The sequence below is a fragment of the Antechinus flavipes genome, chromosome 2 (assembly GCF_016432865.1).
Source record: "Antechinus flavipes isolate AdamAnt ecotype Samford, QLD, Australia chromosome 2, AdamAnt_v2, whole genome shotgun sequence".
Taxonomy (NCBI): domain Eukaryota; kingdom Metazoa; phylum Chordata; class Mammalia; order Dasyuromorphia; family Dasyuridae; genus Antechinus; species Antechinus flavipes.
The window spans coordinates 619,650,508-619,938,865 of record NC_067399.1 but is presented as its reverse complement, the minus strand read 5'-3'; the positions used below and the strand labels follow the sequence as shown (position 1 = coordinate 619,938,865).

At 35.5% G+C, this 288,358-nt stretch overlaps 2 protein-coding genes and 2 long non-coding RNA genes across 7 annotated transcripts; 1 reads left to right on the top strand and 3 right to left on the bottom strand.

Annotated features, from left to right (window-relative positions):
- Positions 1-68,392: 68,392 nt before the first annotated feature.
- On the bottom strand, positions 68,393-228,004 carry PTPN20 (protein tyrosine phosphatase non-receptor type 20). Of its 4 annotated transcripts, none has more exons than XM_051981907.1 (15): positions 227,926-228,004; positions 222,672-222,882; positions 163,392-163,429; positions 153,094-153,158; positions 142,426-142,587; positions 140,401-140,572; positions 116,988-117,091; positions 111,998-112,098; positions 105,127-105,221; positions 103,260-103,408; positions 102,364-102,454; positions 99,552-99,883; positions 85,715-85,930; positions 71,851-71,913; positions 68,393-70,521 (listed from the first exon to the last, which is right to left on the bottom strand). In XM_051981907.1, exons 1-15 carry the CDS (start codon positions 228,002-228,004, stop codon positions 70,441-70,443), a joined length of 1,959 nt encoding a protein of 652 aa, XP_051837867.1. In that variant the 3' UTR covers positions 68,393-70,440. The 4 variants fall into 4 exon arrangements, with proteins under 4 accessions (XP_051837867.1, XP_051837866.1, XP_051837868.1 ...); XM_051981906.1 differs by having other exon boundaries at positions 153,094-153,155; XM_051981908.1 differs by lacking the exons at positions 222,672-222,882; positions 227,926-228,004 and adding an exon at positions 215,519-215,843.
- Positions 137,013-141,755, top strand: LOC127551817 (uncharacterized). Its single transcript, XR_007951181.1, has 4 exons — positions 137,013-137,514; positions 140,838-140,940; positions 141,237-141,322; positions 141,449-141,755. It is a non-coding gene; the product is annotated as an uncharacterized LOC127551817 (long non-coding RNA).
- A 23,250-nt stretch (positions 228,005-251,254) lies between the features above and the next one.
- Positions 251,255-279,320, bottom strand: LOC127546949 (FERM and PDZ domain-containing protein 2-like). The gene is made up of 10 exons (XM_051973826.1): positions 279,293-279,320; positions 278,044-278,151; positions 277,237-277,353; positions 272,981-273,219; positions 270,514-270,656; positions 268,069-268,099; positions 263,976-264,119; positions 256,939-257,086; positions 252,756-252,970; positions 251,255-251,362 (listed from the first exon to the last, which is right to left on the bottom strand). The coding sequence occupies exons 1-10, from the start codon at positions 279,318-279,320 to the stop codon at positions 251,255-251,257; spliced, it is 1,281 nt and encodes a 426-aa protein (XP_051829786.1).
- A 174-nt stretch (positions 279,321-279,494) lies between these two features.
- LOC127551819 (uncharacterized) lies at positions 279,495-284,852 on the bottom strand. Its single transcript, XR_007951183.1, has 2 exons — positions 284,765-284,852; positions 279,495-281,104 (listed from the first exon to the last, which is right to left on the bottom strand). It is a non-coding gene; the product is annotated as an uncharacterized LOC127551819 (long non-coding RNA).
- Positions 284,853-288,358: the final 3,506 nt, after the last annotated feature.

Genomic DNA, 288,358 nt, shown 5'->3' with positions numbered 1-288,358 from the left:
TTAAAAGATTTGAGTTAATAAAAGAATGACAATGGGATCCAAAAGTAGTCCAAGCAAGATGTAATCTAGTGAGTTTCCAAAGAGGGAGATTTGAATAGTGGTAGTAAGTTGACTTCCTGATGGGTGATTCTGAGGAAGTAGTTTTTCAACTTGAGAACACCAAAAGAAAGGTCTGTTTTGCTCCTAAAGCATGTATGCAAGACATGACAAAGAAACTCCTATGACTTAATAAATAAGGTGATTACTTTTTCTAATTTAGCTGAGGACAACTGATACTGCCATAAGCAGTCTAGAAAGTACTACTGAGAATTATCTAATCTTTGGAAACATGGGGGCACAGATGATGTTTTTCATCATTGCAGCCTTTTAAAAGCTAGGCATAAAAAATAGAAAGACAGAGCTGACAAATGACAATTGCTTAAGAAAATTATGTCTGAGAATGGAATTAGGATTTCTGGATGATGTTTTAAAACTGGGATTAGCCAACTAAAGCCCATGAGACAAATCTTGCCTGCCACATGTTTTCATATGGCTGGGTTAAGAATGATTTTTAATATTTTTAAATAAAACTTTATTGTAACCTAACCATGTAAAAACCATTCTTAGCTTGTGAATTGTATAGAAATGGGCAACAAGCCAGATTTGATCCTTGGACTGTCATTTGCCAACTCCCTGGTTTAAAGTATAGGAATAACAGTCTCTTGGACATGGATGGAATGAACCGAAGGATTTGTAAGAATGTGTTTTCATGAAATTTTGCAAACTTAATCAGAAGAGGTTTAAAAGAAAGAGAAGGGGGTGGGAGAAACTGCCTACATACAACAGAAATCAGCTTATTGCATGAAGAAGAACTGCAATAGATATACTCAGAAGTGCATAGTAGACAACATTCAAGAAAGGAAGTGGTAATAAAACTTGTGGTCTCAAATGGTTATATACAGGTGCACAGAATATGAGATGAAAGTAAAGCAAATTATCTAATTTTTTAATGAGTCCCCATGGACTGTTCTACAATTATGTAAAAAGGGAAATTTTTATCTCATAGGTATCACTGAGATTTGACTCTGCAAGGTTGAAGAACTTTGAGGAAACATGAGAGGGAAAAAGAAGAGAAGGGGGAAAGCATTATAGATTATCATTTGTGAGATGGAAACCAAGAAGCAGAATAGGAAAGTTTGGTGGAGAGCATTTATATGCAGTCATTGAAGACAGAAGCCTAAGTGATTTTGTATCCTATATCCCATGGTACAGAAAGAAGTATTAGACAATTTGTAATTTGACAAAGAAATGACAAAGGTATGGTGTAGTAGTGAAGGAGAACTTTGATTATTTAAAATTATAATTCACTACATCTATCAGAGCTCTTCTCTCTGTCAAAATAAGGATAATTTCTCAACTTGCCCTAATGATTTTATCATGTACATGAAAGCAGAGCAACTAACAAAAAAAATTCTATTCCATGTCCAATTCTAACAAGGATCTAGTTAGAGTAAAAATGAGTATAACCTTGTAAGAAAATGATAACTCCATCTTGAGATTTGTTAGAGAGAGAGGAAAGTCTGGTATGGCTTGCCATGCATTTTAGATTTGGGGAGAGCTGATTTCAAATGATTCAAATAGAAAATAAATAGAATCCCATGAAAAAAATTTCTATAAGTGCAGGTCTATGAGAAATCAGCAGCTCTCAAGAATGAAAGTCTAAGGATCCAAAAAGAAACAATTTTAAATGGAAGGAAGAGGTCTAAATGGAAGGAAGATCTAAATAGACTTATATAGAATAGGAAGGAAACAGCAAACAACTTAGATTTTCAAAAGCCATTCACTGAAGGTAAAAGCAAAAGAAGGCAATAGAAGATGAATGCAAAATTGTGCACTGGTCCTATAAGAATAGTGTCAGGAATAATAAAGCTCAGAGATAGCTGAAGGTAGAGAAGAAAACTAATGTCTATAAAATAAATGCTAAATTATATTATAGAAATTCTTGTAAAATCATAGACTCATAGACCAAATTACTATATTAGAGAAAGGATGAAGATCAAAAAAGGATAGGACTGCCAGTTGGAGTGATTGGAACCATGATATATGATAAACAATGACAGAAGGAAGACTGAGTTACTTAATCTTTAATGTTATATTATCTGATGAGGAGGATAGTCTTTGGACCCTTCAGAGTTTGGGCAAAAAATGGCTAATGTGAATGATACCAACCATAAGTAAAATAATCATTAGAGAATACCTAAATGAGTTCAAGTCACCAGATTAATTACCTCCAAAGGTACTGAAAAAGCTGACAGATATGATTACTGAGCAAGTAATTGTTAATGATCTTTGAAAGACTTTGGATAATGGGAGACATTCCATAGGACTGAGGAAGGATGAGTGAGGGTTTTGGTTTTTAAAGGAAGAGAATGGAATCCATAAATGATCAGCTGGTGAGCTTGGCTTTGATTATTAATAAAGTTCTATGACATTTCCTTAAAGGGATAATTAATGAATATCTGTTAAATAATCAATGATCATCAAGAGTATGCATGGCTTCTCCAATTAGCGGTTACACAAGACTGTCCTCATTTATTTAATTTTATCAGGGCTACTAGACAAATAGAGAGCATGTTCTATGTCTTTTTTTTCTATTTATTTTTTTTTCTATATCTTACCTAGTTTTTAGCAAAGTATTTGACAAAATCTTTCATGTTCTTCATGCAGAAAAAATGGAAGCAAATGGATAATATGATAAGTTAAATGGAATGATAAATGGATGCATAGACTTCTGCATAACGTAACACAATGTCAATTTGGAAGGCCATCAGTGGAAAATCCTAGGGATATATGCATGTCATTCTGTTGTTTAATGTTTCTATTGATAGCAAAGATAAAGGCATAGAATACATGCTTATCAAATTAGCAAATAAAGTAGCCAATCTAGTGGATGACAATCAGGATTCAAAATCAATCAACCAGCAAGCATTTATTAAGAGAAGCCTACATAGCAGGCACTGTGTTAGGTGCTGCTAGAAGTGTAAATACAAAGAATGAGACCATATCTACTATCAGGACTGAGCTTGAATCTAATTAAAACAGAATTGAATAAAGATACATTTTTATGCTTGGATTAGAAAAACAACTAGCATCATAACCACAAGATGTGCAAGAAGTTGCTGGAAAGAATTTTATCAAGAAAGATTGAGGATTGTAGAAAACTAAAAATTCAATCTGACTCCATAGAATGATATGGAAATAAGGGTACAATATTAGGCTACTCTAGTGGAGATGTAGGCTGCTCATGAATAAGCAGCCATTAATATGACTTTACTAGAGGATTGCACTCTTTTCTAATTTAGCCCCTTATCACCTCTGCCTTAGACTATTTTAAGAGCCTCCTAATTTCTGTTTCCATTCCCATTCTTTTATGATTCATTCTCTACACCAGTGGTTCCCAAACTTTTGTTTTCAGTATCTTTATCCTATTAAAAAATTATTGAGGATCTCTCCAAAGCATTTGTGTTTATCTGGGTTATATTTATAGATATTTACTATATTGGAAATAAAAACTACTTTTGAATTTGTAGACCCTCTAAAAGGGTTTCAGAGATCCCCAGGATTTATACTTAGAGAACTACTGCCTGCATGGCTTCTGAATTCTGAATCCTCTCCCCTACTCAAAAATTATCTGTGACTCTTTATTGCCTTAATACAAAATCCTGATTCTGGAATTTAATATCATCCATAATCTGAGTTCCAATCTCATTTCATCTTCACACATTAACCATTCTAGTCAAACTGACTCACTAGTCATTTCCTGCACTGACATTCAATCTCCCCTTTCTACTCCTTTGTCTAGGCCCCTTCTGGCTAGATTTGTTTGGATGAAAGACCAAAAACTAGTGCAAAGTGAGATGAGCTCCCCTTGATTAAGATCCAGCATGAAGTAGTAGAAGAAAAAAATCATTTATTAGTATTCAAGTCCTCACGTTGCCAGGTACAAGCAGTGTGACCCCCAATAAATAGTTTAGTCTTGCTAAGCTCGTGAACCCACCCAGGTTCTTTTATGCAAGCTGTCTAAATACAATCCTTGTCCCTAACACAAGAATATTTCTAATGCTTCTCATTTAATTACTGACTGAATTCACTTCTGATTTTCTTCTAGGATCCTGTATGGTTTTAATGAATAAATGAACAACAGGGCTGATCACTCAGCCTCATTTTTAGCTTTCTCAGAGATAATGGCAAATTTGCACAATTACACACATACACACACACACACACACACACACACACACACACACAAATAATGACCCCCTTCTTTTTCACTAGCTGTTTTCACTAGATACCTAATCTCTGCCTCTTAAAATCAATATCTTTGAAATAGAATTCAAATGCTACCTATTATACTACACTTTTCCTGATCTACTTATTAATTCATGTTCTCTCCCTCTTGAAATAATTTTCATATACTTTACATTTAAATATCTGTATATAGGCTCCATTCCTCCAATAAAATGAAAGTTCTTTGAGGTCCAGGGCTATTTTATTTTTATTTTCATATCTTATGTGCCTAGCATAGTACTCATCATATAATAATTACTTTGGATTCAATTGTGTTCAGTTCTGGGCACTATATATTTTTTCATATTTCTCCCAAATATATTCATTGTTACACCCCAAAGAAACAATATGACGTGGTCATTTCACAGTCAAATGTCCCATTTATTCAGATATCACTTCACATTACAAAGCACTTTCAAATAAATTATAGACAAAAGACAATTTTCTAGAGTGGGAACTGTATTCTTAGTAGCCTAGAAATAAGCTGGAGACTCTTCAGAGGTGAGGAACTAGAATGGGAAAGGAATTCATGTACATTCTATAATTTATTTTGGTTAAAATATTAATTGGTTGCTGAAAATAAAACTTTGGTGGATGAAGAACATGAATTGATGTCTTCAAAGATTAGAAGGGCTATACAAGGAAAAGAAATGCTTCTCATTTTGCTTGGCTTTAGAAGGCAGAACTAAAAATAATGGACACAAAGTGCAAAGAGACAGTCAATCAATGTGCCTAGATTTCTACTTCTTTCCCTAACTAACTGTATTAATAAGATTCTTTATGACAGATAAATTTGGGGACATCTGAAAAACTTGATGGATCTGCTTGGCCAAAATTAATTAGTCCTTCATGGACAGGAGCTACCACAAGAACCAGCTTTAACTATAGTTTTACTTGGGTCATGTGGAACTAGCCTTCCATCTAGTGTCTAGAAATTAGATCTGTGAAACCCTTTACTGTTAACTACAATTACAGTAGTTTCCATGAATTACTTAAGATAATTTTATGTTCCATACTGAAGTCCCTTGAATATAACTGGCATAATTTATAGAGAAGGCTTCATAATTAAGACCCACGATCAATTGAAGACGATACTCAAAAAAGGACCCAGAATTTCTTTATGTGTTAATGTTATTTAGAGAATAGACTCAAGGAGTGCTCAGTGATAAGGTCCCTGAAAGACAGATTTCTGGTGATTTTCTTTTATTGCAATAGGAAGTGCTATTTTCAAAGAGTTCCAAATTAATATACTTGACTAAAAAGGACTAGAATCTGGTAGACCTTATTTTTACTTTTCTTTTCATTATAAGTGACTCTCCCATTTTCACTCACCATGGTTGAAAGTGACTATGAGTAGTTTTTGTTTTTGTTTTCTTCTGAGCCTCAGTTTTTCATCTGTAGAACAATATGCTTCAATAAAATCATCATTAGAAAACTTTCCAATTTTTATATTTAATAATTCTATCATAGGGCTGGGTGCTATTCTAATATTCAATTAACCTGGCTAACCTTATCTTGGCTGTATCATCTAAGGAAGTCCCCTAAAAGAGCTTTAAAAGTGACACTTTACCTGTTGGCTTACTGACTTCAATCCTTGGTGGAAAGGGCCATAATCTTTTGCTTCCTTTCTTAAAACCCTTGATGAATTGAGCCAGCTGTCTCTGAAAGATAAGGGAGTCTTTTATCTCGAATGGACTTGAAAACATCTTTCCTACTCACTGAACAAGTACAAAATGGGAAACAAATATAGACTCTATACCTTCTACACATCTGTTCTCAGCTGATACCACACTTATCTTTTCTGCCTCTAAAGTTATTTTATGCCCTCTCTCCCAACAAGTCTTTACCACAGCTAAGGCAGGCAGGCATAGTAGCTATAGCCAAAGAAAGTCTTTTACCTTTTCTAGGTCCTCACTACAATTTGGAAACCAATTTAAGCTACAAATGTCCCCATGAATTGGCTATAACTAGAAGAGCCAAAAGATCTGGTTAACTATAGCTAATGATGGGTCTTTAGGAAGTGAAAGGGGAAGGGAAAAGGATGTGTGTGTGTGTGTGTGTGTGTGTATGAGAGAGAGAGAGAGAGAAAGAGAGAGAGAGAGACAGAGACAGAGACAGAGACAGAGATACAGACAGAGTGTGTGTCTGTGTATGTGTGTGTGTGTGTGGTTAAGGATGGTTAAGAGCCTACAACATAAGCTAGAAATTGAAGACCTTATTCTTTCAGTAAATCAGTGCCAAATGAGACAGACTCATATGCAGCCAGACTTTGGTAATATAGGATCCCACAGAAAGTCACTTGTTCAGTCATTCAGTAATGTTTGACTTTTCATGATCTCATGGATCATACTGTCCATGGGTCTTTCTTGACAAAAATACTGAAAGTAGTTTGTCATTTCCTTTCCCAATAGATTCAGAGATTAAGTGACTTGCCCAGCATCACAAAGCTAGTAAGTGTCTGAAACTGGATCAGAACTAGATCTGCCTGACTCCAGGCCCAATATTTCATGCACTAAACCATCTTGCTGTCCCTATGGAGTTACTACAGAATGACTAAACTTTTTCATGTCATAGTTACTGAAGTGAAAAGCTAGCTGACTTTAATGATTCTATAACTTAAGAATATGTTATATACAAATCAACAAAAAATCATTTATTAAGCACTTAGTGTGTACATGTGTGCATGTATCTTTTTGTGGATAGGAATTTTTTCAGTGCGCAATAAATGCTTGTTAATTGAATTTGATGTTAAATATTGTCAAGCATTTAGCACAGAGCCTGGTGCATAGTAGATATTTTGTAAATGCTTATTCCTTCATCCTTATAAAGACAGAACAAAAATCATTGATATATTTGCAAGTTTGTAGACACTGATTCCTCCCTTAAATTTGAAATCAAGAAAATCAGATTTGAATCCCAGTCCTGTTACCCACAAGCACAGCAGCCTGTGAACACAAATAGGTCATGTTACATCTCTGACCTTCAATTTTCTCATCTGTAAAATCAAATTAATATTATTCACACCACCAACCTTGCAGAATTGTTTGTAGGAAGAAATTTGATTTATAAACTTTAAAATGCATTTAAGGAGTTTTAATTGTTTTGAAGTGAAATGGTCACCCATTGCTCTAGGGCTTTCTGATGAAAATATGGAAATGGAAATTGTCCCCAAACAATGGACTTGGATGTCTGTTCTGGGCCCCTGAACCTGTGGGGCAGAACTAGAGATGCAGCCTTTTGGAATGGGCTCCAAGTCTAGATCAGCTCTGTGGAATGTGGCAGCAGAGCCCAGGATCTGAGGAAGTGAAGAGTGAGAGTTTGTTGGCATCATCTGCAACAAATGTGCCTCATTGATCAAGAGGAGTGAGAGAGGCTGGAGAGATAAGAGAGGTGAATTTGAGGTGTTTGTGTAATGGAGAGGACAGCTCATCCACTATTGTAATCTGGGGGATCCCTGAGCACCGGGTAATCCCATGAGCTGCAAACAGGTGGTATGTTGTGTCATGGAGAGCCCAGGCAGGATTGAAGGCAGGAAGCTTCAGTTTATATTATGATTGTGCCACTTACTTCATATGTGTTCCTAGACAAGCCACAGAAACTTCCAAGTATATTAGGGAAAGTGTTCCTCCAGAGAGGCCCATAGGTGTCAGTGACTAGAGGCAATTAACAGGGGGTTAAGAAAAGAGTCTTCCTGGGGAGAAATGGAATGGTCCAACAGGATGTGGAATCCTAGAATGAAACCGTACTCAAGAAGGGACTTGTAGTATTCTCTTCTAGGTTAAAGATAATTACACTAAACGTCTGAATGATTTGAATCAATAAGGTCCATTTGCCTGAATTTTTCAGATTGACTATATAGACAATTTCAGACTGAATGGGTGATGGTGCTTCTACTTCACTTTGCAAAATATCATGGCCCTGTGCAGACTATCTTTCCCCCGGATTGGTTTTCCTCAAACCAAGTCTTCAAAAATCCTTTGTCCTTTATCAAAAGAGTGGTTTCTGGGAATTTTCCAAAGTTAGTAGGGAAACAAGTAATCAGGGATTCCTTTATACCTTGCATAATAGCTCTTGGGGCTTGATTGTCATTTTTATTCAGCTTTACTTTTCAAGCCTTTCAAAATTATTACCTTCACAATCTAAAACCATTTTGCTCTTTCCACATATCCCCAGGTCACAATACTTGGAACATAGTAAGTTATTTGTAAATGTTTATTGGTTGGTTGATTGAGTGATGTGTAATTGACTTCAGGGCATCCTAAACTGCTTAATCTATTTCTACTTATAAAACACACACTCTGTCTCTCTGTCTGTCTGTCTGTCTTTGTGTGTGTGTGTGTCTGTCTCTCTGTCTGTCTCTCTGTCTCTTTTTCTGTCTCTTTCTCTCTGTGTGTCTCTCTGTCTCTCTGTGTGTCTGTCTGTCTCTGTGTGTGTGTCTGTCTCTTTCTTTGTCTCTCTATGTGTGTCTGTCTCTCTGTCTGTCTCTCGGTCTCTTTTTCTGTCTCTTTCTCTCTGTGTGTCTCTCTGTCTCTCTGTGTGTCTGTCTGTCTCTCTGTGTGTGTCTGTCTCTTTCTTTGTCTCTCTATGTGTGTCTGTCTGTCTCTCTGTCTCTTTTCTGTCTCTTTCTCTCTGTGTGTCTCTCTGTCTCTCTGTGTGTCTGTCTGTCTCTCTGTGTGTGTCTGTCTCTTTCTTTGTCTCTCTATGTGTGTCTGTCTGTCTCTCTGTCTCTTTTTCTGTCTCTTCTCTCTGTGTGTCTCTCTGTCTCTCTGTGTGTCTGTCTGTCTCTGTGTGTGTGTCTGTCTCTTTCTTTGTCTCTCTATGTGTGTCTGTCTCTCTGTCTCTGTCTCTTTCTCTCTGTCTCTGTCTCTGTCTCTCTCACAGTACCTGGAACACAGGAAGTAATTTGTAAATGTTTATTGGTTGTTTGATGGAGTGATGTGTTGACTTCAGGGCTAAATTGGTTAATCTATTACTACCTATAAAACATACACTCTGTCTCTATCTCTGTCTCTCTGTATCTGTCTCTTTGTCTCTCTCTGTGTGTCTGTCTCTCTCTATCTCTGTCTCTTGTGTGTGTCTGTCCGTCTCTGTTTCTTTCTTTGTCTCTTTCTGTCTCTCCATCTCAGTCTCTCTATCTCTTTCTGTGTGTGTCTGTCTCTCTCTTTGTCTCTCTGTGTTTGTCTCTCTCTCTTTCTGTCTCTGTCTTTCTGTCTCTCTCTCTCTCTCTCTCTCTCTCTCTCTCTCTCAAGAGACTTCTTTTTTCCCAACCCTCCCCTCTGCACAATTTGTCAGCATACTACTCTCTGACATCCTATAAATTAAAAAGTTTGCAATGATTTTCATTCCCTTCATTTCTGCTCATTCCACATATAGGAGGCCTTAGAAAGATCTTCTCTATTTTATTCTTTCAAAATCCTTTCAGTAAACATTTATTGAGGCCCTACTATGCTGAATCTGTCATAAAAGACTACCATCTTATTTTCCAGCCAAATTTGTTTTTCCAGGACTTACTCATTCCTAGATTGGATGAATAGTCTTTCCTTCATGGGTCTCATAGTCACTGAACTACTCTATTATAGTTCTTGCCAAAAAAAGACATGGTTCCTCATAATCATATTATCCTCAACACCCCACTATCATCTTCACCCACACAAACAACTATTTTGTATTGGAACCTTAGACCAAAGATTTATCTTTAGAACTCCTCTTGGGGCATCCCTACTCAATTGAGTAAAGAATATCGCACAAAACTAACTATACCCACATAGTCTTAGGCACAATTTACTTTACTTTTGGATCATCCTCTGGTCATGTGTTATGATACTATACAATACTCTCTACTCACCCCTCCTTCAGTTCTAGAATCATAATTAAGTCAATACTGACATTCCTACTAGAAAGAATATATATGTCAGTCTACTCCTCTATGCCTACTTATCAGTTCAAAGATTTTCTAAATCAAATGCCCCCTCCTCCACCATGACTCACCTAATCATTTGGCAAATTGGGCATTTTAAACCTTCCTTTTATCTAATGAGAATAGTAATATCTCCTCATAGGGCTGTTGTGAGAAATAAATGATTTGAAAGCACTTTGGAAACTCTAAGACCACTTCTGAAGATGAAGTGTGATCACTATGATGAGGAAGAGAAGCCGTGTGATATAATAGATGGATTTGGAGCCAGGCTCGTGTGCATTTTCTAATTCTGCTACGGACTCCCTTTACAACTCTGGGAGTCATTTCACCTGTATGATCATCAGTTACTTGTCATGAATAACATTCCATCTCTTCTCTCTGTTGTAAAGACTCTTTCCTGATAGGGAAAATGAGGGCATTAGACAAGATGATCTCCAAAGTCCATTTAAACTCTCCATCTTATCATCCTATAAAAAGATGAAAAGGATGAAAGGACCTTGGAGGCTCCTTCCAATTTGGAGGTTCTGAAGATAACAAACACAAAGCACTTTGTGGAAGATGTACATTATTCATCACCAGAAATGTTATGATTATAGATCCCTGAATCAAATGGTGGCCATTTCCAGGTGCAAGTCATCCATTAGAGGTGAACTTTTGACCCAGAGCAGAGTGCTTTCCTTAGTCATTCTCTCCCCTTTAGGGAAAACAGGTAAAACAGCTGTGAGGAAAAGCAACTTCCAGTGGTTTCAACTTTTAATTTTTTTAAAGCAGATGGCACCGATACACAGAAGACTAATGCCACCTAGTGGACCTGGGAAATAAGAATAGCCATGAAGGACAAGTTTACCCTTCTAGGACCCATCCTTCCTTCTTTAACCTGAATCCCAATGATATTGCTAGAAATTTCATGTCATGGAGACTAGTCGCTGCTTGCCTTCATCATTCATCATTTTTTTTAAATGACAACGTGATCAATTTAAGCTTTAATCTCAAAGAGAAGCAATGTGCGGTAGAGGAAAGAGTGCTGAACTTGGAGGCAAGAACTTGTTATCACTGGACTTGAGTTAGAATCTGATCTTTTCTGCTTTTTTTTAAACCTATATAATCTTAGGCAATTGCCTCTGCGAGCCTCAGTTTCCTTAACTTTGAATGAGTGGGTTGACTTAAGTGACTTCTAAGATCCCTTCCATTCTAGATGAATGGAAAATTATAGAATAATAATGAAAAAAAGAAAAGAAGAAGGAAGGAAGAAAAAAAGAAAGAGGGGGAAGGGAAAGAAAGAAGGATGGAAGGAAGGGAGGGAGGGAGAGAGAGAAGAAGGAAGGGAAGGAGAAAGGAGTAAGGAAGGAAGATGACTTCAAATCCAGCCTCAGACATATACTATCTGTGTAAATCTGGATGAGAGATAGAGACAGGTAAATCTGGATGAGAGATAGAGACAGGTACAGAGAGAGACAGAGACAGAGAAACAGACAAGAGAAAAATAAAAGGGAAGGAGAAATGGAGGGAAAGGGAAGGAAGAAAGAGAGGGAGGGAGAAAAGGAAGGAGGGATACAGAGGGAAAGGATGTAAGAGGCAAGGGAAGGAAGGAGAAAGGGAGGGAAAGGGGAAGGAAGGAAGGAAGAGAGGGAGGGAGAAAAGAAGGGAGGGAAAGAGAAAGAAAAAGAGGAATTGAGAGGGAAAAGAAATAAGAGGCAAGAAAAGAAAGAGAAAAGGAAGTTAAAATTGAAGGAAGGAAGAGAAGAAGACAAAGAGTGAGGAAGAAAGAAAAAAGACAATAAGAGGAAGTGAGATGAAGGAAAAAAGAAAGAGAAAAGAAGGAAGAATGAAAGAAAGAGAAGAAAAGAAGGGGAGAGAGAGAGGGAAAGAGAAAGAAAGGCTAAATGGAAGGAGGGAAGGAGGAAGGGAGAGGGAGAAAGTATAAAAGGAAGGAAAAGCAAGAAGAAAAAAGAAAGAAAGAGGAAAAGAGAGGGAAAGAGGGAGGGAGAAAGGAAAGTTTTTAATGTGATGTACTGTGCTGAGAATTATAACTACAAATAAAAGCATATTTTTTCAAAAAAATATTTATTTTTAATACACATTGCTTTATGAATCACATTGAAAGAGAAAAATCAGAACAAAAGGGAAAAACCATAGGTGAGGAAAAAAAAAAAACAGAAAAAAAGTGAACATAGCATGTGATGATTTACATTCAATCTACATAGTTCTTTTTCTGAATGCAGATGGAAGTTTCTGTCCAGTGTCTATTAGGATTGCTTTGGATCACTGAACCATTGAGAAGAACCAAGCTTTTCATACTTGATCATTGCACATTTTTGCTGTTATTGTGTACAATGTATCTCTGGTTCTTCTTGTTTCACTAAGCATCAGTTCATGTAAATCTTTCCAGGCCTTTCTATCATCAGCTTGTTCATCATGTTTTATAGAACAATAATATTCCATCACTTTCATATACCATAACTTATTCAGGCATTCCCCAATTGATGGGTATCTACTCATTTTCCAATTTCCTAATTAAAAAGAGTACCTACAGCTTTAATAAAAAAAATCTTTTAATAGACTAGAAATCACCTACATAATCACATTGTCTCACTTATAAACATTTCCTTGGGTACTAGGTGGTATAGTAGATAGTGACCCGGAGTAAGAAAGGAAGATGACTTCAAATCCAGCCTCAGACATATACTATCTGTGTAAATCTGGATGAGAGATAGAGACAGGTACAGAGAGAGACAGAGACAGAGAAACAGACAAGAGAAAAATGAAAGAGAAAAGATAGAGACAAAAATACAGAGACAGAGATCAAGAGAAAAGAGTGAGAGAGAGAGACACAGAGAGATAGAAAGAAAAACAGAGAGAGACACAGAGACAGAGAAAGAAAGATGAGAGAGAATGAAAGAGAGACAGAAAAGAGAGAGGGAATAAAAGAAAAAAGATAGAGATGGTACATACAGAGAGACAAAGGCAGACAAAGACAAAGGTACAGGAGAGACAAGAGAGAATGAGAGAAAGAGACAGAACAGAGACAAAGACAGAAAGAGAAACAGAGAAAATGAAAGCTAGAGGAACAGACACACAGAGAGACAAAGAGACAGAGAAAGAGACAGAATTGACATTCTTTGCAGTAGTAATTGTAAAATGGGATTTGGTCTCAGAACTAGAAACTAGAAGCAATTTTTAAAAGGAATAGCTGGTGATTAGATAGATAGAGAAATGATGGACAACAGCATGAGAGTTATAGAACTGAAAGGGTTAAATCCCTAGGATATGCTTTCTGTAGGAAGTAAGGCAGGAGGTACACGAATAATTCCGACTCAAATTAAGTAGAGGTGGAAGGAATGCTGAGGAAATCAGAGAGAGTTTTATGGAGGAAGATACCTCCATAAATACCCAAGTTGGACTTTAATGGAAAATGACATGAATTTGAGTACTTTTTTTTTAATGTGATGATGCTATGACTTGATGAACTTCATCAGGTCCATCTCCATAACCTCTTCTGCAAATGTAGGATTCTGCTTGTTAGCAACATAACACCCCCACTCCCATCACCCAAGTTCCCAAGCAATAGGGATGTCTCTGCCCCTAATGCTATACCAATAAAACCTGGCAGGAGAAGCCTTTCCTTGAGGTAGATATGTGGAAGTCATGGATCTATAAAGAAGCACATAAGAGTTGGTCTAAACCTTAGAAAACCAGGGTCATTGACACAAGGCCTCAGAACCTTAATCCAGGGAGCAATGGCTTCTGGCCCATCTCTGGGAGGGAAGGTTATAATTGTCAGATAGAATGAAAGGGAATATCTCTCTCTAAGTTCATCCATTTGAACTCTGCTGTCAGGGAGCCATCCAAACCGGTTAAATACCAGAAAATGTTAACATCATGGCATTTGCTTTCCAACTAATAGGCTAACAGACATCCTGTTGGGATGGATAAACCTAGCCAACTACAGTGAAACCTCAATTAGCTGAAATCAGATGGTCTGGAAGTTATCATTTTCCCCAATTTATAGGATAATAATAGCACTCTGTGTTCACAACACATTTCCCTCCTGAAGAATTCCAAATACTTTATGGAGTTAATTTCATCTGCTCTCATTAAGCCATCCCTAACTAATCCCAGCCTACACAAAGAGAGGGAGTAGGGTGGGAAAAGAGGGTCATAGGGCCTGGATTAAAATCCCTGCTCCACTCCTTAATACCGATAGGTTTTAGGTATCTCATTTAACTTCCTGGGCCTGTTTTCTCATGCTGTAAATGCAAAATGGAGCAGGCATTAAATCATCATCTCTAAGACGATCCAAGATCTCGTACTTAAGCATGCAAGCTCTTTCAGAGGAGGTATTGTTCTGTTCTTTGTATTTCTGAGTCAAGCACCCAACATGGAGTAACAATTTTATATAGAGCTTAACACAATTCAAAATGTTATTACCTTTGATCCTTCCAGCAACCCTGGGAGATAGGTGCTGTTATTGTCCCCATTTTGAGGAAACCGAGGCAACAGAGTTTAAAAGACTTGGCCAGAGTCCCATGGCTATTAAGTTGAGCTCAGATCTTCTTCACTATTCCCAGCACTCCATTAAATACATCTGGGAATAAATGCTTGCTGTTTTATTAGTCCACGTACTCTCCCGTCTTTAAATTGTGATAGCACCCTAATTTTTATCCTTAGCGCCTCTCGGAAGGCAGAAACAAATAAGGGGAATATCTATGCTTGGACAGACATAGGTGAGCTTGGATTTGAGACATAGAGTATGGAAGGGGCTGACGTGCTATGGTCCATGGATTAACAATAAGGAACAACAACCTTTTAAGGGTATGATTCAATTCAATATGGATCAACAAGAATTTCTCAAACACTTGTGACAGATGCTAAAAGCAAAGTGTAAACACGAACTTCTACAGTCTTAGACATAGGTGACAGCTTGTATAAACACACTGAGATGGGGATGAAATGCCATTGGTGCAAAATAGCAAGTTCGAAGTGTGTATAGAAGTGTATAGCCTCAGGGTAAGTCCATAATACTGCAAGGTCCATGAGCAGGGCCAATGCAAAACACGTCTGGAAAGGTTGGTTGGAATCAGATTGAGCAGGGCTTTAAACTCCAAAGAGAAGAGCTTGTATTTTATTCTAGAGACATATGGGGAACCATTAGAGATTTTTGAAGAGGGATGTGATATGGTCCAACCTCGGCCCAAACCATAAAAAAACAAAATGGCTTGTGATGGCTGGGCAACTCCCAGTAATGAAATTATACCAGTATACCAAGAAGTGATTCCAAAAAAAAGAGAAAATGAGTTGGCATCCAAAAGGACCAATGTGGCTTCCCTGAAGCTTACTGATAAACTCAAATTTTGCAAAGATTCATACAAAGGATGGAAGCAAATTCATGGGATTCAAGAAAGAAATACAAGAATATGATGGATCAAAAGAGGCTCTGTTTGAAAGGTTAAAGGTCCAAATGAGCTAAGGCTTGTGATGGATATTAGAGATGACAAAAAAGAGCTATTAACCAGGCTGATCCCAAGAAGCAGTCCAAGGAAAGGATGAACCCACTGTTATGGGAGAATGGTGTAATATTTACAGATGCTAGAAAACAAAATGATTCAATTCCCAAGTTTGCTTCCATCTCTTCAATTAGGGAGAACTACATTCAGTCTGGAAAAGGTATAACAGAAATGGTTTGGAGGGAATTAAAACAAGCTTTTTAAACCCTAAAATGCTATGTAAATGTGTTGCTGTTTTTGTCATAATTGCCATTATTACAATAAGAAAGCTCTGAGCTTCTCTCAAAGAATTTGTCTCTTGGCCCAGAATAATTACACCCTAGTATACTCCAAAGACTTGCAGATGTGATTGTTGTATCTCTGTCAGTGATCGGGAAATCATGCAGCACAGGAGGGTGCCAAAAAGCTGAAGACAGGCAAATGCTACCTGAGGGAAAGCGGGGGGATGGGTAATTCAGGAAACTATAAACCAGCAAACTTGACATTAATCACTGGAACATTCCACAATGAATCATGAAATGGGTGGTTTGCAAGCATTTGGAAAGTGAAGCAGCCATCAATGGAAGCCAGCTTGAGTTCACTAAAAAATAAGACGTGCCAGATTCAGTTCATTTCTTTTTTAATGGCCACTAGACAGGTAGAAAAAGGAAATGCTGAAGACATGCTTTATTTTGATTTCAATAAGGTCTTTGACAAGTGCTAAAGAATAGATATCTTTGTATGTGAAAGGCAACATGATGTAGTAGAAGGAAGGCTGCCTTGGAGGCAAGGAGTCATGGGTGTAATCTTGCTAACTGCCAGACCACAGTCAAGTCCAGCCTCTTACTGCCTCAGGGTAAGTCCATAATACTGCAAGGTCCAGATGAGTCAGTGACCTGCACTAAGGAAGCAAGTTTCCCCTCTACATCAGGAATTGTATGCATTAATGTAAGCACAGGCTTAGAGCCATGTATTTGCACACACATGCACACATGGAAATGCACGCTCTCACACAGTGCACAAGATGCAGAGATATGAGCAAGAAGACAGACGAATAATTCTTAGTATGACCAGACCCAAAAAATGTTGATGAACAAATCAGTGATAAGCTGAGGGTGCTTTTGTTGAATTCCTATCCCATTCAATATTTGCCATCAACTATTTGGATGAAAGCAGGATAGATGTCATGTTTATCAAATCTGAAGATGATACAAAGTTGGAAGGGAGAAGTAATTCACTGGAAGATGAAATTTGGATCCAAAATTATCTCTGTAGATTAGGATAAGAGATGAAATCTAACAAATGAAATTTTAAAATTAAATGAAATTTAATAGGATTGAATGTAAATTTTTTATACTTGGGTTTAAAAACATCAGTTGAACAAAATGGGGAAGAAATGGTTTAGATAGACAATTCTTATGAAAAAGATATATGGATTTTTGTTCATTCCAAATTAATCAGGATAAATACACATATGTGTAAATATACATATATATACATATATACAAATATACAGACAGATGTATACATATATTTACACATATTTGAGTATGTGCATGTATGTGTGTGTGTGTGTATATATAGATATAGATATAGATATAGATATATGGATGGATGGATGGATGGATGTAAAATTACAAATAGTTCAGTGTCCCAAAGAAGAGAGATTATTCTACTTGTTGGAGCATTGTATTGTTAAGAGTACACCATTTGGGGACAGGCAGGACTATCCAAAGATATACTATATCTAAAGATTCCAAGCTAAAAGAACATGGAATATTTAGCCTGGAGCATAAATAACTTCCTAGGAAAAATGGCAGCATCCTTCAACTATTTGAAGAAAAAGATACTAGATTTAGTCTGTGTGATTTCATAAAGAGGATGAGGAGAGAGAAAATTATAGGCAGGTGGATTTAAGCTTAGCAATAAGGAAGAGCTCTCCAAAAATTAGAGCTGTCCTCAAATGAAATAAATTGTCTCTGAGTTGTTGAATTTCCTATCATTGGAGATAATGATTCAGCAGAAGGAGGTCAAGAATATTACGGTAGAAATTTTTTATATCCGGCAGGGATTGGATTGGACTTTCTATGGTTGCATATGTGTGTATGTGTGTGCATGTGTGCAAGTGCATATTATTTGTTTCTTAGTCTTCCTGACTAGATTAAAAACAGTTTAAGGGCAGAGACCATATTCCCAATTGTTCAATTAATAATTAAGATCATAGATTTATACCTGGAAGGGGAAAAGAAGTGAACAAGCATTTATTGAGCACTTACAATGTGCTTAATACATATTTATACAAAGCACTTTACACTGCTTCATTTGATTCTTACAACAATTCTGGGAAGGGGATGCTATTATCATCCCCAAAGAAGTTAAATGATTTACTTAGGATCACACATTTAGTAAGGTGAGCTATAAATTCACATCTTCCTGACCCCAATCCCAGTGCTGTGCCTTTTATTGCCCCTGCCAATAAGAAGCATAACAGTAAGAAGCAATTCGAGTATGTGGAGCAAGTACCACAAAATATGCTTTGAGGGAACAAACAAATTCAACTTTTAAAAACAAATTCAGATGGAGGGAGCAGAGGAGACTGCTTAGACTTTAGGATAAATGACTATTAGGGGAAAGACCCCAGGATCCTATAATCCTATGGTAGAGACAAAGTTTCCAGCATATTAGCCCCCAAGGGAGGAAATCTTGATTGTAACAGACAAGTTAAAAATTGATTAAGAAGTTGGAGGCACAGAGCAACATGTCTTCTGGTAACTTTCTCCTTAAATACTCTCCAAATTTGGCATTTTGAGGAAGATCCCTAGATGTGTCTCTGCTTTGGGGGGAGCAAGGGAAAGATAAACCAGACTCCCCAGTTATTCCCCTTTCTTTAATAATTTTAGATATCTTTTTCCTTTTTATCTATGAATAGTGAAAAATGCCTCTTCCTTCAGAGATGTTAAAGTGTGGAACAGACTAAAAATGGTATCCTCTTTATGAATCATATTCTGCCTCTGTGTTCCATTCCCCACAAACTCCTCCAGGCCAGCTAGATGTATACAACCATCATTAGTGTTTTCCTCCCTTCCTCCTTTAATTTAGTTGGTTTTAAAACATGATTATGGCCTGAGGACATTGATGTCTTAAGAAAAGCTGTATGGAAACTGAATGGATGCCTGTCCGTTGGAGAATGGCTGAATAAATTATATAAATGTTAAGAAATATTGTTATTCGGGAAGAAATGATGAGCAGGATGATTTCAGAAAAACCTGAGGAGACTTGTATGAACTGAGGCTAAGTGAAATGAGCAGAACCAGGAGATCATTGTACACAACAACAGCAAGACTATACGATGATCAATTCTGATGGGCGTGACTCTTTTCAACAATGAGATGATTCAGGCCAGTTCCAATAGTCTTGTGATGGAGAGAGCCATCTGCACTCAAAGAAAGAACTGTGGGGACTGAATATGGATCACAACATAGTATTTTCACATTTTGTTGGCTTTTGCTTGAATTTTGTTTTCTTTCTCACTTTTCCCCCTTTTTGGTCTGATTTTTCTCTTGCAGCATAAATTGTAAATATATACAGAAGAATTACACATGTTTAACATATATTGGATTGCTTGCTGACTAGGGGAAGGGCAGAGGGGGAGGGGAAGGAAGGGAGAAAATAATTTGGAACACAAGGTTTTGCAAGGGTGAATGTTGAAAACTATGCATATGTTTTGAAAATAAAAAGCTTTAATTTAAAAAAAGAGTGGTATCATCTGCATATCTGAAATTGTTGCTATTTTTCTAGGAAATTTTAATTCTCATTTTTGAGTTATCCAACTTGGAATTTTTCATGATGTACTACTCTGCATATAAGTTGAATAACTATATAAAGTGACATAAAGGCAGCATAAATGGGGGGGGGGGCTAAAAAGAACAGCCCCAACCTAAGTAGGGTCAGTAATGGCAGATGATTTGGATGATTTGAAAAATTCTACCTGAATACCCAAGCAAAGATAGAAATCAGTCCTGAATTTGTGATTTTATGGATATTCGAAATTCTCAGGTGAGAAAGCTCCTGTTGATACAAATCTGCATTTGCGACTCTCTGAAATTGAATAGTTGCCTATACTGGATTTTTTGAGAAATAATGTGACTTTCCCAGATCCATATACCCAGTATGTGGCAGAATTATTTCTGAGTCAGCTTTCCATTGACTTAACCATTCTACCTCTTAATCTCAGTTAAATAAAGAACAATTAGGGTGACAATATCTCTTTACCCAATAAAATATATTCCCATTGAGCGAGGACATCATACTGATGTCAGAAGGGAGAAGACAAGGGAACTTGAGTTTGTGATCATGAAACTGAAATAAGGGAAGCAAATCCTTCTTTGGGATTGAGCCTTTGTGTTACTAGAAGCTGACAAGAAATCTATCTATAGAAAGGAAGCTCAACCAGAATATGTTGTTCTCTGACCTGGCCCTTCAACACTTGTGATGGTCTGATTGTGCAGCTGTCATTTCCACAAGACAAGGCGAGCTCTGGAGGTCTATATATAAAATATTCATAGAGAAATAATACTTTAGCCAATGTTTTTTTTTTCATTCCTTCACCTGTTGACAGAAAGCTCTGTAATTTTCCTTCCTTGCTGACATACAGAGAATAGACATCATTTTCAGATCTAGAGCTAAAAGGGACCTTACAATCATCTAATCAAACTCCCTCATTGTATAGCTAAGTTAACCAAGACCAAGAGAAGTTAAATGATGCCCAAGTTCAAGCACATGGTAAAGAATGTATTTGAACTCAGGGCTTGTGAATCCAAAGTCATTGTAATTTTCATATCAAAAATCACCAGCAGCCAACAAAGAACATTAAAAAGTAGCACCTGAAGTTATCTGCTAGAAGCAGTTATGAACCAAGGTATTGATCTCCAATTGGAGCATCCCTTAAAGAGCATCCCCCTAAAGAGAGTTTAGGGGGAAATTTTTCTGCTAGTCTCAACCAGAAGAACCTTGCAGTTAAGCATCGTTAATAGTTATGAAGATTTACTTGGGAACTTTGGGGAACTGAGACTCATTCAAATGTTTCCATTATCTTCCTCCTTCTTTTAATAAAACTTTCTTTGGTCTCCATCTCCATTATGGAGGAGTTAGGCTCCTCAGAAAGAAGTGCACGCTAATGGGGAAGGAATCTTAGTTCTCTATTGCTGTTCTAAAATAGAGCCCTGATCACCTTAACCTAGATAAGTCTTTAACCTAAAAATAATATTCTTAGGCGCTGATGCAATGAATGGAATGCAGGGACTGGAGTCAGGAACACCTAAGTTAAAATTTGCCCTCAGACACTTAGTAATTGTGACATTAGGCAAGTCACTTCACCCTGTTTGCATCAGTTTCCTCATCTGTAAAATGAGCTAGAGAAGGAAATAGCAAACCCTTCTAGTATCTTTGCCAAGCAAACTCCAAATAGAATCATGAAGGGTAGGGAATGCATGAAAAATGACTGAAAAACAAAAATTCTTCCTAGATTTCCTTGGAGCTGGTACACAAATACACAAAGTGGGAAAAGCTTCCAAGCTTTGTTTAGTCCCTTGATGTCTACATTATGTACAGGTTACATTTATAAGAAAAAGACCAGATCATTGCTGGAGTCATCAACAACAACCAACCAACAAGAAGGAAAGATAGAATTGCTTGAATTTCAGAGCTACTGTCAAACTTTCCTCAAACTTCACATCACTTTCGGCCAGAGTCATGTCTGATATAGTGGAGGAAGGCTCCTTTTTTTTTCTTTCAGTAGCTGATATCAGACATTGACTCAACACTTTTTTTATCTGACTTCCTAGTTTCACTCATCATGAAGCTGTTTTAGTCAATGGCTTTATTTGTGTCATAGTGGGAAAAATGGGAACAAGAATCACACAGGATGAAAAGGTGTAAGAGACTGTGACCTAATTAGATAGGCGTCATCACCCTAGTCTACCAAAAAAATCAACCAAAACTGTCATTGTTCACTTTTTGGTCCCAGAAATCATGAACTTTTAGACCCAGAAGAGACATTCAAGATCCTCTAGTCTAGCACTCTAATTTCCAGATGAGGAAAATGAAGTTTAGAAAGCTAAGACAATAGGTTCAAGGTTTCACAGGTAAGAAGGGGCAGAGTCAGAAATCAATCCCAGATCTATGGATTCTTTTGACTCAAATTCAGTATTCTTTGTCCTATCCTATTGGGTCTGGATTATTAACATGAATATTTATTTTGTTTGTCTTGACATTCCATGACCAGCACAAACCACACACACACACACACACACACACACACACACACACACACACACACACACACTGCTTTAGCTGGTATTGCTTTTGAAATAAATACATTTTTAAATTGCTTGCTTTTGGTGTTTCTAAATACCAAGGAGAAAATATATTCCCAAGCTCTTCCTTCTTTCTATTTCTACTCTTATTGAGGGCAGAAAGACATGTTCCCTTATGAATTCAAGTAGGTTGAGATATCAAAGCCCTTTTCTGAACATAGGAGGCTTTCTGTTTCTATGCTGGCATGTTTTAACATGTGGATCTCCATTTCCCAAAGCAGAAGGAAGGAACACAGATTGAGAGAATCCTATGGAAGTGACAAGCAGAGGGGGCTACATGAATCTATCCTGGAGAATTGGAGTGGGAAAATATTCAAAATGCTTCAGCAGAATATTTCATCTCAATTTCTCTCCCACTTCCACACTGCAAGAATTCACACCCTCAAAGGAATGATTATTTTATATACCAACACAAGTTACAGCCTCTCCACAAAATAGTCAATAATTTTAGGGACCTGCAGTAGGGAAAAAGAAAACAAAGAACACAAAGGAAAAATTATCAGGTTGCAGGCAACTTGATGTTCAGCCCTTCTAAATTTATTAAGGTCAAACCTCAGGTCACATTATCACATTAATCTGTACTTTATTCCTTTATAGCTTAATAGTTAGGCAGCTAAGTGCCAGTGGGTAAAGTGTAGGACCTGAAATCAGAAATACATCTTTCTGAGTTCAAATCTGTCTTCAAATACTTACTAGATGTATCATCCTGGGCAAGTCACTTAATCCTGTTTGGTTATCTATAAAATGAGCCAGAGAAGGAAATGACAAGCTACTCCTTTATCTTTCCAAAAAAAAAAAAAAAAACCCAGATGTGATCATAACATCAACAACAAAAAGATTAATAGTACCTTACAGAAAATAGAAGTTCTTAAACTTTGGTAGTATAGTAAAATGATTACATTTCTTCTAAGAATATATATAAAATCATAATTGAAGAAAATTCTAAATTTCAATTATAAATTAGTGAAAAGAGAATTTTTCCTATATCTCAGTTCAAAGACCCTTTGTAATTATAGGGGAGATAGAAGTCCCTGCAATTTATTGAATAAGAGGACCATATGGTCAGAATTGTGCTAATATAGGAATAATAATTTCGCAGCTAAGTGGAGGATAGACTGAGGATAAGAAGCAGAGACAAGAAACAAGGAACAGGGGGAGCAATCAGAAATATATTACAATTATCCAGGCTATTGTAGTGATAAATGTCTGCACAAGGGTGGTGACATATGTTGGAATCTTTACAAACTGCTAATTAGAGTTGATCTAATCTTACAAGAAGATGTTTTGGGCAGAACCTGAAACAAGGTACTAAGAACTAATTAATACAAGGCTTGTGTTCACACCTTTACTCATTGGAGTTCACAAGTATGCTAGCTTCACAAAGTAAACTTTCTAACTTCAAGGGAGTTCACACCTCCCTTAAAGCTCTTTGGGCCAGAGAGCACTATGGGAGAAAACCCATAATCCCATTCTCTCAGAAGATTCACATATAAGGTGAGAGAGCTATTCCAGAATACATTTTTCCACTTGGCTGGCTGGTCGCAGAGGAGAGTTCAGCTGGACTGTAGAGAAGCGACTCTGGTGTAGACAGAGAGCACTTTGCGGAATTACGCCAGAAGCCCTCTCTCCGAGGCAAGGCAGAATATATTCCACTTGGCTGGCTGGTGGCAGACGAAGAGTTTTCAGAGGATAAAGCTACGAGTGGAGAGTTCAGTGGACAACCAGATTCATCTTCATCTCACACCACTGTGGTAGGTGGCTGGGCTCCTGCACTTCCCCCACTGAGACCAAGCTGGTCTGAAAGACTCACCAGAAAGCTAGCCGAGCCCCAAGTGAAGGAGACAAGAGATTCATTCCATCTCTGTGCTGGTTGGAGGCTGAAGAAAGCAGAGGCAGAGGCTGAAGGACAAAACCTTTGGATTTGGAGATATTCGGAGGGCCCTAAGCTAAACCGGCTGTGTTTTGAGAAGAACAAGAACTCCAACATTTGAACTCATAACAGACATATATAAGAGATGGATATGGGAAGATGAGAGAAAAAGGTCAATGATGACACTTAGCTTGTGAGTCTCAGTGACTGGAAAGATGGTGATGTCCTCTACAGTAATAGGAACATTAGGAAGATGAGAAGTCTTGGGGAGGAAGATAATGAATTATGCTTTGGACACATTGACTTTGGGGTGTTTACATGACATCGAGTTGTCCTATTTGAGTTGTCCAATAGGTAGTTGAAAATTCAAGATTGGAGGTTAGGAAAGAAATTAGGACTGTAGATCTAGGAATTATCAGCACAAAGATAATAATTGAATCCATGGAAAGCAATAAGATTGCTAAATGAAGTAGTATATAGGGGGGAGAAAAGAATGCCCAGGATAGAGTCTTGGGGGATATTCACAGATGGTAAACATGACATAGATGAGGTTCCAGCCAAGAAGAGCAAAAAGGAGAGGTTAAACAAATAGGAGGAGAACCAGGAGAAATCAGTGTCAAATCTAGAGAGAAAAGACCGTGAAGGAGAAGATGATTAAGAGTGTTAAAGACTCTAGAGATAAAAGTAGGATGAAGACTGAGAAAAGGTTCCAGGGGTCCTCAAACTAAGGCCCGAGGGCCAGATTTGGCAGCTGAGGATGTTCATCCCCCGCACCCACGGCTATGAAGTTTCTTTATTTAAAGGCCCACAAAACAAAGCTTTTTGTTTTTACTATAGTCTGGCCCTCCAACAGTCTGAGGGACAGTGAACTGGCCCCCTATTTAAAAAGTTTGAGGACCCTTGGATCATTAGACAATTAAAAGATCATTGCTAACTTTGGAGAGGGTAAGTTTAGTTAAATAATGAAGTCAAAAACCTGACTATAGAGAGTTAAAAAAAAAGTAGATACACAAATTTTACCACCACAAAAAGGAAGAAATGGCATGGGATGATAGCAAGGATAAATGGGTCACGCAAACAGAACTGAGAGCCATTTTCATCTTTTCTTTTATTCACAGATTGCCCTTAATGAAGAATTCATCCATTGATGAATCATTCCATACCTGGTTAGATTGGCCTTTGAACAGCTGACTCATTCTGCTCCTGGCTCTGTATTAAAAGTCTTTTCAGCATGATAAAATCTGTCAGAACTTATGTTCTGTTGGCATAGCCTTTGGGAACCCAGAGTCATTTCTCATCCATGCTGAGGTTTCAGAGATCAGAATTCACAAAGGACCACTTATACTAAGACTTGAAATTCATGAAATTTACCCACCTATAGATTGGTATGTTGCATAAGCAATATTTATGTAGTATTTAAAGTGTGCAAAGGATTTACAATTTGATCCTTACAACAGTCCTAATAGGTAGGCTTTATCTGCATGAATACTATTTTTGATAGAACCTTTCATAACTGATATAAAAATCTTTCTATTTTTTTCCTCAAAGGAAAGTTGTCCTGACTTGATCAGCAGGACACCCATCAGGTCTCTGGATTTATCCATTTGAGACAATACACCAACTGAGAATTCCTCCAAATAGCTAGCTGGTCATTGCCATTTGGAAAGAAAGAATTGTAGAGTCGAGATTTGAAAAGAAATTTTCTGCCTCCCAACCTGCATGTGCACAATTAAACAGGAATGTACACCAGCTGAGTAAGAAGGAATGGAAAGTAATCTGCTCTACCAAAAACAGGCACTAAATGTGTCATTGCTGGTATTGTACATTAACAAAGTCTTTTAAAATTTGTCTTTGGATTGTTTTACCTGGGAAAATGCCCAAAAGGTACAAACCTATTAGCAGGAAATTTTCTCACTCTGGCAGTCTTGTTCCATCCTAAAGTTCATACTTAAAGCAGCCAAAGGCAGGCTAAAGGGGATTGTAATAATTTGTGCCTGTTGGTAGTCACTAAAGGCAGCAAATACTTCTGAAAAGGATTATAAATTGTGGGTTATTATTCTTATAAATGCGCTCAGTGAAACCACATCAGTGCCTGTTTGGTTTTATTTGTTTGAAGGAGAACTTTGTAGATAATTTCTTGACTAAAAAATACTTAAAAAAACAAAAAACATGATAGACACAAAGCTGTTATACCTTTCTATCACAATTTGAGTATATTTTCTTGTTCTCCAATGGTTCCATATTGCATCTAGGATAAAATACATACTCATCGTTAAATTTGGGAGTTTTCCCAAACTCTGTGTTGGGCCCTCTTTTCAGTTGATATTTTTCACTTAATAATCCCATCAGCTTCCATGTGTTCAATGATCATCTCTATGAAAAGCATTTCCAAGTCTACATTTCTAGCCCTAATTTTTTTCCTGATTTTTTGCTTTGCAATATCAATTACTTTTGGACATCTCAAACTATATAAATCATAATCATCTCAAACTTACTATGTTCATATTGAATTTGTTTTCTCCTCCTTTGAATTCCTCCATTCTTCTTAACTTTTTATTACTGTAGGCATCAATATACTTAAAGTCACTCAGGTTTGAAATCTTGATATTATTTTCAACTTTCACTCACCTTAACCTATTCTTATCATTATTAAAAATCACATCATTTCTACCCTCATTACATCCCCGAAGGACTACTTTAGCTGACCTAATGATGATAATGATATAGTGTCATTATAATTTTCTCTCACATAATTATTGTTTCCAAGATTTCTTCTTTGATGCATTAATTATTTAAGATTTTATTATTTTGTTTCCACTCAGGTTTGTGTGTTTTGTTTGTGTTTCCTGAACAAATTACTATTTTCATTTCTTTACTATTTCTGCCTTTTTACACTTATTTGCAATATACTGAAGCCTACTACATGATCAGTTTTTCTAAATATTTCATATGTTGCTAAGAAATATGAATGTTTTTAACAGTTCTATTTAGAAGACACTATAAGTCTTTTAGCTCTAGTTTCTCCAGCAATTTGTAAATTCTATATTTTATCTTTTTTATATCTTTCTATTAGACTTTCACAAAACTGAGAAAAGGATATTAAATTCTCCTGCCACTATTGTATTATTATTTGTGCATTCTTATGGTACATTTATTTTCTTTTTGAATTTAGATTCTAAAGCATTTGTTAATAGTTTATTGTCTATGGAACATAATGTAATTTTTTTGTTTATCTTTTAATATATATATTGTGGATTTTTTGGCTAGTTACATAGTTGCAACTACTGCTTTTCTAAAATAAAATTATCTCATGAATAGTAAATTTTGTTCTAGCCCCTTATTTTCCATTATATTTTTTGCCTTTATCTTTTAGAAATGTTTTTGTTAGCAACAGATTGTGGAGTTTTGCTTTCTTATCCAAACTGCCACTCATTCACTTTATTGTGTTATTTAATACATTAAGATTTAAAATAGAAAATTTAGAATTATATATTTTTCTACTTGTCTCTACTTTTGAAGATTTTTCCCCAAATAAAAATTTTTCTTTGTTCTTTCTCAGTCACTTTAGTTTAATCTATTAAAGGGATTACATTCTCACTGATTCTCTTCACTTAATCCTCACCTCCATCCTAGATTCCCATTTGTTACCTCTTTTTTTCAATTTAAGTTTCACTTACCCTATTAATTCCTTTATCTTTTCTTCTTTCCTTTCTCCCTTTGTCCCTCTTTCATTCACTCACTCTTTTTCTTCCTTTCCTTTTTACCTAACTACTAAATTCTCATATATTTTTTTCTCAAATAGGGAAGTAAATCTCCCTACTTGGTTTTTTTCCTTTCCCTTCAATTTGTTTCTTCATTTTTTTTTTACGTTTCTGCACTTTTTTCTTTAAAAGCTTTCTTTACTTAATGTCATTATTTATTTTCCTTTCCTTCTCTTCTGGATTTTTAGTTTTTCTTTAGTATCTGTCTTCTTTATGTAATCAAAGCTTCTAAAGTACCTATCTTGATTTTACTGCTACCTGATCCAAAGCAACTTTCTGCCTCTTAGTTTCCAGGAGCATTGGGGTGAAGAAGAGATAGAGCTGAGTTCTGTTGCAAGCCTGTGGATTAGCTTTTGCAACTGGAAAAGAGGTGCTGAGCTTTAGGGGTCAAGGCTTAGACTTTTTAGCTGTTAGTTCATCAATTATTTTACTTCATTAGTGTTGTTGGTTTTCTAGACTATAGAGACAATTGAAAATGCTTTATTTTACTGTGATCTGAGAAGTTGTGAAGATCAATTCAAAATATCTAATCCTCCCCTTTGCTAATCATGTGATTTGAGATTCTGCTATAACTTTCTAAATTGGACTCCTTGTCTCAGCTAAACATCTATTGCCACTTCAATCCAACCTTTTTTTCTGCTGCAAAAGTGATTTTCCCATTGTATAAATCTGCTCCTATCAATGCTGCTCTACCCTTCACCCCTAAGGGGGAAAAAACTTCAATGGCTTCCTATTACCTCCTAGATCAAATATTAAGTCCCCTTTAGCATCTAAAATGCTTTACAAATGGGATCTTCTCTACCCTTCCAGTCTTTCTGCATTTTATTGTCTACCTTCTAGCCATTAAAATTCTATCTGCTATTCTTCTATCATTTCATCTCTTCTCCATTCCTTTCACTGAAGAATCCATCCCAAGCACTCAAAACTTAGCTTCTCCAAGGGATCTTTCCTGGTTCCCACCATCTGCTAGTGCATATTGTCCATTTTCACTCTTGTATGTATCCTGCTTGTGCCAATTTATTAACATGCCATCTCTTCTATTAAAATGTGAGTTCTTTCAGAGCAGGGAAGAGATTTGTACTTCTCTTTCCCAGTACCTAGCTCTGTGCTAAGCACTTCAAAAATATTTAATTACTATTTGATTAGTAAACTTATTAAATGGACATGGTCTTGTGTCATTATAGATGAGGAAGTTGAGACTTAGTGGCTTTTAGAATCAACAAGGATTTTTATTATTATTATTATTATTATTATTATTATTATAGCTTTTTTATTTACATGTTATATGCATGGGTAATTTTATAGCATTGACAATTGCCAGACCTTTTGTTCCAATTTTTCCCCTCCTTCCCCTCAGCCCCTCCCCTAGATGGCAGGTGGACCAATACATGTTAAATATGTTAAAGTATAAATTAGATACACAATAAGTATACGTGTCCAAACAGTTATTTTGCTGTACAAAAAGAATTGGACTCTGAAATAGTGTACTATTAGCCTGTGAAGGAAATCAAAAATGCAGCAGGACAAACATATAGGGATTGGGAATTCTATGTAGTGGTTCATAGAGTTCTTCGCTGAGTGTAGCTAGTTCAGTTCATTATTGTTCTATTGGAACTGATTTGGTTCATATCATTGCTGAAGATGGCCACATCCATCAGAATTGATCATCATATAATACTGTTGATCAACAAAAATCTTACTTCTAATATTTCCTAGGAAGTATAAATATGGAGCCAAGATTTAAATTCAAAAAGATTGACTAGAAGTTAGGTGACTTGATTTTTGTTTTGTTATTTCCTAGATGTGTGACTTTGGATCTTAATTTACTAAACTGTTAATATGAGAGTAATTATCCATTCCTTGACTACCTCAATGCACTACTAATATGTATGGCACTTTAGAATTTATAAGACAACTTACATATATGAATGGGGATGCACTTTGAAATTACAAAACTCTATATAAACAAATGAGATTATTGTTTTCTCTTCCTGCTTTGCTGCCTCTTCCTCCTCTTTATATCTTTTCTCCTTCTCCTTCTCCTTCTCCTTCTCCTCCTCCTTCTTTCCTTCTCCTCCCTCTTTCTTTCTCCTTCTCCTTCTCCTCTTCCTTCTCCTCCTCCTCTGTCTTCTCCTCCTCTCCTCTTCCTCCTCCTCTTTTTTTTCTTCCTCCTCCTCTTCTTCCATTTCTATATCAATTCAATATTTGCAGTACTTTCTGGACAACAACCCTTTAAAGCAGATAGTGCAAGTATGGACAGCACAATGGACATGATATAAGGAAAACCTGAGTTCAAATTCTGCCTTGGATGCCTATGAGCTATGTTTATACTTTGCAAATCACTTCACTTTCAACTGAAAAATTAGGGACAAAATAACACTTGCCTTATAGAGTTGCTATGGGAATCAAATGAGATAATACATGAAATGTCTTCTCAAACTTTAAAATGATATATAAATATTAGCTATTATTTGCTATTATTCCTATTTTATGGTTGAAGAAATTGGATCTCAGAAATACCATTTTCAAGTCAGGGTCAAGCAATAGTTAAAAAAATTAATGAAGTTTATTTACATTTTCTTTCCCCAATCATTACTCCCTACCAATTCCTAAGGGCCCAGATCTCATACTGACCCCAAGTAATCCTCTAGACCTATACTCCAAAGTAGCACTCCATTTTCCTTTTTTAAAAATAGTATTTTATTTTCCCAATTGCATGTAAAAGTAATTTTCAACATTCATTTTTATAAGTTTTGCTTTCCAATTTTTTTCTCTTTCTCCTCTGCTCCCTTCCCAAGATGGCAAATAATCTAATATAAATTATACATATGCAATCATGGAAATGTATTTCTGTATTAGTCATGTTGTAGCACCCCATTTTCTAACCTTTCCTGAACTCTTCCTCTCATTAAATGCACCACTAATGAACATCTGATTTTTCTCAGGACCCTCTCCTTACTCAGTAGTTAGCTAGTAATTTATGCATGAGTTTTATGGGTACACATGCCCTAATATGTCAATCCTCCAAGGTAAGAAATTTGCATTTTAAAAGGGGCCTCCTCATAGAACCACATATGAATTACTGCCTTGACAGGGAATTCCAAAAACCTGTGGTTGACCATTGAAGAACACTGGGTATATGGGGTCAACCAGGGTGTCCAATGTCCCTCAAATCACAGTAGGTGGGCAGAGAACTCATTTGAAAACAAGTAGTTATAGTAACTCACCAATTAAAGTGAATGAGACTGTACTATTTTCTTCATCTTTATGGGCACAGTCTAAGCCAATGGTTCATTTCCAAGGTTGTCTCTTCAGTCAAAGCCAAGTTTCCAACCGCTGTCTCACCAGGTTGTCAAGTTTAGAAAATGTTAACATAGGTGGTGGTACCTAATTATGTCCAGCCATGCTTATATCTGCTCAACTGGATTACCATCTGGAGATTTGGTAACTCATTTTAAATAAATGGTGACTAACCTTTGAAAGGGAAAAAAAAATACTCAAAGCACTGTTTCATTCCCCACAATGACTGTTCCAAGTCTTTTCCTCTCCCCTCAAGTCCTAGACTGTACCTCCACCCACTACACAGCTAGCAGATGACTTAGCCTCCCTCTACCATCTGACTGGAGTTCCTACAACCTCCCTTCTCTCAAATATTCTCAACATCATCATCTCTCCTTTGAGGAAGGTGTCCCCATCAACTTTAGAGGATAATTCCTCTAATTACGGGAGATATGAGAGGGGAAGGAAGACAGCTAATCAGAGAAAACATGTAGATTTTGAGATTTTAGAGTCTGACTGATAGAAATTCATATTTTTCTTGCCTAAGGAAATGGGTAATTGACTCCTGCTATAGAGCAGGAACTAAGTGTCAGAAATTTGGTGAGAAAAGAGAAGGAAAAGGGGTGTGTGTTTATGTGTTTGTTGGAGAATGGGCAGAAAGGGTCAGAGACACAGAGAGAGAAATGGAGAAACTGAAAACACAAGAGAGAAGGAGAGGGAGAGGGGGGAAAGGGAGACACAAAGAGACTCCAGTCCTACCACAACATCCACTTTCCCCTTTGACTGGTAGAGATCAAGAGCTTCTGTTGACAAACATTTATGATTTATGTGAACTGAGATCTGCCCTTCTGTTTGGCTAAAGGCCCCGTAAAACTGGAAAGATCTTAATGATCATCTGGTTCCACTCTTCCTTCCCTGTTTATATCACATTAATAACATTTATTTAGACGTAGAAGAGACATAGAGATCTAATCCAATCCTCAAAATTCAAAGGTCAAGCAAAGTTGAATGATATGTCCAAGATCACTCAAAGCACTGAGATCCAAACTCAAGGCCTTTTATTCCCATTACTAATGCCATACCATACTGCCTCTTGATTAGGAAAATGAGAGCAAAGGGGAGAGACTTGGGCAAGTATACATGATGAATTACTGGAAGGACCAGGATTAAAAAACCAATTCCCACTCCAGGGTTTTTCCCGCTATAGTCCTCCCAGATGCTCCAAGACTGGTAAGTCCCTATATTATTGGCAGCAAGGTAGTTCAGAGCTAGACTGGACAGTCCCAACTCTATTTTCTCTTTGCCATAAACAAAAGCAGTTATCATTTTAATGACTCCCAGGCTCTGATTCAACTATTGGAGATTCTCTGGAGTTCTGCCCCCATTCATCAGGAGAGCAGCTTAACCTACCAAGCTTCAGTCTAGAGAGTGAGGGGAGTGAATGAAGGGGGCAGGGGAGAGGGGGCAACGAGACCTGCCTCCTACCTACCTGGAAGAATCTAACAGAGACGTGAGACCCTGCCGTTGCAGGACGTGGAGACCCCAGGCTAATTGAGTATGATGTATGGGTTTGAGTTATAAGGTATCATTTTCCACCTCGTCCAAGTTTTCTCAGAACACTGCCTTGGAGGCCGAAAACGCCCCATAGTTATTCTCATCCCTGAGGTAGCGTTTGTGTTTTTTTATGATGTGTTAAGTTTGAAAGGAGAAGAAATCCTTCCAGCTGTTGAGTTGTCCAAGGCAAAGGAATTACAGGCAATTGTAATTTATTATTTGCTGAGTGCCAACTGTGGGCTTTGCTCTGCACCATAATGTGTAGAGGTGTGGTTCCTGCCCACAGGGCTCAGGGTCCAACACCCACAGCTAATATATCTCCATTAGGCCAGGAAGACTGAAATGTCTCCAGCACAATTTCCAGAAACACTTCCCCCCGGTCCTTTGGTGCTTTGGCTATCTCAAAGTCTTTTGTTTTTCACACTTGGACTAGTCTGTGCTTAAACCTCAGGGAAGGAGAGCTGAGGATTTGCTAAGATTCAAGCATGCTATTAGGAAATCATAGAACATGGCTCTTTGTGTCTGAGAACCTAACTGCCAGAGGAGTAATTTCCTGTACTGAGGAAGATGTGGGGCTGCTCCCACCACATGGATTTCACATAAAAGCTGACTCTGTGTCAGAGACACGGTGGGAGTGGGGGGTAATTCTGGGGCCAGGAAAGCTGGCCACTCTTTGAGGCCGCCTTCAAAGTGTCTGGGAGCCAACAGAGTTTAAACCTCCAATGTGTCCTCCCATCTGTCAGTAGCTATGACTTCTCAGTAACTGACCCTGTGAGAACCAGTTCTTTACAGAACATTTAATTTTTTTAGTTTGCATTGCCTAAATTGGTTCAACCAAGGCTTAGCTTTAGGGCAGTTTGGGAAATAGCAAGCAAAAGTGTAACCAGACAAGGCAATTGGGACTTAGTCCCGGGTTTAGAGAAATTTGACTTGGAGCAGAAAATTTAAAGGATTGATGATAAGACATATTTTTCTGAGGAAGAAGGGAAGGGAAAAGAAGGGAAGAGAAAGAAGATAAAAGAATGGGAAGGAAAGGGGAGGGAAGAAAAAGGGAAGACAAAGGGAAGAGAAGAGAAGGAGAAAGGATGGGAAGGAAAGGAGAAGGGAAGAGCGAGGGAAAGGGAGGGAAGGAGAATAGAAAGGGAAGAAGGGAAGGGAAGGGGAAAGGAAGGGTATGGGAAAAGGAGGGAAGAGAAGAGAAAGGAAGGGAAGGGGAAGGGAGCAAGGTAAATTTGAGGCCATAGTGATTCTGGAAAAATGGAGGAGTAACCCCAATTCCAGACCCTTTTCCTGAGTCATGACACTGGAAACTAGAGCTCCAAGAGAGACTTAATGTTCTTCTGTGAATCTGAGATTTGGTATGTTTAATACAGCATTTCAATTTCAGAAGTTTGGAAAGGCTTTGCTCAGTGATGGGATTGGTCATTTCCCAAGTCTCAGGTTCCTCTTCTGTAAAATCAAGAAATTGAAGTAGGTAAATTATAAGGTCTCTTCCAATTCTAATATGTTATTTTGAGGTTGTTGGGGTGATGATGGTGGGTTTGGTATGGGGGTGAATCTTTTTAAGCCATCTTTCAATCTCTTTCCACAAAGCATTTGTTTGTTTTAAGGATTACTCTTTCACCTGCCTCTCTGGTGATCAATTTTCTTAGATGCTAAAGTTAAAGAAATAATTGATCTTAGCATCTAGTTTTCAAGAACAGTTAGTTAAAATAGGAAAGTATCAGATAATGCCCTTCCCGAGATGAGCCGCCTCTTCAGCAGAGCCCCTGTAGTGTTCCACCGTCTGGCTCTATGGCACAATTATCTCCCCTAAGAGGGTGGTATCTGCCCCAAATCCCCAAGGATGCTTTTCATGCTCCTTGGCTACTTGCCATACACATGGTCTGTGATTTTGTGCCAGATGCCAAAAAATCCTCCTGTGCTCAGATGACAGGGGTAGATGGGAGGGAATACTGGTTCTTTGTCCTGGACCTCTCCACCTACCTCATCACAGGGCGCTTCATCCATTCAAGAAAAATCAACTTGACAAGCTTTTATTGAACAAGGCATGGCGTTGGAATCTTACCAGACAACTGTTTCAGCTTCCTCCTGTTACAGGATGAGCCCTGTACTAGAATTAGTGTGTGTGCCTGGGGAAAACCTCTTGTGGAAAATGATCTTATTCTCTCCTACTGTGATACAGGGGGATCCTGTCCTTGGGTTGATATCAGTACTATTGGCAATCTTATTATACAGGTGCCTGTAACACTAACAAGAAGAGACAGAACCATAAACTCGTTCATTTGAAAATATTCAATAAATGTCTTTTGTGTGCAAAATATTTTGCTAGTTGTTAAGGGAGATAATGAAGATGAATAAAATGGGCTCCACGTTCTTAAGGAATTGTAGTCTATTGAGGAGATGAAACTTAGACAGGACAAATGTGTAGTAGAATAGATATTATACTGGACCTGAAGGCAGGGAGAGTTGAGTTCAAATCAGGCTTCAGGTATCTGTGTGATCCTGGAAAATCCCCTTACCCTGGTTGCCTCAGTTTACTCCTCTCTAAAAGGGGATGAGTGCTTATCTTTGACTTCTCTATTAACCTAAATCCTACTCCAACTTTAAAGTGCAATTCAAGATTCACCTCTTCCATAATATCTTTCCCTGATTTTGAACTTTGTTTATGTATTTATATGTGATCACAGATAGAATGATTCTTTTGGCTTCTATGAACAGGCCTTTAAATCTACACAGAATGTAAATTTTCTATGAAGTGCTTGAGACTTATTTCATACCTATCATAGGGCCTACAACTGTGTGTGTGGCAACAGAGGCTATTTAATAAATGTTCCCTAAAGAATCAATGCTCAGTTAATGGAACTCTCTTATTTCAGTTCCTACCCATTAGTTTGGAAAAGAATTTATTGAATTTGTGCCATCCTGGACTTCATTTTCAACATCAGGCTACAAAGTAAAGTAGAGAAATGGCTTTTAATGAATACTAATAGCAAGAACTGGGGGTATTTCAGCACTCACCATCATTATTGCCATCAACTTACCATATTGAGAACCTATTGAACATTTAATAAATGCTTATTTATTGATTGATTCATTGATTTCTCTATTTAGATCCAAAGACTGATGGAAGTCAGTGAGTCCTATTCCAACTTTCCTCTATATTCATTACTTTTTCTAGCTCCACAGATATAGAAAGTATAGGAAATGTTTTATGAGAAACATTCTTCTTCTATAAATACATTAGCTAAGGTAACTGTTTCCATGATCTTAGCCTAAAATATCATTATATGGATAGAGAATGAGTTTGGGTATAAAAACACTGCTGCCCTTACCTACATACATATGTGTGTGTGTGTGTATACATACATATATATACTGACTCTGATATATTATTTGTCATGTATGTCTGTGCTGAGAATCTGAAAAAAAAAAAAAAGAAACAAAGCATTGCATGGTGAATGAATAATTCTGAATTTGAATCCTATCTCTAATACTTACTTTCTATGGAAAAGTCAATTAATTCCTCTAACTCTCATTTTTTTATGGAGAAAGTGGGAATTTACTATTTTTACTACCTGCCTCACGGGGTTGTTATGAGTATGAGTGAGCTAGACCAAAGTACAATGGGCTACCTTAGGAAGCAGTAGATGACCTCTCTCTAAACATTTTTGAATGAAAGGTAGATCAAAGCTTCTTAAATCGTGGGTTGTGACTTCAAATGGGGTGATGTACCTGAATGTGAGAATTGTGAAATTATGAGTTATTATAGTTAAATGATTGATTTGTATACTTATTTTATATACCTGTATATCCAATGTCACATAAAAGTTTCTTAGCCAAAAAAGGATCATGGGTAGAAAAAGTTTAAGAAGCCCTGTGGTAAAATGACTATTTGTAAGGTATTGTAGAAGAGAATATGTCAAATATATATGGGAGAATAAGAAGAGGGAGAAGGAACAGGATGGAACATATAACAGTAGGAGAGGCAAAGACTGGACTTTCATGGTGGAAGATGGAGCTATTGAGAGGAATTCTCCTAGTCATGAGGCATCTTAGGACCTTGAGTCAAAGGAAAACCAGAACAAATGACCAAGATGGCATATATGTGGAACTTTGTTTGGTTTTTTGGCTGAGGCAGCTGGGGCTAAATAACTTCCTCAGGGTCATCAGCTAGTAAGTGTTAAGTATCTAAAGCCAGATTTGAACTCAGCTCCTCCTGACTCCAGAACTAGTACTCTAACCACTGTACCGTCTAACTGCCCCTTAACTTGAAATTTTCGAGAAAACTGGTTACTCTACCCTAGTAACAGCTCTGATGGCTGTGGATAACTATAAGTGTTTACCATACAAATTCCACTTTTTTTGTTTTGATTTTTACCAGATGAGATACCTTGCTCTCATAGTTTTATATATTATATTGTGATCTGCTGGAATATCAGAAAGTATGAACTAGGTAATGGCATCAGTGCCCTATGCTTATGCTCGAGGTCCTCCATGATAGACTGTGCTTCTTGTAGTAAGTCACAGCTATGAGAGAGAGCAGTACAAACATCTCTGCTATAGCCAGGACAAATGCCTAGATAGAAAGCCTTGAAGTTTCTAAGTGAATCTATCAGTCTGTAAGTCACTATCTCTGACTGCTGATTTATAGACTTCTCCAAATGACCAGGCAAAAGTTAAAAAACTTCCTCCATGAGTTACAGTAGAAAACTCAATCCTTTTTACCACTTTGAAGATGGTCATAATCAACTAAAAACATTTAATTTTCTTAAATGAGCAACTATTACTGTCCTTTTATTTTAAAATGTACTTACAGCAGATCTTTGAGTTCATCAGTGGAGTATAGCTTCTCTAACTTTATCTCACATGCCTAAAGGCACCTGTGCAAAAGCCCTAAATTTGTAGGAAGGTCCATAACCATATGTCGGGTCATAAACATTTCCCAAATATCCTCAATCTTTAGAAGGCAAAAGACCTAGAAAAGTGGGTCTAGTAATTGTTTCCTTGGAATCCTCCCATCACCCACTTCCCTTGGGTGTTTGATGAGCCACAGTTACAGCCTTTTTAGCCCCAGATCCAAGACAAGGAAGGCATGAAATGCTCAGGTAAATCAGTATCTCTTACTGAAGATTCCTGAATAGAGAATGTGATTGCATTCTCTTATAGATGTGACATCACTTACATGATTATGTTCTCACTGTCAGCTCACAACCACATCTGTTTCTACAACTCCTAGTCTGCAATGAAAATTAGAGCATCCTTCATCTTTCTAAAGATTTCTTTCATGCTACTAATCTATTTGCCTTGCAAAACAACCATGAAGAAGAATTTTGCATTTTAATTTCTCATTCTAGACAGATCACAGTAGAGAAGGAGGAGCAAACTAATAGAGCAACTTGAAACAACCATGTATATCAGGGATCAAAATTATAAATGTGATAAAATAAATGTTGTCATCCTTAATCTCAGGTTTTCTTCTCATTTTCTCTCTTTTCATATATTATATATGACCAATAAATATATTAATATGTACAGAGGAACTCATTAGTTAGAAGAGAAGGTCATGGGGGAGGAAGTAGAAAAATAATATTGGGAATCAGGAATTAAGTCAAATTAGATATAGGTGAAATAAGGGAATGGAAATTGCTAATGAGGTGACATAATACTAACAAGGTGAGAGTTGGAAAATTTCATAGACAGTTGCTACAACAATCCTCCATTGAAGTTCATCACAAGACCTAGCTAATGAGAATGGCAGTGTATTCAGGATCTGCTTCCACAAAAGATTTCCTCAAAGGATTTAGTTCTGGAAAAAAACTTCAGAGATCATTTACTCCAGCTGTTCTTAACCTTATTGTGTCATGGCCCTTCTTTGGCATTGCCTAGTGAAACCTAGGGACTCCTCAGAATAATGTTTTTGAATTAAATACAGGTGATTTTGAAGAAAACCAATTATAATGAAATACAGTTATCAAAATATTTTTAAAATAAAATGAAAAAGATCATGTACTCCAAATTAAGAGCATCAGATCTCAAAATAATCCTTCAACAAGGAATAAGAAATAAAAGCTAATGAGGAAAAGGATTTAACTATTTAAGCTCAGGATATTGAAAATATAGCTAAAAAGACCCAGGGAATCTAATAGATCACAAGCTCAATTATGTATTAATGGTGTAATGTGGCAGTTGTCAAAGTTAATGAGACCTCAGGTTGCATTAATTAGAATTAGAATAGCCACATCAATAGAAGTAATAGTTCCTTGGTATACTATCCTCATCAGACTGTATGTGGATGAAAATGATAACACCCAGAGTGATAGTTAAATTAATAAATGTTTATTATATGGATGAATGATGGATGAATGACTAGAAGGATAGATGATATATAGGATGACAGAATAAGACTCTATTAGGTGATATCCCCAAGATCATACATTGATCAGTTTACAATCCTCTGGCTTCTTTGCAGTCCTTCTAACATGGCTGTCTATCCCTTCCAGTTCCATGCATTTTTACTGGCTGTCTCCCAATGCCTGGAATTTTTATCCTGATACTCACCTTCTGCTTCCCTGAATTGCTTCTGATCCTAGTTAAAATACCAACTTTCTCAAAAAGGCTTTTCTAAACCTTAATGTTAATGCTTTCCCTCTAAAATTATCTCTAAAATACCTTGTGTATACATAGCTGTTTTCACATTTTCACTTTCATTAGACTGCAAAATCCTTGAAGCAGAACCTGTTTTTGTTTTTTTTTTTTTTGTTTGATTGATTTTTTGCCTTTCTCTGTATCCCCAGAGCTTAACCTAATACTTGGTACAAAGAAGCTGTTTTATGAATGCTTGTTGACTTGACTAATTATAAATTAAGAGTAAGAATTTGAATCCAAAGTCCTCTGTCTCTAAAACTTTTTTCCAGTGAATTTTTTCCAATGTAATTTTTCATTGCTTAGCATGGTACCTGACCCAAAGTAGTCATGATGTGCAACAAGATGAGACAAGATACAAGTCATGAAAGTGGAGAGTCATCTGGAATGAATAGAAGCTCAAACTATCTCCAGATCAAGGGACAAAGCTTTATTATGATGCTTTCATAAACAGAGTTCCTAATAAATTTGCAATTAACAAGGGACAAGGTGAGATCTTTTACTGGGAAAGGATGCAGAGCAAGGTACATGAACTATGCTAATTGTATATGTCAACTGGTGGGACTACCTGTCCTGTTTATACATGATAATCTCAGGTGTTGATATCTGTAGGTAAACATAAAGATTATATAAAGTAACAGTGGGGGATCCATATAGGATAGCTCTTGATTCAAGGCAATTCCAGTATACTTGTGAAGAAAAGAGCCATCCATATCCAAAGAGAGAACTATGGAAACTAAATGGGGATTAAAGCATAATATTTTCATCTTTTGTTGTTGTTTGTTTGCTTGGTTTTTTTTCTTTTCTTTTGTTTTTTCCCCTTTTAATCTGAGTTTTCTTGTGTAGCATGAGGAAAATGGAAATACATTTTGAAGAATTATACATGCTTAAAATATATCAGATTGCTTAGTGTGTTAGGGAGGAGGAAATGGGGAGAAGAGGGAGAAAAATTTGGAACACAAGGTTTTGCAAAGGTCAATACTGAAAACTATCTTTGAATGTATCTGGAAAAATAAAATACTATTTAAAAAATATAAGACAGCTCTGTCAATACAAAACAATTCCACAGGGACAACTTGCACCTCACTGGAGCCCACATAGATACTAAATCACTACCAGATACATAGTATCTTACTGAAGTCCATTCACCACGTTAGCAGGGACTCAGTAAGTATTTACAAATTGATTTATTGGTACATAATCCTGGGATAATGTATAGTACATTAGAAGAATTGGCTTTAAATAAATTAATTTTAGGCACAGGAATTATTAAAAGAATTAGTTTTAGTTCAGTTGCCCATCCCTAGCAGCAAGTGACTTTCCAGTAGCCCAATCCAGAAATAGAATAGCAAAGATGGGTGGGTAGGACCTTTGAATTGCTCTGGACAGAGGTCAGGTGAGTCAGAAAAGAGAAAAGGAGTTCAGACTAAGGTGCAGAGTATGTTAGGTCGTCTTCTTTTTCCCTTGGTGAGTGCTAAATGACGTTAACAGAGTAGAATTACAAGGCTGGGTAGCCATTTACCAGCTGGGATTTCTCTACTGGGTAGGAAATTTTTATACAAGACTTTTAAGGACCTTTTTCATTATTAAGTTGTTTGGTATTTAGCTGTGCTATAAAAACATAATATATTTGAAATCATTTAATTTGAAGTCAAGAAACCTAGATTCTAATCTTGCTTCAGCAATTTTCTAATTGTGTGACTTTGGGGCAGTTCTTTCTCCATTTCTGGATCAATTTCCCTCTCCATAAAATAAGTGATTTGTACCAAATGACCCCCCCCACCTCTCTTCTAGCTCTAAATTCTATGATGTGTAATGGAAAATGTGCTAGTTTTTGAGTCAGAAGATGTAAACCCAAATCTGAGCTCTGCTACTGATGACCTTTGTGACCTGGAACAAGGTATTCCATTTTTTGGAACTCAGTTTTCTCATTTGTAAAAATTAAGGAGCTGTACTAAATTATCTTCAACATCTCTGTCAGATTTAAATGATGGAAAAATTGGAACAAACGCTTTTGCAATTGTCAATGCTGAAAAATTACCCATGCATATATCATGTAAATAAAAAGCTATAATAAAAAAATATTTAAATGGTGGTGGAGTAAGTCATTTCTTCCTGTTGTTTCTATTTTATTAACAAATGAGTATAAGACTAGACTTGTATCTTGGATTCCTGCTCCCTACAGTTTCTTTGAGGAATGTTATGCTGTCCAGTACACACACACACACATACACACACACACTCATGTTCACCACACATAACACAAACACCATCACACACACACACATACCCTTATATGCACACAGTCACCCAAGTCATACACACACAAAATACAATTCTTGCATTTTTTCTTCTCAGATAAAGACTTAGCACCAATCATTAATATTCCTGTTTTCAATAAGTGACATTAGAGACAATAGAATGGATATTTCAAAATCATCCCACAAAATGGAACTCTTACTGCAAAATGAGTAGGGGGCTGGCAAAGCTCACAAAGGTTTAAGCATTTGTGGATTCACGCTCTGCCCAAGATCCAGGTTTTTAGCTTAATAATTTGGTCTCGGACTTTAAGAGTTGATAGGTGATCAGATTCTGGGAAAATAGTTTCTTTTTTACTATTAAAAAAGTTGACTGATATTACTGCCATAGAAGGAGTATATATACCTAGCTATTGATGGGAGGTATTGAGAATCATTATCTCTAACATGATCCAATATACTGATTAGAGTAATGGGATCCCCATTTTAGAGGATGTTTAGGAATGTGATTTTTTCCTGTTTGTTTTTGTTCGGTTGTTTTTCAATCATATCCAACTCTTTGTAACCCCATTTGGGATTCTCTTGGCAGAAATAATGGAGTGGTTTGCCATTCCCTTCTCTGGCTCATTTTACAGATTAAGATATGAAGCAAATAAAATGATTTGCTAGTAATTGTATGCGACCAGATTGTCTGAGACAAGATGAGTCTTCCTGACTCCAGTCCTAGCACTGTATCCACTGTGCCATCTAAAGGCCCAATTTCTCTTTTTGATACTTGCTAAATTATTAATTATTTTGTGTCTCCTTCAGTACTCAGCACAGTGCCTACGGGAGCCTACATACTATTAAGAGAGTATAATATTTCCAAAGATAAATACATATACATAAATAAATGAATTAACTCACACAGGAATGTTGGGGAACAGGGGGACAATAATACAATCCTACCTGGATTTGTCTTCTTAGAGTTGTAGAATAGTATAAACCAGTTAATAGAGAATCAGTTGTGTTCAGTTAGCAACACTCAATGGCCTCAGTTCCTAAGACTATGAGACAAAACTATGGCAAATACTTATAAACCATCTTTGGGTTGTAGCCAGCCTGGTGGTTCAGAGTTTATGCGCCTTTTGGATGGAAAGAGAGTTGGTTGCAGTTTTGAACAATCACTATACACATAACATAGAATCTCCCCAGGGAAACTCTAGGCAATTTGCAGAAAGGAAAATACTTCAATGCTTTTGAAGGAATAAAATGTTTTAGAGAGATTGATTTTGACTGCAAGAGAAAGGTCTTCCTGAATTTTTTTGTTGTAAAAATTAGATTCCACTCTACACTATTCCATTCCCTTCCATGTGATTTAATTTTATTCTGCACATACACTTATTAAATTCCCACCAAGTCTGAGCATAGAAACCTTAGATAAGCTTAGACAGGAAAATAGCCTCAGGAAACTTGCAGTATAGTGTATGGGACTGGTTTATATCATCAGAAACAACCCTTAAATCTACAAGGGGAGGAAATTCTACATGAAGACCCAGAGATTGTTGGAGGGTGGTTATTGCCTTACAGCCACTGGGTAAATCAACTTCAGCTCTCATCTGTTGTAGGAACAGCTTCCTCAACACTAAAGAAAAAAAGAAAGAAATGCATTTTGAACCTTTCAACCCCATGAACCATCTTTTTTGTTGTAGTTGTTCTCTCTCCTCTTAGTTTCTACTGAACCTAAGATGCCCCTTTGCAAGCAGCATGAACCACTTGGGACAAATAGTGGATGATCTTTTATTTAAAGAAAACTCAAGTACAAGTGAGCAAGAATGTAATACAGAGAAAGAATGCATAAATAGAAATAAAGAAAACATCATAATGTCAGATTTCATAAAATAATGACAATAAAATATACCACTTTGCAAACACATTTTTCATTTCATTGTTGTTGAGTTTTTTTTGTTTGGTTGGTTTTTTAGGATGGAGTACTGCTGGTAGGAAAGTCTTTACCTCCTGTTAGAATACAAGTACTTCTGGAGAAAATTCTTCAACTTTCTGGTCTCAGTTTTGGTTTCTAAGGTGTTTTCCAAATGTAAATATCTTATCTATTAAACATGAATATTTATGATTTATTTATACATTATTGTGAAATAACATACCATAACCTTTTCTAAGAGAAAAATTTGAACTACCTAAGAAAAAACAATCTCCAGGACCAGATGGATTTACAAGTTGATTCTACCAAACATTTTAAAGAACAGTTAATTCCAGTGTTATATAAAGTCTTTGGAAAAAACAGGTGAAAAAGTCCTGTAAAATTTCTTTTACATACAAATATGAAACCAAAAAAGAATGTTTAAAATGAGGAAAGAAAACTATAGACCAATATCTTTAATGAATATTGCTGCAAAACTTTTAAATAAAATACTTGCAAGAAAATTATAACAATAGTACATTGATCAGACATTATGACTAAGTGGGTTTTATACCAAGCATAGTTTCAATAGAAAAACTATTAGCATGACTGATCATCTCATCATCATCATCATCATCAACAATAACAACAAAATCATGATAATTCCAGTAAATACAGAAAAATCTTTTGACAAAATACTATACTTATTATTATTAAAAATACTAGAAAACATAGGAATAAATGGAGCTTTCCTTAAAATGATAAGTAATTCTAAGTAAAAACATCAACAAACATTATCTGTAATAGGAAGAAGTTACAAGTCTTTCCAATAAGATCAGAGGTGAAACAAAGATGCCCATTCTCACCACTATTATTCATTATTATATTAAAAATATTGACTGTAGCATTAAGAAAAGAAAAAAATTGAATTAGACTAGACAATGAGGAAACAAAACTATCACTAGGAAAATTATAAGATAAATTTTAGAGAATCAACTAAAAAACTAGTTGAAATAATGAACAACTTTTGCAAAATCATATAAGATAAAACCACACAAATCATTAGCATTTGCATATAATACCAACAAAATCCAGCAATAAGAAATAGAGATTCCACTTAAAATAACTGTAAACAATTTAAGTTACTTGGGAGTCTATCTGCCAAGACAAATCCAAAGTCTATATGAATACAATTAAAGATTACTTTTAACACAAATTAAATACTTTTCACAAAATCAGAACTTAACAATTGGAAAAATATTAATTGCTCATGGCTTGACCAAGACAATATAATAAAAAATGGCAATTCTACCTAAATTAATTTATTTTCTCAGTTCTAAGCCAATCAAATTACCAAAAAATCATTTTATAGAGCTAGGAAAAAATAACAAAATTCATCCAGGAGAAGAAAAATCAAGAATATCAAGGGAATTGATTTTTTAAAACTGTAAAGGAAGGTGACCTAGTCATATTAGATCTCAAACTGGGATAATCATCAAAACAATATGTTACTGCGTAATAGCTAGAGTGGAGCATCAGTGGAATAGACTGGGTACACAATACATACTTTAAATGCAAATAGTCCAGATTTGGGGACACTAACTCACTATTTGACAAAAACTTCTGGGAAAACTGGAAAGCAACTTGGCAGAAATTAGCTAAGGACCAAGATCTCATACCATATAACAAAATAAGGTCAAAATAGATATATATTTTGAGCCTAAAGTGTATCACCATTAGCAAATTAGGGGAGCATGGAATAGTTTGCCTGGTAGATCTGTGAATAATGGGAAAATTTATGACCATATGAGACAGAGAGCATTATAGGATATAAAATAGATCATTTTGATTACACTAAATTAAAATGATTTTGCACAAATTAAACCCATGGATCTGAGATTAAAAGTAAAGTAGAAAATTGAAAGAAACATTTTACAGCAAGTTTTTCTGATAAAGGTCTCATTTCTCAAATGTATAATGAACTGACTCAAATTTAAAGAATATGAGTCATTCTCCAATTGATAAATGTTCAAGGGATTTGAACAAGCAGTTTTCAGATGAAGAAATAAAAGCCATGTGTAATATATGAAAAATACTCTAAATCATTATTGATCAGAGAAATGCAAATTAAAATAACTTCGAAATATCACTTTATGCTTATTATATTGGCTAATATGATAAAAAAGTAAAATGACAAAGGTTGGAGGGCATGTGGGAAAATTGGGACACTAAACGCACAATTGGTAATTGTGTACTGATTTAACTATTCTACAGAGCAATTTGGAACTATGTTCAAAGGGCTATGAAACTGTGCATTGAAGTTTGATTTAGCAATACCACTATCAAGTCTGTATCCCAAATAGATTTTTCAAAAGGAAAAGGACCTATATGTACAAAAATATTTATAGCAGCAGAATTAGAAATTAAGATGATGTTCATTAATTAGGGAATGACTGGGCAAGTTGTGGCATGTGATTTTGCTAGAATACTATTGTGCTACAAGAAATGATGATCATATGTCCTCAGACACTTAACATTTCCTAGCTGCTGTATGATCCTGGGCAAGTCACTTAATCCCAATTACCTCAGGAAAAAAAAAAGTGAGCGGGATAATTTAACTGGAAAGACTCATATGGACTGATACAAAATGAAGTAAGCAGAAACAGGAGAACATTGCACATAGTAACATTGTATGATAATTTTGTATAATGAGCAACTGTGAATGACAACTGTTCTCAACAATACAATGTTCTAAGTTCTGAAGGACTTATGATAAAAATGCTGTCCATCCCCAGAGATAAAACTGATGGAGTCTGAATACAGATCAAAGCATGTTATTTTTTGCTTTAAAAAATAAAACAAACAACATATTACCAAAAAATTCTGCTTTGTACTCTTATTTTAATACTAGGTATATGTTTTTCTATTTCAAGTATATCTCTTTTAAACAAGACATTGTTTTATTTTAGTTCCAATCCATTTTGCTATCCACTCATCCCATTCCCATTCACAGTTACAATTACTATGTATCTCCCTCCATGCCATTTTCTTCTGTTTATCCTTCTCTCTCTCTCTCTCTCTCTCTCTCTCTCTCTCTCTCTCTCTCTCTTGATCCTGTCCCTCCTCAAAAGTCTATTTTGCTTCTAACCACTGCCTCCCTTAATCGTACTTTTATCATCTGTCCTCCTTCATACAATTTTGTCTTATGCCCTTTCCCTTCCTATTTCCCTGTTGGGTATGATAGATTTCTATATCCAATCAAGAGTGTATATATACTCTTACATTGTTGAACTGATTCTGATGAAAGTTGGATTCAAGCATTGCCTACCCTTACCTCCATTTTCTCTTCCACTGTAAAATATCTTCTTTGAGCAACTCTTATGTGAGAAAACATTCCCCATTCTACCTTTCCTCTTTCCCTTCTCCCAGTACATCCCTCTTTCTTACCCCTCCATTTTTTCCTAATACGGTCTACTCAAACCCATAACTTCTGTTTGTGTAAACTCCTTCTAATTGCCCTAGTATGGTAAAGCTATTAGGAGTTAGTATGTCATCTTCCCATATAATAATGTAAACAATTCGACTTACATGAGTGCCTTATGATTTCTCTTTCATGTTTTTCTTTTTATGATTCTCTTGAATCTCATCTATAAATGTCAAATTTTTTATTCACCTCTAGTCTTTTCAACAGGAATGCTTTGGAAGCTAATTTGAATCAATATAGTCCTTTCTGGCCAGTTAAAGAAAACAGTAGTCTTTAAAAAGTGAATAGGGATGCTGGAATGAAAAATATGATCAGATTTAGGTGATAGGAAGCTCAGTTGATATACTGATGTTGAAGGGGCCAGAGTGCCCACTCATTTAGGACTGTGCTTGCTCATGACATTTCCCTAATGTACTATACAATTCAAAATGTCCCTTCAGGCAAGTTCCTTAATCTCTCTGAGCCTCAGTTTCCTCCTTTTAAAAATGAAGACAGTTAAACTAGATAATCTCAAAAGTCATTTCCTGCTTTATATTCCATGATAAATGAGCCATTCTGAGAAGCACTGCAGAGGAAAAGAAAGAAAATATTTCAAATGGAGCCTTGCATAGTTGTGCAAGATCTGTAACTTAACTTCTCATCTATAGGTAGCAGTCTTCCTTAGCTCTGATCCAAGGCATCATTCACAGTGCCCAGAGTCCCTATATTTGGATATTCTCCATTTATGCTAGAGAAAAATTTTATGTTTTTGAAAAGGGCTGTGAAATTACTTGGCAGGTTATTTATTCACTTGAAATCATCCAATGTTGAATGTTAAGTTACATTTGGTCCTGGAAGGTGCCTTAGTAAGTCTAATCTGTATTCTACAAAGAAACTAATTGAGGATTCAGATAGGTTTCCCAAGGTCATAGGTAGTAACTAGTAAAGCCAAAAATTAAAATTTAGGTCACTAACCTCAAGATCCAATGCCATTTCTACCCTCCTATGTTGCCTCTCTATTCTTTTTTGTCACAGACTTTACCAGCTTTGATTCAAAACGCAAGCATGCTGCAGTTCATCTGGATTCACATCACTTTGCTCACTAACCAATGCAAATTTAGAATAGAGTTTCTTATTAGGACATTTTGTTAGTGATAAATTCAGGATGGGATATTGTGGGGATTTTAATTAATATTCATCAGATGAAACTGGAATCAAATTAAATATGTTTGTAATTCTGTGATGAAATCTGTCTGAAAAACGAACTGCTTGAGGTTAAATCAGTTCATCTTTGTCTAGGTTGATTCTCTCCCCCCAAAATCAGGGAGAACTTGTATATCCAATCAGTTCAATACCAGCCAAATGATTCCATTGGCATTCTCATGATGACTTGATCTTGTGTTCATTTGAAGGCACTTGATGCTTATAGAAACCAATAAATGAAATCAGATTAGGAGCTTTGGAAAATGCAGCCCACTGCAGATTTTCTCAGCACGGGCGCAGTGATTATTTAAAGCCCAATTCATTCTTTCAGTAAACACAGCAGTATTCCCACACAACAAACTGTATACAGAAAAAAAGCAGATAAAAACATTCATCAAGACTCTGGTTCAGCTGACATGCCTGGGGCTCAGAAATTTCTACCAGGAGGATAGTCTGCACTCAGAGAGGTGGACTCAATATTGGGCCCTGCTTCCCTCAGCCATTTTTTTTTTATTTTGCTGGAGGAATAGTTTTTAAAAATCAGTCATCTAAGCCAATAATCAATTCACTGTCTTTTTTTTAACAACCTCAGGCTATGAAATATTGCCAAGTAAGTAGACTTAAAACTAAAAGAAGATAGAAACTGTCCAGTCCCCATATGCCTGAAAAAGGAATTTGGATGCTACTCCTTTACTAATATTAAGCCACATTTTCATTGCATTTTGTTTTCCCCAGAGACAGCACCTAATATTAGTAGAGCTGTTATTGTCATGCCCTATAAAAGAAAGATTTTAATATTGTTTAAGGTAGAGATTGGGTTGGTTTCTCTCTCTCTCTCTCTCTCTCTCTCTCTCTCTCTCTCTCTCTCTCTCCACCTTTAGAAACTGACCCAGGCATTTATATTGATAATAATTACAGCTCACACTTACATAATGTTTTAAAGTTTACAATGCATACTATACGTCGTTTCATATTGATCTTCATAGAAACCCCTTAAGTTAGGAGCAATTCACAAGTCTATTTTATAGATGACATGACTGAGGCTCAAAGAGGGCAAGCAACTTGTCCAACATTACACAGCCAGTGAATTTCTTAGTTAAAATTTGGACTGAGCTTTTCCAGCTGTCTTACTCTACTACTAATGTCAGGCCTGACAAACCTTGCTGGCCTGACCACTATTGCATCCCTAGATTCATCATCCTTGTTATTGCCCCCTTTCTCTCTTCAACTTGGTTTGTCCAACATTTTATTCACTACAACCACTTTTCCCTTCTGGTGGCACTCTGGGAATCTCTGCTTCTTCCATCATGATCTCAACAATTGGGAAATTCATCATCTTACAAGATTAAATTATCCTTAGTGTCTTTGAAGAAGTGTCCATATAATGAGACAATAGAACCATCTATATACTGAAGTTCCGAAGCAATACCATGATTCTCAATTAAATTTCCAAGGACTTCATCTCATTTTCCAGGTTCTTTGATCTCACTCTAAATGGACATTAATTTTTTGGCTACTTTGTCCTGTATTCATGATTATGAAAAGCAGCTTCATAGAGTTCAACTGTGTTTACCATGTAGCATTCTAATACATATTGTGTTTGGGAAATTGATTTCCCACCCCTTATCACAACTCTCTGTCTCTCTGCTTGGAAGATGGAGCTATGGATGCCAAACCCCTAATTAAAAAGAATGGAGTTCAGGACAGATATCTCCTCATTTCCCATCTGGCTACACTATTCTGGGACTTCATTGACTTCTCCATCATGCCCCAGCATAGGTATTTCCCTTTCTACTTTTACCAACCCACAGTTTTTAACTTCTTTTAATATTATCTTCTTCATTATCTGGTCATCTGCATGAGGAAAGGAATTATCTTTTTTTTCCCTTCCATATTTTTTTATCTTCAACATTTAACACAAAGCATAGCATGTGATCTAGAACAATAGGTTCTTAATAAATATTTGCTGACTATGGACTCTATATCGCATTGGTATTTAATAAACATTTATTGAATTGTTTTGTTGAATTAACTTGGAAAAGTTTGTCTTTCCTGTCTTTCATCTAGAATTCTAACACATGTAGCAAAAGACTCCTTCAGTGTGGTACATGGAAAACCATGTCTGCCTTTGAGAATGATTTTGGAGAAATCAATTTCCCAAACAAAATATCTGTTAGAATGGCCCATGGTAAACACAGTTGAACCCTATGAAGCTGCCTTTCATAATCATCAATGCATGACATTAAGTTCCATTTGAGATGAGATCAAAGAACCGGGAAAAGATTAATTTCTTGGAAATTTAACTGAGAGTCAGGGTATGCTTCCAATATTGCTTCAGAACTTCAGTATATAGATGGTTCTGTTGTCTCATTGATGTGGACACTTCTTCAAGACAACAAATGTCTATGACATTCTTGAATGCTTTATCCCATAAATTCTAGGTCTTAGTATTCTGAGATTACCAAGGGGAACCCAAAGGGAATCCAAGAGCTAGAAAACTTGTAATATGTCTCACTATTCAATGACTACCAACCTAGCCAAAGGAGGATTAGACACACTATTGTAGGTTCAATAACCCATACTAGAGGCTAGGAGCATAAAGACGAAAAATAACTTCAAAGGGACTCACTTTGGTTAGCCCTGGAGCATTTGTTATTTATCAGTAAGTTATAAATGCTTAAATGGGCAATAACTGAGTTACAGGAGTGTTAGCTCTGTGTCAACCATGATGAGGAAAGAACTGAGGCTGCAACCATTCCTCAGCACTATACATCTACACACATGTGCACATACAAAGAATGACATGGACCACATCAAGCTGTGCTTTGTGAATTCTTCTTCTGAATCTGACACTTAGTACTCATGGGACTATGAATAAGTAGGTCAATTCAGATGGCACAATGGATAGAGCATGGCACCTAGAGTCAGTAAATTCTGAGTTTAAATTCAGCCTAAAAGATTTAACAGTTTTGTGACCCTGGGCAAGCACTTAATCTCTATTTGCCTTGATAATCATCTACCTCCCAGGTTAATTGTGAGAATCCACTGAGATAATATCTGTAAAACACTTAGCACTGAGCCTAACATCTAGTTGGTACTTAATAAGTTTTTTTTTTTTGGCACATTCTCTAACATTTATTATATGCTTACTATGTACCTGTGCTAAGTTCTAGAGATACAAAGAAAGGCAAAAGCTAGTCTCTACTTTCAAGGAGCTCTAATGGGGGAGCCTAATTCAGGAAAGAACATGCAAATAATTATGTACAACCAAGTCCCAAAAAGATAAACTGGAATAATCTCAGAAGAAAGGCACTAAGATTAAGCAAGCCTGAGAAGAACTTCATTTTATTTCCGTAGACTTCAATTTCCAAATCTATAAAATGAAGAGTTAAATTAGATGACTTCTAATATCTCATCTAAGTCTAAATTAATTATTCTATAATTCCCTTCCCTCTGACTCCATCTACATATTAGGTGAGAACCTGATTAGGGAGATAGCTGAACCATTAGGATTGGTCCTATCAACTTATCCCTCCAGAAGACAAGAAGAAAGACTGTGAGTCTCGATTGCTTATTAGTTTGTTTGTTTAATGAAGATGTTCATTTCTATTCCTTTTATACCTGTTTGTCATTAGAACCAAGCTGTTATATTTCCATATCGCTACTATTTATGGCATATGTGAAAGAAATTACATTTGGAGTTGCTAGGCAATATGAATATAAGCAACATCTTTTCACTTTATACCCAACTCTTGATTACTCATGCAAATTAGAGATGTACCTCAGCCTGGATAAACTAAAGCAGCAGATAATCCCAAAATAATGTCTCTGATTTTAGAAAGAGTGGATCTAATTTTCATCATATTTGCGTTCCAAATATTTTCTTAGATATAAATACTCAACAAGTATTTAGTGAATGCTTTGTATATAAGCAGCTTTGCTATGAAAGACATTGTCAGTCAGGATAGTAGTCTAGGAATATTCTGGCTCCCTAGAAGAAAGCTTATATGGAATGTTTAAGTGATTACAAATCATTTACTTTAGTGGTTGATTTACAAATGGATAACTGAAAAAACTACCATCTTTGCATCTTCAGGATTTTTTTCATCAGGCTGGCAGAGTATATACCTAAGCACATAAATAGTTTTATAGGTGTGTTAAAAAGGGTTCTTTCATTAGAAATATTTGAAGGAGACTTCTGGGTCACATGACCAACAAGATGGAAGATTTTCTCCAATCCTTTCAAACTCTTGAAACTCTCCAAAATAGGAATTATGTATAAGAGATAAAGCATATTCTCTCTCTCCATAGTCTAGGACACCAGAAACCTTAGAAAAGAAATATTATGATGAACAGCAAAAAGTCTAATTCCTAACAACACTATCCACCAAATCTGATAGGACTATACTGGCCAACTCATAGGCTTGCAATAGAATTCAATTCTATTTCCTCTCCTCTCAGTATCACTAAAAGGAAGAAGTTTGCTTTAGGTAAGTCATGTTTCTGTATATATCAGAAAAGAAACTGAGGAAGAAAGTAAACTGGGTTAGGACAAATTTATAGAGCTGTCTGGCACTCTACTGAACCCAATAGAAAGAACCTATTAACTAGTCAGAATCAATTCTGTCCCTCAAGAGGTTATAAGAAGGCAAACACAGAATCTAGTGAACTGTGAATTGTCCATCTTGGGAGGAAACTGAAACAGCTTTGTAATACAACCTCCTAGGGATCCTTCTTTTCTTCTTTTTCTTTGTACTATTCATTAAAAAAAAAATCTCTACTAGCTGTTTTCTGAAATTCTGCATCTAGTTGGGCATATCTTTCCCTTTCTCCTTTCCCTTTCCTTTTTTCTTTAGCTATTTGTTCATTTTCTTTGTTCATTATTTGAACAATATTGCAAATTTCTGTCTGTAGTCCTTCAGATACTCTATTTTCTGGATTTAATCCCTTAAATCTATGCATTCCTTCCACCTTATGTTCCTAAGGGCTGTTATTTAGGTCATACATATGCAGTCTGATATTTTCCCCCACTTTCTTCAATTTAAGTCTAAATTTTGCAATAAAAAGTTCATGATCTGAGCCAAAATTAGTCCCAGGTTTCATTTTAACTGACTGTATAGAACTCCTTGACTACAAAGTATATAATTAATCTGATTTTGATGCTGACCATCTGGATAGAGTTGCCTTTTGAATTGTTGAAAAAGAATGCTTGCTATGTATGACCAGCAAATTATCTTGACAAAACTCTATTGTTCTCTGCCCTACTTCATGTTGTATTCCAAGACCAAACTTGCCTTTTTTTTCAATTATCTTTTGATTTTTGATTGGATGACATTCCAATCCCATATGATAAATATGACATTAAAGGGGATGAAGTTTCTAGAAGATATAGACCTTTATAGAACTGAGCTACTTTGGACTCTTTGGTATCAGTGGTTGGATCATAAATTTGTATTACTGTCAGGTTGCATAATTTGCCATGGATTCAAACAGTATCATTCTATCATTTTAAAGAGTATATACTCCAGTACTCTTTTCTCACCTCTTTATTGAATATGAAGACTATTCCATTTCTTTCTTATAAAGGAATCTTGCCCACAGTGCATTCAGGTTCAGTGATGTCCAGGATGTCAATGTTTTCATCTTTCCAGCTTCTGTTTGATCACATTCAGCTTATCTTGATTCATAGATCTTTTTCTAGGTTCCTGCATTACCTTAATTTTTACGGCTTTGCATTTTGTTCTAGCCAGAATTACTCCAGCTGAGTTTCATTTCATTTTTGACCCTGGTGCATCATTACTTCTAGAGCTACTTGGCTTTGTCCTTCACTCTTCTCCAGTAGTATGTTGGACACTTCCTGACTTGCGGGGCTTATATTCTAGTAGCATATCTTTTAGTATTTTCATACTGTCCATGGGGTTTTCTTGACAAAGATCCTGGAGCCTTTTGTTATTTTCTTCCCCAGGTGGGTCACTTTTTGCCAAAATTCTCTGCAATGGCCTGTCCATCTTGGGTATCCTTCCATTGTATAGCTCAGTGGTTCTCAAACTTTTGTTTCAGTATCTTTATCCTATTAAAAATTATTGAGGATCTCTCCAAAGTGTTTTTGTTTATCTGGGTTATATTTATAAACATTTACCATATTGGAAATAAAAAGTATTTTTGAATTTGTAGACCCTCTAAAAGGGTTTCAGAGATCCCCAGGATTCTCTAGACCATATTTTGAGAACCACTATACTAGCTCATAGTCTTACTGATCTATAAATGTTAGGAAACTGAATTGATTCTTTTTGAATTGTCTTAGGAAGATTCTGGCAAGATAAATCCCTGAGACTGAGGTCCTTTTTTGAGTTGAACTGCCAAGAATTCAAACTCAAACAAAGCACAACTCTGATGGGATGGTCATGTTGTTCAAATGTCAAACATAGTGTTCCTTAAAAACTGTTTTATAGAGGATTCTCATGAGGCATGTGTTCAGATGGTGATCACAAGTGTTACAAGGACATTCTTAAGGTCTCTGAAGAATTTTTAAATTGATTGTGTAGCATGGAAGACATTGGTACATGACTGCCCAGCATGGTGTACCTATTTTAAATAAGGCACTGTCCTGTATGAGAGAAAGCAGAATTGAAGTAGCTCAAAAGAAAGGTGAGATACACAGATTTGGAGATGTTCACATGGACCATTTGTGCCAGATTTGGGGTAGGGCATTCTGAACTTGTATTGGTCTGATCAGCAATAGTTGGACACACTGTAATTTAATTCTGACTCTTATATAGTGATGTCATTTTGTTCCTCTTCAAAAATGCAAGACAAACAAATAGAACTCTGAGGTTTGCATGTGCTATCTGTACATTGTTTGATCCCCATTGCAACCTTTTAAGGCAAATGCTACTATTATCCCCATTTTACAAACAAGAAAACTGAAGCTAAGTGAGATTAAGTAATTTACTGATGGTCATACGGCCATTGAGTGTCTAGGACAGGATTTAAATTCATACCTTCCTGGTTTTAAGTTAAGCACTCTCTCTATTCTATTATCTGGCTGCTGGATGTAGTTTAAACTTCATTGACTGACACCAAAAAATGGGCTACAATAGACATTCTAAAGGAAAATTCACTGGATTTTGTGATCAACCAGATTAAAATGGGAGGATGATAGAGGAAGTGTCAAAGATGCATTTGAGAAAATCGTGGTACCATTGAAAGAAATAGTGAAGTGCAAAGGTATAATCTAATTTTGGTCACAGAGCTTGAAGAAAAGATATTTAAGAAATCATGAAATCCTGCTACCTTCATTTTACAGAGGAAGAAATTAAACCCAAGCAGGGAAAGTGACTTGGCCCATGGGCAGGAAGAGGTGGAGCTGGGATTTGAATCTACCTCCCTTGACTCCAAACACACTGTACTTTCAAGTGAACCACACTACATTCCTTTATGATGAAGTGAGTCCTAGAGATTTGCAATAATGACAGGAAATCAAGTAGTAATGTCCATTAGCATGCTGAAATGCAGGACTAGAGCTAAAGAGGGAGGTCAGGTTTCAAGATTTGTGAGCCATTCATATGCAATAGCTAACTGAAATTGTGGGAATGGATGAAAGCTTTGGGGAAATAACAACAAAAATAAGGCAGAAGTTGACTTATGATTCCTAGGTCCATACACATTTAGGAGAAAAAAAAGAAAATCAGGATTAAACAAGACAAAGAAAAAATAGTGAGAAAAATAGGAAAAACAGGTTAAGAGAAAAACCTCTAAGCCAAAAGAACTAGAGGTTTTCAGGGGTGAAGTAAGAATTAATATTCTACCTAGAGGGGTCAAGGATGAAGTTTGAGAAAAAGTTATACAAGTTATACAAATGATAAAGTTTAAAGGTAAGATTAAAAAGTTAGACTATGACTATCATCATTATTAGATAGCATTTTCTTGCTCTCAAGGATCACAATGCACTTTATTATATATGTTGTCTCATTTGAGCCCTATGACACTCCTATTAGTTAAGAGGTAGTATTATTATCTTTACTTAACATATGGGGAAACTGAAACTGAGTAACATCAAATGACTTCCCAGAGTTGCAGAGCTCATAAATGTCTGCAAGTTAGAACTCATGTCTTCCTGACTTCATTCTCCACAACACCATCCATCTGCTTCACACTAAGTAAATAGTGGGTGTAAATCAATTGATAAGTTTGGCAAGTTTGCCAATGGGGAGAGAAAAAGGAAACATATAAGCCTGAGGGAACAGGAGAGACAAAGAAAGTACTTTATCTGTCACTTTATATGTATGTTCCTCATTTCTCCTGTTTCGTTTCCTCAAAACAAGATTGTTGCAAGGAAAGTATTTTGTAGACCTTAAATGGCTACAGGAATGGCAGCTAGCTAGTCTTCCTTCCAGCTCCAGTGCTCTGTGATTCATTTTGCTCTATCCAGGGTAGTGTGCACAATGAGATCAATGAATAGAGCTCAGCATGTAATATCAAGAAATCTCATTGTTAGTCTGAAAGGATGTTGACCTGGGTTGTAATCAACATGAAGGAAATCAAGCTTTCTTTTGATACAGATTAGTGAAAACCTGTTACCAGGAACTTTGTGGGGTTAGGCCCAATTACCTGAGGGCAACTAGAAAGAAGGATTCCAATACTGAGACTTATGAATAAGATAATGGAGCTATAACAATTCACCATCCTACTACATTATACCCAGTTTTTATACAACTATAAGCAGAACTGACCTTCCATTCTCTGTTATTGGGTTTCTAAAAGGAACCTTCATCTATTTCATTCTTCTTATTTCCCAGAAGAAAAACAAAGACCCAAGGAGATTCCATAATTAATCACAGGACATAAAGTCATCTAGTTCAACCCATATTTGAGCCATATTTCTGTCAGAATTAGGGTTCTTAACACAGAACCTGTCCTTCGTAGAGGTCTAAGGGTAGTTTCAGGGAGTCTTCATACTTGGATGGAAAATAAAATCAAACTTAGCATTCCCTTCATTCAAAAACATTATTCTGAGAATTCTGTAGAATTCGTCAAGCTGCCAAAGGAGTGCAGAACACACACACACACAGAGAGAGAGAGAGAGAGAGAGAGAGAGAGAGAGAGAGAGAGAGAGAGAGAGAGGAAGAAAAGGGGAGAGAGAGAGAGAGAGGAAGAAAAGGGGAGAGAGAGAGAGAGAGAGAGAGAGAGAGAGAGAGAGAGAGAGAGAGAGAGAGAGAGAGAGAGAAAGAGTTTTCTCTTCCCCAGGCTAAGCATCATCAGGCTTTTTGAACAATCTTCAAATAGCACAGTCTTATTCTCTTCACCTTTCCACCTCTATTTTTCCACAGTCCTGGGGATGATAATTATTCTCAGCTCATCCCTAATCCTTAGTCACTGATGTAGCAATTTTGTGTAGACTTAAGCAGCAATTTTAAGGGCTTCAAGGACCTACATATGGTATACCTTTGATGGTCTCATGGTCCACCAAACTGTGTATGATATTTTGAGCAGGGACCTACACATTTGCAAATTTCAGATAACATGATAAACAATTTATACAGCACCCACCTGGCAAGAGAGTTTTAAAACCTATTTTGGTAACACTCTAAAATAAAATTCAGGAGACTTGGGTCAAATCCAAATTCTGCCACAAATAGCTGCTGAGGTTCATGGATACTAGGGTTCAAATTCTAATTCAGACATTTACTAACTGTGTGACCTAAGTAAATAATTTAATTTCCCATGAGATATTTGTGTAAACTAACTCCTGGGAATCCCCCCCTCCAGGAAATCAAGTGATTTATGAACATGTTGTAAACATAATAGTGTTAGAGCTGAAAGGGACCTTAGAACTCATTGAGTCCAAATCCTTCATGTTATAGATGAAGCATCTGAAGTTCAGAGAAAGTTAAATGACTTATCCAGAGCCACACAATTTACTTGCAATTTACTGAGACCTATTACTAGACTTTATTCTAAGGAGATTCTAAAAGATGACTTAACTAAAACTTTAATATTCTAAAAAATACTTTAAAATTAAAAATTTTTAAATGCTTTAAAAAATATTTGCCAAAATATTGCTAGCACCAGCACTATCATCATCATCATATCATTATAATTAGCATGTATATACTTTAAAGTTTGCAAAAGGCTTTGCATATTTCAACTTACTAGATCCTCACAATAACCCTATAAAGTAAGTGCTATTAAAATTTCCATCTTCAAAAATGAGAAACTGAGGACCTGAAAGTTTAATTGACTTGCTAGGGAATGTGAGAGGCAGAATTTTAAATCAATTCCTTCCTGACTTCAAATCTTGCCCTTCTATCCACTGGGCTGCCTATTTAATGCTCCAGAACATAGTATAATAGTTTCTATAAAATGAAGAATCAGATTGGATGATAGAGCTTTGAAGTCCTTGAGAAAAAGGCAATTGGAAGACCCAAGTTCTGCCATTTACTAGCCATGTGAACTTGGAAGATATTATTTGTCATTTACACTGCAGTTTCCTCATCTGTCAAATGAGAATCTTAGTCTTTGAGCTACCTACCTCACAGGGTTGTCATAAAGATCAAATCAACCTTCTTCCAATGAAAATCAGTCCACCTAGTAGCAAACCCTGCCACTTTCTGAACACACTTTGTTTCAAAGACTTGATAATGATCTTGGCTTAGGGCCCAATTTCCTCTCCAAAGGAGACAATGATACTGGCATTTGCACGTGTTCTTAGCATAGAATCATATGATAACTAGTACTCAATAATAGGATCGTAAATATATATTAATGAATTATAAATATTTATCAATTCATTACAAGCTTGTCATTATTCTAGACCCTGGAAATCCCAAACATTGACTAGACTGAGGCTTTCCAGGATAAATACAGCCTGAGTCCCCTCTGGAGGAGGCAAAATAGGTTTGACTCATACTTCCTATCAGTCAGAGATGCAGGAACTTTAGGGGCTGGGTTCAGGTTCATTCATAGCACCGGACTTGATTGTGGGCTTTGCACAAACTGGAACTCAGCTGATGGTTTGTCTGATCACTGTCAAGGACCTCTGACCCTATCCAGACAAAAGTGACCTCCAAAAAAGACTTATGGAACTGGAAGCCAGTGCAAGTCTTTGCATCCACCACTCAATGCTTCAGGATCACACTTTTCTTTATTTTCTGTCACCCTGCCCTAAACTTAAACCCCAAACAACAAAAGGGTCAAAAGAGGAAGAGAAAAGGTATATCAGATTATATATTTATATCAGATTAGGAAACTGAGACACAAAAAACCAAAGGTCACTTGGGACATGAATAAGAGTTAGCATTCAAACTTATTTCTCTTGATTATAAACTGCATCTCATTGCCTCTTACATACATCAAAGAATCATTCATTACCTACAAGTGATTATCTGGAATGAAATGAGAATGTCCCATACAGTGCCACACCTAGAAGGAAAATGCCATTTCAATGGGCTTCCTCCACTAATTGTCTTACTTTAGCTTAAGCTTTAGCTTACTTTACCCTTTCCTATTCATGAGCTGCCCCTTTCCAATTAAATACTGAAGAAACTCCACCATGATACAGACATTACCTACCTGAACTCACCCCTCAATGATGCCATTATTTTTAATGTTTTTCTTTTTGTTTTGCCTTTGTATTCCATTGTTTTGCACAGTGCCTGATATATAGTAAGCTTCTTGTAAATGTAGCTGACCTGAGTGGCTGTGCTACTCCAAATCACAGCTGTGATAATGATTGGCTTTGGTGCAGCATGCAAAGTTCATGTTGACTAGAGCTCTTAGTCATTTTGTTTGGGGGTTTGCTGTTATTTCAGAGTTTTTGAAATTCTGTCTGTGCTTTGTTAAAATTAATTTTTTCTATAACCATAGGACTGAAGGGTGCCTGATCTTTTCTTCTAAACTTTTAATGTGCAGACATCATATTAAGTTTGACTTTATTGTGATATATATTGGTCAAATATTTCTAGCAAACATTTTCCAGATTTTTCAGAAGTTCTAGTCAAATAGGTAGTTCTGCAAGTAGCCTATAGTTCTGATTTTATTTTTAAAATTCCACACATGAAAACAAGAAAACCTATCTACTATTCATATTTCAAAAGATAAAATGTTTATTTTAAATTTTTTCAATATTTTATTTTTCCAAAAACATGTAGAGTTTTCAACATTCATTTCTGTAATATTTTATGTTCCAATTTATTTTTCTCCATCCCTTCCTGTTTCCCTTCGCCAAGACAGCAAACAATCCAATACAGTTCTTCTAAATACAATTCAATATTTTTCAGGTTGTACAATTAAAGCCAGACCAAAAGAGGAAAAAATCATAAAAAAGCCAACAAACAAGGTGAAAATATTATACTTTGATCCATATTGTTTCCATAGTACTCTAGATGTGGATAGCATTTTTTATCACAAGTGTTGTGGAAGTATCTTAGATCACTGCATTGCTGAGAACAGCTAAATTGATTGTAGTTCATCGTCATATAATCTTGCTGTTATTGCATAAAATGTTCTCCAGGTTCTGTTCTCTTCACTCAGCATCAGTTGGTGCAAGTCTTTCCAAGCTTTTCTGAAATCAGCCTGCCCATCATTTTTTATAGAACAATAATGTTCCATTGCATTTATATACCATAACTCATTCAACCATTCTCCAACTGATTGGCTTCCACTTAGTTTCCAATTTCTTGCCACTACATAAACAACTGCTACAAATACTTTTTGAACATGTGGGCCCTTTTCCCTCTTTTATGATTTCTTTGGGATACAAAGCCAATAGTGAAACTACTGGATCAAAGAGTATGCAGTTCCAAATTGCTCTCCAGAATAATTGGATTATTTCACAACTCCACCAACAATTCATTAGTGTTTCAGTTTTCCTATATCCTCTTCTCCATTTGCCAAATTTTCCTGTCATCTTAACCAATCTGAGAGGTGTGAGGTGGTACTTCAGAGTTGTTTTAATTTATATTTCTCTAATCAATAGTGATTTAGAACATTTTTTTCATATGACTAGAAATGGCATTAATTTCTTCATCTGAAATTGTCCATTCATATTCTTTGATCATTTATCAATCGGGAAATGGCTTTTCTTATAAATTTGAATTAGTTCTCTATATATTTTAGAAATTAGACCTTTATAAGAAACACTGGCACTAAAAATCACCAGCTTTCTGCTTCCCTTCTAATCTTGGCTGCATTTGGTTTTATTTTGAAAAAAAATTAATGTAATAATCAAAATTATCCATTTTGCATTTCATAATGTTCTATAGTTCTTTGACCATAAATTCCTTTATCTGCAGATCTTGATAGACTATCTCTTGTTCTCATTTGTTTATAACCTTTATGTCTGAATCATGAACCCATTTTGAAGTCTTTGGTTTATCAAATGATTTAGTTTATCAAATGGTATAGTATAGATTACTATAATCATGTACTACTGTGTGTGGTATGCCTAACCTATTCCACTGATCAACTATTCTATTTCTTAGTTCCAAATAATTTTGATGATTGTCACTTTATAATATAGTTTTAGGTCTGATATAGTAGGCCACCTCCCTTTAAATTTTATTTTCATTTATTCTCTTGATATCTTTGATTTTTTTCTAGCTCTGTAATTTTTGGCAATTTGATTGATAAGGCACTATATTAATTTTAAGTAGAACTGTCATTTTTATTATATTAGCTCTGCCTACCCATAAGCAATTGTCAGTAACATATAGAAATGCCAATGATTTTTGTGGGTTTATTTTCTATCCTACAACTTTGGTAAAGTTGTTTCTAGTAGTTTTGATTTTCTATGATTCTTTAAATATACCATCATATTATCTGCATAGAATGATAAGTTTTATTTCCTCATTGACTACTCTAATTCCTTCAATTTTTATCCTCTTATTGCAAAAGCTAAAATCACTACAATTTGGAATTAATAGTGGTGAAAATGGGCAACCTTGAATCTTCTTAGAAATGCTTCTAGTTTATCTCCATTATATATAATACTTGCTGGTTTTAAATAGATGTTACTTATACTTGTCATTTATTCCTATGTTCTGTTTTTAATAGGAAAAGGTGATGTGCTTTGGCAAGTACTTGAGATATAATTTATGTTAGTTTTGGTATTGATATGGTTAATTAAGCTGATAAATTTTTTGATTTTGAATCAGTCTTGCATTTCTGGTATAACTTCCACTTGGTCATAGTATATTATTCTGATGATAAGTTGCTGTAATCTCTTTGCTAATGTTTTGAGATTTTTACATAAATATTCAGTAGGGGGAATTGATCTATAATTTTCTCTTGTTTTGGTTCTTCTTGTCTAGATATCAGTACCACATAACTCTGTAAGACTCCTTACTTGTCTATTTTCCCAAATTGTTTTAGTATTGGAAATAATTGTTCTTCAAATGTTTGGCTGAAATCACCTGAAAATTTATCTTGTTCAATTTCTTTTTTCTAAGATGATGCTATTTAAATATCTTATTTTCTCTTTATCTGGGCAATTTATATTTTTGTAAATATTCATCCATTTTATTTAGATTGTCATTTATTGGCATACAATTGGGCAAAATAGTTCCTAATTAATTGCTTTTCTCATTGATGGTAAATTAACCCTTTTCATTTTTCATACTGGTAATCTGGTTTTCTTCTTTCCTTTTTCTAATCAAATTGAACACTTTTTTCATAAAATAAATTCCTAGTTTTATTAGTTCAATAAATTTTACTATTTCTGTTTTGATTTTCAGAATTTATAAAATATTTAATTTGCAGGGTTAATTTGTTCTTTTTCTAGTTTTAGTTGTATGCCCAATTAATCATTCTAATTTATTCATATAAGCAACTAGAAATATAAAATTTCCCTTAAGAACTGCTTTGGCTGCATCCCACAAATTTTGGTATTCTGTCCCATTATGGTCATTATCTTGGATAAGATTTGTTTCTATGATTTATTGACCAACCCATTCTTTAAAATTTAAATTATTTGGTTTCCAAATAATTCTTGGTCTATTTTTTTCCATAGCCCTTTATTACACATTTTTATTGCATCATGATTTGAAAAGAATCCATTTAATCTTTCTGCATTTAATTGTAAAGTTTTTATAACCTAAGATCAATTTTTGGGTAGGTGCTATATACTATTGAGAAAAAGGTATATTCCTTTCTATCCCCATTCAATTTTCTCTAATGGTCTATCATACTTTTCTAAAATTCTGTTCATCTCCTTTATTTATTCTGTGATTATATAGTTCTAGGAGGAGCTTGAGATCCCCCACTAGTATACTGTATAACTCTTCCTGCAACTCACAACTTTTCCTCTTAGAATATGGATACTTGTTATGGGCCAGAACTTGAAACAAGGTGCTAAGTCAGTGGAATTGATGGAGACAATGATTATTTAGCATGGTATGTAACAGTTCTCTGGTTCAGTGCATGTATTTAGTACTTATTTTAAGTTCTACAAGATTCACACCTTTAAGAGAGCATATATAAGCTTGGCGCCTCAACCAGGAGTCAGTCCTGGAGATTCAGAAGCCAGGATTCAGTCGAGCAGAACTAAGGAAAACAGAGAAGTGGTGGCAGGCTGTCTTGTGGAGAACACAGAAGCCAAAATCTAGAAGGCCTGCAGAAAAACTAGCTGAGCTCCAAGTGAAGGAGACAAGACAATGAAGGATTTGGACTTTAACTCTTGACTGCATTCGGGGTGATTACACTGAACTGAAATGAAGGCTACTCCCAGAAGCCCACCAAGAAACTTGCTCCCAGAGAAGATTCCATTTTAGAGAGAATATTACAGATACTCTGCTACTTGATCTATTTATATAAACATATACATAATTGATATTATTCATTATCTATGGTGCCGCTTAACAAGATGTTTCATTCCATCTCTTTTAATTGGATCTATTTTTGCTTTTCCTTATTTCTGTGATCAGAATCACTACCCCTGTTTTTACTTCTACTGAAGCACAATATATACTGCTCCAACCTTTAAGCCTTTGTGTGAATCTGTGTTTCTTGTAAACCACATATGATAGGAATCTGGCTTCTAATCCACCCTGTTACTTGCTTCCATTTTATGGGAGAATTCATCCCATTCACATTCAAAGTTATTACTAATTCTGTATTTCCCTCCATCCTATTATCCCCATTTATATTTTTTCTCTCCTTTTACCTCTGTACCAGTGTTTTGTTTTTGTAACATATTTTAATAAATGTCACATTTCTATACAATTTTGGTTTATTCTACCTCACTCCAGTGAAATGTAGAAAATTCATTTTTACAAAAAGCCTTTTAAAGATTGTGGCCATGAAAAGTTCTTAAAATTGTTTTTAAAATACTGGTTTTCCAGTAGTTTAGTTACTGAATATATAAACTGCCTGGAAATTTACATTGCCAAATTTCTGGGGTAATGATGGTTGCAAGATATTCATGGGGGTAGAAATTCTCTCCTCCAGGAGATATCACTAACTCATCTGCAATAAAGACAATTGCCCTGAGCAACAAAAATTTAATTGGTTTGCCCAAGTTTACCCAACTAACTTAAAAGAATAATAACAGCAAAAAAATATAACCTTTGGATTAAAGCTTGAAGGAATCTCAGATCTTTGTTTTATAGATGAATATACTGAGATCCAGGAAAGTCAAATAAATAGCTAGAGAAAATAAAAATCTACATGTTAAGAGTGACACCAACTATCTAGGGAGAATCTATATAACTTTTCTTGTAGACATACCATTTGGATAACAATCATTACAAAAGGAATCACAAAGGTGTTGGATTGTGTTCTAAGCTTTTAAGATTTGAGCTTTGATTTGAGGAAAAAATGTTACTTATAAAGTACTTTAAAGTTTGCAAAGCACTTGATGTGTTTTCTCATTCAATCCTCAGTGCTGTTATCATTCTCTTTTTTTAACCAATGAGAAAATCAGCTCAAAGAGATATAAGTTCCCAGATTGGGACAAGATTCAAACTCTCATCTTCCTGAGCTCAACTACAAAAGTCTATCCATCAAGCCATTTGGTTCCTAATCTCATTGTACTCATTTATGGACAATTCCATCCCTAAAATAGTTTAAATGTCCTGGAGAAAATGTAACTTGCCCAAGCTCACACAATGGGTAATTACCAAGAATTAGGGCCAAACCTAGTATTTTCTGTATGGTTCTTCCCCAGAACCAATTTAGGGAAGGTGTCCCAGGTTGGTGACTGAATTTTTCAGATAATTAAGAGAGCCTGAACACCCCCAAACCTTTTCATCTTCAGCTGCTTCTTTTCTTTAGAGCACTCATTGAGAGATTGCTCACCTATTTTCCTGATGGGAATCAGTGGGAAACAAAGATATAATATGTAAATAACAGGATTTCACCTTTTTTCCCCTGAAATCCCTAGATAGGCCTGACAGCATCTTGATGGATTTAACCAGTTACCATTGGCATGCCCTTAATCGATTACTACAAGATGCAATGTCTATAGATACATTCAAATAAATATTCTTAGAAGCAGTTGATTCAGTCTCTTTACCAATCCAATCTGAATCTGATAGAAATTTTGTATAGCATAATATTGTGGAGACAACAATTTTGTATGCACAATCTTATTATATAAAAACACCTGAACTTGCCATAAAAAAGCTAATTCAACAATTATTTATATTAGAATCTTTTAAAATTTTCTGACAAAAAGGATTAGCTAGAAGAATTATTGAAATGAGAGTACCTTAAGTGTTCATGTAACAAAAATCTAGAGAAAAGGGAGGAGGGGGGAGGGAAAATAAAAAAGGAAGGAGAGAGAGAGAGAGAGAGAGAGAGAGAGAGGTATTCAAACTCTTATTGCATATTCCTGTGATATCCAAAGTAACTAACTTAATTTCTGTAAGCCCTAGGCAACTCCCTAATATTATATTATAAATTATACAATACAAATACAATACAAATAATACAATAGTTTTTACATTAAAATTATGGGCTCTGATATTACTATGACTCTTCTCTAGACAAGAAAGGGGGAAGTGTGAAGAACATATCTATAGATATAAAGGAATTGGGGCCCAATCTGAATTAAAGATATGTTTCTTAAATAATGAAAATCAATGGAAAGTATGATTTCATTTCCAGGAGGCTTTTTTAAAAAGAAAATATATGAGTACATAGAAGAGCAATTCTTTTTCTTCTCAAATGAACTTTAAAAAATTACAAATATATTTCTTCTCTTTTTCACACCCCACACCAATGAGAAAAAAGCCTAAGTAACAAAAACTCAGTCAAGCAAAACCAATTTCCTCCTTGGAAATGTTCATAAAAATACATTTTTCATTCCTGACCTTGTGTGCATCATCTTTCTGTCAGGAGATAAATAACATGCTCCATCATTGGTCCTCTAGAATGATATTATGGTTTTTGTTTTTGAAGTACTATTACTATATGTGTTTTGTTGGTTTTGCTAATTTCATTGTTTTTCAGTTTATACAACTCCTCAAAAATATACATTTTTATAATTGAGATAATAGGATAAAATTTTCTGATTCTGCTTATTTCACTCCACATCAGTTCATTTAAATCTTACTATTACTTTTAAAAATCATTTTGTTTAGGATAGCTAGTGGTATAGTGTATAGAACACAAACTAGGCTCAGGAGGACCACAGTTCAAATCCTGCCTCAGACACTCAACAATAACTGTCACAAGTCACTTAATCCTGGTTGCCTCACAAAAATTAAATCTTCCCCCCCACACACATTTCTATAACATACTGGTGTTTCATTATCTTCTTAAACCATAATTTTTTCAGCCATTCCAATCGATGATTCTCCTTTTAGTCTCTAGTTTTTTACCACCACAAAAAAAGAGCTGCTTTTAATATTTTTGTACATGTAAGACCTTTTCCTCCTTTTCTGATCTCTTTGGGATATAAGTTTAGCAGAGTTATAGCTGAATTTAGTTATTTTTCTCTGTAATTCCAAATTGCTTTCCAGAATTGTTGGACTAATTCACAGTTCCAATAACCATGTGTTAATATTCCTGTTTTCCCACATCCCCTCCAACATTCGTTTTCTTTCTTTCTTTCTTTTTTTTTTTTTTGTCATTGCCAATCTGATGGGTGTGAGATACAACCTTAGCATTGATTTAATTTGCATTTCTCCATTTTTTTATTTGGAGCATTTTTTCATATGGCTATTGGTGCCCTGGAATTTGTTCATTAAAAACTACCCATTCATATTCTTAAACCATTTTGCAATTGGGAAATGGTTATCTTTCATTTAAATTTGAATTTGTTCTGTATATATCTTGGAAATGAGATCTTAACTGGAGAAACTTGCTATACAGATTTTTTTCTGCAGTTTACCTTTTAATCTTGGCTACATTGAGTTTGTTTGTGGCAAAACATTTTTAATTGAATGTAGTAAAAAAAAATCAATTTTATCTTCCATGATCCTTCTCTATCCCTTGTTTGATCATTAACCTTTCCTCTAACAATATTTCTGATAAATATTTTTTCCTTTGTTTTTCTAACTTGCTTATGATTTGACCTTTTGGAGCTTTTCTTGGCATAAGCTGGGAAATGTTGTTCTAAATTTCTTCCATTCTGTTGTCCAATTTTTCCAACAGTTTATGTCAAATAGGGAATCCTTATATCAATAGGTAGGATACTGAATACTGGGCTCCAAGGCTTGTTCTCTTCTGGATGTTGCATAACTAATCTGTTCCACTGATTTCACTGTAAAGTACAAAAATGAGGTTTTTTTTTTTTACCAACAGTGGTTTTTCTGTTAAACTCCAGAGCCATATAATAAGTGTTTACATTGCAAGCTAAAATCATTTCAACCAATCTCTTAGGCAATCAAAAAATGGAGGATAAACTTGCTGTAAAGAATATTGCAACCTCTGCCCCCTTTTATAGCTCTGCTTTTTGATGCATCAATAAACTTTTTTGATCCCATAAATAAATTTCCCTTGTCCTGCCTGACACCCCTGCAGTCTTTCTGGCTTTCTGGGTATCCTTTGAGACCTCTAAGCCGTGAACACCCTAATGAGACTCACAAACAGGAAAACCCATTCCACCTAGAGATGAAAAACAATTAAGAAAGAATATATGCTGAGAGCTCATTACTTGAGGGAGTTTTCAATTTGCTATTACATCACTGATTTCAAGGTGTTTTCCTTTGAGGTTTTCCATAAAAACAACTCAGTTAAATGATCCATGCACAGAAAATGTGAACTGAATTAATACTCCATTATGTCATGAGCAGATTTTTTTAAAAAGAGAGAATTCATAGAAAACCACATTTTTAAGAGCTATCTAGACAAAAAATCTACAGAAGTCACTTCTAGAGAAGGTAATTTTGATCTAGTATATAAATATTGTGCACAAAGATTGTTTAAAAATATTTAATTACAGTTAAATACAGGTCTAAAACAAGTGTATCCAAAGAAGACATGAGATACTCCCATAGGTGTTAACTTAGGGCAGAATTTGAGTCACATTTGTTAAAGAATATTTCAATTAGTAAAACCTTTTTGCATTTAGAATTCCTTTCCTGAAAGCAAAATGAAAATGAATGTAGTCGATATTTCCAAATTTGATACTTTAATTTCCCTGGAAAATTGAAAATTGGTCCAGCTGTAAAAATAGTACACAGAAACGAAGGAATGAATATGCCAAAAAGAACACCAGAATCGATCGCAGAAGTTGGCTTCACAAGAAAAATCTTGCGCCCAACTAAATAAAAAAAAAAAAAAAACTTTTGTACAATACATAGTCCATTTGAATAATCCTATACAAAAGTAGGTTGTACAGTACATATAACACAGTTGTTTTTATGAGAAATGGAGAGGGCAATCAAATAGAGTGACTAAATATCTAAGGGCAAAAACTTCTGACTACTGCTTAATAGAATAATAGAAATAAAATTATCAATTTAACATAAAATTGTAAAGTACATATATACACACATGGTAGATACTACTCAGTGAGGGGTGGGGCAGGAGGGATGAATCTAAAAACCATCTATTTCTCTCAGCAAATTCAAGTATACATTCAGTTAAAGAAAGTAATTAAGCCTCTTTTAAGAATCCAGGATCTATAACTGTGACTTCAGGCATTTCCCCAGTATGTTGCATAAGTCACCTTGATCACTAATCAATACCACTTGAATGTACAGAAGTTTATCAACTCCTTTTAATTGATGATAGTGTACAGTACAGAAACTCCCTTACATAATATCACTGTTATTACTTTTTTTAATCAATTCACAAATTCCTATCTAAGCTGAATGTAATAGTAGTTAGAGCTTTCAAAAACAAATTTATTTAAGTCTTTTCAGAAATCCAAAATCACTTTTTTCCTGAAAATCAGAAAAACCAATTGAAATTTCTAAGTTTTTTAGGGGAGGGGGAAAAAAAGAAAAATAAAATATCACAAATCCCAGACAGAAAAACAAAATTTACAGCTTAAAGGATCTTGTGGATAATTCAGAATTGTGGAATGACATTTTAAAATCAAAAGTTATCAGTCAGCAAAAGGGCAAGGAATAATAAACCAAAAATAAAAATTCTGTTTGATACCAACACAACCGGCTGAGCAATACTGTAAAGTGTTAGGGTAAAATGGGAAAGAACTCAAGTTGGGCAGTAGTTATTTCTTGGCTCTTACACAGAAATACTCATTTCCATCTTAGATTATTTACTATCATTTACTCATGTGGAAGAAGAAAAGTCTGACCATCCCCTGCATTTTCCCTACATCCTCTTGTTCTGTACATATATGCAATTGCCTCAAAGATACCATCTTCCCCATGAAATCTGAGCAAGCTCCCAGGCAGAAGAAAACTACAAGTGGAGTCCATATTGCTTACATATATTAAATCCATTCTACTCGGGTCTTCCATAAACTAGGTTATTCAAAGAACCAGCTGGAAATACCAGCTCTTTAGCCAAAAGGTAGAAGCAAGATTCTTTTTGAAGCACCTGCAAGGGATAATTGTTGTTATCCTGCAGTTTTGTAACCTTAAATTCTCTGTCCCACCTCCAAATAAGTGTTTGATAAAATTCTAGAAATCCAGTGACTTTTTCCTGCCCTTCCTGAATATTATCCTAACTGTTTAAGACCCGTTATTGTTCCCAGTCATCCTCTTGCCTGAATAGCCAATACACAGTTACTTTCTGAAATGATTGTCCCATTGAGATAGGGGTAGCATTGTGATAATATTGAAAAGAACCACTATGAGGCAATATGATTCTTTATAATCATTATTTCATCCTCAATCTGTATAATACTATCTTCAGAGAATCTTCAGATACCAAGGTATTTGAATATTAACAAAACTATGTTATTGTGTCCACAGGCTAGCAAATGTCCATGGAGGAGGAAACAGATACTAAGCCACTTGGTCACTTTCTGATGCAATGCAAGAACCACCGCTCTTATTCGATAGAATTGAATGAAGAGGTTAGAATTTTCCGTAGAACATAAACCACGATTTCATAACAAAAGTGATACTGCTCCTAAATATACAGGAAAATAAGAGAGCAAAATTATCAATTTGCACCTTTAGGAATACAGATACAGATACAATACACATACAAATATCAATCAGTTAGGGCACATTTGAAAGTTTTTTGGTTCCATCAATGATACCATAAAGTTAGTAGATAGATATATTTGTCCAAGGAGTTCTCTAATAAGTGAGTGTAAAGTACATAACCATCAATTGAGGATAATCTGTTCCCTAAATCACAAGTTAATTTCAGATAAAAGATTTCCTTGGCATATAGAAGAAGCTTAATAAGTGATTCTTGACTAATTGATTTAAGCATGGACTACTAAAGAAACATGAACTATGTGATCTCTCACAGTTCTTTCTAAGCCTATAATTCTAAGAATAAATCTCCATTGGGAACCTAAGTGGGCTAACATTAAATATGAAAATAATCCTCTCTCTTTTCTAAGGAAAATTGGCTTCTCTTTTCTTAAATTATTTAGTTGTTTCAAATAAAAGTGGTTTGAGGAAGGAGTGAACTGAATAATTGCCTCTCTTCCTCATATATATATATGATTTTCTCCACTCAAGTCCTACTCCAGTATCTTATCATGTTATAGAGATCTAAAAAGACAGTGCTTTTAAAGCACAAAGCAGGAAGGGAACTGAAATTCAGAGAAGCTAGCAATATATAATCTGAGGGCTAATTTAGCCAATTATTTTCAAGGAGGAATATTATTGGAAGGTTACTTGTGAGAGTATTTTGGCCATAGACACAGCCATTCATTAAACTGTCTATTCTACCAAGAGAGGAATTGTGATCTGCAAAAGAGGACAAATATAATATATATATTTGTATATGTATGTGTGTGTGTGTATATATATATATATATACACATACATAATTTGTAGGACTTTTTAAAATATGTATGTTGCATTCTCTCAGTATAATGTAAGTTCCTTGAGATCAAGGACTGTTTCATTTTTGCCTTTGTATGACTAGCATCAAGCACATAATAAGGGCTTCATAAATATTTGTTGAACTGAATTTTGATATTGAAGAAAAATCTTCAGTAACTTAAGGCAAATCCTAAAAAACTAAGTCTGCACAGAAAACTTGCAGGAAAATAAACTAAAATAAAAATGATTTGGTTTCTAATCACTCATGTTTTCTGTCTTCAAGTGCCATGAATAAGTACTGCTTTCTCTAACTAAAGTCAGATTAATATTCTCTTTGTAACATGGCAGTCTCATTGATATTTTAATAATTATAATATATTCTACCAATCCTAGAGATTACTTTTCAGACATTCACCAAAATGATTTCAGGCCCATTTCCATAGCAAGAGCTTACCTTGGTCTGAATCATACCAAAACGCTGCTCTCTCATTTGGGTCACAATATTCTTGATATTAAACTGTTAGACGGAAATTAATCAAGCATTAACAAAGATAAAAGAAAAACTCTGATCTGTCATTTTAACTCTGGGTAAAAAGAGAGAGATTCTGCCAAGGACACCCCTTCTCCAGAAGGTCCAACAAGACCACATAGTCTAATAAATAATCCTCATTTTAAGGTAACAATATATCACTCCCAGGATTAATAAATAAATTTCCAAAGGAAGAATTTTGTTAACTCAATAAAATCAAAACTTTTGCTAAGCAATTTTCTATTCTTTTAAAGGCAAGAATCATTACATACAAATTTGAAAGATCCTGGACCATGAGTAAGTCTCTTCAATAAAGTAAAACCAAAACCGATTGAATTGAGAGAATTCATCTCTTTACCTCCAAATGTGAAGAATCAGTTAATCAAGTAACACCCATCAATCTTGCACTGAGTAGATAAAAAACAAAATATATGCTCTCTAGTTTGGAACTTAATAAATATGTTTCCATGGAAGTGATCTTTTAAACAAGAGTTAAATTAGCCCACAAAATCTTCTAACTCCAGTAATATAGCTGGAAGACAACATGATGTAGTGGACAGAGTTCTGTTATTAGAGTCAAGGGAACTTTGATTGAAGTTTACCTTAGACGGTAGGCAGGTCATTTACCCTCTCAATGCCCCCCAGGCAGCTTTCTAAGACTATTAGCAGCAGAGTAGGGATCATCTGCCTCAGGAGGCAGTGTCTCACCTGAGAGTTCCCTATGCCAATGAATTCATGGGTCTGGACAATAAAAAAATGAAAAAAAAATTGATACTAGTCCCAAGTTTTTATGAGCCCTGAGTTGTTCTTATTATGGACGACCAAGAGGCTTTCACCTCTACAAGTCTTATACAAGATGGGCTACTTGAGTGCTCTCAAAGCATTTAAAGAATGTCAAATTAAGTGCTTATTGAAAAAGGAAATGGCGGTTACCAAGGTGAGTCATTTCAGAATCACCTGTCTGTAATTAAATAAGGGACAAAAGCAATAAAAAATTAGAAGAAAGGATTTGGATGAGAAAATTTACATTAGACATAGTTATAAGGGGTTTAAATCAATTTATTTAAGCACATTTTCACCTCGAAGAAATGAATAAAAGTAGAAATACTGATTAGCAGTATTTTTAGTGAAATAAATAATAATATAAATAATGATAATCCAATATGAAAACATTTACTACTGATGACAAAAGAGTTCAGACGTCATGTATCAGCTAATGAGCTGATTTTCTTACTAATTAGACATATGACAACCAAGAAAGAAAGAGATCACAGGAGAGAATAAGCATTTTATCTAGTACTTACTATGTACCTGTCATTGTTTTAGTACTTTATCAGTATTTCATTTGATCCTCACAACAGATAGGTGCTATTATTATTCCCACTTTATTATTGAGGCAACTAAGGCCAAGAGAAGTTAGTTTAGATGACTTGTCCAGAATTACACAGCTAGTAAATGTCTGAGGCTGGATTTGAATTCAGGTCTTCCTGACTTCCGTCTCAGTGCTCTATCCACTTCACCACCTACCTGTCTCATTCATCATTCATTTTGATAATAAGCCAAAAGCTTTAAAAGAAGAATGACTGAACATTATGAGCACTATCATTTCACAAAATAGAGCAAAACAATGAAAACAATCTACAGAAAACTCAGGCACACAAATCAACACTCTCAATTCAAATGAGAGCGCTCTTGTAGAGTATATTACATTTAGAAATCCAGTGTAATTACTATTATTACTCATCCCAATGTATCAAGAGAATGAAAAGGACAACAAATAGGTGTGAAATGTATTAAATATTAGCCAGCTTTTTTTAGTAGTATTTTCTCATCCTTGATGATAGTAGAACTACCAAATTTGGACTGTATTCGATGCACTACAATGTACTACTTCATATAAGAAAATGAAGGTGATACTTGGAGATATAAAACAGGTACCTAAGTATAATAAAAGACAGAAATAAGAAATATTTTAATAGGCAAGATAACAAAAGCACTGGAAGAATGACTTTTTAAAATCTAAAAGAAAAGAATAAAAAATATAAGGAAGAAAAAAATCACAGATAACATTATTACAAATGACAAGGGAGGAAACAACAAGATTTTGACAGTAATAGACTTATATGCTTACTTTATCATCTATATTTAAAAAGATCTCCATGAGAATAGAATATTCTAGCTAAAAAATATGAGAAGGAAACAATCAAGTTTTCCTAGGTAACTCTATAAAATAACCTATCTTCAGTCACAGAATTGATTGAAAAGTAGAAAGAATGTAAGACATGGTTGTGTTTATTCTTTATTATCCCCTTCTATCTCTCAAAAACAAAGAGGCATTTGTCTCTGTAGATAAAATGGTAGTCACAATCACTCTTCTGTGATGATGTGTCCTCCATGTTTGTCTTATTATAGTATAGGGTTATCTGATAAATGCAAGCATGGAGATAACTTTGTCTAATGACTCTCTCAGTGGCTGTTATAAATGGGGCATAAAGTAAATATGTGCTCGTCAAAAGTACTCTCCAGTGCCATGGAGACTGTCCAGGGCAAAATTGAAATGAAAAAGGTATTCCATGGAAGGAATTCTTGTCATATATGACCTTGTGCCTCTTGAATCAAGTCCTAGAATATTGTAGGACCTTCTCAGTGAGATCCATAGCCAGTCAGAAGAAAAATCCCAAGTGGTTAAGAATAAATATTGTCCCCATTAGTTAGATGTATAGCACACCAGGTTAATCCATTATCAAATCACAGATTAGAACTAAAAGGGATATTTGATATTTAGTTCAACTCCTTTTACAAAGGAATGAAGAGAGTCAATTGCTTTGCCTAAAGATTGTAAGTGGAAGACTCAGAATTAGAACTTAGATCTCATAACTGGCACCAGGCTGCCCCATGGAATCATAGATTTGGATATAATAGAAATCCTAAAGATCACTTCATACTTTATTTTCCCCAGTACTCTCACATGACAGAGGAGGAAATTGAAGACCAATGAGAATGAGTGACTTTCTTATGGTCACACATATAGTAAGTCAAAGAACGGGGATTTGCACCTGGCTCAGACTTCAAATCCTGCACTATTTCAATTAAGCAGAAAAAGAAGAAATTAATGTTCATCAGAGGCTGCCTCACTTAAATTCAATTCACATGCAATTCATCTCACCACCTTTGATCCCCTTTGAGAACAAAGAACAAAGATCAAAGAACAAAATCCTTGCACACCAAGGATACACAGATAAGGAAGGATGGACACAATCTTAAAGGAGGGCTAGAAATTCAGGGGAATGCTGAGACAGCTCTGATCAATTCACATTGTTCAGATTTCAGTATAAATATTTACACCTCAAAAATCAGCAAATGCTACAAATTAGGGTTTGATTTATTGATCATATAAACTTAAGGTAATGGAGAACATCTTAATAATATAGATTAAATTCAAAAATAAATTATGCACAATTTTTTTTCCAAAAAGGTGTTAAAAAAAATCAGAACACAAATAACTAGGAATTAGATAACAGGAAAATTAAGCATATTCCAGAGAGTTTTAAGAACATAAGCAAAGATACAGATACAAAAAGGAGATAGGAGTAGAATAATTAATAGATTGACTGCAAAAAAGTGTTCAAGAAGAGTGGGGAAGTGAGGATGGATAGACTGTTGACTCATCTCTGATACTACTTTTTAGAAGGCAGAGATCTAGATTTGATGTATTTAGCAACAAGAACAGAGGTTAATAACGAAGTTAAATAATGTCGTCTTTTTTTAAAGAGAATATTGGGCTTTTTATATACATTTTTTTTCATTTCGAATCTACCTCTACTCCAGAACAAGTTATATTTCATGAACCAATAAACTGAGCCCAAAAGAGTAAGAGCCTCATGCTATCTAACGCTATTTTCCTTAACAAACAAGCTTTCACTGAGCCTTTATGCCTTGTAATGTGGTAAACTGAAAGTTACATAGCACCTGTTTCCTCTCATCAGAGGTCTTATAAAATTGGGATATAAGACACTTACAAGTAAGTGAAAATTCAAGGTGAGAAGAAATACTCATTTTCATGGAAGGACCATGGAGGGTAGTGTCCAGGCAGAATATTTTAGAGGCACAGAAAAAAAAAAAAAAACCCAAGCCTGAGACAATACATAAAACCCATAACTCTATGTGCTGAAGGGGAGGAGATCATCTTACATGAATACATTAAGGCTGGAAAGTAAAAAAAGAGAGTGGAAGAAAGTAATCTGACCACAATGTAAAGAGTCTGTAAGGGAAATAGGATGAGCAGATAAGAGCCTTTTTGATGTTTGATGGAACAACTAGTTAATTAATTTTAGAATTTTTCTTATAAGTAATGGAAAGACAAGGGAAATGTTTTTTGTATTGTTTCATGTTTGCTTATTGGTTCCTGAACTGGGGAAATAACAGGATTAATATTGTGTTTTAGTTGAGGAAGATTATAACTGATGTGATATTGGCCAACCTATGGTTATTTCACTGAGTCTCAGTTTATTTCTTTGTAAAATAATGGAGTCAAAATAGACAATTTCTAAGGTCCCTTCCAGCTCTAGAGCTACAATCTAATCTATAGTGATAGTTTATCACAAAACCAAAAGCACAGAGGTCTGTATGCAGATGTCTATATGTATGTGTAGATCATCATGTGTGCATCTTTATAGAATTGTATGTATGTGTACATATGTATGCATATGAAACAGATATGTGTATATATGACCAGCCATCACAAAATGTGTGTATATACCATATCTGTATAATATATCATGTGGTACATACATGTATGACATGTGTGTATGGACGTGTGATATATGCATTATATGTGAATAAATACAGAAATAGGTGCTGAGAGTTTTCAATGAGTTAAAGCCAGCATTAAAGTAAATAAGAAGGGGAAAACATCTGGATTGCCTCTAGAGCACTGTTGGAATCCTTACTGACTGTTAACGAATTGGAGTTGATCTAATCTTACAGGAGGATGTTTTGGGCAGAACCTGAAACAAGGTACTAAGTAGAACTAATTAATACAAGGCTTGTGTCCACACCTTTACTCATTGGAGTTCAATGAGTTCACACCTCCCTTGAAGTTCTTTGGGCCAGAGAGCACTATGGGAGAAAACCCATAATCCCTCTCTCTCGTATCCCACAATTCCTCCCTCTTGTATAAAAGAAACAGACACAGAGCACTTTGGGGGATTTTCACCGGAATGGCATGAAGACTGGAGCTGGCTGGAGGCTGAAGAAAGTAGAGGCAGAGGCTGAAGGACCAGACCTTTGGATTTAAAGACATTTGGAGAGAGCTCTTGGAACCAAGCAGAGAGATAGGCCTCTAAGCTAACCGGGCTATATTGGGATAATAAAAGATCTGAACTTTTATCACCTGGCTGTGTTTTGAGAAGAAAAAGCTCACCACATTTTGGCGCCCAACGTGGGGCAAACAGACCCCTCAGTGGATTTCAGTGGAAAAGCTCCGATCCGGATTCAAGTGGAAAAGCTCCGATCCGGATTCAAGTGGAAAAGCTCCGATCCTGATTCAAGTGGAAAAGCTTCTGATCCTGATCCAGTGGAAAAAACTTCAACCCAGAAATTAGGGTGAGTGCAACAAAGAAATTTTGTTAGAAGAGTTAAAGTAGAATTTCATCTAAGATGGGACAGATATTTAGAAAACAGTCTGTTTCTGTTCAAGGAAAATGTTTAGAGAGCATTGTCAAAATTATGGAAAGCCAAGGTTTAATTATAAGTTTACAGCAACTCACTGAACTTTTACAAACTGTAAAGGACATATGTCCTTGTTTCTCTCTTGATAAGGAATTAGATCTAAATGAATGGAAATTGGTTGGAGAGGATCTTTGTCAATTCTATGATAAAAATGGGCCTAACTCAATAATTAATACATATAATGTAATACAATTGGCTATAAGAAGTTATTTAAGTGATAGAATGATGAAAAGGAAAGTACAGGAGGAAGTGCCAACTTTACTAGGTGAAAAGGAGGACAAATCAGATGAGAATGGAGTTAATTACAATTCTGAGTGTGATACTTCACAGCAGGAGGAATTAGGTGATTCCACATCTCATGACCCTCCCCCCGCAATTAACCCTTCATGGGTGGAACAAGGGGGAGGGAGAGAGACAGAAACACAGTCAGCTTCTCCTGTAAAGCAGAATTTGACAAGATTAGAAAAAGCATTAATTAAAGCAAAAAATGAAGGAGAAGATATATCTGATTTTATAAATGCATATCCTGTGATTGAAGAGCTCAACTCCTCAGGTCAAAAAGAGAGAAAATACACTCCTTTTAATTTGGGAAAAATTAAAGATTTGAAAAAGGGTTGCACTCTTTATGGGGCTACATCATCTTATGTGAAGATGTTACTGGATAATTTGTCTAATGAAATCCTAACCCCGAATGACTGGAAATCCATAACGAAAACTTGTCTAGAACCGGGACAAAATTTATTGTGGCTTTCGGAGTTTCATGAATTATGTAGGATTCAAGTCCAACGCAATAGGCAAAAAGGAGCTGTTGTACAAATCACTTTTGACCAACTAGCTGGTGAAGGTCAGTATGCAGAGAGTTCAGAACAGATTTATTATCCCATAACAGTCTATGAGCAAATTTCTAAGGCTGCAATAAAAGCTTGGAATTCTCTCCCTGGACAGAAAGATGGAAATAATGCTTTCACAAAAATAGAGCAAGGTCCCAATGAAACTTTTGCAGATTCTGTGGGACGTTTACAAACAGCTGTAATAAGAACCATTGGAGACAATGCAGCAACAGAAATAATGACTAGACATTTGGCTAAGGAAAATGCCAATGAGATTTGCAAGAGAATTATATGGGGGCTAGACAAAAATGCTCCTTTAGAAGAAATCATTAGACGCTGTGCCACAGTGGGCACAAATGCTTATTATGCCCAGACTATGATGAACATGGAAAGACAAGGTCCTTCTTGGCAGAGGAATTCTAGAGAAACTCGTCGATGTTTTCATTGTGGAAAAGTTGGACATTTGAGAGCTCATTGTAGATATGGAGATAGAGTGAGAAGACAGGGTGAGAGAAAACCCAAAACCCCATGTCCAAAATGTAACCGAGGCTTTCACTGGGCCTCTAAATGTATATTGACCCAGAGGAATGAGAGGCAGGGCCCAGCTCTAAAGTATCAATCAAAGGACAGGTGGGGCATGATAGCAGCTGAGGTTACACCCAGAGAGACTTTAGAAATTCAGTACTCTGATGTCATCAACCAACAGAAAAGCAATCAGGATTACAGTTGGGGAGAATACAGGCCTTTTAAGACAACAAGACAATATCCAATGCAAACAACTCCAATGTAATTACCAGATGATGAGAAGAAATCCCAAATTTGGTAAATAGAAGGGAATTAGGTTAATTGCTTGGGGAAGAGGATCTGCTTATATTTCCACAGGTGGAAAAGGCTAACAATGAGACTGTCAAAAGAACTTTAAAATCTTCAGCTTTCAGTTCCTGAAAAACCAGCAAGAATCACTGGATTCCCTGAGATGAAAAATTGTTGATGAGACCTTTTGCAGTACTTCAGAGCTTACAGGAATTATTAGATTCCTGGCACATGAACTAATGGACAATGGAATCCTATTGGACTGTTTCTAGGACTTATGGACATGTGTAAATTTTCAGGATGATTCATGTTATTTGTTACATTACTACTAGCCTGTGTTATATTGCTATGTGCTTATGTAAATTATGTATAATGCCTCCCATATTGATGGATTTATGTATACCATGTATATCTGTTGCAAGGTTCTGGCCCATATTGATGGCTTTATGTGTACCCCCTCAGAAACCCCCTATGTTTTAAAACAAAAGAAAGGGGGAGATGTTGGAATCCTTACTGACTGTTAACGAATTGGAGTTGATCTAATCTTACAGGAGGATGTTTTGGGCAGAACCTGAAACAAGGTACTAAGTAGAACTAATTAATACAAGGCTTGTGTCCACACCTTTACTCATTGGAGTTCAATGAGTTCACACCTCCCTTGAAGTTCTTTGGGCCAGAGAGCACTATGGGAGAAAACCCATAATCCCTCTCTCTCGTATCCCACAATTCCTCCCTCTTGTATAAAAGAAACAGACACAGAGCACTTTGGGGGATTTTCACCGGAATGGCATGAAGACTGGAGCTGGCTGGAGGCTGAAGAAAGTAGAGGCAGAGGCTGAAGGACCAGACCTTTGGATTTAAAGACATTTGGAGAGAGCTCTTGGAACCAAGCAGAGAGATAGGCCTCTAAGCTAACCGGGCTATATTGGGATAATAAAAGATCTGAACTTTTATCACCTGGCTGTGTTTTGAGAAGAAAAAGCTCACCACAGAGCACTGTAACCATTTCGATGATCTCACATTGCTTGCTTTCACAAAAGTCCCTTTTAATGCCAGTGTCTCATTGTTGCTTTATGTCAATGAACACACAAAGATCTCTCTCTCTCTCTCTCTCTCTCTCTCTCTCTCTCTCTCTCTCTCTCTCTCTCTCTCTCTCTCTCTCTCTCTTCTCTCTCTCTCTCTCTCTCTTTTCTCTCTCTCTCTCTTCTCTCTCTCTCTTTTCTCTCTCTCTCTCTCTCTCTCTCTCTCTCTCTCTCTCTCTCTCTCTCTCTCTCTCTCTCTCTCTCTCTCTCTCTCCCACATCTCTCTTCCTCTTTCAAAAACTAAAAGTGATCAAAAGGGCACTGGAAAACTATGCGACACATGTGAGCTTGCTGCAACATTCCCAACAATGACTTATACAGGAGAACTCTACTAATTAAAGAAATTATCAAGATAACACAGAATCAGAACAGTAAGTTATTGGGCTATATAGTTTCATGGGATCACAGAAGATGTAATAGGATCATAGGTTTGTGGCTAGAAGTGATCTAGACTCATGAAACTGAACTCCTTGATTTTATAGATGAGGAAATTGAGGGGGGAAAAATCACTCTGTACCAGAATAGAGATCCTAACTTAGGCCCTTGGGCTACAAAAGCAGGACTCTTTCCACACTATATTTCACCATCTCTTTAGCAAGGTAAGCAACCTCACTATCACACTGTTATCTCATAAAATATTAAGCTATATATACTTATATTTATATAATTTTATATATTGTTTTTTTCATTTCGAATCTACCACTATTCCTTGGCTAAGCAGGATATCAACACAAAATATCACACTTCTGGGCAAGATGGAATCAAGAGGTTATGATGTGTTCCATGGAAAGAGTACATACATTGTGTGGATCCACCAAAATTTCAGAGCACTAACAATTTATTCATTCAAAACAGCTATCAGATTCCCACTATGGACAACATAATGTGTTAAGAAGTGGGAGAGATGTAAAAACAATTAAATGAAGGACCCTTCCCTCAGGGAGCTTATAATTTTGTAAGAAGAAAATAAGATGGGTTAAAGAATACCATTTAGAATAGGATAAATGCTTACAAATAAAATAAAGAAATCCACTGAGGATGAAATCACTTCCATTTGGAGGGATGGGGAAAATTTTGAAGAAGTATAATTCAATTTGGATCTCAAAGGTTGGGTAGTAGACCAGAAGGTCTCAGAGACTAATGGAGGACAAAACAAATACAGGAAACACTGAGAATAAAGGGATGAAGGTCGGAAAGTGCTAGGTGTGTTCAGAGATTATCTGGAAGTCCAGTTCAACTGCATGAAGCACCGACTACATGAAGGGAACTTTTGGAAGGTAAAAATGGAAATATAAACTGGAAATAGTTTGGGGGCTTAAAATTTATGATTCAAAGCAGATGATACTTAACACCAAGGTAGGAGTGGGATGAGGAGGAAGACATGAGATCTACTTCAGAAATAGAAGCACGGTGTTGTATTAGGAAAAACATAGAACATTTGAATCAAAGTTCTGCTACTTCCTGTCTGTGTGACTTAGAACAAGCTACCTGGTTCTCAGTCTTCTCATTTATGAAATTAAGGCATTCTGGTTCTGTAATTCTGATGCTATATGAGTGGACATCTTATGGCAAATATGTTAAAGAGTTAATTTCTGTAGCTGTAGCATGGAAAACTAAAATCATCATTAAGATGGAACAGGAAGTCTAATTTTGGTTCAGATTGAGGAAGAAATTCCTAATAATTACAAATGTTTGATAATGGAATGGACTGCCTTATGGAGGAGCCCTCAGTCACCAAAGGTAGACAAGCACAGACTGGTCAGCCATCTCTCTCAGGGGCATCACGAGGCCATCCCTGCTTTAGGTTGGGAATAGATGAGATGACTAAGTCCCTTTCTAACTCTGGGGATCCTATGATTTGCAGACACAAATAGAAAGACTGTGTCATAGCAACTGAGGCAGCAGGTGGTCCATGTGGATGAATGCTTTCTTTCACAGCACATCAAAGTGTTCATTAACACATTATATTAGCATAACCAACTCGTCCTTTCCCATAAAATCAAAAAGGAGTGAAGAACTCAAAGGAAGCAAACAGAAACATTTCTGCTGAAGCAGTCATTCTATTACTCACTGCCTCATCAAGATGAGAAACAAACAGCTCTATCTTGCCTGCTTGGGTTTAGATGGTAAGTAAAATCTCTAGTTTTTATGTACTTCATACAGAAGCAAAAGATGAAGGATTCTTTTCCCAAGAGCACACTTTTTCCTCCTATAAAATCAGATATAGGGAATCTGGGTAGTTTGTTGTATTTTTTAAGTCATCCATAAATAGAAAATGTAAAGTTTGGAATATACAAGGTCTACTATGGTTATATTACCCTTATCACACAGGCCTGACTAAACCCAATGAACCATTAAGTGAAGCATCTGATATGGGTTTCTCAGGCACTTGTTTTATTTATTTCTTTTTGTTTGTAGGGTTTTTTTTTAGTCCAGTAATCAATCTGTGGTCTCTGACCTCCAAAATCCTAAATTCTTATTTGGGAGACTCTTGAGTTACAGATTAGCAATAGGGCAAACTCTTCAAAAGCCCAAATTATGGGGTATAATTATGTGTATGCTAGATTCAGCTCATAGCATCTTTCAAAAGCACATTGTTCAATTTTCAATGTGAATATAATATGCCCTTGGAAATTGATTTAATACTATTCATAGGGTTTGAGTCATTGCTTTATTGATTATTTAGATCTAAAGTAATTGAGCAAATGAAGAGTTAATTTAAAAATTGTTAGGTGTAATTTTTTCTCCAGGGACCTGGTTGCTAAACATTTACCATATATTCCTGAGTGCAATTATACACCCTTCCATGTCTGACCATCATACCCTTCCAAGTCACCCATGTTTGCCACCTTCAAGCCATCTTACTGTTCCTTCTTCCTTCCTCTTCACATTCAATTGCCAAATCGTCTTTCCTTTCTCTACAGTGTATCTCCCACCCACCCATCCACCCATCCATCCATCCATCCATCCATTCATCCATCCAATCATCCATTCTTCTCTCCATCCAGTCACCACTCTTGTTCAGAGTCTCATCCCCTCTCATGGATAACCTTCAAGCTTCTAACTGGTATCCCAAGTCCTTGGTGTTGCCTCTCTTCAATATATCCTTCACTTGGCTGTGATAGTGTTATTTCTAAAGCTTAGATTTGTCCCCACCCTGCTCTAGGAGCTCCATTTCCTCCTGCTTTCTCTAGGATAAAATTTAAATTCTTCTATTTGGCTTTTAACTCTTTCACAGGCTGGCTCCAGCATGCTTTTAAGGCATGCCTTCACCCTATGTTCCATCTTTACTAGTCCAACTAATTTTTTATACATATGACATTTCCATTTCCCATCTTCAAGCCTTTACATATGATATTTTCCATTCCTGAAATGTATCTCCTCTTTAACTCCCCCTGAGGGAATCCTTTCTTCCTTCAAGATGTAGGTCATTCAAAATCTATATGAAGGCTTTCCTGCTCCCTCCCCCCAATTACTACCACCTTCCTCATAGAAATTATTTCACATATTTTATGTTTAATTTTTTAGTTACATGTTTCCTCAGAAAAATCTTCACTCCTTGAAGTCAGGGAATATTTCTATATTGTCTTTAAATAACCATCTCCTGACACACAGTGTGCATTTAATAAATGTTTGCTAAATGAACTCAAGTAGTCATCATCATCATCGTTATTATAACATTTATATAGCACCTTATTGACCAACACTGTGCTAAGTGCTTTATAAATTGAATCTAGTTTGATCTTTACAACAATCTGAGGATGTAGGTGTGATTATTAATACCCATTTTACAGATGAGAAAAATAAAGCAAATAAAGGTTAATGGGAACTTGTCCAGTGTTACACAATTAGTAAATATGTGAGGCAAGATTTGAACTCAAGTTTTTCTGACTCCAAACTCAACATTCTGATACACCATCTCACTACTCTGAAATCCTTTGCAAGTTGTTGACATTATTTAGAATTCCAAAGTATGGAAGACTCCATAAGATGAGTTACCCAACCCTGAACTCCATCCCTCTTCCTTGTCCTCTTTTTCCCTGTGGTCTTACAAATTGGACAAATTGGGTTTAGTATTCCTGTGCCATTTCCCTGTTCTGCCCAAAAACCCTGGGTTCAGGTGATGACATGGGATCTGAAGTCAAGATCAAAGATTCCTGATACCCAATACTTCCAGAAAGCCTCTCAAAGAACAGATGAATCAAACCACGGGAGATAATAAATGGAAATGAAGACAGGAAAGGACTTGTGGTGACTGGAAAGAGTCAGGAGGTCAGCATCCTCTAGGAATTCAATTAACTGGATGAGTCATAACTACCATTCTTTGTAGCTAGGGTAGGTAGCACATAACATGCCCTCAGATGAGGGGAAGAGGGTTATCACACATTTTGTAAGGAGGAGGAAAGAGTAGAATGAAGGTGTTCATTCCATCTATCATCTGATTTCCCTGCTTAACCAAATCTTCTTACTAAATGTTAAGTTCTGATATTTCTATGCTACTGGAGGACTGCAATTACTGTCAGTATCCTTTAAATTCAGCATCTTGAAACAAAGTCCCAGATGTCCACTCTAGTTAAAGATATGCTGATTTGTACTTTGCTATAATTTGAGTAGACTATCTGATATGTAATATTCATAACACCAATACTGTTTTAGAAAGCATCCTGAAAAGCATCAGGTAGCAACTACTATTTTCTAAAATAAGATCATAGATTCTAGAGGGAGGAAATTTGGAGAAGTATACTTGAAAGAAATATATTTGAAACAAGGTGTTAACTCAGTGGAATTGATGAGACAATGGTTATCAAGTTTACATATAGTTAGTACTTAGCATGGTGCTGTAATAGTTCTACAATTGATGTAATTGTAATAGGGTATTTAAACTGAGGACAAAGTCAGCCACAGACATTCTATCTTTGACCTTCCTCTGATGGCTCTCCTGCCTCCTGCAGACCGGCAGACTGGCAGAGGAGATTGGGTCAGACTACGATAGACACAGACTGTGAAGGGGATAATAAAGACTTTGGACTTTATTCCTAACTAATCTGGTGATAATTATTCTGCTGAGACCAAGACTGGTCCCAAGGCCCTCCAGAAAGCTAGCCCAGACATTATGTTAGATTTAGAGAGTGACTTGTAAGATCCATGAATTAAACCTTTCCAATTATGTGGAGAGGCTCCAGATAAAATTAAACCACTTGCAACGTGATCATACAGATAAATATCAGAGTTTGGATTTTAATTAAGGACTTTTGATTCTCAATTACACAATTCCTCTTTTACTAAATTTATTTCATTGTATGAAATTTTTTTGGGGAGGAAGCATGTACTTACCTGAAAGTCTTTTTCTAGGGCACGGAGTACAACATCCACACACAAGAGGACCCCAGTCCTCCCTATTCCTGCACTGCAGTGTGCAATGATGGGTCCTGTCTCATGGATCTTTCTCATGTAGCGGACATACCTCACCAAAGCCTCAAACGATGTGGGAATACCATGGTCTGGCCAGTTAATGAATTGTATCTGATGCACAAAGTGAACAGATCCTGTCTGTGAGAAAAAAACCATCATCATATCTTGGGTTAGAAACCACAAGTTATTACCTTATGAAGATGCTATTTAATATTAGTGTAGCACTTTTATACCTTTGCAAAGCACCTGCACTTAATTTTATTTTGAGGACACTGGTGAAGTAGATGGGGAAAACAGTATTAGTCAGTAAACATTTTATTAAGCATCTAACATGTTCCAGACACTGTGCTGGGGACAGAAAGAAAGGCAAAAGATAGTTTCTGTTTTCAAGGAGCTCACAGTTTTAGGAAAGAGACAACAACAAAATATGCAAGTGAGATGTAAGAAAATAAATTGGAGATAATAGAGGAGAAACCCCTAAATAATAACAGAATTAGAGAGCTGGAATAGTTCTCATTGACCATATAATCCAAACCATAGATAAGACATTACTGCTACAATATAATCAAGTGGTCTTACAGCTCTTTTTAAATAAATACTTTTAAGATAGGTAAACCAAGGCTTCTCAAAGCATCCAATTCTATTCTTGGATAGATCTAGTTTAAAAATGTTTCTTGATATCAGATCTCAGTTTTCCTCTTTGTAACCTCCATTAATATTTCTGAGTTTTTTCCTTTCTTTGAGATCAAAGAAAGTGTATCTAAAGCTTCCTTCATATGATAGTCCTTCCTATACTTGAACACAGTCATTTTGTCCCCAGTGAATGCACCAGGTTAAACATGCATTTAAATGTGTGATATTTGAGAAATAAATATACATTCACTGAACGTTGAGCTCCTATACCTCTGCGACCCTGGAGAATTCCAAAGTCAACTTAGTTTTAAAATATCAATTATACCAAAAGAATGAAATTTAAAAAAACATAGAATGATCAAAATTATTTAATTGGAATAGAAAATGAAACACTAAAAATATTTTCTGTAAACCTTTCCTAAAGGAGTATATTTTCAAGGAGGGGGAAAGGAGGAGGGAAACAGAGCCAAGATGGAAAAAGTAGACAGATCTTTATTCTGAGTTCTTCCTTGCTTCCCTCACATCAATACCTGATCAAGCCTCTGAATGGGTTTTGGAGTGATAAAACCCACAAATATTTGGAGTATAACAAATTTTCAACAGAAGATATTTTGGAAGAACTTCAGGAAAGGTCTGCCTCACTAGGCAGTGGAGAGGGGAAAGGGCAGAGAAAGAGTTGCAGGCTAGCACTGGAGCAGCACAGTGCAGTGCAGTGCAGGGACAGTGAGGGCAGTTTGGTACCAGGGAATCTACTGGGAGGCTCTTAGCCAAAAAATAGCAGTGTTGGCTATTCTTCCCTAGTTCAGGAGCCAGTAGATCAGCAGATTAGCTGTGAACTCTCCAACACAACTACAGAAGGCAAATAGTGAGCCTCTGAATCCCAGCATAACATAGGACTTGGCCACATTCACCCAGCACGGGAAGGAAGTCAACAGCACCAGCCCCAGGGCAACGTGAATCAACTGTGGCTTGTAGAGGGATCTTGGGACAATTTAGGACTTTGCCCTAAGAGCTGACCTCAACCTTTAAAAATGATCAAAAAAGCAAAAGATATCTGACCATAGATAGTTTTATGGAGACAGAGAATAACAGACCTCAAATCCTGAGGACTCTGAAGGCAAAACGTCTCCAAATGAAGCCTCAAAAAGTGATTTAATTGGTTTCCATCTCACAAGGCTCTCTTGAAGAATTAAAAAATTATCTTAAAAGAGTTAGTAGAAAAATGGGGAAAGGAAATGAGAGTTCTGGAAAAACAAACACAGAAATTATCTTAAGAAAATCACTCCTTCCATCATTTGGAGAATGGTTGGGTAAATTGAATATGAATGTTATGGAATATTATTGTTCTGTAAGAAATGACCAGCAAGATGAATACAGAAAGGCTTGGAGAGACTTACATAAACTGATGCTAAGTGAAATGAGCAGAACCAAGAGATCCTTACATACTTCAACAATGATACTGTATGAGGATGTATTCTTATGGAAGTGGTTTTCTTTAACAAAGAGATCTAACTCAGTTCCAACTGATCGATGATGGACAGAAACAGCTACACCCAAAGAAAGAACACTGGGAAATGGATGTTAACTGTTTGCATTTTGGTTTTTCTTCCTGGATTATTTCTACCTTCTGAATTCAATTCTTCCTGTGCAACAAGAGAACTGTTTGGTTCTGCACACAAATATTGTATCTAGGAAATACTGGGACATATTTAACATATATAAAACTGCTTGCCAAATGAGGGAGAGGGTGGAGGGAGGGAGGGAGAGTAAAAATCGGAACAGAAGTGAATGCAAGGGATAATGTTGTAAAAAATTACCCTGGCATGGGTTCTGTCAATAAAAAGTTATTACAAAAAATAAATTAATTAATTTTAAAAAAGAAAGAAAATCATTCCTTAAAGAAAGTTTTGGCAAAATGGAAAAAGAAAATAATTCCTTGAAAAGCAGAATTTCTGAAATGAAAAAAAAAATCCAATGAACACAACAACTCATTTAAAAGTTCAATTGACCAAATGCAAAAGGAAATTTAAAAAACTAAGAAAATAATGCACTACAAATTAGAATTGAATAAATGGAAGCAAATGACTTGATAAGATGTCAAGAATTAGTTAAAAAATGAAAAAATAGAAGAAAATGTAAACTTCATTGGAAAAACAACTGACCTGGAAAATAGACCCAGGAGAACAAATCTAAATATTATTGGACTACCTGAAAACCATAATGTAAAAAAGAGCTTAAGCACTATCTTTCATGAAATCACCAAGGAAAGCTGCCCTGACATCCTAGAATCAGAAGATAAAATACCCATTGAAAGAACCTACCAATCACTTCCTGAAAGAGACCTGAAAATGAAAATTCCAAAGCATATTGTAGCTAAATTCCAGAATTATTAGATTAAGGATAAAATATTGCTAGCAGCCAGAAAGAAACAATTCAAATATCGAGGAGCCACAATCAGGTTTTCCTACAACCTATCAGCCACTTAGCAGCTTCCACTTCAAAGGACCAATGGGCCTAGAATGTGATATTCCAGAGGGCAAAGTTACTTGGATTGCAGCCAAGAATCAACTATCCAGCAAAATAAATCATTACCTTTCAGGGGAAAAGATGGACACTCAATGAAATAAGAGAGTTTCATTTATTTTTAAGCAAAAGGACAAAGCTGAACATAAAATCTGATCTTCAAATATAGAACTCAAGAGAAATATAAAAAGGTAAAAAGGAAAGGGGAAAAACTATGGTTTTTTTAAAGTTAAAATGTTTAGATTCCTATATGGGAAGATGACATGTTTAACTCTTGAGAACTATATTATTTGTTAAAGGTATACTTAGAGGATAGAGGAATAATTTGACTTTGCTGTGATGGTATTAAAAAAAAAAACTGTGGGTGGAAAAGAGATTGTATTGGAAGAAGATGTTAGGGAGATAAAATGGGGGAAATTGCATCACATGAAGAAATAAAAGAGACCTGTTATGGTTGAAGGAAAGAAGGGAGGGGGATGAACATTTTGTGAACCCTAATTTCATTGGATTTGGGTCAAAGAGAGAATATCAGACATATTTAATTTAATATAGAAACTTGTCTCGTCCTATAGGGAAGTAGGAGGAGAAAGGGGAAAGAAAAAATGAAGGTAATAGAAGGGAGAACAGGTGCAAAAAGGGGGGCTGTTTGAGGAAGATAGTAATATGAAGCAAAACATTGGTGAAGAAGGAAAGGAAGATAAAGAAAAAACATAACTTGGAGAAAATAAGGTAGTGGGAAATACACAGAGTTAGTAATTTTATCTGTGAATGTGAATAGGATCAACTCTCCCATAAAATGGAAGTGGATAGCAGACTGGATTAAAAGCCAGAATTCTACAATGTGTTGTTTACAAGAAAAGCATTTAAAGCAGAGTGATACATACAGGATAAAAAGAAAAGGCTGGAACAGAATCTGTTATGCTTCAGGTGAAGCAAAAAAAAAAAAAAAAAAAGCAAAGTGATTTTTGCTCTCAGATCAGGCAAAACCAAAAACAGATCTAATTTAAAGAGATAATGAAGGAAACTACATCTTGCTAAAGGATACCATAGATAATAAAGTAATGCAAATTTTTCCTAAGAAAAAAGCTCTAGGGACACATGGATTTACATGTGAATTATACCAAATATTTAAAGAATAATTAATTCCAATATTATGCAAACTATTTGGAAAAATAGGGAATGAAGGAGTCCTACAAAATCCCTTTTATGACATAGATATGGTGCTGATACTTAAACCAGATAGAGTCAAAACAGAGAAAGAAAATAATAAACCAATTTTCCTAATAAATATTGATGCAAAAATCTTAAATAAAATATTATCAAAGAGATTACAGCATGTTATCCCCAGGATAATACACCATGACCAAGTAGGATTTATACCAGGAATGCAGGGCTGTATCAATATTAGGAAAACTATTAGCATAATTGACTATATCAATAATGAAACTAACAGAAATCATATGATTATCTCAATAAACACAGAAAAAGAATTTGACAAAAATCCAACAACCATTCCTATTAAAAAACACTAGAGAGTATAGGAATAAATGGAGTTTTCCTTAAAATAATCATCTATTTGATTAAATAGATTTGATTAAAAATTTGATTAAAATAAAGCATCTATTTGAAACCATCAGAAAGCATCATATGTAATGGAGATAAATTAGAACAACTCCCAATAAGATCAGGAGTAAAACAATGTTGCCCAATATCGCTATTACTATTAAATATTATATTAGAAATATTAGCTTTAGCAATTAGAAGAAAAAGAAATTAAAGGAATTAGAATAGGTAACGAGGAAAGAAAATTATCACTCTTTGCAGATAATACAAGATATACTTAGAGAATCCTGGGAAATCAACTAAAAAACTATTAGAAACAATTCACAACTTTAGCAGAGTTGTGGGATACAAAATAAATCCACATAAATCATCAACATTTCTATATGTGACCAACAAAGTTCAGCAGAGAGAAACAAAGAGCACTATATGTCAATAATATAAAATATTTGGAAGTCTACTTGTCAAAACAAAGTCAGGAACACAATTAAAAAGCACTTTCCACACAAATAAAGTCAGATCTAAACAATTGGAAGAACATCAAGTGCTCATGAGTAGGGTCAGCTAATGTAATAAAAATGACAATTTTACCTAAATTGATCTACTTATTAAATGCTATACTAATCAAACTTCCAAGAAATTATTTTTCAGAGCTAGAAAAAAATGGTAACAAAGTTCATCTGGAAGAACAAAAGGTCAAGAATTTCAAAGGAATTAATGAAAAATGCAAATGAAGGTGATCTAGTTGTACCAAACCTAAAACTATATTAATAAACCAATGGTCATTAAACCATTTGATACTAGCTAAGAAATAGAGGTGTTGATCAGTTGAATAGATTAGGTTTACAAGACACAATAATTATGTCAATGATTATAGTACTCTAGTATTTGATAAACCCTAAGACCCCAATTTCTGGGATAAAAACTCACTATTTGACAAAAATTGATGGGAAAATTGGAAATTAGTATGTCAGAAACTAAGCATTGATCCTCACCCAATACCATATACCAAGATAAGATTCAAATTGGTTCATAATTTATTCATAAAGAATGACACTATAAGCAAATTAGAACAACAAAGGATAGTCTTATCTCTCAGATTTGTGGAGAAGGAATAAATTTGTGGCTAAAGAAGAACTAGAGTACATACCGGAATATAAAATGGATAATTTATATTATATGAAGTTAGAAAGTTTTTGTACAAACAAAGACAATGCAGACAAGATTAAAAGGAAAGCAGTAAAGTGGGAGGTGGGAATTTACATCCTAGGGCTCTGATAAAGGCCTCATTTCTACAATGTATAGAAAATTGAATCAAATTTTTAAGAATACAAGCCATTCTCCAATTGATAATTGGTCAATGGATAAGAACAGACAATTTTCAGATGAAGAAATAAAACCATTTTTAGTCATATGAAAAAATACTTTAAATCACTATTGATCAGAGAAATGCAAATTAAGACAACTTTGAGGTATCACTACACATTTCTCAATTTGGCTAAGGTAACAGGAAAAGATGATGAATTTTGGAGAGAATGTGGAAAAACTGGGACAGTAATACATTGTTGGTGGTGTTGTGAACTGATCCAACCATTCTGGAGAGCAATATGAAACTATTTCCAAAAAGCTATCAAACTGTGTGTGCCTTTTGATCCAAAAGTGTTTCTACCAGGTCTGTATCCCAAAGAGATCATAAAAAAGGGAAAAGGACCCACATGTGCAAAATGTTTATAGCAGCTCTTTTTGTAGGAGCAAGGAACTAGAAACCAAGTACGTGCCCATCAGTTAGAGAATGGCTGAATAACTTATAGTATATAATGCAATGGAATAATATTGTTTTATAAAAACTGATCAGCAGGATGCTTTCAGAAAAGCCTTCAGACACTTACATGAACTAATGTTAAATGAAGTAAATAGAACCAAGAGAACATTGTACACAGCAACAGCAATACTATATAATGCTCAATCCTGATGGATGTGGCTCTTTTCAACAGCAAGATGATTCAGGCCAATTCCAATAGCCTTTTGATGGAAAGAGCCATCTGCACCCAGAGAGAGGTCTATGGGGACTAAGTGTGGATCACAACATAGTATTTTCACTTTTTGTTTGTGTTTGTTTGCATTTTGTTTTACTTCTCATTTTTTTTCCTTTTTGATCTTATTTTTCTTGTGCAGTATGATAATTATGGAAATACATATTGAAGAATTGCATATGTTTAAGATATATCGAATCACTTGGGTTCTAGGGAAGGGGTGAAAGGAAGGAAGGGAGAAAAAAATTGGAACACAAGATTTTGCAAGGGTGAATGTTGAAAACTATACATATGTTTTGAAAATAAAAAGCTTTTAAAAAGTAGTATATTTTCATTCTTAGTAGTAGTAGAAATTTAATACTTGTTTCCTTTCTTCTTAATTTCCTTTCTTTCTTCATATGCCTTCTTCCACTATCTCCTTTTATCCCTGAGTCAGATGATAAAGAGGCCTTACTCCTTTCCACAATTAACTCCTCTATTTGTTTGAGTGATTCCATTACATTCTACCTCCTACCAAAAAAATTATTCCCAATGTCATCTCCACTCCTCCACTTATTTTCAACTTCTCTCTCCCTACTGGTTCACTTTCTTCTACATACAAATATGTCTGTATCCCTCATCCACAAAAACTACTCATTAAATCCTTTCATTCCCACTTAATTCTCATCCTATATGCCTTCCTGTTTTTTGTGGTTAAACTCAAAAAAGGACATCTTCAAGAAGCACTTCCACTGAATTTCACTCGCTCTGTTAAGCACTTACAATCTGGGTCCTGATCTTACTTTTCACTGAAACTAATCTTTCCATAGGTTTTGACATTGTTTCCTTGATACTCTTTTTTCTCCAGATTTTTGAGGCAACTTTCTCTCCTGATTCTCCTCTAATACATCTGACTGCTCCTACTATGTCTCCTTTGCACAATCCTTTTCCAGATCACACCTTTTAACCCTAGGTGTCCCTTGGGATTTTCTCCTGAGCCTTCTGCCCTCTCTATATATTACTTCACTTGTGATCCCATCTCTTCCATAATTTAATTACCCTCCTTATACTGATGATTCTCAAATTGACTTATCCTGCCCAGTTTCTATTCTGACTTCCAACTGCCTTTCAAATATTTTGAATTGAATCTCAAACTATGTCCAAAATAGAATTCTCTCCCCACTTCCTTCTACCTTCTCTAGTACCATAGAAGACACTGGACTCATCTCTGACCCCCTCCATATGCAATCTTTATTTTTTTTCCATATCCAATATTTAACCAAAGCATGTGGGTTTCACTTTTGCAACATCTCCAAGTATTCCTCCTTCTCTCCACTTACATTACCATCACTCTGGTACAGTTTGTCATCACCTCACATCTGAACTATTGAAACAACATGCTGAGGGGTCTGCCTGCCTCATGTTTTCTACTCCACCCCCATCCCACTGCTATTCAGCCATGTAAGCTATTTACCTTAAGTGCAAATTTAACCAAGTCAAACATCCCAACACACACTCTATAAATTTCAGTGGTTCCCTATTACCTCCAGGATCTAATACAAAATACTATTGAGTATTTACAGCCCTTCAAAACTTAAGATCTCTCCTGCCATTCCAGTATTCTTATACTTTACTCTCCAATATATATTCTTTAGTCTAATAACCCTGAATTCCTGGATGTTCCATGAATAAGGCATTTTCTCTCTCAGCTACAGGCATTTTCTGTAACTGTCCCCCTTGCCTGGAACACCTTCCTTTCTCATCCTCACCTCCTGCACGTTGTCTTCACCTCCCTGGTGTCTGCTAAGTCCCAACCAAAATCTCATCTACTGGAAGCCTTTCACAATCCCACATAACTCCAGTGTCTTCCATGCATTATTACTTCCCATTTATATAATATATAGTTTGTTTTGTCAATATTTATATGTTGTCTCCCCCATTAGATCATAAGTTCCTTGTTAGGGAAGGAATGGTCTCTTCCCTATTTTTGTATGTCCAGAATTTAGCATAGTCTCTAACTTGTAGTCGATGCTTAATGTTTATTGATATTGATCTTCCTCAGGATAATCTAAAAAGGAGATTTTTGTTTATCCAGATTATTGAAAATTTAGGGAAAACAGCACAATGGCATGAAATCCATCCAGCCACAGCCCGAGGTCATCACTCCTTCCTGACTATAGATCACAAAAATATTTGCCTCCCTGCCACCTTATTTCCTTGGGCCCATCAGTGACTAGAAGTCCAAGAAGGAGGAATACTTGGGAGATGTTGCAAAAGGTGAAGTCAGTGTTCTAGAACATCTATCCTCAGTAACTTGGGACTTTCAGATACTGCATTTCATCCTCTTCAGTTCTATCTTGTGTTTTTTCTCCTTCCTTGTCTTCCCAGGATATCTGTCTCAGAGATCTCATTATACCTTATACCAGAACCCTAGTAAATGAAGTCCTGGGAAGACAGCCTTATGCCTGGAACACAACCAATTGGAAAGTATAGGGGTGCACTTACCTGACCCGTGGTTATATACCCGTTTTCCAGGTGTTCAAAGAGATTTTTTTCATACATTCTACCAATAAATGTTTTCCTAGGATTTAAAATGTTTTAGACTGCCCAAGTTCAGTAAAACTAGTTATTTGATAAATTTAAGCTTAGAATTCAGATCTTCTCATTTTTTGTTTAGTGTCTAAAAGGACAGCATTATGCCTCCCTTTAGAAAAATACAAAGAATCAACAATAAAGACGTCATTGATATTTGGAAACAACAGAACGGTGAAATGTCTCAGCAAATATTTTGTATGAATATGGAGGAAACATGAGGCAATGGGCAATATTGGAAAGAATCCCAGATCCAAATCCTTTTTCTGTAACTCTATCTATATGCCTTGATCAAGCAACATCCTCAGGTCTTAGAATCCTAATCTATAAGAAAATCTTTAAGGGACTTTACAACTCTGAATCTATTATCCTATTATTCTAACTGCTTAAATAGATTGACATATATTAAAGTTTTATGGATAAAGAATAGAAAATAGAAATTAAACCTGTGTTTTCATAAATACAGGTTATTTTGGCTGATGAAATTTCCACCTCAAATACTAGTCAGTATCCTCTGAAACTTACCATCTTAAAGAGATATCTAGAACATTTAGAGATTGAATTATTTGCCCAAGGTCACAACCTAGTATGTGTTGAAATTAGAATGTGAACCCAGATTGTCCTGGCTTAAAAGTCAGCACTTAATTTATTATACCACAATACCTATGCAACTAACTTTATGAGAATATTTAATCCAAGCTTTTAGATTTTGATAAGTTGTGAACATATCCAAACAAAATGGTTATTTTGAATCATGAACACAAAAACCATCTAGGGACTGTTTTAATCTTACTTAATTGAATGAGAACTATTCAGAAGAATTTCCCTACAGACATCTTGGGAATGCCCACTTTTGCTTGAGAATTTCTGACAAAGAATCAGAAGGCTATACAATTTCTCATAGGCAATGGAACAAAGATCTTGAGTGAGAATATCATATTAACAGGAATGTCTCTATCATCTCTAGAACATCCTTGTGGGGACTCAAGATAAAGGGGTAGGTTTCCAGACTGCCAAAAACTATTTTAAAGGATTTTCCTGTTCTCCTTCTCAACGCTTTATCAAATTTTTTTTCATATTTCATCATTGTCAGGACCCACTAGTGAAAATGATAGTATGCAGTTTAGGAACTCTCCCATTTAAATGTGGGTATGTAAAAGAATTCTGGGTTGAGCAATCTTCCATCTGGAATCATAGGATAACAATCATAAGTAATTCTACCAATCACAAGCATCACTAAATAATGCATTTTGCAAATATATTTAGTTTTACATTTCCTTATTTTAAAAGTTGGATATAATTGTGCTATCTTACTTAATGGAGATATTGTTCTTTGACTTGATATGCTAAAAGAAAGTACTAAGTTGAAACAACAATCATAACCACAATAAAACAATAATAGTAATCAAAATGTACATAACATTCTAAGCTTTACAAAACAATTTATCTTGACAGCAACCCTGGTGCTTCACAATTATTTCATGGTGAAATAATTAAAAGCTTGGTATAGTACTTAAAGCTCTGAACTTGGGATCAGGAAATTCTAGGGTCAAATACCAGCTCAGAAACTATAACTTGGATGTCATGTTAGCCTCTCTTAGCCTCAGTTTCCTTATCTGCAAAATGAGTGTGACCCTGTACCTATCTCATAGGTTTGTTATTAGGAAAAGCAAATGAGACAATATATTCAAAACACTTTGCAAAACTGAAAATCATATATATATATATATATATATATATATATATATATATATATACTAGCCATCGTCACCATCATCCTCATCCCCATTCTACAGATGAGATATCAAAAGGATTAGAGGTTTTATTTGCCCAGGGAATACAGGTTGTGTCTAAAGTATGATTTCAATATAGGATTTGACTCCAAGTCTTACCTTCTAACATTCTACCTTTCAAATAGATAAATACATTAAAATGGATTATGAGAAATTATAATGGTATATTTATGATACCCTATTTTTGACAGCTTACATGTACCCTACTATCATTCAATGTTTAAAAAAGCATCCAGGATAGTGATATTTATGCATAATCTCTTCTCTTCTTCTCTATTAATTCTGTGTGGTAAGGGAAAGATGACTGAAATTTTCAGGAAATAATTATTCAATTGCTAATATAATCTGAGGCATCCAAAAGAAGGGGAGAGGAGCTATACAAAGCTATACAACTGGACAATGCAAATGTTGATCCAATTTTCAAAAAAGGGAAAGAAGGTAGATTCCTTAAATTATAGACTAAAGAACATAAGTAATTTTCATTTCTGGAAACTGGCTAGGAAAAAATGACCAAAAGGATCATTTACAAACACATGAAAAAAGGCAAGTGTTTTGGAATTATCAGAGACATACAGATTATGCAATATATAATGCTTGCCCCACAGAATAGTGATTAGAGGGTCTACATTAATGTCAATCTAAGAAGACCTTAATGGAGTATTGTAGGTTCTGCCTCTGGCATCCTTCAATGTTTTAATTAACAGTTCAGATGAAAGCACATATATTTATCAATTCTATGGGTAACACCAATCTAGAGTGGATAGTTCATACTTTGAATGTCAGAATTCTGATTGCTAAAAATCTCAATGGACTCAACCCAATAACATTAGATTTAATAAGGATAAACAGAAAGGCATAAATTTGCATAAAAATCAGACACATAAGAACAAAATAGTGGTGGATATAACCGGAAAACAGTTCATGCAAAAAAAGACCTGAGAAACTTGAATGAGGTTCAAGTTCCATCAATATCATTGAGAGTATGATAAGGCAGCTCAAAATAATTAATATGATCTTATTACGATATGACAAAACAGTCATGTCCAAATTGAGTGACATAATGGCTTCTTTGTACTCTGGCCTTTGATGTACCACACTGGCAGTATTATATTCAATTTCAGTTGCCATATTTTTGGATGGACACAAAAAAATTGCAAAGGGTCAGGAAGAATGAACCAAAGATAGGGAAGGAATTCAACACTACATCCAATGAGGAAGGGAAGAAAGAATTCAGGAGGCTTCTAAACAACAGTGACAGAGGGATAGAGCTGCAGTCTCCAAATATAAGGAATTTACCATAAGGAAGAGAAACATTAGGTTTGTTCCTTTTGGCATTACAGGATTAAAAGGTAGAAGAAGGTATGGAGGCAGATTTCAGTATAATCTAAGGAAAACCTTCCTAACTCTTAAAGTGATACAGAGATAGATTGAAATATCTGAGTAGAAGCTGGGATGTGGTTAAAGAGGGGACTCATGTCTCCCTACTTCTCACACTCACATCATTCTTTCTGTCCATGTACCTAAAATCATAGTTCAGAAGGATCATCCCTTACCTGGAGTATTGCAAACTACTTTCTAATTGGTCTTATCTCTTTCCACGCTAATCTACCATCCACACAGTTATCAAGCATGATTTTCCTTAAGCACATATCTGATCACATAAGTCTCCTACTCAATAAAACAAAATGGCTCCCTTTTTCCCTAGGATACTCTGCCATTTTATTTTTGAAGTCTTTCATAACATGGTCCAAATTTATTTTGCAGTCTAACTTTATATCACTTTCCTTTTAGGATGCTATTGTTCAGACAACTAGGCTTTCTCTCTTTTCCTCACACAAGGTAGTCCAACTCTTGCCCATATGATACGTACATGCACCTCATGCCTATAATGGACTCCCTTTTGTAGACTTCCCCATTTCCTTCCAAACTAAATTCAAACACTGTCCTGATACCAAGCACTGGTACTCTCCTCTAAATACTTTGTATTACTTTTGTTTTTAGAACATTTTATTTTTGTTCAGATGTTTCAGTCATGTCTGACTCTTCCTGACCCCATTTGGAGTTTTCTTGGCAATGATACTGGAATGGTTTGCCATTTCCTTCTTCAAGTCATTTTACACATGAGGAAACTGAGGCAAAAAGGATTAAGTGACTTTTCTGGGATCACACAACTAGTAAGTGTCTGAGGCTGGCTTTGTACTCAGTCTTCCTGACACTGGGCTTGGCACTCTATCTACTGAGCCACCTGGCTAAATAATAAAATACTTATATTTTATAAATATAAAAAATATTTATTCAATGTAAACTTATAAATGCACACTCTCTACCCTAAAAGAAAATGTTCTCATTAAAAACAGAGACTATCATGTTCTAGTACCTAGCTCAGAATCTTGCAAAAACTAGGTATTTAATAATCGTCAGTTGATGATCTTCTAACTCTCGGTTTCCATGACACCTTGCAAGGTTTGAAGTTTAGAAGGGTCTTAGCATCAGTTTGGAAACAGTATTTTTTACATTCAATTCTCTGTTACTCTCTCAATCCTACAACTTCAAATATGAACTAATATCTACTAAAAAACTAAAGAATAATGCATAACACTGTGGTGATTTTGGTAGTAGCATTGGGCTTTTTAAAAAATTGCTCACCTTTTTAACCATTTTAAATACTCTAATTGTAAAAGCTTCCAGTATCTGGCAATTCTCCAAGGCAATAACATAGTCTTGAAGCTCCAAAGGATTATTCAGAGAAATGGGCCAATAACGATGGCATTTGATGAATCCATCCTCTATTTCTTTGGTCATCATGGCAATGACGTTAGACTTATTTTCCCAAACCATTTGCCAAAAGTCTTCTGTGGTTTCTGGAAGAGGTCCTTGGGTTGCTATGTAAAAGTATTCTTCTCCTGAATTCAATATTCGGATAAAGCTTGCATTGATATAACCCTGCCTTTCTCCAAGTGGAACTCGTGTACCATCATCTATACCACATAGAAACAGAAAAAATACAAAATACAAATTTCTAATTAGTATTTGTCTTTCAAATATGATTTTTCTATTCCTGTCAAAAACTGTGCATAAAAGTGTTAATTCATTTTAAGTAGTAAATATGACAGATACATGAGGATAATTTTTCATAGGCATGTGAGAGACTATCTTGTATTCTGTTCTAATTAATTCAGTGAGCAAATTTTCAAGCCAATGAATAAAAATATGTCAAATTTATAAATTTTAAATTAAAAAGGACAGGCAAATATTTCTCTTATCAACTTAGACATTATTCTAACTACAGATTCGGAGTTAGACCAGATCGATAAATCAGCCTCTACAGGACATTTTCTCTGTGCCCAGTATTTTGCTAAACACAGATATTCTCTCAAAGATATCCCTAACCCAATTATGCAATAAAATCTTATAGTTAACCATTCTCCAACTGAAAAAAGTAGTCAAAGTAAAGGAAAATTTTCTTCAGAATTCAAAGAAATCCAAACTAACAATGCTATATGAAAAATAAGCTAATTCACTAATAAATAGAGAAATGCACATTAAAAGTAACACTAAGGTTCACTTCATAAGCATCAGATTAATAAGGTTGACAGCTGGGGCAGCTATGTGGCACAGTGGATAGAGCATCAGCCCTGAAGTCAGGAGGACCTGAGTTCAAATTTGGCCTCAGACACTTAACATTTCCTAGCTATGGGACCCTGAGCAAGTCATATAATCCCAAGTGCCTCAGCAAAAAAGAAAGGAAATAAAAGGAAGGAAGGAAGGAAGGAAGGAAGGAAGGAAGGAAGGAAGGAAGGAAGGAAGGAAGGAAGGAAGGAAGGAAGGAAGGAAGGAAGGAAGGAAGGAAAAAGATCAAATAAAGGTGAAAAGGACCCACACATGTACAAGGTAAAGAATTAGAAACTGAGTCAGTACCTGTCAATTGTGACTGGTCAAATAAATTGTAGCATATGTATGCAATAAATATTATTTATTGTATGGTAAGAAATAATGAAGAGGATAGTTTCAGAGAATCATGATAGAACTTAAATGAACTAATGTAGAATACAAAGTAAGAAACGAGGGAAATCTTATGCAGAAATAGCAATATCATAAGGACAATTTTCAAAGCCTTTAGAATTTGAATTGCTAAAATGACTAACCTAATTAAAAGACAACTCAAGATGAAATAGATTACCTGCTTCCTGATAGAGAGGTGACAGATTCAAAATACACACCAAGACTTATTTTCTTATCATTTTTTGAATACGGCCAATATGAGAATTTATTATTCTTTACTATATGTACAATTGTAACAGTGGATTTTTCCCCTTTATTTTCTCAATTGAGGATAGGGTGGAAACAAGCAAAGAGAGATATGAAAACAACATTTAATTAAAAACCAAAAAAAAAAAATCGGTACATCATACACAGTTTTAATATGATCTTTTCAGTCCAGGGCTTGGATTTTGTAAGTGAAAATGCCTGACTTGGGTATTCCCACTGTGTATACATTCTCTATTTATATAGAGAGGCAACTTGCTTATTAATTTCCTGGGGCACTGAGAAGTTAAGTAATCTGCTTTAAGTGTCACATAGGGCATACAAATCATAAGTGATACGTGAATCCAAATGGCACTTCCTGACCTGAAAGACATTCCATCATTTATAAACCTATATTGTCTTTTCTTAAAGGTTCAGTAGAATTTCAATCTTCTTTTCACTATTTCTGATTACTTTTTAGTTTCCATGGCTTCTCCAGGGATAATTTTCTTCTCTGCCACTGTATTAATACTTCTTGAAGATAGAAGGGCTCTTTGTATGAAGAAATAAGTCAGCCTGGACCAAGAGAGTTCAGACTTGCCCCTCAATGTATTTCTATACATTGTACCTAACCTAGAACATGTGATATTATTATGAGGGTTCAATTACCATAAACCATATAATCTAAGCTTTTTTATTGGAGGCAATCATGCCAGGAGCTAATTTGTATTCACAAGTTCAAGAATTCTATAAATGGGATGCTTCCCATGAGGAACTTTCATGGGGCTGCTAGCTCATTGCTTAGCATCCACTAAAACTTAATGTTGTAGAAGGGAACATGAGAAATCTGATGAGAACATCAGAAGACCTGAATTCAAATACCATTTCTAAAACTGTGTGACCTTGGACAAGTCATATTAACCAATATGCCCAGTTTCTTTACCTGTAAAATGATGGGGAATCGAATGCATGACCTCTGAAGTCCCTTCCAACTATAGCTCTAAGACCTCATGAAATCAGTCATTTGCCCTTAAAGGATGAATGCAACACTACCCTTATAATCAATCAGTGTTTCTATATATAAGTCTATCACCAATAGCTGAAGATGACTTCCCAGGTTTTACTTCTAATTTTCAGGACTATAAAAGCCTTCTCATTTAGTACTTCCAAAAGTAAATTTTTGAAAAAATTATGAAAATTATTATTTGCTTACATGGAACAATATCTCGGTATCTGTTTTTATCTCTGTTTTGTGGAGCATTTCCCAAGATGCAGGCATCAAGTGGCTGTATGTGTTCTAGAGCCTAAAAATAAAGAAAACAAGAATGATGATCTCTCTTCTACAACAAAAGATTAACTTTTACTACAGATTATTAATCCCTAAAGCTCCTACTTAGGAAAAATGAGAACCATAGATTTGCTCCATGAAGACATTTGGTCAGGAGTGTGTTAGAACCAGCTCGGGAAAACTGATTGCTAAATTTTCAATGTGAGCATCTCTACCTTGGAAACCAGAAAATGCTACAACTCAGGGCTTGACTTATTGTTTTCATGACTGTCTAGATTTAAGCAGTAAAGAAAGTATTAATAATGCAGATTAAGCTAAAAGAGTGTGACTTGCCTACGTTTTTGGGAGAATCAGTTATTAAACATTTGCCAACATATCCTTGAATAGTCTCTGTCATGATTCATTTATTCTACTGTTACACATTTAGAATGAATAAGAAAAATCCAATATTTATTATCTTTAGTACTTACTTTTTTCATAAAAGGACTGGAAAAAAATGAAAGATTTTAGTCAAGATATCCATATCCCAATGATTAAACAAGTCTTGATTTTGATAGAGTAACCAAAAACAATGGTAATATTAAACTTTTTGAAAATATTCTTTACTTATCCATAAAACATGCATATAATAAACCAGAAAAATAAGGTTTATATCTACATATAAGTGGGTAGTTATATAGATTAGAGCTTATATCCCTTACCCTAAGAAGAAATAGCTTTTGAGAGGGCAAGAATTCAAGAAAGAATTATTCAAATTACCTTTCCTCTTAGATGTAAAGAATACACATCATATCAGTTTTGAACATTATTTGCACAATTACCAAAAATTCCATGAACGGTTCATTTCCTTCTATCTGCTTTTCAATGGCTTCAATCAGATGTTTGAGGGTCGCCATCAAGTGACAACTCTGTAGAACTGGCCTAATCTCAGATACTTCCGTTAGTTCTTCCTCAGAAACAATATTCAAACCTAAAGAGAGGAAATGACAACCATATGCAATATTTGAAATTGTATTTGATTTCCTACAAAAATTTAACCTAAATTCTTTTTAAAAAAAATATTGAAACAAGTCATGGAGTCTCAGATTTCCATTTCTCAAATATAGTTCTTTTGGATCCATGTTCTATTCTAAGTGAACAATGTTTGACAAATTAAATATTTGACAAATGAAATCTCAGACTCGATGGGCTGTCCAAGTCTCATCCTTGTATAATTAATAATATCTGAGCCTGGAGTTCAATTTAAAACTTCCTGACTCTTCACATGGAATTCTACCCACTATACTACCTAGTTGTTCCATTTTAATTACTGTGCATGTAAACATTCACCACTCCCACCTCCATCTCAAAAATGTCTATTTTATATGTTGCATGGAGTAGGCACTAAATAAATATTTGTTTAAATGAATTGGACCCAGTCAAGGGGACATCAAGCCCAACATGTAGAAGAATGAAGAAAATACCCAAACTCCAAATACTATTGAAAAGAGCTAATAAAATTTAGGAATGAGAATAGAAAGGAGGCAGTTCACAGTAGTTCACAAGAGAGAATACCAAAAAAGAGAGTTAATGATAAACCTCATGAATATAAAACACAGGGCACTGAAACTGTCTTTTTAGGTGAGGCTCATTAATTAGAGAATGCTTGGACAAATTAAAGCATATATGGCAAAGTGGAATCAGAAGTCTGGAATCAGAAAGACTCATCTTTCTGAATTCAAATCTGGTCTCAGACATTTATTAGTTATTATGATCCTGGACAAGTCACTTAACTTTGTTTGCCTCAATTTCCTCATTTGTAAAATAAGATGAAGGAAATGGCAAACTGCTCCAGCATCTTTGCCAAAAAAAATTGAATCATAAAGAACTGGATATGACTGAAAATGACTGAACAACAATGTAATGAAACAATATTATGCCATAAGAAATAACAAAAAAGAATAGATTCATATAAAACTAAAAAAAAATTCTATGAATTATAAATTCTAAGAAGGAATTCCCCCAAAATCTAGCAAAAAGCCCTCAATTAAGAAAGAAGTATATATTGAGTTGAAATTAATTAAATTAGAGACTAAGTAAATTGCATCCCAGGTAAATAAATATTTACACAAATATAAATAGGTGGATCAACCCCCAAGTAAAGACCCTGATAAATATAGGCAATTAATGTATACATGGATATTTTTTTTTAAATTGGTGTCATTGGGTGAGGGAGAGAAAAATGGTCAGGGAATTGCTTATTCTTAAGCAACACTCTACAAATCTAAAATCATTTTCTATCTGAGATCATCTTTGTATTTACTTTGTTATTTTTATATTTATCTCCTTGAAATAGAATGCAAGCTCTTTGAAAGCAGGAAGTGGGTTCATATTTGTCTTTGCACCGCCAATGCTTAGCAAATGATAGTATGAACTTAATAATTGCTTGCTGAATGACTATAACAATTATAACATTTTGTCTAGAGTTACAATAACTCCACAAAAAACAATTAAGTGGAAATCCCCCCTTTGAAAAAAACAAAAGCACTGATAATAAGAGGAAGAGATCTTCTTTCTCTGTCCTTGCCATGTTTTCCCCTTTTCCCACCAAACCATAAATTGATCAACCTCTGTCTTTGAATGGGTATCTATCACTCCAAGGGAAAGAAAACACATTGCAATCAAAACATAGCTGCATCTAAGAAATACCTGGATCATGGGATGATCCAGCACACGGCCCATCTTCATTGTTCCAGGCCTCAGAGCTATAGCTTGCTGAGTTCCTCCAAACACTAGAACCAGTCCTAGGGAAAAAAAAAAAACCCTCCATATTTATTCAGTCATCTAATTGAAGTGTGCACCTTAATAAAATAACCTGTTATCTACTCTGATGAAAGGAAAAAGATATAGGTAATCTCCCACCTTCTGGATATAGCCCTTATGTGGATTTTAGAACTTACATTAAATAAAGGTGATCTAATATCCTGGAATATAATTTTTTTAATGGATTAACCTTTCTGAAAATTCCATTCATGAGGAGTCAGAAAAAATTGAAGTTTTCCCATCCTACCCCATTATAGAATTCTTCCCTGTTCCCTACTTACTTACATGTTCAAGCTGAATTGCCTCTCTCTCTCACTAATCTTCCTATATTTCTGGTTCATACCTTCCCTGGGTTGGGTGAGGTAACTAACCCTCTTGCTTTAAAAGACTTCCTGGTTTGGGGTGGGTAAGAATGGGATAAAAGGAAACAAGAAAGGGTAAATATCTATTCTGCAATAATTATCTCAATAACTAACAAAAAGACTTACTGTGATATTAGCCCTTAAAGAAAATTCATTTGATAGAACTAAGCAAGATTCAAATGATCTCCTTACCACTGTTCACCAGATTAGCTTCATAATAAGCAATCATTTACCAATTTTATTCCATTATTAGATATTGACTGTCAGAGAAGACAGATGGTCTAATCTAAGATAATCTCTCTATTTACCCTCTCTTGTTCTAAAAATCCAGGTATTTGTTATTTTTATCTTTTCTGCATGCTAGTAAATTCCATTTATTTCAACTGGAATTTTATTCTGATGATTGAGTTTTGCCCACATTAAAAACAAAAACTAATTTGCCCATTGTGAACAGGCATATCATTGGCAATGCATCTCAAATTAAACAGAGTCCTTTGGGACTGCTAAGTGGCGCAGTGGATAGAGCACCAGCCCTGATGTCAGGAGGACCTGAGTTCAAATTTGACCTCAGACATTTAATACCTTTTAGCTATGTGACCCTGGGCAAGTCACTTAACCCCAAAGATAGAGAATCCTTTAGGCCTGGCAAGGCCATTCAGATTTCTACTGCCTTTGATTTAGGATAAACTAAATTAAATTTACTCAAGTGGAAAATAGTCTCATGGCATTTCTTGCCATTAAAGCAATAGCAAAATGAGTTAACCTTTGTCTATTGCTTTCTACAATTCAAAACACCTTGTTTTCTTTTTCCAACTTGTAAGTAATTTGGTTGTTATTATTTCAAGTTGTACTCTTTCAAAATGTAGTGTTATTTCAGGTGATTTTACACAGTTTAAATGGTCCTCACATTCATAAGAACCAATCAAATGATTTGCAAATAGCAAATTTCCACACACAAGCTGACCAAATAAATAAATAAATTATAAGAATAGAAACTTTTCTTGTACTCCATAGTCAAGCCCTTTGAAGGGATAGGGACTGAGTCATTGGTAAAAGAAGTCCCTAAGTAAAGAAATTCCTTCTATTTATACTTGGTTTCCATGTATTCTGAGACTTAAAAATCTTAAGAGAGTTGACTAGAGTTCTGAGAGATTGCCCAATCTAACATGAGGCTTAGAGGTATAAGAGGCAAAAGTTGAAATCAGGTCTTCTGGCCTTCTCCATTACCATCATGATGCCTCTCAGGGGCAAGCAACAAATCATCAAGGGAAAGGAATTCTTCAAAACACAAAAGGATAGACTATGTAGGACTATGAGAAAAACTTAAATAGTATCCATGGATCTTAAGCCTAAAGCCAAGTCAGGAAAGAAACATAGAAGGGAAGGGGAGGAAAGAAAGAAAGGAGGTAGAAAATGAAGCAATATGAAAAGGGAATGAGAAAGAGAGAGCAGTAAGAAATGTTAAAATGTTAATAAACTAATAAGTGCCAAGAAAGTGAATGAAGGATCCATTTGAACAAAAGGATTCTACCTCCAGTTTCATCAGTACACATTTGTCTCCCTACTCCTTTTATCCATTTAAAAAAGCAACCATGTTGTTATAATGCATGCAAGATGCTTGACAATATGATTGCTCTTCAAGTCATTTTTCAATTATGTCCAAGTCTTCATGACCCCATTTTGGGTTTTCTTTTCCAGTTCATTTTATAGGTTAAGAAACTAAAGAAGTCACATCGTTAAGACATTTCTGAGATCATATTTGAACTCAGGAAGATATGTTCAGGTGCTCTGTTCACTATGGAATCTTCCTCACCACATTCATCTTTATATCATGCCGGAAATCATATGCATACTGGAGGTCACAGATTCTCAAAATTGTTATTGTTTCCTCTATTATATTGTCCATCTCTCATATTTGGTATGCTCTTGCTCCTCACTTCTGCTTGGTTTCTCTAGCTCAAATCTCACCTGCTTTCTATGTTGTTCCCCTTTCATTCCCTCTCCCCAAAGCAGCTAATAATAGTGCTTAACCACTGAGATGAACTCCCTTTACAATGTACATATTTTGTATATACTTGTATTACATAGTTATTAACATGTTACACTTCCTCTTCTTCCCCATCAGAACATAAGCTTCTCAAAGTCAGGGTAAAGAGCACATACTTTTACCTTTCTTTGTATTCCAAAGGACCTAGGTTAAAATACCAGTAATATTTACTCACCCTGTCATTTTTAATGAACTTGTCATCTTGAAAATGATGGTGATTGGATCAGATTGCCTCTCAGGCAGCAAGAGGTCAATGATAGTATGACTCTAAGGCACTCATCAATTGAAAGTTAATAAAGCTGTTTACTCTTCTTTTACCTTTCTTTTTATACCCAGTATAATCTTAGTACAATGTCTGGCACAGAGTAAACATGTTTGTTGATTAACTTCCTGGGATATATTTTTTTTCTTTGCCAGGTCCAAGAAAGAATAAAATTACAAGAGCCTGTAGCTGTTTTCTACTGGTTCAAGTAAGAGGAAAGACGATCTTGCCAGAGTTAATTCCTCCATTTCTGCCCAAATATCTTTCCTTTATCATCACTGAATCATAGAATCAGTGTTAGAAAGGTCCATCAGGGATATGACTCTTTCTAACAATGAGCTGATTTAGGCCAGTTCCAATGATCTTGTGATGAAGAGAGCCATCTACACCCAGAGAGAAGGCCGTGTGAACTGAGTGTGGATTACAAAATAGGATCTTCACTCTTTTTATTATTTGCTTGCATTTTGTTTTCTTTCTCTTTTTTTTCTTTTTGATCAGATTTTTCTTGTGCAGCATGATCATTATATAAATATGTATACATATATTGGATTTAACATATATTTAACATGTTTGACATATATTGGATTACCTGCCATTTAGGGGAGGAGGTGGGGGGAATGTGGGGAGAATTTGGAACACAAGGTTTTGCAAGGATCAATGCTGAAAAACTATCCATGCATATGTTTTGAAAATAAAAAGGTTAATTTAAAAAAAGAAAGAAAGGTCCATCATCAGCCATCAAGCATTGATATGTGTGAGGCACTGTGCTATGTCCTGAGAATAAAAAAAAAAAAAAAAAAAAAAAAAAAAAAGGTCCTTTACATGACCTCCAAGATGTTTTAACACAGAAGTTGCCAGAGCTAGCTTAAGCCATCAGAGTCTAAGATCAGTTTTCAAACATAATACAAATCAAGGCTTGATTTTTTTATTTGTTGAAGTCTAGGCTTGTGAAAATTAGTATTAATGTTAATAATGCAGAACAAAATTCTAATGGTAATGCACTTACATTTTCTTTAGTGCAATGGTTGTCTCACACCCTTACTACACCCCAAAACTGAAGTTTGGAAGGGAAGAGAACTCTCAATGCATATACTAATTTTGAACAGATCTGTCAACATGTAGCAACAACTATGTTAGGGATACAAAGAAATATGGTATAGAAAAATGGGATGATGAATGGATCACTGGGTCTAGAGTAAGGGGCCTGAGTAATCTTATCTCTTGTCATATACTACTTGTGTGACCCTGTACAAGACACTTTCAGGGGCCTCAGTTTTCTCATCTGTTTGGCCAAATGTCCTTTGAGTTTCCTCCATATTTAAACTTATGATCCCATGATCATGTAATTGATAGATATAGATGTAAATATAGATAAAAATTACATGAGTTATAAACAGTAATTATATAAATATAAAATTGCCCTTTCTCCTTAAGGAATTCACAAACTAGTGAGCAAGATTAGAAATATACATTCAAAATGATAATACCATAAAGTTCATAAATTCTGAAATTTCATTAGATGATCATAATCTTTTCTCATTCCAACTCTCCCACTGCCTTGCAACCCCCAATCCTCTTCTTCATCTGCACCATGATCTTAAATCTTTGTACCCTTCAGTTCTTCTTTAAGTCATCATCTATACTAATCTCTTCTCCATCTTGGCCCATTGGTGAATCTCTTCAACTTCATATTGACTTCTTTTCTCAAGTCCTCATCTTTTCATTTTATCGAGGGTCTTGTCCTATTGATCCTCATCTTTAGACCATTTCTATCATCTAATGCTTTTACTCCTCCTCATGTTCTGATAAACGAAGCTGAAGAAAACTATAAAATAATGCTAATTGGCTCCTTTACAAATTTCTGTTATTTAACTTCAACTGGGCACTCACTATAACAAGGTCATCTTTACACCTCTCTAATTTACTATCCCCTTCCTTATATAGTCTTTTTCAAACTTTTTCTTCCTTCCTCATTCCTTCTATGGTTTCTCCTGCCATTACCCTCATAAATGAGAACTTTCTCATATTTTCCTTAAAAAAGTAAGTCATTTACTGACCATTCCTTCTTATCTTCTCCTCCTCATTTCAACTTAACTCAAACTTCCATCATCATTGTTGTTCAGTCATTTCAGTTGTGCCCAACACTTTATGACCCCATTTGGGTTTTCTTGGCAAAAATATTGGAGTGATTTGCCATTGCACAGTGGTGGAGTAAGAAGACAACTATACTCAGTTTCAGGAGAGAGCTTGGTTACTGGATCAGAGAGTTAGATGCTTTGTGACGCCAAAGCAAGTTACATTTCTGAATATTTCTAACTCTCACTTTCCCCATCTACAAAATGGGAATAATCATGTTTTACTACCTAACACATCAGATGGATATAAGACAAAGTTTTGTAAATCTTAAAACCAAAAAAAAAAAAAAATGTGAGTTATTGAGTTGTAAATGCTATCAATAGTTAAGCAAAATAAGTAGCTCTATTGTTCAGATAAGAAGTTCACCAAGTTAAGATTTGATTGAGACCTTGAAAGATAGGGGGTAGTCAAAGGTATACAAAAGAAGGGCATTTAGGAGCAGGAAGAAATGCATAGGTATAAAGCTGGGAAAGTTCAGAAAGTATTTAGGAGATAGTGAGTAGATGGGTTAGGTTGGAGCAGAAGAGAAGTCAAAGAAATTAAGATTGGAGAGGTGGCCTGGAAAAAATAGCTAATGAATAGGATAAAAAATTTATACCTTAGTCATTGAGAATGGGAACCACTGGAAGGTCAAGCAACAAGGCAATGGTGGGAGAGAGGCAGAGATTATTCAATATAGAAATAAGTGAAATAAATCAAAATTCTCCCAGGTCAAAGAAGCTTAACTACAGGGTTTATAGGTCCCTGAGATCTATGAATAAATTTAGGAGAAGTCCATGAATTTGAATGGGAAAAAATACATTTTTATTTTTCACAAACTTTTGACTGAAGTATTCTATCTCCCTTAATTATGACATTCTGAGAAAAAGTTCATAGGCTTTTCCAGACAGCTAAGCAGGTCCATGACACAAAAAGTAAAGAACCCATATCCTAAGATATTAATTGTTCCATGAGAGCAAGTACAATATTTCTGGAAGGTGAATTAGCATTTAGTCCATCAAGGTTAAGATTTAGGTCACTGAAGTAGTCATTCAATTAATGGTCTTTCAGTAACCCAAAAGAATAAATGAAATTTCCAAATCATTCACACCAGGGCTTATTATAATGCTTCCTTCTACCATTTAATGGGGTTAGTGAAAATTATATAACAGTACTGTGAAAAAATGATCACAGCAAGTAAGCATTAACACAGGATGGCTCCTGCTTGAAGGTCTAGAAAAGAGAATCTCATAAAATAATCCTTATGATCTGTTTTAAAATAGCCCAGTACGCTACTGGTATCCAGGCAATGTCAGAAGATCTAAAAGGAATGCCGCCAGCAAGTTGGACAGACCTCTTGTGGAGGATTTATAAGAGGCACAAAAAAGGGTCACACAGACTTATAGGGCATGGATGGATTGCAATCTGTATTGATGAAGGGAGTAGCCACTTCAATGAGTTCCCAGATACAATGTGGGAGAAAAAAAGTCAGTTTAAAATAATGTGTTTCTGAGAGCACATTTTAAAAAGCAATTTCCAATCCAATCCAGAACATTCTTACTAATTGTCATAATATTCCAAATTCAGATCATTAAGGCAATACTATTTAATATCCAGTTGTCCCCAGATGGAAGGATACCATATAGAAGCTCTAGAATAAGGGTTCTAAACCTGGGGTCCACAAATCCCCAAAGGTTCCATGAGTATCTATCTTAGTAGATTCATGAACTGGAATGGGAGAAAACATATTTTTACATTTACTAATTATTAACTAAAATTTATCATTTCCTTCAGTTATGAACACACAGAGACACACAGACACACACACACACACACACATATACACACACACTATTTTGAACAGTCTATAGACTTCCCCAGACTGTCAAAGGCATTCTTGATACATAAAAAGCTAAGAGCTCCTGCTTTAGGGATAGAGAATCAAGAAATCACAAAACATGCAAATGATACCTAGGGGTACTTTGTTCAAGAAGATCCTCATAATCTTTCCTAAGTGAGAAACTCTGTAGACACAATTCCACCTTCCGTGAGTTAACTTTAGTTTTAAAGACCTAAAGACAAAAAATAAGAATTGGGAATCATTGCAATGTTTTTCAGCAAATACAACTTTAAAAAACATAGTGATTTCTCACTCTTTACAATAGCAGTGTATTCATAATAAACAGATGTTTTTAAAATATAACATCACACAAGTCTGTACAGGCAAGCCTGGCTCAGGACTGCACTCCTAACAGTCAAGTGAAATATTGTAAGCAATAACAATAGAACAAAAACCTCCAAAGTAAGATGCTTAGGTCCCTGCCTCTTAGATGAGGTAGTAAATAACAGACTAAAGTATAAAGATATTTTACAAACATAAGTTGTTATTAAGTGATCCTAAAGCCCTCTATGTAGAATTTAATGGCAAATCCATTAATATAAAGAACAGACAACTCATTAACCAATCAGTACAAGAATTCTCTTTGCCAGGTTTATGTGGAGGTCTTTAAGGCTAGTATTTATTGCTTTGGATTCATTTAAAGCATAACGTAAGCTAAGTATTTTGTAAAACTTAAAATACTATATAAATGTCAGTTATTATTAGTGGTATAACACAAGCTGGTTTATTGAACCTAAGTAGTAGAAAGCGGTAAAGTTTTTTTTTTTTAATAAAAAACTAAAAATAGAACTTAGTTAACAAATTTAATAGGACTCATTAATGCTCATAGCCAATGAGTATTCAATATTGAATTAAAGATTCTCAAATGAGCCACCATCCCAATCTATAATATCCTTCAAGTCTTTTGTGGAATTGACATCTCCATTCCTCTCCCCTAAAAAGTACAACTGGTATTAGATTAGTTCTAACTGCAAAGTTTTTCAGAAAGACTCAAACCAATCTGCCAACCATTTCCTACAGGACTTCAGGCAAATCACTTAAACCTCTGGTTACCTCAGACTCCTCATTTCTAAAGTGTTTGTCGCTATTGCTAAGGGCTTTTTCAGGTCTAAATTACCAAGCCTATGATGTGAGTACTTGAAAATGTTAACATTAAACTTGGTTGGGAGAGGGATGAAGAACTCTTTGTCCAGAAACTCAACTCCTTTACAATTTAGGGACCCCAGCTCATTAAATCATAGATTGAGAGTTAGAAGGATCCTCTGATACCCTCTAGTTCAACCCCTCATTTATACATGAAAGAACTGAGGCTCAGAGAAATGAATTGATATGAGTAGTAATGCAAAGGGCCAGAATTTGAAATCTGACTGAAAATAGTGCTTCCCCTCTCCCCCTGTAATATGATGACTTTCCCACAGGACTCCCAGGTATCTCCGTGCTAGGGCTTGAACTCAGGTTTTTTTGCTTCCAAGGTCAGTTCTCTACTCACCATTCACTGAACAGATAGCATGATTAAAAATGGTTTGAAAAGGTTTTGTTCTGACCATGACATTCATATAGTCAATAAACTTCTCCCTCCCAAAGATAAAGTCTATATTCTCTCTTAAACCTGGCCACAAAGCTTGGTGTTGCAAGTAGAAGGACCAATCAGAATGAGTATAGTAAAACAGCCACACTGAGCTTGTGAAATCCAAAACAATGTGTTACCAGGGAATCCAAGGAGTGCGCTGTCTCCATGCTTCACCGAGCCCAGAATAAGCCTGCATCTATTATGAAGACTCATCAATTATGAGATGATCACTTAAAGGATTTATGACACCCAGTGTGAGAGATACCTCTCATCTATAAAATAGCATCTGAAAAAAAGCCATTAGTTGAGCCCCAACTGCTAGCAAACACAAGTAGAGTTTTTTTCCAAGGTAAAAGGATGCCAGATATGACTGCCAGAGAGTAACCCCTTCCTGCAAAAGGAGCCAAGAAGACAGACACTTGACTGCCCTCCAGATGGAGACAGAAGAGGGGGAAAAAATCACTCTGTGAATGAACAACAGTGGCTGATTACACAACATGTGAGTGAAAATTGGATTCTGCCTTTTGATTAAAGCAAAGACCATCTGCAAGAACATTTGGGAGGTACTCCTTCCCAACTGGGGAGCAGTTGATACATTCATAGTAGGCAAGCTACTTACCTATAATTCATCTTTCCCAAAGCAAAAAAGATATATGGGGTTATTCTGTGCATAAAAGAATAGGCAGGAATATTTCAGTCGTTAAGCATAATAAAATTTGTTTTTGTAGATCAATAGAGTCTTGTTTATTAAAAGAATTATTACCCTGATAACTTATTTTTAAATATCAAGAAAATACACCACCTTCACCATCTTGGCCTCAGTAAGACTATGACTTTTATCAATAAGAGACTGGGGAGATCCCACTTAGAGAGACATGATTAGAGATAGATTATTTTCTGAATTTCAGGGTGAGTAATCCATATAATAATTGAAAAGCCCCATAAGATGATCAAAGTGTTCACAAAACCTTGACAACCAATGAAGACTCAACTATCAAAAGCAAATGTCTCCCTACAATGCCTGAGGAAAAAATAAAATAACTTCCAATAAACCAATGTGGCTCCCAGGAAATAAGAAACTAGGATAGGAAAATAGGACCATATGTAACCTATAAACCTGTTTTGCAGCAATGATAAGTAAGAATTTATTTCTAAATATACATTTTTGGAATTTCTTAAGAATGAGAATAATGGAAGAAATAGATAAGGTAGAAAAGAGATGTAGTGGTTAGAGATTGTGTTTCCAAGGGAAAAAAAAACAAATTAAGAGTAATCTCTCTCTCTCTCTCTCTCTCTCTCTCTCTCTCTCTCTCTCTCTCTCTCTCTCTCTCTCTCTCTCTCTCTCTCCTTCCTCCCTCTCTCTTTCCTCTTTCTTTCTCTTATACACACACACTCATACAATATTCTTTAAGAGTATGTATATAAAAACACACACATATTATAAAATATACATTCTTTTTTTTTCTTTCTTTTTTTTGCTGAGGCAATTGAAGTTAAGTGACTTGCACAGGGTCATGCAGCTAGGAAATGTTAAGTATCTGAGGCCAGATTTGAACTCAGGTCTTCCTGACTTCAGGGCTGGTACTCTATAAAATATACTTTCTTTAAATTAAAAGACCCCATGGAAATTCACACTATAGAACACATTTAGAATCACCCTTCAAAAGGTAATTTGATTATATTTGGCAGTGCTTTCAAACTGTTCAAGGTGGTTGCTCTTCAAATTGGAGTCTGATTTGGCAGACCAAAATGTCTCAAGCCAAATGAAATATGTCAGTACCTTATGATTTATATAAAAATGCTGAGATTATAATAAGGAGAAATGGAATAAATCTATTAAGATAGGGTTTGGGTAGATTGTGTGTACTAACAAGTGAGTGTCAAAAAAAAAAAAAAAAAGACTTGATAGATTTTCATGGGTCTAGTCTAAGAGAAAGGGAGCTTTCCAGAATATACCCATGAAAGGATTAAGTATGAAGACCATGCTACTTTGAGACAGGAAAATTAGTAAGTAATCTTTATGAAACTCTTCAATACTCACTGAAAAGAGATCTGATGGCAATTGTCCTATTTAACTTGATGAAATTTAAGACCATTGGTTTACAGTATAACTAAAGCAGTTTAAACTATAAGTCAAAGCTAACCATCTCAAGTAGCATCATTTTCTCTATGAGCCGGAATCTTCAAACATGTTATCTACAGAGTCATTTTTATATTTTTTCTTTATAGAAAATCTGAAGGTTGCTAACTAGAAAACCAACAATTCAGCAAAATTCCTCTTAGATATAATGTCAAACACAAATCAAAAATGGGACTAGTTCATATTTAAAGCTTTTCCTCTTAAAATCTTCTGCTCTTAAAGCAAATAATCTTTCAGAGAAAGGAAGAGGATCAGCATTGGACCAAAGTATCATATTCTTCATTTTTCTGTTCCCAAGACTTTGAGGGACTCTTTTGAGTAAAAACCTATGGTTTCATCAATGCAGGGAATTTTATGTCTCACAATTCCTTCTATTAATAAAGTATTTCTAGGCTTAAAAAAGGGATTCTTAATCTGAGATCAATGGACCAAAAAGGGGTAGACTTCATAGTGTCCATGAATATGGATGGGAGAAAAAAGTAATCATGTTTTTATTTTCACTATCATTGGTTTCTTTGTCATGCTTTGTGTTTTATTTTAAGTTTTTAAAAAGTTTAAAACCCTATACAAAAGCTTAAAATTTTAGTCAGGTTAAGTGATTTTCCTTGAGTATATGGTCTACATCTGTAGTGACTGTGCTTTTCAGAGAATATATTGATGGGAAAAGCTGTCAATGACACTGCTTGATGGTAAAAATTGAATGTAGAGAGGGGATTTTCTAGAGTTCCCTCTCTTTTGAACACTTGAATGAGAAGTTAAGTCAGCTTCATCCTGGAAGTCTCCAAAGCAAAAACTATTTTGGATGGTACAACTACACAACAAATTATTCGGGTCTTGGTGCACTTACATTGATTGTGTCCTTATTGTCAAATGAAGGACTAAGGCAAGTGCTTATTTCCCTCTAGACTCATCCCTTACATTTTCTTTAATTAGCTTTAGCATGAATTAGGAAAATCCAAGCTCTGAAACCTTCCCCCTCCTTATGATAACTTCCAATGTCACTTCATCATTCCCTATTAGCAATACAAATGAAATAGAAGGAAGATCTAAAGATCATCTAAACTGTCCAAAGATCTGATTAGAGTCACAGCAAAAATAGTATTTCTTTGGTTGTAAAAAAAATATGAATTTTAAAATGCTCTACTTTTCCAAGAACTTACCTAGCTGTTCCCTTTTCATTTCAGATGTGATGAGAATCGAACATCAATTACATTTAGGACAAAAAAATACAAACCTATGAACGCAGGGATTTCTAGGGAACCAATGGCTTGTGTTAGAGCATTTAGGCATTAATAATCAAGTCTGGCTCAAAATGTACCCCACTATGTTGACCTATATCTCAGAACTTTACCTGATTGCCCATTGGGCTGGCTGTCTTGTCTTGACTTGGAGAAGGCAGAGCTTCCCAGGCTTTCCGGCCTCTGGAAACAGTGGCACCTACTGCAAGAGCTTTTCCTAAGTGAAGAAAAGGAAAGAAGTGATAAAACAGAAAGGCTAATTCAAAAGGGAGAGTTGGGCCACGGTGATGAAAACCTAGGTGTCTGAGGAGGTTTTCACGTAGGGTTCCTTTCCTCATCCTCCAAGTTAGTATTTTCTCAAAGAAAAGTCTCACCCTCCTTTTAAGATCACTCTGGTCAAAAACATCCTACTTCTCAGGTGGGGTCTAATAAAGACACTTTATCAGGTTACCTCCGGGACTCTGCTACAGGTCAGTATTCAAAACTTTCTACCAATAACCTTGAAATAAACAGCTACTGTCCCAAATTCCCCACAGTCACAGTGAGAATTGAGTCATGTTGCCATGTTTGAGGGGGGCCCTCTGTTCCCTCCCCCTCCACACTCACTGAATTCTAATCATTGTACATATTCTCAACTGCCAAACTCTTCTGGAATCCCTCCCTCAGGACAATCCTGGCTCTTTAGAAAAGGTTCATTTTGAGGACCTATAGATGATGCTTACAAGTTGTAAAGTCCTTGAACCAGGACTAGTCCAGTTATGTCCGTCCCACTTTACCTGATCTATTAGAAATGCTTATGGTTGAAAGAGGGAGATCTGGAGGATTCAGACATTCTCAAAATATGTTAAAAGACATAACTTTGGCCTGCGGGGAATAGGATATAAAATAGCATTTCTCCATTCAGCCTAAGAAACTGTGGGTTATATACTAAAAGGACATTAATACTCTGTGCTAAATTTCACGTGGATTTAGAAAGATGTTTGTATATGATACATCCTCAGAAAGTCAACTTAGGATGCTTTTTATTCCTAATAAAGCCAGAAGTCCAGGTATTGCCTTAATCCAATTTTATCCCATAAATTAATTGAAGCAAACCTAAATGAACACAGAAGGATCATTCCTTCACAAATTTTAATCCTTCAGATAATACTTTCCTTTCAACATTGAAGGCTGAAATCCCAAAGTATCATATGTTGAGACTATTTCCACCTCCTCTAGACTCTGGATAGATTCTGTGGCTGCTTTTCTGGACACCTCTCCTCTATCCTCCATACTCATTTCTTAGATATGATCAATCATAGGGGAAAACACATAAGTTTTTCTTGGTCAAAGGTACTCCCACCATACTCACACCCTTTTCTTCACATATAACGTCTGCTTCTTCTACCAATTTGTCAATACTCCTTTTTTCAGGGACTAGATACATATTCTTAAGAAATCCTATTCTAGTTTCACCCTTGAAATAGGGAATACCACAAGACTGAGAATATCTGACGCTCTTGTTCCCCAAATAATCTTAGTAGTCTCCCTGGAATAAAAAGGAAAGGAAAGGGGGAATAGTAACAGAGATCCCCAAAAAAAAGACTGAGCAGAAAAATACCACAAAAGATCCAAATGGTTGAATTTTAAGGTCAGGGGTAGCAAAGATGAAAGAAATAACATATCAAGAGGGCTTGAAAAGACAAAGAATGATTGATTTCACAGATGAAGGGAAGTAATAAGAATACTGTCTTTCCTAGGATTAGAGTCAAGGCACCCAACTACCAGCATCAGAATCTTGAGAACTCTGACATAAGAACAGCCAAGGGAATAAGGATTGGCCCAAAGGAGACAGCTGCCCTAACCTTTGGATACAGTCACCCCATCCCTGGTGTTCTAGCTAAGACCAGGCAGCTTGCCACACAGTCTGAATATAGATAGACAGACAGACAGACAGGTAGGTAGGTAGAGAGGTACATAGGTAGGCAGGTAGATTGGTAGGTAGGTAGGTAGATAGAGATATATAAATATACCTACGACCTTCCCCACGGATATACAAACACACAAGTAAAGATACTTTAAAACAACAGAACCTCTTCTATAACTAATGATTTTTCCCCTGCTTCTCTTGGTCTGCTTCCTGTTAAAGGACGAAAGTTAATCGACCTTTTAGCCATACTAGAAGAGCCAATTTCAGAGCACTATCCCAGAAGGCCCGAGTCTTATTCTCTCTTTTTATCTATTCACTACAGGCAGTTCATAGTGGAGTAAAAGATTGATGTCCCCATTAATGCTATTGGCAGCAGGCACTGCCTTCCTCCTCTCACAACTTAAACCATGTATGTTCCTGACTGCTCCTGACTATCCCTACTACAAGAGGGAACGACATTGTCCACAATATCAGCCATGTTTTAGCTAGAATCTAGAGAAGCATATCTTTAAAAAAAAAAAAAAGCTGTTTTTTATGTCATGGATACCTTTAGCAATATGGTGAAGCCTTTGAACTGCTTCTCAGGAGTGTGTTTTTAAATAATTGAAGAAGATGGTAGATCTTATTTGGAGGTTAGTGGTGGGGGGAAAGATGTCATTTTTCCCCCACTCAAATTTATGAATGTCCTGAAATTTAACTAGAAATTTCTTGTGAGAGGTCAGGGGAGTTGTGGTAATGGTGGAGATGGTTGTACCACAGAATAAGGACACTTGATCTAAGAACTTAAACAGGAAAGAATTTTCTTCAAAGAACAACAGAAAGGGGGATTAGAAGGCAGTTCCCAACCAGCATTAGAGGGCAGAAGGAGGATGTAGATAAATAATAATAATAATAATAATAATATAATAATAATAAGAGAAGGTAATGTCCAAGAGAGTCTGTTAATCATGTGTAAGGCTAACCTATCAGCTGCATAAACTAAAATGTAGTCAACCTGAACAAAACGTTGTCTAAATGTAGAATCAGGTTTCAATTTAGATCTGGGTTCAAATTCCTTCTTGTGACTTATGTGATATCTTTTATGAGCTTTGATTTCCTCCTGTGGAAAATGAGGGAGTTGGACTAGAATACTCCTAAGGTCCCTTATAGTTCTCTAAATCCATGATCTTACTATTGTAAAATTCTACTGACAGATACTTCTACATGGCCTATAATTAATTTATTGAAATGTTCTTAAACAAATAAAGTTTAGTTAGACATTGGAAATGTCAATTTATATCGTAAATGGTTTATGGTAAATCCAGTGAGATAATGAAAGTAAGAAGCTAGGAGATGTCAAATCTTCATGACTGAGGGCCACAACCTTTTTCTCTCCATTGCCCCTACTCCTTAGGTGGCATCAGTGAAATTAGAGACCAAGATTTACTCAGAAGAACACTGAGAGTAGTAGATCAGGACTGAGAAAACCCAAGAATCAAAGAACTACTGGATTATAAACTTCATGAGAGCAAGGGACTTTTCTAATCTGATATTTCTACCTCAATCAATTGTTGGATTGAAAGGAATTCCACAGATTCTGGCCACTCATAGGAAAAAAATTGGCATGGAATAAGAGAGGAAGACAGAAGTCATAGCAGGATCCAGCAAGTGATTTCTTTTCAAGTTAAGAGAAGTCTGTGTATAATGCAGATGGAGAAGGAGAAAGAAAAAGAGAGAAAGTAGGAGAGAAAGAGAGTGAGAGTGAAAATGAGATAGGAAACATAATGCAGCTAGGTCCTAGAGAAGCAGGAAGGAGGAAAAATGGGTAATAGATGGAAAGGGAGGTGACATAGAAAGGAGGCAGCTAGAATGCATGGTGTTCAAAGCACTGGGTTCAAAATCAGATTAGAATTGAGTTCAAATGTTGCCTCAGATATTGACTAGTTATGTGATATTGGACAAATCACACAATTTCTCTCAGTTTCAGGTTCCTTTTCTATAAAATGAGGGGCTTGGGACTAATGGCCTCTTAAGTCCCTTCCAGAGGACCCAGATAAATAAAAGGATTTTCAAGTTGTTTCCAGGGGCCAGATAAAGTTAGAATTTATAAGTCAAGTTTATACCCATAGTTCTGTGGCTTTTTCCAGTAGAGTTCAACCACCCAGATGTAGTAACTGAAAAAGTGGACAGCAGAGGTGACCCAGCATTGAGGTATGTCTGAAAGATGGTAATATAAATGGAGAGAGAGAGAGAGAGAGAGAAGAGAGAGAGAGAAGAAGAGAGAGAGAGAAAGAGAGAGAGAGAGAGAAGAAAGAGAGAGAGAATAAAGAGAGAGAGAGAGAGAAAGAGAGAGAGAGAGAGAGAAGAAAGAGAGAGAAAATCTCTACCCTCAAGGAGTTTACATATTAACAGTATACTAGGTAATTTGGAGGGGAAAAAAGGATGCTACAGACCTCTTATCAGATGGAAGAGGAAGCTAAGGAAGGTATAATCCAGGGCTTGAGTCAGCAATGTGATGATGATAATTATTTGACTAGAATGTAGGGCACAAGAAGAATACCATCAAATGAGTTTGGGAAGCTAAATTGAAACCATATTGTGTAAGGTTTTAAAGGGTAATATGAAGTATGTATATTTCATTCCAGAAGAAGCGGGGAACTATTGAAGAGTTTTGAACAGGAAAATAACATGCTCAGAACTGTGACAGAGAAATATTATTTTTACAGTTATGTAGAGAAGCTAGGTATTGCTTAGAGAATGGAGCACAGATAGGAAACTCTTGCAGTAAATAAGGCAAGAAGTCATGAGGGTTTGTAATTGAATGGTAGGAAAATGAGGAAGAAAAAAGATGAATTTGAGAGAAGATGTGGAAGAAGAATCCATTAAATGTGTTGATTGGCAAGATAGAGGGAATGTGGGAGAGGAAAGAGTCAAAGTTGTTTCTTAAATTAAAAACCTGCATAAATAGAAGTATAGTGATGACCTCGATAGGAATAGGGAAGTTTGGGGAAGGAGAAATATTAGAAAGGAAGATGAGTTCTGTTCTGGATATTGTGATTGAGATACTAACAGGATACTTTATGGTGATATCAAGTAAGAAATTGGTAATGTAGGGTTGGAGTTCAGAAGAAAAAATTGAGCTTGATCCACAGATGTGGATTTCCCTGTCTAGAGATAACTGAACCTAAGGAGAATGCAGAAAGAGAAAAAGGTCCATTACAAAGCCTTGGAAATGTTTACATATAGGAAGCAAGAAACATGGGAGGATCCAACAAAGGAGACTGGTGTATAATGGTTAAGTAGATAGAAAAACAGGGAGAAGAGAGAATCTAAGAGAAAGGGATAGTTGGCTATGTCAAAAACTGCAAAACATCATAAAAGATGTGAACTGAGAAAAGTCTATGGAATTTAACAGAATAATTTGACTATGATAATGATGGTTATCCCTTAGTTTTTTAAGGATTTTTTTTAAAAACAGCTGTCACTATTACTGTGTCCATCCATCCACCCATCCATACATCCATCCTTCCCATTCTTCATCCAGTCCTCAGAATTTCAGAGTTAAGAGGATCCTCAGAAGCCATTCAATCTACATTATAGTGAAAAAAACCATAGTTTGAAGACCCCTAGTGAGTTCTACTCCTGAGTCAAGAAACTTTTCATATCATTAAGCTATTGTTTCTGGCTTTTTCCTTTGAGGAGAAGCAGAAGACTGGCCCTCTTCTATAATACATCCCTTCTAAGACATGAAGACAGCTGTTATTTCTGGTTCCTCTCCAAGTCTGTCCTTATGCAAGCTAGACACCTCCAGTTCCTTCAACTTATTTTTATATGACACAGCACTATTCTTGGTCCCCTCTCTGGAACACTCTCTAGTTTATCATTGGTTTTTTTTTCTTAGCTCTAGCACCCACAACTGAATCCCTAAATACTCCAGTGTGATCTAAGTAGGGACTGTTATCTCTCATTCTGGAGGTAATGTGTCTCTCAATGAAGCTTAAGATTACATTAGCTTTTTATAATTGCCATGTCATAATATAGACTTACATTACAATTTGTCAAAATCCTCAAATCTTCTTTTGCATATTCACTCTTTTCTTACCATGCCCCCATCTTTATTTCCAAAGTCAATTTTAAACCCCAAGTGTGAGACATTATGTTTATTTTTATACATTATAAATCATATTAGACTCAATCCCAATGTTCTAGGCTGCCAATATCTTTTTAAATCCTGACTTTGTCATCCAGTCTGTTCATGGTATCTTCCAACTTTGTGTCATTTTCAAATTTGATAAACTCAATTCATTTATGCCTCTGTTCAAGATGGTGATAAAAAAAATCAAAAAAAGAAGTCAGGGATATCCCAGGATCCTGGGATACTCTACTAGATACTTCCTTCCATAGGATAATAGACATAAAATTAGAAATTACTTTAGAGGTCATCTAGTTGAATTTTTTTTATTTTGAATGCAAAAATTGAAATTTGAATACTCAAGGTCACCCAAATAATTTGGGTTGAGAGTCAGCATTTGAATACAAGTCCTGAGATTCCAAGGAACACACTCTTCAGCCATATTTCCTTGGGTTCTAGTAGGAATAGATATAGTGACTCCCTTTCTTCAATATATCAATTCAGGAGTCCAAACTAGAAAAGATAGTACTTTATAAATCTATTGTGTCTTTTATGAATCTGGATTTATATCACAAAGATAGTGTGATGGAAAATAAAACAACATATGTTAAGTACCTTGAACTCTTCCAAGGAGATACTTTAGAAAAACCCAAGAAAATTACTAATAAAAATAATGTTTGCATTCTCAGTCAGAATAGTAGTATTCTTCAGCAAAGCTGAATTGCTATATTCCCCTCAAAACAGTAATTTAACCTCACCATGAGAGAACATACATTCTCTTAGTTCACAAACACAAATCACATTTCCTGAAACTCTAGCTGAAATGCTTAAAGTGTTTCAGCTCATTTCCCTATCTATACATGAAATCTCATTCTTCAAAACAAAAATATCTGAGAGAGGGATTTCAGAGTTGGAAATATTGAGTTCTTTCTGAAAGGAATGCAGGCGAAGGGATGTGAACTGCACATTCAGGTTGATCCAGAAGAAGGGATGATAATCTATTTTTAAAGAAAAACTCTTGATTAAAAAATTTTGGGGGTGTTGTCAGAATATTGAAGCTTACTTGGTTTTTGTCTTTCCTGATTTAAAATTGATGGAATATTCATAGGGTTTGGTCAAAATCTATCTGTAAAGAAAAATTTGCTAGCCCACCTGATCTTTAGCATATATTCTTCTACTTTCTCCTAGTTGCTGATAATTATAACTAGTTTATTATCACAACTAGTGGTAATATATTATATTATATATTATAATTATATATTATATCATATATTATATATTATAATATAATATATTAGAGATATCTAATAGCACAATTAATAGAGAGTTGGTCCTGGAGGCAGGAAGGACTAAGGTTAGATACTTATTAGCTATGTGACCCTAGGCATGTCACTTAGTGCCTCAGTTTCCTCAACTGTAAAATGGAGATAATAATAGCTCCTACATCAAAAGGGTGTAGTGTGGATCAAATGAGATGATATCTGTAAAAAATATGTTATAGTGCTTTGAACTTTTTAGAGGAAATTCATTAGTAAACAGTAAGCACTACATAAGTGATTATTCCTTTCTCATTCCTTCACCATTTCAAAATGTGATTTATTGGCTAGATAGACTTTTCACTCACAAAACATCAACCCTTTAATAACTGCTAGTCCAATGACAAGTTCTATAGATTGTTGTATGGTGAAGGAGATTTTTATCATAGACTTTTGCATAGACATTGAAGGTCATCTGCTTTAATTTCTCATCCCTACAGAAATCCTTTTTACAGTATCCTAGAATTCATCATCTCTTCCCTACCTCCATCTAGTAAATCCAACCTCTCTCCTAACATCACTCTTTCCTCTTGAGGATATCAACAGCTTTTCTAAAATCTGGATTTGTAACCCCAGAGTCATCCTTGACTCTTCCTCACTTCTCCCCTGCCAAAAAGCCATCTAATCTTGTTCATTCTACAATATCCACATCCCCTCTCCTCTCTCAACTTAGCCATTACTCTCTTTTGGACCATTGTAACTCTCATCTGGATTATCTCTACAGCTTCCTAATACCCCACTTCCAATCTCTCACCTCTATTCCATACTCCACACAGTTTCTACACTAAGCTTCCTGAAAAACAACTCTGAGTGGTCCTCAAACTTTTATTTTCAGTATCTTTATCCTATTAAAAATTATTGAGGATCTCTCCAAAGCGTTTTTGTTTATCTGGGTTATGTTTATAGACATTTACCATATTGGAAATAAAAACTATTTTTGAATTTGTAGATCTTCTAAAAGGATTTCAGAGATCCCCAGGATTCTCTACACCATACTTTGAGAACCACTGATCTCTGACCATGGTACAACCTTACTCAAGAGCTGTTGCCTTTATTTTGTCATGGCCTCTTGTAGGCAGTCTGATGAAGCTTATAGGTTCCTTCTCAGAAGAATATTTTTAAATTCACAAAAAATACATAAGATTACAATTCAATAATATCAGAATAGAATTATCTATGTCTATAACTTCATAGATATCTAGATATATAAATTGATCTGATCACTGATAATAAATCACTGAATCACAAGTTAAGAACACCTCTGTTTATTTACTTTCTAGCTTCTACCTCCAATTAGACTAAGCTTCCATCCCTGTGACTGTGAACTGTGAGCAGTTATCTAATCTCTACCAATTTCCTACCCACCACACCACTTCGGAAGTACCATTGCCATCTACTCTCCAGCTTCCACCTCCTCCTTCTCCCCCACTCTCTAACATTCTCTAATTCTGGTTCTGAACATTATAATCAAATCAATACTATCATTTCCAAAAAGGACATGTCAATCATTTGCCCTGTGACTCCCACCACTGTCTTGCTTACTTATATTTGTATCTCAATCAAATCACCAAAGTTACCTGGCACACAAATACTCTTTCATCCATCAATTCATTCATTCATTCAGTCTCTCCAGGCTATATTTGCTAGCCTCATTAACTATTATTTCCTTTCATGTACTCTACATTCTAGGAAAACGGGCCTACTTGCCAGTCCTTGAATTTGTTATTTTATCTTTTCTATTCACTTTCTTTACACAGGCTGTTCCCCTTTGCCTGAAATATCTTCCATCCTCCTCTCCAGACTTAGGATCTCTATCTTCCCTCCTTCAAAGCTCCACTCATGTACTATCTCCCACATGAAACCTTCCTTAATTCTCTTAGTACTCATTTCCCCCTCCTCAAATTGTCTTATGAAATATTCATACATATGGATACCTGTACATATGTATACATGCATACATTGTATGCATATTGAGATGTACATATATGTTTACATGTTGTATACCCATGGGTTCCCTGAGTCAGTGAACATCTGTCTCTTTGTCCTTGTATCCATAGTGCCTTGCACACATTAAAAACTTGTTGAATTGGATTTACTGTTCACTCACACTCCCAGAAATGGGAAGATCACTTCACAAGAATTCCTACTGAATTATTGGAAAGCAGTTATTGTTAGAGAAGTATCCTTATGCTAAGCTGAAACTTGCTCTCCATTGCCAAATCAGTCACTAAGGATTTAATCAAACACCTGTCACATGCTAGCAACTACACTAAGTGCTAGACATTCAAAAAAGGGAAAAAATAGCCCCTGTCCTCACGGGGCTCACAGTCCACTGGGGGAAGTAGCATGCAGACAACCAGGGACAAACAATACATAGACAGGAAAAACTGGAGAAAATGTGAGAGGGAAGATTCTTTTTTGGAGGCAATTGGGGTTAAGTGACTTGCTCGTGGTGACAAGAATAGTAAATGTCAAAGGTTGGATCTGAACTCAGGTCCTGTCCCCATAGGAATTTTAAAAGGAATCACAAAAGGCTATTTAAAGAAGAAAATTTAAAGAAGAAGAATTCAGGGACAGAATAAGGAGGGAGAGAATTTAAGGCAAGTTGTATAGCCAGGGAAAATACACAGGAGATGGACCATATTGTGCAAGGAACACATCAAGGAAGTCAAGTGTCAAGGAAGAAGCCAGTTTATGAAGGATTTTCAAAGCCAAAAGAGGATTTGATTTGGTCCTTGAGGTAATAGGAAGCCACTGGAGTTTTATTAAATGGGGGTGAGGAGAAGGGCTGGTTTTAGGAAGATTAATTTGACAATTGAGTGAAGAATGGATGGGAGCCAGGAAAGACTTGAGGCAGAAGGTTATTGCAATAGTCCTGATAGGAGACAATGAGGGCCCTCACCAGGGCATATTAGTGTCATAGGAGAGAAAGTGTATATAAAAGATGTTTCAAAAAGAGATTTTATAGGGTCTGGCATGAGCAGATGGAATATGGGGAATGAGAGAATAATGTTTTGAAGATTTAAACCTGTGTTGTAAGCCGAGGTGACTGGAAGAATAGTAGGGCCCTCAACAATAATAGGGAAGTTAGAAAGAAAAGAGAAATTGAGGAAAAAGATAAAAGTTCATCTTGGACATGTTGAATTTAACACTTCTATGCTATAGAATATCTATTGTTCCCAGTTCTGCTTACTGGAGCAAAGTTGAACTGGCCCACTCTTTTTTCCTCTGACAACCCTTGCAATGAACAAAGAGTTATCCTGTTAAGCTTTTACAAGGCTTTCCCCCCATATTAAACTAGGAACTTTCAAGTTCTTCAACTGACTCTTATTTTCAAGGCTCTCCCCTTCCTTTTTCCTCGTAATCTCTGAATATAATTTGATTTTTTCAATGTACTTACACTGTGATTAATTCCTTATTATTAAACTCCCCAGGTGTGACCAGCACAGAAAGACTTTTATTAATGCAGACTAACTTTGAGTTAGTTTGTTTAGAAGTCATATCGAATTGTTGGTTTGTACTGAACTTGTGGTGAACCGAAAAATCTCAGGTCTTTTTCCCTTGGATTGTTGTCAAGTCAGGTCTCTCCTTTCTAGTCCTGCAGTTAAGCTTTTTGACTCTTTTTAACTTAATGCAGGAATTACACTTTATCCAGGTTAAATTTCATCTTCTTGATTTCAGCCCAGTGTTCCAACATACTGAGATCATTGTTAATCTTCTGACCTACAATTTTAGCTATTCTTCCCACTTTTGTGTCTACCAATTTGATAAACGGGATTACTTATTATCAAGAGCAAACAAAAATATTGAACAAGACAGAGGGCCCATTAGAAATCTCCTCCAGATTAGTGACTCTCCAATAATGCTCTTTTTTTTTTTTGCACAGTTGATCAGTTAGCTTCAGTAACCCACTTACTCATATTTTACTTCTAACAATTTTGTCAAAATGCTTTGTTGATAACAAGATACTATGTCTGTGGTATTCCCCAGGCTATCACTCTGGTAACCCTATCAGAAAAGGAAATGAAGTTAGTTTGGCATGACTTGTGCTCCAGGAACCCTGTCAGCCTTCTGGTGATCAGGACATCCTTTACAATGAGCTCAAAAAACATCTGTTTAATAATCCATTTTAGAAGTTTGCCAGGGATTGATGTCAAATTTTACTAGGTTGTACTTTCTAAAATCCACCATTTTCCCTTTTTGAAAAAAAAAATTGGGACATTTGCCTATTTTCACTCTTCAAATGCTTCACTCATTCTTTGAGTTCTCTTCAGATAACATCTGCAAGTTCTTTCAGCTCCCGAGGATTTAATTGGGGCCTTGAGATGTGAATTTATTTAAAGCAGCTGGATGCTATCCTTCTCTTTCCGCACCCATCTTGGGTTCCAGTTTCTCTGTACAAACTATGGGCTTCAAAATATAAAAGGTAGAACATTTTCCTCGCTGAAAGACATAAAAGCATGCATATATAACTTTAACAATAAAGAATGATATGGCTCTGGCTGATGACTGAGAGTAAGGAGGGAGAAAACTATGTAAATGTTATATGCTTTTAGGTTTGTATAACCTTGAACTAGAAAGAAAAACACTTCCCCAGTAAGGTCATAGTGCAAAATAAAGCTTAGAAAAAAAATAATTGTTGACCACAGCCGATGACCCCTGGAAGTGACTTCTACCCCGTCCTTCCAATAGGCTAGACCAGGTCTTGTTAAACTTTTTCAACTCACAATCCTTTTATCACTCAAGAAATTTTCATACAACCCTAGGTATATAGATATATAAAATAAGTATATAAATCAAACACTTACTGATACTTAATCATAATTGCATACTCCCCACACTCAGATCTCATATAGAGTCATGATCCACAGTTTAAGAAATTTGGGGCAAGTTTTCTTGATCACATTTAGTAAACTAAAAGGGCAACAACTAGGAAGGCTGCTTTATACCGATGCTTTTGTAAGGTTCAGGAGTCTTATTCCTAAGATCACCAGGAAAGGGGTGAGAAGACATGACAATCAGACGAAGCAAAAAATGAAATCTCTCTCTCTCCTAAGAAAATAGGATTATAGTAGGTCAAGGAAATTTAAAAAACAAAACTCTTCTGAGCAGCAATCTGGGGATAGAAAGGGGGGAATGTGAGGAAAAGAAATCTTTTGATCTGGTGATCCCTTGACATACCCAACTCTAAACTAAGGAAACCATTACCTTACCCAACTAATTTCTTTAATTCTGTTGCTAGCTGCTTAGGATCTTGAAGATTGTTTTAAATTTCAGGTGATATAAAATGCAGGGATCCAGGATATGCTGAGCCTGTAATTAAGACCACCAAAGTTCAAAATCCCACCTCAACCACTTGGAACTTTGTGATTCTTTGGAACTTTGTGATTCTAAACAAATCACTTAATTCTCTCTTTGGCTCAGTTTCCTCAGTTGTAAAATGAGGATCAAATGATATATCTATAAAGCTCTCTGTATAGTACTTGACACATAAGAGCTTAATAAATGTATGTTTCCTCCTTCACCACCACCACCACCAACTGTTTAACTTCAAATGGGCTCTGTTCTTTGATCCTTTTTGATCCTGTTTTTGTGGATTCCCTTTCTTATTCCCCACAATTGTTCTAAAAGTCATTCTGTTTATTCAAACTGACAATTTACAGCAGATAACAATACTTCCTAGTTACTAAGACTGGATCACACATCATAACTTCCTTCATGAACTCCCTATCATCTACTGAATAAAGTCTCCACTTCTTTGGCTGTCCAGAATCTTTCTCCTTTTCCAGCTTTATCTCACACTATACTTCCCCACCAAAAACAAACAAAATCATTTCTACTATGCTTTAGCCAAACTGAGCCCTTCATCACTCCTTGCACATATATAGCTCTTTCTTTTTCCTCCAACTTTCTTTGTTCATGTCATTCATTCTGCCTAGAATGCCATTTTAAAATCCTACTATCCTTTAAGAGCCAACTTAAATATTACCACTTCCAAGACCAATTGTCTTTCCTGATCCATAACATTAGTAATCATATTTCCTTCCTCCAATTTCAAATAGTACTACATACTTGTCATGCTTTTATTCTATTCTATATTCTAGTGATCATGCATTTTTATATATGTATATATATATTCCTATGTATATATATACACACATATATGCAAACCATATTTCCATATTAGATTGTAAACTCCCCGAATTCTATGACCAAATCTCAATGATCTTTGCTTCTTCCCTGATGCTTAACACAGGATATATATATGAATGACACTTAATAAAGGACTCCTAAATAAGTGAGTGAAGGATTCCACCCAGACAGAAATAGAACCAGATTCATAGAGTGGGTTTAATAGGGTTGACATACTTACACTCTTTTTCAAATCAAATTCAGCTCAAAACTATGATCTTTAATATCCAGTTGTAGCCTCATGGACAAGATTCTTCCTTAGGAGAGTAAGGTAGCTAGTAGGAGAAAATGGGGGAGCTAAGAAAAGGCATCTCCAAATGGCATATTGTGCATGGAAAGCTGGGTTTGACTGGAAGCCTGCTGATGCTATGGTTCTAGTCCCTCTTATTTCTTGCTACATTCCTTCCCCGAATATTTCCCTGATGGGCTTTGTATTTTTGAATGTAAGTAGGGATAATAATAACAATATTGTATAAAAATCAACTGCGAGTGATTTGACTATTCTCAGCAATACAAAGATCCAAGACAATTCTAAAGGACTTAAGATGAAAATGCCATCCACCTCCAGAGAAAGAACTGATGATGTCTGAATGCAGATGAAAGCATACTTTCAAAAAAATCACCTTTTTTGTGGGGACTTTTTGGTCTCTGTTTTCTTTCACAACATGACTACTATGGAAATATACTTTACATGACTGCACATGTACAACCTATATCAAATTGCTTGCCTTATCAATGAAAGAGAAGGGAAGGGAGGAGAGGAGAGCATTTGGAGTCCAAAAAAATTTTTAAGTGAATGTTAAAAATTGTTTTTATATATAATATAAAAAAATAAATTATTTAAAATGAAAAAGAAACAAAATAATTAGGGGTAGTTTATTACTTTAGGGAAGTACAGGCATAGAAAGGAACATGTGTATATTTTCTCTGCAGGGGAATTAAATGTTATTTTCTTCAGCATTGAGGGGGATTGAGAGATGTAGCCTTTCAGGGAACCCTAGCAAGCAAAGTGCTGCATTTACTAAGAGGAATAGGAGGGATGCCTCTAAAGGAAAGGGTTACTGGGCAGCCTTTCTGTCCTGCTGTTTGGGCTCCCAGGATGACTTGCAATCTCCTGCTTATCACCAGATGGCAGTCAATCGCACAGCTCCAAATCCCAAACTATGAAACGATGCAGTATATTTTAAATAGAGCAAAATATATTTAGAACCCATTGAATCATGCCAAATATTTTAAATGTCACAGAAACTGGTACTTCCACTGCAGTTTGCTCTAAAGGGTGAGAGGGAGGGAAAGGCCCAGTTTGGGCAGGTGAGTCCCATCTCTGGAGATGTTGAAATCAGACCACCAGCCTCTGCTTTGGAGGCTTTTTTTGTCCTTTTGATTCATAATCAAAGATGCTGGTACCTAATAAGAGCTTTGTGGGGAGAAGGCATGTTTGTCTCAAAGAAAGCTCAACAGAATTGGGGGCAGCACCTCAGTATCCAAAAATGCTGAGAGAACAATCCCATCTGATTCCTGAATATTAGGGCAGAGGTGAACTGAAGATAATATTCAGTCAGACAGCCAGACTGCTTTTCTCAATAGTTAAGTGTAAAAAAGGAAAATAAGAGGAAAAAAGCCCAAACACATACATACACACATATATATTTCTACTCTTATTTTTATTAAAGCTAACCATTGAGTAGTTATGACTATATTATATTTACATATTATATATTTTGTTTATACAATATATTTAATGCTAATTACTGTGTAGTTATTACTCTATTTTATATATTATATGTTATGCATATACATTATATTTTAATGCTAACTACTGTGTAGATTGTATTAATAGCTACAAAATAATTATAGTTATTAATGCAAATAAATGCACTGTTGTTGTTCAGCTGTTTTAGGTATGTCCAATTTTTTTGATCCCATGAGGGGTTTCTTGGCAAAGATAATAGAAGGGTTTGCCATTTCCTTCTCCAGCTCATTTTACGATGAAAAAACTAAGATTTGCCCAAAGTTTCACAGCTAGGGAGTGTCCAAGATTGGATTCTAATTCAGGTCTTCTTGACTCCAGGCTTGGCACTTTACCTACTATCTCACCTAGCTATTCTAAATATGTGTATTGTATATAGACATTTATATGTCATACGTGTGTATACATATCATGTAGACCTTTATTTAGATATGGGTGATATAAATCCCAGTCAGATTGATGTTCAGATAGCTGATACTGTCCAAAGCCACTCCTGCTGATGCAGTTTTATAATTTGGATCTCTTCTTGCATGGTGGTTCAATATGTAAGACAGATTAGACATGTGCCATATTAAATTCCTATTTTTAAAAGTTTGCCCTAACCAATAGTAGTATATCACAATTCTCTACTCACCATCCTCTCTTTGTCATACCCCTCTCAGAAATGGGGCAAATGACACTGAGCACCCTGAACAGGTCTAGTTTATTCCAGATTGAGTTAGCTTTGTGGGTTGTAGTTTGAGTACAATTTTGGTCATCACAGACAAATCAATGGAAATCAAGCCCCCTATAGATAGTACTTTGCTTTTTCAGGTCCCTTGCTGTTCTGTATTGTTGGGCTACTTGACAAGACATATTAGTAAGTGTTATTGTTTCTTCTATAATGAGGAAAAGCATTACCTGGGTAGATTTTTTTCCTGAACTTTTTCTTTTTCTTATGGTTAGAAAACTTTATTTTACTGGTGAATTCCTAAAGATCATTTGCTACAAGAGACTCATTGGTCCCCAGGTTTCAATAGGAGGTCTTTTTCTACACTTAATTATCATCAGGGACTATTCCAGGGACAGCAGCCTGAGGACTGCTACTTGCCTTTCATATGTGGATCCCATGTCACACGTGGCCCATATTAAGAATATTCTGTAGCTTTCTCACAGGGTGAAGAAAGTGGTGAATTAAGAAAACTCACCTATTGTCATCAATCTACACTTTAGTCTCCTAGCAGCCTCACCTGAAATGTCCCTGAATTTCAGTAACATTGTCATAAAAGTTGCCAAGAGAGGAAAGGGAAAAAAGCTTCTCTTCCTTTTCATTAAAAGTCAAAAGTCTTGACTTTTTCATGCATCCTGAGATCCTCACCAAAATCAGTGGTGGGCTCGAGGAAGACATTGGTGAGGGACAATCCAAATACCATCTCCTTGGAAGCAGGGAATGGAAGAGCCATTGAGGAAAGAAAGGGAGCCCCACTTCAGCTGCTGGTGGTCCTTTGCCCTGAACCCCTGATCTTCACCAGAGAACCCAGTAGTCCATAAGCCTCCCCTTGATCTCATCAACAGAGGGAGAAATCCAGTCAGTCTCTTATCTATCCTGACTCGTCACTTTGATCCAAGGAGTGAGTGAGCTGGGTAAAAACAATATCTAAAATGAAGTGTCTATCATAGCAATGGCAGGGATAGAGGGAAGGCTGTGAAAGGGGAACCCAAGCCATCGTTTCTATCTTGTGCTCAAGAAGGAGCCAGAAGGTAATTTTTTTTTAAACTGTCCCTACATTTCCTTATTTGAATCGGGTATCATGAGGAAGACATGAATCTCATTTGGGTAACTAAGAAGAGGTCAAAGTTCAGAGTTTGTGACCTGAATTGTCCCTACATGTCCAGGACCATTAACTTAGCATCCTGAGGACAGACGAGTGATGGTGACCCAAGGGTCCCTATCCTTTCCCTCCTTGTACCCTTCCTGCTGCCTTGTCAGGCTGCTCTCTCTGAATTTCTTGAGGGAAGCTACAGAGACACCATCTTGTGGGAGCCCTACCGTGCTGGAAGAGCAGACTGGCACCTGGCAAGCTTTGTGGTCAGAGCTGCCCACGGCCACGAATTGGATCCCGTTCCCTTCGGCTGAAGCCAGAGAAGGGAGCAGCGAATGGGCAGGCAGGCGGATGGGAGCCATAAGAGCAAAATAGTTTATGGATCTCATGCCAGGATGTATCTGGGATATAGAAAGGCCTCAGAAATAGGCCTGATGCAATGGAGCGGAGAGCAAGGACCATCAGCAGATGTGGAAAGCCTGAAAAAACCTCATAAGCATCATACTGGTCAGAATGAGCCAGGAGGGTTTTATTTAGGTTAAGATGGTGACAAATTGGATAAGCTGGTACTTGGCACATCCTTAAATTCAGTTAAATATAATAGACACTTGTTAAATGTTAACTGCAAGGGGCAAGTGGCTAAATTAGGCCATGACAGAGCTTCAACAAACAAGATTGGGAGGAGTTTGTTCCCAACATGGTGGAGGGCAGTATTAGCGAAGACACAAAGATAGAGCAAGGTAGCCACTGACCAGGACAGGGCAGCGAAATTTTGCTAGAACACAGAATAAATGAAAGAGCAGAATATGAGAAGTTTGGATGGCCTTGACTAGCCAGGGCTCTTTGCCTGATTTGTTAGGCAGTGAGAAGTCATGGAAGGTTTTTGAGAAGGTGACATGATCTCAGTGGTGCCTTAAAAAGATTGCTTAGGGAGCAGCAAAACCTGTGGCCCTGTCGCCCAGGAGGGATAAAATGAGGCAGGAAGACTAGTTTTAAAAAGGGCCACTATTGCAGGAGGGGACCCAACCATGACTTGATTCTCCAAATAATTATCTTTTGCTCTACCTTTCCAGCTCCCTGTTACATGCTGTGTCCCCCTTACAACATAATAAAAGCTCCTTGACTTAATAAAGACTGATTTGCTTGTTTATCTATTTAGATCTCTAGGATTTATCATTTATGGACATAAATAATTAATAAATACTTTACAGATTCATCTATTCAAACATTCTTTTTGTTGTTGATGGGTTTTTTTTCTTTATTTTTTGCTGAGGCAAGTGGGGTTAAGTGACTTGCCCAGGGTCACATTTGAACTCAGGTCCTCCTGACTTCAGGCTGATGTTCTGTCCATTGCGCCATTTGGCTGCCTCTTATCCAACCATCCTTAACAAAGATATCTAAGAAACAATTAGATGGGCTGCATTTGGAATAAAGAAAAAGTATGGTTCTAGACTATTGTGGAAGTAAAAAGAGAAAGTCAATAGAAGTTCTAAAGTTAAAATTGGATTAACTGGAGCATGGTATCATTAAAAGAAACACTATCTCAACACACATACAAGTGCACATGTGTATATATATGTACATATAAATATCAGTCTGTGTCTATATGTATATATATATATACATTATATATGTGTAGATAGATATATGTCAATATATGTATCATACATTCGCATATATGTATCTATCATAAGTATGTATCTTTACAAAGCATTTTATGTATAATTTTATGTTTTCCACAACCCTAGGCAGTGGGTACTAGTTACAACATCTATTTTATGAATGAGGAGAATGAAGCCCAGAGAGGCAATTTGCCCAATATCACACTCATAGAAAGTGCATTAAGTGGGATTTGAACTCGGGGTTCACCTCTTAAGCCCAGCACTGTTTCCCCTGGGTCCTATACATCTAGATAAAGAAAGACATGGATGGGAAGGTATCCTTAGGTGGGGGACATTGAGGAATACTGCTTGAGACATGTGGAGTTTGAGGCATCTGTGAGATATTCAGTTGGAGATACAGGACAAGAGAGCTCTGAGAAGTTGACATTTGAGAATCTGTTCTATGGAGGAGATAATTAAAGTCATGAGGAAAGGAAGGAGAGGAAGTAGAGGGAACTACTAAAAGAATTGGTATATAAAGGAGAAAAGAAGATCTGGTAAAGCACTATAGAGAAAAAATTTAAGGGGCAAGGAAAAGATGGATACTTTACAAGTTAGAGAAATGGAGAAAGAGAAAAGGGGGAAAAGAGAACTGGGTTTGGAACCAAATAAAATCTCACTTCTGCTTCTTAATCCCTGTATAAATTTGGACGAACCACTCTATATATTTGAGCCTCTTATCTCCTCATACATATAATGGATCAAATTAGATCAGACAATCTTAAACTGTGGTCCACAGAGATCCATTGTTAGCTTTGAGGAGGTCAGTGAGATTAGAATGGGGGGAAATTACATCTTTTTTTTCACTAAACTCTTAACCATCTTTGTATTCATATATATTTTTATTTAATTCACTTAAAATTACTATAATAAAAGGTGTTAGGTTTCACTAGAATATCAAAAAGGTTCATCACACACTCATAGACTTCGGATCTAGGAAACTCTCCAAAATCTCTTAAACTTGTGATCAGTGACCTTTAGACAGAAGAATTATGAAACTGAAATATCATGGAAGCTAAGGAAGGCTAGGAAAGCAAGGAAAAAGTAGTCCACAGTGCCCAAGAGAGTTCATGAGCAGGAATGAGAGGAAAGGAGAACGTTGTATTTAATGAAAAAGAGACCATTAATGATGTGAAAGTTACAGTAGAACAGTGGGAACAGAGACTAAGTTGTAAAGGACTGAAAAATATGGTTTGGGAATGAATACAGCAAGTCTGAAATACTCTCTTAAAATTAGGCTTGGATGCTACCAGTGTGCCTGATCAGCTGAGAATTTACACACCAAGTTACCTAACTGCTGGGAATAAAAGGATGGGGTAACATTGACCCTCTCAGCTCCAGCCAGGATAATAGTTCTATGGAAAGGCTTTGTTTTCAGTAGGTTATGAGTAGTCATGAGGAGGAAGGGAGGGAATAAATTGTGTTTATTAATAAAATAAGACCCTTAATTCAAAAATAAGCCCCAGCAAAGTCACATGGCCTGGAACAGGAAAACAACTTTGTTATTAATGTGGCAGAAACCCCATGATTCAAAATTGATTCCTACTCCTTCATTGTGCATCATGTGGCTTAAAGTCCACTGATAAATAAAGCTACTCATTGGTGATTGATTAACTCAATGCCTTCATAAGAGGCAGAGTTGATGTGAGCTTGAGTGAAGAGATCCTGGTCTTCTAGCTTCCAGCTTCCAGAGAGATGGCATGAAGTTCCAGACTCTCTTCAAGTCTCTAAAGGGAAAGAAAGACTATGGGAAGAAGCCAACGTGTAGAGAAGCAGATCAGTTGGAGACTGCAAGGAATTTCCCCCAACAGAAAATTCCCTAGAGATCTAGAACTCCCCTTCGTTGACTGAGCTATCTCATTGCCACTGGGAGAGCTCATTTACTTCATTTATTGACTGGTATATATTTTCAGTTTTCCACTTCCTCTAATTATGCTTTGCTATTGAATTAGGTAATTTTGGGTTCGTTTTTATGTTTCTTTTCTACTTGTTACATAAGTTTATTGTGTAGGTTTGGATAGGTAGGAAGATATAAAGTTTTGCTATTTTCTTGGATTTTTTTTTAAATTTGTATGATTGTTTTCTATTTGCTACATGTGTTAAGTAGCATTTGGTGGGAAGGGGAATGTATAACTGGGAATAAATAGTTTGGGGCATTCTTAGTCCATTAAGGGATTGCTATTGGGAAATTAGCTTTAATCTAAAAAAAATTTTCCTATTTAATATTTGCTATTTGAGGTGAGAGCAAATAGAATTCTAGTCTAGTATTCCCTTCTCTCTGAGGAGATCAGGAGGGCATGCCCTGGCACCAAATTTCTACTTCCTTTCTTGGCAGGAATCAAAATCTCCCTCAGAAAAGGGGAGACACAAGAGATAATCCTTCATGCTTCCCTTGATACATCTAATCTGGATGAGCAACATAACACATACAACACATCCTCTGCACTTGTAAATAAAACAAACACTACCTGTTTAGACTTTCCAAGATGACAGAGCTTTGAATGTGGAAAATGAGATAACGTTTCTCTTTCAGAGATGCTAAATAGGAGACCGGGATCCTGATTAGAAGGAACATGCCGAGGAATGTTTAACTTGATTTAACCAGTAGTAGTAAATGAATTTTCAAAATCCAGGTCTTCTGGTATACATTATCCTTCCTTCTTTCCTTTGGTTTCTCCCATTGCCTGAGCTTGACACTTGATAGCTATGTGACCCAGCAAATGATGAAGGAAGAAGAAAAGGAAGAGGAGGAAGAATAGGAGAAGATTAAAGAGGAAGAGGGAAAAGAAGGAGGAGAAAGAGAAGAAGAGCAGGAGGAAGAATAGGAGAATGAAGAGGAAGTTGAAAAAGGAGGAAGAGAAAGGAGAGGAAGAGGAAGAAAAAGAAGAGGAAGAAGAGGAGAAGGAAGAAGAGGAGGAAGAAGAGGAAGAGGGAAAAGAAGGAGGAGGAAGAAAAGAATAGGAGAAGGAAGAATGAAGAGGAAGTGGGAAAAAGGAGGAGGAGGAGGAGGAAGGGAGGAACAAAGAGGAGGACAAAGAGAAAGAGGAGAAGAAAAAAGAAGAGGAAAAGGAAGAATAGGAGAAGAATGAAGAGGAAAAGGAGCAGGAAGAAAAAGAGGAAGAGGAGGGAGACAAGGAGGACAAAGAGAAGGAGGTAGAAGAGGAGGGAGGATATAGGGGAGGAGGAGAAAGAAAAGAAGAAGAAAAGAAGGGAACAAGGAAGAAGAGGACAAAGAGGAGGAGGAAGAAGAGAAGGGGGACAAAGTGTAGGAGAAGGAAAAAGGGGAGGAAGAGGAAGAAGAAGAGGAGAAGGGAGACAAGAGGAAGAGGAAGAGAAGGAGGAGGAAGGAGAAGAGGAGAAGGGAGACAAAGAAGAGGACGAGAAAAAGAAGGAGGACGAAAAGGAGCTACATTCATGCTTCTCTCTTGTTTGTTCTTCTCTTTTCCTTTGTGCAGGAGAGCAAAGGTTTGACTCTGGCTCTGCTTTCATGTTTTCTGCCCCTTCTCTAAAAGCAGATGGTTTTTTGGCTCTCTTCTTTCTTTCAGTCTCTTCTTCTCTTCTGGCAGGTCAGGACAGAGTTGCTTCTCTATGTCCTGTTTTTTTTTTTTCCTTTTTTTTTGATCAGCCAAGAAAGTAATCATGTGGCAGACCTGCTGTACCTAGGACAGTAACTGATTCATGATTCATTGCCAACATCTTTTCAAGAATGATTGTATGTCTTATGTTCTGAAGATTATTTAAAATTTTTAAAGTAAGTAAATATTTTATATTAAAAAAGAGATTTGTTTGTTTATACTGAGCTAGGAATCCCCCCAATAATTCATATGCTTGATCTAATAGTTTGTGCATGGCACAAGAATTGTGCTAAGAATTGTCACTATAGACCCCAATTTTGGTAATTCCTGTTAAACACCTCTCTCCAAATTCATTCCTTTCCCCTCTTTAATCATGGATAGTGTTGAATTGGAATTGGAAAAATCTGAGTTTGAATTCTACCTTATACACTTACTAGATGTGTAATCCTGGAAAGTCACTTAATCTTTCCTGTTTGTAGTTTACTTATCTGTATAAACCAAGAATAACATTAGCATTTATTTCACAGGAATAAGATGAGAATCAAATAAGGTAACTTTGCAAAATGTGAAGTATTTTATAAATGTTATCTTATGTCATTATTTTCATCCTCATCCAATTTCTAGAGCAGGGCTTCTTAACCTTTTGTGCCATGGACTTTTTAGCTATATGGGACTCTTCTCAGAAACATATCTTTAAATGGGTGAAATAGCACATGTACTTTTGCAAAGGAAAACAATATTCTGAAATACTTATCAAAATATTTTTTTAAAATAAAACTCTAGGCTAAGAATCCCTGACCTAGAAAATCTTAAGAATATTGGTTCACCAAAGATTTCAGATGATCACACTCAGTAAGACATGGTATAAGATGTGGTTATAGAATTATTAAAATTGCTCTTTCTCTTGTTTAAAGTTGATGAAGAATCTGAGCAGTGTCTCTTTCAGAATCCTTCTGTTCTACAACCATGAAGAGAGAAGAGATTGATGATGGCTTGAGGAAATGACAGGGTCAGGGGGAGGTTGAATTGGATTGGGGTTTTTTAGTCTTTTGAGGAGACAGGAGAAATGAGCATGTTTTCAGGCTAAGGGGAAGAAACCTGTAGAGAGGGAGAGATTGAAGTCACATGAGAGAAATAGAGGCTGATTGATGGAGCAAGGTCCCAGAAGAGAAAAGATCCAAAGGGATCAAAGCATTGCATTATGACCTACCGGGCAACGTTGCATCTTTCCTGCGTGAAAACATCGTGTTGTATCCATGGCTTGAATGAGATGAATTCACTTCAGTGCTTCGAGAGACAGTCAGCCTGACAGTTCCCTGAGTCTGACGGATGAGGTCAATAACTGCCCTGTGTGTTTGACCCAATACTGATTTGTCATTCACCTGATTAAATACATACAGAAAAAGGAAAGTGTTACCTTAAATAATTTTAGTACATATATTGCAACATTAACTCCATCTATAAATGCCTTTAGATAGAATATACAATTTATTTTCTATCCGATCTTGTTATTGAAGAGAAAATACCCCCATCAAGTTTTCATCTTGGTTAAATAACATAGCTAAATCTTTGCTTTAGTTGTCATTCAGTATTCTTGCCTCTGAATTACAATTTCACAGGTTTTGTTTTTTTGGTTTTTTTTTTCAGCCTGGCTACCTTGCTATTAGACTGTGATCAAAACAAAGCTATCAATCGAAATCCAAAAGCTCTCTCTTCAAAATAAAACTGCTTTTCAAAAGCTGAGCTACAGGTAAAGATGTGTTTTTCTCTTTTTCTTCTTTATCTAGTGGCTATTGTTTAATAGACTTCAAATTCTAGTGACTCTGGAAGAACTGGAAGAGGCTTCAGTAGCCTTTGGTCATTTGGTCATTAGAATGTCCTCTGAAGCAATATAAAAGAGGGGGGGCCCACTAAGCTATAGATAAGGATCCTCACAGTTGCATGCTAATTTAGGAAAGCGCAAATTAATATTTTTATTGTATTTTTATTGCTTTTGTTAAATATTTCCCATTTATATTTTAATCCATTTTTTGCTACATTTCCCAGGCTCCTACCAGGGGTGGCTGACACCTCTGTTCTACAATACAAGAGGCAAATGGTTTATCCAACCTTCATTTGAAAACCTTAGTGAGGTATGAAGACTTCCTGAAGCAATTCATTCCAATTTACAGCTCTATTAGGTATTTTTCTCCCATGCATCAAGCCTAAATCTATTCCAGAAACTTCCTTCCATTAATTATTTCTACTTCTGCTTTCAGGGGCCAAGCAGAGTAATGTTAATCTTCCATTTGTCAGCTTCTCAAATTCTTGAGGACAGTGATCATGACACACCATTGAACCTTCTCTTTTCCCAGCTAAATACTCCCACTTGTTTCAACTGATTTTCATATAGAATGATCTTGAAGCCATCTACCAGCCAGGACACTCTCCCAGGCATTTCAGAAAGCACATTTAGTCTTCCAGGTCACTAGGAAGTCAATATACTAAGTGTCCAATTTAACACTAAGACATTGAGTCCAAAGAGAATGTAGAAGCCCAAAATATTTGGGGCTCAAACTATATTATGCCAAATTAATAAATTCTTTGGAACTCAAACTTGGAGTTATGAATTCTTACAAAACACCGTCTTCCTCCCACAAAGCATTGCACAGTCGATAAATATATACTTTTAATTAAAGATAATTAACATTACTTTAATTTGGATGGTAGTTTAAATTAACTTCAAATTAATCACTGAAATTCACCCACTCACAAGGCTTAGAATCTCTTATCATACTAGATTTCAGATAGAACATGCATGCCATAGTCTTGGCTCTCCAAAAGCTAATATTCTTAAATTTTTGTTGTTCAGTTGTTTCAATTCATGTCCAAATAACAAAGCGTTGTGACCCCATTTACAGTTTTCTTGGCAAAGATACTAGAAGTTTTGCCATTTTCTTCTTCGGCTCATTTTACAATGGATGAACTAAGGCCAACAGGGTTAAGTGATTTGTGCAGTGCTACATAGCTAATAAATATCTAAGACCGGATTCAAACTCAGGAAGCCTGACTTCAGGCTTAGAACTCCATCTACTGCATCATCCAGCTGCCCAGCTGTTCTTCAATTAGTGTGACACAAATCACATGGATATTGTACATTATTATATGCACAGATATTACATGATCCTATCAATATAGTAGAAAGACCTTTGCAATGAAGAATAATTTGAAAAAATATGTAAGATAAATCTCCTACCTTCAGTAAAATGTCACCAGTCCGAAGTCTTCCATCAAGGTCAGCAATGCTACCAGGGGAAATTGCTTTGATCAGAAATGAGTGGCCATTTCTGCCACCTGTTAGGGCAAACCCCAAGCTCCCTGTCCCTCTTTTTTCCAAATCAACTTCAATGAGATGACCCTATAAAGACAGAAAAATTAAATCTGAATTAAATAGGATTTTGACTGTCTAGTCCAATTCCCCCATTTTACATATAACAAGGTGATGACTTTACCTTACATCTTATTCAATATCTATGCCAGAGACACCAAGGAGCCGGCATTATTAAGCTGATGTCCTAAAGACAAAATTTTGTCCCCAAGTTAAAATTATTGAGTTCCACTAATGAAGGGCAGGCTTGACTTGGTAACTCTCTTAAGGTTTAAAGAACTCTTTGAAGTTAATCAAATACTGCAGACACTATAAATCATCATCAAACATTTATTACATGCTTTGCATAGCAGATTGTAAAGTCCAAACAGAGATCTAATATCTAGAAAAGCCTATGGAATTAGGTGTGGAATGAAAACACAACTCATATTTTATAACTATGATGCAGGGGAGTGGGGGGGGGAGGAAATAAACTTTTACTCATAGAACATAAGAAATTCAGTGAAACAAACTCATACCAAGAGGAGAATCTGTTAAATGGGAAATTGCCATGCATGACAAATATTGTCTGAGCAAATACTGGAACAGGCTGGGCTCCTTTAATTGGAATAGGAAATGCTGAAAGCCAACATAAGTGAATTTTGCTGTATAATCTGTAACATGTCGCATCTATTTATAAAAGCAACAGGACAGTAGTATCGCATTGAGAATAGACAACGGTTAAACATTTATCTTCATGAGTCAAAGGTGACATAGGACAAGAGGGCAATGACTGCTGATGTTTGAAATAGAATCTAAACGTAGTTATTAATACTATTTATAGCTTGAGAAGTTGGCTCTAAAACAAAAGCTGTTTGAGTTTGGGTTGTTTTTTTTTTTTTTTTGGTTTGTTTTTAATAAAGAAAAATGGAATCCCAGATTGGGGGAGGGAGTAGCCAGAACCAAAACACTTTTGTGGGTAGAGAGGGTAAAAGGAGAGAGAAAGGAAGACAAATAGGGAAAATAAGATTTAGGCTGTCTAGTGCAATTTCCTCATGGAACACATGACAAGATGAGGTTCAAAGAGGCAATGATTTGCCCAAACATACACAGCAAAGTCAAGATCTGAACCCAGGTCCTCCGAATCTTCTTTCCACTGTGTACCACACTGTTTCACTAAAAAGTGCCTTCCTTCCCAATGAATTTGATGTAAGTGAAAGTTACAAAGAACTAAAACTGATGTTGACTTGTGTGACATCCATAATCCTGGAGCTTTTTAAGCCCCCATCTTCCTCCTCTCCACCCCTACCGCATCCACCTAAGCCACTCCAACATTCTGAAGCCAATGATAGCCCAAGAGAGGAAAAGTAAGGATATATTTCATCAGCTCAAACAAATCTTCAAGAATCCACAGGGCTGCTTCTTAGGGATCAATGTGTGGACTCCCTCTTCTCCTTCAGATAACCAATGATAATTCTTCCACCACTAAAAAGGACCTAAAAGATGCCAATTTCAGTGCCTGGTTTTATAGTCAGAAATCAAAGAACACTCCCCTTTGCCAACTCCTATCACAAAGATGTCTGGACAATGCTAGAAACATGACAATTTCTAGTTACTGTTGGCTCTATCTGAGTCACTAATCTGAAAGGGGAAAAGAAAAAACCAGATGACTCACTGCTGATGCAAAAGTCTGACCCAAAATAGCCTAATTCATTGTCATGAATCTTAGCAAGAGAACCAAATTCCACGATTCCTATCACTGTTCTCTTAGCTCCACTGTATCTGGATGGATATATATATAGAGAGAGAGAGAGATTTGAACTCAGGTTCTCCCGACTTTAGGGCTGATGCCCTATCCACTGCGCCACCTAGCTGCCCTGAAAGGGAAACTTTTGAGAAATTTTATTAGTATTTACTAGTATTCCATTCAATTAACATAAGGTACTTACTTCATGTCTGAGTACTGTGCTAACAATGAAATGGCCCCTCAAGAAGCTTATACTCCCCTGGGGAGAAACATCATGGACACAGAAAAACAACTACAAAATACTAAAAATAAAGTAAATGGGGCTCATTAACAATACAAGGAGACCTGGAAAAGCTGCCATGTTTTCAAAAAATGGATTGGATTTGTTGGGCTTGCCCCCTGGAGAGCAGAACTAAAATTAATTAGGTGCAAGTCAGAGGAAAGCAATTTTTCATTTCACAGTAGAAGGAAGAACTTCCCAAACAGGTGTGGCTATTAGAAAATTAAGTAGATTGCCTTAAGAAGTAGTGAATTCCTTGTTACTGAAATTCTTCGAGATAATTCCGGGGAGAAGATTCATGAAAGGAGGAAAGATTGCATTTAATCAAGATCTCTTTAACCTGGGGTCCCTTAATTAACTATCAAGTCTAAATGCAGATCATAGCATACAGTTTTCAATTTTTTTTTCTTTCTTGAGGCTTTTCCCTTTTGTTCCGATTCTTCTTTCACAATATGAGGAAATATGTTTAATATGCTTGTATAATCTATATATGCTTGTTTTGGGCAGGGGGAAGAAGAGGGAAGGATGAAGGAGAAAAAAGAAATCAAAATCTTTTAAAATTAAATGTTGAAAACTAAAGAAAATGTAAAAAACAAAATGCAGGTCTTGCTGCCTCCGAGTCCCATATAGTATATGGCTCCTAGCTGGCTCAAAGGGGCCTGTGGACGGATTTCAGGGAGTCAGTGAACGTGAATGAAAAGAAATTATCTATTGATTTTCATTGACCTCTATCTAAAACTTAGCATTTCCTTCTATTGCAATTTTAAAAGAAAAATTCTATTCTGAGAAGGTTTTACCAGATTGACAAAGGGTCCATGACCCAAAATAATTTAAGACAGGAGAAAAGATCTCCCTGCCTCTAGAAATCAAATTTATTTTCTTTAAATCAGTGTTAAGCTGGCAGATTTGTTTTCTTTTAACTCATCTGCTAGAAGTATCTTGTGATTCCATGAGTCATATCATATGTATATGGTAATAATGAATCACAAAAAATTTATTATAAACTTATTATATGCCAAACCCTATACTAGGTGCTTAGGATACAAAGACAAAAATTAAATAAGTCCTGCCCTCAATACTTTTACATTCTATCAAAGAAACCATATGTACATAAACCAGTACATTAAAATAGAAAAAGATAAATGCAAAGTAAATAACCCGTGACCTTTCCTTTCCTCCTACTCCCTTTTCCTTGAATGATCTTTTTCACTTCCCCAGCATCTCCCCCCCAAAAAAAAATTATTCTGTTTATATTTTGTATGGGATTTTGTATTGGGAAAGTCTATGTTTCCCCAATAGACTATAACATGCTCCTTAATGACAGGGCAGGTTTCATTTTTGTCTCTGTATCCCTAGTGTCCATCACAGTACCTGACACATAGTAGGGACTAAGTAATTGTTTACTGATTGAAGTACTCTAATAGAATCAGACTCCAAAGCAGAACAAACACTTGCCTTACACAGAACAACATTCCTTAGAATCATGACATCCTTTTATTAGTTTGAAAGGAAAAAAATGCAGGACTGTATGAGCTGTCCAACTCTTATTTACTCTGATGTTCCTTAATAAAACAACATGAGGTAATGGAAAGAATGAGCTGTGAATAAGAAGGGCTGGGTTTGAGCCCCAGAACCCCAGTTATTAGCTGTGTTGTCACATTGGAGAGGTCAGGTAAGGTCTCTGTGCTTCAGTGATCACTTTAGAAAATTAGAGAATGGCCTGGAGGATCTCAGAGATCCTTGACAGTTTTCAAAATCCATGACTTTAAGTACCTATAATAAGTGTTTCCGAACCATCTACAAGCAGAGATTATCATTCAAATCAGTTCCACAGACACTATCAACCCAATTGAAAGGGTGTTGCCAGTGGCACTTGAGTATTGTTCATTGCTCCTGTGGTGAGGAAAAAAGATGATAGAATTTACCTCTGTGGCCAAGGGAATTCAGTTGCTTTTTATTTAATGTGGGGGACTAAATAGGACTGGCTCTGTAGCCTCATTGATAGAGGCATCTTCTGAATAAAAGAAATTCCCTCCATCAATGGAAATCAGCACTTTGTCTCAACTTTATAGATTTAGAGTTACCTGGGGCAATTTGAGGTAAATTGATTTACCCAGAATCAATCAGCTAGTATATATCTGAGACAGGACTTCATACTTCAGACAGGTACTGCTGCCTCAAAGGCTCACTCTCTCTTCACCACCCCATGGTGTCTCTCATGCATATCATTTAACACATTTCAGAGGGTAAATATCAGAAATGTTGGTTACCACTCTAAAATCTAGGAATTTAAAATTCAGCTGGTGAGACAATTATTTAACTCAACAAACATGTAAGTCATGGTTCTAGGGCCACATGGGATGCAGAGATAAAGAGAATGTCCTTCTTCCTTGGATGTTAAGGTCAGTTGCATCTTCTTTCGCGGAGTTTTTTTTTTTTTTTTTTTTCCTTCTCTCAGTTCTAAGTGATTTTTTTTTTCTCCTTGAACCTTCATCCTACTATGTGGGCTTTGCCTATGTGTTTATATTAAAATTCAATTCAATTCAATAAACAACAATTAAGTGTTTACAATGTGTCTGTGACTATGGAGGGAAAAAGAGTGCAAGCATGTATACAGTAGACCATTTGTCGAATTGAATTCCCTCTTCTGGATGACTATTCTGTCTCAAGTCAGGCACCTAAAAATCTGAACCTCTTAAGATAGAAAAACTGTTTTCCTATAAAGAAATCCAGTAAAAAAAAAAAAAAAAAAAAAAAAAAAAAACTTGGCCCTATAGTCAGAACAACTGAGATCAAAGCCTACTTAAATACTTTCTACTGATTTGACCTTAGGCAAACTCCTAAGCTTCCAGGGACCTCAATTTTACAACCTGTAAAATGTGATAGGTTAAATGAGCTCAGCCATTGCTTCTAGCTCTCTCACCATGCTTTTAAAATATTGTTGCCAAACACAGTGCAAAAAGAGAGGCTTTCTCAGAAATGAATGCAGAGGTCGACACTCACTTGTCACTGCTTTCAATGATACCAAGAAAATCTATGAAAAATCAAGAATCACAGGATTTAAGAGTTAGTAGGCACTTCGGTAGCTTCTGGTTCAACCCAAATAGAAAACATAAATGAAAAGTAGTTATCCAGATCAACTGTGTTGGACTTGCCTCTTTTCGACAATGCAGTGATTTAAGGAAATTCCAATAAATCTGGGATGGAAAATGCCTTCTGCTTCCAGGGAGAGAACTGTGAACCTTAAGCATAGTATTTTTCACCTTTTGTTGTTGTTGTTTGTTTGCTTTTTTTTTTCTTGTGTTTTTTCCCTTTTAATCTTTTTCTTGTACAGTATGACAAATATGGAAATATATTTTAAGAGAATTACACATATTTAACCTCTATCAAATTGTTTTCTGTCTTGGAGAGGAGGGAGGTAAGAGAAGAAGGGAGAAAAATTTGGAACACAAAGTTTTACAAAAAAGAATGTTGAAAACTATCTTTACATGTATTTAGGAAAATAAAATACTACTGAGAAAAAAAAGAAAAGTAATCATTTATTCTCCACCTGAAGACCTCCAAGCAATCACTCCCTATCCAGGTAGAACATTACACTTTTGAACACTTTAAGTGATAGAAAGAACTTCCTCATCAAAACTAAATTGATTTGTTTATAACCTCTATTCATTACTTCTAATTCTGTCCTCTGGAACAAAACATAACAAATGTTACATTTCTTCCATATGACAGCCCTTCAAGCCCTTGAAAACTGTTATCATATGTATTCTTTTTCAGACCAAAAAACTCCACTTCCTTTGACTCATCCTCAATTGACATGAACTTGAGGTTCAAGGGCCATTGTACATTGTAAGATGATATTATAGTAGCAATGCTGATCCATTCAATTTAATGAGTATTTTTTAAGAACTTACACTGTGTACTAGCCTGGAGATGATAAATATTTAATTACAGGGGAAAGGAGATATGGTGTGCTCATAGGGAAGAAACACAAAGTAATTTGAGACAAGAAAAGATATTAACAATTTGGTAATGAGAGAACTGGGATTGCCAGGAATGGGGCAAATTTTGCATAGGAATTAGTACCTGGAATCAGCCTTCTCTAAAGATTAGGGTTTCTCAGAGATAGGTGAAGAAGGATCCCACTTCAAGAATAAGGAACAATCTGTGAGGATCCAAGGAGGAGGGAGACAGGATGTTGAGTTTGGAGAGCTATTAGTAACACAGATTGACTGGAGCACAGTTTGAGGGAGAGTGATAGGAAGTAGTCTGGCTAGGTAGGTGGAAACCAGACTGTGGAGCATCCTAAATACCAGTCTGAGAAGTCTGAATTCTGTCCTAGAACCAATAGGGTAGAAGATGATTTGAAGGCATGAGAATATATGGAAATTAATAATGGAAAAGGTAGAGAGAAAAAGAAAAAAAAGACTACCAAGACTACCAAAAAACCAAGAAGGTGGGCCTTATATAGTCTTCTAAATTTGTTGTTGTTCAATCACGTTTGAGACTCCATTTGGTGTTTTCTTGGCAAAGATACCGGAGTGATTTGCTATTTCCTATTCTAGCTCATTTTATAGATGAGAAAACTGAGGCAAACAAGTATAAGTGGTTTGCCTAAGGTCATACAACTAGAAAGAATCTAAGGTCAGATTTGAACTCAGGGAAAAAAGTATTCCTAACTCTAAGCCTAGTGCCCTACCCACTGCTCCACTAAGCTGCCCCAGTCTTCCAAATGCAATTATTCAAAAAAAATTTTTCCAATATCCATTTGCAATATTAATAAGCCCTTGTTTGAAATTTCATGTTAAATGTATTAAATTTAAGAAGCAATGTAGAGCCCTGAGTTAGGAGTCTAGTCTTTGCTTGTTGATAATCATGTATTAAAGGATTTGGGAATCATAATCATGTTTAAAGACTGAATTTGTCAAGGGGAAATTCAAGAAAACTTGAGAATTTGGAGGAGGGGGGGAGAAAGAGAAGGAAGTTGGCAAGACAAAATAGTTAAAAGACTAGTATGGTTAGGAAAAGCAAGTTGGATTTAATTGTCAATGCACTAACAGATGAGAAGTCACTAATGAGGTGAGAAGGAAAGTGATAACAAGTGATGAAGACATACAAACTTTCAGGAGAAGAAAGCACTGAGGATCTCACTTCCAGCAGAGAGTGTGATATCTGTACTTTTGCCATATTCAAGTAATAGCTAACTATGCTCAAAATGAAGACTAATCTTGCTTATAAAATAGGAAGTAAAAGGAAAAAAAGGAATACCCTTCTGTTTTGTCTTCCTTTAAAAAAAAAAAAAAAAAAAAAAAAAAAAAGCAGGTCAGTTGGAAAATGAAGATGAGAAACGATCTGTAGAAGCAGAGTATTCTTGACCAGTGTCAGAAGGTAGGAGAATAAAAGAATATGGCACAGAAGGTGGAAACGATTATTGAATATGTTGAACTAAGCAACAGATAGGATGCTATTTCCAAAACAGAGAGAACAGTTGAGTCTATTGAATTGACCATGAAACCTTAGGTCAGCCATTTAAATTCTCTTAGCTGAGATTATATCTATGGTCATAAATGCAGAGTTTAAAGTGGCCCAAGAGACCACCTTCTCCACCCTCTTATTTTTTTTTTCAGATTAAGGAAATTGGGAGTCAAGGACTTTAAGTAATTTGCCCATGGATATTCAGATAAGCATCAGAAATGAGATGTGAACTCACATCTTTCTTTATGTCTAAAAAAAAGTGGGAGGATGTGGATTTAAAAAATTCTGAGGTCCTGTCCAGCTCTCTAATCCATGAATCTTTGACTTCACAGGTCCAGTGTTCTTTCCATTAAGACAATAGACTTATTTTTCTCATCTTTAAAATGAAGTCAGACTAAATAGTGTCTAAAGTTCCCCTTCCCCAAATCTAAATTCTAATTTTCTATGTTCCAAATGATCTGAGCTTTGGAAAGATATTAAAAGATCCCTGATTGTGTCTTTATTTTTAAAAGCATGCATAATAATAATAATAATAGTAGTAGTTGAAGTAATAATAATAATATCAAGGGCAGCCAAGTGACAGTAAATAGAGTGCTGGTCCTAGAATGAGAAAGACTCATCTTCTAGAATTCTGGTCTCAGACATTTACTGCTTTATACCTACTATGACCCTAAGCAAGTCACTTAACCCAGTTTGCCTCAATTTCCTCTTCTGTATAATGAACTGGAGAAAGAAATGGTAAACCATTCCATTATTTTTCCCAAGATAACTCCAAATGAGGTGACAGTTGAATATGAATGAAAATGACAGTAATAATAATTAGCATTTATATAGTGCTTTAAGGTTTACAAAGCACTATATGTATATAAGATTATATACTTAATTATATATTATAGCTAAATCTTAATTTATATATATATGTATGCATACATATGCATATTATGTGTGTATATGTACACATATAAATATACATATATAAATAAATAATCACTTGATCCTCACAACAACCCTATGAAATAGATGCTATTATAATTCTCATTTTACAGAAAACTGAAGCTTTGTGAGGTCAAGTGACTGCTTGTCCAGGATCAGACAGCTAGTATCTGAGGTAAGATCTGAACTCAGATCTGACATTCTATCCACTGTACCATCTTGCTACTTTTCTCTTATTTTTTCCACTCTTTGTGAATAAGGCATTTTTAGCTCAACTGAAATGATATATTTTTCTTATAAAGCAAGATTCATTTGACATAGAAGACAAGCAATTCATGTCAGGTCTATTAACTGGAGCCACTTTAAACTGACCACTTTAGTCTAATGGGTTGCAAAATGACAAGCATCTTCAGAGTGAATTTTCAGGAGTCTCTTCTCTTCCATCTGTGGGCTCTGTGGATATATTCAACCTCTGAAGTGTCTGCAAATCAAACTGTCTCCAGTAATAACCAAAATCTGTCTTTGCTTGCTGCCCTCCTGTGCCTCTGATTGATACCAAATGCTGTTAAAGAGCCAGTCCCAGAAGGCACAGAGATGGCTTCCTGGGGCAGCTTTTTAAGTGGGATTTCACACTCTGTGATGCAATAAGAGGAAAATTTATAGATTTCAGGACTTGGTGAATATCCTACATTCCAAGCGCTCTTCCCAGAGATGCCAACAGCCATCCAGTGATCAAACCAAAGATGGGATAAATTCTGGGAGTTATTCAGCAACAAAATATGCACTCTCCAAAATGACAGGGTATAATTTACTTGACAATATAAAGGGCAGGGCTTATTCAACCATAATATGACTGCCCTTTTTTTTTTACCAACACATTTTCCTCAATACTCAAATCTCTGTGACTAAAATGCCATTTTTACATGTTCCTTTTCACATTATACAATCTACCTCATAGTATTATAGTCGGCTGGCAATTTCTGAAGCTTGTTGCTGTTAACTAAGGCTGATAGATCAGGCTCCAGGACAAAATTTAACAAAAATCAAAATCATAAAAGACTGATTTACAATCCAAATTCACAATACTAGTTTTTGCATTAATAGTAAGAGTTGTAATTGAAAGTGAAAGTCATTTGCACAAGACTTTGCCTTCTAAGATTAGATTCACTTAAAAACCCAATTATAGATCAAAAGGTTGACCAGAGACAAAGCTAAAGGAAGTGAGTAAATCCATAGATACTTTCATCAAACTAAAGAACTGGACTGAGTGATCCATAGAATCATAGATATAAAATTGGAAGGAATCTTCTACATCTAATCCCTTACCTTTAGAGTTGAGGAAACTGAAACCAGGAAAAGTGGTGATCAAGTAAGCATTAAGACATGTATCCTCTAACTCCAAAGCCACAAAATGTAAAGATTTTTATATTTTAAAATCTCAACATTTGTCAGGGTAACTAGCCCCTAGAGGGGCTAGAAGAGGTTAGTACCCTCATTTTGAAAATTTGAAAATTTAACAGAGGTTAAATAATTTGACTAATATCTCACAGGTAGTAAAAGTCAAATCCAAGATTCAAATCTAGTCTCTTTAATTTTATAGAACCTCACTGCTTCTGCTCTTGGTGAGAAATGGAACAGCCTAGAAGAAAAGGTCCAGATTTGTAGGTGGGGGGTATGATTCCACCACTTACTAGCCATGTGGCTATGTGGGCCTCTTCTGAAGGTCTGTTTCTTACTCTACAACATGAGACCATGGGTATTATCACTTGCTTTATCAATACCAGGCTGCTAACTTTAGAGTCTAAAGCCCTATATTTTAATTCAAAATTTGTCAATCATTACCCATATGACCTTAGGCAAATTATTTAACCCCTATTGTCTTGGGTTTCATCTTGATGATTTTCTCATTTGCCAAACTCACTCAATATCTGCTACAGTCAGAAACAAAAGTAGTAATACTAAATTAAGAGGATTTGTGACTTAAAGCATGATCAGGTTAAGTACAAATGTCTAGCCAAAAGGAAAATAATCCCCACCAGAAAGAAAATTTCATCCGATCAAGGATAACTGGCAGCCCATTGTGAAGTTTTGCATTTCAGTCTGTGAAGATCTGAGTTCTTACCTCAGTGGGTGGTGAATACACTGTGCTAGATGGCAGGGCATAATTTTGTTTCCTCAAGTCTTCTGCTGTAAAAATAACAAATATAAAGATAAAATGGCAAAGTCTGACCCCATCTAGATATATAGTCACATTCTCATATTTTCAAAGATGATTGTGAACCTGGAGTAAGGTTTCTGAATATTGTTGTTATTATTAGAATCCCACACTTTCCTATCATATAAGCTTACTGTCAGTTTATACCTTCTTGTTCATTCTCTGTTAATTAAGCCTACATGTTCATTCTCTCTAGTTTATACCTCCTACAGAAACCTTTAAAATTTAGTGTTAGAAATACTTGGATAACCGATTGTGTGTGCGTGCATGCTAGGAATTCAGTATGTCAGTGGAGGTATTATTAACCTACTAATAATTAAGCTACACTCTCTGAAAAGTTAAAAATTAGTATTACCCTAAGGGCAATGTAGATGGGCAGGGTGGCTGTGAGCAGGCTGATAGAAGTGGCAAACACAGAATAATGAAGAAATGCAATAAAAGTCTTGCTCAAAAGAAAAATGAGAAGTGAAAAAGAATGGGGCTCAATTACATGGCATGAATGAGGAATAGCAAATGCATGAGAGCAAAGAATAATTCTTGACATTCTTTGTATTCCCATCCTTTAGCATAGTATTGGGGACATAACAGGTGCTTAATCAATGCTTAATCAATCTCTTTTTCAAGGAAAAAAAAAAGAAAAGGCTTCTAGCACATTGGGTGAACCCTTGTGCTGAACTTATAGAAGACATGGACAGGGATTGAACAGGAAGTCAAGGATGAGTTATGGTCTGCATGCCTCAGTTCCTCATCTGTAAAATGAGCTAGGGAAGGAAATGATAGACCACTCCAGTATCTTTGCCAGTATGGGTCACAAAGCACTAAACATGACTGAAAAATGACTTGAGTGACATAAACCAGTCACACTACTAAGTGTTGAAGATACAAAAAGAGCCAAAAGACAGACTATGACTTCAAGGAGTTACAATGTAATAAGAGAGCCTGTTGGTAAACAAATATATACAAAGAAATCTATATACAGGATAAATAGGAAATAATAAAAGAAAGACTCTGGAATTAAGAGGAGTTGGGAAAGGCTTCCTGTGGAAGGTGGAATTTTAGTTGGACCTCAAAGGAAACCAGGTGCTTGCTCCAAAGTTTGCGTGTTGAGGATGTTATAGACAAACCATCACCACATCTAAATAAAGCCTTCCCTTTTTATTTCTTAGGCTCTGGAACTAGAAGGGACCATGGAGGTCATCTAGTCTGGAAGTATCCAATATGTGATCCATGGGCTACATGCAGCTCACAATACTGCCAGGGCACAAATCAGCTTAAAATCAAATAGAGAAATATTTAATGAAATAAAAAATCCCATATATCATAGAATAATATTCTAAATATTATATAAATATATGTATATATTCATATATTTATTATATAATTATATATTATAATATGCATGTTATATATAATATATTTATATATATATGATAATATACAATAACAATAAGTATATATAAATAATGATATGGCTAAAAATAAAGGCAATACATGATCCACAAAGATTTTAATGCTCATTTTAGTGGCCCTTGATTCTGTTTGAGTTCAACATTATTGATCCATTCTAAACCCTTTATTTTGAAGTTAAGAAAACTGAAATATAGAGAGGGAAACTGACTTCCTGAAAATCACACAGCAGTAAGGGACAGAACAGGACTCCATTTCATGTGATCTGATTTTTCAACTGGTACTTTTCCTACTGAGGCTTTGACATTCTGTAGGCCATCGTTAATGTTCTTCTACCAAATGAGCATCTGCTATAGATTTGCTGTACATGAAATTTTCTAAATTCAGCTCACTAATGTAATAGATTCATTAGTTCTCACTAACCACCAATTCTTAGGATCATCAGAATGATTTATGTAATTAAATAGCATTTCATTTCCCTATTCACTCTATTATGATTTAAAATCTCCATTTGTAAATATCGGGAGGTAAAGTTACAATGAGCAAATAAGATCCTGGGCAGATTACCCTAATGGTCATTTGTCTGTAAGGTACATAAGCCTCCATTATAGGGCAGAGAATGGACAACTAGATAATGCACGAGACTCAGAGTCTGAAAGAGTCATCTTCCTGTATTCAAAACTTATCTCAGACACTTACTAGCTACGTGACCCTGGACAAGTCATTTAACCTTGTTTGCCTCAGTTTCCTCATCTATAAAATGAACTAGGAAAAGAAATAGTGAACCACTCCAATATCTTTGCCAAGAAAACCTCAAAGGGGTCATGAACAATCAGACAAGACTGAAATGACTGAACAACATCAACAATATGAAGTAGAGAAATTAAGTAGTCATGAGAAGCAGTGAGCCATCTGTCACATCCAAAAGTTATTTAGGAGTCCTAGTATTATGTAATTTGCCTGACCTAGTTTGTGGAGAGTATGACAGAAAAGATCTCACTGTTACTAAGCTTACATCATTCTCTACATACTTCATTTTTTTTTTTTGTAAACAGAATATTTTTATTTATTTTCAACAATTTGCTGCAAAGATTAATATGGGGACTTGTAAAAGCTCTGATCCCTGGCAGAAGGGATTATCTGATAGAAGGTCTTTTTATGTATTTCCCCCCAAAATAGTTAAGGCAGGAAGTTCAACAGAATTTTTAAAGTCCCAGAACAGAAAAGAAACAAGAAAAGAATAGGATGGATAAGGCCTCTCTTTCATCTGTATTTCAGTACCAAAACAAAAACAACAATAAAACAACTCAAGATAAACTCTAAAACCTGAAGGGAACTTAGTGGCTATCTAGTTGAATATTCTCATTTTACAAATTTGGAAACTGTGACTCAGGAGAATTGGCCAAGATTATGTAAGTAATAACAGATAAGCTGGAAACCAGATCTTCTTACATTAAACTTACCAGATCACATGAGTGATTTACATCTTGTCCAAAATAATGTGAATTGAAATATGTTAAAGTCTCAATACACATCTCCATCCATACAAGGGTCCCTCCCAGAAACATAACTATAATCCCCTCTTTTTCTAATGTCTCTAGCTGAAGACATAAAGAGGAGAATAAATTCTAGATGAGATTATCCAAGTTTGTCTCTTTGAGTTGTCATTCACAATGACTCTTATTTAGTCCCAGTACAGAAGACTGATCAGCCATGTTGACATACAGAGTCATATGCATTATGGACAAATACAGTAATCCAGTAGGATGTTCTAGTGACCTGCAGAGAAATGCCTCAATGGTATGCCTCTGGCAATCAAAAGCTGCTCTACCTATGTGCTTTCTGCAAAGGTCACTCCCTGCTAGAGCAGGCTGCAGAGCTTCAGCAATGTCTTTCTGCACTCCTGCTTATCAGACAACTTGGATAGAAGAAAATCCCCAGGGGGAAAACAAAGATGCAAAACAAAAAGAGGGAATGGAAATCCAGAAACATAGAGATTTTGAAGGTGAAAGCTAAAGTGGGAACATGATGTACAAGACAAGGGAAAAAAGGGCATATATCCTGAAATGCTCAGAGGGCCTTTTTCTCCTCTTGTAAATCATGTTCTTTATATATGTATATGTGTGAATACCTTGTAGAACATATATATGTATATATATATGTGTGTGTGTATGTATCCAATGTATAATGTATAATATACATTATATGCATATGTTTATACACTATATTCATATATATTTATTGTGTAGATAAGATGCAGAGAGAAAGAGAGGGAGGGAAGGAAAGAGGGAGGGAAGGGGGGAGAGAGAGAGATGGAAGTAACATATAGCTATATAAGTATATAACCAGGTAAGTAGGTAGGTAGGTAGATAGATAGACAGATAGATAGATAGATAAAAAGATGATAGATTGATAAGTAGAAAGACAAGAGTAACAGCAATATGATTAGTAGATAAACAGAGAATTAGAGAGATAAATGGATAGGTAAATGGGTAGGTAGATACTAAATAGATTAGTGTATGGGTAGAAAATAGATTATAGATCAATAGACTGATAAGTAGATAAGTTGATAGATAAATGGTAGATAAATAGATAGAGCATTGGTTAAACACTATGCGCTAGATACCATGCTAAGAGCTGGGCATACAAATACAAATAAAAATATATAGTCTCTACCCTGAAGGATAGTATATTCTAAGGGAGAAAGATAACAACAACAACAATTAAAAAAAAAAAAAAAAAAAAAAAAAAAAAAAAACTGGATGGGAGCTAGAAGGGCAAGCCTGCTGGAGAGGAAATGGAAAAATTAGAGGGGAACTAAGTGATCTACACAAAATAATAGTGGAGAGATAAAATATGCATCTGTTCAGATATTCCATTGTTTCCAAAAGATCTCAACATTGCTTTGGTCCTGACTTTCTTGCCTTCTCTACTCTTCAAGCTCATTCTATAACTTGGTGCCTGAAGCCTTTGTGACCTAACAGGGGTCCTCAAACTACTGCCGCAGGCCAGATGCAGCAGCTGAGGACATTTAACTCCCTCACCCAGGGCTATGAAGTTTCTTTATTTAAAGGCCCACAAAACAAAGTTTTTGTTTTTACTATAGTCCAGCCCTCCAACTGTCTGAGGGACAGTGAACTGGCCCCCTATTTAAAAAGTTTGAGGACCCCTGCTAGAATAGCCTAACTCTTGTGTGACCTGCTCAGCCTGACATAATTTTTCACAAATCTAGTCCACAACCTTTTTTTTTTTTTTTCCAATTGGTGAGTTGCTTCTGGATCTTCCATTTCATAGAAAGAAGGGCTCAAGCCAGTCTATGTTCTTGATATTTTGGTACTCAAAACCATTTCCTTCTCACTGAGAACCTTCTACCTTCTCCTTCCAGATCCCTTTATAGCAAGCACCCTTTTGTGTGTCTTTTTCAATTATAATGAAGCTACTTGAGGGCATGGATTTTTTTTTTTTTTTTGCTTGTATTTGTATACCTAGCACTTAATATAGTACTTGCAATAGAGTAAGCACTTAATAAATGTTGTTTCCTTCGTTCTTCTTCTCTTCAATATGACTTTATGATATCATTAAGATTTGTTAGGATTACTACTCATGACCAAAATATGATAAATGAAAAGATATATCTTACTCAAGAAAAAGAAATTGAGAGTAGAAGAGCATTGTATTTCAAGAAGATGTGAAGGGATTCATCTATACTCAAAAGATAAAAAAAGACCATTAAGGAAGCTTCCTTGGATAGCCAGAAGTGGTAATAAGAATGTAAAGAAATATCAGATAACTCAGAACAAGTCTTCAACTCCTTCTCTTTCCCTGTAATAGTAGTATGGCTATTCTGGGAACCTCTGCCCCTGAAATTCTCTAAGAATCTGGCCAATAAGTTGTAAACAAAGATGAAGTTCAATGAGAATAAGGAAAAATTCAGTGAGAGGAAGGAAAAAATTAGAGTCTTTTAAAGCTTAATAAGGCAAATGGACAATTCTCCAAGCCAGAAAACAATCCTCTCTTTGTGCCCTACAAACTATATAATGCCTTTCATAATAACCTGGATTGGTTATTTGCATCTACTCAGTTCTATTCAAGTTAATCACTATGGATAAAGCCCTGGGTGCCAGAAATTCAAAGATGGGTATGGCACAAATCACACTTTCACTAAGTTTACAATATAATAGAAAAGAAACAATATAGAGACAAATAATTATGACAAAGGGAATCTATGAAAAATGTAAAGGAGAGATGCAAGGAAAAGAACTGGGAGTAGAGGGGGAAAATCAAAGGAGGTGAGACTTAAGTTGCACCTTGAAGGGAAGAAAGATGTCTGATATACATAGGAGAGGAAGAAGTTTGTGCCCAGAATAAAAGTCCCAGATTCTGAGAACATACAATTTAAAAGATAGACTGCTGAGTACAGAAGGTAAAGGGGGTTCACAGCTGCTTGTAATTGTTAGTTATTCCCCAGATTGTAAAAAATCATCAAAACAGACTCGATGCTGAGTTTAGCATGGAAGCAAGACTTGGCCTCTGCACATATTTGTGATAGAATATAAAGCAGTTGTGAAATGAGTGAATTAGAATGTGAGCAGTGTTTGTGATAAAATGCAGAGCAGAGGTTGAGTGATTTAGTCAGTGCAATTTTCTGGAAGTAGAGTGTTTGTTATAAATCAGTGTGTCTGAGTGATGGAGAATGACTGGACAGCAAATGTGTAGCCAGTATGTAATCCTATGGTTTGAGAGCAGTGGATTAAGAGTCTTGCACTTGAATTACTAGAGAATGGAAAGACTGGGGGCTGATGCTGGGAGAGTCTGATGCTTTCCCTTAATGTTCTGACTCTTGAGAACATAGGCAACTCTAAGTTCTAGTATCTTCTGATGTGATCTATGATGTGATCACTAAATGATGGCAGGCACAAAAAGTAGGGGTTCCGTCATGTGAAGAATTCATGATGGCCATTCTCGTTGGCAAAAGGTAGATTTATTTAGGGGAATAGGTTACAGACAAAATGAAGGGATACAATAGACACTGGGAATGGTAAGTATGAAATAGAGTGGAAGAGTATATAAAAGACCAATTCCTCAGTGGAATTCACAATTACCTAGTAGAAAGAGAGCACTCCAGGAAGTTGGGGCATGCCCTTAGCTGGAAATCCTGAAAGGGACTTAGCACCCTAAAAAAGTTAGTTAACTGTAAGGAGAAGAAGGGGAGTTGAGAAACAAAGTGGAGTTAAGGGAGATACTATGTGGCATGAGGGAAAGGGAAGGGGAAAAACATCCCGAGGTAGAGTGCCATGACTGGCTGATCCAAAAGAAGGTAGCAGCAAAGGCATGGGCTATAACTTGTTTTATTGGGAAAATTTAGCCTCAGGTTCTTGACATAATTTAGATTTCTGACTAAATTATCTTTAGAGGATAGGACTAAGAAACAAAATTGATCTCCATTATCAGAGCCTTCCTCCTGCTTGCATCAAGGATTAATTTTTATCAATTCCTCTGTTAACCACATTGAAAACCTCATCACTCCCATATAACATCAACCTTTAAGAAATAATGAGTAAATCATAAAGAAGGGGAAAAGATCCACATGTGCAAAAACGTTTGTTGCAGCTCTTTTTGTCATGGCAAAGAATTGGAAAATGAGTAGATGCCCATCAATTGAGGATTGGCTAAGTTATGGTATATGAAAATAATGGAAATTTATTGTCCTATATAAAATGATAAACAAGCTGATTTTAGAAAGGCCTGGAAAGATTTACATGAACTGATGCTGAGTGAAACCAGCAGAACCAGGAATACATGGTAACAGCAAGATTGTATGATGATCAGTTATGAAAGACTTGGTTCTTCTCAATGGTTCAGTGATCTAAGGCGATCCCAATAAACTTTGGATAGAAAACACCATCTGCATGCAGATGGAAAACTATGGATACTGAATGTAAATCAACACATGCAATGTTGACTTTCTCCCCCTTTTTTTGTATTTTTTCTCTCATGGTTTTTCCCTTTTATTCTGAACTTTCTCTCCCAATATGATTCATAAGGAAATGTGTCTTTAAAAATGAATATACATGTACAACCAGAAATACACACACATACACACACACACACGTGTGTGTGTGTGTGTATGTGTGTGTGTGTGTGTGTGTGTGTATAAAAATAAAAAGAAAGAAATGAGGGGAGAGCCATGGCTCTGGACAGAAGCTGAGAGATCTCAGCCCTAAAGAGGATAAGTGACCTATCCAATATCACACTCAAAATTCTACAATTTTCTCCACCACATCACGTTGTCATCCCTTCTCTACACTAGAAAAGAAAATTCTTGTGAGATGTCAATAGATCCAACATCTAGAAATAAAGTTGTTTGTGTAGCATACCATGGCAGAGGGACAACATGGACAATAGGTTAATGTGGACCATCATCATCTTGTTTCTGACTTATTTCTACCATTAAAAGAAAGGACCATGAAATCAAAACTCTAGAACAGGAAGACATCTTAGAGATCATTCCATTCAACCCTTCTCATTTTACAAATGAAGAAACCGAGGCAGAAAGAAAGTAAGTGTCTCATCCAAGGACACACAGCTAGAAAGTATCTAGGGTAATATTCTTATGTAGATCTTTCTAGGCTTCCAGGTCCAGCACTTTCTTTCTTAGATCTACATACTCAAATTTGGGCTGAGGGATAGTAGGAGCTCCCATTTGAAAATCATAACCCAGTATCTCTCTTACTTCTCATGTGATTCTCCTAATGGAGACACCATGTACTAGAAAAGGAGGGCTTTTCTATTTTGAGTTTCTTTTGAGGCTAGGAATTTCTAACAGGATAGATGAATCTCACCTAGCTTTAGCAGGGAAGCCACAATTCATGCAGTCAGCTTTTGCAATAGATAAGAAAAGGAGAGTTATACATAGTCTGATGTACATTCCAGATTACACAAGAAGACAGTTCAAAGAATCAGAACTAAGAGAGCCAATATCACATAGCCTGGAATTCTGAAAAGGGAAATTAGCTAATGAAGTACAGGAATGGCAAACGGAAAAACAAATTAAAAGACAAGGAAATGGGCCATTAGAGACAGGCACTCTGACAATAACAAAAAGTCATTAGGAAAAATTTAAAATATGCTCATTATATTTTGTCTAAGAAAGCAGGGTTGTGTAAAGTATATCTTTAAAAAATTTCTATCCAAAGTCAGGAAAATAAAAAGTTGGGTGCATAAAGAAATAAACAAGTTGTCTAATAACTTCATCTTTGCAGAGCACTTCCTTCACTCCTTGATAATTTTGGATAAATGAGATGTCCTTGTGTTGGTAGGGATCCACCCAAGACTGCTTTCCCAAGCTCTGTCTCTGACAAAAATATTCTTCATTATTGACACAAAACTGCTTCAAAAAATATTTCACTTTTCCAGCAAGCAAGATTATCTTGTGTCCTCCCAATGGCCTTTATTTGATAGGATGATTACATCATGGTTCTGGACATATTGGTTTTTAGCAATCGTACATAACATTTTTATTCATACAACTTAGAAGAAAAATACCTACAGAGTTTGGAGGAAGAGAGATTGGACAAAACTAGTGACTTCATTGGTATAAGGAAGTCCCCATGAAGAAACTCCTTTTATTGATGCAAATGGATATTTGCGTTACAATTTATAGTTTCATAAGAGTCCTAGAACATTTAAAGGTTAAATGATTTGCTCACACTCATAGTCACTTATAGGGTGTCCCAAAAGACTTATAGATTATTGTACTGAGACTCTAGATGTCAGAGTTATAGCTAAAACTTGGAACTTCCTGACTCTAAGACAGCCTCTCTAACCACTGTAACACATTACCTCTCAAACAATATTATAGCTACTTCCAACTTGGTACAAATAATGAATTTCCCTTACAATGGTCCCATTTTTAAATTTTTACTATTCAAAGTTATAATTATTTCAAATACATTAAGTATTTCCCAATGAAAATGTGCAATAAGAATTTGAAAAATACAACCACTTCAGGATTCATTATCTGCACTAGTTGGGACATAGTTGTGTCTCAATAGAAAACATTAGAGTTGACCCTCACAGGAATCAAAAAGAAGTGTATTGGAATAATAGTAGACCTAAATCTAGTTAGTCATCCTTATACTAGTATGTAGAGTATTAGTTTGGGATTTATGAAGACCTGAATTCAACTTATTTAATAAGTGTCTGTTTGACATTGGACAAATTATATACCTCAGTTTTTTTTTTTTACTTATCAAATGGACATAATAGTAACAGTACTTTTCCAAGATTATTGTGAGGATTAAGTGAGATAATATTTCTAAAGTGCTTTGCTAGCCTTAAAACACTATAGAAATACCAGCTATTAAGTCAGAAAACCTAGATTCTAATCCTGATTTCTGTCATGTACAGAAAATTTTAGCTCCCTACCTATGAAATGAAATAATTCAACTAAGTTATCTCTCATTGATCTGTTTCTACTCCAAAACTGATTCTGTCAGCTTGTTTTTCACTTTCATCATGCTCTTCTCAATCATATTCACTAATTTCTCTTACTCCTACAGATTCAACCCCTTTATCAATGATTAGCTGTGCTAAAACTTTTTAAACTAAAATAGAGACAAGACATGATTTAATGAAGTTTCAAATTAAAAGGAAATGTACCCTTGGAGAGTGTTGTTTTCTAGTTTGAAAATGTCAACGATTTCCTACCTCACAGTCTCATATTTAATTAACCAGCTTCATCCTCAAAATCCAACTGGTTTACTTACAATATTTCCCCTGGAAAGTAAAAGTCTTACCTATATATTGTCCCCGAGGGATCACTGGGTAGCCAACTCTGAAAAGCAAAGGAAAAAAAAAGAGAGAATTATGTATCAAATATATTACTTGGTTCTTCCCATTGTAAATGATTTAATCATATTGTCAATGGAACTTATTTATATTGCCTTGGGCCTCAATTTCATCAGCTTAAAGAGCTCTCGTTCTATGAACAAGTGGTAAGGATTAGGTTCAACTAAGTAAATTGCCCCACCCCATTTAATGTACATGTGATATAATAATAAGGTAAAAAATATACCTCAATCAATGACTTCAGAATAAGTATAGAAATCCCTTGATCAACTGAAGCAAATGTATCAAATATGCAGCTTCAGGTCTCTAAAACACTTGAGTATGACCCAAACCAGATTAAAATGTAACTGGGAAATATTTAACAAAATAAATTAAAATATAATAGAAGAAAGATAAAAATAATGTGTTTTTCTAAGTCAACATGCAGTCCACAGGGATCTTTACCTATGGTTTGGTGGCCTCTATTTCTATTTGTATGACACCATTGAACTGGAGAGAGTTGCCTAGGAAAAATATTTAGATTGGCCAAGAAAATTGGGTCATACCATTAAATTTCTCTATAATAGGACTTCTTAAACTTTTTCTACTCATGACCCCTTTCTCCCAAGAAACTTTTATGTGATCCCAGGTATACAGGTAAATAAAATAGGAATATACATCAGACATTTTCTGATAATAAATCATAAATAAATTTACTTTAAAACAATTCTTTAGTATGCATATAGTTTTATCATTTATTAAAGACAAAAACGAATTTGCATGCTAATAAGATGGATGTACTTGTTATTTTAAATAAAGAATTAAATTTTGGCATACTATTGATATCTTTTCCTATTAACAAATTTTTCACAACCCTCACATTCAGTTATGCAATTCCATATGGAGTGGCAACCCTTAGTTTAAGGAGCTTTGATCTATAAAATAGAAAGTCACTTCAGACCTAAGAATCTGAGAGTAAGTATGAACTGGGCGAGCATATTCCAACAAACCCCTGAAAAGGAACTCCTTGTGTGGGGAGGAGAGTGCATCAGCTTTCATCTTTGTCTACATCTGCTTCTTTCACTCCCTTTGCCTGGAGAAGACCTTGTGAATTTCAAAGGTCCAGAAAATTTCCCAACTTCCCATCAGCATTGTAGCTTCATCCCTTCAAATAGAAGAAACTGGCAAGGGGGTATCCATTAGTAACAGACTAAATGACAAATCCATGGCCCCACAAGAAGTCCAGTAGAGATACTATGCCAAGTCTAGGGGGAACCCGAACAAGAGAAAAAATTATTTCTAGCACCCAGGAGTGTGAGGTACTCTTGTTAATTATTTCTTTGTCACATGTGATTTTTAAGCTTCAGCTCACTTCCCTCTTTGACTCTATACATAGTCACAAAGGGTGTCAGACACCTCTGAGGAATATTTTATAGTAATTGCTTATTATTTAAGTACCCCTTTCTAAAAGTACTTATGTCTGGCTAACCAATCAATAATCAATCCATAACTATTGGAAGAAGCACATAAATGGGGACACATGAGTCAGATAGCATTAAAAAGCTAGCCCTAACCCTTCAAGGCTATCCCTAGGACCCCAAGAGGAGGTTTAACAAGCCTAACTAAGATTTCTACTCATTCATGTGAATGAAGATAAAGACCCTCAGAGTTTGAGCTACAACATCTGGCTCTAACTAGAGCTAAAAGGTTGTAATACACACTTTTCCTTTCCCTCAGTCTCAAACCATCACGTACTTTATTAGTAAAGCATCTACTTCAAAGGGGTGTTTTGAAGATACAATAGAGCATATACAAAAAGCATTTCTAAAACCTTAAAGCACTATATAAATGTCAATTATTAATAGTCTCTTGTGATTATGACTCTAATTATATTATTATTACTACACTTCAGTCAATAACTGTCTCTTACCCTATTCAACAATAGGCATTTACATATCTGGCTGGTATTTTATAATCCTTGGAGTAATAATTTGCTAGGGATAAGTGTTAAGCTCCATCAACTTGGTTATTCTAATCATGTGCTGTTAAAGAAATCACAAGACCATTCTGACTGGATTCACTACAAATATTTGCTGTCTACTCTCAAGTTAGCCTTCACTGCTGGAAGGCAAACACTCTATTCCTCCCTAATTAATTTGATATACCACAGCAACTGTTCTAAACCTTGTCTCTTCAAAACCCAAGCCTCCTTCTTAACTGAAAAAAAAAAAAATTGAGATCCTTTCTCATAAACTCCTTGTCCTTCTCTCCCTCTCTCATCTACTCATTGATGGCAGGGACTGTTTTTGCTTTTCTTGGCATCCCTAGCACTTAGCATAGTGTCTTGCACATAATTAATGCTGGTTAATTAACCAACATGTCTAGACTCATTTTAGAAGCCCAGCCAGGTGAAGGGACTTCTCAAAGACACAAAAGCACTAAAAGACAGGACTGGAATCCACGTTTTCTGATTAGTACCTTGTATGTAAAGTCAGAAAGACCCAGAAAAGTCATATAACTTAGCTCTGCCCCAATTACTTGAGCTATGAAATGGAAGGCAGTGGTGACTGCTTGGTGATTGCTAAGATCTTTTACAATTATCAGTCTATGACCACATGATCCTGTGGTAGAATATTAAGTGCAATTTTCATTATATCATGGTTTAACATAATGGTCTATATCTACTTACTTTGGTAAACCTGTTTTTAAAAAGAACAAAAGGTAAGGACCAACGTAAGATGTCAGCATGATTGGAAAAATTTAATGAAGTCAGGTTTTCATACTTTTTACTATTAAACAAGAAAGAGTAATGTCAAGAATTAAAAAACAAAACAAAGCAAAAATCAACTCAGAATGAAAACCATATAGGATTTTAAATGAGTTCATAATTTAGAGCTACTGCATCAACATTTATAATGCTTAAAAAAAAAAAAGAATCAATGGAAGTGATTCAAGAAAATAGGCAAAATATCTCATTCTATTTCCAGGTAGATAAAAGATACATTCAAAGAAATTAAGCAAGAGCTGACAATACTAAGAAAATTACAGGGACAAATAAAAGAAGGACTTAAAAAGGGGAATAGATGTGAAAATGAAGAATTAGAGAAACTATTGAAGGAAATGTCCAATATGGAAAATCTAATTACAACCACCTACTCACCTCCCTCCAACTGATATACATCAAGACAAGTAAATGATTTAGCACAATGAAACACTGGCATGTGGGCGCACACACACACAATCATTGAATTATGCAAACTATTAGAAAATATACAGATCTGGAGGACACACTAGAATACAGATTGATGTCCCAGAAAAAATTAGTAGTTATTACATTTCAAAATATTCTCAAAAGTTTCAAGACTTGACAAAAAACAATTATCCAAATACAGAGAGAAATAGTTCCTAGAATGACCTACTAGTAGGAACCTAAGATTATATATATTATAGTTAAACTCCAAATTTAGAAAGCTAAGGAAGTCATGAGACAAGCTGCTACAAAAAGTGAAAAAAATCATTTACCAGGGAAACATAATTAAGATCACAGCTGAATTTTCCAGCAGGACAAAGGAGGAAGTAGAAATTAGAATATACCATTTTCAGAATTAAAAATTCTAGGTTAATGGCCCATGCTTATGTTTCAAGCAAAATCCAATGTGCTTTATGAAGACAAGAGACAGCTATTTGAAAAGCAAATAAACTTTGAAATGTTTACACATATCCCCTTCAAGAAAGTTATTGAATGGTAAAGATCAGTATTTAAAATCAAGATAAAATAGATGCAAACATAACACCAGGAGTTTCTGAACAATGCATTTGCTAAATCACGAAGGTTTCAGAGGAGTATTTTCAAAAAACCAAAAGATAAAAAGAACTAGAGGTCAGCATAACTCCAAAGCAAACTTCCTAACTTTGACAAAGGGAAAATTCAAATAATTTATATGGTTATTAATAGAATGGTTCTATTAAGTTTGGATTAATAATAGAAAAATATAAAAGAATATATTCCTTTCTAAGAGAATGACTAAAGAGAAGATAAACCTAACCGTTATAATCACTAAGTGTAAATAGGATAAATTCTCCTAATAAACCTCAAAAGAATTATCAGATGGATTTAAAAACATATTCCAATAGTACACTGCTGACAATAAACATATCTAATTCAGAAATATCTAAATTGATTTGAAATCCAAGACTGGACTAAAATTAACCATGTTACTATCAAATCAGGAAATATAAGCATAGCACTAATGACATCAGACAGTATTAAATTCAAACCAGAAATTATGAGAACCAAAGAAAATTATATTATGCTAAAAGGTTTATTCAAAATGAAAGAATATCATTCAAATATATGTGCACACATACTAATTCTGCAGCAAAATTCATAAAGAAAAATCTCATAGTTTTGTGAGATGAAGTATATTGAAAATAATATCTAGAAATTTTAACACCTCCTTCTCAGTATATGATAAATCCAACAAAAGTTTAAACAGGAAAAGACAGTGCTAAATGGAATAATAATTTTTAAAAAACCACTTAGACCTTATGGATATGTGAATAGAACTTAAACTAAATGAGGTTGGGACCTTCTTTTTCAGCATCTATAGAGTCTAAAAACATAGTGGGCCACAATGAGATAGGGAAGATAAAGATATATGAAAGCAGAGATCCTATGTTTTCAGAATTTAAAATTCAATAAAATGTACAATAGCTATTTTGAAATAAATAAAGGTGCAACACATACCTCTCCCCAAGGAAATGTTTAAAAAGACAATTAGAGTGCAAAAGGTGGTTTTAAAAATAATAACAGATGCACATCAAAAATAATTACAATATTGATCCTGAATAGACATATCTTTGGGATGGAGCCAAATCTTGTATTAAGAGGTAGGGTTATGATAATAAATTCTTATATTAATGAGAAAGAAAAAAAATGAATTGAGGTTGCACCAAAAAAAAAGGTAAAAAAAAAAAAAAAAAAAAAAAAAAGAAAGAAAGAAAGAAAGAAACAAATCAACAGAAAGCTGAAAAAAAAAGTCAACAAAATCAGGGTAGAGACCAATTCAATTAAAAATTAGAAAATAATTTAAAAGATAATTTATCTAATTAAATGAGAGAGAGAGAAGGAGAGGAAGGGAGAGAAGAAGAGAGAGAGGAAAATGCGGAGAAAAAGAGAAGAAAAGAGAGAGAGGAAGAAAGAGAGAGGAAGGAAGAGAGAAGAAAAGGGAGAGGGAGATATGAATGAAACTGACAATTAACAAATCCAATAAAGGCAAGCCCAAATCAACAAAACTGGGAATGAGAAAAGAACATGTTCACAACTGGGGAAAAATAAATTAAGGAAGGTATTTGAGATATATACATGATTCTAGATCAATAAATTAAAGAACCCAAAAAAATTAATGACCATCTACAAAATTATATAACATCAATACTAATGAAAACATTTTGAAAAATCCAAATCAACTAGTCTGGAAAGGAGAAATAAGAGAGGCCATGAAAAAAATTGGCTCTTCAGAGGCATAGCCCAGATTGACTCAAAATTGGATCTTAGCAAACTTTTATGGAACAAATAATTTTTATGTTAATCAACTTTTTCTTTTTTTTTTTTCTTTTTTTTTTTTTTGTTTTCATCAATTGTTTCAAAACAGAGAAAGATGGTTGGCTATTTAACTCTTTCCACGAGGCAAACACAGGATCTCTTCCTAAACAAACAATGACAGAGCTAAGAATTATAAACTAAAGCAATAGTATTAACAAGATCAAATATATTAGGCGATCACAATATATCCCCTGCCAAAATACAAATCTATTTCAATCCAGTATGATTTATCAATGAGATGAATGGATGGTTTAATACTAGGGGTAAAAAACAAAGAGCAATGAAATAAATATTATTACAAGAAAATAAAGACTAAATGATTATATCATTAGATGCAAGAAAAACCTTAAGATAAGATAAAATAATTTATTTATTTTTTGCAAAAAGATCCTGTGACTATATTTTAGCATATTCCTATCTATATTCATATGTGAAATCCCACATTAATAGTGTATACAATCAAAAACACTCTAAGTCTTCAATTAAAACAAGTGTTAAACAGAAATGATCCTTCTTGCCACTTGAATTTAACATGGTTTTAGAAATCTTATTGCTAGCAATAAGATAACATATTCACCTGAAATCTTATTGCTAGCGATATAATAACATTAAAATTTTATATGATGGAATGAATCCTGAAAAAGACATAAAAAGCAAATGAGAATTTAGGGAAAACTTGTATGAACTGATGCATAACAACAACGAAAAAATAAACAAACACAAAATAGGAAAACAATGTTTTTGATGGTCATATCAATAATAATAAATATTAATAGCTGCTATTTATAGAGGGTCTTAAGATGTATCACATGAGTATATGCATTATCTCATTTAATCTTCACAACAACCCTCTGAAATAAATGCTATTATTATCTTCATTTTGCAAAGGAGGTAACTGAAATTGAGAGGTTGGCTGATTTGCCCTTCAAGTCAGTAAACTTACCTTTTTGGCAGGCACATTACTAAGTGCTAGAGCTACAAAGAATGGCAAAAACAGCCCCTGATTGCAAGGTACCTACATTCCAATGAAGAGAGATATGAAGCACAGCATATGTACAAGATAAAGATAGAAGGCAATTTGGGAGGATTTAGAACTAACCAAGTGGGAAGACCTGGGAAAGACTTCCCCAAAACATGGGATTTGAACTGAGACTTAAAAGAAAGAAGCCTGGGAAACTAAGAGGCAAAGACAAGAGGAGCAGGGCATTCTAGGCATGAGGGACAGATACTGCAAGGACATGAAATCAGAAAATGGAATGTCATGTTCAAGGAAACAAGCTAGTGTAACTGGATCAGAAATTATATAGAAAGGAGTAAAGCTTTATAAGTTTTGAAATATAGGAAGGGATCAATTTATGGAAAGTTTTAAATGCCAAACATAAGAGTTCATATTCGATCTTAAAGATAATTGGGAGCCACTGGCATTTAGTGAGTTGAGGGAGTATAATGTAGTCAGATTTACACTTAAAAAAAAAAAAAATCTCTTTGAAACTTGGCTGGAAGCCAGATTGGAATAGGAGACATGTGAAAGAGAGATCAGTCAAGCAAGAGGCAATGAAGGTTAGAGCAAGATACAAAGAGGATCATGATAAGAGAAATGTGGATGCAGAAATGACAAGAGTGTGGTACAAGTAGTAACTGGAAGTGAGGAGTTGAGAATGATGCTACAGTTGTGAGCCTAACTGAAAGCACCAGGAAAGTGGGGAGGATCTGGAGTAAAGAAACTGTGCTCTGTGTTGAACATAGACAAAGGGAGTCATCAGCATAGAGCTGTTATCGCTCTAAGGAAGCTGATACAATGTTTTGAGTAGGAGAAACTTGAGAGAGTAGAGGAAACAACCCAAGATAGAAGTCCATGAGACATCCACAGTTAGTGAACATGACTTGGGTGAACAACCAGAAAAGGAGATAGAGAAAGAACAGTTGGAGTGATAAGAAAACCACAAGAGAACAGCATCATGAAAAGTTGATAAAAATGAGCATCAAGGAAAAATCATTCTTAGATTTGGCAATTAAGAGGTAGCTCATTGTGAACTTTGGAGAGCTAATTCATGTCAGAAGTCAAACTGCAGAATATTTAGAAGAGAATAAGAGAGCAATTTGAGGTACTAAGGACAGGCAACTACAGCCATACAACCACTAAATGCATCAGAATTCAAATGCAAATCTTACTGTCTTTAAATCCAAAGAATTTTAAAGGAAAATAGTATTGAAAGATTTCAGAACACCTATCAGTACTGTGCCTAAGACTTCAGGAGACTAAGAGGAAGTATGCTTCCCACAGCTCATTAGAGAAACGGGGGGGGGGGGGGGGGGGGGGGGACAACAGGTGTGAAGTGATGCAAACATTGTTTAAGACATGGTTAACAGCTACCTGGACTCTTGTTAGGTGACAGAGAGATCTAGGGAAATGAAGAGAGAAGTCATTGAAAAGCGATTTTTTTTTTTAAATAGCAGTAAGGGAAAATGTGGGAAAATATCAAAGCAATAAGCATTATTAAGAAATTAAAGTAAATGTTTACTGATATCAATTAGTATTATTAAGTATGTACTCTGTGCCAGGCTCTGTGCTAAATACTGGGATACAAAGAAAGGCAAAAGATAATCCCTGCCCTTGAGAAGCTTACAATGTAATTGGCTAACATGTAAGTATACCTTGAAAACCCAAGGTGCATCAAAATGATTTTAGTAAACTAGCTGAATATAAGACTTACCCACAGATCTGCATTTCTATAAAACCCCTCATCTCCTACCCTGCAGAATCCAAAGAAATTGATAGAAAAAACAATATTTCTTATATTAATGATAAAACTTAACAAGTTATATACAATCATATCAAGGCCCATAAAAGACCCGTACAAATATAACTTCAAAATGATCAAAAGGAGAGGTGCCCCAAGTTCATGGTTTAATTGAACAAATACAGCAAAAACATCAATACTTTCCAAGTTACCAGATTTACTTACAAAATCAATCAAAATGCCAATAAATTATTTTATAGGACTAGGTAAAATAACAATGTGATAGAGAATTACTGGACACCAGATAAATGCTTGGCCAGTGTGTAATCGTGTGGTTGCGGAACACTGGAATAATGGGCTCGCACTTAAATTATGGGAATGTAGAAAGACTGGAGATCAGGGCTGAGGGAGGTTCCATCCATGCAAGTTCATGCCTTATCTACAACTTAAAGTCTAAGAGATTAAGTGATTTGGAGCAGGTCACACAGTCAGTATACACCAGAAGCAATATTCATGGTTTGGTTGAACAAATGTGGTAAAAATATCAATACTTCCCAAGTATTCCCAAGAACAGAGAGGTCTTTCTATCTCTCAGACCAGCTTTCTATCCACCATTTCATTCTGCCTTATATGGTAACAACAACCTATCTCCCCAAAATAGCTGCTCAGGTTGTTTAATAATCAGTGGAAATGCAAATTAGGATGAATTTAATATGTATTCCATCTTGGAAAAAATCAAAACCCAAGGAAATCCAATGTAGACAAGGTTGTGTGAGTCAGTAGGTGCCGCCTTATACTGTTTGTGGAGTGACTTTTATAGACATGTCAGAGAACAATATAGTCATAAAACTTATAATCCTTTTTTTCCCAGCGATTCTATTGTTAGATTAAATGAGGCTATATTTGATACTTTGAAAACCTTAAATGGCTGCATAAGAGTGGGCTGTTGCTTTATTATTGTTACTAAGATTTTATCTCAACATACTATGAAAAGGAAAAAAATTAACTTGACTAAAAAAAATAATAATTTATAGCTGCCTTGTTTGTAACAGGAAAAGTGGAAACAAACTTCCTAAGTATTTTTAAAGTTTCTGAATAAATTGTAACATACTAATATAATAGACTGTTGCAATGGTATAAATAAGTGAATATGTATGTGAGGAATCAGGAGATGATACATAGCAAAATCAGTAGAATGAGAAGAGGGAAAAGAAGAAAGCCAATGATGACAGAATTTCATACAGATCTAGAGCAATCTATACAACAAAAAGTATCTTATTTGCTTGTTGGGGGTGGGAGGAGGAGATTTTACTATGGTGTTCATCTCCTTACCTTTTTAGTGTAGTGGCTGGCACACAGTAGTTAAAAAATAAATGGTTATTCATTGATTGATAATTGTTTTTGTTCTACTCATAAAAGATCCTAAGGATTCAGAAAGAATCAATCTCTTGTTTTTTATATATTTATATGATTGTTTTGTTGGTAGTAATGTTTCTAAATTTGTAAAGACATTTAATTTATAAGCTAATTTGAGTTTCTTAATATAACAACCCTCGAAATTTCGCCATCCAAATCTGTCATGCAAACATTTGTTTCAAAAAGGTGCATTGCAAAATTTTATAGAATTTAATATTGAAAACTATGTTTACATGTACTTGGAAAAAATAAAATACTATTGAGAAAAAAAATAAACATATAGTTAAATAGCTCCATTTGAATCACACAAAAAATCAAAAAACAAACAAATAAAAAAGCACGTTCTCCTGTTTTGAGGCAGATCCTGACATCAGCCAAAAGGTCTTACAATTTGTTGTCATAGACTGCAAACTAAAACTGAGGTCAGCACATCTTACCTTGTCCATTTTTTCTGTTAAGTGCTTTAATGTTCAAATCCCTCATACCTTGTTCTTAAACCAATCCCCTCCAAAAAGTATGTGTTAATAAATATTTTAAGATAATATAGAATTTCAAGGTCTGAAAAAGACAAAGCTATTTCCCCCATACTCTTCTCATTTTTGTAAATGAGCAAATTGAGGTCCAAAGGAAGGGAAAGTGCATACCCACAATCACACAGGTAGCAATGGCAAAACTATATTTCAGACCCAAATCTTCTGGCTTTCAATCTAGGCTTCCTTCTACTGAACCATTCTTCCTCCTTGGGGTATCTATATATTTGTGGAAGAATCTTGAAAACAAAAACAATTTTTTTGCCAAAGAGGGAATCTCTAAATATACTCATTTCAAACAGTAGCTCAGAGATTTTTAGGCTTTCATATGCATTTCAAATGACTTCTTTGAATTCCTATATCTCTGTCCCTAAACCTCTGGTCTTCCATAGTACAAAATAACAGCTACAAATTTAAAAAATGACCTACAAAAGTTGTGGAATTGTGACTATTTGGACAAAGGCATTTATTATGTACTTTCTACAAATCAAACACTCAGCTAAAATAAAGAAAAGTAGGAACACAATCCCTATTCTCAAGGAGTTTGAATTTTAATGGAGAACACAATATGAAAACATAATTGTAATACAAGATATATCCAGTGTACATGGAAGGTAATCTCAAAGGCTGGGGAGTGATAGGGAGAGGAAAGTGAAAGTCCTTTTGCAGCTGATGATGGAATTTAAATGGAGTCTTGAAAGAATCCAGGGAATCCAGGAGATGAACAGGAGAAAAGACAATAAGCTAAGCATTAGGGATGGTTATTGAATATGCACAGATTCAGGGGCTGGAACCAAACATCTTGTGTTTTGTTGTTTTGTTTTGTTTTGTTTTTTCATTTGACAAGTATTCATTTATTTATTTATTTATTTGTTTTTTATTGAAACTTTTTATTTTCAAAATATATGGAAGGACAATTTTTCACATTGACCCTTGCAAAATCTTGTGTTCCAATTTCCCGCTTTTTCCTTCACCCCTTCTCCTAATGGCAAGTAATCCAATATATGTTAAACATGGTAAAAATATATGTAAATCCAATATGTATTTATGCAATTATCTTGTTGCACAAGAAGAATCAGATCAAAAAGGGGGAAAAAATGAGAAAGAAAATAAAATTCAAGCATACATCAACAAAAGAAGTGAAAATGCTACATTGTGATACACACTCAGTTCCTATGTCCTCTCTCTGGGTGTAGATGGTTCTCTTCATCCTAAGATTATTCAAACTGGTCTGAATTGTCTCATTATTGAGTAGAGCCACATCCATCAGAATTGATCATTATATAATCTTGCCATTGCCATGTACAATGAAATCCTGGTTCTGTTCATTTCACTTAGCATCAGGAAGAAACATCTTGTATGAGAATAAATAACAAGGAGGCCAGTCTCTGCACTATGATACTCCATAGGAAAAGTGAAATAAAATACAAGAAGACTGGAAAAGTTGGAAGAGGCTAGGTTGTGAAGGGTTTTAAAAGCCATATTTGATCCTGAAGGTAATAGAGAGCCACTAGATTTTATTGCATAGGGCAGTGACAAGGTCATACCTATACTTTAGGAAAGTCCCATTGACAGCTGAGTGGAGGATAGACTCAACAATGCAGAAAATTGAGGAAAGGATACCAGCCGTTCAATCGTTAGGGGTGAGGCATACCAGGGTGGCGGCTGTGTGAATGAAGAGTATATCTGTTTGCATGTTGTCTTCTCAAATAAATTCTAAGTTTCTTAAGAGATTGTCTTTTGTCATTTTTGGTATCCCCAGCACTTAGCATAATAGAAAATGTTTATTGGTTGATTGATCACGTGAAGGCCAAAAAAGAGAGAGAGAGAGAGAGAGAGAGAGAGAGAGAGAGAGAGAGAGAGAGAGAGATTTGGTTACAAATTGGATATATCAGGTGAGTGCTAGTGAAGATTTAAAATGGCACCAAATTCAAGAAGCATTTACTATGAATAAGTCATTGCACTATATGGGAAAGGTGATGTAAAAAACCAGCCTCTCCCCTGAAGAAAAGTATATTCCATACTACAGCTAAACAGATGAAGAAGTGTAATGTGGGGGTTAGGAAAGACTTTTTGTAGGAGGTGGTTCCTGAGTAAAATCTTCAACAAAGCTGAGGATTTAAGAAGGCAGAGCCGGAAGGGGAAATGCATTCCAAGCATGGGGGACAGATTGTTCAAAGGCACAGGGCACAAAGATGGAACACCAAATCTGGTGATATGTGGTAATTCCAGAATGATCTGCTAGGAGCCAGACTGGAGAGGGCTTTCTATGCCAAGCTGAGGAGTCGGTATTTTGTCCTAAAAGCAATTAGGGAACCAATAATGATTCCAAGCAATGCAGTGACATGGTCAGACGTAAGCCCTAGAAAAATGATGTTGACAGCTGGTGGAGGATAGATTGAAGGGGGAATAAAGACTACTCAGGAATCTGAATGGTGATGAAGGTAGTGATCATGTGGGTGGGGAGAAAGGACATTTTTAAGAGTTGTTGAAGTAGAATCAACAAGATTTTGTAACTCATTAAGTGGGGGTGGAGTGGTTAGGGAGAAAGAAGAATCCATGATGACTCCAAGATTGAGTCATCATCAATTACCAAAATGTCAGAACTTTACAATTATTTTTTGAAGTACGCATCTAAAAAAAGATCTGTATTCCTGGCAGTGCTGTCCTTAAGTTTTGTATTTGTCCCCATTTAAACCTCTTCCAGTGAGAAAAGAGAATAGGGGAAAAAAGAAAACTAACCCCCTGACTTTAACCTAAAAAAGTTAAAGCATAAAGTTTGGTGCCTGAACAAAGGAGCATCAGAAAAGCAGGCAGCACTTGGGAAGACTCCCATGAACTCATAAAGGATAAACTGAGCAGAGTCAGGAGAATAATTTATGCACTAATTACAATAATGTAAAGAGAAGCAACATGACATTGTTTATAAGCCATTTTCCCTTAAAACTTGGAAGACTTCATGGCTTGTCACTGACATATCCTGGCTATGTGACTCTGGGTAAAGCATTCAATTCTCTGCTCTTTAAGCAATTCTCTCTCTAAGACCAGAAGATATAGGAAGCATCTTCAATCTGTGAATTTATTTTATCAATAAAATCATGTCTACTCCTACTCCCACCTAAAATAAGGTAAAAGAAATCAAGTTTGAAAATTAAAGAACTGTTCATTGCAATTAACAATGATCAAGTGCAGAGCATTGTTCATCCTGTTCAGCCTCTTGATGGAGCAATGGTGGACTAAGGGGACACAATGAAATATACCTTCTCAGACACAGCTAATATGCTCATTTGCTTTACTTCACAGTACTTTTTTGTTACAAGGAAGAGTAGATTAATAATGACTGATAGTTTTTATTTTTCTTTTAAAGGATAAACAGAACATAAAAAAGACGTAGAAGGACATTCAGAATGGAATACAAGCCAGTCAGTAACAATTTTGTTACTATCATGCAAAATTTAATATACACTAAAACCACAGATAATAAAAGTACAGTTCCAAAAGCAAACTTCTTTTTTCTGTTGTTTGTATATTGAAATGGTTATAGTGGTTCATGTTTATCAAGTTCATAGTAAAAAAAGAAAATTTAAGAGAAAAAAGTAGGAAACATCAAAAACAATGAAACTCTTTTTTCTTTCTTCACTGCTTCCCCCTCCCTCTTTTCTTATACTCAGTGAAAAGCCTATAGCCCATTTAAACACCTGATGTGAGAACTTGAAAGTTCAATTCATCAAGCATTTATTAAGTGTTTCCTATGTTCCAGGAACTGTGCTAAGTTCCAGGGATAAAAAGCAATGAAAAAATAGTCCTTTCCCTCAAGTGCCCACCATTCTACTTGAAGCAATAGTATGATACCAATAAGTAGCTACCATGTTAGCACTCAGTTAAGTTGATAAAGTTTATTTTTTTCAATTAAATTAAATGAAGCTTCTTGGCAGCCCTCTTTTTGGGACCAAGCTTTTCTCTGGGGTTTAGCAGATAGTTACCTATGATCTAGAGCAAAGCTTCTAAAATTATGGATCATGACCCCATATTAGGTCCGGTAACTACATGTGGATCATGAAATTATGATTTATTATCAGTAAATGTTTGATTTGTAAACCCATTTTATATACCTGGGGATCATGTAAAAATTTCCCAGGCAGAAAGATCATGAGTGGAAAAGGTTTAAGTGCTGTTAGAGAAGGACTTAATCCTTAGAATGTTAGCTACTTTAGAATAGGAACTATATTTCTTCTTATATTCGTATTCTCAGGGATTATCTGGAACATAATAAGTGCTTAACAAATCCTTATTGACACACTTGTTGACCCACACAAGACTTTGAAGACCCACCCCCACCCCTATGCTGCTATAGGGAAAGGACATCTGAAAATACACAATGACTCAGAAAGAAAAATAGAGGAGAAAAAGGATGAGAGAGAGAGGAAAGGGAAAGAAAGAGGAAAGGGAAATGCAGAAGGAAGGAGGAAGAGAGAAATTGAGGGAGAAAGGAAGAAAAGGAAAAGAAAGAAGGAAGGAGGAAACAGGAGAGATTAGGAGGAGGAGGAAGAGAAGGAGGGATAAGAGAGGAAAAGAAAGAGGAAGAAGGAGGAAGAGAAAGGAGAAAAGGGGAGAAGGATGATGGAAAAAAGGGTGAGAAGAGAGAAAGAAGAGAGGAAGAAAGAGGGAAAGGAGGATGGGAGAAAATAAGAGACAGGAAGAGGAGAGGGAGGGAGAAGAAAGGGAGAGAGAAAAAAGAGAAAGAAGGAGAAAGGGGACAGAAAGAAGGAAGGAAGAAAGGTTGAGAAGGGGAGAGGTAGAAAGGAAGCAAAAAAGAAAGAAGGAGGGGGAAAAGAAAAGAGAGAGAAGAAGGGGACTGGGAAAGAAGAAAGGGGAAGAAGAAGGAGGACAAAGAAAGGGGTGAGGAGAAGGAGGAGGGAAAGGAAGAAATTTTCTCCTCCAGCCCCTGCAGTTAGCTTTTTTGAAAAAACTTGATGTGCTCATATACAATGAGCTGTGCCACATAAATCTCCCCTCCCCCAGAGTTACCAAGGCAACCTTCGCCAGATAACTGACAATAATACCTTTTAAAACCCAAATCTTGAGCCTGTCACAATGACCAAGGTTGTTATAACCAGCTGCTTCTAGGAAGGGACACGGATATTGTGATTTTCCATGATGCCCAAACCTTTTCCCCATCCCCCATGGAATAGTCTTGCTTGGGAGAGCTAAACATCTGGGAAATATCTTTAATCTGATTCTGAAAATCCTGGAGGCACAAAACAGATTAAGTTTCTGAAAGCTAGACCTGACTTCAGTGTATTAATGAAGCAAAGGAATAAATTGGACCCTTAATTAACCAATCAAGGAAGTCTGTTTTAGCTCAGCTACTAGGTATTTCATATTATCTTGATGTTTGCTCCATAAGCACCTTTGAAGAAGACAAAAATAGGAACATTTCTCAGCTGTATGCAAGGAAATCTTGAATTTAATTTGTGACTCAGTAACTCTTTTTGAAACAAGAGGGAAATCAAAAAAAAATGTTCAAATTGGTCTATCTTCTATAATATTTGATGAAATGAGATTTTTAGGTAGATGGAAACTAAAGAAATATTACTAAGAGGAGTTCAGTCATTTCTTTTTTTTAACCACAGTCCACTTCAAAAAGAAATAAATTTTTGTTTGTTTTTCTCAGTTTTAGGAAGCTGTTCCCCTCTGGGCCATATCAGAACAAGATCAGAAGATTATAGATTTCAAGCTGAAGAGGTCCTTAATGGTCATTTACTCTCCAGCCCACTGGGCCTCCTAATGAATATGGTGATCCCAAAATTATGATTTATTATTAGTAAATGTTTTATTTATATACCTATTTAATATGCTTTTATTCCCAAGGTCATATAAAATTTCTTGGGTGGAAAGGGGTGGTGAGTAGAAAAGTTTAAGAATCTCTGATCTAATCCAACTCTCTCATCCCACAGAAAAGGAAATGGAGGTCCAAGTTTATAGAGAGAATAAGAGGAAAAAGTAACAGAGCCAGAACGTGAAGCTAGATTTTCTGACTCCCCAAATTCTTTCTACTCTACCATGCTGCAATCTCTTTTTCCTGTTTTTCATCTGTGTGCTGGTCCAAAGCCCCTAGCACAGTAAAAATTGTTATTATTAATCAGAAAAGTGAAATTTGTGTTGGAGATCAGAAATACTGGCTTCCAGAATCTTGCAATTCATGGTATTTTAACTTAATTATTCATTGAACATTTATTTATGTATAGAATGTGGAGTAAGGTATACTCATTTAGATCTAGGATAACAAAAATAGGAATGGCACAAATTGACTAGATACTCAAGTCACATCAAGAATCATATCACCTTGGAGCAGCCAGAGAGTGTGGTAGATATAAGTCAGGAAGACCTGCATTCAAATCTGGCCTTAGACAGTTAACCCTTATTACTAAGTGATCCTGAACAAGTCACTTAACCCTGAATGTCTTGAACCCCTAAAAAATCAAATTATCTCCCCATTTCTCCCCTCACTATCACCACTTATAGAGTGAGAGCAGTTAGTGAAGCAAAAACACCAAGAACAGCATACTCAAGGACTAGACTTTTGCAATTATACTCCAGTTATACTAACCAACTTCTCAGCTTCTCTTCTTGCTCCTTACAACCTCTCTATAACAATAAAATCTTGTGGGCCATTGATCCAAGAGATCCTACCATTAAGCATTTATCACATGGAAATTGTTGACAAAAAGAAAGGCTTCATATATGACAAAAAAACATTTTTAGCACAATACTGAGCCCAAAATAAATGCCCTTTAATTGAGGAATGACTCAACAGACTGTGATACATGAACATTGTAGAATTCTTCTTAATAGAATATGAAGAATACAGAGAATAATGGAAAAATTCAGACCAGTGGATGCAGTGTGATTACATCAATGTAAATTAAAAGAAGGATAACCACAAAGCAACCAAAACTGAATATTGTGAAGTGATAAAGAACAAACCTGAACCTAAATAAGAGATAGAAGATCCCTCCCCAATATTGCTTTGTGGTAGTTGGGTCCCTTGGTGTAGAACACCCTATGGAGGGACAACTAGGTGGTACAGTGGCTAGAGTGTTAGTGTTGGAATTAGGAGTATATGAGTTCAAATCTGGCACCAGACATCTCCTAGATGTGTGAACCTAGGCAAGGTATTTAACCTTTATTTGCCTCAGTTTCCTCATCTGTAAGGTGAAGCAAATTAGGGTTTCTATATCCCAGGGTAGGATAATGATAAAGGTCATTGTGCAATGGCAGGAAGAAGAGAAAGTCTAGGATGATCCTGAAAGAGACTTTTCATTGCTCTCAGTTAATCGTTATATCACATTTTTGCTACTACTTCTTTGATGGGGTAAAATTCTCAGGCCTATCATGATTCTATGCAAAGCCAGAAAGCTGATGGATCCATATCCTTTACTTGCATAAAAGTTAAGTTTTTAAGACTGAATAGCATCTCCTTTAGTTGCCTAAGATTCTAAACTTTTTTTGTATAGATGTTTCCAGACATCTGTTCTATATAAAAGAGACGTGGTAGGTGGGAAAAGGTGGGATATCTAAAGCAGAAACAATCTGGCAAAAATTAGAGAAAATCCAGGAAAACAAGGAGAATTTCTGGATGATGGGTAGGTACTCTGACCTACATCGCTGGTTCCTTCTGTGACTAGTTTCTCTATGTTGGTATTCTTTTCCACAAGAATGTTCTTTCCCATATCCATTCTGGAAGTGCTGAATCGATCTCCTGTGTCTTCCACCACAGATTCCCAGCATTGTTTAGCAATGACCTCAGAATGCCCTGACTCTACTGATACTCACTCCCCCTTGGTACTGCAGTAGATCCACAACACTTAATCAAGCCTAAATAATCTTGCCTTTTAACTTATAATGAGTACTTAACCTAACCAATAACTACAATCCTGTACATTTTCGACACTCTTGAAAATTGGTTGTAACTTGTAATTCATTATTCAAATCATTACACATTCATCATGCATATACAGCAAATTGATATTTCTAATGAATTCTCACTCTTGTAGTTCTCTCTGATCATGGGATAAAATTGGAATCCCATTATTCTGAAGCACACACTTCAGATCTGATTGCTCAACCCCCATCAGCGAGATTTAAAAGATCATGGAAAATGGGAGAGGTGCCATTTGTTGTTCAGTCATTTCAATCACATTCAACTTTTCGTGACCACATTTGGAGGATCTTAGAAAAGATTTTGAAGTGGTTTGTCATTTTCTTCTCCAGCTTATTTGACAGATGTGAAATTGAGGAACCAGAGTTAGGTGATTTGCCCAGGGTCACAGCCAGTAAGTGTCTGAAGCTGGATTTGAATTCATAAAATGAGTCTTTCTGATTCCTAGTACTCTACCCACTGCACCACCTAGCTACTACCTAATTTAGTTGAGTCTGGTTCATTGTGGCACCTCTTCTGTTTTTCTTGGCAAAGATACTGAAATGGTTTGCCATTTCCTCTTCTGAGTTACTTTACAGAAGAGGAAACTGAGGCAAACAGATTGTGTTGCCCAGCGTCATACAACTAACAAGTATCTGAAGTCATATTTAAATTTAGGTAGTATTCTATCCACTGGGCCACCTAGCGAAAGCACTAGAGATAAGCAAATCTTCTAAAGGAGAAAAAGATGGAATCTGCAAACTTCTGGCCCCTATTACTAGCTGGAGCTAATACTCTTCCCTCAAAGGGGGCAGAATGGGAGTATCTTCTCATATTTCTTCTTTCAAACCATTCTTTTTCTTTATATTTTTGCAAAATTCACTTTTTTATTTTGTGTGATTATTCTTTCTATTTATATTGCTGTAATCATTATGTATATTGTATTCATGATTCTACTTATTTCATTCTGCATTATTTTATATAAATCCTCCCCTGCTTTTCTGTATCTGTCACATTCATAATTTCTTACAGCATAGAAATGCTACATTATATTTAGATAACCAAAATTTTCTCAGATATTCCTCAATCAAGAGATATCTACTTTGTTACCAATTCTTTACTATTACAAAATGTGTTATTACAAATATTTTGGTATGTATAAGGACTTTCTTGTTATCAATGGTCTCTTTGGAGCATCAGCCTATTTATGGAATCTCTGGATCAAAAAATGTGGATGTTATCAAATTCATTTTCTTAATTCCAACTTGGAATTATTTGCATATTGGAATTATTTGTATAATTCTAAATGACTTTCCAAAATGGAAAGCGTTCATAATTCCACCAAAAATGCCTTAATATGTCTATTTCCCACAATTCCTTCAACATTGGCTTCTCTTATCTTTTGTGATTTTTACTTATTTGCATTGTGAAATGAAGCCTTAAGATTATTTTGATTAACATTCCCTTCTGATTAGTGGTTTGGAATATGTTAATAGTTTACAACTTTTCTTTTAAAAACCGTATGAGTCTCCAAATGAGACCATTGGGAAATGGCTCTTTTGGTTTTATGATATATATGAAGTCAAACTATCACCATCCTATTCTTGAAAACTATGCAGCTCTGAATAGACCCCAACACTGCATTAACTTTTGTGGCTATAACATTATACGGAAGATTCCTACTGAGTTTGCAATCTATAAAAAACTCCAAATTGTTCTCTTCAATACTGCTTTCTGACCAAATCCTTACTATCTTATACTGATAAAATTGATTTTCTTATATCCAAAGGAAAAATTCATCCAATGCTCTAGCATGTCAAGATTTCTTTGAATCCTAGTTCTCTCATCCAATATGTTTGCTATGCCTTCTAGTTTTGTATCACCTGAAAATTTCATGAGAAGCCATCTATATCTTTGTTTATGTCATTGACAGAATTTTCAAATAGCATAGGGTCAAACACAGATTGCTAGGATATCTCTCTGGTACATTAACATTGAATCATTAAGAACTATCAGCTTTGAATCCAGCTATCAAACCAGTTCTTTATCCATCTAATTCTATAATCATGTAGTCCATATCTCTATATTTTTTTCCAAAAGAACAGTATGAGATGGGTCATCAAAAACTTGAGTAAAATCTAGGCAACCTATATTCATAACATTTCCTTTACTCATTCATTTAGTAATCCTGTCAACAAAAGAAATGAGATTAATCTCAAGTGATTTGTTCTCATGGAAGCTATATTGGTTCCTAATGGTTATTATTTTCCTTTTTCAATTTCCATCAACAATCTCTTTACAGATTATCCCTATGTTTTTTCTGAGAAATTGAAATCAACTTCACCAAACTACAGACTGTCTTCTTCCCTATTTTGAAAATTAAGACACTAAAGTGTCTGCTACCTCACCCGTTTTCCATTATCTTTAAAATATCACAGATAGTGACTCAGCAATCACATGCCACTTCTTTCAGTGCCCCAGGGTGTAGTTCATTTTCTAAGCTGGATGACTTGCATTCATCAAGAGCAACTAGATGAATCTCCTCATTTAATCACTTTTGTTGTGTAATTTCCAAAGCAAAGGTTATTAACCTTGACAAAGAAAACAGAAGTAAATAATAATTCAGCAGTTCTTCCTTCTTTCTTGTGTAAGTTATTGCCATGCTGGTAAATGCTTAAACAACCAGTCTCAAAACAAACAGACAAATCAAAAAACCATACAAAACACACTTTTAAATTTAATTTGCATTATTAACATTTTCTCCATCACATTCTTAAATCAAAACAATATAAGAAATCCTGATTTATAACATTTGTGGGTTTTATATAGGTATAAATTTATATGTAGATATAAATGAAAATTTAACCATTGGCTCTAGGAGAGCTGATAAGGGATCCAATTTCAGCTCATCACCTCTACCCTAAGAAAATGTCATATCACATCTGTCATCTTCCCATCTCTATTTCTCGATCTAACTTCTATAATATCTCAGTCAATGAGGACCTATCTTTCCTCTGAATCAATATAAATTTGCTTTTCTAAAAAGCTAAGATATATGTCAGACTATATCAGAATTCTCTCTCCTCATCTATCACAAATAATAGTATAATGTAGTCACTCTTCTCCCAGGATTCATAATATATCCCTTCCCCCTAATAATGAGAATCAGATACACAATTGAACCTTCCCTTATTGGTTCCTACATGTTATGAAGAATGGAATTATCATTAAGACCACACCAGAAATTTTTAGCTTCTTGTATTTGGGCAAAGAGGACATTATTGCAGATATTTGGATAACTGAAATTTTCCATCACTATTATATCATGGATCTGAGCCAAATGTGTTATCTATTTCCCAGTCCTCATATATTTCCCCTTTGTGTTCAGGCATTCTATAGCATAATAAAATGACAAAATCTCTTTTGCTTCTCCATCTTTCACCCTAATATTCTCCCTCATGCTTTCTCCATTTGGTTCCTGTATTTCCTTACATCACTAAAAATATGTAATGCTTACCTTAATATGTAATGCTATCTAAAAAAGACAAACAGGAAAGAAATCATAAGGGGTTCAATAAGGTTAAAACTGTTTACAGTTATACATGAGAAAATGATACTTGTAACTCTGAAAAACTGTCTCATTATTAGGGAGGTTAAAAGGAGTGTGTTTAGACAGAGGATACAGGTGTGAGTTGACCATGATGGAATTATGTCTAAAATAAAAAAATTAAGAGGTCAAGAAGAGGGATGTAGTAAGACAAAGGAAAGGGAGAGATAGAATGAGTAAATTATTGCACATAAAATAGGCATAAAAGGTCTTTTACAGAGGAAGGGAAGATGAGGCCTGAAATAATGGGCAAGCTTAAACCTCACTCTCATAATGTTGCCCAACATTGAATTGGATTTAGAAATCTATCTTAATTTATAAGGAAGTATACCATAACTGGGAAAAAAAAAATGTCCAGCAAATTTCTATGCTAAAGACCTCATTTCTAAAATATATAGAAAACTGAAACTGAGCCTAATTCAGAAGAAAACAAGTTTTTCCTCAATTAATGAATGATCAAAGGATATGAACAGGCAGTTTTCAGATGAATAAATTTGTTATCTATAGTCATGTAAAAAAAAGCTCTAAATCACTATTGATTGGAAAAATAAAAATTAAAACTATTCTGAGAAACTACCTCACACTTATCAAATTAGCTAATATGACAGAAAAGGAAAATGACAAATATTATTGCGGATATGGAAAAATTGGAATACTAAAGCACTGTTGGTATAGTTGTGAACTAATACAACTAGTCTAGAGGGCATTTTAAAACTGCATACCCTTTGATTCAACAATACCACTACTGTATCTGTATCCCAAAAGGATCCAAAGAAAATGGGGGAGAGGAAAATTGCACAAGAGTATTTATAGAAACTGTTTTTATGGTGGCAAAGAATTGGAAATTGAGGAGGATGCCCATTAACTATTGCAAATATATACAAATTATGGTACATTATTGTGGTGAAGTACTATTGAGCTATAAGAAATTATAAGGATGCTTTCAGAAAAACCTGGAAAGATTTACATGAACTGATGCAAAATGAAGTAAGCAGAACACCAGAACAATGTACATAATAACAGATGTATTCTGTTTATCAAATGTGAATGACTTAGCTATCTTCAGTAGTACAATGATCTAAGACAATTTTGAAGGAATTATGATCAAAATTCTATTTATCCACAGAGTAATAAACTGATAAGCACAAATGCAGATCAAAACATACTTTATTAACTTTATTTTTTGGTCTGTATTTTCTTTTGCAACATGACTAATATGGATATATTTTTAATAACTTTACATGTATAATTCTGTTTCAAATTGCTTGCCTCCTTAAAGAAGGGAAGAGAAGAAAAAGAATTTGGATCTCAAAAAATTTTTAAACGTTAAAAATTGTTTTTCCAATGTAATTGGAAGCATTTTTTTTTAATGTAACAGGTATAATCTATATCAGATTATTTAGTGTCTTGGGAGAGAAAGAGGTAAGGAAGGGAGGAAGAAAAAAATTCAGAATTTAAAATCTTACAAAAAATTAAAATTGAAAACTATCTTCTTAAATGTAATTGCAAAAATGAAATGCTATTTAGAAAAAAATATGTAACATTATCCAACTACCACCCCTTTTTGTCCATTCAGTTTCTTTTGAATAAGGTCTAGTCATTGGTCTTATCCACCATGTCTCTGTGATAGCTATGATGTCAGTTTTTGTTTTCATCCACTAGGATACCTAATTCCAATTCTTTGTTGCCTAAATTTTAGATTTTTGTGTATAGACAACATAGGTATAGATTTTGCTATTGGCTACTTTCTTGTATTTTATCTCCTATGCTTTTCTGAATATCTCAGCTACTATACTTCTTTGTAACTACTTTCTATGGTATCTAATTTATCAAGCATAAAGTCTTCTCTCTTCTTCATATTTTTTAGGATAATTTCTTACACTTATCAATTTTAAATTAACTGATTCCTCTTTCTCACATATACACTCCCTTCGCCTGTATCTTCCTACAAATACATTACTTCTTAAACCTTTATTTCCACACTTATGAACACCAATGATTATGTCCTAATGCTTCCAAAATTGTCTCTAAGATGAATTAATCGTTTTGCTATTCTTTTTGTCTGAAATGGAAATGTGAATTATATTCACTTCCTTGAACATTATAAAAGGTAGGCCTGTCAAAACTCATAAAATAGTTCAATAACTGAATATTTCACTGGATTCATGATTTCATTATGCATACCCATTCCATTGAAGCATATTCTGATCCATCCATGCCTTCTCTTTCTATATGACTTTTTTCCATCTTTACCCATTAATTTTCTAACTCAGATGTACACATTCTAAGCAGGTTCTCATAATATTTCACAGATATGGATAAGGCCCTCGGACTGCCTCTCTTATTGTTGTTTTCGCTCCATGACCTGCTCATACCTTTGAAACTCAGTCAAAGAATATGCTAATGACTACCTCCCACCATGAACCATTCTTTAAAACTCTAACTTATCAAAGATTATATGTACTAGCAGAGCACAGACTTTGCCAGGATCTACCGAGCTATTTGAAGGATTTTCTAAGTTCCAAGATGTTCATTTTCAGAGGTTGGTCTAAAGGTGAGGAATTATTTAGCATGGCTAAAAGGAGAAAAAACAAGCTGTATTACAGGGAGGAGAGAGTACTATATCTTAGTTTCTCATAAACAAAAAATATGAAATACTAGCAAAGCTCAGAATATCTACAAATGCTTATGTTCAGCTATTCATATTCAACTTAACCAGACCCCTATGAAGGGCGTAAATAATCGGGCTAGCTTAGGAGTTCAGGTCTCCACAAAGGCATTGCCAATCTGAATGGATTTGGCATGGTTTTATTAGCTGTTGAATGTTATGTCCATTCCGGGGACAGCCTACAGAGATCAAATGACTTTAATATAGTCGGCTTTCCAAGCACATTCAGCCTCAAGCTGCTCACTGCAGATATTTCAAACAGTCAGTGAAGTTAAAGCATTTTCATTAACTTGAATCAATTCCTAACACTGTGCAATCTGCCAAACTAGTTATTAGCCTTTCAGAGAATGTTGGTCTTTGCAACAAGCATAAGAACACACGTTATTTAAAAAAAAAAAATTTGTAAAGCCCTTGCTAGGAGGAATTGGGGGAAGGGTGGGGAAGGTGAACAGGCTCATTTGAGGCAAAAATTTAGGAACACAGTGAATCTGATCCTATGGTGATGCCCGGACTGATTAGCCTTGCCCACTTTCTCATTCTGAGCTCCTAAGAGGATAAAGCAAATGGATCCCCACAAAAAAATTTTCAGCCTTGGCAGAAATTTAAATGCTATAATTAGGGGAGCTCTAAGGAAGAGATTTTGGGATCCAGACAGAAATCTTTAAAAGGATACATATTGTTTAAAGCAATAACTTTTACTTCTGTCCAGAAGCAATATTATTAATGACGATTGATATTTTCATAGTGTTTTCACAATAAACAAAAATTCATACTCTATGTTTTGCATAAAGCAAAAATGCTTTAAATACATCTTTCATATGATCCTCACAACTCCACTTGGTAGGTTGTAGTTATCCTTTCTTATTTTACATTCGTGGAGCCTGAGGTTCAGAAATTATGAGTCTACCTGGTTCATAATAATATTACTAGTTAAGTATTACTGGCAATAACATCCCCATTTTACAGATGAGGTTCAGCATGATTAAGTGACTCACCAACACCTGTCTAGTAAGTATTAGAAATGGAAATTTCTCCATGATGACTCATGCTTTAGGAATTTTTCAACTAAATTATTTCTAAAGGCCATAGACCTCTGTGGTTAAAATTTTATTCAGTCTCTTTGATAAAAGCATAAATGACATGTTCATCAAATTTTCAGATGACACAAAATTCAAGGGATGAATATCACAGATGACAGATTTAGTATCTAAAAGAACCTTCACAAGTTAGAGCACTGGGATGAATTTAATTGGTTGAAATTCAATAGGGATAAATAGAAAATTATACACAAACCAAAAAAATTCAATAACTAGTACAAGATGATGAAGGAGGTAAAGAAAAGCAACAATTGTTCTAGATAAGCTCTGGAAGTATTACTAGATTGTGTGCCCAATATGAGTCAGCAATGTTATGGCCAAAAAATCTAATGCAATTTTGGGCTTTGAAAGAGAATTATAGCTTTCAGGAATACAGAGATAACCGTCCTAATGTACTCTGCCCTCATCAGTTAGCATCTGGCTTATCATGATTAATCCTGAACATTACCATTTAAAAAGGGCATTGATCATCTGGAGAACACTGTCCACAGAAAGACAATGAGGACCACAAAGAGCCATAGTCTTTGTCAAAGATCGGTCAAAACAACTAGCCATGAAAAGAAATAATTCAGGGAAGACAACATAAATGAGAGATATTATGCTTATTCTATATGGCACCAGAGGCCAGAAGTAGGAACAGTGGATAGCAGTTGAAAAGAAGGCAATTTAGTCTTAATATTAACAAAACAACACATACTTCTTAAATATAAGAACTGTTCAAAATTTAAATAATCTTGCTCAAGTGGCAGTGAGTTTATCTTCCATGAAAGTCTTCAATCATGGGCTAGACAGCTACTTATCATGTATGTCATAATGAGGATTCCTTTTGCCTGTGAGTTTGACTGAGTAGCCATTGAGTTCCCTGCTATTCTGTGAGGTCCCTTCCAACTCTCAAATTCTATTATGCAGTTATGACATGTCATTTTATAGACTTGTTGGCTGACTGATCATTTGACTCATATTAACAATGGGGCCTGCAAGAGTCAGATGGCTTCCCCAGTGAATACTGAGTTGCTCAGTGAGAATATGACAAGCTTAAAATATAAAAGAACTATACTGAAAACTTAATATTTTAATGGTGTGTGATCTCATCAATGTGAATATTTTCTCTACCTATGTAATACTCCCTTATTCTATGTTATTACATATATGCTGACCTCTTCGCTCTCCCTAAATTATCTATAGGTGATCTACCTATAATCTGCTTTTAAAAGGATACATGTTGTTTAAAGTATTAACTTTTACTTCTGTCTAGAAGCAACATTATTAATAATGACTGATATTTTCATAGTGTTTTGTCCCTATTCCTTTCTATTAACACATTTTCTTAATGATATTGCTTTTATTATTTGTTTTATGAATGTTAGTAATATCATTATACATTATACATTAAATTTTTTCATCACATTGCTAATTCATTTTAAATCAAGAAGCTTGCTTATACCCATTTTATACCTCTTTGTTGCCATTGGGATCATTTATAATTTTTATTTTTTGGAGAGTTGTCATATTCCATGATACAAAACCACATAGCATCACAAATCAATCTATTACTTAACATTTATTGAGGGCTTGCTATGTTCTAGGTACTATTATAAACACTGGGGATTAAAAGAAAGGCAGTCTTTGCTCAGAGAAAGCATACATTCTAATTGAGGGAAACAATATGCAAAAGCAATACATGTAAAAGGCACGTTACCTTAGAGAGAAAGCCCTAGCAGATGGGAAGACCAAGTCAAGCTTCTTGTAGAACATGTCATTTCTCATTACCAGAAGAAAACAAAAGATGTATTTCTGCATTAGGCAGTAAAAAAAAAAAATGCAGTTTTCCAAAAGATCCATTCTTATCTCTTCCCTGCTATTCAGGTCTGGAATCCCTTCATTTCCATCTGCAGAGCCTATCAAGATATAGATACTGATGGACTAATTCAATAAGGTACCTATTCAACTTTATATCATATCCTGAGCAACATTTGATCTTCATTCACTTTTTTTTTCTATGAAGATGGCTACATTTTTGACCCTGTGGATTTCATTAAGGAAGATCTTTGTGTATCAGGTATAAGACCTTGATGTAAATAGCACAAGTAGTTTTATGAAGAAGCAGAAACAATGGTAGAATCTCATCTGTAGAAAATGTCTTTTCTATTAAGAGTGTGCCCAGAACAGTCCCCACTGAGAAATCAATTTTCTTTTTTTTTTTTAAACACGGGAAAAATATATGTAAATCCAATATAGGCATATGTGTTTATACAATTATCTTACTGCACAAGAAGAATCAGATAGAAAAGGGGAAAAAATGAGAAAGAAAATAAAATTCAAGCAAAGAACAATAAAAGAAGTGAAAATGCTATGTTGTGATCCACCCTCAGTTCTCACAGTGCTCTCTCCATGTGTAGGTAGCTCGCATCATCATTGGAACTAGCCTGAATCATTGTTGAAGAGAGTCACGTCCAATCGGAATCGATCATAGTATAATCTTGTTGTTGTCGGGTATCATTTCACTTAGCATCAGTTCATGTAAGTCTTTCCAGGCCTCTGTGAAATCATTCTGCTGATCGTTTCTTAAAAAAAATAATATTCCATAACATTCACAAACCATAATGTATTCAGCCATTCTTCAACTAATGGACATCCCCTCAGTTTCCAGTTTCTTGCCACCACAAAAAGGGTTGCCACGAATATTTTTGCACATGTGGGTCCCTTTCCCTCCTTTGAGATCTCTTTGGGATACAGGCCCAGCAAAGACATTGCTGGGTCAAAGGGTATGCACAGTTTGATAACCCTTTGGGCATAGTTGAGGAATCAATTTTCAGTGGCAGGTCTTCTTGTTTTGTGCCTCATTTGCTATATATCTTTGGTAGATAACTCAAACAAAGTTATTTTCACTGATTTTACTCATTAAGGAATTTTGTATGATCTGAACAGGCCTGGGAGAAAATTTTAGACCTTAAAATTTCCTAATACTCTACCGAGTCCTATATTTGTGTAAGATGAGTGTTCAGGAGGAAGAGAGAGCAGGGTTGGAGCAAAGACGACAAAGAAAGCCAGAAACTTGTCTGAGTTGTCTTCCAAACCCCTCTGAAAACCTTTAAATAATGCTCCAAAATGAATTCTGGAGAGGCAAAGCTCACAAAAAGGTGGTTAAAAACAATTTTCCAGCCAGAGATGAGTTAGAAGGTTGGCAGGACAGGTCTGTCATACCAGGATGATAACATAGCACAGTCCAGGGCAGATTGAGCCAGTATATCCCTGGCACCAGTAAACCAGGAGCAGGCCTTAGGGGGCATTGAATCAGCAGGGACAGCAGCTACTTCTAGACCTCTCAGCCCACAGACAGTAAAGGGATGGAACATCGTGTCAGAAAGTTACAAAGGGTTCTTTGCTGACGCTGGGGGAAGGATTCTATTTCCTTAATCATACTCAGTATGGGTAACAATCCTGGGGGGTAGTCCTAAGCCAAGGAGGAGCACTAGCACATCAGAGCTTGTAGCTGCTATGGAAAAGCGACCTTCCTCACAGATCCAGGGCAGAAAAGAGAGGTTATGGTCATACATAGGCCAGAGCACAGTAAACACAACTCTTCTTAGATCATACCACCCGGAAGAACTGAAAACTTACAGGTGTCTAGAACTGTCTCTGAAAACATCTGCACAAAACCCAAAAGCTTGGACAATGACCTTTCACTCTAGAAGCAGAGCCCTACATTAGCAAAGAGTTAAAAATCAAGAAATAGTCTGGAAAAATTAATAAATAACAATAAAACATTCTGACTATAGAAAGTTACTATAGGAGAGGCAGAGCCAAAATGGTGGAGAGTAGTCAGGTAATTATCTGAGCTCTTCCTGACATCCCTCAGATCAACACCAAATCAAGCCTCTGAAGTGGTTTTAGAGTGACAGAACCCACAAATATTTGGAGTGTACAAATTTCCAGCAGAAGATATTTTTGGAAGAACTTCAGAAAAGGTCTGTTTCAATCTGGCACAGAGGGAGGGGCTGAGCACAGGTGCAATGCAGGGATCCAGGGCACTCTGCTCACATGGATAGGAGGTGAAGGGGGAAGAGGGGAAAGGAGGGAAGGGAATCTACCAGGAAATAATTCAATAAAAATTAGAATTGAGCAAATAGAAGTGAATGACTCAATAAAACATCAAGAATGAGTCAAACAAAACCAAAATATTGAAAAAAATAATAGAAAATGTAAAATACCTTATTGGAAAAACAATTGACCTGGAAATTAGATCTGGGAGAGACAATCTAAAACTTATTGGATTTCCAGAAAACCAAGATGAAAAAAAAAAAAAAAGAGTCTACACAATATCTTTCTTTTTTTAAATTTTATTTTGTATTATAGTTTTTTATATACAAAACATATGCATGGGTAATTTTTCAACATGGACCCTTGTAAAACCTTCTGTTCCAACTTTTCCCCTATTTCCCTCCACCACCACCCCAGATGTCAGGTAATCCCATACATGTTAAATATGTTAAATAAGTATATGTTAAATACAATATATGTATACATATTTATACAGTTATCTTGTTGCACAGGAAAAATCGGATTTAGAAAAAAGGTAAAAATAACCTGAGAAGAAAAAAAAAAACTAAAATGCAAGCAAACATTAACAGAAAGAATGGAAATGTTATGTTGTGGTCCATACTCATTTCCCAGTTTTCTTTCTCTGGTACACAATTATCTTTCAAGAAATCATCAAGGACAACTGCTCAGAAGTCCTAGAACCAGAGGGTAAAATAGCCACTGAAAGAATCTACCAATCACCTCCTAAAAGAGATCCCAAAATGAAAATTCCCAGGAATATGATAGCTAAATTTCAGAATAATAAGATCAAGGAGAAAATGCTGCAAGCAGCCAGAAAGAAACAATTACAATATTGAGGAGATACAATCAGGATTTCCCAGGATCTAGCAGTTTCCACTTTAAAGGACTGAAGAGCATGGAATCTGATATTCCGAAAGGCAAAGGAACTTGGATTGTAGCCAAGAATCAACTATCCAGCAAAATTAAGCATTATCTTTCGGAGAAAAAGATGGATACTCAATGAAATAGGTGAATTTCACTTATTTCTGATGAAAAGACTAGAGCTGAACAGAAAATTTGATCTTCAAATACAGAACTCAAGAGAAACATAAAAAGATAAAAAAGAAAAAAATAATTTTCTTTTAAAAGTTAAATAGCTTACATCCCTATAGAGGAAGATGATATGTTTAATTCTTGAGAACTGTTATCTCTATTAGGGGTTTACTTGGAGGGTGCAGGTATAATTTGATTTTATTGTGATAATAGAAAAAAAAAAAGAAACTAGAAGTGGAAAGGGAATTGTACTGGAAGAAGAGGAAAATGGAAGTAAAATGGGGATAAATCAAATCTCATGGAGAGACAAAAAAAGACCAATTACAATTGAGGGAAATAAGGAAGGAGGATGAGCAATGTAGGAAGCTTATTTTCATCAGATTTGGCTCAAAGAGAGAATATCAGACATATTTATCTTCACAGAGAAACTTGTCTCACCCTATAGGGAAATAGAAGGGGAAAGAAGAAAGGAAAGGGGAAGGCTAATAGACGGTAAAACAAAAGTAAAAGAGGAAAAGTATAAGAAAGGGGGAGGGGCTGCAAAAGGGGAGAGCTATTTGAGGAAGGTGGTGATCAGAAGAAAAATACTGGGGAGGAGGGAAAGGGAGAAAGGAAAGAAAAAATATAACTTGGGGAAAATAAGATGGTGGGAAATACAGAATTAGTCATTTTAATTGTGAATGTGAATGGGATGAACTTTCTCATAAAACAGAAGTAAATAACAAACTGGATAAAAAGACAGAATTCTACAATAGGGTGTTTTTGTTTTTGTTTTTGTTTTTTTAACAAGAAACACATTTAAAGCAGAGCAATACATACAGAGTAATGGTAAAAGGCTGGAGCAGAATCTATTGCTCTTCCAGTTGAGCAAAAAAAGCAGGGGTAGCAATTCTGATCTCAGATCAAGCAAAAGCAAAAATAGATCTAATTAAAAGAGATAAGGAAGGAAACTAACTTGCTAAAGGGTACCATAGATAATGAAGGAATATAAATATTCAACATATATGCACCAACTGGTATAGTTGTATCCAAATTCCTAGAAGAGAAGTTAAGAGAGCTTATAAAGAATTAGACAGCAAAACTATACTAGTGAGGGAATCTCAACCTTGCTCTCTCAGAACTGGATAAATTCAACCACAAAATAAATAAGAAAGAAGTTAAGGAGATAAATAGAATTTTAAAAAAGTTAGGTATGATAGACTTTTGGAGAAAATTGAATAAAGATAAAAAGGAGTATATTTTTTTCTCAGGGGTTCATGAAACTTAAGACAAAAAATTGACCATGTATTAGGGCACAAAAACTTCAAAATAAAATGCAGAAAGGCAGAAATAATAAATGCATCTTTTTCAGATCATGATGTAATAAGAATGACATGTAATAAGGGGCCAGGGAAAATATCCCAAAAATTAATTGGAAACAAAATAATCTCATCCTAAAGAATGATTTGAAACACCAAATCATAAACAAAATTAATAGCTTCATCGAACAGAATGATAATAATGAGACAACATTCCAAAATTTATGACATGCAGCTAAAGCACTTCTTAGGGGAAGTTTTCATCTCTAGATGCATACTTGCATAAAATAGAAAAAGAGAAGAACAATGAATTAGGCATGCAACTAAAAAAGCTAGAAAAAGAACAAATTAAAACCCCCCCACTTAAATACCAAATATGAAAATAAAAGAAATTAATAAAATTGAAAGTAAAAAAAACTATTTAACTAATAAACTGAGTTGCTTTTATGAAAAAAACCAACAAAATAGATAAATCTTTAATTAATTTGATTAGAAAAAAAGAAAATCAAATTGTTAGTATCCAAAATGAAAAAAATGAACTTTACACAAATAAAGAGAAAATCAGAGCAATCATTAGGAGTTATTTTGCCCAACTGTATGCCAATAAATCTGATAATCTAAGTGAAATGGAAGAATATTTACAAACATTACCCAGATTACCCAGATTAACAGAGGAGGAAACAAATTACTTAAATAGTTCCATTTTAGAAAAAAAATTGAACGACCTATTCATTAACTCCCTAAGAAAAAATCTGGAAAAAAAAAAAGAAAGAAAAAGAAAAAAATCTTCAGAGCCAGATGGATTTACATGTGAATTCTACCAAACATTTAAAGAACAATTAATTCCAATACTATTCAAACTATTTAGAAAAAACAGGGAAAGAAGGAATTCTATCAAATTCTTTTTATGACACAGACATGGTGCTGATGCCTAAACCAGGTAGGTAAAAACAGAAAAAGAAAATTATAGACCAACTTCTCTAATGAACATTGATACAAAAATCTTAAATAAATATTATATAACAAATTATCCTCAGGATAATACACTATGAAGGAGTAGGATTTATACCAGGAATGTAGGGTTGATTCAATATTAGAAAAACTATTAGCTTGATTACATCAATAACCAAACTAACAGAAATCACATGGTTATCTCAATAGATATAGAAAAAGCATTTGACAAAATTCAATACCCCTTCCTATTAAAGACACTAGAGAGTGTAGGAACAAATGGAGGTTTTCCTTAAAATGACCAATAGCATCTCTTTAAAGCCATCTGCAAATATCATATATAATGGGGATGAACTAGAACTATTCCCAGTAAGATCAATCCCAGTGAGAAACAAAGTTGCCCACTATCACCATTGCTATTCAATATTGTATTAGAAATGTTAGTTTTGGCAATAAGAGAAGAAAAAGAAATGAAAGGAATTAGAGTAGGTAATGAGGAAACCAAATGGTCGTTTTTTGCAGATGATATGATGGTATGCTTAGAGGATCCTAGATAATCAACTAAAAAACTACTAGAAACAATTCACAACTTTAGCAAAGTTGTGGATTGCAAAATAAATCCACATAAATCATCAGCATTTTTATGTTATCCACAAAGGCAAACAGCAAGAGATACAAAGAGAAATTCCATTTAAAATAATCCTGTAGATAACATAAAATATTTGAGAGTCTACCTGCCAAGGCAAAGTCCGAAACTATATGAACATAATTGCAAACTACTTTCCACACAATTAAAATCAGATCTAATCAATTAGGAAATCATCAAGTCCTCATAAGTAGGCCAAGCTAATATAATAAAAATGACAATACTACCTAAATTAATCTACTTTTTCAGAGCCATACCAATTAAACTCCCAAGAAATTATTTTACAGAGCTTGGAAAAATAATAACAAAGTTCATCTGGAAGGTCAAGGATTTCAAGAAAATTAATGAAAAATTGTGCAAATGAAGGTACCCTAGCCTAAAAATATATTATAAAGCAGTGGTCATCACAACCATTTAATACTGGCTAAGAAATAGGGTAGTCAATTAGTGGAATAAGTTAGGTTCACAAGACACAATGGTCAATGAGTATAATAATTTAGTGTTTGACAGACCCAAAGACCCCAGCTTCTGGGATAAAAACTAAATATTTGACAAAAATTGATGGGAAAATTGGAAATTAGTATGACAGAAATTAGGCATTACTCACACCTAACACCCTATACCAAGGTTAGGTCAAAATAGGTTCACAATTTAGAATGATATAAGCAAATCAGAAGAACAAAGGAGAGTCTACCTCTTAAATCTGGAAGAAGGAAAGAGGAACTAGAGTACTTTATGGAATGCAAAATGAATAATTTTGATTATATTAAGTTAAAAGAAAAATTAAAAAAAATTTTTAACAACTCAAACTGCAGATAAGATTAGAAGAATTTGGGGAGAAAAAATTTATAAAAATTCAAGCCATTCTTCAATTGATAAATGGTCAAATAATATGAACAGACAATTTTCAGATGAAGAAATTGAAACCATTTTTAGTCATATAAAAAGGTGCTCTAAATCACTATTGATCAGAGAAATGCAAAGTAAGACAACTCTGAGTTACCGCTAAATACCCCTCAGATTGGCATGGAAGGAAAGATGACAGGAAAAGATAATGACAAATGTTGGAGGGGATATGGGACACTAATACATTGTTGGTGGAGTATTGAACTGATTCAACCATTCTAGAGAGCAATTTGAAACTATACCCAAAGGGTTATCAAACTGTGCATACCATTTGATGCAGCAATGTCTCTTCTGGGACTATATCCCAAAGAGATCATAAAGGATAAAAAGGTTATCCACATGGGCAAAAATGTTTGTGGCAGCCCTTTTTGTAGTGGCAAGAAACTGGAAATTAAGTGGATACCCATCAGTTGAAGATATAGTAAATGAATGTTATGGAATAGTATTGTTCTGTAAAAAATGATCAGCAGGATGGTTTCAGAGAGGCCAGAGAGACTTACATGAACTGATGCTAAGTGAGGTGAGTAGAATCAGGAGATCATTGCACATGGCAGCAACAATATTATATGATCATCAATTCTGATGGACGTGGCTCTTTTCAACAATGAAGTAAATTCAGGCCATTTCTTAGAGTCTTGTGATGAAGAGAACCAACTGTACTCAGAAAGAGGACTATGGGGACTGAATGTAAATCACAACATAGTTTTGTTACTCTTTTTGTTTTTGCTTGCATTTTGTTTTCTTTCTCATTTTTTTTTCCTTTTTGATCTGATTTTTCTTATGGAGCATAATAATTGTGGAATATGTATAGAAGAACTTCACGTGTTTAATACATATTGGATTACTTGCTGTCTGGGAGAGAGGGTGGGGAGAAGAGAAGGAAAAAACTTTGGAACACAAGGTTTTGCAAGGGTAAATGTTGAAAATTATCTATGCATATGTTTTGAAAATAAAAAAGCTTTAATAAAAAAATTTACAAACAAAAAGAAAGTTGTTATAATGATAAGGAATATTGAAACACACACTCAGACAAAAACTACAAAGTGAAAATCTCTACATTCAAAGTCTCCAAAAAAAATGAACTGGTCTCAGGCCATGGAAGAATTCAAAAAGGATTTTAAAAACCAATTAAGAGAGATAAAGGAAAAATTAGAAAGGAGAGTGATACAAGAAAATCATGGAAAAAGCATCAGCTTAGTAAAGGAGGCACACATGCAAAAAAGAAAAGAAAAGAAAAGAAATGACACATTAACAAAAGAATGATAAGAGAAGAACAAAAATCCAATGAGGAGAAGAATGTATTGAAAAGCAGAACTTGTCAAATGAAAAGATATACAAAAATTCACTAAAGAGAAAGACTTCTTAAAAAGCAGAATTAGTGAGGCAGAACGGAGGAGTAAAGGCAGGAACTTATTTAACCTCTCCCCCAAATCTCTCAAAATTCCTTTAAATAATGACTATAAATAAATTTTAGAGCTTCAGAACCCCCCAAAAGATGGAATAAAACATTTTTCAGCCAAAGACAACTTAGAAAGTCAGCAGGAAAGTTCTGTGGCACCAAGATGGGAGTCAGCATGCAGTCCTAGTAAAGGCCAAAGCAGCATAGTCACAGCTCTGGCCCTGTCCCCAGCCCCTGTCCCAGCTCTGGTCTGGGCCCCATGCCAATAAAGTAGGAACTGGTCTCGGGATCTCTGAATCCATCGCAGTATTGGTGGCTTCCAGACCTCTCAGCCCAGAGACATCAAAGAGGACTTAGAAGGTCAGCAGAAAAGGTGGCAACATGCTAGAAGTCCAGTGTGCAATCCCAGTCCAAGTTGTACCAACATAGCTCTGGCCTTAGCGCCAGTCCCAGTGCCAGGAAAGCAGGCCTCTGCTGCTTTAGCACACTAGACCTTATAGCTACACTGGACTAGAGATACTCCTAACAGCTCCAAGGCAGAAAAGAAAGGTTGTGGTTAGATTCCTAAAAGAACCCACCCTGAAACAGAGCCCTGCTTTAACAGAGAATTAAAAGCCAAGTAATAGGCTTGGGAAATGAGCAGAAAATTTAAAAAAAAAATTTTTGATCATAGAAAATTACTATGGGGAAGATCAAAACACATACTCAGAATATAACAAAGACAAATCTCCTACATCCAAAGCCTCCATGAAAAATAAGTGTTCTCAGGCTATAAAAAGCTCAAAAGGGATTTTGAAAATCAAGTAAAAGAGATAGAGGAAAAATTAGGGAAAGACTGAGAGTAGTACAAAAGGAAATACAAGAATTTAATGAAGAGAAGAAAGCTTTAAAAAGCAAAATTTGATAAATGGGAAAGGAGGCACAAAAAGTTACTGAAGAAAACCATTCTTTAAAAATATGAATTGAGCTAATGGAAGCTAATGACTTTATAAGAAAACAAAATACAATAAAGCAAAACCAAAAAAGGAAAAAATAGAAAAAAAATGAAATATCTCATTGGAAAAACCACTGACTTGGAAAATGGATCCAGGAGAGATTATTTTAAAATTATTGGTCTATCTAAAAGTATTGTTCTGTAAAAAATGAACCTGGACATCATCTTTCAAGACATTATCAAGGAAATTCTCCTAATATTCTAAAACCAAAAGTAAAATGGAAAAATGAAAGGATCTACTGATCACCTCCTGAAAGTAAATTGAAATATGAAATATTTCCCAGGAACTATAATGTTAGCCAAAGTCCAGAACTCCCAGGTCAAGGACAAAATACTGCAAACATCCAGAAAGAAATAATACAAGTATAGTGGTGCCACAGTCATAATAACACAAGATTTAGCAGCTTCTCCATTGAAGGACTGGACTTGGAATATTATATCCAAAAAAATCATGTAGCTAGAATTATAACCAAGAATCACTTACCCAGAAAAACTGAGTATAATCCTTCAGAGGAAACGATGGATGTTCAATGAAATAGAGGGCTTCAAGTAATAATGAGGTTTTTTAAATTTTTATTTGGTTGTTTTTGCTGAGGCAATTGGGGTTAAATGATTTGCCCATGGTCACACATAGCTAGGAAGTGTTAAGTGTCTGAGGTCAGATTTGAACATAGATCCTCCTGACTTCAGAGCTTGTTCTCTATCCACTGCACCAACTAGCTGACCCAAATATTAATAATGAAAAAAACAGAATTGAATGGAAAATAGGATTTTCAAGTACAGGACTTGGAAGAAGCATAAAGAGGTAATTAGGAAAGTTATAAGGGACTTTAAAATTTATATTTCTACATGGGAGGATGATACTTGTAACTCCTTAGAACTTTTTCATTATTATGGCAGTTAAAAGATATACATATAGATGTATAAATATATCTATATCTATATATATAGATATATATCCCAAAAGAAATAATTGGAGTACTATGAAGTGATAGGCTAACACAAGATTCTACACTTAAGAATCAGAGAGCTTGAAATGATATTCCAGAGAGCAAAGGAGCTAAAATTAAAATAAAAAATCATATACTCAGCAAAAATGAGAACAATGTTTCAGAGAATTTCAGAGAAAAGAATGGATATTAAATGAATTTAGAGACTTTTAGGCATTTCTGATTAAAAAACCAGAGCTGAACAGAAAATTTGACCTTCAAGTACATGATTCAAGAGAAGCATAAAAAGGTAAACAGGAAAGGGAAATCATAAGGAACTTAATACGTTTAAACTATTTACATTTGTACAAGGGCAGATAATACAACTTATAGGTGTATCCCCTTCATTATTAGGACAGTTATAAGGAGTATACATAGATAGAGGACATAGGTATAAGTTGAATATAATAGGATTATATCTGAAAAAAATTTAAGGGTTAAAAAAGAGGTACACACTGTAAGAAACAGGGAGAAGTAAAATGGGATAAGTTGTCTGATATAAGAAGCATGAAAGAGCTTTTACTATAGAGGGGAAGATAGAAGATGTGGCAAGGAATGCTTGAAAATGTCATTGGAAGTAGTTCAAAGATGGAACAACATCCCGTCTTTTTTATTAAAGCTTTTTATTTTGCAAAACATATGCATATATAATTCTACAACATTAGCCCTTGCAAAACCTTATATTCCAGTCCCCCCCCTTTTCCCACCCTTCTCCCCTAGATAACAAATAGTCCAATATAAAAATGGTGAAATCTATATCATACAGTCTTAATTAATATCTTACCTATAGGAAAGTAGAAGGTGAAGGGTAAGAGAGAAGAGGGGGTGCTCATTAAAAGGAGAGATGATTGGGCAAGATGAAAGTCAGAAACAAAACACTTCTGAGGAGGCACAGGACTAAAAGAGAGGTCAAACTTGAATTCAGGTCTTTCTGACTCCAGGCTCAGCTTTCTTATGCTACCTAAGGTGAGGTCAACATTTAGTATAAAATAAAAATTGCTGAGGAAACCTAAATAGCAGAGTGAGGGAAATGAGGTTTAAAACAAGCTTCTCAAAGTATATACCACAATAAACTATAAATAGATATAAAATTTAGTTACAAAAGTAATATTGTTAAAAAAAAATTAAAGTAGCTAGCTAGGAAGGAGATAGCTTTCACAATCGTAAACGGGGGAGGAGGGAGAGTTCATGATCAGATGAAGGTTAGAAAGGATCCAATGAGATTTAAAAAAATGTTATTGGTTACATAAATTGAAACATTCTTGTCCAAATAAAATTGATGCAGATATCATTATAAAAAAAAAAAAAGAACAAGGAAAGGGGGAGGTGGGATTTAGCAGGAAATCTTACTGATAAATATCTAATATCCAAGATATGTTGGGAATTGATATAAGAATAAGAGTCATTCCTCAATAGATAGTCAAAGGATATTTAAAAAGCAGGTCTCAAAAATGACAAATTATCAGCAACCTTAAAATGTTCCAGATTATTCATAATAGAAAATGATATATGAATACAACTTTAAAGTTTCATCTCATAGTGATAAAATTGGAAAAGATGATCTAAAAGTTATAATTGAGCAGGAAAAGCATGTTAATGTGTTATTGATGGAACTGTGACTTGGTCATACCATTCTAGAAATAATTTGGAGATATGCCCTTAAAGTCATAAAGGTGGGTATACCTTTGATCCAGAAATATCACTAGTAGGTATGTCACCCCAAAATGATCAAAGAAAGAAAGCAATGATCAATATGCATAAAACTTTTTAAAGTAGCAACTATAATAGCAATTAATAGCAAGGAATTAAAAATAAAGTGGATATCCATAAATTCAGAAACAATTGAGCTACTTAGGTATATGTAAATAACAGAATATTAATTTTTCTCCACTCTTTATTACATGTATAAAAATTTTAACATTCTTTTTTAAAATTTTGAGTTCCAAACTCTCTAATTACTTCTTCAGCTCCCCCATTCTTGAGAAGGCAAGTATTTTGATATAGATTATCCATATGAAATCATGCAAAATATCTTTCCATTTTAGCCATGTTACTACAACAACAAAAAAGACCATGAAAAGAAAAAGAAAATTTAAAAATTATACTTTGATCTACATTCAGATTTCATCAGTTCTTTCTCTGGAGATAGATAGCTAATATTTTTCATCATTAATCCTTAGAAGTTGTCTTAGATCATTGTATTGGATTACTGATCAGAATAGTGAAGTCATTCACAAGTTGATCTTACACAATATTGCTTTTACTGTGTACAATGTTATCCTGGTTCTGCTCACTCAACTTTGCTTCAATACATATAAATCTTTCCAGGTTTCTCTGAAACCATCTTACCCAAAAAATTTTTAATAGTAAAATGGTATTCCATCATAATCATATACCATAACTTGTTCAATCATTTTCCAATTGATAAGCATCACCTAAATTTATAATTCTTTGCCACCACAAAAAGAGCTGCTCTAGATATGTTTGTGTATGTGTTTCCTTTCCTTTTTCTTTGAATTCTTTGTGGAAGTAGTGCTATTGTTGAGCTGGAGGATATGCACAATTTTATAGCACTGTGGGTATAGTTACAAATTGTCTTCCAGAATATCTGAATGAGTTTCCAGCTCTACCAAAAATATTTTAGCATCCTAATTTTCCCTTATTCCCTAAAATATTTGTTATTTTCTTTTTCAGTCATATTAGCCAACTTGATAAAGTATGAAGTAGTTTCTGAAAGCTGCTTTTATTTACATTTCTCTAATCAATAGTGATTTAGAGCATTTTTTTCACATAACTATAGAAAGCTTTAACTTATTCTTCTGAAAACTGACTGTTTATATTCTTTGATCATTTATCAATTGGGAAATGAATAACTAATATTCTTATAAATCTTGACTCAGTTCTCTATATATTAAAGAAATGAGGTTTTTATGAGAGAAACTTGTAAATTTTCCCCTCAGTTTCCTGATTTCCTTTTGATCTTGGCTATATTACTTTTGTTTTGTGCAAAACCTTTTCAATTTAATGTAATCAGTGTTATCAATTTTATATCCCATAGTGCTTTCTATTTCTTCTTTGGTCATTAATTCTTCCCTCATTCATAGATCTGATAAGTAAAATTTTTCATGATGCCCTAATATGCTTATGATATCACTCTTTATATCTAAATCATGTACTCATTTTGATTTTATCTTGGCATGCCATGTAAGAAACTGATCTATAATTAGTCCCAAAAATTTTTGTGAAATAATGAGCTTTTGTTTCAATACCTTGGATTTCTCAAATATTATATTACTATGTATTGCATATCTAATCTATTTCATTATTATTCCAGATGAATTTTAACTGTTTTTTTTCTAGCTCCATAAAATAATTATTGGTAATTTAGTATGATACTGATAAAACAGACTAATTTAGATTGAATTGTTATTTTTATTATATTGACTCAGCCTACTCATGAGCAATTAATATTTTTCAATTGTTTTAATCTGACTTTATTTTTATAAAGTTTTATAACTGTATTCATGTAGTTCCTGTGTTTATCATAACAGGTAGACTCTCAAGCATTTTATATTGTCCCTAGTTATTTTAAACGAAATTTCTCTTTATTTATTCCTGATGGACATTGTTGGTAATATATAAAAATGCCGATGATTCATGTAGGATTATTTTATATCCTGTAACTTTGCTGAAGTTATTAATATATCAACTAGTTTTTTGTTGATTCTCTAGGATTTCCCAGTATACCATCATATGTGAAGAGTGATAGTTTTATTTCTCCACTGCTTATTCTAATTCTTAAAATTTCTTTTTCTTCTCATATTATTATAGCTAGCATTTATAGTTGGACATTAAATTATATAGTAATGATGGAATAGTGGATTTATTCAATTTTATTAGGAAAACTTCTAGATTATCCCCATTATAAATAATGTTTGCATGTGGTTTTAAATAGATACTACTTATCATTTTAAGGTACTACTTATCATTTATTCCTATGATTTTTAGTTTTTAATAGTAATGAAAATTATGTTTTATCAAATGTTTTTTGTATCTATTGAGATGACAATATGATTTATGCTGGTTTTGTATTAGAAATGATCAATTATGCTGATAATTTTCCAAATATTCACTCAGTCTTGTATTCCTGGCATAAATCCCATCTAGTTATAATATATGATCTTTGTGATATATTACTGTAATCTCCTTGCTGGCATTTTATTTAAATTTTTCCATCAATATTCATTACATAAATCATTTTATAGTTTTCTTTCTCTGTTTTTGCTCTGCCTGATTTGAGTATCAACACTATATTTGCAACAAGGAATTTGAAAGGACTCATTCTTTTACTACTTTCCCAAATGGTTTATATATATGAACCAAACAATGGAATAAAGCGTTTCAAGGCAAATATTCAAATTGATTTATGATCAAATTGATTTGGGGATTTCATCCTACAATGTGGATTACAATGCATCTATGTCTGCTCATCAAATGTGACTTTTACATACATGCCCTGAAAGTTAATCACAAGGTATGTATGTACCCAACATACTGGAGTTTTTTCCTGAATTTCCTGCATAACTACAAGGGTGAGGGATGATTTGCCTTGTCATTCCTCACTTTTCATTCTGTCTCTCTATCTTCTAATTTCTTAATTGCATCCTTTACTACTGTTTCTCTTCAGGACTTTTTGTTAGTTAACTGTTTCGGGTTGATTGCTCCCACTATTTTTTCCATTGCCCTCTGTATGACACTTCTTTTTAGTTCTTTGATTTGTTGATATCTTGCCAAGCTTAATTTTAACTGTTTTTAGTTTCTACTACTTCTCTCAAGTTTATGGAGTTAAAACTACTTATAATTAGCTCTCATACTTTTTATGAGATTTTACATACAAATGTGTATTCTAAACTAGTGTTGCCTTTGGCATCCATCTCTTATTTCTCAAATAAGTTAAATGTTTGCTGACTAAGGCACTTCCTGAGTTGGCTGGTTTGTTTTTGTATTCTTTTTGTAACCTAGTAATTTACAATGTTTTAACTTCTGCATTAAAATTATTACCATCAATACTGGTGTCATTTTTGGTTGCCCACATAAACTCCTACTCTGATGCCTTTAATATGGTAGGGATGTGATCCTGGATTTGAATGCTGTGCCAAAGAAGCATAAGTTCTTGCAAGTTCTACCATTCAAAGAAGTTTCAGAAATATTTTGACCACAAAATAGAAAATTTTGATTGTATCAAATTGAAAAGTTTTTGTATAAACAAAACAAATGCAGACAAGATCAGAAGGGAAACAATAAACTGGGAAAACATTTTTACAATCAAAGGTTCTAAAAGGCCTCATTTCCAAAATATATAGAGAATTGACTCTAATTTATAAGAAATCAAACCATTCTCCAATTGATAAATGGTCAAAGGATATGAACAGACAATTCTCAGACGAAGAAATTGAAACTATTTATAGACATATGAAAATATGCTCCAAATCATTATTAATCAGAGAAATGCAAATTAAGACAACTCTGAGATACCACTACACACCTGTCAGATTGGCTAGAATGACAGGGAAAGATAATGCAGAATGTTGGAGGGGATGTGGGAAAACAGGGACACTGATATATTGTTGGTGGAATTGTGAACACATCCAGGCATTCTGGAGAGCAATTTGGAACTATGCTCAAAAAGTTATCAAACTGTGCATACCCTTTGATCCAGCAGTGTTTCTACTGGGCTTATACCCCAAAGAGATACTAAAGAAGGGAAAGGACCTGTATGTGCCAAAATGTTTGTGGCAGCCCTGTTTGTAATGCCTAGAAGCTGGAAAATGAATGGATGCCCATCAATTGGAGAATAGCTGAGTAAATTGTGGTATATGAACGTTATGGAATATTATTGTTCTGTAAGGAATGACCAGCGGGATGAATACAGAGAGGATTGGCGAGACTTACATGAACTGATGCTAAGTGAAATGAGCAGAACCAGGAGATCATTATATACCTCAACAATGATACTGTTTGAGGATGTATTCTGATGGAAGTGGATCTCTTCGATAAAGAGAGCTAATTCAGTTTCAATTGATCAAAGATGGACAGAAGCAGCTACACCCAAAGAAAGAACACTGGGAAATGAATATAAACTGCTTGCATTTTTGTTTTTCTTCCCGGGTTATTTATACCTTCTGAATTCAATTCTCCCTGTGCAACAAGAACTATTTGGTTCTGCACATATATACTGTATCTAGGATATACTGTAACCTATTCAACATGTAAAGGACTGCTTGCCATCTGGGGGAGGGGATGGAGGGAGAGAGGGGAAAAATCGGAACAGAAGTGAGTACAAGGGATAATGCTGTAAAAAATTACCCTGGCATGGTTCTGTCAATAAAAAGTTATTAAAAAAAAAAAAAAAAAGAAATATTTTGTGTCTATCTTCTGAGGATTATCCTGGATAAGCACAAAAAAGTATATCACCAAAAGATTGGCCAGCTAAGGGTGTTATAAATGTTATATTTAGCCCTAACAGCACATGAAACAGAGAAAACAACGATGGGAATGGGAACACAGCATGCTGAGAAACACACAGATCATCAATAAATTTTTATTTGGCAAGTGGTACTCTAAATATGAGTTAATTGTCCAGTGACCATTGAGTGGATATATAGCTATTAAAGCTGAATCCTATTAATCTTGATGTTCCTGCTATAAACTGCAGCCCCAACCATAAGATTAGGAATTTGATAATATCCATCAATTGGGGTATGGCTGAACAAGCTATGGTATATGGTTGTGGGGGAATACAATTGTGTTTTTAAAAATGAAAAGCAGGATGATTTCAGGAAAAACCAAGACTAGAACAACTTATTTATATATACACATATTATACAAAGTAAAGTGAGGAGAACCAGGAAAGCATTGTATATAACAACAGAAATATTATAATGGTGTTCAACTGTGAAAGACTTAACTACACTGACCAATGCAAAGATTTAAGACAATTCTGAAAGACTCATAAAAAATGTTATAACTTCTAAAGAGAAAACAGATAAAATATAAGTGAAAATTAAAGTATATTGTTTTACTTTATTTTTCTCAATTTTTTTCAATATGACTAATATAGACTTATACTTTGCATGATTTCACATATATAATGGAGATGATAATGCTTGTCTTTAAATGGGTAGGGGAAAGACTGGAGGGAGAAAATAAATCAATAATAATTTATCTCTTCAAAAAAGGAAGTAATTTGATTACTTTCTATATGGGGTGGATTGCGATCAAAAAGAAGTGAAGAGGAGCCTGTGATGTAGTTGTTAAAAGAAATTTGGGCTTACCAAGAGACAGATAATGTAGAGAGAAAAAAGGCTGTCTAAATGAGACCAGTAGTATTCTATAGGCAAACAATAACCAGTCAACAGAGAGCCATACTTTAAGCAGTCAGCCAGTCAATAAGCATTTATTAAGCACTTACTATATATCAGATACTGTCCTAAAGACTGGAGACATAAAAGCAAAACATACTATCAGTCCTCAAGGAGCTCACAATTTAATAGGAGAAGTAATGTGCAAATAAAATAAAAACAAGCTATGTATAATACAAAAAAGAAGCAGTCAACAGAAAGAAGGTGTTAGAATTAAGAGAAGTTGGGACAAGGTGGAAGTTTAGTTTAGACTTAAAGAAGCCAAGAGGTGAAGATGAGGAGGGAGAGCATTTCATGAATAGGAGACAATAAGGGCTAAAAGATAAAATGAATTGTTCAAGCGACAAGAAAGTTAATGTTACTAGATCAAACAGTATTTGTCTTAAGTTACAAAAAGAGTGGTAATGGGATGGGCAAACTATGTTATAAAAGGTTTTAAATACTAGAGGATTTTATATTTGATCCTAGAGGTTATAGGGATCCTAGAGATTATATTACTGAATTTGGGGGTGACATGTTTGGACCTATGCTTTGGGACAATTACTTTGATGGTGGAGTGGAGGATGGACCTGAATGGGGAGAGATTTAAGACAAGCAGGCCCACCATCAGGCTACTGTGGTATAATGAATTGAGGGCCTACAACATGATGGTGCAGTATCAAAGAAAAGAAAGGAATATTTTTAAAGGTGTCACAATGAGGAACTCAATAGACCTTGGTAACAGACTGGATATTCAGGAATGGGGGTGAGAAGTAGTGAGGAGCCAAGGATAACATCTATTAAACAGGTTCTAATCCTGGGAAACTGGGAGGAGGGTTTTGCTATCTATAATAACAGAAAAGTAGAGAATATAAGTTTAAGAGAAAGATAATGACCAGTTTTGGACATGTAGAATTTAGGTTGTCTATAATACATCCAGTTTGAATGTCTAACAATTGATGATGTGAAGTTGGAGGTGAGCAGAGAAGTTAGAACTGAATAAGTAGATTTGAAAATCATCATAGAGATGGCAATTGATTCCATAGAAGCAGATGGCATTACCAAGTGAAATAGTATATAAGAAGATGAGAAAATGGCTTAGGACATGTGGAATACCTGTGATTATCAAGTATTACCTGTATGTAGATCCAGGAAAAGAGAAGAGTGGTCAGATAGATAGAGAGAGAATCAGAAGTAATCACTGTCCTGAAAATCTAGGGAGGATAAAGTATTAAGGAGAAGAGAGTAATGGATAAAGTCAAAGGTAAAGAAAGGTAAGGATTAAAGAAAGACCATCAGATTTGACCATTGAAGAATCACTAGTGACTTTGGATAAAGTGGTTTTAGTTAAATGATAAGGCTGGAAGTCAAATAAAGAAGAGTTTAAGAAGAGAGGAAGTGAAGCAATGTAGTGCAGGAGGTATCTCTAAAGGGTTTAGACATAAAAGGCAGGAAAGATTTGCAATGATAATTATCAAGAATGAAAGGATCAATGGATTTTTTTTAGTTTGCAAGAGATAAACATGTCTAGGGGCAATAAAAAAAGCAGCCAACAGAAGAGAGTTAAGTCAAAGAGTGGGGATGATAAAGGGGTCAATCTTCTAGAGGTAAAATGTGATGATTTGTGCAGAGAAAAGTATTTGTCTTAGTAAGGAGAAGAATCACCTTTGAATGTGAGTCAGAAGTATTGGAAGAGATAGTGCTAAAGGCATCTGTGTGGTGCAAGATTAGCAGGAAGGAAGAAGGAAATCTCAGTGAACAATCTCAATTTTTTTCTACATTTGTAGAATACTCATTCAGGACAGTTGCATGATTTTATCCACTTTCATTCAGTAGTACATATTTAGGAGTGAAGGAAGAATATGGTGAGAGTTATCTAAGCTTAAGACTTGAATGGTTGTCCTTGGTGATATGATCGGGGAAACTAGGAACTCAAGAGAAGAGGATAAGGGAACGTACAGGAGCAAGAGGTAATGGACCTTTTTGTCAACTGACTATGCAGGAAAGAGGCAGAGGAGTCTTCTCTCTCCCTTTTCCTCCCTTCCACCTGCAAATAGAGATTTTTTTTTTCACTAGAGCTTTCTACATCTGTTAAACAGACCCTTCCCTATGCATTTGGGAGGGTTTTTCATTAATCTTGGTTCATTTACATAAAGAGTTCATTTTCCATGTTTTTGCTGAGTATGACTAAATGCTGCCCAAGGGCAGCTCTAAGGAAATTTTACATTTCACATAATTTTTAAGCCTTAATCCTGATTTGATGCTCAAGGAGACCATCTAGGGACATACTTTATGAGCCATTTTATCCTATATAATAACAATAATAACAAACAATAACTGATATTTATATAGCACATTAAGATTCACAAAATGTTTTACATATCATTTATTCTTCACAACACCCCTGTGACGTAGATGCTATTATTGTCCCCATTTTATAAATGAGAAATAGAATGAGAATGAGAATAGAGTGTTGTGGTCCACAAAAGCAGTGCAAGTACAGAATCTTTAGTCGATTTTTCACATTACAACAGCACCAGATGTGGGGAGCTGGGGGAGGGAAGAAACAATTGCTGTAGAACAATCTATAGCGTTAGCTTGGGAAGTTTGAGTTAACTTTGCTCCAGGTGGATGATTTGGGACCCAGTTTAGGCCTTTTGGATTTAAATCAGATCTAGGACAATCATATAGAGAAAGTCCCAGACAGCTTTCTTGTGCGTTGCTTTCAACAACATTACTGGTGCCTTTAATACATTTTTATCTTTCTGTGAACTAATTTTTTTTAATGGGTAGGTAAGTGACTCAGTGATAGCATGCTTGATCTGGAGGATTCATCTTCCTGAATTCAACTCCAACCTTATGCACTTACTAGCTGTGTGACCCTTTCACCTTTGTGTTTTTTCCCTTTTTGTTCTGATTTTTCTTTCACAACATGACTAATATGTAAATATGTTTAAAATTATTATACATATATAACACATCAGATTGCTTGCTGTCTTGGGAGAGAGGAGAGAAAGAAGGAAGGATGAAAAAAATTGGCACTCAAAGTCTTACAAAAATGAATGTTAAAAACTATTTTACGTGTAATTGCAAAAATAAAATGATATTAATTAGGGGAGTGAGCATTTGTATGTACTGGATATGGAAAGTACTGAACACCACAAAGAATAAAATCATCTACATTTTAGTAGACAGGAAAAAAAACATTATTGATAAGAGGATTTATCCCTAAATTGGTTATCTGGGGTCAGTTATATAACTGACTCATCACAGATAAGAACATAATTTATAATAAATAGGAAAAGGAGCAATAATAAGGAAAAAAAGAACATTTTTTTAAAATGAGAAATGAACAACAGAGACGTAAATGAATGATTTTTAAAGGACAAAAAAGGAACAGAAGGAGAATCAAAAAAGGGTTACAGACAAGGAAAGCGGCACTGGAACTATCCTTATTCAATTTAATATATATTATTTTACAAACAGCAAGTTTGTATTATTAGAGATTCATAGTTTCATATGCTATCTCTCCTTCTATTGTTTTGTACATAGCAATGTTCAAATTTGTTGATATTTAAGTTGATAAAGATATAAAAGGTTTAAAAATCAATCCCAAAATGCATTTTAAAGTGTCACCTCTAGTGGAAATCCAGAAGCTCTTTCCTACTCTATCTTTTGTGTCATCTCCATTTCCTGGTGGAGCATACAGCTAATTCTACAGTGCTCAAGTCCAATAACTGTAATAAATAATAGCCAACATGTAATCCTACTTTAAAGTTTCCAAGTCTCATTTGCTCTTAACAATAGCTGATGTGTATATAATGCTTTAAGTTTTGCAAACTTTATCTCATTTGAACCTAACCTCAACACCATGAGTTTCATAAAATAATTTTTAATTCCTCCAATTGTTATTAATTACCCCTCAAAAATTATATTGTATCTATTTTGATTGTATTTTGTTTTTAGTAATCTGTATTCACACATTGTTCTCTTTCCCTACCCAATTCAGAATGTATGCACTTGAGGACAGAGATTATTTCCCTTCTGGTTTTTACCTCTCCATTCCTAATATATATCTAGCACTGAATAAATTCTGGATGATTGTTTAATTTATTACATACCTCATTTCATAAGTGAGGAAGTTGAAGCTCAGAAAATTTAAGTGAAACCATTACCTATAATTTCAAAGTTAGCAAGTATTAAATGAAAACTTTTATTCATGGTCTTTCTGATTCTATATCCAATACTCTATCAATCACATCAATAATTTCTTTTTTTTTCACTTATAATGAGCCACTAAAGTCACTAGTATTTCAAATACTCCTGAAAGTGCTATCATAGTTCAGATTAATCAATCTGTTCCATGATATGTCTACTTGTCCTTCACCTTCTAGTTTAATCTATTAATGTTCTCTAGATTGTCTGGTTTAATGGTTCTCAGACCAGACTTTTTTTTGGTTCTTTTTTCTCTACACTATTTTTAGGTGTTTAGTTCTTCCTCCACAGGGTTTTACAAAAAAGCTCACTCTCTATGCCTGTGCTGCCCTTGGCTGGAGGAATATTTTGTTTGTCAAAGAGAATCAACTGTTTTCTAAGCTCTTTTGTCCTCCTCATTATGATGAATATATAAATATTAACTTCTCTTAGAAACACTAATAACCAGAGCCCACATCTTTAGCCTTATTTTTTTTTCAGAAGTAACCTATTTGAATAAATTTGGTTAAAGCTATTGTAATTATGTAAGTAATATCTCTTCCTCTACTCCATGCCTTTTTTTAAAAAGTTTTTGATTTTGACATTTGTTCTAATAAGTTGATAACTTGACTCCATGAAGATTGTGGATTCTGGAATGATTATATTTTTTCCTTTGCTAAAAGAGTCAATTTCTTTTTTTATATAGATGTTCTAAGTTATTCTTTCATGTGGTCTTTTTAAAGAAAGCATTTATGGTATAAATGCATGAGGCTTCTGAATAATCTACGTCTTTTTTTTTTTTAATTCTTAATTTTGAATCATATTTTTACAGTATTCTTCTCTCTCTTTTCTTTTTCCTATCTTCATATGAAGATCACCAAGTATCAATGCATTTGTTGATTTGGTTAGAGGATCTTATCAAAATCTCCATAGAATTTCTCTATTTTATTTAGTGCAGATATGTTAGCATTTAGGTCATAATTAGACTCATGGTGCTCTGTTTGTTTGCACACATCCCTAAACATAATAGTTCTTGCTTGTATGATGAAACTAGCTCACCAAAGTCCTTTTTCCCCTCTGTGAGGAAAACCTATAAGTTATATCTATCATTTTGCTTCAATTTTATTATGCATTCTAATTTTATTTCTGTCATATATCAATATGGATACAGTTGGGTGCCTCCAAAAGTATGTCATCTTTATCACTGGACAAAGGTCTCACAGTTGGATTCAAGTACACGTTCCAAAAGATCTTGCGACTATTTGTAGCATCTTTTCTTGCCACTGTCACTGCAGAAGAAGGGAGCCACATGAGACTGAGAGGTCTCTTTTATTATGATTTGTTTCAAGGGCCAGATTCCTGGTGATAAGCATCTATGCACCTAGTGAGCCTAGTCCTCAGACAGATGACATATTTTGTTGTCATGAACCATATACAAAGCTCTTCTATCTTAAAACTTGCCAGACCTGGATGTTTTCTTGAAAATTTCTGAGAATATAGAATTAACTCATGCCATGATGAACTATCAAAGTAGAACTCTTTAGTGAATAAGATAGCAAATGTTCCCTAAATTCTCCCACTTAAGGCAAAGAGGCAATATGGAATAATGGATAGGAAGCTGGCCCTAGATTCAGGAAAACCTAGATTCAAGCATGACACCTATGGCTAAGTGAATTGGCCTTTGTAGGCCAGTTAACTCTTCAATGTCCCTAGGAAATTCTCTAAAACTTTTAAGTTAGGGAGCAGGGCTCATCTGTATCTTTGCAAGGAATCCTCTCGTTAGGAATCTCCTATTCCAGGGAAATCAAGGGGCAGGTTCAAAATAAAAAGAGGTATACTCAATAACGACTCTGTCAAGTAAATAGTATAAGGCTTATTGCTTCCATTTCCTGAATAAATTCTACTCAGCTAGGTACCATAATGGATAGAGCATTGAGCCTGAAGTTAGGAAAACTTAAATTCAAATCTATTCTCCAGTACTTACTAGCTATGTGATGCTGGGTGAGTTATTTAACCTCTGCCTGCCTCAATTTCCTCAACCATAAAATGGGAATAACAATAGCACCTACCTCTGAGATTTTTGTGAGGAACAAATGAGGTAATATTTGTAAATTGTTTAGCACAGTGTTTGGCAAATAATAGGTACTTTAAAATGTTTTCCCCCTCCTCCCTCTCCCTTGTGAGAGGACTCACAAAATCCCCTTTCTTCCCCCCAAAATACCTACTTTCTCTGATTAGGCTGCTATGTTCTAGAGTTTCCTTCATGTCTGTAGGTTCTTTTTAGATAGAGGTGAATAGCTCAAGAAAAGTATTATAAGAAAATTCTGAAAGGCAAAAGGGGAACGGAGGTAATTCAGAATAAGGACAATATCATTTTATCACGGGATGGATGGAGAACCTGGGATGACAATCAGAGAAAGTGGATATTCTAGTGGAGATAATCTAATGGATTGCCATTATTTCCACTGTGATACTCTGGTCATTTACATGCACACAATCTTTCAAGGATATGAAATACAATATGCTAACTGGTAAGTTTTGTGGAACATTCTTAAATAACTATATTTGAAAGTTACTATTTCAAGCAGGAAAACAATAGCATTCCAAAGTCCCCACAGGGCATTCCCTAATATCACTTACAATTCTCGGTAAAGACTCAGTTCATCCAAGGATCTGCAACGTACCCCTCTGCGGCTGGCTGGTGTAGCTGTTACAGAGAAGTCCATTGCCCTGCCTCCCTTTGGCTAAGGTTCAATCTGGAAAAGATGGTCTGTATTATGTCCCTCTATTGGTTAAAGTCCTTTCCCAGTATCCTACAGCTCTAGTCCTACGTCTCTCAGCAGAGCCATGTCTAGTGGTCCAGACTAATGAAGTTCCAATGCTCTCCGACTGAATGACCCCCACTCTTCTGCCAGAGTTGACAGGAGGGCTTGGTCCACCCACAGTGCTTAGCTCCTCTACCCCACATCCTCCACTAAGCCTTTGCTTTTACTCTCAGGGCTGTTACTTCCTGTCAAGCCTGGCCCCCCACCTCCTGACCCATCACCTCTAGGTGAATTAGTCACTTTTATCCCCAAAGCACAGAGGAGCCTAAATGCTACACAGTCTAACCCACCACATCCTGCACTCAATCATTTGTTAGTTATTCAATAGTTGTGAGTCTTACTTCCCTAACCCAATAATAACATACCATCCATTCTTGGGCAGATATATGCTTTGCAGTTAAAGCAGAGGAGTTAGATCCATGATAGGTTCAGGCTGATTACTGTTTTTACTGGGAAATGGGGATTCGTATCCAAAAAGAACAGACTTGAAGTGGGTCAGAGATCCAACCGGTGATTGGACAGGCTGGCATGGAAGGTTTCAGCGAGGGTACGTCACTCAATAGGAGTGCCAGAAAAGAACAATTTTAACAGTGAGTTGTTTTGATGGAGAACCTCTGAAACCTGAGTCCTTTGATTTTGTACAGCTTTAGTTCCCCTGAGTAAAAATAGTCCTTTTCACTCAGCCACAGGACTTCAATGTCTCTGTTTGGGGAATGGAGGAGAGAAAATCTGGACTGTGCCTTCCCACTGACCTGAGGACTGGAGTGGGATCTGTATGCCCTGAGTTTATCAGGAGCAGGCCTCTTCTTAGTAGCAAGTCATTCTCACCTCAACATAGGAAGACCTGGGTACCAGCAATCCTGCCTGTGACGTCTCCTAGCTCTGTGACAAAGGACAAGGCTCTAGACTTCTCTGAGTCTCAATTTTCTCATCTGTAATGTAGGGAGGAGTCAGCATGTCATCGTGCACAGGTCATTTCTGAAGTGTAATTTAGTTGCAAATCCTGCCTTTTGTTAAAACCTGGCTTGTGGCCCTAGGTAATTTCCCTCACCCCTCAAATCACTAGGCAACCTTGTAAGATGATAAATTGCAGGAATTTTCCAGGGGATTTGGCAAAATGAATTCCTCATGGAGAAAAACAATGAAATCATAGAATGGCCAAAACATTAAAATATCAATATCTATAATGCCTACCCTCCATAAGATTATCATTAAGCTAAAGTGAAATGATATGTGTAAAGGGTTTTAACCTGAATCCTCCACTAAGCCTTTGCTTTTACTCTTTTTTTTCTTTACACTTTTATTTTTTTTTCTTTACGCTTTTAGAGTGACAGATAAATATCAATAACCATTATCAGTTACCAGTTAATAGCTGTTAAAACTAAAAAGAGGCTCAATCTGGCAGATATCTCATATAATCTTTTTTCTGCAGTCTTTCAAGCCTAAAATGGACTTATATCATGGCAGGGTGGGTGCTCAATCAACTTTCACGGCTTAGAGTTTGGAAGTTTGTACTTTGTAATAGGAGAAGCAGCAGATACCGTGCATTGAGAGTAGGTCTCTGAAGTCCTAGATTCAAACCCAACTCTGACAAATACTGATTGGGTGATACCCAAGCCATCACTCACCCCCTCAATCGCAGGCATCTCACTAAGACTAGACTAAGGTGAAGAAAAAGTACTAAATGGCATTGGTAAAAAGAGTTTCCTCTCCAGGATTTCCCTGTAATTGTGGCTGTAATAAGAAAAGAAGAGGTTACTGAATGTTGTACCTCTCTCTCTCAGACTGTCATGATGTATGCAAAGGTTTCTGTAACTTTCAAGCATTGTATGAACATTAGCCATTTTTCTCCTAAGTTCCAGCCAGGATGATGGTCAGAATTACTAAATAAGGGATGTATTCCATTCCCTCATTTTCACTGAATAGTCAACCCTCTGAGCCAAGCAGAAGAGTCACAGATTATAGTATAATCAGGTTATTGAACTAGAGGTGGAAGAGATGTGGTCACCTAGGCCCATTGACTCATTTTACAGACAAGAACACTGAGCACTGGAAAGTGATTCATTCAATTTGAATGCAGATCTCCTGGTTCTAAATCCAGAATCCTTTTTCACTGAACCATACTCACCAAGAACAAAGCTTCTTACACTGTGGGTCATGATCCATATGGAGCCACATAACTCAATGTGGGGGGATGAAAAATTATGATTTGTTATCAGTAAATGTTTTATTTGTATATCTATTTTATATACTTATATACCTAGGATTATGTGAAAATTTCTTGGGTAAAAAGAGTGGGAAAAGTTAAAGAAATTAGATGTATCTCAATATGTCAGATAAGGTTATTTCCTGACCCAACAAGATGACTTCCAGAGTGTCAGAAATTTGCCTATTACATCAAAGAAGGGAAACTTGTCATAGCCAGTCTAGTCCAAAGGCTCAGGAGCTAGGCAATGGTTTACTCAAGATAGCCAGAAATATTCTCCAGATTAGTAACAATGAAAAGATCCTCTGAGCAATCAGAACTTGTTACATCAACACAGCCAAATTGTTAGTCAAGCCAAGAGTCAAATAAATATAACAGAAGACAGAAGATTAAGGTGGAATGGCAGCAGAAATCAAAGAGATAAAATCATGAGTTAACCCTTGCACTCCTGCTGACTGATACCTGCTTTTAAATCTCTCTCTCTCTCTCTCTCTCTCTCTCTCTCTCTCTCTCTCTCTCACACACACACACACACACACACACACACACACACACACACACACATATCCTTCCAGGAATTCTATGTTTGCTCCCACACTGGTCTGGCAGCCAAGACAGCTACATTTGACCTTGTCTACTATTTGTAGCTCTCTACTAAATAAATGCTTTTTTTGTTGTTGTGGATTGTAATAAAACTTGTGCTATGGGATCATGTATCCTTTATTCCTTTTTATTTCTTTGCTATTATTTGAAGATAATTCTGAACCTTCCCATAATTAAAAATTGCAAACGGAAATTGGGGAAAGCATTAGATAAGCATCCCCACCATGGATCAATGCTTTATTATAATGAATGTGTTTGTGTAGCTCATTGAAACTATGAGCTATACTGTGCAGATTACCTACGATGGGGCAGATTATAGTTGAGTGTTCTGATAAAAAGTGATCCACTTGTTTTCAGACAGGCCTGGAGAGACTTGTATGAACTGATGCTAAGTGAAATGAGCAGAATCAGGAGATCATTGTACATGGCAGCAGCAAGACTATACGATAATCAGTTCAGATAGATGTGGTTCTCTTCAACAATAAGATGATTCAGGCCTGTTCCAATGGCCTTATGATCAAAAGAACCATCTATACTCAGAGAGAGATTTGCAGGAACTGAGAATGGTTCACAACATAGCATTCTCACTCTTTCTGTTGTTGTCACTTGCATTTTATTTTTTTCATCATTTTCTTTTCTGGTTTGATTTGATTTTTTTTTTACTGCAAGATAATTGTACATTAAATATGTGTGCATCTATTGCATTTAACATATATTTCTACCATATTTAACATATTGGACTACTTGCCATCTAGGGGAGAGGGTTGAGAGAAGGGGAGAAAAAATTGAAATACAAGGTTTTGCAAGGGTTGATGTTGCAGAATTATCTATGCATATGTTTTGAAAAAAAAAAATCCACTGCAAAAGTGTTTGCTTCTTGAACTTAGAGTTGAATATGGTTCAGATTTCTCTTGTTGCGAAATTCACACAAATTGAAGAAAGTAGGGGAAACTATCAGACCATAAGGGTATGATCTACATAATATCCCTTACGAACTAAAAGTGATGAATAGATTTAAGGGATTAGATCTGGTCAAGAGTGTGCCTGAAGACAGAGGTTAACAATATTGTAGCAAGGGAAAAAAATGCCCAAAGAACAAGAACAAGAACAAAGAAAGTCCAAAGAAACTTTGCAAATAGTTAAGGAAAGGAAAGCAAAAGAGGAAGGAGAAAATGTAAGATAAACCAAATGAATGCAGAATTCAAGGAGATATAATTTTTTTTCTTCAATGAGGATTTTTTTTTAGCAATGCAAAGAAATAGAAAAAATAATAGAATAAGAAAAATAAGAGATCTCTTTAAGAAAATTAGACATATCAAGAAAACATTTTATACAAAAAAAGGGCATGATAAAAGACAAAAATGGCGGGGAATTAACATAAATAGAAATAGATGAGATTAAGAAGAGGTGGCAAGAATACACAAAAGAACTATATGAGAAAGTTTAACATTATCAATAATCAATAATCAATAATGGTGTGGTTACTAATCTAGAGCCAGACATCATGGAGAAGAAAATTGAGCAGGTCTTAAAAGCATTGCTTAACAATAAGTCTAGTGTCAGCAGGATGAATACAGAGAGGCTTGGAGAGACTTACATGAACTGATGCTAAATGAAATGAGCAGAACCAGGAGATCATTATATATTTCAATAACGATACTGTATGAAGATGTATTCTGACATAAGTGGATTTCTTTGACAAAGAGAAGATCTAATTCTGTTTCAATTTATCAATGATGGACAGAAGCAGCTACACCCAAAGAAAGAACACTGGGAAATGAATGTTAACTGCATTTTTGTTTTTCTTTCTGGGTTGCTTCTACCTTCTGAATCCAATTCTTCCTGTGCAACAAGAGAACTGTTCGGTTCTGCACACAGATATTATATCTAGGATATACTGTGACATATTTAACATATATAGGACTGCTTGCCATCTGGGGGAGGGGGGAGAGGGAGGGAGAGGAAAAGTTGGAACAGAAGTGAGTGCAAGAGATAATGTAATTACCCAGACATGGGTTCTGTCAATAAAAAGTTATTATTATGAAAAAAAATTAGTCTAGTGGATATAATGGAATTCCAACTAAGATATTTAAAATCCTAAAAGATGATCTTTTTAAAAAGTTACACTCAATATGCCAGCAAATTTAGAAAACTTAACCATGGCTAATAAATTGGAGAAGATCAGTTTATGTTCCAATCTTAAAAGAGGGCAATGCTACAGAATTTTCAGATTGCTTTCATGTCACAGGCCAGCTAGCTTATGTGTAAGATTCTGCAAGCTAGATTTTGACAACATGCAAACCATGAGTTACCAAGAGAACAGGTTGGTTCTCAAAAGACAAAGGAAATAAGAGACCAAGTTTCCAACATTTGCTGCATCATAAAGAACGCATCTATTTCTGCTTCATTGACTACATTAAAAGCTTTGGTTGTGTGGATCACAACAAAATATGACAAGTCCTCAAAGAGATGGGAGATTACCAAATCACCTTACTCATCTATTGAGAAACCAAGAAGTGAACCAAGAAGCAACAGTTAGAGCCAAACATGGAACAATTGAATGGTTTAAAATTGGAAAAGGAACATAACAAAGCTATATATTTCCATCACTTTATTTAATTTTTATGCAGAATATACCAGATAAAATGCCAAACTGGATAAATCAAAAAGTGGAATTAAGTTGTCAAAAGAAATATCAACAATCTCAGATTTGTAAATGATACCACTCTGATGGCAAGAGGAATTAAGAAGCCTCTTGATAAGTGTGAAAGAGAACAGTGTAAACACTGTCTTGAAGCTTAACATTTAAAAAAAAAATTAAGATCTTGGCAATTTGTCCCATCACTCCTGGCAAACAGCGGGATAAGAATTGGAAACAGTGTCAAATTTTATATTCTTGGGCTCCAAGGTCACTGCAACTGATGACTGAAGTCATGAAATTAAAAGATGCTTGCTTCTTGGAAGGAAAGTTATGGCAAATATGGACAGCGTACTAAACAGCAGAGATATCACCTTGCTCATCAGATCTGTATAGTCAAAGCTATATTTTTTTTTGTTTCAGCATCAAAGTATGTCTATGATAGTTTGACTATAAAAGAAACTGAGCATTACAGAATTAATGCTTTCAAATTGTGGTGCTCAAGATGATTTTTAAGAGTCCTCTGGACAGCAAGATGATCAAATTAGTCAATACTTAGAGGAATTAATTCAGACTATTCACTGGAAAGTCAAATATTGAAACTGAAGCTTAAATATCTTAACCACTTAATTGAAGATGTAACTCAATGGGAAAAAAAACCACCTGATATTGGGAAATACTGAAGGCAAAAGGAAAAGGGGTTGGCAGAGGATAAAATGGATAGCATCATAGGAACAATGAATATGAACTTGGACAGACTTCCAGAAATAGTAGAAGATAGAAAGGTCTGGCATATCATGGTCCATGGTATCAAAAAGAGTCAGATGCTACTGAACAACTGAATAACAACAATAACAAATTAGATAACCAAGCTTTACAAGCTTATTAACCGTCCTCTAAAACTCTTGTCCTTTCTTTACCATACACATAGTTTTATTGAAATGATCATTTGACATCCCTCTTGATTGTTTTTCGAGGTTGAGTTAAACAACCTCCACCAAAAAAACTAAAAAAGTTCTCAGGATATGTGGTTACTTAATCAAATTACCCAGCATTCCAGCAGTGTTTGTTCCCTCTTTCCCTTGAAAAATGCTAAGTTATCACATAGGTCACCAGAGGAACATCCATTTATCCTCTAAGATAGATAGACCCAAGTTTGAGAACCTATATCTAATCCAGGTCACTTCCCTGTTGAGATAGAATGTACTAGCCTCCAGATAGCAAGAAACTTTTCAATGACATTTTTCTTTCTACAGTATCTGCCATTTTGTATTCCTATGATTTACAACACAATTTATTTTTAGATGGCATTCTTCACAGCAAATACTGCCACATGTGAGTCAGTTATGAAGGAGGGAGGCTTTAAAGTCAATCTGGAAGATATTTCTATTTTCTCCCTCCCTCTCACATTGTGAGAGACTTCTCATGCTTTATAAAAATAAATTGCATCAAGCCCAATTCCAGAAAAATCCAGATATTTAATGAATATTTTGTTCAAACAAAAGGGAGAAGTGAGCTTACCTCATTGCTCGAATGTAGACCATGTGATCAGCTGCCTCACACACTTGCAAAGCTTTATCCACACTGATGCCCTCCATCCACACTCCACAGATAGAAAGAATTTGATCCTTTGGCTGAAGGCTCCCTTCTGTGCTAGCTGGTGAACCTGGCACAATTTCCAGAACATAAATGCCCTGTACATCACCTTCAGATTTTCCTGTTAACTTCAACCCTGCATTAATGAAATGGGAAAGAAGTGAAATTCAAATTTGCAGAGCCACACTATGCTTGAATGGCACAGAAATAGGTATGTTGGAGAGGATTAAAAGTGCAAAAGGACTCTTCATACAGGAAGAAACCAAATAAAGAACAAAGCAGCACAGAATAGCAACCTTGGAGACACTTTAATGCACTGTCAGCCATCTTTGGTAAAAGTTGAGCATACGGGTAGAGAGTCTTTCCTTTGCTCAGAGGAACAAAATTTGCTTCTTTCTCAGTGTCTAGATATTTCTCTCTATAGTCACCCACTCACTACTCATGATATCCCCAGTTCCAAGAACACCAGATCCCTCTTCACAATTAACTTTAAGGATACAGTGACCCAATGCCATAGCAAAATAAAATGATAGGGAGAAGAATAATACTCTCAAATATACTAAACACAAATAGGGCCTTTGATTTTTCATTTATCCTCAAAACAGTCAAAGGAAATAGTAATGTCCAAGAAGGGCCTCATTCACACAAAAAGTCTTATGAAAAGCTGTTGAGAGATGGCCAAGAGAATCTGCCAAAAAGAGGCTTAAGGGACAGAAGGAGGAAGAAGAGTACAAACAGCAAATGAAAAGTTGTTGAAAATAAACAGATCTGGTTGTGAAAGTTGTTTTGGAGACTGCTTTCTCCGCTAGGGAGAATGCCCTATATATAAGAAATTGAGTTGCTTTCCTATGTCATAGCTGGATTCAGTTTTCCAGGCTCATATTCAAACAAATGACAGAGAACTTCTTCTAAGACATAATTCCCTTCACATTTCCTTGTTCTCCCCCTACTGTCTCATAAACAATTTTGAAACCTGTCCATTCACTTTACATTTAACTTTTCCTTTCTTTTTTCTTTACACTTGCATATAAATCTCCATGCTTCTCCAAAATACTAATCTATCTGAGTCTCAGGTTCTTTATGTGTAGAAAGACTAGAAAATGACAAGGGTCTGCCCCTGCTCTAATGTTCTCTGATTGTGTGATGCCATAGTGAAGGAGATTCACGTCATAGGATTACCCATGTTCAATTCAATACAACAAACAGGTGCAGCACACTGTCCTTGGTTCTGAAAGCTACAAAGATAAGATAAAGCTCTTACCCTCAGGAAGTTTATAATCTAGTGGGGGGTGGAATATACAAAATTTATAACTATAATACAGACTAGAACATGATAAAATGTTTTTATAGTCTGCAAATGAAAACAGCATGCAATTAAGTACATAGTAGGCTCTTAATAAATATTTATTCTTTAATTAATTGATTAATTAATCAATTCATTAATTCATCCTAATTGAAAGGATCAAGGAAAGTTTCATGGTACATATAACATTTGGACTGACTCTTAAAACTGATAGGTAGAAACCAAGAGTGAGAAATCATGGAAAGGGAAGCATGCAGTGGCACAAAGGTAGAGTATAATACCTATAGCTAGGAAATAAGCATTTATTAAATACCTACTATATGCTAGGCACTGTGCTAAACACTTTATAAATATCCCATTTCAACCTCACAACAGGTAGATGTTACTGTTATCCCATTTTGCAGTTGAAAAAAGTGAGGCAAACAGAAGTTAAATGATTTGCCCAGGCTCATACAGCTACAATATCTGAGGCCATGTTTGAACTCAAATCTTTCTGACTCCAGACCCAGGTTTTTGCCCCCTGTGCCACTTACAAGTCTATGTACTACCTAGCTGCCTAAAGTACCTAAACCACTGGGTTATTGTGAAACTCAGCAAGATAATACAATTCCAAGTACTGTGCAAATTTCAGAGTGCTTCAAAAATACCAATTATTGTTCATGTCAGAACTGGACAGAACCTTAGGTTTCATCTTAGAAGCTTTATTGATGTCATTTATTTAACATCACATTCATCTCCAAAGATATTTCCTTCATACCCCACTCCAGTTTTGAACCCTCGATTATTGATTTAATATCTTGCTTACAATAAAAGCCAAAATAGTGATTGCTTCCAACAACTTGTACTACTACTTACTAGTTTTCCCCTTTACTCCTGAGAGGAGAGAAGCATATGTTCTTTGGGGCCATTTTTCCAACTCCTAAATTTTACAAAGGAAGAAATTAAGGCCTAGATGGGATTGAGTGACTTGTCCAAGGTCCTAAGTTGATTATCTGTTAGAACTTTCTCCTTCAGTGAAAATTATCCACTATTTGTTTAAAGAGAGCCATGTGCAAAGTATTCTACTGAGCATTAAGGGACAGACTTTCAGCATATTAATGGTGTTAAGAGACAGGAATTAATAGAATAATACAAGACAAATTCCCTGCCCATGAGTTGTTTAACATGGAAAAGGAAATGTTTTTATTCAACAATGGGTAGAGAGAAGGAAGAGTTAAGAAGCGTCACTTATAATTTTGAAGAGACTGAGAAAAAGCCTGTGCCAAGCTGATCTGTTTGGAAGACAAAAGGAGGAGGCATTTTCCTGGCAAGTACAAATGTTAGCAAGAAACCTGGAAGTACTGAATGTCACAGCCTAAAAGAAAGCTTGGGGGAAAAGCCTGGGCTTACTTTTAAGCCCTGATCCAGAAGGGAGACTGAAGGAGTGGTGCTGAGCCTGGCTAGAGATAAATTCATCTGCCCAGTCTGAGTTATAGTGGAGAAATTATGGGAAAATCACACCCAAGAGATCCTTGGGCATACAAAGAAGGGAGGGTGGGAAGGGAAAGCATTCATCTTGAATTTACATCCACTCATTTCTCTTCCCGAATGAAAACAAACAGCTCAAATTCTCAGCCTCTTGGCAGCTCCAAAGTTATGATAACAGTGATAGATGTACTTCATTGCCTTATTCATTAACTGCCCTAACCTTCAAGCCCTGGAAATGGTGTACCAAAGAAGCAAATCCTAGTTCTGAGAATATGTGAAACCAGAACCCACAATTTTATACTGATTACTCCTCCTCATTTAAAAAATGGATGTCTTTTATCATGTTCTGCTTACATCACAATTATTTCCCAAGATGCTTCTCTCTACTGAATTGTCTCTTATGAAAAACAAAAAAACAAAAAAACAACCAATTAAGCAAAACTAATCTACAAAGTGTCCAAGTCTCAAAATATATATGACTTTTTTTTTTCATAGTTTGTTTTCTAAAAAAGGGGAGGGGTGCCTTTTTTAGGAGTGGGAGACTGGCAATGAATAAATAAATATCTCTGGACTTTTATTAAAACATTTCAACTTTAATTCCTGGATGTGTCACTTGCTAACTGTGCAAGTCTCTTAAGTGATCTCGCCAAGCCTCAGTTTACCCATCTATATTACAAAAAAAATGCCATTACTTGCTCTGTTAACCTCTTTTTTCTTTGAGGAAATCAGGCTTAAGTGACTTGCGCAGGGTCACACAGCTACTAAATGTCTGAAGCCAAATTTGAACTCAGGTATTATTGACTCTAGGGCTAATACTCTATTCCCTGGACCACCTAGCTGCCCCTCTATTTGTCTCTTAATAATCAGCAAATCTATTAACCTGGAGTTATAATAAAAGACTTGTGAAAACCATGAAGTGATATTAATTATATGTGAGTTGCTGTAATCATAATTATTGCTATTAACAAAATATTAATATGGAGAGGCTGTCAAACAACCTATAGGATTTTTTCCCATCTCTAATATAAATGATTCAGAAAATCAGAAATTAAATTATCTAGTGATGTTTACTGAGTTTTTTTATTTTTCATTTTGTTTTTTACCACCTATATTTGTGCACTTTGTGTTGTTCAGGAAGAGCAGGTGGAAAATAAGGATTTATATAACACCTGTGTCCCATACCTATGTATCAGGAACAGTGGTAAGAGCTTTAAATATATCATTTAATCCTTTCAGCAGTCCTGAGAGGCAGATATTGTAATCATTCTCATCTTACTGAGAAACCAGACATTGAATAACTTGCCCAAGCTCACACAGCTAGTAAGTTTCTGAGGCTAGATTCAGAACTTACTTACTCCAGGCTCAGTACCCAATGCACTGTATCACTTAGCCAGGTGAATGAGATCTGAGGCAGAATTTGAGTTCCTATCTTCCTGACTGCACCACTTAGTTATATCACCAAACAGATGCCAAGAACTAATTCTTTCCCCATTATCTTCCGATCACGAGGCCATGGATTTATGGGTTTATATTTGGAAAGAACCTCAGAAGTCATCTAGTATTCATTTTACAGATGAGAAAACTGAGGCCCAGAGAAATTAAGTGAATTGCCTGAGGTTATGTGAAAAATAACTGCTGGAGCCAAGATTTGAAACCAGGTCCTCTAACTAAATTGTTTCTATCCTATTTCTTCACCAAGGAGAAATTTAGCTGAGCAGTACCATCACTGAGTTCACCTTCACATATTTGGCCTAAGGAATAATAAGTTATCTCATGTCCTTATTGGCTTTTAAAGTTGAACAGCCAAATGAATTCAATGAGTTGCACTTGTCAAAGTTGTCCATTTAGGATTACAATCCCTATTGAAAGAGAAAAAGAAAGAAGAAGGAGGAGAAGGAGGAACATAAGGAGAAGAAAGAAGAGGAGAAGGAGGAAGAAGAAGAGAGAAAAAGAAGAAGGAGAAAGAGGAAGAGGAGAAGAAAAAGAAGGAGGAGGAAGAAGAAGAAGAGGAGAAGGAGAGGAGGAGGAGGAGGGGGAGAAGGAAGAAGAAGAGGAAGATGATGAAAAAGAGGAGGAAGAGGAGGAAATAATATTCATTGAATGTTTTAAGGTTTACAAAGCACTTAAACAAATTAACTCATTTGAATCTCACCACAACTCAGTCAGTCACTATTAATTTATTATCTCCACTTCAAAGGTAATGAAAATGAAACTCAGAGAGGATAACTGCCCACAGTCACAGAATTATTAAGTATCAGAGTCAGGATTCACACCTTGTTTTACCTAACTCCCAGTCTAGAATGTTTCCTGCTATCCCATGTTTCCTCTCTTGATATTTAGAAAAGGCACAATGCAGAAGAAGTAAGTGCTTTGCAAGCTGTCCTATGTTCTCCATTTGAGTTCACCTACCAAGCTGCCCATCACTATCTTTCACAAGGGCTATTTCAGGCACATCCTCTGGTCTGAGAAAAACTGAGAGGTCTTCCATGGGGTCAGTCACCGTGTTCAGGTCAGAAGAAGCATCAGGCAGGAGTACTTCAGTGTTACCATAGGAGATCCCATTTTCTTCGTTCCCCTAAAACAACAAGCATTTTTGAAAGAATGACCCATTCCATGCACTGAAAATATCCTGTTTTCAGGTTCCATAAAACTCAGTAATGGGCCTTGGTCTTTGAAACAGACCTAGTTCTTGACCCCTCTCATCCTCACCTACGAAGGTTCAATGGTTCTAATTCACTTCCTCAAATAAATCCCAAAGGACATTTTGCGACATCTCCTCTCACTCCCTGATCTTGTTCAAGCTCTGTGCTCATACTTGCCCTGCTTTGAATCCCTCACTCTAATCTCACATGAATAAACTTAGAATATATTCTTTCCACAACTGCTTTCTCCCCTTCTATATTCTATACTAGAACATTCTCCCAAACTTCCATTCAACATATGTCAGCCTTCAGGCAACTGTGGTCCTAAATGCCATTCTTTATTGCCCCCCCCCCCATGAAGCTATTTCCTCCTTTAGTTGCCCTCACATGGTGGAAAACAGGAAGAAATCTTTGCAGTACACACGTGTGCCTCTTTTTCTCTTAAATTATGTCACGTCCCAAGAACCTGACAAATGAATTTAGCCAAATGAATAATATATAGAAAATAGGTTACTGCAAAGAACGACGTGTATTGTAAGGGCTGGATGAATAATTGATATAGTCCAGACTTCTCCCCTCTATACTATTCCTGAGTTAATATAATGCACATGCAGATCATTCCACCATGTAGAACTTCTCGTTTCCCCTCTCACAGAAGGCGACCTCTCTCTCACACACACACACATACACATGCATGCACACATGCACATACAAGAGACACGTAAAGGTACTTAGGATATTTTTATACACTTTTAAGAACAGGCCAGTCCCTTTATGCCTTAAGAACATAGATAGAAAGAGGGAAAGGAATATGATTGCATGCATTAATAAAATTTCACTGTAATAATCTCTTTGAAAAAGATTATTCCATTAAAAAGCATGACAGCTCTAATATTGTGCAGACAAGCACAGACATGTGAATGTACTTGATATCTATACCTAACTGGTCTGGGATCAATGACTTCATCAGTGCAGGGGATTGGTGATATGGAAACACCTTCTATCCAACACAAAGGGAAACCTTATCTATAACTTGAAGTCTTAAGAGTTAAAAAGGGCATTAAAAAGTTAAGTTGTTTGCCCAAGTTCATGCAGTTTGATCTATTAAAGGTTAGACTTTAATCTAGGTCTTCCTGACTCCAAGAACTGTATTCTATTGAGTACAGCATGTTGCCTTTCCAATCTATGTATGTGTGTTTACTTGAAGTTTCAATTCCAATCACACATGCATTTTATTCATATTATTAATCCCCGGGGCCTCTAGTATCCCATTATCACATTGGGTCTGTTTTCTCCTTCGGGCTTCTAACAGTCACTTCATTAAGAATGACTTCTCTCCATAAGCAGTTCTCCAGTTTGCTTCATGGTTTCGAATCCATAATTAATCATTTCAGACTATGTCAAAGAGACCTGATTTTCCAATCAATGGCAGCCTAGCACATTCAAAGCCTCTGTTTCATGTACTCCATTAACTTGTTGCTTCATATTTCAGATAAGAGCTAGGTCTTTTATGCAGAGAGTGATTTGAATTACAAATCTTTACCCTCCATATGTGTCTGCCTGCCATAATCCTTGGAGACTAGCTTAATTATTTGTAGCGAGTAGAGCTTCCCAGTTGAGGACTAGAAATATTTAGTGCAAATAAAGGATAGTGGAGTTTGAACGACATCAGAATGAAAACTAGTACGTTTTAGTCAGTTTGAAGTGTTCAGCATTTTAGCACATAGTCTTCTAAAGCCTACATATATTTTAAATTTCTCAGTAATTCAGCAATTTTTTCTTACTTCATAAAGCAGTTTGGAGGCTCTTAACAAGTGACCACATGCCTCTTGTTGAATCCAGGACTTTTATTTTCTGTATTCTTGGTCTGACCTGTAAATATGCAGCTCTCCCTCACCCAGTACTCCCAGATTCTCATCCTTATATTTTCTTAGCAGAGCCTCACACTATAAATATGATGAATGTTTTCCTTAGTTTGATGAAACTATATACTATTCCTAAACTAAGTTTCTAGTTTGATTTAAATTTACTCCAACAGAAGAGTTCAGCAGAAAAGCCCTAAGCTGTCTTCCCTTGGTATAATATATTTCCTCAAGATGTTCTATCCAGTCAATTATCAACACAGAACAGGAAAAGGCAAGGCAGAGATCAGTACATGAAAGGAGAAAGATTGTAGAAGAAGGCAACTGACCTCAAGTAGGTCTAATTTCTATGGAAAATCAAACTAGCCTTAAGAGTGAATATAATCAGGCTAAGGAGAGTGTCATTCTGCATATGGATGACCCAAGAGAGCTAATGAGATCACAGGCACTATCAACTGTTAGTAAAAAGCAACAGAGATGGCTTTGAAGAACCTCTGGGTGTGATTTGAGTTCTGAAAAGCTATCCCACCATGAGGAATTGCTACCCACCTTGGATATGTCATTCTCGGTCTCAACCACCTCTTCTAGGTCTTCCCATTCACTCTCACTATTGCCAGATTCCTCAATAGGCAAAAATACTGATTGAGTTCTAGATGTACAAAATGATGGATGAAGAGTGGTCCTAGAAGGTGCTTCCAACCATCCTCCATGACAGAGTGGAGTTGCAGAGGTAGTACTTATAGTAAGATATTCTTCATCCACAGGAGTGGGAGAGGGAAACTCGGGTAGGTCATCCTTGTGAAATTCATCATAGTCATTCCTTTCATGGCTTTAAAAAAAAAAAAGAAATTTATATACTCCCCAACATTTTATCATCAACTTCTTACTCTGCATTCATGAAGAAAAACTATAATTGTGACAAATATTCTTCCAGCATCCAGCTAGGTGAGCCTAGAGTTAGGACAACCCCCAAGTCCAAATCCATTGTCCAATGGGCCTGAATCACATTAAAATATATTAGGAAATATTTAACAAATAAATTAAAATACAATAAAACATTTATTGTTGTTATTCAGTTATTTCAGTCCTGTCAAAGATACTAAAATGATTTGTCATTTCCTTCTCCAGTTCATTTTATAGATGAGAAACTGAGGCAAACAGAGTTAAGTGACTTGCCCAGGTTTATACATTTAATAAGTGTTTGATATCAGATTTTAACTCAGGTCCTCCTGATTTTCGACCCAGCCTGTAGGCACTGTGCCATCCAGCTGACCTTAATAGTAGAACATAGGTAATGTTAATATATAACTTTCTGAATCAATATGCAGCCCATGGGGCTCCTTATATATAAATTAGTGGCTCTGCTTCTATAAGTAGAAGTGTATTGCCAACCTACTTTAGTGGACAGCATCTCCACTGTTCCTAGTCCAGGCTTTCTTAAATTTTTTTCACTCATAACTCCTTTTCACCCAAGAAATTTTTATATGAACCCAAGTAAATAGATACATAAAAATAGGCATACAAAGCAAACATTTACTGATAACAAATCATTTTGTAACTTCTATATTCAACAAACTACAGCTGAAGAAACTGGGCCGTAGACCAATGAAATTACAGACCCAGTTCTTTACCTTTTCTTGTTTATATCCATATATGTATATATTTTATCTCCTGATATGGAGGCATACTGTTTCACCTTTGCTAGGAATTATACTTTTCCCATGGAAATAATTTTATGAATATATCTTAGTTAATTGATTTAAGAGTTTTAACTGGCGTTTACATAGCATTTAAAAGTTTGCAATATATACTTACATATTGTATCATTTGAACTTCATAAACTATATGGATCTATGCTATAGATTTTATTATCCATTTTTTACAAATGAAGAAACAGAGGGACAGAACAGGTAAGTGACTTCCTTCTGGTTATCTAGCTAGCAATTGTCAAATGCAAGATTTGAACCCAGGTCTTCCTGTTTCCACATCTAACACTTTCACCACACTGCATTGTGTTCATGGAAAGGAACAGAATGTTAAAGGATCCAAGAGTTTTGCTACCAATATAGAAAAGTAAAGAATCTCAAACTCCTTTATACAATATTTTTTTCAAAACTTTCCAAGATTCCTTATGGAGAAGATAGTGAGTAAGTTCAACCCTGTAAAACAAAGACCAGCATTTGAAAAACAACAGCTCTTTCTAAGAAATGCAGCAGGGAGATTTTTCTGTGAAGACTCATTATCTGGTAAGAGCTGAAAGGCCTAGAAAAGCAGCAGAAGGGCCCAAGAGAGAGGTTTCCTGGGATTACTTTGTTTAAAAAGATGGTCTTTACCAACAATACAGGAGAGCATGGTTAGAGATGGCAAAAAAGAAAATGCCAAAAATCAGAAATAATAAAGCAATCATTTATTACAGCACTTTTTAGAAATTTTCTGGGAATCACTGAATTTGAAGGCAACTAGGAACTAATTGAATAAAGAGTACTGGGCCTGGTTTCAGAAAGACTTAGCTGTGTGAAACTGGGAAAGTCACTTGACCCTGTTTGTCTCCGTTTCCTCATCTGTAAAACAAGCTGCAGAAGGAAATGACAAACCATTCCATTAACTTTGTCAAAGAAAAACTCAAATGGGATCATGAAGAATTGGATATAACAATGACTGAATAACATTATTTGAATAACTTCTCTAATTTTCTTTTACCTTAACCCTCAGCTGTTGTATTCAAAGGGCATCTTCATATTCTTTGTTTGCCGCAGTCCCTCACAAAATCTTTAAATCTTTCATGAATTAAGCTTCTGAAGGTCAAGAATCTTTGTATCTTCAGCACCTATAGCAGTGCCTTACATGAAATAGATCTCTAATAAATTTTGAATCCAATTGATTTAAAATTAATTGGACTCATTCTTTTGCAATCTGTCTCAAACCCCATCAATATGGGACTCTTATTGGAGATGATGAATGTTTGATACTTGTTTAAAAGGGCAAAGCAAAGTTGATGAGAGCAAAGCCTGGGGCATTTATCTCCACCAATGAGGACACAATCCCATACCAATTGGCTTTGGGACTTGAGATAAACTTCTCCCCAGGTCTAGTATTCCCCATAGAAGTAAGACTATACTATCTTTCCAGACCTTCCCTGTTCAATCTGATATCATGAGCAAGCCTTTGTCTTTTTATTAATTTTTATGATTTGTTATTAATGAAATTGAACATCAGTACAATTAAATTTGCTTTGCAGCCATTTATATTTAAATAAAGGAAATTCACCCCATAAAAATGGCACAGCAACTTTTTAGGCACTTCCTATGGCTCTATCAGGATTCACTTGTTCATTAATTCTTATTCACATTTCTTCTTATTAGCATGTTCTCTTGGTTCTGGGGATGATGTCTTCTTCTACTCCATAGAAAGTAGGGTTGCTACAGGAGCTATTCAAAGCATTTATATCCATACACATAAGTGTTACAAAAGGCAACCTATGCATTGTTTCTTATGGCCCTTTGTCTGTGACATAGATAGAACAAGGAAGAATATTCCCACTTTATAGATAAGGAAACTGAGGCCCAATGAGGTTAAGTGACTTATACAACACTGGACAGCTAATCAATGACTGAGCTGACCCTAGGTCTTTAGACACAATGACATCAGTCTTAGTGGTATCAAACAGCAGTGAGTTTTTGCACATATCCCATGTAAAAAAGATAAGTTATACTGGCTACTTATTCTGTTCACATAATATATTGCTAAGAACAGTAGAGCTAGTTCCAAATTAGTGTGAATAATGAAATCCCCTAAAGTGGTCACATTATTCAAATTTTCATTGCATGTTTCTACTGGGCTTGAACCAATTGTTATATTTTATAACTTTGAAGAGTGTGAAACTGGAGACCATGTGACCACTTTAGAGGATTTATTATTCAAATTAGTCAGGACCAGTAAGTAAGTAACTAAGCAAGTAAGATAATCTATCTCAAGAAATTTACAATTTAATGAGGGAGACAGCATACAAACAACAATGTACAAATATGCTATGTACAAAATAAAGAGGAAACAATTAAACAGAAAAACTTTAGAATTCAGAGAAATTTGAAAGCTTTCTAGAGAAGATGGGATTTTAACAGGAATTTGAAGTAAGCCAGGAGGTAGAAATAAGAAGAGTGTTTCGAGCGTGGAAACAGCCGGAGTAAAAACACAAAACCCAGAGTAAGAAGATGGAATATCTTGTTTAAGGAACCACAAGGAAGCTAATGTTACTAGATCAACAAGTATGAAGGGGAAGAGTATATGAAACAAGAAGACTGGAAAGGTGAGGTGAGGAAAGGTTATGAAGGGTGTTGAATGACAAAAAAAGATTTTATATTAGATAGAATTAGATATATTGGTGATAGGCAGTCACTGATGTTTATTGAATAGAAGGGTGACATGGTTGGACTTATGCTTTAGGACAATAATTTTAATGATGGAATGGAAAATGCTTTAGGACATTAATTTTGATGATGGAATGAAAAATGGACTATAATTAAGGAGAGATTTGTAGCAAACAAATCCAGGCTTGAGGAGATAAAGACTTATACCAGATTGGTGATATAGATAGTGAGGATAGAACAATATTCAAGAAATGCTGCAATGGCAAAAATCAAAAGGCTTTGGCAATAGATTAGATATGGGGGTAAGAGATTGTGAGAAGTCAAGGATGATATCCAAGTTTCAAATAGGGGTGATTAAGAGAGGTAGAAGAAGATTATGAGTTCCATTTTTGACATGTTGAGTTTAAGGTGTCTACTGGACATACAAATAAAGATGTCTAATAGGCAGTTGGTGATGCAAGATTGGAGATTCTGAGAAAAAAATAGGCCTAAATAAGTAGATTTGAGATTTATCAGCATAGAAATGATCATTGAGATCCAACCATTTTGGAGAACAATTTGGAACCATGCCCAAAGGGCCATAAAACTGTGCTTACCCTTTGGCCCAGCAGTCTTATCCCAAAGAGATCAAAAAGGAGGGAAAAAGATCCACATGTGCAAAAATGTTTGTAGCAGCTCTTTTTGAAATGGCAAGGAACTATAAATTGGGTGGATGCCCATAAATTGGGGAATGACTGAATAAATTATAGTATATTAATTTTATGGAATATTCTTGTTATATAAGAAATGACCAGCAGCATGATTTCAGAAAAACCTGAAAAGACTTACATGAACTGATGCTGAGTGAAAAGAGCAGAATCAAATGAACATTATACACAGAAACTACAAGATTATATGATAAACTGTAGAAGAGGAGAAGGAAGTGACAGAGACGTCTAAGAGCCAAGATGGCAGAGTAAGCAGTAAATTGCTGTAACTCTCCCATATGCAGCTCCAAATAATCATAAAACAGTACCCCAAACAAATCCTGGAAGAGCAGAATCAGCAAAGAGACAGGCCGAAACAATCCATTAGCCCAAGGAAGATAGGCAAGAAAGATTTGTCTCACTTTGGCAAAAAGAGAACACAATGCAGGACACAAAGTCAGTGAGGGCAGGATGTGAACACATGGAATAAAGACCTTGAGCTTGCATGCAGCTGTCCTCAGGTGCTCTGTTAAATGTTAGAACCATCACTCAGTGAGGCAATGACCAGAGATCCCTGAAGACCTGATTGAGGTAAGATTGGTAAAAAACCACTGTGTGAGAAAATGGCCAGAGATTTTTCTGAAGGCCTGGGAATTAGGCGTGATGGGTAACGGTAGTTTCTGGGTAAAACTACAAGAAGGAAATAATAGGATTGAGGAAAAGATAAAGTTAATATCTTAACTATGAATGTTAATGGGATAAAATCTCCCATAAAAAAGAAATACATAGCAGAATGGATCAAAAATCAGAATTCTACAATATGTTGTTTACAAGAAATATATTTGAAGCAGAGAAATACACATAGAGTACATGGCTGCAGCAGAATCAGCTGAAGTTAAACAAATTTCAGGGGTAGCACAATCTTGATCTCAGACAAAGCAAAAGCAAAAATGGACCTAATTAAAAGAGATAAGGGAAAAAATGCATCTTCCTAAAAGATACCATAGACAGTGAAGAAATATCAGTACTAAACATATATACACCAAGTGGTATAGCATCCAAATTCTTAAAGAAGAAGTTAAATGAATTACAGGTTCATGACCAAACAAGAGATAGAGAACAACACAAAATGTAAAATAGAAAATTCTAATTATATTAAATTTTAAAATTAAAATAAAAAACAAAACCAACGCAACCAATATTAGAAGGAAAGCAAAAAGGTGAGAACAAATTTTTACATCAAGTGTTTGTGATAAAGGCCTCATTTCTCAAATATATAGAGAAACATAGTTAAATTTTTAAGAATACTATCCATTTCCCAATTGATAAATGGTCAAAGCAAGTGATTAGGAAGTTTTCAGAGGAAGAAATCAAAACTGTTTATAGGTATATCATTTTTGATTAATTTAAATCACTTTAAATCACTTTTGATTAGAGAAATGCAAATAAAAACAATTCTGATATATCACCTCATTCCCAACAGGTTGCTTATGTGACCAAAAAAAGGAAAATTATGGAGAGTTTGTGAGAAAACTGGGGCATTAATGCAATGTTCATGGAGCTATGATTTGATCCAACTATCCTGGAAAGCAATTTGAAACTATGCCCCAAGGGCAATTATATTGTATCTTTCCTTTGATTCTGCAACAGCACTACTAGTTCTGTATCCCAAAGAGATGATAAAAAAGGGAAAAGAATCGACATGTGCAAAAAATATTTATAACAGCCCTTTTCATCGTGGCAAAATACTGGACATTTAGGGTAAGCCCAAAAATTGGAGAATGACTAAAAAAACTGTGGTATATGAATGTATTGGAATATTACCGTGCAATAAGAAATGATGAGCAAGCTGTTATCTCTGTTGTCCAAAAATCCACTTAGCCAACCTAGCCAAGTTTGAATAGATTCATCACAATTTGAACATAGGGTGAAGATTTTTTTTTTTTTGTCCCAGCAATTCTTAAAATTTATCTATTAAGTCAGTGAAAGCGCTATAGTCTGTGTCAGTTGAATGAGTACCCGTACTAATGAAATTGCAGTTCCTTAAAGTATTAAAGCATTGAGGAAAATACTTTTTAAAATACAAAAACTCTTAGCCCAAGTGACTGTTAGTCACTTGCTCTCCTCTTTGTATGGAAAGGTTAAGTCTATAGAGTTAGAAAAGCTTTGGAAAATAATTCTCTCAATCATAGGACAATATAGACAGAACTTTCTACCCTCTATAGATTTCCAAAGTATTTTGTCTTATCTCATCAATCCAAGTGATTGAGATAGACATTTATTAAAGCTATTCAGTATTAAATAATTAGGAATACAGATTTTGAAATAAAAAGGATTGTAGAGATTATGAGGTTCAACATTTCATTTTACAGAGGAGAAAAATGAAGTTGAGAGAAGTTAACTTGTAGCAATCTCAATTTTTTCTAAGAATGCACAGAAGAAAATAGAGGAAATTCAAAAGGAAGGATAAACAGAACAGTTTAAACAATTTGTGGAATGTGTACTTTTAGGAAAAAAAGTAATGAGTTCAAAATTGAGATTTGTACTTTTAGATACAATCTTATGTATCTATATATGTGTTCTATGTATATGAAAATGCTTGGTTTGAGGGCTTTGTGTATTTTTGAGTGCAGAAGAAAAAAATTTTAAATTATGTCATATTTCACCATTCCATTTATTTACCACTGTCTCATCCATACACTTCAAGTTGGAAAGACTTTTCAAGTCTGTCTCGATCAAACTTCTCAACTCATAAATGAGGAAATGAGAAATGAGGAAACTGAGGACCAAGGAAATTATGACACAAGTGTTAGTCAAGATTTGAAGCCAGGTCTTCTGATGTTTAGAGTCCCAACCTCTGTGTCTGTGTGTAACATGATGTTAATTCACTCTACAACTTCTTTCTGTCTTGATTCATTCATTCCATGGTAAATCCCCATTTGATAGCACCAAACAGTGAGTTGGAAAGGCAAAATATAATAGGAAGAAAAGAGTCAGCCATCTTACGTTAAAAAATAAAAAAATTAATATCTTAACTTTTATACAGCATAATCAAAGCTTTTCTGTCTTTATGTCCCTGTTTCCACATATAACCTTTCAAGCTGGACTTTTATGACTTGTTTTCTTTCAAAATTAGAGAGTGATTGATGGGTGAAAGACTAAAGAACAAAAAACATTCTCTACTTCTTTAAAATTCCTACTCCCAACCTACCCTTGCCCTTCCTTTGAGCAGACAGCATCATGTCCTACTAAGGAATACTGAGACCATTACACACCTTCTTCCTTCTCTCCATCACAACCATTCCATCTTTTCATCAGTCCTTTTCACAGATTCTTCCTGTCTTGGAAAAAGAGATCTTCCCTGATTGCCAAAATTAAATTTTGTACCACTGACCTCATAACCTCCCATCTCCTAACAAAACAGATCCATAAATTATTTCATTTTTCTTCAGCATCATCATTTCTCTCTTTACCTAGTTTTTCCTATATTCCTACAAATTCCCAAATTGATCCAATTCAATAAATATTTGTTAAGTGCCTACTATGTGCTAGGCTGTGCTAAGTGTTAAGGATACAAATAAGAAAAAGAAAGTTACCTCCTGCCCTCAAGAAGCTTAAAATTTAAGTGGAAAAGCCAACACACAAAAGGAGGTTGGAAAGGGATGAGTTGACACCAAGAGGTACCCAACACAGGGAACGTCTATAGAGTTCAAACCAAGCAGAGCTACATGAGGAAAGTAGAGTGAACTAGAAGGTCCAGATCCTGCCTTCCAAGAAGGAAAGCTTTGGGAAGACTTCAGTGTTCCATCCGCCAAGCCTCCAACCAGAAAGGAGAAGAGGTAAAGGAGTAGAAGAGGAGTCCTCTTTGTGGCATACCATAGGATAGATTCGCAGGGGTCCTCAAACTTTTTAAATAGGGGGCCAGTTCACTGTCCCTCAGACTGTTGGAGGGCTGGACTATAGTAAAACAAAAACTTTGTTTTGTGGGCCTTTAAATAAAGAAACTTCATAGCCCTGGGTGAGGGGGATAAACGTCCTCAGCTGCCGCATCTGGCCCGCAGGCCGTAGTTTGAGGACCCCTGAATTAGAGGAACTAGGGATGTTTTGGCTGGTGATGAGAACACATGGGGAGGATGTGTTAGCTACCCTAAAATATATGAATTCTGCCAGGTAGAAGATTATACTTGTTTAGCTTGGCTTTGGAGAGTGAAACTGGAGCCATGGGAACAAGCCATAAGGAGTCAGACGTCAGCTTGCTTAGGATGAATTTCCTAACAAATGGAACTGTTCTAAAGATCTCACTGAAGTGCAGTGGATAGAGGGATAGACTTAGGTTCAAGAAGCTTGAGTTCAAGTCCTATCTCAGACACATACTAGATGCATGACCCTGATTACTTAATTTCTGCTTGCCTCAGTTTCCTCATCTGCAAAATGGAGATGACAATAGCACCTACTTCCTAGGGTTGTTGAAATAATGGTTGAAAAGCTATCAAAGTGCTATCAAACGCTGGTTCTAAGGAGGAAGAGGATGAGGAAGATGCTGTCGACAATGATTTCTATGCTTTGTTAGACAGTTTAGCCTTGTCTGATAGCAACACCTGTTGGGAGGAACCATCACAAATTCTACCAGGAGGAAACTAGAGGAGCATCTATTATAAGAAATTCTGTCTAATGTCTCCTCTTGGGTGATACTGAGTAGCAGCCCTAGGGAAGCCATGCCCAGAACATCGCCTGAAGTAGCCCGAAGGGCACTAGGGAACACTACAGGAAGAGTTGTGCTTGGCAACACCATCTGGGAACACCCATGGGGACCATGTCTCAGTGACTGAGACTCTAAAAGCCTTTGGGAGAAGCCCTGCTCTTTGGAGGCTGTCTCTTAATTTTCCATGAGTTCTATTGTGTATTTTATTTTGCTTTTCTTCTACTTTTCCATAAAACTTTCCTTCTTTAATTTCCTGAAATTTATGCTTGTGACTGGAGAACTCATTTCAGGATTCTTCATCTCAAGCAGTGATTTCCCCAAGTTGGCAATAAGGCGAATGAGGTAGAAAATCTCTTGGATCATGTGATGGTCTCTGAAGCAAAAAACACATAATGCTGAGAGTCCAAGGTGATGTCTAGAAAACCTCCACAAAAGAAACAGAACTGAGATCTAAGTATTAATGGAGCAGAATGCTTTGGTATCTGCTGCTCTCCATGGTTGGGTCCTTTAGTGATGGAGCGGTTTGCTTGACCCACCCCTACATGACTGATTAATCAGCATGTTAAAAAAATTCTCTACCATCTAGTTTAGTTACTTTCTCCAGACCAATGGAGAATCCAGAAGAAAAGCTAAAAACTGAATGGGTTTGAGATCTACGTTTTTTAATTCTTCCTCACTGTAATTGTCCTCGTAAAGCTGGGTAGGAGATAGTTCTTATTTTAAGGGCATTCTTGGAGAGAGAAATTAAATTGAAATTTCTTGGTTGTCTTGCGTAAAAGGAACAATTTTGAAGGACTTAAGATCTTTTTATCGATGTAATGATCAATTACAATTCCAAGTCCTGAAAATAAAAATGTTATTCATCTCATAAAAGAGAAATGATTAACTTCATATGGAAAATAAGATGTACATTTTTGGATGTGGACAACAGGATAATATATCTTGTTTAACCAAACATTTTTGTTTTAAGTGTTTTGTTTTTACTTTTCTTTCTGTGGATGGACAAATCCTGTTTAATAGATTTAAAAAAAAATTAAAGGAGATACAGACTATTTGATACTATATCCAATAAAGAAGAATTATTAATTTGTTATTATTTTTAAATTACCTATTATTGATTTCAAAATATTATACTGTTAAGAGACAAAAAAATAACAGTTTCTTCCCTCAAGGAGCATATATCCTAAGACAGGTAAATAGATAAATAAATATAATTTGAGGACATAAATTCACTATTTTTTATGGGTAATTAAGTACATGAAGGAGAACAAGGTGAAATAAATTAGTAAAGGTAATTATATATTTTAAATGGCAGGCAGAGAAGCTGCTATTAATCTTAAAAATTCAGGAAGCAATAGAAATTCTTCAGCAGACAAGGGAACTGGTCAGACCAGTATTAAGAAAGATTATTTTTATACTTCTATAGAGGGTGGATTGGAGAGTAAAGAGACAAGAAACAAACAAACAAACAAAAACCACCCAGGAGGCTATTGAGGAGTTTAAGAAGAGTTGATCAATCAATCAAGTTTTTATTAAGTACTTACTATGTTCCAGGCATTATGCTAAGTGCCAGAGATACAAAGTCAGATATGAAATAGTCCCTGCCCACAACAAATTTATAATCCATCAAAGAGATAGCATCTAAATACATATAAAATCTATACCAAATAAATAGAAGTTCATGTTGGGGAAGGGCATTAGTAAATGGAAAAAATGAAGAGAAAGGATTCGTGTAGGAAGTAGCATTTGTACTGAGGTTTCTAAGAAGCAGGAGTAAAGATGGAGACATTCTAGGTATCAGGTACACTTCACGCAAAGGCTCAAGTTCAAGAAATGGAATACTATGTTTAAGGAACAGCAACAATAGAGGAGAGTAATAACTAATATTCTTGGAAAGGTAAGTTGAAAACAGGTTGTTAAGGTCTTGAAATGCCAACCAGAGAAGTTTGAAATTACTCATAAAAGTGATGAGGCTCTAAACCTAACCGCCTTTGTAACTTTCCCTCCATTGATCTCCATTGCTTTGTATATGTTTGGTGCTTAATAAATGTAGGTTAATTAATTGATGGTTCTGCACAGATGTTCAAGTATGTTCAAGACATTCAAGGGTTCAAGTATGGGTGTGATTACAATTGTGTATTAATTGGATTCCTTAGGTATTATATATGTATTACGTACTCAATTGTCCATTGATTTAGCTAAATTTCAAAATTCTTTACCACAATGTTGGTCACTGCATGTTAAATTCTTTCTTCCATTCATGAAAATTATTAAGGAACTGAGATTTTTGATGTATATTGCAGGAAGGAGTAACCAGACCAATAAAATTATGAATTCTTAAATTTTTTTTAGAAATATACATGCACTTTATAATCTATTAGGTCCCTTGGTCATTTAATGAGCATTTACAATACATCCACTTTGCTGCCAGGAATGTGGTAAATACCAGAAATAACAAAAAAAAAAAAAAAAAAAAAAAACCCTCAAGGTTTTTACTCTAAAGGAGAATGACTAGGTAGTACAGTGGATAGAGCCCTGAACCTAGAATAATGATGATTTTGTGACTCTAAGAAAGTGATTTAATCTCTGTTTGTTTCTGTTTCCTTATCTGAAAAATAGCTATAACAATAATAGCACCTACCTCCATAGATTGTTGTAAGAATCAAATAAATTAATATTTATAAAGGTCTTAGTATAATATCTGACACATAGTAGGTATTTAATAAATGCTTGTTTGTCTCTTCCTTTCCTCAAGAAGCTCAAAGTCAAATTAACAAGACAAGATGAAAACAATCCTATTTCAAAAATCTATACATAGAATAAGTTGGAGATAATATTGGAGGGAAGGCACTAACATTATAGGGGATCCCATTTCCTTGTAGAAAAAGGGATTTTTCTGCTTGGATTTCAAGGAACTCAGACAAGAGACAGAAATGAGCAGGAAAAGAACCTCAGGCACAGGAGGGAAAGCCAGTTAAAATGCCTAGAATCTAGAGATGGAGTATCTTGTGTAAGGAACAACAAGGAAGTCAATGTCACTGGATCAAGGAGTATGTAAAAGGAACAAGGATTAGAAAATTGGAAAAGTAAGAGGATGTCAGATTGGAAAGGCTTTCAATGTGAAACAGAGGATTTTATATTTGATCCTAAACTTAATAAGAAACCAATGGAGTTTATTGATTTTTCTAGGGAAGACATGGTCAAATCTGTGTTTTCGGAAGATTAATTTAACAACTGAGTGGAACATGAACTACACTGATAAGCTACTTCAGGCAGGAAGACCAATCAAAATGATATCAATAATCCCAGTATGAGACAATGAGGACTTGCATCACAGTGGTGGCTGTATCAGAAGGAGGCATATACAAGAAATATTACCCAAAACAGGGTAAATTGTCTATTGATCAGTCCCACTGAATTCAAAGGCTCATAATCAGAGTAAAAGTTAACAGATGCAATGTTATTTACACTACTCATTAAAAATGTCTGCCTAAGACATAGGAGTAGAATAGGATGCCCCCACTGGGGATAGTCTTACAAGGTAAAATGACAATGGATAGGATGTGAGTTGACTGAGAAGTTGAGGCAAGTTGCAAGCCATTGGGTGACTGATGATGGTGGTACTTTGTCAGTAACAAAGAATTTTAGAAGCAGAAGTGTGGACAAGATATGGGGAGAAGGATAAATTAAGTTTTTGATACACTGAGTTTAAGTTGTCCACAGCAAAGCTTCCTAAACTGGTAGTCATGATTCCATATAGGGTTGTGTAACTGAATGTGGGATTCGTGAAATTATGATTTATCATCAGAAAATGCTTGGTTTGTATATCTATTTTATATACCTATATATCTGGGGTCACATAAAAATTGGGGGGCAAAAAGGGTCACAAGTGGAAAAAGCTTAAGAACCTTATAGGACATTGTTGTGATACAGGAGCCACCTGCCAGTGGCTGCTGAAGATCTAACTCAGACCCGTAGAATGCATCTCTTCATATGAGAGGATGCTGATACAAGCAGACTGAGAAGCAGTTGTGTTCTCTGATCTCTCTCCTCTTCCCTCTGCCCCCAATTTATCTCATTCCCAATCCACAAGGAACATCTGCGTTACTAAAGGTTGCTTTGTAACTCCTTCAAGTGTTATGATTCACAGCTGTGGAGGTTCTAAGAGAACTGATCTGCCTCCTCACTTAAGCATGGTCTTTAACGGGACATATAGTTTGAGAAGCGCAAGAGGTCATGGACATGTGACATTTGAGGTTAGAAGAAAGGTTTAGATTGGACAAGTAGATATGAGAATTCGATTTTTTTTGATTCATTCAACGTAGAGGTCAGAAGACCTAGGTTTGATTACTAACTTTCACACATTCCAGCTATAAATCAATCAATAATCATTTATTAAATACCTACTATGTGCCATGCACAGTGTATGTTTGGGAATACAAAAGGAAACAAAAATAGACAAGCTCAAGGAACTTACAATCTACTGAGAGAAACAACATGCAAAGATATATATAAATCAAGTTATATGCAAGATAAATAGGAAATAATTAACTAAGGGAAGATGCTAGATTTAAGAGTTAATAACGAAAGCTTCCAGTAAAAGTAGTATTTGAATTGGGACTTAATCACTTAACTTCTCTGAATTTCAATTTGTCTATCCAGAGATAATAATTATTGTGGTAGTGAGGAAAATGTTTTTTGCACCACAATGCTATAAGAAATATACATAATAAGTATTTATTGACTAGTATAGCCAATCATTTCTCTAGGTGCCAGAGACATAATTATAAAGAATGAAATCATGCTTATTCACAAGGAGCTTGTATTCTAAAAAGGAGACAACAAATACATGCAAATAAATAGGATATGGGAATAGATATAGTTATAGATATAGGAAAAGGCCAGCAATGCATTCAACTTTGGCTAAACCACCAGCTTCAAATAAAAAGAGTAGTGGTGACTTAAAATAAAAGAATAGGTCAGGGACATATCACAGAGGGCAATGCATATCATGTTGGAAAGCTAGAATTTTATTCTGTAAGCAATTGTGAACTACTGAAATTTTATAAACAGGTGAGAGTCATGATCCAATTTGCTATGGTTTTGCTTTTTGAACAAACTTTCATCATATCTACAATTGATGTCATAATAAGCTCTTGGTCAGGAACACAATCCCCAAATTTCCTCTGGGAATATATAATCTAATTTAGGGTTGATTTACTTTTGACATGATTTCCAGGAAGCATTTACACTGATGACTATACCAATGATTAATAACAATCACAGATGTAGATAAGCATCTTTAATTAGAACTTGAATAATTTATCTCTCACGTGAAACTTCCATCTCCCTGTCAATTATTGGCTATCCCCAGATGGCAAGGTAAATACAAAGCTGAGAATTTAACAGGAACCACAAATTCAATTCAATTCAGTTCAATTGCCTTTAATTGCCTATTGTGTGAAAGAATGATGCTGAGCATTATAGATTTCAGTCTGTTTCAGTTTTTTTGTTTGTTTTTATTATGTTTTTGATCCAGACCTAGGTATATCAGCAATTCACCTATAAGTTAATAGTCTTAGAGTAGGAGTTCTCAACCTGCTTCGTATCATGGACCTTTGGGCAGTCTGTTAAAAACCTCTGGATCTTTTTTTCCAAATAATGCTGTCAAATGCACCAGATAAAAATAAATATGATTACCAGAGAAAAATAATTATATTGAAATAGTTATCAAGCATACATATGTATAAATATAGATATAAGCATACATTGAGATATTACATATTACATGTGGAATATATAATTTACATGTAATATATAATTTATATCATAATGTATGTATGCAGATAGATATGATGTATGTAATATATAATTTATATGTAAGAATACACATAATGCATAACATTATAATACATGCATTATACATATGTGTATATATATATATATATATATATATATATTTTTTTTTTTTTTTTTTACATTCAGTCAGACAGGCTACCCATAATGCCTCACTAACTCTTCAGGCATTGGGTGTGAGAAAATCAAAAATTAACTGTCCTCAAGAAGTTTACAAGCTCAGTATTCTCTGAGTTAGCTGACCCATGTATTTGTTTTTTTCAATGATTTTTGATACCCCAAATCACTTGACACATTTTAAAAACTCCCCACTAATTAATGTAGGCGCTTAGTACTTCCGCCAAGGCTGGGATTCAGCCATTTATCAAAGAGGTTCCAGCAAGGACAGAGTCAGTAATTCCTTGAGGCTTTCGGTCATCGATTTTCTCTCCATTTAGCTCTCACCCCTTCCAAAGGAGGGCAATTGCCATTAGTGGGACCTTGCCTCAGTCAGCAATCTGCTGCCCCCTCCTGGCCATGGCTGATACAACTGGGGAGGTATCTAGGTCCCTGCTAACAGTTTATCCAGGTGACCCGTTAATACCTTTAAAATGTCCAATAGAATCCTTTCAGTTCAGTGACTTGTGCAAAGTCCTGGTCCTAGGGTACAACTCCTTCTGCTACTGAATCATGCTGCTGTCCTGTATTGTTCATAACTTTTATAGATTTATGTATTCAGGAGTTCTTAAAATAGACTACAGCCTCTTGGCAGAGAGGTAATGAATAGCTATCAGGCAGTTTGAGAACCTGGATGGGAAAAATATTACTTCTTTATTTTTAATAGACTCTAAGTGAATTTTAGCATTTCCTTTGATTATGAACATAGACAATAAAATATTCTTCTGAAAAAGGATCAATAGATTTCTCCAGATTGTCAGAATGGTCCAGGACTCACAAAAATTAAGAATCCATTGATTTAAATTGGAAGCTCCTTCAAAAAGTCCCTTCCTTCCTTCTTTCCCTCCCTCATTCCTTCCTTTCTTATTTTTTCCTTCCTTCTTTTCTTTTCTTCCTTCCTCCCTTCCTTCATTCATATCTTCTTCCTTCCTTCCTTTTTTTCTTCTTTTCTCCCTCCTTCCCTTCCTTCTTTCCTTCCTTACTTCTCTTTCTTCTCTCCCTCGCTCACTCTCACTCGCTCACTCTTTCCCTCTCTTTTTTCCTTTTCTCTTTCACCCATGGAGATTTTAACATAAATAATTTTTTAATTCAATTCAATTGCATTGAAACATTTTCCATGAAGGAAAGTTTAGGAGAGCAGTCATGTACCATAATGAATGAAAAGACCTAGCTTTGGAGTCAGGAAGACCTGCATTTGTGTTTTATATCTGAGACCTGCTGGGATTCTGGTCAAGTAACAAGGTACTCTTATTAACCTCCCTTAGATAATTTTGGGAGATGAGAAGTTATAAACCAGTTGCTTGTATGCACTGTAAATGAAATCACAGCTCCTAAGCAACAACAACAAGCCAGAGAATTAATGACCTTCCTTTTTTTACAAATAAGCACATATACAAAAAGTTCAATGAAATTTGAAAGATAAGAGTTTAGATGAACCAATATTTTGTCATGTTTTTAAGAACAAGTGCTCTGACTTAAAAATGCAGCTCAGAAAAGGAATGATGAGTTGAATGATCTTAGAAAAACATGGCTAGACTTGCATGAAATAATGAGGAACAAAATGAGGAAAACCAAGAGAATGCTGTACACAATAATAGCAATACTATTTTGAGAACAACTTTGAATGAATAGCTCATTTTGACCATTATAAATACCCAAATTAACTACAAAAGATATGAGGGAAATTGCTATTTGCATCCAGAGGGGGAAAAAATCTGATAAATAGAAGTATGTACAGAATGATTTTACATATATATGCATATTTGTGTCTAATGGTTGCCATCTCCACGGTGGAGAAGGAAGAGAAAAAGGGAAGAAATTTATATAACAAATTTATTAGATGTTCAAAAGGAATGCCAAGTTGTACATGATAGATTTACAGTTTCATGGGCAATCATCTTTTTATTATTTTACAGTTATGGAAATGCATGTTTTCTTTCACAAATTAAAAATAAAATAAATAATTTTTAAAAGGATTGGGAATGTAGATAAATAAAAATTCCTTAAAGATGCTAAGAACACCTACTTCTTAGAATTTCATTTGGCTAAGAATACCATTCCTAATTTAGTCAAGTCAAGTCAACAAACTTTTATTAAGCACTTATGTGCTCAATACAAAATCAGGCCTCTGGGCCACATGCTTACCCCTCCAACATCAGACACTATGCTAGGTTCTAGGATTATAAAGAGAAGCAAAAAATAGTCCCTTCTCTCAAAGAGTTTACAGTCTAATGAGAAGAGCAACACATAAATATCGATATACAAACAAGATATTATAGGACAATTTGAAGATAATCAACAAAAGGAAGGCACTAGCTTTAAGAAAGATCAGAAAAGACTTCTTGCAGATTATGTGACTTTAGCTGGAATTTGAAGCAAGCCAAGAGATAAAGATAAGGAAGGAAAGAATTCTGGGCATGGGAGATAGGAAAACAGCAAATGGGAGAGACTATATAATGACTGAAAACATACCTTTTTTTTAAATTTATTTTATTTTATAATAACTTTTTATTGACAGAACCCATGCCAGGGTAATTTTTTACAACATTATCCCTTGCACTCACTTCTGTTCTGATTTTTCCCTCCCTCTCTCCACTCCCTCTCCTAGATAGCAAACAGTCCTATATATGGAACCTTTTTGACATCTGTGAATCTCAACCAATTAATGAAATACTGGTATTTTTTGCTTGCATTATCTTATCATCTCAAGTAAACTGTAAGCCTCTTGAGGATAGGACTTACCTTTTGCACTTCTCTTGCATTCCTTGAAGCATCTAACAGAGCATTAAACATACTATAGGTATTCCATAAATAAAACCCAGTGCCTTATATACTTTACAATCCAGCAGTGCTTTACACGATACAATATAATGAAAGATTAAGTTTGGAAAAAATCTAGCACTAGTCTCCTTTATTCCCAAGATAAAGAAACTGAAATCTTAAGTAGAAAGGTGACTTGTTGAAGGTCACATATGCAGTTAATCTTGATTATTGATTCCAGTAATGAAATTTATCCAATACACAAAGTTCCTGCAAAGTCTATTCATTCTTACCTTTCTGGTGTCCTTACATCAGAAACCGAGTAGCAGTTTTGTCTTACATCTTCTTCTAAAGAGGAAACCAATTCAGGAACAGTAGTTTCTTGATGATGATTCCATGAACACTCGTGGGAAATATCTGAATGAGTTAATAATGTATCCCAAAGTCTCTCTTCACCTTCATCAGAGTCCCATTCTTCCTCTTTAATGGCTTTATGGAAAGATACTGTCTTAGAATCCACATCTTCCTCTGATTCCAGTAAGGAACTGTCCCTCTCATTATTACCCAGATTCAAGTTGCTCCTGTGTTCTAGAGTAAGGCATTCAGCCCTGGTAAATTCTTTGTCTGGAGAGGACGTTGATTTCTGTTAGGATTTTAAAAAGGAATTAAAATCTGAACCTATCACTTTCTCTGGGCAAATTTCTATGAAATATTTACTGATTCATATTCTTCACTACCTCAGATTCCCCCCCGCCTTTTTTTTAAGTGTAGATAAAACAGAGTCACTTTTCCATCTTTGGACGTTCCTTCTCAGCTCTCTAATCTTTCTTCATTTATTCTGTTCCATCCTTCTATTCATCATGTCTCCTAGGGTTTTATTTTTGGCTTCTATCTTTTTGTCTTCATAATTTCTATCATTCACTACTCCTGGGACTCATTTGTAACTTCTATTCACTCTTCTCATCTTCCCACAATTTCCATTTCCTCCTTGATAAGCCCTGAATGTGTTATCATCAGCTCAAATATAACTCAATAGGGTAGGTGATAATTGATTTTCAAAGAGTCACAAACTATAATTCTTCTAATAAGATGGAGGATCACCAAGTTTTATTATAGGCCCTGTTATTGTGCTCTATGAACAACTGGATCTGATCATTTGCCATACCATTAGGCTGACCTTCAAATACTTGGGCATTGCCATCATCTGCTGATGTACTCTAAGTAATCCTTGGTCTTCACATCTACCCTTTCATTGTAGCTAAAGAAACACGAAGTCATTCTTAAACTATTGTCTTCCAATTAGAACATAAACAACTAAAAAGCAAAGACTATCTCATTTTGGCACATTGTAAGCATTTAATAAATGGTTTATTCATTCCTCCCTTCTTCATTCCTTCTTCCTTCTGTCATTGCTTTGTTCTTTCTCTCTCTCACCTCTCATTCTTCCTTTCCTCACTTCCTTCTTTTTTCTCTTCTTTCCTAGTCCCTTCTTTCTTTCTTACTAGTTCCCTCTCTCATCTTTTTTCTTTTTTCCTATTTCCCTCTCTCCTTTCTTCTTTCTTTCCTTCCTTCCTTCATATATCCCATATCTACAACATTTGAGAGATTATATTATTTCATTTTCTTTCTGTTTTCTCTAAATCACTTAGATAATTATCTCATAAATCATAAAGTTCTGAAAGAATAGCTATAGTCTGTGGTTTAATTATTTATTTTTTGTTTTTGCTAGCATAGTATTACACCATTAGACTCTAAGTTCCCTGAGAAAAAGAATTGTCTTTCATCTTTCTCTGACTCCTATTGTTTAGCACAGTACCTGACACATAGAAGGTGAAGAATAATGCTATCATCATAGCCCCAACTTCCCAGGAAAACTGGGCTTGAAAACTTGATCCAGAAATTCCAAACCTTTGCACTCCTAAAAGACTCTTGTCTCCTTCCTTTCTGCATAATATTAGCAGTGGAGATCTCATGCAAGACTTCTGCTCCCTGTCCCTGTCTTTGACAAACAGTTGCAAATATTTCAGATAAGGAAGCAGGCTGATTTCTTTAAACTCTATAAAAGGCCTTATGTCCTTTTGTTGGGACCATGAGCTTTGGATAGGAATCCCATATGACCAAAGTCGACTTTAATAAATTCTCCAATTGAAAATTAACATTTCTCAACTCACCTCTATATCTCAGCACAGCAATAACTGGTTATTGATCAAATAGTACATAATTGATAAATGCTTTGGGGATGATGATGCTTCCTCTAATATAAAGGATAAGAAGTTTTTTGCCATTTTAATCTCTCAAATATATATACTCATTTTAGTGGGTGAATCGCCTCTTCCGTGGTCCTTTTGCTTCCTCCTTTAAAAATCCCATCCTTCTACTCTATAATAAAAAGTAAGGATAAGTTGGGGACATACTGCAGAGTCTTGTTCTAGATGACTCAGATATTGAAATAGCTACAAAAAGAGAATTGCCTAAGGGAATGGAAGGAACAGAAGGAGAACATGAATGGAAAGACAAAAATACAAGTGTCTTTTTTAACAGAAACCTTACATTTATAATAAGATGGGGGAGGGGGAGTTTCACTAGTATTCTAGCAAGAAATTTGCTATTGAATCCTTTCCCTGCACATACAACTATGGTAACAAATGTGCCTCAAATATGCATTTGAATTTACAAATCAGAACAATTTGATCTAAGCAAATAGTTCTCATCTTACCAGCAAGTCCTGATCTATTCCAGGCAGTATACCTTTAAATGGTCTGCAAAGACGCAAGGTAACGTTTTCAGGAGCGCCTCTCAGTAGGTGAAGGACTTCCTAAAAGCCAAAGACATGATTATTCCCAACAATTAGGCAGTTAGTGTATCCCTAGATCACAGATTTAGGGTTAGTAAAGATATCAGCCATCATCTTGGTTAATTTTTTGTTTTATACATGAGTGACTGAGGACTTAGAAATTAAGTGAGTTGACCAAAGTCATACAGGTTACTAACTAGGCGTTGTTGTGACTCCAATTCCTAATTATTTCCATTGTGCTATGCCATTTATCTGGTCAGGTGTCAAGCTACATGTTGCCTCTAACCTGCTCTTCTACCATACCTGCCAACTCTTCAGTATGAATATTTATACCTCAGAAACTGGCAAACATGAAAGGGTTTGATTTTCTATTTTGTGGATTGTCTAGACTTAAGAAAGCGATAGGGAAAATATTAATAATGAAAATTAAACTGAACAGTATCTGTTTACATATTATTTTTCAGAGATCTGGTTATTAGACATCCTTTAACACACTCCTGCCTTTCCTCTTATAATATTGTTTGCCCCCACACCATTCCCAACATACACACACACACACACACACACACACACACACACACACTCCTGTTTTGCACAAAACTTCAAGATAATCTGTAGTCAATATAATTTTCAACATTTTCTTTTCAAATCCTATTCATTTTAAGTACTTGGCCTATATGTGAACCAAGATGAAATTTTTTTCTTTTTATTATTTCCTCTCTTTTCCATTTGTAATTTTTCCATTTTAACAACTGAATATGGGCTACATTAAGGACCTCAGAGGCAAAGTGCTTTATGTAAAGAAATAAAAGAATGCCATGGAAAGGCCAGTCCTCCTACATGTGCATTTGAATCAAATCATTTCCCATGTTCTCCAGATGACTATGTTACATACAAAAAAAAAAAAATCTATTATATTCCAAGGTTAATGAGAAATGTACAGACAAACCATTATAGTAGTTTAAATTTGCCTCCTTTCAAATTGCCCAGGAATGAAAGAAATTGATTCTAGAGTTCCCTGGAATGGGCCAATCAATGAAGTTGAAGATGAAATAGATAGCTATTTTATTGTGTTTGGCAGTCAAGTCATATATAATATGTCCTCCAAAGTAACAATTCCCATTGCATACACTAAAGGGCATAAATCAAGTACACAGAGCAGAATTTTGTCTCTGGCGTGATAATCAAGTTAATTATAATCAATACTAACCCAGTACTGCCCATTTCCAAAGCTGTGAAATAGGAAATTAAATGCAGATAATTACTCTGCATAACTGTTCAATACAGTCAAAGATGATTTCATCACCTGTAATCTTTAGATAGAAAAATATTTCAGAGCAGTAAGCCTGATGAAATTCAGCTTGACCTTAATTATATTCTACCATGAGGAGCATCATTTGATAAACTCCAATACCTGGTAAGAGAGGCCTTCTATAGACTTTCCATTCACAGCCAGGATAATATCACCAACTGCAATTTCCCCATTTTCCTCAGCTGGCTGCCCTGGAAACAGCCTCTTAATCCTCACGACATAACTTCTAAGATGATCTGAGCTGTCCCTTGCCGTCTGTAGGAAGCTGAATCCCAGGCCACTGGAGTTCTTCTTCAGAGTCACCTCAAATATGTCCTCTGTTTGATGAGAAGTCAATAAATTCATCAGTAGATTTCAACACTGGAACTGTTTCCCCAGTGATAGAAGCAAAATGGAAACTGCCCAAGAGCTTTGTTCTAAACTTTACATATAGCCCCCCAAAATACAAAGCATAATTTCACAATTTCAAGTTCAGTTTTGTACTTTTCCATTTTTTCCCTAAAATTATACACATAAATGCAAAACTTCACTCATGCACACACACTCAACTTCAGTCTCTGATATTAACTTTTCAACCTACCCCACTCCCACCCCTACCCTACAAAGCTCTCATGAAACAAAAGTTCATATGCTTGAGCTAAATAATTCAAAGCATTCAAATTAGAAGAGAATTATTTTTAAAAATTAGAATTACCTTCCAAATTCTCTGGATAATTGTTGAACTCCTCACTTTGTTCTTCTATGTGGACTTGATCTTAAAACATAACAAGTTACCTTTAGATATCATGTGTTCAAAACCATACCAGAAAGTAAGATGGCCTGGCAGTGAAACCAAAGTTTTCCCTATAGGATCAGAGGCAGCACAAAGAGAAACTAATGGAGGTGATGGTGGTGGTGATGGGGGTCCTACACTGGAAGAAGTTCTGAATTTGAGGTCAGAGGACTTCTGTTCAAATCCATGCTAAGCCACTTAGCCCCTGGGTAACCATGCAAATCATTTAACTTCTTTTCTTCAAAAATAAATGAAGGGATGGGAATGAATTATCTCCTAGTTTTCCCCATTAGGTCTAGTAGGATGCTATCATGATCTTAACTCAATATTCTAGAGGTACTAAAGGTTTATGAAAACTCCTCTTAGGACAACCCAAAGTGGGTAGGCAAACAGTTATTTCCCCTACTTTTACAGATAAGGAAACTAAAACATCGGAAGACTTTTTGAGAAAGTAGGGAGTGCTGAGTTGCTCTGATACTTAACAGCCACATAACCATGTGTCTTAGATATTATTTCTTCTATCCACACTCTGAACACAAACTGGAAGGCATTAAACTTTGTTATAGAGACTTCAACAAGGATCAGGCAAATGCACTATGGCTCAATTTCAGGGTAGGAATCTTATATAAAATGCTATCAAGAAGAAAGGACAGGTTTTACGATTTGATTAATTATATATTCCTGAAGGGGTCATTACAGTTAGTAACTTATGTGCATCCCTCCTGGAGAATTTCACTAGTATATACTTGTTGAGAGTTTGTTTATATATCTTTACTTAGCTTCTATATTAAGTAATTTTTAAAATTTCACTCATTAACTCAATCACTCTAATCCACAATTTACCTTTGGGCTCATTTTGTATGTTGTCTAAAACATAAGCTTTATATGACTTATGTCTTATAAGTACCCGTAAGACTAATCTACTATAATGGTTGCCATCTATGCTTGTTGAAATATTTCAAACTGAAAAAAAAAATCACAGACCCTTGCTATGGTTTGGCTGAAAGCCATTTTAAGGGATTCTGATGGTTTAATAACTTAATAAATTTTTAAACCATTTTTATCTTTTCTCTAATAGAAATGTCAAGGGATCATTTTTTTTAAAGCATTTTACTAGAAACAATATCACAGTGAAAAAAATTATTGACTTTTTTTCTTCTATGATCAGTAAACTGTTCAGTTGATATTAGACATATGAAAAATATTGTGTTTTTAATCTTTTCTTGCCCTGGATTGTAAATTAGGAATAATGTGTAAGAAATAATGTGTGAAGAGCTGGTCTTCAGTTTAAGGTCATGAACATTTTCTTAATTATTTTATTTATCATAACAAAAATAGCAGCTATTGAACTCCTCCTTTAGATCATGAGCTCCTTGAGGATGGAGATAGTCTTAGCATTAAGTGCTTAATAAATGCTTGTTGACAGACTGCCTTACATATCTCATTTGAGCTTGATAATAATTCTGTGACATAGAACGAAAAAAACAAGTACTTATAGATGAAGAAACGAAGACTCAAAGATATTAAATGATTTGCCCTTAGTTACACAGCTAATAGACTAGAAATAAGAGGCAGAATTGAAATCCTAGTCTTCTCTCAGTGTCCAATAATGTACCCACTCTAAGACATTGCCTTTTCAACTAGTCAGTCAGCCAAAGATACAAAGAAAGGCAGAGTCTCTTCTCTTGAAGGGAGAGACTTGTAAGTAAGCAAGAATAAACAAGATAATGTTTGAGCATTAGTAGAGGGTACATTGGAGAGCATCATTCTACTAGACTCACAGCCCTGAGGAAGATCAGAGTTCAAATCTAGCCTCAGACATTTCCTAGATGTGCGACCCTAAGCATGTCATAAATTCTCTCTACCTCAGTTTTTTAATCTGTAGAATGGAGATAATAATAGCACCTATCTCCCCAGGGTTGTTGTAAGGATCAGATGAGATAACTGTAAAGCACTTAACCCAGTACCTGGTACATAGTAAGCACTCTATAAAAATCAGCATTATTATATTGGATAAATTAAAGCTAATCTTAGAGAACTGGAAAGATTTCTTGCAGGAAGTATGGCTGAGACATGAAAGAAACTAGAGAAGCTGGGAGAAGCCAAAGGTTAGAAGGAGAGAATTCCAGGCAGAAACCATAGGTAGTAGGAAAGCAAAGTGAGAAACTAGAATGCAGTATGTGAGGAACAGCAATGAGACCAGTATCATGGAGGGGAGTCAAATGGAAGAAGACTAGGAAGGAAAAGGGGGCCAAGTTAGGGAGGTTTTAAAAGTCTAACCAAAGATTTTATATTTGATCTTATAGTTAAGAAGAAGCTACTTGAGTTTGTGATATGGCCAGACCTATGCTTAAGGACAATCAGTTTGGCAGCTGTGTAGAGAATATACTTTATTGAGGAGAGAACTGAGATGAGCAAATCAACCAATAAGTTCTTGCAATAGAACAGGAGTAAGGTGATAAGGACCTGTACTAAGATGGCGGCAGTATCAAAGGAGAGATGAGGGAATATTTCAGAGAAATTACCAAAGCAAAACAAACAATAACAAACAAAAGAAAACCAAATAAACAAACCAAAAAAAAAAAAAAAAAAAAAAAAAAAAAACAATTGTGTGTAGGCTGTGAATAAATCATTCTAGCTAAAGTAAGATTCTCATTACCAGAATATGTTGCCAGATACTAAAATGTTTATACAATTCATCAAAACCACCTATTAAGGCATAGGAGTAAAATGGACTGCCTCAATTAATAGTATTTTCCATCACTGAGGGTCTTAAAGGCAAAGATTGAATGACTACTTCCTAGGAATGTTGTAAAGAATATTTCTGCTCTGGAAGAATATTTCTGAACTCTGAAATCTGTTATTTACACAGATCTCTTGGAACTGGGTGAACAAAACCACTATAATAAGATTTAAAACAGCTTAGCATCAAATCATGGCTGGCCATGAAATTTAGTGTTCCCTTGGGGCAAAACAAATTCATCAGGAAAGGACATTGAGATATGGAGTGAGCAGATATGTCTGTTACTCCAAAACAAATTGCTTGGGGGAAGGGGTGTGTTGTTCTTATTTTTAGATGGAGTAAATCTCCTTAAGTACTGTATTCACCTAAACTGCAGCATCACATTCATGACCCCTAGAGATGAAAGGCTTGACCAATCAAAGCACCTCTGTAGTACTTCAAGATGGAAAATGACCCCACTCTCCAAATCCAATCTTAATTTCAAAGACTTTCATACAAATCTAGCCAAAGTCAAACCACAATTTCTGGGACATGTTAAAAAACAAAATCCTGACTTGTGAGCTTTTTTGGCATCTTACCCTTTTCAGAAATATGCTTAATTAGCGTACTTTCTATCCCATCAGGGAAAATACTTGGTTCATTATCAACATCATTCTGTTTTCTCTTTAACACCTATAGAAACCATTTTTACATCCTTTTTTTAGTTCCCTGTTTCAACACTACACGAGGACAATATGACAATAGTAACACTCGATTCCCTCTCCTCTCACCATCTGTCACCAAGGCGCAGCTCTCGGGGTTGTCAGGCAAGGTTGTTGCTAAGGAAACAGCAACACATTCATCTTTCTTTCTGTCATCAGCAGATGGACACTGCTCTGCTGGTCTCTGGTCTCTCCTTTCTAAAACCAGCCTCGCAACCTGCAAGGATAGAAGAATAAATGCAATTTACATATCATATAGAGAGAATGAATTTTTCCCATCCCTAAGAAATTCTGCTTCTCCCTTTTGTAATCTTCTGGATGAGAAACTGCTTAGGCTCTAAATTAAATTTCCCTACTTACTTTTCCTGATTCAGCACTAAAGGTGTCTGACTAGGAAGATCTTTGGCTAGGTTTAATTAATTAAGAAACTGCAACAAGTCTCAAAAAAGGGGACTGAGACCAAGAATGACTATATGAATTCTTAATAACTGTCAGTCAATCAGATTTTCATCTTATTCTGTGCTTCTTTAATGCATACACCATGTCAAATCTTTTACTATATATTATGGTTATCTGCATGACCTATCCCCTTAATAGACTAAATTCTTGAGAACAGAAACCTTTTCTCATCTAAATTTTGTACTTCTTCAATGTTTAACACAGTATCTGCATATGAGAAGCACTTAATATTACTTGAATGGATGAAAAAACAAATTTATAGATTATGTTTATATTAAGATTATATTTATAATTATATAGATTATGTTATATATAATTTATATATTACATATATAAAATATATGTTTATATAAATAAGGTGTGGCAGCCAGAAATTTGTGCCTGTTAACAATATGGGAAGAGGGGTAGGATGTAGGATATTACCACCATTTTATTGATAAAGAAACTGAGGAATAGAGCAGTAAAATGACTTACAGGTAGAAAGTTGAAAAACCAGGATTCAAATACTGCTCATCTGATTCTTTCCACTATACCAAAGAATCCCTTACAACAAAAAGCAATGAACCCAAAAAAGAATGAAGAGATAAATTTGGAGGAAACACATTCAGTAAATAGGATGGAGATAGAAAACAAACTTTTGATTTCATTGATACAAAGAATTCCCTCTTCCAATGCAGGTCAGCACTTTCTCTGAAACTCAATCTCAAAGAATTTCTCAAAATGTTGACTTATCAAGATCTCACAACCAGAAAACATGACCTGAACTCAGGTCTTCTCAGCGCTAAGTGAAGCCTTCTATCCACTGTGCCCCGTTGCATTTTGAAGCAATTATAGCTGGTGTAAATCTGACATCTAGAATCTATCAGAAACTAAAACAAATTCATGCATACCATCCAAACTTCAGTGAATAAAGGGCAAAGGCTATAAATAGATATTTCTTTAAAGAAAAGATATATGATAAATAATAAGTTGGAAAATCATTTGGATACTTTAATGATAAAATAAATGCAAGTAAAACATCTTTGGGATATTATACCTATTAAGTTAGAAAATATTATTTAAAATTATTGAAATCCTATGTTGGCAGATCTGTAAGGAAACAGTCACAATATTATTCTACTGGTGGAGAATTGACTGAAGACAAACTTTATTGAAAGCAAAAGTTATAAAGTTATAAAACTGATCATTCCCCTTTCACTTAGAGATTCTATGAACAACATTAGACCCTAAAGTTGTGATCAAAAAGCAAGAGGGAGAGAGGAAGTGAACAGAAAGAAAAACAATTCCCATATAAAAATATTCGCAGCAGTTTTATATGTAAAAGACTAAAATAGAATCAGTCTGCATGTCCAGCAATTAAAGACTAATTGATTATATTGCAGTATATCAGTGTAATGGATACTACTGCACAATAAACTAACAAATGTGAAAATGACAAAGAACTAGAGGAAGACAACAAAAGTGATGCAAAGAAAAGAGCAAAATCAAAACAATAACAGCTATTTGGGTTATAGAAAAATAACAGCAACAACATTTAAGAAGCATATAACGTAAAAAAAATCTTGAAAAGAGGCACAAAGAAAATGAGTTATTATATTGTTAAGCTATATATCTTTTCTTTTCCTTTTTTACCAAATTGTAAATAGTTTCAAGTAGTAGTAGTATGATTTATGCTTTTGTTATTTTGCTTGATTTTGTCAATATCAGATTTAACATTCTGCGATTTTAATTCGGTTCTAGAACATGAAAAGACCTTGGACTATTTCATCCAAACCTCCATTTTATAGATGAATTTTATATCCATTTTATAGATGAAGAAACTGAAGACTATTAGACAAATAACTTGATAAATGTAAAAGAGAAGAGTCAGAATTTAAATCCAGATTTTTTGACTTGTAAGTTCATTGTTCTTTCTACTACTGTATACTATCTTTCAAGAGGAAAATGGTTATTGGTTTCTAGGTGGTATAGTTTATAGAGTTCTGGGCCTGGAGTGAAGAAGACCCAAATTCAAATCCAGGCTCAGACATGTGTGACCCAGAGCACAGTTTGCCTTAGATTACTCAATTGTAAAACGGGCATAGTAATAGCATCTGCTTCCTAGAACTGTTGTGATGCTCAGATGAAATAACAGTTATAAAGCTCTTTGCACATACCAAGTGTTTAAATATACTCTTTCCTTCCTTCTTTTTTCAATTGTCAACCTCAAGTTCATAGGTGATTAGAAGAGATCTTTTCCATGAAGCACTCCTTTATAAGGCAAGCTATAGGTTATCTTTTTTTTTCTCTGATCAAGCTATCTTTGCTAGCTATTATTCTATATCTCCTCCCTTTTTCAGTTTTTTTACTTCCTAGAAAAGTCAATTACACTTGGAGACTCCAGTTCCTCTTCTCCCATTCTCTTCTCAATCCTCTGCCATCTGGCTTCCAGTCCCAGTCACTAAATAGCATCTATTTTCCCAATCTACTTTCCCCAAAGTTACTAACAATCTCTGAATTGCTGAAACTGATAACATTTTCAGTCCTAGTCCTTCTTAACTTCTCCACAGCATTTGACACTCCTGATTACTTCTCTCTTACTCAACTCTCCTTGAGTTTTCATAACTCAGTTCATGGTTCTTCTCCTACCACTGAACAGTCTCCTTTGCTAATTCTTCCTCCACATCATTTCTACTATTGGTGCACCCCAACGCTCTGTTCTGAGTTCTCTTCTTTTAAGTCTTTTAGTCTCTTCCTTTTCTCACTTGGTGACTTCATCAGCTCCCACAGATTCAATATCATCTCTCATGAGCACTTAATGAATGTCTGTTAATTATCTGACTCTATGCAAATAGCTCCTAGAACTATATATCCCTCCTCAACTCAAAGCCTAGAGCTGAACTGAAACAGCCACCTGAATATTTTAAACTAGATGTCCCATCAAATTCAACATGTTCAAAGCATAAGACATTCTTTTTCTTCTATAAAATTATTGTTCTTCGCAACATCCCAGTTATTGTCATATGTCAGAATGTGGCAGCCAGAAATTTGTCCCAGATAGCAACATAGGAAGAGAGGTAGAACATAGGATATTACCATCATTTTACTGATAAAGAAAGTAAGGACTAGAGTAATCTCTTCATTGCGGTATTCCAGCAATTATTGTTTGTTTTTTCGATTGTGTCTGAATCTTGTTCTTTCCATTTTTTATTAGACCTTTTTCTTTTCTTTTTTTTTTATTATAGATCATGGGTAATTTTTCAGCATTGACAATTGTAAAACCTTCTGTTCCAATTTTTCCCCTCCTTCCCCCACCCCCTCCCCTAAATGGCAGGTGGACCAATGCATGTTAAATATGTTAAAGTATAAGTTAAATACAATATATGTATACATGTCCATGTAGTTATTTTGCTGCACAAGAAGAATCAGACTTTGAAATAGTGTACAATTAACCTGTGAAGGAAATCTAAAATGCAGGTGGACAAAAATAGAAGGATTGAGAATTCTACATAGTGGTTCATAGTCATCTCCCAGAGTTCTTTCCCTGGTATAGCTGGTTCTATTTATTATGAAACAAATGGAACTGATTTGGATCCTTTCATTGTTGAAGAGAGCCACATCTATCAGAATTGATCATCATATAATATTGCTGTTGGAGGTATATAATGATCTCTTGTAGGCCTTTTTATTTTCAAAACATATGCATAGATAAATTTCAACACTCACCCTTGCAAAACCTTGTGTTCCAATTTTTTTCTCCCTCTCTTCTTCCCACCCCTCCCCTAGATGGCAAGTAATCTAATACGTTAAACATGTGCAATTCTTCTATACATATTTCCATAATTATCATGTTGCACAAGAAAAATCAGATCAAAAATGAAAAAAATGAGAAAGAAAACAAAATGCAAGCAAATAACAACAATAACAAGTGAATATACGACTTTGTGATCCAACACTCAACCCCCACAGTCCTCTCTCTGGGTAAGGATGCCAACAATTATTGTTCATAGCGACAGCATACTTCTATTAATCTAGGTCACTTCCAGTAACCTCAGCATCACTTTATACACACACACACACACACACACACACACACACACACACATACACATACATACACACGCATACACACACACACACCCCTTACATTTTAAATCAGTTGCAAAATCTTATATTTCTACTTTCACCACACCTCTCATTTATATTTCCGTTTCTCCACTTTCACAGCCACTGCCCTTGCTCAGACCCTCATCACCTTTCACATGGATTATTGCAATAACCTCCCCTTTGGTCTCCCTGTTTCAAAGTAAGCTATTCTGTTTGATATTCAAAGATCCTGGCTCTTCCCTGTCTTCCCAGTATTCTGACACATTCCTCTCATCCATGGCATCTATAGATCAACCTTAATGGCTCACTTGCTATCCCTCCAACACAACCATTTAGCTCCGGTTTCTGTGTCTTTCTATCAGCAATTTTCCAGGCCCGGAACGCTCACTATCCTACCCTCTGGATTTTGAAACCTCCTATTTCTTTTAAACTTCAGGTGTCATGTTCTACATTAAGCCTTTCCTGAGCCTCCACGGACTGATGCTCTCTCTTTCAAAACTCCCTTGTGTTGTCTTTGCCTATATTTTGGATACACTCATCTAGCAGCCATGGTTGTCTCGCTTGTTAGAATGAAAGCTCCTTGAGGAACCCACTGTTTCATTTATGTCCTTCTATCTCCAACGATTACTATTCTGAGCAATAGTAGGTGTTTAATAAATGCTGGTCAAAGGACGGACTGATTCTCAGTTACTCTTTCTGGTCCTATAACCAACTTCCTCTTGGTTGTTGTCCTTCGTTCTCCAAGAGGACCCAAATCACATCACTGTGTTAGAACCCAGTTAAGGTGTATCCGGCTGTGGCTGATCGGACCAATATGAGCTTGGGATGCACTGCCACAGTCAGACACAATCGTCCCTAGGAACATTCGGGGTGACTTCTCTAACTTTACATGTCTCACATTTCTTCTGGGCTAATTCAATTCTGCTTGCTCACAGAGCAAGCGCTTTCTCTGATGAAGGCACACTGGATGGCCTTGTGCCATGTCATCTACTCAATCCTAAAGCAACAACATGCTATAAAATGGGAATAAGAATACTTGTACTGTAAACTTCAAAGAGCTCTGAGGAAAGTGCTTTGTCAAAAATTACATAAATGTTAGCTATCATTATTTCTCTTGCTAAAATGACTGTGCATAGACAAGGTACTTCCTACATAAAGATGACTATGTCCTCATTTGCTTTGCAAAGGCTATTATGGGTCTATGTTGGCTATATATAATCAATTAATGAGCACCAAACTGAGCTACATGCTAGGAATATAAAGACAAAAAATTTAAACAATCTTTTTTGCTGATAAATTTATATTCTATTGGATAAGATAATATTTTGGGATATAAAGACATAGACATGGACACATAAATTTCATACATACACATGTGTACACACTTCACAAATAGATTGCATCCTGAATTGTTTTGCATATATTATGTATACATATGTATATCTGCTGTGCCGTCTCAGTTGTTTGTTGTAGGGTTGTTTTAGTCATTTCCAACTCTTTGTGACCCCATTTGGGGAAAGATACTGGAGCGGTTTGCCATTTATTTCTCTAGATCATTTTACAAATGAGGGAAGTAAGGCAAATAAAGCTTGTATATACATATACCTGCACATATATAGTGCAGTTATACCTGTACATTTATGCACATATGTATGTGCATGTTTGGATGTGTATATGTAAGGACAGACCTGTGCATACATGTGTGTGCAGGTGCACTTACACATTTACATATGTATACATATATTCAAAAACAGAGAAAATAAACACAAACCACGAGATAGGTAGAGAAAGAGATTGCTGGCAGTTGAGGGAGGGGGAAGATATTTGAGCTTCATCCTGAAGGAAGCTTGAAACAATAAGATAAGGAGGCAGGGCACTCAAGGCTTGGGGGACAAAGATAGAGAGATAAGATGTGGAACACCATGTGTAAGCCCATCCCAAGCTGCAGCTCAAAGTTTCCATTTTCACTCATCTCTTGCCCTTTACCCACTATCTTTCCTGTATTTGATACTATGATTTCTTCAATCGAGAAGGACAGCGAGTTCTTGATGGTTACACCCACTGTGACATAAGGAAGTATCTCCCTCAAGTCATACACACACAGACACATTCACTGCTGGCATACCATCTGTTGGGTTGGCAGCAAACTGTTGATGATGTCCAAAATTTCCCCAAAATCTTCCCTGATTATATAGCAGAGACAGAGTGCCCAGGGGGCAAATGGGCATCTGCAACAACAGCCTGTGCGATAATCTGAGTAACAGAGCAGGGCCTGTTAAGCACTCTGCCTCCAGAATCGAGGCAGCCCGATCCATTAGGCCAAAATTCAATCATCTCTGAGCCAATATACGAGGGACAAGGTTTTCAGCTGGGAAACATCTGGCTTCACCTGGATTTCATGCTGCTCAGAGAGTAAAATGATTAAGAGAGAAGAAATCTTGGTTTTGTTTCCAGCAAAAATCCTGTCTAACCGAAATTGGCTACAGTTTATGGATTTCTGCGAAGCTTTCTGAAGTGGAAGGCCTCAAAAGGATAAAAGTGGATATAATTACTTCACAGACCTGCTGGGAGTTCTTGAGGCATTCAACAGCCTGCTTGTGGGTGATACCGCACAGATTAACTCCATCCACCTCCAGCAGGCGGTCACCTGGGAAAGAGAAACGCAAGCTGAAGTCAGTATTTCCAGGCCGTTCTTCCAAAGATGTCTGTGATCAGCTCCCAGCACAAACATTCTTCCCAGCATTTGCATGGCTAGGAGAAGTATTGTCCTTTCTTTCCTTTTCTCAGAACAACCTTAATATACTGGAAAAGGAGAAAACACAATACCCATAATACAGTTCTGAATGAACAGGAACAGATTGTATGTTAATGCAATAAGAACAATAAATGTGCCTATTTCTTAAAATATACCATTTTAAAGAGAAGTTTAAACTTTTTGTGGAAGCAAAACCCTGAAAACTAAAAGGGATGCTTATGTCTTGGGGAATGGCTGAACAAATTGTGGGTTTGTGAATTTATGATTTATTATGATTTATTGATTATTGGTATATGATTGTTATTGTGCTATAAGAAATGGATATAACTCTTGCCATCTCAGGGAAGGGGTGGAGGGAGGGAGGGGTAAAATCGGAACAGAAATGAATGCAAGGGATAATGCTGTAAAAATTACCCTGGCATGCGTTCTATCAATAAAAAAATTATTAAAAAAAAAAAGAAATGGATATAAAGAGTCAGAAAAACATGCAGAGACTTGTATGACCTGATCATAGGGTGAAGAAAGCAAAACCAAGAGTTTTGCTATTTAGCGACCATGGTAACACAAATGAAAACAATCTAAAAAAAAAATCACAATCCACCAACACTCTACTCCAGTGCAGCTAGACCAGATTAAAATGTAATTGGGAAACATTTTTAAATAAATAAAAATATGATAGAATAGAGATAATGTTAATATGTAATTTTCTGAATCAATATGCAGCCTAGAGGGAGGAGGGAAATCCTTATGTAGGTTTAATAGTCCCCATTTCCATTTAAGCCTCACAATTCCAAAGGACCAATGGTGATGCTTACGTATTTCTTTCTCATCAGTATAGAGGCAGGAAAGCACAGATGTAAACTGTTGCCCACCAGAAGTGGTCACTGTTATGTTCAGTCATTTTAATTGGGTATGATTTTTTATCATCCCATTTGGCAAAGATATGAGAATAGTTTGCCATTTCCTTCTCCAGTTCATTTTACAGATGAGGAAACTGAGGCAAAAAGGATTAAGTGACAGGGTCACAAAGCTAGAAAGTGTTTGAGGATAAATTTGAACTTAAATTTTCCTGACTTCAGGAATGTTCTCAACTCTATCCACTGCACCACCTAGATGCCCATTGCTTACTGCTTGTGGTCACTATACTAGTTTATTTTATTTAATTGTTCATCTTTTTTTACAAGGAAAGAATCTATGGCAAAAGTGGCGGTATTAGGAAATATGACAAAAACAAGTTAAAACCTATAAAACAACAAAATAAAATGTATATTGAAGTACATTTTTTTAAACATCTGGCTGTACAACCTGCGATAAATATACATATCTCAAGATAGTCAAGTCCCAAATACTCCTGTGCACAGGGAGGGATCTCTTAATTGTTAGTCTTATCCTTTAAGTGACCAATTAAATAATTAAACTAAAAGATTTCAAAGAAAGTGACTTTGCATGCATGGGATCTTTTTAAAATATTCATAGGACTTACCTTAAATTGTCCCCATTATACTACTGAAATTGCCCACTCCTTCCAGATTACTTTGTAGTCAAGTCAACATTTTAGGTGGCTCAGTGCATAGAATGCTTGGTTTAAAGTCAGGAGGACTCCTCTTCCTGAGTTCAAATCTACCCTCAGACAATTATTAGCTGTGTGACCCTTAGCAAATCACTTTATCCTATTTGCCTCAATTTCCTCATCTATAAAATGAGCTGGAAAAGGAAATGGCAAATACCTCCATCTCTGCCAAGAAAACTCTAAATGGGGTCACAGAGAATAGGACACAACTGAAACAACTGAATTGAACAAGTCAACATTTATTAAGCACTTACTATGTGCCAGACATATAGAGGGAGGAAGAGAGACAAAAGTCAATAGACTAAGAGAGACAGAAAAATACAGAGAGAGAGAGAGAGAGAGAGAGAAAGAAAGAGAAGGGAGGGATGTGCATTTTGTATCCCTACCTAGAAGAATGTAAATTACTTGAGAAGAACTAATTCATTTCTATTTCTGTATCCTCACTGCCTATCCTAATATTTACCAATAATGAGCTTATTGGGTTTAATTAAATTTTTTGTCCTTCTTAACTTCCTTGACTATCATTTGACATCACTGACCTCCTGCATTCCGTTGCACTCTTGTGGTTCTTCTTACAAAGCAGCAGAATCACAAGAATCTGATGGTTGCAAGGGTGCTCAGAGTTCCTCAAATCTAAACCACATCTGGTCAAGAATCCCCTTTACACCATCCCTAAGGAGAAGTCATCTAGCATTTGTTTAAGGACTGCTTCTCAGAAGGAATTTCCTACCTCCCTAGAGAGCCTTATTTAACCCAGGGCAGACCACTTTGAGAAATTAACATTCAGTTCTAGGCATCTTGGCTAAAGGAGGATTTTTGATAAGTTTAAGAGCATCTAGAAAAGAAAAAAAAAACAGGATGATAAAGAATTCTATTTTATTTAAGAAATTGGGAGTGTTTAATCTGGAAAAAGACCTATAGGAGACTTTAGAGATGCCTCTAAAAATTTGAAATGAAATGGAAAAGAGAGACTAGAAATGTTCAGGTTGCTCTGGGGACTTAATTAGGAGAAATTGTGAGAAGTATAGAGAAGATTTTGGCCAGAGAAAATTAGGGAAAACTTCTCAAACTATCAGAGCAATCCAAAAAGAAAATGGATTGCTTCTAGGTGCCTGGAGGTCTGCAAGCAGACCCTTCTCAGGTATATCTTAGAAGGGAGTATTATTCCAATATAGGCTCCTGACATCCCTTCTGATTAGGAGACTCGATGAATCAATCTCTATTTAACAACTTTGGACTGTAGTCATTACCTCTAATCTCTATTCCAACATATAGTTGATATCACTATCAGCAAAATCCATTTCTTGGCTACCACTCACCAATACAAGTTATTATCCCCAGGAGAATGAAATTTCCTTGAGGCAGGAATAGACTATATTTCTGTTTTGTCTAGAACACATTACAAATTCTTATTTAAATGATAGATATCTAGTCTAACCCCATTATTCTATAAAGAGGAAAATATGAAGTGATTAGTTCAGGTATAATGATTTTCCTTGGGCTTCAAAATAACTTTGATTTGCTTTAAGAAAATTGTGTCGTAAAACAGTTCTACTGCATACCATTTTGAGCTCTATACTTGCCCTATTCAAAAACCTTAACAAGTTTTTCATCATCTATCAAACTTAACCTGTCAGTCAAGACATTGATTAATCTGGTTCCAGGTTTTCTTCACTCTGTCTCCCACTGCTTATTAATTATTCTTATTAAATTCTTCCCTTTCTTCAAGGTTCAATTGGGGCATATTGAGTTGGAGATGTCTATGCAACATCTAGTTCAAGATGTTCAAAAGGAATTCAGGGCACCTGATGAAATCACTAAGAAAGATAATATTTGTAGATCTAGAAAATGCTGAAAGAGTCACAGACAATGCAAAGTCTTACTGAATTATTCACCCAATCACAATCACCAAGATCTATACAGTTTGAGCATCTTGCCATTTACCCTATTGATATGAGAATTACTCACCTATTTGATTTCCAACTCTTGCTCAGGGAAGAATAATCAAATCAGTATTTCCCATTGCTACAGGAAAGGTCATGACAGTTTACTACCCTGTGGCTCCATTTATGATCCTTGAAACTCTCTGAATCAATACTCTTTTCCTTGGTTACCATTCAACAATACATGTTGTTACCTCTACCTTTTCCAAGATGTCTTCCCTGATCCGCTCCCCATAGCTTCTCTCCCACAATCTGGAAATGATCTCTTAAACTCTTAATTCAATTTTCTGTTCAAAAATTTCAACAATGAGTTCACACTTTACCAATCTCAATTTGTCCTTCTTTAGCAGCAGGTCCTCCAGGAATAATGGATTTTACATATATACCTCCATAGGGCACAGTAGTGTTAATACCACCCTGAAAAACAAAACAAAACAAAAAAAAAAAACACATCATTTGTCAATTCTAACATCACAAAAGTGGGATATGTGCCAGTGTGTGTCTCAGCAAAAAGTTTAATTCATATCTAGCTTAGTAATAAATGCAGCACTCTGTGGAACACAAATGCATATTATGAAAACTTTCATGGAAATGCATTGAAGGAAGAAACAATTCTAATGTGACTATAACTCCTAGTAAGTATAAGCCAGACTTTGACATTTCAGCAACTATTTCACGAATCATTTTTCTCAAAATAAATCAAAGTTATTTTGAAGCAAAAAAAAAATCACTATAGCTGAGCTACTTTTTAAGAATCATCTGATATTCCATCCTATGTAAAATGATAGGGTTGGACTAGATAATCTATCAATTAAATAAGAATTTTTTATATTTAATACATGCTAGACAAGGAAATTTCATTCTACTTAGGGTTACAAAATATATTGGTGAGGGACAACTAAAGAAAAAAGCATTTATGTAGATAGTTATAAAATGAAACCACAGAGTTGTAAACTGTGTTGCCCTTTGCCATAGCAAAGGCAACTTTGATTTGTTATTCTCTGAGCAAAAGTTAGAAATGTTTACAGTAACAGGATAGAAGGTAAGATGCTTGAATTGTCTAGATCCTGATTAGTGCACGGAGTCTATGACTCTGAGGCTCTTTCTAGGTCTTCATATACTATCTTGCTTGGTGACCTCATCAGGTGCCCCAAGTTCAATAATTTTCCCTTTGCAGATAATTCCCTATCCTTGTGTCTCTCCTGAACTCTGGTCCCATATCAGCAGCTGCCTTTTAGATAGCTTGAACTAGACTGGGCCACAAGCAATTCCAATTCAACATGCCCCTAAAAGCATTCATCTTTGTCCCTAAATCTCCTCTTTTCAGCTTTGCTGTTTCTGTAAGAGTTCTAGCATCCTCCCAATCACCCAAGCTCCCAGTCTCAGCATCATCTTTCGAATTCCCCCCCACTTATCCAATATGTTCTTCTTCCGTTCACATGCTCTTTCCTATTCATCCCATCTCTCCACTCACACAGCTGTCATTCCAGTACAAACCACCCATCAACTCTCATATGAACTACTGAAAGAGCCTTCCAATTGGCTTCGCCCTTTCATGTTTCTTTTCCATCCAACCCATCTTCCATCTAATTAACAAAATCATTTTCCTCAGGTGTAGATCTGACCATTACTCATACATATACTTAATATATTTTAGTGGCTACCTATTATCCCCAGGATCAAATATAAAGACCTCTGTTAGACATTTAAAATCCTTCACATCCTGGTACTTTCTTACCTTTCTAGGCTTTTTGCCCTCCCCAAACCTAGAATGCTCTAATATCTAGTATTTATATAATACTTTAAGATTCACAAAACTTTTTTTATAAATGTTATCTTACATCAATCAGGCACGTAGAGGTCATTATTATCTCTATTTTACTGATGAGAAAACTAGGACAGGCAGGGCTTAAATGCCTTGCTCAAAGTCACATAGTTATTAAGTGTCTGAAGTTGATGGACTCAGGTCTTGCTGATTCCAGATCTAGGACTCTATTCCTTAAACCTCCTAGTTGTTTCTATCTCCTCACTCCTGCCTCTTAGCTTCCTTGGCTTCCTTCAAATCCCACTTTCTGCAGGAAGCTTTCTTAGTACATCATGCTACTGATACCATTTCCCTGAGATTACTGTCTATCTACTTTATATGTATATCATACATATATAGTTAATTAGATGTTGTCTTCTCCCATTAGGATGAGAGCTCTCTAAGGGTAAAGACAGTGTTGGGTTTTTTTTCATTAAAATATTTTAAATTAAATTTCAAAAAGTTAAATATGTGTGTATGTTTGTGTGTAGGTATATTGTGTGTGTGTGTGTGTGTGTGTGTGTGTGTGTGTGTAAAACACCAAACTAGATTAGAAGCAATGAATATTGATCAGTATAAGCAAAGCCTTGGCATTTTTTTCAGATAGGATTGTCAGAGCAACAGCTCTGATAATTCAGTTGCATTTTGTTAAACAAGAAGGAGTGGGGAGGTGAGAAGAGTGTCTCTCTATGCAACTTCAATACTAAGAGTTATTGTCTTTGAATCAACAGCAAATCAATCATTTTCCCTCTTCTGTTTATTTTCTCCACCTAATCTTTACACTCAGGGTAGTCAATGGGAAGAGCTTTGAATATGAAACCAGATAATGTGGGTTCAAATCACAAGTCTACTACTTACTAACTGGATGACATGGAAAAGCTGATGCCTCTTGTTGGGTCTTTTTTCCTTGTACAAAAAGAAGGAATTGGACTCAATGCTTTTAGCATCCCTCCCAGTTTTAAATCCTATGATTCTATGACTAGATTGCCCTTCTACATGCCAAAGGGGTAGTATTTCTTCCCTTTACCTGTTGACTTTATAAAAACCCACAGTAAAATACTTAACAGTCACACTGATTCCGAAGGTCCCGTTTTCCTTAACCAATTCCACCCAGTAGGTTTCTCCCGCGGTGATTGTTGCAGGTGGTGAAGAGTAGGTGGAGTCAACATTCTGTACCAAACAAGAACAGGAAACAATCGTGGTAATTGGTTCCATTTATGCAGCTGGTTGAGTAGTGCACCTTCAACCTCTTAGCGCAGGAGACTACAGCTGTATGTGATGTTGCCAAATATCCAAACAAAAGCTGAGAAATAGGCAGTAATTTCCCAGTACCTGGGTGTTTTCTCATTTCTACGACAAACTCCTCAGCTATCCCAGTGAAGCATCCTATTTGCATCTGGCTGCTTGCCTACACCAGTGGTCTTGAATATTAAGGAATGTCCAAGAGCTGTTTCAGTGATCTACAGCTATCATGATTGGGGTTAGATTTTTCTTTTCTTTCTTTATTATCATTATTTTTAACATAGCTAAACAAAAATTCTCTTAGAAAAGATATGAACTACATGAAGAACAGAAAAAGAAGATGCAAATCTTCTATATAAATGATCCTTCTGGTACCACTTGGGGTTGTCGTCCATGTGCTTGTATGAATTATCCTCTATTTATTGGACATGAAGTATGCCCTATCAATGTTAAAGAGCATGGCAGAGGGGATAAAAGGGTGACCTTGGAGGCAGGAACACTTGAATTCAAGTCTTCCCTCTGACATTAGCTGTTAGGACCATGAGTAAGTTATTTAACTAGTCACTCTCTGCCCCACTTCAGCCATATTCTAAATCTACAATCAAAGTCCAAAAAGTTGCTAATCTGCAATGATAGAGGGAATTTTCACAGTCGGAATCCTCTTTATTGATAAAATCTCATAATCGGAAACTCTGTCACCATTACCCCCCCAAAAAAAAATTGCTATGTTGAAGACTTTCAGAGCAGATTCTTTCTTAAACCTATCCATCTTGTGACATTAATCTCCTCAAGACACTCTCCAGAAAGTGCTCCCATTTGACAAAGAAAAGGGTTCTTCTGGTTCACAGTTTGCAATTCAATTACTAAATATCAATGAAGGTTCCTAGTGCCTCCTTGCAATAGCAGAGTTCACAAGGAGCTCATTGGAGACTAGTATCTCCAGGATCTGGACAGCTCTCAGTCAGTCTGTCCTGTTCTTCTCCTGACCTAGGTAAGAGTCCCTTCTCTGTCTAAATGCTTTGTTTCTGTCCACATTTGACATGACACTACCCTTCCCTGCATCACGTGTTTCTCAGTTTATTCCCTGCCAACCCAGAGAAGAGCATGAAGTTGAAAATACCAAAATCATCCAAGTGAATCAGCGTGACTCAGAGGACCAAAGAGCATTCTAGCATTCTAGGATATAAGATATACTCAAGCTTTCTGTCTTTTACATGTCCATGATCAAAATACTCCTTTTAACTAGAATTGAAATGGATGTTTCATAAATAAAAAACAACAGACCTCTGAGAAGAACATCTATGACATAGGATTTCATCATTGTGGGTTCATCTCTGCAAGACTGCTGCCCTTCCACATTTCCACATTTTATTCCATGTGATTCTTGTCCTTAATCTCTCAGAAAATTTCATCAGGAAAGATCAAGGAACTACCTCCCTCAACCAATATAGATGAGCACCTTGCATGGCACATTGAGTGGTTAAAAACTGGCCCAAGGACAAGTGAACAGTATTTCTCAGGGAAAAATTTCAGTTCTCCCTGATGGTTTGTCTAAGATGATAAAATTGTCAGTCTCTCTAAAATAATAATAGGATAGCTAGGGGGCATCATAGTGGATAGAAAGCCAGGACTGGAGTCAATCAGATGCATCTTCCTGAGTTCAAATCCAACCTCAGACACTTACTAGCTAAGTGACCCTGGGCAAATCACTTAACCTTTTTTGCCTCAGTTTTTTCATCTATAAAATGAGGTGGAGAAGGAAATGGCAAATTACTCCAGCATTTTTGCCAAGAACACCCTTAAATGGGGTCACAAAGAGTCAGACATGACTTAAAAAAACAAATAAACAAATTATTGTACCAATAGCTAACATTTCTACAGCATTTTGAGATTTGCAAAGTGCTTTTTAAGTATTTTCTCATTTTAGTAGGCACTATTATTATCCCCATTTTAGGTGAGAAAACTGAAGCACAGATTAAATGACTTGCCCCAGATCACATAGGATTAATGGTCGGAGGCTAGACTTGAATTCAGGTCCTCCTGACTCCAAGCCCAACCCTTTATCCATAGTACCAACTCTATATGCTCTGCCACACTGCCTCTCCAAATCCTCTGTAAAAGGAAATAAAACATTAAGAATAAGTCTCTCAGGATCTATGGCCTTCCTTTCTCTATATTTCTTTGTTTCAATAGGCTGACACGGTACAATATATATAGCTTTTCATTTGCAACCAGTCTCAGGTGGTAATTACCTCTGAGTGGAGTCTGCCAGCTGATGGAGTTGGAACCTGAGGTTGGCCCGGGTCGGGCACTAAGCTCCGAGAAAGTGTTGCCTCGAGCTCATCAATATTTATGTTTTGCTCTTTGCTGTTTGATGAACAGCTCCTCTGAAGGCTGTTTCTCCCACTGGCTGCTGGAGAGACCTCAGACCTGGCAGGATCACATTTTTTCTGATGGTTCATTCCCTCTGTGGGAACTGCCTGAGACACATCTACAAAAACAAGCCAACAATCCATTGCCAGCCCCTGGATAGCAAGCAAGAATCTATCTGTACATATGTAGGGAGAGATAGACCTCTTTGTCTTTCATTCAGATAGGTCTTTTTTTAGCTGCTTCAGAATCATTGTCAGTAGTTCCTGAACAACACAATCATTCACTGATTTTTTTTAATTCCTGGTGAGGAATATTCAAGAGAAGGAGGGAGGTATAATCACATGCCCGATACAGATATATGACTGTCGTGTTTAGAAAACAGGCATTGGAATTCAATTCTGGATTTATGTTAGAAAACTAAAGATGTGTTATTACTAAGCCCAGATTAACCGAGAAGCCAGTGTGATAGTATGTGGGAGCAGAAATCTAGAGACCTGGTCCATTGAAATTTCTGCCCATCTTGGCATCTAGGTTCAAGGATTTCTCTAACCCTTATTAGCTGTGTGATCCAGGCAAATCACTTAACCTCTCAAACTTTCCATTTTCTTATCCATTAAATGTTAGCTTTAAAACTTTCAAATCATTAGATTCCACTGTTTAAACAGTAGAATGGGCTACCTCTAGAGGTGAAAGTTCCCTCCTTCTTATAGGTCTTAAAATGAACCTCTAGAGGTGAAAGTTCCCTCCTTCTTATAGGTCTTAAAGTGAAAGGGAATGAGCTCTGGGTGGGTATATTAGAGCGGGAACTCTTTTCATGTATGAGTTGGACTGGGGAGCTGCTGAGTCATCCCCCCATATTCAAATTCTGTGGTTCTGGGAAATGGGCATGATAATAGCAGTATTACTTATCTTGAAGGCTTTTGCAAAAATCATGTGAAATGAGATATGTAAAGATTTTGTCAATTTCATATATACATATATATATAATTTATATTTATATAATAGATAGAGATATACAGAACATCCCAAAATTTTTAGTGCAGTATTAAACTTTAATAATTAACTGCACTAAAACTTTTGGAACATTCTCTGTGACAATACACACACACACATCTATAGACATATATACATATATGTATTTATATATTTATAGGTGTGTGCATATATATATTTATAGATGTGTGTGTATATTTATAGATATGTGTATATATGTATATTTATAGATGTGTATATATCTATGTATATGTATATAAACATGTTTGTTCATAGGCAATATATACATACATGTATGTGCATACATATTTATATACACCTTATGTTTATTTTATCACCTATATAAAACAGATATCATATGTGTGTACACATGTGCATTTATTTATTGCACACATTATATTAACATGTATACATAGAATTGTGCATATACTTTGTCCATACATAGACACAAATGCATATAAATATAAGAGTTGAACTGGGGAGCTGCTGAGTCATCCCCCCATATTCATATATGTAAATATATTATTTATATTATATTTATTTATATTTTAAATATAAATACATATGTGTAAATATTTACATACATCTACATGACATATATGTGTGTGTGTATACATAATGGGTATATATGTCTTTCATTATCACTGTTGGCTTTATCATTAATTAGTCATGTGATAGTCACTAACCTACCTGAATACTTAATTTTTTGCATCTATAAAGTCAAGATAATACTTTTACTAACTACTTTTCAGGGCCATTCTTCTGAGGAAAATATTTTGAAAACAGTAAAGCTGATAATTAACTGTGTTATTGTTATTTAAAATAATTTTTTTGGATCAGGGAACTCCCAGATCAGGAAACTTCTCTCCTAAAACAGGTCAGCATCTTCTTTACAATCTAGAGTCTTAAGGAATTGCTCAGGGCATAGCAAGGTTATGGGACTTGCTCAGTTCCATAGCCAGGTCATGGCAGGTGTGAGATTTGAACCAGATTATTTTAATACTGAGACCAACTCTAGGTTCACTATGGTTGGCTGCCTTTTTAATAACCCTTTCCCCAAAGCCCAACTTGATCATTTCTTCTGATTTCAGAAGAGCTAAGAAAGGCCTGAGCTGGGAAGGAGGAGACCCTCCTGGCAAGTTGAATCAAAAAAACTAAGAGGAATAATAACAATAACCACTTACTTATCTGTATTTTTATGGTTAGAAAGAGGTTTACCTCAATTCCATACTGAATCATTATTTTGGGTATAGAGGTTACATTTCCATAGATTCTAAGCAAATTCACTTCAACAAACACTTTTTCCAAGTCCTTCCACTGTCCTCCTCCAGAATTCTCAAGTACAAGCTGAATCACAGCAGCCATGTGGAGTTGTATTTTTCTACCTATTGTCATTCACCTCTCTGGCCCCTCTTCTCACCTACTGGTAGAATAGACACTGGCTGTTGTCTCTCTAAGCAAATTCCATCAGACCAAAAAGTAAAAATTGCATTTCTCTTGGTTGAGTGTAAAAAAAAAAAAATTAAACCAAACCATGTTTGGAAGGGAGTTCAGAAATCTTGTAATGCAACTCATATTAACATAGAACTCCTCTCTTCCCTACCACATCTCCAACAGGTGATCACGGCGAAGGTTTTTCTTTGGAAGACTAAAGAAGAGAACTCAAGACCAATTCCACTTTTTAATTGTTCTAGTTATTTGAAAAGTCCCCCCCCCGCCCCGTTTTGCTTAAATTGGACTTCTTGTGATCTCTACTCATTGCTGACAGTTCTTCTCTATGTCCACGTAGACTTTAAGCCCTATAGGATTTAGAATTAGAAGGAACCTTAGAATTTTGTGGTCCAGCCCCATCCTGTTACCTATGGAGAAGGGAAACTAAAATGTCTGACATTATGTAGGGGATGGAATGCTGGAATGGGAGTTGGTCACATAGGTAGCGGATGGAGTCCTTGGGAGGTAAAGTCAGGGCATCTCAATGACACTAGAAGACCACATGAATGTTGTCAACATGTGTGGTACAGGGGAGTGCAGCCAAAGCTATGCACTAGAAAGGTACCTACAAACTCTACCAAAATCTAGGTCACATAAATATGTTTAGAAGTGGCAAGATTTTACAAGATTCATTGTATGATATGTGGAGAAATAAGTAACTGGCTAAATGAAATTCCAAGGAGCCCCCAGAAGATTGATTGGAGTGACGGGGTACCTTTCCCTAGTTTCTGAGCTTGTTTCATGGAGCTCTGCCTCTGAGAGAAGCATCTAGGATGACTATGATGTGCCTATTTCCCATTAGGTGTCTGTTGAGGTCCCATTAGGTTGTTGGATTCTGCTTTTAAAAAACTGGATCTAAGTAATGATGGAAGACCCCCATTAATAGGGTCTCAAGCTACATATCTACAACAGAGCTCCATCTCCTACTCCTAAAAAAGGAGCCCATTTCCTAGAAAATGCATCTCAAGCCATGATAACCTAGGACTTATCACAAAACTAATAGACATTGATATATCACAGAGAACAGAAATACCTGTCATTTGAGATAGAAGCATTGATAAAAAGCAATAACTAATATTCATATACCATTTTAAGTCTTGCAAAACATTTTACATATATTATCTCATTTGATCCTAAGGATTATGACCCTAAGCAACCCTAAGGTGCTATTATTTTTTTTTTCAGATGAGGAAATAGAGTTTCAGACATTTTCAGTGACTTGTCTGGAATGTCGCAGCTAATAACTCAAAAAAGCATCCCTTGTTATGGTCCCCAGGTCCTGTCCCTTAGGCTTGCTGCCTACTTCCCCAGTAGGTCTCTATCTGGTTGTTGACATTTGTATGTACAAGCTAGCTGGCCACGCCAGAGGTGGACCAACTGTGAGGAGCTCACAATGGATCAATAACTTTGTCTAGTTTCGACTGAAAGGATTTTCCTCTTCACTTGGGAACTTAAAGATTTGGTCTGTTCCCCTCGAATTTCCCATGTCTATTGATTAATGCGACTGCATTGTTTAGCCATTTATCACCGGTGGGGAAAAGCAATTTTAAAAGCCCTACAGAGACCGAAAAGGCAGTGTTCTGCACTAATCCCTTGAGCTCTCCACTTCTAAAAAATTAAATAATCTCTCCAAACCCATTCTACCTCTTACCTTTGGGTTGAGAAACAATCAGGTCCACCTCATCAGGAGAATTCTCAATGATTTTAACAGCCATATTAAATGTGACACCCTCCAAACTGATGTTATTCAAGGAGATTATTCTCCCCCCTGGAAAATTAAACCATTCATTCCATCACAGAAAATAAATATGCAAGAGAGTTACCCCTAAATGAAATAATCATAGCTCGCACATTCAGTTAGAACAAGGGTTTTTAACCTGACCTCTGTGAACTTTTTAAAAAATTTCCATAACTGAATTTCACTATAATTAATTTCCAATGTAATCTTCATCAGTCACTTTGACTTCTGTCTTGCCTTTGATAACTCTGGAGGAGAGAGCAAGGCTGAAGAATTTGCACAGCCCTGCTTTACTTAAACCCAATTCACTTGCGAGTCAAGACATGACTCTTGTGACATCATAGATCTTCTTCAAGAAGATGGACAACCAACCAATCACTTAATCCTATACATTAAAAACTTTATTCTGAGTCTACAGATTTTACCAGACTGCCCCAAAAGTCCATGACAGAAGATTAAGCAGTCCTGATATTGATAGCAAGCTCTTATATATCACTTTTAAGGTTTATATATCACTTTACATTGTTATCTTACTCCCTTACAGGGCATCACACCCCTCTATCCCACTCCCACCCCATAAGGTAGCTACTATTATTATCTCCATTTTACTTGAGATTGATACTGAGAGAGCTTAGGTGACTTAGCCGGGATGATTTCCCTTGACATTCTCAACAACCTTGTGCAAAACATTGGTAATTTAATGAGAAATGCAAAACTTACCTGGCTTGATCTTTTTTGCTCTCTCAGCAGGTCCCCCAGGTATAATGGAAGCAATAAAGATTCCAAGATCCAATTTGCCCACATCTTCGCTGCCAATGATGATAAACCCTGCCAGGGGAGACAATATTTAAGAACATGCAAGTTGCAGGATAGTATCATGGCTTCCATAAAGAAGGGGTAATGACTTGTTTAAATAACATAATAGGGGAAAAAAAACAAAAGAGATGAGCAGTAAAACTTTAAAGTACAGCTCAAACAAGGAAATGAAGTCAATGTCCCCAGAAAGCATCTCCTGGAAGTGACGTCCTACCAAGGATCCTCTGCAGAAGGTTAAGCAACCAGAAAGAGGAAAAAAGGATTTGAAGAGAAACGAGCCTTCAATTTGTGCCCAATACCTTACGATTATATCTCCAAAAAATAAAATAAAGATAAGTATGGTGTGGTGGGCAATGTGATGGAGAGTTAGGAAGAGTTGGGTCCAAATCATGACTCGATATTTACTAGTTATGTGACCATGGGTCAGTCATCCAACCTACCTGAGCTTTGGGCAACTCTCTAAGACTACACATTTTAGGTGGATTGCTTTATAAGGAACTTGGAAAAGAGACTCAGAAATATACATAGAAGGGAAATGGAGTGAGATAAGGAGAGTAGTTATCATCTTTTCATCATTAAAACATCAAATATAAAGTCATTGAGAAGACTAAATATAACAAAAATAAAAAGATTATCAAATAATATAATGTATATGTATACATTTGTACTGTCTTAGAGATCTTAAAATGCCCCTTTCAAAGGTAGCAGCATGCATTAGTAACTTAAGGAGAAGGAGGAGAAGGAGGGAGCAACCTGATACAATGAATAAATGCAATGAATGTTTGACTTAGAATCAAGAACCTGGGTTTGAATTCTCCCTTAGACATTAACCAGCTGTGTCCCTGGAAAATTATATTTTAGGGCCTCAAATGAGTCCCTAGGATCTGCCTACTAAAGTATAAGCAGGTTATGAGCTTCCTCACACTAAGACAACCCTGTGTAGTAAGCAAGGAAGGCATTATTAGCCCCATGCTAGCAAATGGAAACTGAAGTTCAGAGTGTTTCCATGACTTGGCCAAAGTCACATAGCTAGTAAGTGATGGAACTCAGTTCTGTTTGATTCTTGCTCCAGTTCTTTCCATGGCCAAAAACTACTACAGAAATCTCAGCTGGGTCATTGCTAACATTTTGCAATCCTTTGACTATCTACTACCTACTGGGCCTTCTATCTCATTCCCCATAACTGTTCCCTGTCTTTTACTTATATTCCCCCCAACCACTGTGACTGAGAAGATTAAAACTACATGAATTAGAAGAGCTTGAGTTTCCTTCTCAAGTTCTCAAGTTTCCAAACTTGATACTTAAAATCATCATCCATTTTCTCTCTTCCTTTCTTCATTTCTTCCTTCCTTCCTTTTGCTCTTTATCCTTCTTTCTTTTCTTCTTTTTTATCCTTTTCCATTGTTTTTCTTCCTGCTTCCTTTGTTTCTTTCCTTCCTCCCTACCTTCTCCCTCCTTTCCTTCATTTCCTTTTTTCTTTTCCTACTTTCTTTCCTTTCTCCCTTCCTCTCCTCATTTTTCTTTCCTTCCTTGTACTTTTCTTCCTTTCTTCTTATTCTCTTTCTTTTTTCTCTTTTTTCTTTCTTTTTTCCTTTCTTCTTCTTTTTCTAATTTCCTGCTTCCTTTATTTCTTTTCTTCCTTCCTCCTTTCTTTAATCCCTTTTTTCTTTCCTTTCTCTCCATCTTTCTTGTTTTCCTTCTTTTTTCCTCCCTTCATTTTTCTCCCCTTAATCCTTCCTCCACTCTTTCCTTCTCTCCTGCCTTCTTTTTTATTCTTTCCTTCCTCCCTATCTCTCTTGCTTGCATTTTCTCTTTATCTACATTTCCTTAGCTCTTGGCCATCAAACTTCTTCATTATTTCACTGAAATTGCTCTTATATTAGGTGAACCTTAACTTCTTACTTATCAAATTTAATGATTTTTTTTGCTATTATTTTACTTGATCTCCCTGAAAGTTAGGGAAGTATTCATTATCTCCTCCCTCACTCCTACCAGATACTTCCTCTTCAGATTCAAAGAACTCTTTTTTGGTTTTCTTAATATTTCAGCAAAGTCCTGTCTTCTTTCTTGATAAGTCTTCTTACTTTTCCAACATCCTTTAGCAGGGATCCTCAAACTACGGCTGAAGGACCAGATGTGGCAGCTGAGGATGTTTATCCCCCTCACCCAGGGCTATGAAGTTTCTTTATTTAAAGGCCCACAAAACAAAGTTTTTGTTTTTACTATAGTCCGGCCCTCCAACAGTCTTAGGGACAGTGAACTGGCCCCTATTTAAAAAGTTTAAGGACTCTTGTAAATGGATGTTTACTCCCTCTATTCCTTTCTAAACACAAACTTCATGAGGATAGATAATCTATTAAAGTAATATCCTTCTTCTGGCATTTAGAATACTTTTTGCATATAAGTACTCCATAAGAGACTAATGGAATTATTACTGATTCCTGGACAAATATTATACATGATACTTTAAAACAGGAATTTCTAGCCTTGGATCTATGAGCATGTTTTGTTTTGTTTTTTTAATTGATATCTGTGTTTCAATATAACTAGATTACTTTTCAAGACAATGTATTTTATATGATGAATTTAAAAATACTGCTCTGAGAGGGGACCCATACCAGATTGTTAAAGGGACTCTTGACACAAAAGAAGATTAAGAACTTCTGCTTTAGGTCCACATGAAGAGAAGAGGGAAAAAAAAAAACGAAGAAGTAGTCTAAAAAAAGGAATGAATCACAGAGTTGAAAAACATGAAAAAAGCCAACTACCTTTCCTCATTAGAAAAGCTTACCCATACTCACCCATAAATCCTATGTCTCCACATGTTTTGGAGAACATGTTGGATCATTCATACACAAGCTTCGTTACTTACCAAAACCATGCTGTGGATCTCTTTTTAGAGTCACACAAATAATTTCTCGGTCTAGTCCAGTTAGAAAATTTTCTCTTTGAGGATTTTGTGACCCTGGAGGCACAAAATAAGGACAAATGATTTGAGGTCAAGAGACATGATGAAGGGGTGTTGTTTAATCTGAAAAAGGAAAGAGTTGGTTAAATGATCATGTGATCATAGGAATTTTAGATCTGAAAAGGAGCTTCAAGAACATTTAGTTCAAGTCCCTCATTTTACAAATAAGAAAACTTGCGAGTAGAAAGATGAAGGGATTTTTTTTGGAGTCATAATAATAATCCTAATAGAGAAAGAGACAAAGAAAGATCCATGGATACTCAGGATAAAAGAATATGCAGAGCCTTCCATTGCAAGGAGAAAAAGAAGTCCCAAACCCAGCAGAGATGAACCTAAACTTTTGCAAGGTGAAGGAATAGTTGAAAACTGTCAGTTCTGTTTCTTACTATCCAGTCACAGATCCAGGATTCTTGAGAGGAAATTTGTCCCCGGGAGAAGAGAATAGACCATAAATGAAGTAAGAAGCAAGTTCAAAAACAAATAGCCTTTGTATAGCTTGAACTCCACAAGCAGATCAGGATACTGATTCCAGATTCCAGCCTAAAGCAGACTAACCATACATAATAGGAACTTCAGACTAAGAAGAATATACAGTTCTGTCCTGCTAACTGATAGTGGCTGAATCCAAAGGAACTCCAAATAGGGGAAGCTCATGGAGATGTTGCTCAGACCTTTATCCAGGTTAAAATGTCACAGAGATCATCTTCAAGTAGCAGCAATCCGACTTGAACATGAGTGCAAAACAATCGGAGCAGCCCAGATCTTCTCCCCTAAAGTGTGCAAATCTTAACCCTAATTTAAAGTCTGAGGTCAAGAAGTAGTGTGGAGGTATGAGCAAACAAACAAACTCTGCCATTAAAAGTTTTATTGGAACAAAGACACTCAAACCATAAACCCAGAAGAAGAAATGGACTCTAAAACACCCACAAGCAAAACCTTAAAAGCTTGAGCACAAATTCAAATATCCTAGAATACATGAAACAAAACTTTTTAATAACTTAAAAATAGTTTGTTTTTTATAAATTAAATGATAATGGGAGAAAATAAAAAATAAATGAAAGCTATGGAAGAAAAAAATTGAAAAAAAAAAGGAATTAATAGTTTGACACAAGAGATACAAAGTAATGTCCAAGCAATGAACTCCCTGAAAATTAGAGTGGATTAAACAATATATGATTCCATGAATCAACAAGAAGTGTTAAAAATAGAGTCAAAAAAGTAAATAAATAGAAGAAAATAAAAGGCATCTCATAGCAAAAACAACTAACTATAAAAAGAGATTGAAGAGAGATTATTTAAGAATCAATGGACTAGTGACCTGAAAGCTATGATCAAAAAAGAAAAAAGAGCATATATATAATATTTCAATAAATCACTGACTTATTAAAAAATTGAAAACTGAGAGCATGCACTTTAGTTGGGGGATGGATGAATATGTTATGGTATATAAATGTGATGGAACAACTACTGTGCTGTGAAAAAAAAAGATTAAACAGATTGTTTCATAGAAACTTGGAAAAGCAAATGAATTGATGCAAAATGAAGTGGGCAGAAACGGGAACAATTTATACAAGTATAGCAATATTATAAAAACAGACAACATTGAAAGATTTGGGTACTCTGATCAGTATAATGAACCCTGATAAAGATAAAGAGGTAAAGTACTGAGTGCGGAATACAAACACATATATAGATGTGTATATATAAATATATGTCTATGTGTGTGTGCACACACATGTGTATATGTGTATACCTGTATGTGTGAGTGTTATTGGACATATCTGTGCTTGAATATACATATTTGTAACAAAATTTTTGTTTTCATTTCTCAACTGGAATGGTGAGGGTGTTGAGAGAAAAAATTTTGCTGGCTAAAAAAATTTTTTAAAGAAGAATATCAATAGCACTAATGCTCAAAATAAGCAGAGCCTAGTAATGAATGCTAAAGATGACAAAAATAGCTTTGTTTAATCATGCTAGAAGTAAGACATCAAAGCGGAGATGAAACAGGGATAAATGAAATGATGATAGTGGACATTGGAGAGAAGGCAAAATAACTCAATTCTTATTTTTCTTTTATTTTTCCTACTGAAGAGAAAGATCTTCGTGTTGAGAAAGACAGAACAAAAATAGGTAGCAAGGAATCAAAAACCAAAATAAGTGAACAAGAGGCAAGCTAACACCTAGCTACTCTCAATGAATTAAAGACATCAAACCTGAAGAAGGGAGTTCAGGACCTGGCTGCGCTACTTTAGGAGATACATACACACACACACACACACACACACACACACACACACACACACACACACTTTTTTTTTTACTTCTCTGCTGTGCCCTAGGAACCTCTTCAATGGGAAAACCATTCTTCAAGATCAAGATCTCATCAGTCTTAGTATTCACAGCTCATCGCTACTCTCTGCCCCTTTGATTGGTGGATAGAATCTTGAACTCCAAAACTTTCATTTTAAGATCAGAGAATCTCTTAATTTCCCATCTGGCTGCACTACTTTGAGACTTCTCTGATTTCTCCACCATGGCTCTTCTTTTGGATTCAGGTAACTTCTACTCCTCCCTCTACTTCACCACTGTTTTCCATTTCCTTTTGTATTATCTTCCACCATTAGATTATGAGTTCCTTAAGGGCAAGTATTCCCAACTCTTTTAGCACAGTTTCTGCACATCTTATTAAAGCACTTAATAAATGTTTATTGACTATTGATCAATCAACAGTATCATGGGCTTACTAGTTTGGCAGTCAGGGAAATACTCTGCACACAATGGATATAGATTTCAGCAGCTTCTGACAGAATCTCTTAGTGCATAATTGTGAATAAGATGGAGAAGAATGAGGTAGGTGATCACTGTCTTATAGATTCAGAGCTACTAAAATTTTTGGATGTGATTTCTATCTTCAAGTATTCAAAGGGCTGTCATAGGAATGAAGGATTTGACTTTTGATTGGCATCAGAGAAGGGGACTAGAAGCAATGGAAATGAGAAGAAAGGAAATGTGGTGAGATAAATTTAGGATTAAGGTAACAATTTTTTTAATTCCCTAGCATAATTAAAACTTTTCCAAAGTGAATCGGGCCATTTTGAGGGTGGAGGGCTAATTATTTTTCCTTCTCAATGAAAATATAGAAAATGTGACTGATTCCTGTTCAAGCTAGGATTGGGCCAGACAACCAATAATGTCATTGCCAGTTCAGATCCTCTGATTCTGCAAGTAAAAATCAGTTTAAATTCAAAATAGATTATGCAGTCATCAAAATGATAGATGTGGCTTAGGATATGTATGTATTTTGTAAGCTTCAGAATTCCACTTTGAGGTTGCATCTCTCTCCTTCAGGGTCAGCTTTGTCATTCATTGCTCTGAACTATGGCACTAAGAGCTTTTCAAAGGAACTCTTCAAACTCCTGTGCTGTCAAAAGATGGAATTTCACACTTTCTAGGCACAATCTATCATGACAGCTTAAGGGATGGAAGCTGAAATTTCTCCCAACCATGAGGAGTTTTAAAAATAAAATTAGCAAACACCATTTGGGAATTTAAAATTCATTAATCTAGAGACAATAGTTAAAAGGCTGAACATGTAGTTCTCTCTGAACCAAAGCCCACCCTTTTCTGTAGAGCACTTAGCTTTCACATACTTACCAAAGAGAATATTTTGTGCCAGCTGAGCTGGCAGGAACATTCTTTGGTTTTCAGTTTTATAAGAACATGTCTCTGACTGTGACGATCCAAAGGAAAGGCTGCAATAAGAAAGGACACCACAAGAAGTGAAACTCTTTTAGGAAGGTCCTTGATATTTCTAATTGTGAAATTGGGAGCTCTGCCTAATGAAGTTGAGAGATTGATTTTTCTCCCCTCCATAGTTTAAAAAAAATTCAAAACAATGAAAAATATAAGTCACTATCATTCAACTAAGGTTAGTTTAAACAGATTAGAATGGACATTAAACCAACCAAACCTTTCTTTGTAAAGAAAGTAATTATCAAACTGGGAGAGAAGAGAAAAAATTGATTGAACTGGACTAAAGCTCAATGAAATAACCTTTTATTTCTTACTCTCTCCAAACATTTTTTGGCATGTATAATATACACCCAGTCTCAACTTGTTACTAGCTAAATCTATTTCTTATTTTTTTCCCTAAACAGCTTCGAATTACCTAAAAAGAACGATTGCTTTCTCTAATTATTAAGGAGTTAAAGTCATGAAATACAATGTAGAGATGAGACAATTGTACAATGATCTAATTCAATTATAAGTTAAGAAAAACCTCAAAGTGTTTTTTTAAGCTCTTTAACATCTCCACCCAGAGCTCAAAATAGTGAATACTGCATTGAGTTTTGAGACAACTGTGTGACTAGTAGACCCCTGAGAATTCTAGCCTAAAACTTAAATGCCTTATATGCAGAACTGCTTTCCCCAAGAATCTTAAAAAAACAATCTGATTCTCATTAGCCACCAATAGGTTCTAGACTAAACCCCATTTGGTTATTGCTTAGATTCTGATGAACTTAAGTTGAATGTAAATATTTCTGCTTTAGCCAGAAACTTGAGCTTCTTCCTCTCTCTTCATTATTTATTTATTTAGATTTTTTTTTTTTTTTAAGTGGGGGTGGGAATTAAGTAAAAGAGAAGTTTCTTTGCCTCGATTGCTACCTATACCCTGATCTTAGCTTTAAAAGACCAAAGTCTCCCATTGCATCCAGGCCATTTTCAGTCACCCAGATGACTCTAGAGGGGAAAGTAAAGCAGGTGACCTTGCCCAGCCCTCTCTCACTGATTCACTTGCATGTCATGACCCCCTCCCTGATGTCATGGTCCTCCTTGAGGACAAACAACAACAACAAATTATCAACAAGAACCAAATATTTCCTTAAATGAAAATACAGCTTCAAGATTAGAATGGGTTTTTCCCAATTCTATTACCATTTTAGTTTGTCTCTTCCCCATCAAAATTATAATATAACCCTCAAAGAAGATTATTTGCATAATGGGAACACCCATTGTTTTGATTTTGGAGAATAGAAATAGTCCCACACTATCGTCATGGATGAATTATTGTCTATATGGTTGGAAAGATTGCGTATATCATAAAAATCATTTATAAATATCAGAATTTACAAAAATCTTTAAGGTTTTCAAAGGAATTTTACATGTGTTATCTCATTTGATCCTCACAACAATCCTGTGAAGCAGACACTATTATTGTTTGAATTTTACAGATGGTGACATTGAAGTTAAGAAAAGTTCATTTGCCAGGATCACGCATTTAAATGTATGAGGCATATTTGAACTCGTCTTCCTGAATCAAATTTATCCATTTCAATACATGGCTACCCTTACTTCACATGCACTGGAATAATTAAGTATTCTTTTTAATAGATGCTGTTATGATAAATGTGGAAATATGTATAGAAGAATTGTAGATATTTAATATATATTGAATTGTTTGCTGTTGAGGGGAAGGGATAGCAGGAAGGGGAAAAATTTGGAACACAGGGTTTTTCAAGGGTGAATATTGAAAACTATCTTTGCATATATTTTGAAAATAAAAAGCTAATATAAAAATAGATGCTATTAGCCTTTTTTAAAGCTAAAAAACAAACCTCCAGGAAAATATATTACCATTATCTCCACAATGGTGGTGAAAAGGTGATACAGTAAATCTGGACTTAGGATCAAGAAGATTTGAGTTTAAATCCTGCCTTCCGCTGACTTTGAGCAAGTTACTTAATTTTTCTCAGCCTCAGTTTCTTTATCTGTAAAGGGAATGAGGATGAAAATAGTACCTACTTTATAGGGTTATCTCTGTTTCTCATGGATTGCTCAAGGATTGTTAGCTGATTGTTCCTTAAAATGAATGTTGAATTTCCATTTAACTTTCAGCATACTTCCAAAAGGAGGCTATATCATTTTTTATGAGTCAGGTTACACAGGATTGCTGGGAATGTGCCTGAGGGTCTCTAAGTTTCGAGGGAGCAACTAGTAAATAGTAGTTTCAGTTGACTGAATAATATTCTTTTCCACAGAAAGTGTTAATATGCCTGATATGCATTCAAGAGATGATTAATTAATCTATAAGGCTGGAGTATCAATTTGCCAACTGACAGATAAACATTTGAAAGATCTTAGAGAGATAGAAATGACAATTGCAAAACGGGGGGAAGCTGATGATACCTGGATCATCTCTGGAGACAGCTTCATGAGAATTCCTTCTAGATGGCTGGCTGGCTGGCTGAATGAATATTCTTTTTTATTTCTCAACTCTCAAGGTTCACTGTCATTTCTCAAGACTTTAATTTCACATTAATGAGCAGCAAGAAAATATCATTTTTAAGCATTAGAACCAACCATGTCAGGACTTCTACTCTAGGGAGACATTGCATGGTCCCAATGAAAATGGTTTATTATTTCTAGGATCTACAGAGAAAAAAGGAAGGGGCTCAGAGCTTTGCCAGAGGGAAAGAAAATAAGATAGAAACAGAAAGAAAAGAGGAGAGGGAAGGAGAAGGAAGGGGAAGGAAAAAAACAGCCAGATCCAAAAAATAGTTATTAAGAATTCAATGCCACCACAAAAAAAGAGCTTTCCAGCAGCATATCCCAGGGATCTTTGCTTAGCTATATATATTGTGTAGTATTTTTACCAGTGACCTGGATAAAGGAATAAAAGGTAGGTTTATCATATTTGTAGAAATCATAAAATTGAAAGAGATAAGTGGGACACAGTATGACAGTCAGGATTCAAATCCTGGTAGGCTAGAACTTGGTAGGCTAAATATCATATGAACAAGACTGAAAAGAAAAAAAAATAGCCAATAATTTATTAAAAAAAAAAAACACCAATCTGGGGGATTTAGCATATTGCAAACTCAATATGAGTCAACAGTGTGGTTTGTCAGCCAAAAAAAACTAACGTGGGTTTAAGATGAAGTAAGAGAGATGATTTCCAGAACACAGGTGATAATCCTGCAGTACTCACTCACCCACATCAAACTGCATCCTAAGTGTTATGTTCAGTTATTGAGGCCACATTTTGGAAGGACCTTGGTAAGCTGGAGAGCTTCTAAAGAGGGCAATTGGAATGATAAAAGCACTTGAGTTCATCCCATGTGAGGATGAGTTAGAGTACCCAGGTACATGGGTAGATGTTGGAGTTTGTATTTGGAAATTCACAACTTTATTTTTAATTACTTCTAAGTGAAATTAAGCATTTGCTTCAATTATTTAAATACATTATTC

Bases quoted from the DNA above. Each gene is read 5' to 3' on its own strand.
- PTPN20 (XM_051981907.1), bottom strand. From the start codon at position 228,004: ATGGAAGACCTCTCAGTTTTTCTCAGACCAGAGGATGTGCCTGAAATA. The intron at 117,092-140,400 runs GTAGGTCATAAT...TTCTTCACTTAG, and splicing joins GAAAGATGCAACGTTGCCCG to GAAAAGCTCTTGCAGTAGGT. The intron at 70,522-71,850 runs GTAAGCTCTTGC...CTGTATATTTAG, and splicing joins TTGGTATGATTCAGACCAAG to GAGCAGTATCACTTTTGTTA.
- LOC127546949 (XM_051973826.1), bottom strand. From the start codon at position 279,320: ATGGGGAATGAGATAGAAGGCCCAGTAG. The intron at 277,354-278,043 runs GTAAGTTTTGCA...TTAATTTTCCAG, and splicing joins AGCAAAAAAGATCAAGCCAG to GGGGGAGAATAATCTCCTTG. The intron at 268,100-270,513 runs GTAAAGGGAAGA...TTTGTTTTTCAG, and splicing joins GGTTTTTATAAAGTCAACAG to GGTGGTATTAACACTACTGT.